The 279,043-nt window shown below is 43.4% G+C and overlaps 1 protein-coding gene across 12 annotated transcripts; it reads right to left on the reverse strand.

Annotated features, from left to right (window-relative positions):
* Window positions 1-9,695: 9,695 nt before the first annotated feature.
* On the reverse strand, window positions 9,696-224,783 carry FOXN3 (forkhead box N3). 12 transcript variants are annotated; one of them, XM_042790642.1, is made up of 8 exons: window positions 224,596-224,783; window positions 146,958-147,511; window positions 118,991-119,127; window positions 87,203-87,267; window positions 38,649-38,714; window positions 27,425-27,533; window positions 19,718-19,741; window positions 9,696-17,090 (listed from the first exon to the last, which is right to left on the reverse strand). In XM_042790642.1, the coding sequence occupies exons 2-8, from the start codon at window positions 147,498-147,500 to the stop codon at window positions 16,541-16,543; spliced, it is 1,494 nt and encodes a 497-aa protein (XP_042646576.1). In that variant the 5' UTR covers window positions 147,501-147,511; window positions 224,596-224,783; the 3' UTR covers window positions 9,696-16,540. The 12 variants fall into 12 exon arrangements, with proteins under 12 accessions (XP_042646576.1, XP_042646573.1, XP_042646575.1 ...); XM_042790639.1 differs by having other exon boundaries at window positions 146,958-147,514; XM_042790641.1 differs by lacking the exon at window positions 224,596-224,783 and adding an exon at window positions 150,403-150,655.
* Window positions 224,784-279,043: the final 54,260 nt, after the last annotated feature.

Consider the following 279,043-nt stretch of genomic DNA (forward strand, 5'->3'; position numbering starts at 1 on the left):
TCAGAGCCATGATTGCAACATCTAACATTATAATCCATAGGGTTGCTGGGAGCATTAGAACATCCAGGATAAATTAATTCAGTGTAAGTAAAAGCTTTGAAGCTGGGAGCATCACCAGGCTTTTGAAGCTTAAGCCCTGTTTAGATTACTTGATTAAAGTAGGTCCAAAGCTTCACCAATCAATATATTTTGCTTGGGAGCAGTGTTGATACAGAAACATATTTAATTGGATCTGTAATACCCCGCCCAGAAGATGGTCCTTTAGAGTAAAATGAGATAATGTGAATGGAGAGGAGAGGGGCAAAATCATTGCCATGTTTTTGTGCGTGCCTGCGGAGATTACTTGCAGCTGTTGTTGTACAGAATAGCTTGTGTAAAGGAAAAGGTAGCAGGGAAACAACAAGAAAATTATAGGCTTGGAAAAGAAGTAACTGAGTCTTCTATTAGTTTAAAATTGTAAAAACCGACCAAATATAAATAGATGTACCTACAGACTTGAATTATTAAAGGGACAGCCCTGGTCTACAGCCAAGTTAAGTTTTGCCACCAGCTTCAGTGGAATTGGGACTGATGGTCTGGTTACCTGGGTGGCAGCATCTCTGTCAAGATTACCAACATCGTACCCATGGGCAAGTATTGACAAAAAGACAATTATTTGTACTAAAATTTAGAAAACTTTAACCTGACCATTAGAACATAGTTGAGACATGCCAAAAATACAATAATCTAATGAATTTTTTTCTCACCTGAGAATGTGAATATGCAACAGGTACAACAGATAAAGGGGGAGAGCACACGTTTAGTTTTGCTCCTCTTGCTTCCTTGCTTTATATCCAGAGTTCGTTATACCTGTTTGGTTATTCACACATAAAATTTCCTTCAAGTGAGGGCCAGAGCAAAGTAGGGGGCCAAGCCAAATCAGAGAACACCCACAAAAGTGCTTTGCTTTCTTCAGCAAAAGGAATAATTGTTTTATGTCAGTAGCATACCGATGAAGTTGGTGTTGTTGGCAGAACTGTGGGCAGCCCCCCCGGTGAAGGGCTGCTGAAGCCTTGGTTACACAGGGAACAGTTTGGCAGGGGGTGCGGGAGGTCCCGGGTCCAGCAGACAACGGAGCTTGCCCGCTGTCAGCTGCACAGCAGCTCTGCACGGTGCGGACAGGCGGTGACCTCCAGCAGTGAGCTGCTCTGGCAGGAAAGAAGCCGGGCATGCACAAGGTATGCCTTCAGGGCTGCGGGGAACACAAACCCAGGGTTTCCATACCAGCACTGGTGATTAGAAACAAGGCGGTTGTTTGTGTCCCGATGGAAAACATAATCCATTTAGATTTTTAATTGGACTTGATTAGACATTTAGACAACTTTTTTTGCAGTAGTAATTTAAATGAATTAGTTATATTTTCCAGCCTACTGAACAGATTAGATGAGCAAATCATGTGCTAGCTTCATGGCACAGCATGCCCCATCTGCAATGCCTAAGAGTTCTATAGCTCTTTAAGGAGTACCATGAGGCCTGACTCCACCTCGATGCCAGCAAGCCGTGAAGACAAGCTGCTCCCTAAGAGACAGGGACCTCTCCAGCCAGGGACCAGCCCCACAGGACCTGAACAAGTGAGCAGGACAGACCTGGAGACAGTAGCCAGGTTCTACCAAGAATCCAGATCTCATCAGGCAACTTTGTGCTTATGAGGCTGCTCTGAAATCAAGCTGGGAAGTCAATCAGATGGTCAGAGTCAGGTTCAGTGATGGCAGCCAGGGTTGGATACAGCCCAGTGATTGATGGGCAGGTCCACAGTGACAGGCAGGTCTGGGGTGAAGCCGGGATGTCAGTTTGCTCGTAGGTCTGGATCATCAGGGCCCATGGCCAGGCACAGCTGGGGACAGGCACCCCTACATAGCCCAGCATAGCTCAGGCAGAGACTGACAGCCCAGGGCTGAGCTGAAATGGGGCTCCTGGGTCCGTGGGCAGGGGTGTAGGTGGAGACCCCAGATGATGCTGGTCAGGGACCTTCAGGTCTATTATTACCCTGACATTAAATCTGATTGTGCAAGACAAATGTTTGATTTTTTTAATTTTGGCAAGAACCTCAGCTTGGCGCTGGTGTTTGTTCATGTCACGATAGTAAACACAGGAAAAGCTCACTAAGAGAATGAAATGAGCATGCTAGGATACTTTTATGTCTAAAAAGTCTTTTTCTCTGCAGCATTCACCCCTGTACTGAAAACTCTGAACATAGCACAGGGTGGGTTATCTTAGAGAAGTGCAGGTGTTTGCTTAGAAGACAAGGTGAGGCACTACAACCTCCCTTTGCCGTGCTAAGGATCTATGCAGAAAGCACTTCTGACCATTTACAGAGGACTTCCTTGCCCAGCCCAGCTGCTGTCTGGCCTGCTGACCCACTGGCACAGCACAAAAGGCCCCCACGGAGAGTAAAGGACAGAGGTATCTCAAGCATCACACAGGCACTGATCATCACTATTGCCAGCGTGAGACAATTAATGCTCCAAGTACACGGTCCCGCTGGTGTCTACACAGCAATGCTGTAGAGAGGTGTCGGGGCTGGATACGAAAGTGTCTTCCCACTGTACTGTACTCGAGGTAACCGAGCTCCGCCGCTCAGAGCACAGCACAGCTGGGATGTGCTGACCTGTCCCCAGGGCAGTTCATTCGGCACCAACCACCTTGTGTAACCTGCACCCAAGGGTCCCACCAACCTGTCTTCTACCCTCCCCACAGCTTGAGAGGGGTTAGCCCTGGCAGGCTGAAGATTTTTCCCACCGGTTAGCAGTGGAAAATAGTTTTCATGTTGCACCATATCCCCACACACCTCTCTGTGTGTGGAACTAACTTCCTCTGGGTGAGCGTGAGCCACAGTACAAGAGAAAGTTCAAGTCCCTATTGCCAGTGGTGACTAAAACCCAGCCAGGACGTGCTGTGCATTTAGAAGCAATAAATCCACACAGTATTTGCTTCCATAACAGCCAGAGATAGAGACAAAAAAAAAAATGCAGTTTGAAGGTTAAAATCCAAAGATGGACAGGCAGTGAGATGTCTTGGATAATCATAGAATCATAGAATGGTTTAGGTAGGAATGGACCATAAAGATCATCTAGTTCCAACCCCCTCCTGACGTGGGCAGGGACACCTTCCACTTGACCAGGTGGCTTAATGTTGGGATTTGGATCAGGGTCTTTTCCACGAGTTCATACATCAGCAGAAGACTGAGCAGATGAAACCAAACAATATGATAAAACTCACTGGTAAGCAGATGCAAACAAAACACCCTGGCCCAGATGAAAAAGTTGTCAGGGCAGGACCCTCTCAGCTGAGCATCCCTTGCCTTGGCAGCCCCTTGGCATCCCCGGTCACACTGCAGCTCCAGGCTCTGTCCATCTCCCTACCTAAGCATGGGCTGAGCCTAAACCCCAGAATCCCAGTCCTGGATCCCACAAAAAATTTCTGTCTTGGTGACATATCCCTTGCCTTGGGCAGCCCCTTTGCAGCCTGAGTCACACCAGTGCTCTAGGCTTTTTCCGCCTCTTAACTCTAACCTTAACATTAGGGGTGAACTAAGTCTCATCCAACAACTCTGGCCATACCCCAGTGAAAAACTTCTGAGGGGCTAATCCTTCTGGCAGCCCACTCCTTCCTTTGGCAGCTACTTTCAAGCTTCTTGTTTTGTCTCAAAAATCTGTATTTTATGTGTCTTCTTCCTAAAATGAAATATGTTTGTCTTTTTATTTGCATCAGACAGTTGTCCTTATAGTGAGCTCTCATGTATTTTAGTGTCATTTACAGTCTGCATGAATAAACAACTAGAGGCACTTGGGATAGAAGCTTCGCCTGCCTTTGAGCAAATAATCCTTTCTTCTGCCCCTGAACCCTGAACCAGAAATGATTGTAATTCTACCTTGCAAACACAGCAAGGCACAAGTTATTACTTGGTTGTTTCAAGATGAATTGCTTAAAAAAAAAAAAAGATCTCCCAACTATTGGAAATAATTAATCTTTTTTTTTTTTTTTTTTCCCCACTGCTACTTAGCCCTAAAACAGGCCACCCAGTGTAGGCTTCAAAATCCAGCTACTCATGGCTACTTGGCCATGCCCAGTCCTTACTTCTTCAGCAGTGACTTCTCCTACAGACTGGGCTCCCAGTGCAATCCCTCCAGTTGCTGTAAACACCACTGCCAATGGAGATGACATTACCAGCGTGATGGAGGTGACTGATTTGTTTCCAGTTAGATACATTGTCACAGGCTATTAATTTTACTGCAGACTCATTTGAAGGGAGTGGTAAAGCAGCAGGGCAAGCAAACAGCTACCGTCAGTGTGGGAGCGCTAAATGCCCAAGCAATTAGGCTTCTTGTTCACCGAATTTAAGCAGTCCCCTGTTTTCACATTTGTTTACACTCGGGCTTACTAAAGCAAACACAATTCCTGTGTAAGGTGAGACCTGTCTTAAGGGGTCAGATGCTGGGTTAAGTCAGAGGGCTCTCTTTGCAAATAGCTGTAAAAACAGACGTAAGAAAAAATAGTGAAAGGTACTTAGCATCCAGATTTCGTGTTCAAGGCAGTCAGTCTGCCACCACCTAGGATATGGTTCAGTTGCCTGAAATAAAGCAAAACAGGATAGTGAGGAAGAAGAAAGGAGGATGGAGACATGAATTTTCAGCAGCAGAGCTGTACCCTGACACAGTACCCAGGAATTGGTTGATGAGTCTCTTCCAAGTCATTTAACAAGCGGAATAATTTCAAGGCTGTGATTTTGTTCTCACTCACATCAGCATTCATCAGTCTCTATCCAGACTTCTGAAGGTAACAGCATTTAGCCTAACTGAGGTTCAGGAAAGCTCGCCAGGCAGCTTTTGAATATCATTTAACTTTGGTACCTGGGTGAGGAAGTCACGGGCGGCAGCTGGGCCCCAGAGGGCCAGGAGAAGCCGCAGGGCCGGGAGAGTGGCAGCAGTGGCACGGACCAGGCAGCCACCATGCTTTGGGGTAGGCAAAATGCTTTAAAAAGTGGTGAGGGAGAAGCACCTCAGAAACAAAAGGGCTCACTGAAACAAAGCCACCTTGGTTTCCTGCAGCAGATGCCAAGCACTCCCTTCTGACAGGACTTCTCCCCCAGGCCTTTCCCTGTGGCTCCTGGATGCCTCAGGCAGCACCAGGAACCTCCCATGCTGTCACCTTTTCCTCCGCTGCAGCCAGCGGGAGCTTCCCCTTCCCTTCCCCCCTACCTTGCTTGCAAAGCTCAGAAGTTCAAAATGGCTGACTGAATGCTGTTTGCAGCCTTTTAGACAACATTCCCCAAATCCTTTTTTTTTTTTCTTTTTTTTTTGTTTTTTTTTTGCATGGTGGATCACCAGCTAGATCTCACTGCAGGCACAGCTCCTCCCCACTGCTTCGCCAGGAGGAGGTAGCAGGCGGTGGCCACCAGGAACAGGAGTCATGTCTCTCCTCCTGATTGATGATCTGCTTCTTACAATACTGTGATACGCAAAGCCAGTTGTATTTGATTGCACCCCAGGTAGTGTGGCTTCTGTAACTGAGACGGTGAATGAACTAGGTTGGAATAAGCAAGTATATTAATTAGTATGCTGATAGCAGAATAAAGCTATTTTTAAAATCACTGAACAGCACTGCTCTTTACTATGATTGCAGAGATTATGTAAGATGATGATTAAAATCAGGTCCCTGCATCACAGACCGATCTGTGTTTTAGAGATGTGGAAACAGATCTGCAAAGGAATGAGAGGAGACTGTATTACTTTAACAGGTTCTCTGTTTGCCTGTCCTAATTAAGGGCAAAGCAGCCATGTTATCAACCTCTTTGTTGTGACTCTAACTCATCCTACTTTTTCTACTATATTTTGCCAATAAGCCATTTGTTTTTTAAGACTGGGTGTGTACATAGGGAAATGTCGGCTCGGGAGGAATCTGCTGTGTCATCCCACAATACGCCGCTGAGTTACAGGGTGTCCCTAATGCCCAGATTCTGACTCCTAAGGTGCATCTAGCAAAAGGGGGTTCCTCCTATTTGTTGATGTACTAATATTCATTTTAAAAAGCAAGAAAAGAAAAATGTCAGAACTCTCTTTGTGTACTGTCTAACTGATTGAAAACAGAGAGATAATGAGAAGTTGTGTCTCAGCAGCAGAAAGATCCTGCATTTCACGACCAAGCTACCAAAAAAAGATGCTGTTGTTTTCAATGACAGTTATTTGGGAAAAGCCTCTAGAAATCGATTGTCATTAAAGACCTGGAGAGAGCATCGCTTATGAAGATAAGCAGGGATTTTAAAATTTTGTGTTTACAGTCTCCTGCAATGTAATGCTCAGATTGCTATATATACACAATCATTATTTGATTTCTTACACCACAGTGAATAGCAGAACTGCTGATCAAATATAAAGTGGCAACCAATCCTAATGCAAATAGAAATATAAACAAAACCTGCAGATTTATAGGCAATCAAAATTATGTCAAACAGCATAAGATTAAAAGCAGAGTGTATGCTTGTTATTAATTCTGACAGATGTTTACTGTAGAGTGTTTTCCATGGAGTTTCTCACTGTTGTTAATCATCTGTATTTTACAATGAAGTTTAAAAACTCTTTAATTATCTTATGTGGATTGAACGTGCCCAGTCAAACCATCACACTATGTTAAAGCTAAAGATTTATTCCTTCATAATATTTCTTTAAGAAGCAGATGTCACAGGAACCATTGTGATTTCATTTCCCGGCATAAGACAGGATCTGGAGTACACAGAACAAAGCCTTTTGTCGGTATTTACATTCTCTTCTTTCTTTCTAGGCAGCTTCACCAGACAGCTGCGTGCACGAGCAGAAGGGTCAAATGCAGCCTCTTTACAGGGGAGTCTGCAGTAACAGATGCTGTGTAAAGAAAGGCATTTATCATGGAGGCCATACGGACAGAGGTATTTTGTGTGTTCCCATTTTGTTCCAGACGCCCACTAGGTACCCTATACCATACCGGGCCGTGAGGGCGGGCGGGTGCTCAGCCCCTGAGGGCCCCGGGGCTCCAGCCCAGGGCGCAGCCATGGCACCCGCCCCCCCGGGGTTCGTCAGGGCCCGGGCAGGCCCTGAGCAGGCCAGATGCCACCGCGGCCGAGGGACTGAGGTGCTGCAGGGGCCAGGAGGGACCAGATTTCGGCACGGGGGCAGCACCACCCGCGTGGGAACCGGCCGGGAGCCGCCCTGGGCTGGTCACGGCCGGTTCCAGCCAGCTGAGGTCAGCAACAGGGAGGAACCCGCCGGGTGCCACCGCTGCGGGCAGCCGGGGGAGCAGGGGGTACCCCTCCTCAGGCCTGTTTAATACAGGAACCAGCAAATGGAGGGATGCTGGAGATCCAGTTGAGGTAAAAAGGGGTCTGTGTGCCTCTGACAGATTGCAACCCATGGGCCGGAATGTCTTGGAGCAAGTGCAGCCTTCAATTCAAGCAACGCATGCTGGAGCAGGGACACCCCCCGAGGGAATGCAGCCTGTGGAACCCATGCTGGAGCAGGGACACCCCCGAGAGACTGCAGCCTGTGGGACCCATGCTGGAGCAGGGACACCCCCGAGAGACTGCAGCCTGTGGGACCCATGCTGGAGCAGGGACACCCCCGAGGGAATGCAGCCTGTGGGACCCAGGCTGGAGCAGGGACACCCCCGAGGGACTGCAGCCTGTGGGACCCAGGCTGGAGCAGGGACACCCCCGAAGGAAGAGCAGCAGAGGAATCAAGTATGCCCAAAGCAGCGGGACAACTGCCAGGAGTCCAAGAGCAGCAGAAACAGCCAGTATATAAATTCCTTCAACTGCTCACTCTGCCCAATGGCTTGTCAGAGCGTTTTGACAAACCGAGCGTAACCCATGGTGGAAATAAGGGCGTTGAGGCTGGAGAGGAGGTAGGACAGGTGTTTATATAAGTGGTTGGTTGGCTGTGTCCTTTCTAAATACCCAAATGAGTGATCAGAAGTCTGTGGTAATTGCTAACGAAGTAAAACGCGCAACTTGAGACTGTTTTGCCCATGATAGGCAAATTGCAAGATGGCACAAGAAGCCTGCAGCATAACTGGGGTTCAACATATCTCCAATAGCGTGCCTGATCTAAATGGTCTAAGGGTCTAAGGGCCTCATGTAACGCCCTCTGCTGTAACAAGCCTGAGACCAGACTCTTGCCGAGGTTGCTGGCTTGCGTATAAAGGCTAAAGCACATTCTGTGGAGCCTGCGGGTCTCTCTGCTCCTCTATACGTTGCTACATGCATCCACAGACCATGCTGCGTGATACTTGCTTAACTAGCAGCGGATGGGAGGGGGGATCCATTAGAGAAAGATGGTCCAGAGCACAGTTAAGTGTTTTTTTCCTTCTCACCAGTCTTTTCTCATCTTGTCTCCTTGGGCGAGTTTTTTTTCCTCACCTCTTTGTTCCAGTGCAGGGGCAGCAGACACTGAGGGTAGGTTACAAACTGGATTTTTTTCAGGCAACACACTGAAGTATCAGTTGCCTGGTCATTTATTGGTGCTGGGCATCTTTATGCTCTTTTATGTGTATCTCAGACATTTGTTTTTTTCTGCCCCACACCTCTAGGACCTGTTTATATCCATCTCGTCTCTCAGATGCCTACCGTGGTGGTCTCCAATATCAACTGCTCAGGATGGCATTGAGACAAGTGAGGGGGACGCTTTTATAGCTCCGGTTCAGCTGGCATGCCAGCTTCAGCGGCCACACATCCTCATTACATGGCCGAGAGCCCATCCTCCCCTGCCTCAGCAGCATCTCAAAGCAGGTGCAGGAAAGATCTGAGTTTGACAGAACGGCAGAGCTTTTTTTCTTCTCAGTCCTTTTGAAAGTTTAACATAGGGCTGTTCATAGAACACTTTCAAACCAGTGTTTGGGGAATGATTTTATTTACAAGATTTTACTATTCAGTTAAATTTTAATTGGAGAACGCTATGAGGCAGCTACAATTTTTTTTATACCTTCTGTTATTCTCTGTCTGAATAGATGACTTTTGCACTCTTTTCTTCAATGCCAGACTTAGGTTGGATTGCTGGATCTCTACAGAGGCACTGAACGGGGTGGTTTTTAGCACCAGTGAATAAAGAGCATTACAGATTCCTGCAGCAGCCCAAGGTGGCCAGGGGAGGCTCCAAGTATTTGAAGAGCAGGAAACCTCCTAGGTGGTTACTGATTGAGTCAGTTGAGGCAATGAGCTTTGAAGCTTTCAGCTCTACAGGATTTCTTCCTGTAAACAGTCCCTTCATGTCGCACAGTAAAGGAGTAACGTGGCAAAAGAATTAGTCCTGGTGCTGCAGAAACCAGATTAAAATGCAAAGATTAGAAATCAGTGTTTTTCAGGATGTTATATATATACTGTTAGACATGTCTTATTACTGAATCTCTTCTGATTGTTGCTAATTTTTTTAAAAAAGATACAATTTCCACTGAAACCAGCTTTGTTTCCAGGATGCAAAACTGATGAGAAAGGAAGATCAGGCCCTAACTAACTTGCACATGACAGCAAAATAACAGAAGCTGATACCTACTGCACTGAAGATACAGGTAACGTCCCATGAGGGCTAGAACTATTTAATAATGAAGGAATTAATTTGTAAAAAAAAAATCACTGTTGCTCCTCCTTAATATCCGGGCATATTTTGAAGCCAATATTCATACAACTACAATTGTTCAATTGATGCAACTCAGTAATTTTTATTGCAACTGGAAGACAATACATCACAGAAACTTTATGGTAGGTTTTGGGAAAGTGTTATTTACAATAATAATTGATGAAATAGTTTGTCTTTGGCAATATGATTACACATCAAGAAAATGTAAAATGCAAGTATGCCTCTAAATCAACATTTTCATATTTCCTAAAGATCAGCTGATTGCACTTGCCTTCGGACTGCTCATTTAGGTAAACACAAATACAACTTAACATCACTTTTCATTCCCCATCACAGTTCGTATTTTAATATTGATGAAATTGGCAGTTTCAGATGCCAAGTACAGGAAAAAAAATTGGCTTATCACTGTACTAAATTAACTTATTGGCCAGTTAAGGTCCTGTGACCCTTAAGCATTGATACTAAATCTCTTGGTCTTTTGATTGCTTTATCACTTTTTTCTGTAAAACAAAATATTTCAGAAATTACAGATCAGAGTATAAAAAAAAGTACAAGTCCATAATGCTTTCATACACACACAAATCATTCCCCCCAACATTTTACATTATGGCAGTTTTAAGTAGTGAGTGTGAATGATGCAGGCATGGAACTGATTATCAAATACAGGTATGACTTTCAATTGTTGTCCCACACACATCCTCAGGAAATGTACAATGCTCTAGTAACTTAAAAATGTACTCAAGTTCAATGTCATCTGAACGAAAAAAGAAAGCCTTGGGATTTCAGGCCAGAGTAAACAAATGAGAAAGATTCCCATTTCTAGATGATCAGCTACCCCAGAATCCAGCATGTAATTTCAGCATCCAGTACAATCCGTTCTAGCACTGAGGGCCAGCACAACTTGCCATTTATCCCTTGAACCCTCAGATGATGAGCTCTCATAACTGCTGGCCTGACCCAAAGCCCAACAAAATCCATGGAAAATAAAAACGTGAAACAAAACCCCCTTCCATTGACTGTGAAAAGATGTTACGTCAGGTCGATTTCCCCCTCTTTGCAAAAGGAAATGTGATACAGTAGAAAAACCATTATATAGCTTCAGATAAATATACCTTGTTTCAATGCTAAAACAAAACAAAATCCAAACTCCCAAACCCAGGAAAGGCTACTTATTACAACAACTCAAAAGTGACCTTTAAATCATTTCTGGTTTTAAATGTACACCAGCAAAATACAGCACCATAGACACATTAGGTTGAGACTTTTTTTTTGGTCAGTGAAGCTAGTACTTGTTTGCTGAACTGTGGAAGAATTATAAGGTCGTGTACATGATCAAAGATAAAGCAACCCAGCTGACAAGTCTCTGCTTAGTTCAAGAATAACCAGTACTAAAAATAAAAATGCAAAAAGAAAAACCCCTAATAAACCACCATCAATTAATATTTCCTAAATAAAAGGGGATTAACAGATGAATTCACAAATGTATGCAGATTTATACAGAACACCGAATGTTGTGTGTAAATCCTTATAAACTCCAGCTCAAAACAGAAACACACAAAATGTATAGTTTGACTTACACATCCCATTTCAAAGGAAAAGAGACATCATTACAACTTGGTAACTGTGCTAACTGCAATATAAACCAAACAGAAATTCAAAGTTTGGCAGATAACTAAGAAGAGGGTTATCACTTAGGTTATATAGCAAAGTGTTGATGTATATTACATAGAGTAGTATAAATAATAAAAAAGTATTATTTAAATTAGATCACAGTGCTGCATTATGTGCATAACAGTGTTTGATATATTACTGGAGGGCTGTGAAGAACACTACTAAAACTTAACTGGTCAGACGGTCAACACTGATACTCGGTTACAATCAGGAGGACGTATGGTTCAAATGCTCTTTCGGTGGCAAAGTCAAGAAAACATTTCAAAATATTTCCTGTAAAATATGCCAATGAGCTATTCAGGCAGTGGTGTCATACCTGAAGGAGCTGGGTTTGCATTCTCCATGAAGTGAAGTAAATTGCATTGCATCTGAAATTGGAAATGCATTCTCTTGATAGTTTTATTCTGATCCTGGAGCACAGGAGAGTAATGTTTTAAAAAATGCCTAGAGCCAGATTCAAGGAAAAATGGTAATAATAGTGAAATAGTAAAGATTTCTAGGATCACGTGGGTGTCTGTAGCTCCACTGACTGCAAAGCAGATCAGACACCTTCAGGTTCTAGAAAACCTCAGATTGCTCCTCTCTACATCTTTAGATGATTTGGGAGCCAAAATCTCTGTGAAAATCAATCATGGCTACCAAGAAACTGGGACAAAGTGTTGGTCATTTTATCCCTGGTGCCACTTGGTGTACAATTTAGGATTTCATTCTCTGCTAAAGTATGTCGATGTAACTCTACCTCACTCCAGTGAAGAATGCAGCCCCCAGAGTTTCTCTGTATCTCTTCCAAAGGTAGACAGTAATTCAGTCGAACACTGGGAGCCGATGTACCTCCCTTGGGACCCCCTTCTCCCGTTAAGGTAAGAGAGGAGCCAGGATCTGGACCTCAATTGAATTGCCAGAGAGGAGGGAACACAGTCACGGGACAGTTCTCTAGTCCTACGCGGCACGCCTCCTCGCTCCCACATCAGGCTTTCCAGCTGTAAAACCCTGTGATGTTGGTAGAACTACTGCTGGTTTTGCCAGGAGAAGGTCGGAATCAGGCTGCTTTCAAAAACAGCTCTGGGGCGATACATTAAAGCTGTTGAAGACCTGTGCTTGATTTTTAAATGCAGGCAAAATCTGCATCAAAATGCAGTAGAACATCCAATTGCTTGCAGAACACAAGCATGACTGGCAGATTTCACCTCCCTGCAGACGCTGGTGAATTCTGCTTGTGGCACTGGCTCTGGCCTGCAAGAGCTTCTTGCTGCAAAAGGCATATTCCAGAGGAACCCGCCGTGAAGTCCAGGGGCCCTTACAATTCACCCCTATGTGAAACTCGCCACTGAATGCTTGCTGATCTACTGGGGTTCCCCTAGCCCCTACGTGTCTTGGAGAAACGCTAATTTGGCAATACTGATAAGAGTGTAGAAAATGGAAAGTTAGAGATTTGACGACTTCTCACCCCAAAATGGCTTAGTAAGGAAAGCAGACAAGCAAAACCAAACAACCTCACGTCTGGCAAGTGAGAGAGTTCGTAATACAGTGCAATTACCACTCCGTTTTGACATTATTCAGTCAAAGTAGAGACAACTGGATTGAAAAGCTGACATTATCTTTTTAGGAAAACAAATCAGTCTCAATTCTTAATAAAAAGGAGAACTCTGATGGAGTAGAACCAGTTCTGACAAAGCTGCCATTGTCAGCCAGGCACAAAAATGGTTTAAAAGGTGGCTCCTAAATATTTTATACAAATCCAAATTATGTACTTCTCATCAACAGCCAGAGTACAGGCCAATAAGGACAAGTTGTTTTTAAACTCCAGAAATCATCTGCTGATGGCATAGGCCCTCAACCAAACTGCTGGTTCCCGGGCAAAACTTTGTAAACTCCTACCGAATAACACCTCCTTAGCAGACCAGACTAGGAGCAACAAATTTTACAGGAAAATAGATGCTTGCCAACATTTTACGTTTACCAGCAAGTATATAAAGGAGTTGTTGAAGTCTTAGATAGATTATATTTGTATATATATAAAAATATAAAGATAACCTGCCTAATTAGATATTTATGCAAAATTACTGTTTCCTAAGGTGAGTAATACTAGTGGTAATTATATATTTAGCCACCAAGAGTCCACATTAATGAATGGTACTTGTTGTTCAGCAGAAACTGATCTCGGTTGCACTGACACACTGCAATCAGTGAAGCTGCCCTGGAATGAAGTGTCGTGACTGTGGACAGAATCTGGCCACCGGCACACAACCACATCGGTCTCTCTGGAGGACAGAGATGGCTGAGCCATGGTTTCAGTGCATTTCTGCCACTATAACTGACTGTTCAAGGTTGCTTTTTGATAAATATTAAACCGCTCCCAAGCTGGTACAACTATGCATTAATAAGCAAAGGTGGTGGCAAGCTGATACTGTAGTATTTTGTATTTCAAATGACTCTCCCCAGACTCTGTAAAAAGATGAAGGACCAAGTTTTATTGTGCAGGGCTTGCGTGATTCACTGCCTGCAGGCTCTGGCTGTAGGGAGCATGGATCTGGGAGGAAGCCAATCACCCCAGTCCAGCCACACAAGGGAAAAGCCATGGCTGAGTCGTCTCTGTGCTACCTGGCCGCGGGACTGGTCCTTCCCCTTCCCCCAGCTTTATCTTAAGGGCTGCAGGCAGCCAACAGAAGTTACTATCCCCGCACTCCCGACTGAACTCGACCCCGCACACGCCAGCTCCAGCAAAGCCAGGGGAGTGCAGAGCTGTTCCCTGCACCACCCCAGCCCTCTCCTCCCGTCCCGGCACCGCTAGCAGTGTGCCGGGTCCGGCAGCTCCTGGGTCCCAGGAGCAGGCACCGCTCCGCTCTGCTGCCCCCCAGCACGGCCCTGTCCTGACCAGGAGCACAGAACAGGTCCAGACCAGCAGCCGCCCCTTCAGTCCTTCCACTTCCTAAATGGACACGCACCGCGGGAATCTCCAAATGCAATTTTTAGTTCACTACACTGAGCGGGAAGTCAAACCCTTCTCTAACTCACTCTCCATAAACTGGTTCTGTCTGGTGAAACCGCTGCCTGAAACAGTTGCTAGGGATAAATATAATCTACATTCTTTTTAAGAAACAGACCATTTCATTAAGTGGTTGGTTCCTGGGATTTTCTTCTTGCCTCTAGGATATTCTAAGTGAAGAATTTTTCATGCCAAATTCATGAATGCAGGTGAGAGAGACTGTCTTATTTCTTTCACAGCTTCCCTCTGCTGTAGGGATCTCCAAAATAGTCGTCATTACCAGGAGAGTAGCACTGTACCTGAATCACACTCTCTGTAACACTGGTTTTTCTCTGGACACCTCAGTAAGGCTCTTTACTAACTTCATTTTCTCATGGCAAATTAGCAAAGCTATTTTCTTGTCTACTTATTCCTGAATCAAATCAGAGAGTTTTCCTCAGTTAACCTCCCATTATTCTCTTGATTCTGTCATACACACTCACTACTAAATTTGCCCTCAGATTATTGCGTCATGTTACACATGTACAGACGAAGAAAGGACACACTTTTACTTTTTTTTCTTTTTTTTTTCTTTTTTTTTTTTTTTTTTAAACAGAAGTAGGGAGAGGGGGGCTGAATGTGCAGACAAGGCAGTATAATTCAACCATCCAAGCCCTACCAGAGCATGAAGATTTTATTTTTTAATATTGCAGAGTAAGTTCCCCAACAGTCAGTGTTTGTCCCTGAAGAAGGTTAAACCTTAAACACCTGCTTCAAAAAAACCCCAACAACAACAAAAAAGAACCAAAACAAAAACAAAAACAAAACAAACAAAAAAATAAAACCCAAAAAAACAAACTCTAAGCCTAAGGGCTTAAAAATTAGAGGCATAGCCTTTTTCTCTATTTTCTATATTTATATGAAAATAATTCATGCTTCATGCTAAATACATTATTTACCTTACAAGAACTTTGTCATCTTTGATTAAAAAAAATTGTTTGCTTTTTGTACTCCCCCCCTCCCAAAAGGAATCCATGCAATGTGGATCAAATTTCTTCTGCTGGCTACGCTGGTTGAATCTGGAAATCTGTTGTCATTTTTGCGCAGATGAATCCTGACTGATGGTAACTGCACACTCATTTCTGAGGGCAGTGTAGGAGCTCTTTTGTTGAACTCCTGAATTTTACTGTTCACTAATAGGCTTTCCTTTTGTTTTTAAATACAGAATACTACTAATGGCAGGTTTTGTAGCTTCGTTTCCCCAGTTAGATCAAGGATTTGATCCACAGAAAAAGATTCTGATGTATTTCATTCCTTAGTATCTACTGTAATTTCTTAGACTTGATTGCTTTTCACTCAGGCAGTTCAGAAGACATAGCTTGTTTTTCCCTATTACTATTATTTTTTGCACGCAGTGCCAATCTTCGGGCTTATGGCTTTTTGAACATTCTTTTAATTTAATATAGAAGACAGAATTCAATGATTAATGATGCTACTAATAGTGACACTCCCTCCCCCCATTTCTTCTCATTATTTCACTGAAACCCATTGCATACATAGTTCAGATTTCCCCAAACTTAAATTATCAGTCTTCACATTATGAGCCACAGAAAGTACGAGCAGCACTAAAAGTGCATTACGGTTTGCGCGGTTGCCACCAGTGGCTGTCCAAAGACTTCTATGGCACAACGTATCCAAGTGCCACTAGATGGTTCTTGATTTGGTGTTGAGAAGTACGTGCCTCCTCTTCCCCCCCAAATCTCTTTATTCACATTCACTTCTAACCCAATCATAAGGCCATTAAAAAGAATTCTTAAGGGCCAGGCCTGAATGATTACTAAATTATGCACAGCTCTTCTAGTATAAGAGGGATTTCCAAGTGCCCAATTTTACTCCCATCACATTAATGTTGATGTCACTGCGTATTCAACCATGCATTTTTGACAAGCCGGAGAAAGCAATGGCGATTTTGGCTTTTTTTTTTTTGTTAACTTTTTGTCTTCAGGTAATGAAAAGCTTTCGTAAATTAGCTGAGTGTCAGTATGAGTTCTATGGCTTCAATCTCCTTTAAAAATAAAAATTTTAAGGGTCCAAAAAAAACAAAAAAAAGAAAAAAAAAAAGAAAAAAAAAAGAAAGAAACAAAAGAAAAACAAACAGAAAGAAAAACAAAAAAGGAAAAAATTGCTGATATTGCCACAAATCATTAGAATTCACCTGACGTGCTGAAACAAAACTTTGTAAGTTCAAACAAATCATTGATTTGTTCTAATTTTTTGTGGTTTCCTTTTGCTCTTTCTGCCCCTTTGCCGTCCGATTGGTGATGTTGTTCAAACAGGATCGAATTCCTGCTAAATGCAGGAGCGATCCTGCTGCTTCTTTCATCTCCTCATCGTCACTCTCAGGGGGCTTTTCTGTACGTCTCTTTTTAAGAGGCAGTGTGTCACTTGGTACTTTTTTCACCTTCATTAAATGTTGCCTTTTCTTGTGCTGGGATGCATACCCACTGTCAGCTAAAGAATCCTTGGTCTCCTTCCGATTTTGCTTTTTGTCCTCCTCTTCTGTTTCACTATGGCTCTCGTGGCTCTGGAAGCTAACTTCACTTCCTTCGCTGCTGTCTTGGCTACCTTTAGTTGCAAATTCATACTGGTCGTCAGCAGAGGAAGAGGAAACGGAGTCACTAGCAGGTGATGTGCTCCTGTGGTTGGAAGATTTGGCACTGCTGTAGTTGTGATCCTCCTTTGGGTCACCGCTAACAACTGGAGAGCCACAGGACTGTTCGCTTTCTGTCCGCATCCGGCAGTTTGTTATTCCATTCCTGTAAAAACAAATTGAAGCAGTCTTAGAAGCCACAGAGATGTGATCCTGCTTCAGTGCAAGAGACGGTAAAGCCAACTGACAGATAATCTACAAGTATGACTACCAAAGTGATGTCCGTGCAAGCTGGTTTCAAAGCCTGACTCAAACTGCTTGTGGACTGGACTCCACAGGTAAAACAAGCCAAAAGACACGTAACAGCACAAGAGGCAGGACCAAGCAGGGGATGGTTACAACTAAATGACGTCTGAATACTCCTGATTTGCATTTCAACTGATAGTTTAAACTTCCAAAAAACATGGAGAGAAAAAAAACCACATTATTTTATCTACTGGACAGTAAACGCGCTCTGATGAGTTGCATGACTATCCTCTCCCTTTTTCCAAATAAAATCACGCTAACAAAAATGTTGGGAAGAGACACTAGCTTTCTGGAGTACTTCTCTGCCTCCTCTCAAAGACTCTTTTCCCAGTCTAGCACTCCAAGGGTAGGAGATGTTTCACCTGGAAGTAGCACAGCTTCGCTTTAGGGCTCTTTCCAGCAGAAGCAGCAACTAAGTATAAAACCCAGGTCCAGTCACATTTCTGACTGTGCTCAGTTTATGAATAATCTTAAAAGCAATACAGTCAAGCCACTAGTTGCCAACAAAATATTACAATGTGTTTAAAAACAAACAATAGAAAAAAGAATCTGTTTTTACTCTAGAATTTGTCATTTTCCCCTTTGGTTTTATGGCCTTTGCTTCTGTGGGAACTACTGCAGCATGATGTATTTAAAACCCAACAGCGTTTCTTTCTGCACTGCAAAATATTAAAGCATTGCCACTGACTTTGCAATACAGAATACAATGCTTGCAAGTCTGTTAAAGAAGGGATCGACCCTGTACAGTACTTAATTCCTGCTGAAAAATAGGAGAGGAGGATGCTCATCACTGAGTAAAGGCATCATCGCCACCTGCCAGGTCAGCAGCCTTGAACTCCTCTATCAGTTAAAAAAAAAAAACCCAGCCATCAAGACTGTTTAAAATATCACATGACAAACTGCTTTAAAATCTACTCTTGCCATCTTCATGCTATCAGTAGAGTGCTTTTGCACGCTCGCAGCAGTGTTGGATTAAAACCTTTCCTTCAACGCACACACTGAATATTGGTATTTCTTAAGAGGAATGGTGCAGTGGCAAGTCCAGAGCATTACTGCTCTTCTACTTAAAAAATGGGAAAGTGCTTTAGGTTTCAGGGAATGGACCTCACGCCTGGCTTCTTTATAGAAGAAACAGCAGAGTATTGTGCATTTCTGAAAGGTAAGGCTGAAAGGTGGAAAATATAAGAGTGGTATGTAATTCCACAGTTCCTATTCATCTAAATGCTCTTGTCTGTAGAGCTTGCTGAAACAAGAAGCAGGCTTTTGTGAACCAGTGGCAGGACAATGCTAGAAGCTAGCAAATTATTAGTCATTCCAAATGTTCTTATTTACAGTATTTTCAAAGAAACGTATGCAATAGAAGGCCCAGTTATTAGCAAAGAAAGACTCTTGCCAACCTCTTTTGCTCAACAAAATTATTTTCTCCGAGATCTTTGAATAGCTTTATGATCCATAAATTATATACAGAACCCAGAAGGAATACACAAAGCTCCTTCAATTATTAATAACTAAATGCAATGTCATTCATGATTGTGCAGCAAGCCAGCTGCATTTACTCTGTGATGGTTTGCCACTGCAGGGGTTGTCATTAGAAGATGCCAAATGCTTAAAAGAAGAAATCATCCATACTAAACTAGTTGTAAGGTGAATTTATAACCAACTCCTTAAGATCAGTCATTACAAGGAAGCATGTGATGCATTTTAAGTGACAGATTCTTCATTTTTAGGGTAAATTTACATTTAAAGATGTTAAAAATTATCATAAATTAGCATAAAATTAAAGTTACTTGATTTTACTAGGCAGCTAATAGTCAGAGCAATGTGGCTCAATAAAAATCACATGCTAGTAATTTTCCATTAAAAAATAGCAATAAATTTTTGCTCCAAGGAAACAAACACAGGACAGAATAGGTGGGAACTCCAATGGGATTCCTACTGACTAGGTTATTAGTGAAAAAGGCTTCTAACAGATGGGATTTAAATCAAGATGCCCATTTTCATGTTATTAGATCTATTCCTATCTGTTAGCTTGTACTGAGAGTAAAAGGAAAGCTACAGTTCCATGGAGCAGAGCAACCATGTGCCAAAAAGACATCCCTGATTTGCCTCGCTCTTGAGTCTCTAGTGTTTGCTTTTACATAAAGGGGCTATAATTTGGATTCAAAAGCTCTGCCCATGGGACTTACTCCAGATCTCAATCCTTTCAAAAACAGCATAAAAATAGCATGAAAGGCCTGGGGATTACAGAAGCAATGTCCGGGGGGAAGGTGTGTGACTGTGGGGTTAGCATCCCACAGGGAGTGACTGCAAATAGGGATGATGACAAAGAAAAAGAAAGTCCACAGAAAGGTGCAAAAAAGAAATCACTTAAAAAAGAATGGGAGGAAAGGAAATACCAATATACTTCAGAAGAAAGGCATCTATGGAGAAACTGGTCAGGAAATGGATAGCATTTGCATCTCAGAAAAATCTTTGGGTTTCACTTACATTTTGAAAGATTTCCAACCAGTTCTGCTTGGGGAAATAAAAAAGGAAGAGAAAGCAGGTCAAGGAGAGAATTAGCAAAGGATATTTGCAGAAAATAAAAAGTTATACAGCAGAGTGTTTTAGGATATTCACAAGAGCAAAAGTCATGTACCCTGAAAGTAAATTAATCTGATCTGTATCTTGATATGCAATAGATCAAACATAAAATATGAAGAATTATTTGTAGTTGGTATTAGCAGACTAATAAGAGTTGAATAAACTCATATCTAAACCATTCATATTCCACACACGCTTCTGAGACATTCAAAAGCTTTATATTGCCCTTATACAGTCACATACTCACTAAGAAATGAATCTATGATCAACTTAGCTCAATCTAGATCATGAGTGGACAGAACTCCCATGGGATTTGAGGAACAGATTTTGTCCAGCTGAATCTATTTTTGCTGGTTTTGGTTGTAACTCTGTCACTGAAACAAATACAGATTTTAAAAACAAGTGCTTGCTCTGATGCTTGGATTATTTTTAAATTACAGAGGGGAATAAGAGGTATTCAAGAATTATGTGCTTACTATAACAGTGAAAGAAAATTTATTTCAAGTAATACCTTTTTTTCTTCCCCCCACTTTTTTTGTTCAAAACTTTGTTTCCAGAAATTGATGTATTTTCACATGTTTTAAACCAGTGGCTTGCCCTTTCAGGAAAGTCCATGAGATATTCTTTAGAGCTTTGCATCCTACTGACGTGGACTGTTTTATTTGCTTGAGGGGTCTTAACCGTAGTTATACAGATCAAAGTACCATGCACCGATTCTTCTTAAAATGTTTCAATTTGGCTGTAGCACAATGACACAACCCTCAAGCACTGCAGAGGTAAGTTTGGACTTTTGAAAGCCCAACTCCATTCCCATTGTTAATGGATAGGAGTTCTGCTACTAATGTCATCAGGAGCCAGATGGGACTCACAGCAGCTGGATCTCAAGTCAGTAAGGAAATAATGTCAGAGTGTCAGTGCCTCTGCCTTTCAAAGGGGTCTTCCTCAGGATGAGACAGAAGTAAGTCTCAGTCATTTTACCAAGGGCAGATACACCTTCCTTAAATTTCTCTACTAGCTTTAAAAAAAAGACAGGTAATCACATTCTGTTGGCAAAATGGCAAAAAGTGTTACTGAAAAATACTGTATTCCACACCAGAGACATATATATTCCTTTGATGAACAAAGCAAACCTACGTGGAGTTTAAACACCACCTTACCTATCTCTGATTCTTCTGGATGACAGGTATTGTATACCCATAAATGACAGTTTTGGTATGTAATTGCAAATACCCAGTGAAAAGATATGAAGAAAGCAGTACAGGCAAGTTGGATTTGTGGATTTTGACAGGTTCCAGGTTTGTTAAAAAAAAAGATAACACTTTTTTACTATATAGATAACATAATTTCAAAGGGAAATTCAGGACAGTCAGAACTTTTAGCTACAGGTAGTTCATCCATTACTTAAAACCACTACATACCATCAGACGGGAGGATGAGCAAGCGTATACAGTATGAAAAGTAAGTGGTGCTCACTTGCTGTATGATGAGATTCTATCAGGGGTTACTGAGTTAAAAGTCAACAACAAGAAGTCAGACACACTGTTGATAGAAGCTCTTACAAAGGTACTTCACAGCATAATTGTATGCAAAGGACCACAGCAAATGTGAGTCACGAGCTGCCAGCAGGAAGAGCACTTTGTCACTATCAACAGCAGATTGGAAGTTAAGACAAATGCAGCGCTCTGCACTTTGCAAAAAAGAATCATCAAGTCAGCCAGTACTTTTGTCCTTTAGTTACTAAAGGATTCCTTCAGCTCCCAAGGATAACTCATCCCAAATGTTACGGGCGGGAAAAGGAATGCAATGCAACAAGGATGATTTGGTGTTTGTTAACCTGATCAGGCCAGTAATAAGCAAGAGCAGTAAGAATATACAATTAAGAATTTATAAAAGTACCTACCAGCTCCTTTACCTAAGCAAAAATAATCATTCACAGGTAATAACATATATAATTTTACTTATGCTTTGGCATTTAAACTGCACATGTTACTTATGTTTAGTTTATTTAATCACTGCTTGAATGGCTGCTACAAGGGAGGAAAAAATAGGCAAAAATAAAGCCAGCATGAGAAATAAAGTCACCATAATGAAAGCTAGGCCTGAGGAGTAATCTCGTAATTGCTCTATAAATTTAAAGTGAAAATAATAATAAATAACAATCTTCCATCTTCAAATAAAGATAGTCACAAAACACATTCTGGTCACGCCCCAATAATCAGGAGCTGAACAAGGAACCGCAGCATTAATAGCAGAAGAACAGACATTTTAAAATCTACTCATGATGAAGTAGGCAAGGTTTGTTAGTGCCGCATTTTGGGGTGTTTTGCTGTTTTTCAGTTGTTTGGGTTGGTTTGTTCATTTTTTTGTTTTGTTTGGTTTGGGTTTTTTTTGTTGTTGTTTTTGTTTTGTTTGTGTTTTTTTCTTGTTGTTGTTGTTTTTTTTTTACTCTTCAAAATAAAGGAAGAGCAGTAGCTCTGCCAATACAGATTCAATTGCTTTCACTAGGAAGAAGGAACATTTTGTCTTGGAAACCTGAATGGAAATTTTTTTTTACTTAGGGAAATTTCCTGGGAAGCTTGTGTTTGCAAATTACAGATAATTGTGAAATTCCGTAAGAGGCTACAAATGTTTGGTGAGAAAGGAGAATTGAAAAAAAAGGGAAAACCCTCAAGCATTTTCCCATTAATTTTTATTTTTAATCTGCAATAATTTAAAAAGACAAAGTACTTCTAACAAATGCTACCAAAAGTAATTTAACCTATTACCTAAGCATAAATTTCATATAAAGAAGTTTTGCCTAAATTTTCAACTAGCCTAAAACAATAGCTTGGATTAATTCTGGGGAAATATGAGCTAAAAAAAATAGTTAAGCAATGAAGTCTACACTATCTGCCATCCTGACATTCCTGACGCATCTCGGCAGACAGAGACAATGGTTAAATCCAGCCGAAGCATCTTTACTGGGACTGGCTCTGCTCAGCTCTTCCCAAATCCTGAAGCTTTTATCCGCTCCTTAAGGTTCCCCACCAAGGTGGCTGCGAACTCTTCTTCCCTCATTTTCACCTCTATCTCACAGGCATTTGATGGCTAGCGTTATGGGATGGGGGTTTTCATTTGGTCTTCCCATCAGAACAGACTACTGAACAGGCCAGGACTAACAGCACCTTAATCTGGGCAAAAAAAATGGGGAGGCATGGCCTACACAGTACAGAACGCACGGAAGACCAGAGCTTCAGAAACCCTGGATTCCCTGGGAACCCATCTGAAGGCTGTTCAGTGGCCCCTGTAGCAGTGAACATTTGGGGCAGAGGAAAATAAAAAAAAAAAAGGCCTAATACATAAAAATTATCACGGGTATTTTGTGAAGCACCTTTTGCAGAATAACCTGGACCGAATTACAAGGCCTATGCCACACTCTGCTGGTGAGATTCTCTGTGGATTGAAATTCCACCAACCTCACCTCTGGATTTGCCCACATCAGGCAGATGAGGCTCAGGCTCGGTAGGTCTGCACGGCAGCAGGATGTGCACACCGACACAAACCACTCATGCATTATGGATAAACAAAGAAAATGACAGACATCATGGCCAAGGCTGTCTGTCGAATGTGCTGAAATCATAGTTCAAACAGCTCTAGTACTGTATCAGCTTCTAAGCTTGTGCTCTTCCATAGGGCTGGTGTAACTGGCAACACCTTACTCCCGTGGAAGGCGATTATATTACTGCACCTTGCCAAGATGCACACTGGCAGATGCACTGGCCACTTTGATAGAGAGGACGACTACTAAAGTGGACACAGAAGTCCTCCTGAATAAACACTTAAAAGGTATTTTCCAATGGATGTATGTAGTAAGAGCAAGAGCTCACCTTCAAAGCACAACCAACTCCTTGCTGCATGTAAGGCATTACTGGCTTTGCTTGCTTCCATTTAATACCTTTGTAAGTCAGTATTTTCTTTTCTACATATCCAGACTATCACTGCATTTGCTTTTAGATTCTCTCAGGGAACTGTATGGGGATATAGTCTGCCAAAAATATATATGATGAATCTCATGTTAGAGACATGCTACACGCTGTGCAGCTTTGAAGCGTTATTCTTCCCTGCTGTCTTTGGGCGGGTCTTAGACTTGTCAGCCACAACACGGAAAATATGGATGGTAAACAAGCTAAAAGTGGTGTGAATAAAGTAAATAAAAAGCTACTGTCAAAACACATCCAATTATTCTCTGCTGTGGAGATTTAACACCAGAGGATGATTTTCAAAGTAAAAATAGTGTGTGATGCCGTTTCCATTTGTAGATTAGTTTGGAATGAAAGGCCTATTTGTGCAATTTAAGCCAAATGCACTACAACATAATGATGCTCTCCTCAATTGCTTTTCTTTATTCATGGAGAGTGGTGGATTTGTTTTGTTTGTTAAATACTTTTCAGTAGGGTTTTTAAATCCAAACTACTTAATTCAATCGTACTTTATTTTTTATATATATATATATATATAAAAATGAAGTAATTACATGTAATTACATGGGAACAGCAACACATTGATACCTTGTGCAGGAACAAAACAGGCGAATACATTGTCACACTGTTGAAGAAGAATAGCACAGTAATCTTTCCAACTGATGGGAGCTAACACATCAGAAAACACAGATTTCAGCATCTTAGACCAATGCTATGGTTTAGTCAAAACGCTCCACATAGTTACAACTGCGAATTTAACCCAAGACCACACTTTTTCTTACTGTCTTTACACTAGTAACAGTCTGTCCAAGAAGACAACATACTCCAAGTTATTTGCATGCAGTTTGGGGGACAACAAAACGGAAGACCATCAAGATATTGAGGAAATAAATATGAAATAAACAGTCCAGACAGCAAGGAAGTGCCAACAGAAGATGAGCACCTTACAGAAGAACCTGTAACTCCAACATATGGTAACTGAAGAAAACAAGAGGTTTAATTTATTATGCAAGGAACCACTGCCAAGAACCAAGAAAATACTAGAGGTCCCTATATGAATGATGAAACCTACATTTTTAAGGTGGTTTTAGGCCTTGCATTTAGAGCTCCAAAGAAACTCTTCTCAAGAAAATACAGCTTTGAGTAAAAACGTCTTGGAAAGAAGCTGTCTGGCTTCTCAATATAGAGGCAGAGGCCCGTCATTTCTGCAGAAAACTAACAGGAGACTGCACCACCTCCTGTGGCTGCCCAGCAGGCCTCCCTCCTGGTGAAAGCTGAAAAGGGAAATCAACCTTACTGCACTTGAACAGGTCTAAAAACATCCCCTGCCAGCCTGACTGGAGCATCTCCCTCTATGCAGGAACGACACCTCTATCTGAGCAGTATTCCTACTCTTAACTGCAACAGAAGGCAGCTGCACAGATGCTGTGGTAAATTCCCCCTGCTGCGTACGACGGGCAGAAGTTATTCCCATGAGATGCCATGAAAACTCAACATGACAGGTCCTATTTAGCCCTGTGTATCGGAGGAGAGAGTTAAGCAACAAGCAACAGGATGGCATTTCTAGAGTAACTGATAACAGAAGTAGCCAGTTTTGAGAGGGCCAGATGAAGTTCTAAGAGGCATCGTGCACCCAGACTGACCTTCTTTCTGAAGAAATTCTGAGTCTTATTATCCCCAAGAGAAACAAGACAAAACTGCCTGCTGAACTTGCTCTGTTACAGTCTCCTAACTTCTCAAAAGCTTTCAAAGCCTCTTCTCCCCATTCCCCTGCCCCCTTTTCAAGAATCAGAAGAGAGGATATTGCAGGAGCCCTTAAATATGAGCAGACATCATGCAGACCAGGAATATATTCATAGCAAGCTATTTGTAATACTGCCTAAGGCTGGAGAAGAGAACAAAAAGAATTAGAAATGTCTGCATTAACTAATTATAAATGCTTTTCTCTGAGACAAGAGCAAAAGAACATAAGCAAAGGAGAGGTAAAATCCCTAATTTCCCAAATCTACATTAGCAAGTAGCTGGTAAAGATCCTGTTCTTCCTGCTGGGAAAAACCACGAGTAGTGCTCAGAAAATGCATAAAATTTAACTATATACAGCCTTACAGCATAGCAGTTTGAGGATGTCTACACAGAAGGAAGTTTTCAAGTGGCCTGAAAGGAAAACCAATTTTATCTCCTCCTTGAGGCAACCCTGATTATGAAACAGGGTCTAAGCAGGAAATGCAGATAAACTCAAGAGAGACTATTCAGACCACTATGTCCTCTGTTCAGCTTGGACACCTCATAAAAATTAGATATAATTAATGATCCAGTAGTCCCACAGCTCTGCAATCCCCACTGCGGCGGAGCAGAAGCCCTGGCTAAAGCCAGCAGCAAAGCGACTGAAGACGGTTGGCTCCAGCGCTAGCAAGGCCAGGCTGTGGTAAAGCGAGATGGAGATGAACTCTGCACACTTCTGGAGGATGACCCTCAGGGTTGCATCCCTTCAGTGTAGCAAATGTGAAAAATAGCTGAAACAGTTGCCCATCAAAAATATGGATTTTATTCCAATTAGTGTCTTCTCCTCTATGCACTTTAGCCATTAAGAGTATACGAATGTCACAGTTTCTCTCTCTCTCTCTCTCTCTCTCTCCATTTATTGGATGGAAATACTGCACGCAAAGGGCTAGACACTGATCCTGAAAAGGATTTAAAAAATAAAGAGCAAATGGGAAAAAAATCCCAAGTAAATAACAATGGAATAAGTAGCTATCAACGTAGTTTATTTCACTGCCTTGCAGCCATTTACTGAGATGAGAGGGTGTAATTGGAACAGCCCAGCAAAGCGGGGTCAGCGCTAATTATGAAACCCCACTCAGAATACCCAGCAGCCTGATCTGAAATGGCTTTTGCAGATACTGACAGTTCTGAGAGAGAAGGGCACTGGCAGCACACTTGACCAAATTAATCTCTGTTGTGACTGACTGAAAATGGAGCTATACCTGAGGCAAATTGTTCTTCCACCAATAAACCATCAGGGCTTTAAGTAAAGCAAACCACTGAACCACAGTTCTTACTGCCATCACTAGATGTCTCTTACTGCCCTGCTTTCTGAAAAAGTTGAGTATCTTCAAACAGCATTTTACCCTTGAATGTTTTGGTATAACCTTGAAAAAGAAACTGTAGTGAAAGAAACTGCCTCACAAAGACCTATGTTAATAACAAAATGACAGCTATATGTTTAGATATCTTTCACAATTTGCTTTAATATTATTGATACTCTCCTCACTGGTATTTAATTCAGGAAAAGGTCTTTAGGAAAGGGGAGGGAGAGAGGAAAGGAAGGGAGAGAGGGAGAAAGGGAGGGAGGAGCCGGAGAAAGCAGTAGAAAACCAGGTTACTATAGGAGGTTCTCACCATAAACTGCTTGCAATTTGCTAGTGAAAATAAAACTGTTTTGCAAACCAGTGTGCAACAAGACAGATATGCCACAACTATCTTGCAAAGAATGATAACCCAAGAATTTTAGGTGGCAGAGTTTTATTCATTTAGAACCTCATAAGTATTAGCAAGTGGCAAATTATCTATTGACCAGAGCTTACATGCACTTTTACATTCTCTTCAAAATACTGATTTATTTCATAAAGATTCGTCAATGAGACACACTTACCTTACTGCAACAGCCATGCCCCCTATAGGGTTGATTGGCAATGGCCTGGCTCCAGGAAATATTCCTCTACTCAGAACTCGAGCTCCATTTTGTATCACTCCCGGAGGAACTGAAAAAAAACAAACAAACAAACAAACATTTTTTCTTTTTAAAGGGAAAGTTAGAAGGATGTAGGAGCAAAATGTAGAACTTAAGCTTTTCAATTAATTGAGAAAACGTTCGAGAGGCTCGTGTAGTACACTGCTTACCTTGAACATCTCAGCCTCATCTCTTGTGAGTGTCATGCTATTTCCAATGCTATTTTCATGGCAAAAAAATTAACAGCAACCAATGATAGCATAGCTTGTGGAAGCCACTGACCTGACCTAGTTGCTGCAGATCATTCCTTGGAATCGCTTTTGTTTTGTAATCACCGTTCTGCTGGGAATGCATGTGCTTTGAGTCAAAACCAGCTATGAGCACAGATGTAACTATTTTGTCTACAGTAAGAAACAATGACCCTTCCCAGATAAACAGAATATAAGCACTTCACTGCAAGAACACAGGTCATAGCTTTTTATCATCCCAGCTTCCTTTCTGAGCAGCAACCTCTTGGCCTCTGTCTCCTGCACAATAAAACATTAACTACAAACGTGGATTTACCAGGAAGGGAAGGAGAAGAGGCTAAAAAGGCGTCAGCTCCATACCACTAATTATCCCCTCTCTCCCGCCGCCGCTGACTTCTGCCACCCAAGCTGACAGCAGCCATGGGCCTCCAGGGCCCGGCCGGGCCGCACCGAGCCCGCCACAGCCCAGAGATTGCACCGGGGCCTGTAACTCGGCTGGCTGTCAGGAACCGCAGCTCTGGCCAACGAGGTTTTAACCTACAGCCAGCCCGGCAGCGGAGGGAGCAGCAGAGGAAGCACCGCCGAGGCACCACCAAAGGAAGAGTCTGTCCTCAGCAGGTCCCGAGGGCTGCGGGACTGCCGAGCACCGCTCGTAGCCCGGGCGCTTGCCAGGGACTCGCGCGTAATGTCATTTGCTTGCACAGGTATTGTGTCCCTTCAGGTTGGGACAGTAACCTCCAACAGCCTCAACCCGAAATTGCTTTTTTTTAACGTCCACAGCTAGCCAGTTCACTCGCTTTTTCTTTACTGTAAGTCATCAGTCATACCGTAACTTCCCCTGATGGGGAATGTTGAAAAAGAGAATGATGATCATTACTCCAGATGTATTATTTTTAAACACACCGATATTATATAAATACTTCTAAGATAAACACAAACCGTATCACTTTATATACACCTACAGAATTTTATTTTTAAACAAATTACAGGGAGACTAGAAAAATCATTCAGCCTAAGAATCAACACATAACACTACATGCCCAATTTCAAATGCTTACACCTGAAAATACTAGTGTATTCTGAGGCAGAGAAATATGGGCTCAGAAGTACATTATTTCTAAGCTGCTTCATTTCAACTTCCTATCAACACCAAGACAGATCCACACCTCCCTTTCTGCTATCCCGATGCTCACCTTGCTTCACTCCAGACCACACAGATTAGTTCTGGGAAAATAATCTTCTTTCTCCTGCTGGTGAGGGCACCTCACCCCCCATATCAAATCCTGTCACTGCATTATACCCACCTTTGCTTTTGAGCACCTCTGAAGAATAGGTCATTTCTATTTAGGTGCTCAAGTATAGCCTCAAATGGCTAAAATTACAGAACCTACTTTATAACAACTAGGGTCAGCTTTCAATGACCAAAATAATTTAAAAATTGCTTTTTGCTATTTATACTTCACTACTTTGTGCACTTTTTCCTCCAGCACTATATTATGAGAAATTGATGAAATCTGTTTCACTCAGGGGACGCTATCAGGCTTTCAGTGCTCTGATGTTTGAATTTGTAGATACTGTAGAGGAATGTTACCTTACTAAAAATTCAAAAATCTTGATTTCTTATTATATTTGTTTTAACAGCATGACCTTAAGATGGCCAAAATACCAGTGTCATGAAAGAAAGGCAATCTGTCAAGGATATAGCTAACGTAAAAAGCACAGATAACAGGTAAATTCAAAGCAACAGATAAACCTGCTAAATATCAAGAGATCGATAAAAGACACCATTCCCAATGGACACGGGTTTTCCAACAGGCTTTCAAAGAGGGACAGATTTTGTACTGCACTACACAGTACAGTTTCGCTACATTTACAAAGTCGCATTAAAATAAATGAACCAGGAGTTTTGACCAAGAAGGGTCTAGGAATTTTCTCTTTACTCTGACACAAACCATAAAGTTTTACACTGAAAGGAAACATTTATGCATACACACAGAGCCACGTATCACTTAGCTATAGATGTTGTCTAAATACAGACACATGTAAAACTTCAAAGCAAACACACTGAGAGTTCTACTGCAAAAAGATAGCAACAGGCTCCTTGATGCTCAAACTCTTCTTTCCATGGTTCTGCCTTACTGACAACTCCCATTGCTTCTCTAAAAAATCGTTTTCCCTAAACCATCACTTCTGTAAAAATATTGCCCTGGGCTTTCCTTCTTCTCTGAGTTTCCTTTTTTCCTGCACTCCTATATATATATAAAATACACTGCCAAGTCTTATAGCTTAAACTTGCTATATACTGATGTCCCCATTTGAAACCATCCTCCATCTTCCTCGACCCTTTGCAGATTTGTAAGTCGTGGTGTGCTGTTCCGGAACACTCTCTTTAAAAGCTTCACATTTACAAACACACACACACACTCTCACTCTCTCTCTCCACATCTTCCCTTCAGGAATTAACAACTGTTTTGTTTGTTGTTTGTTTGTTTTTTTTTTTTTTTTTTTTAAAAAAAAGTACGAGTTTCCTGTCCTCTGAAAATATCACCAAAGAGACAACTTGGTACCTACTCCTGCCTATGAAATTCTCTTCGGTTATGTGTGGTCTGTTCAGCACACCACCAGCCACTGAAAGGCTTCAACAGGACTATTCATGCCAGAAGAGGCCTTAACTACAACTCTGTGACTCTAACTTTTCTCTGAAGTATACCACAGCTCGGTATATTGAAATCACCACTCAGAATTCAGTAACTACTTCAGCTTGCAACAGCAGCGTTATTGCTGCTGATTTTTATTTTTGTTTCCCAAAACTCTGTTAGTTACAATGCAGCAATGCCACCAAATCACCAGTTAAGTTAGGCAGACAGACAAACAGAAAGGTTCTATGCAAGGGTTCAATCAGCTGAAGGAGGTCACTGGATCATGCATTATATCCTTTCAGTAAACAACTGGAACCACAAAGAAAAACAAACCACCACAACGTGCTGGAAAATATATTTCTGTAGCATTCTAAACCTAAAATGAAAAGCAGGATCAAAATAATTCAATGGTGGAAGGTATTAATTTCTGGTTATCCATATAACCAGTGTGCCACTGTAAGACTATCTCTATTGCTCATGCATCTCTACTTATAGCATTTAAAACACCAACTCTCATCCTTCCCAAAATGACAGTAATTTATTTTTTTAAAAATCTATGTATATAAACTGCTAATACATTGTCCCTGGTACGCAGGCACTTTCCCTTTGTGCAGGCTGCATGAAGATGACTAGTTATTATCCAAGGAATTATTTCCACATGGTGGTACTTCTGAAGGGTTGTGGATTATTTACTGGAAAATACGCAGTGCTTTTATTCCAAAGATATATTTATGCCTTATGAGCTTTAATTACGTTTCAAAACCATACTTTGAGGTGAGGTATTTATAGTTTAGATTGAAGATTCAAGGTGTGGAGGTAAGATAATTTACTCTAAGCCATATCATCAAACAGTGCCAGTCTGGACTAACACCTTACAGTCCAGAGTCCTCTTTTCTAATGCTTCTTTAACCAACAGTACAAGCAGGTTACTTGGTTCCCAATTCCTAGCCAGAAGTGTGAAATGTAATTTACACCTTCCCTGTGCAAGTGCCTAGGGACATTTATATCTGAGAAACTCAGCTCAAGAAAACAATGCAAAAAGATCTCTGTGCATCTCTTTGATAAAGGCTTCCTCTTTCACATAATGTTCCCAGTGAAATGCAAAGAGTCTGAAACACCAAAACCATTATTCACCTTTCAGCTTTCATCACTGCTGTGTTTTCAATGAGGCACTGGATCTCATTCTGCTCTCAGGAAGCTTAAACCCAGGAAAAACTTCCACTGGAGTAGAGTTAAACCATGTACAGAGAATCTGCCTCTAATCTGTTGCATACACAGGGACATGATTTTGGGATCTTATGTTGCTCTGGTGGAATTCCACAACCTGATTAGGATTTGCGGACATTTCAAGTCTCCACTGGCTAACTGCAGAGAGAAGCAACACATCCTACATCAAAAATCAAGACTGCGTCTCTGAAATTCTCCAAGGGGGAAGATAAGCTGTCTTTTGTAGCAAACTTTCACATTACAGTTTAACAGACAATAAAGTAATGCCATGTAGGAGAACATACCTGAATCCACCAAAACACTACATTCAGATAATATTAAAAAGATCCAACAGAAGCCATCAAAAATCTAATGTTTTACAGCCCGTACTCAGCCTCCGAAGGTGGAAAGTAAGTAGAATCACTCCACAGCCAGTGCACGACTGTTTTAATTCAGAGCATGGTCTTGCGTGTGCATTAGCTGAGTGGAATATCCCAAGCTATGGACTCCTTTCATCACGTCCTTCAGCAGACTGGATCCAGAATCTCTTGCAAGCGTGCATGCGGGTGACGCAACCTTGCCCCGTCCAGCTGAGCTAACAACCACATTCAAGACCTTCGCAACCATCAAAACCATGTTAGACTGGGTCCTTCCCTGAAGATCTGATTGTCTAACACACAATATATCAATTTCGCAAAATTGAAATGGAGAAGGAGAAAATACTCAATGGATAGACTCATCAGACACACTGACACCCCAACAGTTCACTAAATAAGGAAACCAACTTCTTGGTTAAATGTTGACATGTGGAAGTTAAATGAAGTATCAGCGCTGAGAGTGTCTTGTAAATCAAGGAAATTGAAAAGAAAGAGATAGCAAACATGTTCTTTATGTCATGTGGGAACAAGCATACACTTCATTAAACTGTCTAGCTCAGGTAGCCAATATTTAGACTAGTGAGGAAAACTGAATAGTATTTACTGAAAACGAACTTTAAAAAAGTAGAGTATTAGAGTACGAAGGTATCCTGTAGGGACAGACTGGTTCCCTGCCTCTTCTGTCATCATGTGGCAAATGCATTTATCTCAGGGCTCTCTTCCCTGACCCATCTCTTGTAGCACAGAAGGAATCATTACAGACAAGAGATACTGAGTTTCTGCTAATATCTGTCAGCTTCAGCTTTTTTTTCTGCCAATCTCTTTTCCAGGACAGTGTTTACCAGAATACTTTATCTCAAGCTACAAGAACTGAAAATAGGAAATTGCTAATAATGTATAATTGATGGGACATCAGAAGCTGCCAAAAGTAAATGTTATCTGCCAAATATGTTACTTGATTCACTTCAACTGTCTCATCCCAGGCATAAATTTGATGCCATCTGCCTAACTTCTTCTATCTTACTGCTCAATGACAATTTTACAGATCTTAAATTCCATAGTCTGTGGTCCTAACAAACTGCAAATCAAGGATGCATCCAACAAGCCATTTACTCTAAACAAGAATTTGAGGCGGAGGGAGAAAAGTGTATCTTGATAATCCTATCACACTCATATGTTGTTTAAGGACATTTAATAAAAATAATAAAATCTCCTGAGTTATTTTTTGTATAAGTAGAAAAACAAACCTAGTAATTCTTCATTTCAGTGATGCTGGAACTGCTCAACAACAAACTGAACCATGCTGCTAAATCAAAATACAAGGAGTAAGGAGAAAGAAGAAGAAAGTATTTCACAAAATTAAGTTTTCTTTCCAATTCTGTTTTCTCACCTTACTGACTTAATATTCAAACAATGAAGTAAAAAAAAAACCAAAAACAAAAACAAAAACCAAACAAAAAACCCCCTCCTTTTTAATAGAAGTTGAGGATGTCGTTCCCCCCAAAATCCCAGCAACTGGAATGGAAAGTTTCAACCTTATGAAAATGTCTTTTCCCAATTTCCACTTTGATACAGAACTGTCAGCAAAAACAGCTCTATGAAACATTTTACTGTCAATGATTTATCATTTTCTGATACGAAAAGTTAGGCTGGAAGCTGTCTAATAAGTTATAAGCGACTTGTTCACAAGCAGTATAAACAGAACATTACAGTTACCAAGTTTCATATAACATAAAAATGTCCCTAGAAAACAGTATGTTCTATTTGATCCTATTTGGAGGATTTCTGTCTGTTATCAAGGCAATTTTATATCAATTCTTTTTTGTCTTGATTCCTCTAAATGTATCTTCCACATATACAATCCACTTGCACTAGCTTAAAAAGCAAATTTCATTGGGGTACAATCTTAAAAGTATAGAGATACAGTCTTAGTAGATCTCTTTAGGCAATTATTTATCCTCCCACCAAATTAAAAATACATGTATCTATTCCGGGTTTTACATACTTTGAGACAAAGATTAACAAAGACTTTCAAACCAGACGTTGATCTCACCCCTGGAAAGCCATCTTTTTAAGGAGCACCCAGCAAAACTCCATGCTCTCATCTTCCCAAACATCCCTATCACAGCGCTTCAGCCTCCTGTAAGGAACCACCCACAAAACCAGTGTTGCAAAGTCTCCTGCAGGCCACCACTTTCCAGCTGACCTGGGTGAACAGCTGTGAGCGGTACTAAAACCAGAAGATGGATGTTCAGAGCCCTGAGGACCCTCAGTTTCCTGGTTTCTACCCAAACCCTTTCTGCAAGCGCTGTTTGTAGCTGTTTGCAGTATTAAACTTCAGCTTGAGCAATGTACTTACATTTGTGTGCAATTCCCAAATCATATACCAACGGGCAAAGGACTACTCATGAATTCAAAGCTATGTGTAATATTGCCGAGTCAGGAGCTTCTTGAATTAAATCAAGACCTCCAGTATAATCACTTTGCAGCATTGTTTCACTAGCAGTAGCAGCAACACACTACACACACTCCCTGCTTCCCGGTCCTTCCTGAAGAGCGAGTAATTCCACGTTCAGAATGGCCTCACCAATGGCTACTTAAAATGCTTACAGTGACTTGAATCTCAGGAAGTCCAAATTCACTGCAAAACCACCAAAACCGATCTCCATTTTATTGATGGCAAAAGACAGTGGTTTGGCAAGACTAAACAACGTGCCCAGGACACCACACGCTCCAGCTGGGAATGCTACACTGGAGTGACAGCTGGTGACACACACCTCCAAAACGCTGGTAAGAACCGAAGTACTGAAAAATCTTAACAATTGTACAAAACTAACCCATGGGCTTTATCGAGTTAGTAGCCATGACTTCTAAATTGAGATTCACCATTTGTTCACCTTCTCCTTTTGCTCTGTTCTTCCTGTGAATTAGACTCCCATCAGGGAAAACAGGCCCAGAATCTGGACACAACTTGCCCAGGATGGCCCATCCAGTACCCAGTTCCCTGCAGGTCAAAATATATTTTCCAATGCAGCTCATGAATTTTGGAATTAATATTCATGTACTGGCTACTAATAAAATCCAGAATATTGGTAACCTGGGATAGCTGCTATTGAAGAAAGCAGGTGTTTCAGTTGCTATTTCTTTTTAAACAATCAGACCATACAAAACATGATGAAATACAAGGATTTCCATAAACTGAAGCAAAAAAAGTATTAGAACTCTATTTCTACATGCCCTCTCTTAATATATCACAGTATCTTTCATGCTTTATTTTGATGTCAGCTGAATTGTATGCTTCAGTAGAGTTTTGCACAGAGCTGGCTACTTTGAACTTCTGCCTTTATAGTTACTATCTAGAAATATTTCGTCTGTGAAAATACTGCTAAGTGTTAATATTTTAGAAATCGATTTCTGATGTCAACATCACAACTATAATTTCATTATTTCCAGCCTTTAGTGACAATGCGAACAATCAATTTCATAAGTCTATAAAGTAAAATCCCCACAAACACAAAATAATCCTAGTAACAGTGTTTTACCCTTTTATTCTGCCATATTTTTTTTTGCATGAAAGCTAAAGCACGATGCGATTGGGGTAAATGTTAAGCAATGTTTGTGCCAGCTCAGACACCATTTCAAGATTTCATATAAAAGCGAAACCTGATTTAAAATTCATGTGTGGTTGTTAGTAGTGTTTCACATATGAGTATGGAATTTTAAATGGTCATTTAAAACCTTAAAGCTAATTAATCAATCTGCTACAAAGAAGTTCTAGTTTACTCTGGATTTTCTAAAGCCACTGAAATGGGATTCCTGTCTGACAGACTATATTAAAAGAATAAATTTTAATAAGACTTTGAATGAAGGCTGTTGCTAACTTCATGCTAAAGATGTTTTTAGCATCCACATCGCCTAGACGAGCATGGATTTTTATCCTGCTGGAAAGATAGCTTTTAACCCAAGAAGGTGCCTTCAAAGTCAAAAGCCAACATACGTAACCATCCACACAAACATGAATCCAGACTCTGCCACAATCTGCTCTGGAGGTATCCACGTTTCACAATGATGGTTAAACGTCTTTAGGATGGGCAAAGGCCTTGATGGACCAGACTTTTAAACTTTCTGTCTTCTCAAGTTGTTGTACCATGAAGTGACACCCCGGTTCTGCCTCCACCTGACCACCTTGATTGTTGAAGTTCTGGCACGCCTGGAGTCAGACTCTCAGACCAAAAGGGTATTTTCAGTCAGGTTATTAACACCTTTGGCCAAGCTGTAAACTACGTCTCTCCCTCTTCAAATCACTTCCAGGCAAGCTTGTCTTCAGAAGATGGGGCATTTTGCAGCCCTGATGGCTTGACTTGACACCACAGTCTAATACGACAAACAGAACTCTAAATCTTCAGGGGATCAAACAGTACCAGCATGCTTACTGCCCTGATCATTCACAGCTTGATTTACAGACCACTGTAGTCACTGACAGAGCAGAGAATGAACTGTGAGCTTCCAGATGATGCTCTGCATTGTGATGAAATTTTCATAGCCCAATTGCCTTATATTTGAAAACTAATTTTCAATGTCATTTTCATGCAATTGTTTCTTAATGTGCAGTAGTAATTAATTTGCTCTGAGATGCCTAATGTTTTCCTAAAATGGTAGATAAGTGAGACCCAACTGCAATTCATAGGACAGGCTGATTTACTTCCTCAGGTATTCATTCACGTACACACAAAAATACTTCTCTGAAATTTAGAGGACCTCTGAGGTTATGATAAAAACTTCTGCCCTTTCCTCCTGGCACCAGCCAATTCTACCCAACGTTTGGAAGGATTCATGAACTTCTGAGCAGACCCTGCATTTCAGTTTAAAAGCACAGAGGAAGGCCTCATTACTTGTGGATGTCAAGGAGGGAGCAAAATGAATGAGGAGCCACCTTTCTGCTTTCATCTCCCTCTCACTTTTGGTGTCATGACACAACAGTCCACTGGGAAGGTGACATGGGGGGAGAGATATGCCAAACTCATAGAAGTCTAGAATTTCCTTCCTCAGAGCGACCTCTACGAAGTAAAATAGCAGTAAGTCATTTGCCACCCTGCAAACTATGATCTCGATGAAATGACAGGCCCCAGGTCTCCAAATGACTTCCATGCTAATGCCTGTATTGCTGGGAAACATGCACATGGGATAAAAATCTGCAGTGCCTACTGTGGATCTCCTCCCTTTCTTGCTTGAAATCTTCCGCTCTCCAGTTCCTCTGGAAGCTCAGCTTATTCTGTGTTTTCCCCATCCTTTCCCACACACACACTGCTTGACGTCTCTTTCCCACTCTCACACTTTTCCCCCTGCGCTATCATTCTACACCAACTTATTTTCCCCTTTTCTCTCCCCCACAGATCTGACTTCTTTAAATTTCTGATTCTTTGATGATGTCTCATTTTATTCTTCCCACTAAGCCCAATGATAACCTCCTCGCCCCGATAAAATCTTTCCTTTTCCCTACCTACACAGAGCTGGGATCCCTCGCCCTTTTACCGCGCACAATCCCCGAGGGCTGTTTAGGAGAGGAGGACAAGGACCACTCTTCTTTATTCGGAGAACGGCTAGTTTCTTGGTACATTGCGCTCTCCCTCGAGAGGAGCTTCTCAAGAGGCATTTCTCTGGCAGGGTCACAAAGCAGGCTGACAATAGCTTTCCTGGCTGCACAGGAAATGCTTTGATGGTAATTGACTCTCTTCCCCAGGCAGAGTACCAAAGTGCGAATCAAGGCTTCCCCTGGAATTTGGATTTGGTTGCCCGAGCTAGAACAATAGCAGGGATGCTAGACAGGCTTGATAATGGCTTCTATTTTAACTTCTGCCTTTCTTTTTTAGAGCTGCCTGTCACTTGGCATTACTACCATGCTTGCTGACCAGCGATATGTTTGTTTTCTTGTACTCCCTGCTTTTGTGCAGCTGTATTCCTCTCTGGATTCCTCTAACAGCTTCCCTGCAAGCAGTGCGGGGCAGGATGATTCCTGCACTACTTGCACAGCCCAGTACGTGGGGGTCAAGGCCCTTTCGGTGCTCTGATAATACACAGCATCAAAACCTCAGGCCTGGTCACGGAACAAGGAGGACAATACTGGCAGGAAACGAGACCTTTCCTTGCTTCCCAGAGCCTGCCTACCGCCTTGCACCAGACAGAGCAAAAAAGCAAAACGGGCAGGATGTGTGCAAGGAAGGAGTTGAAACAGTGCCCGAGTGAATGGGAAGTATCCAGATGGCTGTGGTAACTCACACGATGGGAGTCAAATCAAAACAAAACGAAAACAAAACCATATGCCATGTACCCTTCGCTCTCTTGCTCTCTTTCTCTTCCTGCCTTTCTCCTGGCTGTTGCCCCAGGTCTTTCTATCAGTATGGATAATAGTATGTTACTCAATTATGTGTATGTCATGAATAACAATAACCCCTCTTTTACATTAGAGATCGTGGATTACTATTATTCATGTAACAAAGAATGTAATATGAACCACAAAATTATACTCATATAAGGGTCAAGGAAATGTAAGGGTCTACAGGGGAAGTTATATTTCTTCATTAAATCCTTCTTTTTATCTGGTACGCTGCATACTTATAAAAGAGAATATTAACTTTACATGTCTATGTTGCTATATGCTATAGAAATATCTACTCACAACCTGCTTGTATCTCAGGGGGAGTATTCAAAAGCATCATGGCAGTGGCAGCATCAATGTCAGGATCTGGAAAAATCAACCAATAAATACATTATTTACAACTGGGCTAATCTCCTTGCCCCCTTTGCTAAACTATAGGTTCAACCAAATCTCTGCAGTGTAAAGGTATGAGTTTATTATTCAGAGGGCTCGCTGATCACACATTGAATTTACCCCCAAACTTGCACGTGACTCCATTGCTACTACTAAGTAGAGCACAGCGATGAATGTCACCAAACCATACTCGTGTGTGCATGATACCTTTGCTGTTAGCCTCATGAATTCGCTGTTTAATTCTATGGAGAGTATTTAGATTTCATTACAAAGGATCTGTGAGAGCAGGTGCAACATCACAATTTGGAAGCAACACACAGAGATGAGCTGACAGCAGAGTGGGAGAGCTAAGGAACACCTACACCTGAGCAAGTACAGAAGATGACACTCGGTCATTTCAATTTGTTGATAAGGATTTCAGCGATGTTTGAGAAAGTGTTGGAAGCCAAACTGCTACAATTAAAGAAAAAAAAAAAAAAACCACCCTAGCATTTCACCGAAGCACCAACTTATTTGCATCCTCATCCACTGTCACTTTAATATAAGCAAAAACCATCGGCTGGCTGCTGTTATTCTTAAATTGGTTTCTGAATCCATCACGAACAGTCAGTTGACAGATGGTAAGTTATAGAGACAGAACAAAATATGATCCTTTTATAACTATATTCACTTGCTTCACACACAGCAGCTCGGCTGCTATGGAAATGCAGGTAGCTATGACAACAGTAAACAACCCCACAACGGCCACTGAATAAGCTGAAAAGAACATCTGCCCCAGCCAAGCATCCCAGCTGCCCTGGGGCGCAACTTGCTAATCGTGCAGTGATGCCGTGTGACAGAGAAAGCCGCCCATGCCATGTCCAAATAAATGAAGTGTGCAATTGAAGCAGACATAAAAACGCACACCCTGGCCGACTGCTGCCTCTCTGCTGTTAAACTGAATGACTAATGAGTATGCGTTTGTTGTTTGGGTTTTTTTGGTTTTTTTTGTTTTTTTTTTTTTTTTTAGCTTGCCAGTATTTATACTAAATTACATACCAAAAAATTCAATTTACTACTAATAGCTTCATGGCACTTTATTTTGGCTATTATGTCAGAAAATTACTTTTCACTGTTAAAAATAGATGTATATTGTACCTTTATATATTTCAAATCTATTTCCAGTAATGTGATGTGGTATAAAGCCCTGCAATTTATTAACAATACAAATGATGTAGAGAGTATTTCAATATCTGCTTAAGCAAAATAGAAATTCACTTGACCAGTTAAGGAAAATAAAAAAAAAAAAAAAGGCTTTTTTTTTATTAGTTTAAGTATGTACTACTTTTCTGTGAATAGTTAGAAACATACTTCTAAAGGCTACTCTACTATTTAATTGCTGAAACAGTAAACAGTGCAACAGTGTAGCAGGTGTAAAACTAAAGTTGAAGCAGACTAAATGAGTACAAAAGGTGGTCACATACTGGAAAGCAGGTGCCTGTCTGTCTCCTGGACAGGTGAGCATATCCTTTTCCAAAAGTCACCAGCAGACTATTGAGAAAAGCAGCTTTACCAACTTATGTTCATCTTCAGGTCTGAAGAGACACCACCAGCAGTATTTCTGCTGCAAGTTATCTATGCTGAAAGTGCCATTTCCAAACAGCTTCCCTCCCAAACACCCGCCATGTGGCAGGGCTGGGCCCACACAGCAGCCAACTCAACTTCAGTCAAACTGGAGAGGGATAAGCCAGCTAACATTAAAGAGCAAGACAAAAAGCAAAGGAGCCTGAGAAATAAAGCCAAACCAATCCAGAATTCTCCCATCTCTTTCGTACCATAAAACCAGAAGATTGTTAGAAGTTGAATTAACTGTTTCATAATTCATACAGCCAACTTCAGCAGTTGTTTATCAACTGTTCCTAAATTTTGTTTTCTTGTTTTACTTTAAATAAGGTCCCACCACTGGGTAACGCTGCAGCATAATATCAATTTTGCTGTTGAAAGAATAAAAAGACACAACCAGAAAAAAACACGTTTCCTGCTGACTTTGGGTTTTGCTTGTGCAACAAACTGTGCTTCGAGATAAAATTGATGCAAGCAGTTTATCTTGGCAGGTGCATTCTTAGCCTTCAGACCACTAATGCTACCACCACATTTCTGTAATGACTTCACGACACTAACACGAGCTGTTTACAACACACGACTGCATCTACAACAGCTGTTTTCCAAAGCACAACCATGGTTCAAGCCCATGCACACCTGCTGTGGTGTTTAGCTGTGTTTCTATTGGTATATTCTTGCAGAAACCAGACAGCTACTCCATAATGCCATGGTAGAGGTAAGAGGGCTTGGAGACATGCACGCAGGGTGGTGTCAGCAGGATCCAGGACAACGTGCTTTGGGTTGTCCTTCTGCAGAGAGAAAAGAAACACGTGGGACTGGGTGCACAAGAAGACAAGGGCCGAGGACCAGCAGTCAGAGGCCACACAAAGAGGTGCAGAAGCAATGTCCAAGGGCAAGGCTGAAAGGCCGGTTCATTCCTGTGCAGCATTTAAGCTCACAATTTGGAGGCTGTCTCCTCAGAAGGATGTCAAGAAGAAGAGCCAAGAAGTGCTCATGAGGAGTAGCACTGAAGGCAGACGCACGAAGGGCTGGCATCTCCTGCTTAAGAGTCCTGGTACCCACCAGTGCCCCCATGCCCATGGCCCTTTCCCCATAGCTGGTGTCTTTTTGAAGTCTTCCACGTGGATCCTCCCAATTCCACCTGTAAGGGACGACCTTGCGTGGCAGCCCAACCAGCCTGGTAACTGGATCCTTTCCCTTCTACCTGCCTGTCTGCGTTGGTGAAGCTGTGGATTTCGTAACTGAGATTCCTGCTCTACCTGAAGTCTGTGATCAACACAAAGGCTCCTGAAGTTATTAACAGTGGGTGGTTAGTGAAAAATGATTGCAGGAACATCTTTCCCTAGGAAACCAGGCTAAAAATAACTACATACAAAGTTTCAGAATTTAGAAAATTAAGTATTTAAATGAATGCATTCTGGTTTCTTTTTGCTAATTAAAGTGGTGAGTTGACTGCATACATAAACTCTTTGTTCATTTTTTGCTAGTGGAAAGTAGAAGATGCCCAACTTTCCCAGTGAAGGAGGGAAGTAAGGAACAACAAAGAAAAGGAAGGGCTGTGGGTGTTGTTCAAAGAAGGAAGAATACATCAAAGTCTCAAACAGGCAACACCGGAGTGACAAAAAAAAATAGTTACAGAAACTGCCAGAGCCACATCTCTCCCAAACAGATAACTGCTGTCTATACACCCAGTGCTTCCTGATACAATCTGAAGTTTCAGTGCTTGGTCCCTCATCCACCAAGTGTCCTCCACAGGCTATCAGGAAGGACCTGGAAGAAACCTTAAGCACTTACACGAACTCCTAAGGCATGAAAGCATACATCCCAACGCAGTTCAAAGCCAACAAGGGGCAGGAACTCCACCACAGCTGCAGTACCTGCCCTTGCAGCGGGAGCCCACTGTTATTTTTGCCAGCACTGTCTTCAAAGACAAAGCTTCTTTCGATGAAGATGATACCAATGAAGGATAAGTCACAAGCCTCACAGCAGGTCTGTTTGCTGCATTTTAGATTCAAGCCCCTACTCGGCAAGGTGTTCGAAGGTGAACACCACATTGGTAAACAGCACGGAGCTCTTTCACCGAGGAACTAACCTACAATTCATCCCTCTGTGGAATTATGATCCAGTGCATATTGTCAAGATGCACTTTGAGCCAAACCTCACTCTGCACATGACGTGTATAGATCAAAATCTGTCCTGCACAGACATGTGAAGTGGAGAAATAGTAGGCATGAAATATTCTGGCATGAGATTACATACAAACATTCAGCAATGCAGAGGATAGCCCTTAGGTAGCAGACTGCTCATTCTAGAATTGACAAAAAATAATTAAAAACAAACAGGTACCTAAGCAAGCCGGATGTAACAGCTGTCCTTTTATTATGTTTATTATGTTAACTCTGATCAAAGTTAATTTCATAGAGGAAGTGTTTCATAATAATTCGTACTGTTTTGATATTTTTATTTAAAACTTTGATCTGATTTCACCGAATGCTTCAAATTCATCCCCTTCCAACTAAATTGTAATAAAAATTAGGGTAACACAGTCCCTTTTGATTTTGCTAAAGGGTATTTATTTTTATAGCCATACTATAAGGTTTTAAAGAAAATAGCAGTTGAAGCAGTTCAAAGCAGCCATGGCCTGAATTTTCCAGCACAGATGCCTAGAGAGAGGCACTTAAGATGCATATTTAGGTACTACTAAAATGTTACTGCCAAGTGACGTAAAAAATATAGTTAGTAAATAAACTGCACCATCTGTACACTACAACCATTGCCATGTTATCTCATCAGGAAGGAATTTATAAGATCGTCTTTTAATTTCAAGTTACTACATCTAAAATAGAACTATTTTTGTAAAGAATTCAATTTCACCATTCAGTATGCTAGTTTTCGGCCCCTTTTACTTCTGCCCCAGCATCCTCCACTGCTTTTTTCCATTTAAACACTCTACTCTAGCTGGAATGCATAGAACTTACTGCCACTGTACTGAGAAGAAACTAGTCCAGTTTATTCCTTTTCTACAAAATCAGCCTTTTTACTCCCTTTCTCAGTTCCTAGCACAGCCCATTCCTACACATTTTTTGTGATTTGATTCTTTCATATTTTCGATTTTCGGCAGCAGGAAAATGTTGCAAAAGCAACACTCTGTCTTCCACCTTTTACCTTCGGCTTATTAAACTGCAACAGAGCAAATAGCAGCTTGCCCCTATTTAACTTGTCTGTTAATAGATGTGCCTTCTCCCATCTCACATTGTGATGGTTAACCTTCGTATGAGTCAGGTTAGGTCAAAGACATAGAGAATAATTAATAGAGTGAAGGCTTTTTTTTCCCCTTGTTTTTTATTTGTTTGTTTTGTTTTCTATTTTTTAATGTATTTTTCCTGATGACAGAATAAGAACATAGCTGTTAAAATAAAACTGCAATGTGCAAGATAGAAAAAAATACCTGAAGAGAACTGTAAGTACTGTAACTCTGTGAAACTCCTTGGTGTAGGATGCCACCGTGTCCACTTCTGAAATATTTAAATAAGGTTGAGAAGAGCTCTTAAAATAAACCAAATACTTGTGGAAGCATATGGCAAACCGATAGGATTCAGAACCAAGATCTTGGGAAGAAACAAGAAATTATATTCATACCTCAACAACAGTGAATGGAAGACCAAGAATGAGAATTCTGGAAGCTGTATAATAGAGGCCAGGAGGAAGCAATTTCACTAGCAATACAAAACTGGTTTGGCAGTCACAGTGGTTCTCCCACTCCTTTAAAAGGATCTACTATGAGACACAGAAGAAGAAAGGTATGGATCTAAGCGGACCGATAATTTTTCCTGTTTTTTAAGTTAATTTCCGGCACTGCCACGTAAGCTACAGCACAAATTATTCTGAGAGGTCTAATTTTAAAAAATACAGAACATTTGTAACAAAAACCTTCTTCCTGCTCCTCTATTTCATTCCATTTGTATTGTCATGAAGCTACACATACAGTTTCTATTCCCTCACAATACTATTTTATCAGCTGAAAAACTGTATAAACAGTTGCAACATATATTATTGTTAAAAATATTAGCTTTAATAAAAAGAACAGTAGGAGAAAAAGTTACAGAAGGTCTTGCACATGCACAAACTCAGAGGTTCATCTATCATGTGGAAAGCTGTATGAAATCAAAACATATCATCCTAACTTTTCATCTCAGTAGTAAAGATTAAGATCAATTAACTGTTAAAAGACTCACAACACTGACACATATTTTACCAGTGCAAGATAAAAATCTTTTAAGCGACAGCTGACTAAAGAGATGAGATATACACCTTATACATAAAAATGGCATATAATAATATATTCTCTGCTTAAAAACAGGGTGGAGATCTTTGCTTTGGTTTTGTTCCTTTATTTTTAAATTTTTTTTTTTCATTTTGGTGTACATTACTGGCAAGCTTAATTTTCAGTGCTGAAGTATGCGAAAATAAAATTTACCCATTACAAAGGCAACAGTAAAGTCTTTTTTGACTCCATCCAGCATGTGCAGCTTGTGTTACTGAACAGAAAACATCACCTGGAGAAAGCACTAGCCAGGGAGCCTAGCACAGAAGAGAGAAACAACTTGCTGTTCCATCATGTACTTACCTAATTTGTGATCAGGAATTTCAACCATCTTCTTAACTGATTGCTGCAGCCTCAGCTTCTACAGTGGAAGATGGGATTATGAGGGCTGTAACTCCTTGAAGTCTTAGAGGTTGCACATTTTTTTTTTTTGACCAAAGGATACACATACACACAAACACACGTGCTCTTCGTCCCCAGTTATGCCGATGTGTGTTATCTCTAACTGGGACATCAGGATCATTTATTGCTCAAACCTTCATAATGTCCCTGCTGCTAACAATAGTTTTTTCTTCCAGCAAAGTGGGAGGATGACTGGCAGGAGGAAGCCCTTTACAAAACTCTGACCATTTGAGACCACGTAAACAGTACTTTATTGTTCCATACAAGTGTTTGTTGCAAGCACTCACTTCCTTCTCCTGCTATTTCACTCATACGTTCGTGTCCATCAGACCTGAAGAACGGAGTATGTCTTTCAGTCCAGCAAGCACAGGACACCTTGACTGGAAACGAACCAACGCATCTCACGTAGCCCAAGGGACCCTTGGGGAAATGTTTACAGTCCTCTCCCCCACCGCCTCAGCCACCAGTTCTGAAGGAAAAGGTGACTTTGGGATATTTTCACTGTAAGATGAGTCTTCAGGAAAGCTTCACCTAAACATCCCAACTACTGGGACCACCATGGCACAACCCACAGCGTGAACATGGCAAGAGAAGACTTGGGGAGGTGAACATAAATTCCACACTGTTTTCAGGACCCAGAAAGCAAAGGGGAAAACATCAAACAAACATGAATACAACGAGAAAGGCATTTCAGTGATTTGAATGAAAAAAATGCTACTAATGATGAGAAAAGGGGTCAGGCACACGACACTGCCAGTGAAAAGGACTAACTAGGGAGCCAAACGCAGTCTAAAACAAAAACAAGAGCAGAGAAGGTGAACGAAAAACCCAGCAGCTAAAATAGCTGTGTGCTAATAACTCAGGCAGACTGACATAATAGAAGAGGAACTCAAGGCACTAGTGTTATTATAGGAAAATTCACAAACATGGTGAAACTGCAATTATTATTGAAACAGGTGTCAAAAGGTCTGTGCTTTTCGAGAAAAAGAAATAAGGGTTTTATATGGTAGGATACCATCATGCAATAATGAAACAGCAGACTTTGGAAAAAGAAGAAAACAGAAAATGTTTGGAAATGCTGTTGAAAATGGTCATAGATGCCTTCTGAGGGAGAGACACTGGGTCTGCTTTTGACTTCTTGCACCAAATAAGGGTCTGGATAGAGCTCTGCATCATTAAAGAAATGGGTATTATGTCAACACAGGAGACTAACTTCACAGTACAGACTGGAGAAGAAACGCTATTAACCATAGTAAGGCCAGTTGTTCCTGGATGTGACAGCTGACAAGTTTCTTTATCCATGTTGTTGAGCGAACAAGAACAGATTCTTCTCTGCTCTATCTTAAGTAATGAGGTTGACTTTGGAACAGAGGATCACGAAGTGATTCAGTTTAGATTAAAGTGGGAAAGATAACAGCAAGCCTAACTTTATTTAAGATCTATAATTTCTAAAGAGCAAGTTTTGATGAACTAAATGGTTCCTGTGGTACCTCTAAGAAATAGACTGGACTGAGGAACTCTAGACTTCAGCCTGGGGGAGGCTGCAGATTCTGCAAGTCACTGCATGAAGAGCTTGGTCCAACCTATATCCTGAGAAAAGTAGGAAAGATTAATGATTTGAAAAAAAGAACCAAGGGGCTAAAAAACCAAGCTGGACAACTGAACTGGCACAGAAACTGACTTTAGGAGAGAAAACAGAGAGCTTGGCTTGCCCAGATAAGCAAAACCAAGGCAGAAAAGAAGTAAGACTCTATCAATACAATGAGGTGCCCATGGGATGCAGAGAGGAAAAGCAAGGAAGAACTAGAAAGATGAAAGACAGTTTCAGCAAAGCAACACTGGCTGAAGGCAGACTGGTAACTAGAACGTTTCTAGACAACAGAGCAATGGTATTTTGGGGAAACTCTTCTAACAGGAGCTAGAAAAGGAAAAAGCTTCAATGTGAGTTTTCAGAAGTATTTACACAGTGTTGCTGCTCAGAATGTGAAGCAGGGAAATGGACTTGCCAGAAACTGCCTTCCAAACTGTGCTTCTCTAGGGCAGGTAAACCCTCTGCAAGACTCTGTGACAGAGCGGGGAACGAGCACAAATACACAGCCAGGAAGAAACTACTGGAAGCCTGTTTGCATAGAGGCTAATTTACATAAACCTGCAGAATCACCGGGATATGTCTGACACAACAGGACCAGACCTTGCACCACTGCACGGCAAAGCCAACCTGCAAAAGCTTATGGGCAGCGCTACGGACACACAGGACCCATGACTATCAGCTTCCAGCACGGGATGTGCCCTGAGCTGCTGGACTCAGGCAGGATGCCTACAGCTCGGCGGCTGTCGGCAGGCGGAGGAGAGCAGCGCAGAGCTGGAGCCCCACACCCGACAGTCAGTGCTGTGCGGCGCGGGGATGTGAGCCCACAGAGTCACACGCAGCCGGCCCCGGCTCTGTGACAGCAGCCTGAAGCATGTGAGCAGGACTCCTGGTATAATGACCAGGAGCTGGCCAGAGGCCACTCCAGGAGCACTTGAACCATGGCACTACGAAAGAAAGCCAGTGAGACGCGGCTTGCAAGTGGTCTCACCTCTCCCATTGCACGCCCATGCCTGCAGATAAACTTCTGTTCAGATTCTTGCCTTCTCTCTTCTGCTCTCCTCTGCAGCACAGCGGAGCAGGTCCAGGCAGGAAGGTGCAGAGAGGTGCCAGCAGGCAGAGAGCCTCATACGTGGGAGACCGGGAAAACCAGAGGGCAAGGACGGTGGCCCACAGCTTAGGGAGGTCTGTGCACAGGGGCTTCTCCGTGAACCTAAGAAAAGCTGGGAAAATAGGCTGCAAGCCCAACAGTTCCCACTCTGGTGTATGCTGTGCAATTCTGGGTTTCAAGGCGTAAATGTAGGCAGGACAGCTAGAATGGCCACCAGAAGTATGCTAAAAACTCCCAGTATAAATATGACCAACTAGCAGGGACCCAGACAGGCAGGCATGCAGTCTGCTGGGGCTCAAGTCCATACCACGCAGCCAGCCCAGGCTTGCTCACCAGTTATAGATTAGGTGTTTTTTCCCCAGGAGGGACAGTGGATAAACGGAGGTGTGTTAGTACTAATTCTTGAGTAAAGTCACATTTGGGAGAACAGACCACTTCTTGCTTGTAAAATTATGTCCAAGACAGGCAGGCATACTATAAATAAAGAAAAATCAAAGTCTGGACCATTTACTTCCCTTCTTCCTAACTGATCTCAGTCTTAACAATCACTAGGGTGAATCAATCAATAAACAAATAAATCAAATTATTAGTTTTGAAGACCCATTATGAAACACATCAGAAAGCCCTGCCGGGGCAATTGTTTCTTCCTTGCCAATCTTTTGCAAGTGTATGCCCACTGAAGACCAAGAGGACTAGACACAAATTTACTCAAACAAAGGGAAGCAGACTAAAGCCTATTTACCATCAGAGCACTTGACAATCATTATTTTGCATTGCTGTGAGCCAGCCCCAGCCTGTACATGGAGACACTAAAGCCTCGCCCGGGTCTGTGGATGACGGCTGAGCACTCTCCAAAGGGAGTGATGCTCAACATGGCTGAAACAAACTGCTCTTCTGCTTCCCAGGAGGAAATCAATGAAGGAAGACAGCCCGCAGCAGCACTGCCATCATCTGACAAAACTAGTTCCACTCTTCCTCCAACACTACTTCTAAACTTCTTTAATTTTCAAATAAAGAAAATAACAGAGCAGGATTCTAGTGTTTAGCGCCTTCTGACTTTTTTTTTTTTCTGGAGAGCTTCCCAAGTGGGCTGAGGGAGTAGATGCAGGCCAGTGGTAAGGCAGTGAAGGAAGTAATGTTATTTTTGAAGGATTATTACCATGAAATATGAAAACAAAGAAAGCCTTTGAAGATCATGACATTCCCACTGCAGACGTCTACATGATAACCGACAGTAGCAGAATTACTTTCTAATTACAACAATCAATATTCTGAGACTATATTGGCCTTTTTTAGTGAAAGCTCCTGCTGAAAGCAACACAGTGAACTTAAGCTGCCTGAACACTGAAGACACTTTAGGAGTGAAATTAGTCAGCCTTAGGTTGGGGCTTTAACTTAGCTTCAATAGCATACATAGTAATAGGATTTATTTAAAACAACTGCAACAGCTTATTTAGACTAAATATTACATCCTAGTTATCAGGGTTTTTTTGTATCTTCCTTCAAGTCTTCATAGAAGAGATTTTATAGAAGATATGTTGCAAACCTGAAAAAAACCTATCAAACTTGCTTTCGCTTACATTTTTCTTTAATTCAGTTGCATATGCATCTCAGATCTTCCACTAAACACTTTGCTAATGCAAAGATTTAGTACCATCTGCGCTATATCGTAGCAAACGTGTAAGTTAAATATTGGCTTCGCTGAAATTTTTTACTTAAACATTTCAAAAACAGAGGAAATATGAAATGCCATGAACTGAAATGTGGCAAGAGAGTCTCTAGAGAGTGAGCACTAAGGAAAGACTTTGTAGCTGTCACATTTACAGGTCCCTTGGATGCTTCTAATGTGCCAAACTGTTATCATGTAGTTTCTTTCTATCCAAAATGGTATTATCTGTTAAATTTTAATTAAAAATGAAGGAGAGACACAGGATTCTACTTCTGCCTATCTCTGATTTGCTATGAATGATCCTGTTCAAACTCCCTGGACTCTGAATTACCACTAGCTGAGAGGCAAGGTTATCAAAGGAGTAAGGAATGGGCAGAATACAACCAGAATTCCTTTGCAAACTCTTTCGGATCCTCAGCTGAAAGGTGTAAAGTGTATTTACTTCACAAAACAGGTAAGATAAGAGGTGCTCACCCTGTTCTCTTTATGCAGTGAACCGGGACTCAAACTGGCCACATGCACAGGCTGCGCCTAAAAGAAGGTGCTGGACATTTGGGGAAAAAAAAAAAAAAAAAAGAAATGGAGCTTTATCCAGATAGTATTGAGAGCTGTGGCTGTAATCCAGGAAAGCACTTACATGTGTATACAAGCCAGAGAATGAGTAGTGCCCATGGAAGAGGATCAGAGTACCAGCATCCTGCAGGGCTCAGCCCCTGACTGGAACAGCTGGGCAGCTTAACTATAGCTCAGTACAGTTTTGGAAAAAAATCAGTGCTTTCATTAACAAGAATCGCAAGCGTGTTTTGCACCATCCTCATGGGCATACAGCAAGGCTGGAGAGGAAACCACCTTTTAAATGGTGCTAGATCATGTTTCCCCTGCAGCTCCCCAACGTAGCTCCCCATCCCAGGCGGCCATGTCCCTGCTGGGGAGGAACGGCCGTCGCTCCAGCCAAGTGGGCAGCACGACAAAAGCTGCCACAAAGAAAGAGAGGGCTTGCTTTTAGGAAGTATGAAGTCTTTTTGACAACTGTATTTACAACCAAATAGAAAAAATGCTCCACGTTTCTTTTTGCATTCCAAAATTTCAACAAACTCTAGTGAGAGCTCGCTGATTGATTTTAAGCACGCGTTTCTGTAATCCTTGTCCGTGCAGCACTCGGGCATCTCTCTGGCCTTTTAGAGAGTTCTGCTTCATGGACGTAGAGCAAACAGTTCATGCTAACTCTGCCAGCTCAAATTCAATTTACTAGCATGATCTGTGCGTCAGATCTGTGTGTCTGTGAGAGCAAAGCACCGGCTGTCTGGGGAAACAAATCTCAATAATGTTTGCTAATCAGATCGATTACAACAAAACAAAACAGAGGGAACACATTCATCTCACCCCTCTCCCCACCTCTGCCTCTCTGCGCACTGATCGGTAACGATCGCCTTCCCTCTCATGGGCAAGCCAAACCGGCAGCTGCCCACCACCGCACAGACGCCCTCCCGACTCATCTCACCACCATCACGGCCAGAAGATGACGAGTTCCTAAGCACCCCAGTATCTGCTGAAGATTCCCCTCCCCACTCAGAACCTCCCTGCTTCTCTTCTTCCTTTCTCCAGCAGGGGGTAGAAAAATCTCAAAGTATGTAAGGGTGGCAGATCTCCAGAAAAGCAAATGCAAGAAGAAAAAAGCTCCTATTTATTTTTTCATTTTAATGCCATCGTTTATAGGCAAAGAGCTGTCTTGCACGCAGTCAGGAATAGAACTGAAAACTTTATAGGGATCCTTGCCCCACCCCCAGCACTGACCTGATGCCCCAATTTAGAAACAATTATTCATAAATCTGGTGCAACATTTCATCCGGTGCAACAAACATGCTAACGGCCTGTATTAGTGTCTTTGTACAGCCTTTGTTATAAAAGCCACAAATACTCTTCCACTGGAAACACACCAGTGGAAACATTTCTATTTTATGCAAAATTGTCAGTGAAATTCCAGTAAAGTTAGAGACCTGGTACTTACAGCACTCCTTAGCACAGAAAACTAATTGCTAGACTGTACAGTGAAAATACAGTTATGGAAAACAGTGTAAAGCCTTAAAATGGTTGGAAATAAGTCGTATCACTCATTTCAGAAGAGACTAACAGTGGTAATTGTGCCTGATTAAAAATCAACATTGCTAGACTTGGATGTTGGCTGGTAAGGGTCTGGAATTCATAAACCACCAATCTCTTAATGTTGGAAAAGCACTGAGCTACATTCACTTTACCAGGGATGAATGTAAGCATTCCTTTTAGTTTCAAGGCAAAGTATCTGGAAACATGCTTGAGGTTGGTTTTCACGTCATTACTGGGTATTTTAAGACAAGTATGAAGATGTATTTGCAATGTTACAAAAAGCTGATTTAGAAACTTAGTTTTAGAAGTGGGAAAACTTCCTTTTCTACTCCTCTCCTGTGAGCCAGCAACATCAAATCTGATCTGGCCCTCAATCATGATAATGCAGCACAGCTTGCTTAGGCTTTTTACTGATGGGACTGCTTTGAGATTGCTAGAAAGGATGCGGATGAGTATTAACTATGATGTCTGTCATTTTGTATCTTTGGGTAGTCCTACAGCTCTATCATTATGGTAGCAGAGTGCCTCTCAAGAATTTAAACACAGAAATTCTCCCTTTTCTTCCAAAACTTTCAGATTAAGTAGTTTGACTAAGGGTGTATTTATACATCAAAGGAAACCAGACATGAACACGTGTATAAGGTACTGGAGAAAAAGCACAGAAGACAGAAAAATGAATTTTGCAGTAAAACCTGTGATAACACTCTGGCTGAGTATGTATCCTACATGAACTTCACACCTTCCATGGTCCTCGAAGCTAAGACTATACTGCAATGTAATTACCAAAGGAGGTCGCAGCTTTTCAGGGGGCAAAACTGGAGGAAATCTCTTGGAAAGATTTGACTATTTGGACAACTATATTGGTTTTCCAGGCTGGAAACTAAACAGATATGTTCATAAGAATCTCTATACAACATAGCAGAAAATTTTCTTTTAAATCAGCTGAAAAGTTCTGTCACAGCAGCAAATCCATTTTTACTGGAAGGTCATGTAAGGATATATATTCCACCCAGACCAACCGAGAGGGTCTAAGTCCACTGTTACAGATGGACGGAGCAGATACTTCTCGCTGGTCTAGCAAAATGGTCATCCATTAGCTCTGAAAAACTGAAAGGGCCCCAGAGCAGAGGCAGAAGCGATGGCCTGCCACAGAAAGGACATTTCCTAGTGCTGCTGCATCTTCTCGACCACCATGCTTTTGACATTTCCTCACAGAAATCCAGATTGGCTAAAACAGACCAAAGCCCTGGTTGGAAAGAGCTGCCAGACTGCCTCCCATGTTGGCTGATGCCGTCATCTCCATGAGATGAGATGTACAAATCTTACATCCCCACAGCGTCACCAGCTGGTCAAATCCAAAGCAAACTCCTCATTGTCTCCACACAGATGTTTAGTCTTCAAATTCGCTCGCCTGCACATGTGCTTACCAAATCAGCCCCCTTACCTTGTTATATGAATGCGGCTAGGGAAGAGCAGCTGACTACAGTCACCTCTGAATTTCACAAGCTGTCAAAACAGTTTTCCTTTCAGATATCCTAAGCGCACCCACAGCTATTGCCATTGGTGGCTTGCCCCTCTTTACCCCACAAAAAGCAACCAAAACCACATTTCTGCTCAAAACCTTTTGTACTACTTAAATATCATTCTCCTCCAATTTCCTTTTTTTTTTTTTTCCCCTGTTTCTTTTTGGTTTATACCAGTCCTTCCATCAGGCTTTTCCCCTTTTTCCACACAGGTAAGTGCATGGTGCGCATCATCACCATGCTACCAGAGCTCCTCACCACTGGGCAGGCGCACCAACACGCCCTGCCCAAGACCCCAACAGGGCTGGGACAGCGTGAGTTTTGGCGGGGTGGGAAACACAACCCCTCTGGGGCAGGCAGCCACAGCTGAACACTGAAATACAGTGCGTTAATAAGTAGGTCAGCTTGTTCCTATAAAAAGAACGGGTTTAACGCTGACCGTGCCTGCCAGGGAGTGTAGGAAGTGACTGCAGTTTCCCCCCCCGTTTTCCCACATTCAGCCCCTTCGAAGCCGTGACACTCCACCTCCGCCGTCGCCCCCCCGGCGGCAGGGCAGGGCTCGTGGGGTGCCCGCAGCCCCGCCGACCCTGGGCCCGCAGCAACCCCGCCTGTGCAGGGCTGCGGTCAGGAGCAACCGCTGAAACCTTGCACCAGAAAGCAAATTCCAAGAAAACAAACACTATCGCTAGGCAATTGAAATGCAGTTGGTAGCAACAAACAAACCGTCTGCAAGGAGGATCTAGGGCTCTGTTCTTGCCAACAGGTTCAACAGGTTTTGAATATTAAGTCATCCCAGCTTTATTAGTGCCTAAAAGGGAAACATTGCAAAGATCGTGTCACCTGGGGTTTCAATGCTGTCCCTGCTTTGGTACAGCTCCCCCTCTCCCTTCGGCAAGGAAGCATTTTGACCCTCTTTAAACTAGCTGAGAAAAACGTTTCCCTCCTGTCCAACTGAAACGTTGACGTGTCCCGTGCCTGAAGCAGGGCTGCACGCAGGCACCCGTGGGAAGGGCAGCGGGAACACTTCTCGGTTCGCCTGTTTCCAGCTGCACAACGGAGCGGACGCTGGAGCGAAACCTGGTGCCGGGGGAGCGCGCCCAGGCCTTCGCGCGGCGGCGGCAGCAGCAGCAGCAACAGCAGTGGCAGCAGCAGCAACAGCAGCAACAGCAGCGGCAGCAGCAGCAGCAGCGGCAGCGGCAGCGGCAGCGGCAGCGGCAGCAGCGGCAGCAGCAGCAGCGGCAGCAGCAGCAATAGCAGCAGCAGCAGCAGCGGCAGCAGCAGCAATAGCAGCAGCAACAGCAGCGGCAGCAGCAGCAATAGCAGCAGCAGCAGCAGCAGCAGCAGCAGCAGCAATAGCAGCAGCAACAGCAGCGGCAGCAGCAGCAATAGCAGCAGCAGCAGCAGCAGCAGCAGCAGCAGCAGCAGCAGCAGCACACCAGGCCTGCCCGCTCCCCAGGCCCAGCCACGGGTGACCGACACAGTCCTGCCCCCACAGCTTCTTCACTTTGCCCCAGCCGATGCAGAAAGCTCTCCTCAACGGAAGGATCATCGCTTGCAAAGGACACCGGTTTGTTTTAATAAAGACTCTGATATACTCCCGTCATTCTTGTCAAAAGCCAGTCAGCTCATTCAAGCGTCCTTCCTCCTCTCCGTGAAGCAGCTCACTGCTGAAGCAGCCTCTGCAAACGGGTCTCCCATGAATCAGCCCAACATGGCACTGCGCGATTGCAAGACCACAATACAATGCCCAAATACCATCTGCTCCTCCCATGAGCTGATCTTGAAAGCCTTTAGCCTTTAGTAAACAACTGCTGGTCCATTTTACTTTGAGATGCTGTACAATGTAGCAGAACACTTACAAGTGGACTATAATCAAAAGCTTTATAGTCTGCTAAACTTGTTTTAAATAATGCATAAATAACAAAAAAGATACACTTTACTCCTCATCAATTTTCATGCAAACTGAGTTCTCTGTTTGTTGCATTTTCTGTTTATAGCAGCACAGCTTTAAACCACAGAATAAATAGTATTATTTTCTGTTCCCTTTTAGCTCTACTCCAGAAACGTACACTCCATTTAATTACTGTTTTGGTGGAGTCCACCTACGCAGACGGGCTGTGCTTGCATGAATCAACTGGTATCTCTGGATTCAGAGCACAGAAGAGGTTAAAAAAAAAGGGCACTTATGTCAGCCCCTCCTTCCTCTCCCCAGGATTTCATCACACTGAAAGGGTTTAAAAGTAAAAAATTCCTTCCACATCATATAATCCTGGCATCTGCTGTGCAGCAAATCAAGCTCACTCATTTTGCTGTGTTATTCCCAAAAGTAACTGTACAGATTCGGGTCTAGAACTCCATTTTCCACTCCCTGAAGTTTCAAATACCTGTTTTTCCTATTTAGGCACATCAGAAAAAGCAGTAAACACAGCTAGTAAATACAAAGCAATCTTCTCTGTCTAAGTGCAATTCTGATTGCATTACTTAAGAAATATAATTTCCTGAGGCTTTTTACTACCTTACTTTATGATACACATGATACAGTATCAATCTACCAACTTCCTTCTGCTGCCCCTTTCTTTAGCAGGCTGCAGCTCACCCATGACATTACGTAGCTCAAATACGAAGCCATTACCAAGATTAATCCGCAGAAGGAATCCAGCCTAGAGAATGAGTAGGTCATTGTGGTCATGTTTATTATTTAATAACAGTGGGAATAATTCATATCACAGCAACAATTCTCTACCACGCCATTTATCAACTTCAAAGTAAAGTACATCAGACCTCCAGGCAGTGATGGGAGACCAAAGGCTCAATCCATCTGGACTTTCTATGTTAAGCCCTGGGCCTCTATTCAACGACGGACTCTACAGTAAGATATATGGGAACAGACCTTCATCCATACCTATATCTCCAGCAAACCTGTGCCAGCAAAACCTTGGGAGTAGCACGGCCTCAAATTCACATCTTACCTCCATGCTGAGGCTGTGGTTACAGGTAATGTGTTTCATCCACTAGTCTAAATGGTTGAAGTTTAATTTTTCTCCTTTGCATGGGCTGCCTGGCTGGTGTACTCACTCTGCAAGCTTCTTGAGGCAAAGACTGTCTCTTACTACGTGTGTCTTGGTTGACAATAATTGCTGTAGTTGTCTCGAAGTCTACAACGTCTCAGATTTTTTTAATGTAATTGAAAAAGAAACCTTATGTCCTCACTAACACCTTTCTCGGATATGTCTTCTTTGCAAAACAGGGCAGTGTCCCAATCATTAAGCTAACATAATCATCAATTTTCTTCATGTGCTTTCCTTCACATTCTTGCTATTTGTTAACGTGAATTTCAATACATACTGAAGCTGCAATAGAACAGAAACAGGAAGAGAAAGGAAGAGGAAACAGTAAAACTTAAAACTGTATCCCAAGAATCCCATCATTCCTACACATTTCACAGATGAAGCATTTTATTTTCAGCTTCCTTTTTCTTACATGCCTTTATCCTGCAGCCTCAATTGATGAACTACTAACTGGGTTTCCAAATCCTTACAACAGGGCCAAGGTTTTTGCCTTTTTGTTTGGTTAATCTTTTCACATCTATTTGCCTTGCTGCCACGACAACTAAACAGCACATAAGTGATTTGGGTTCATTCAATAGATTCCAAATTGGGAGCCTGCCTATTCTGTTTGCTTTAGGGCAAGAGGAGGAAGCAAACAGCAGCTTTGTAAGTGAAGCTGCTGATATTCTTCTCTCAGTTATGGCTGTGAAAAGATATAGAAATGCAAAGTACGCTTTACAAACAGAGTCACTTCATGCTGATCCAACTTGTTTCAATTCACTTTAATTTGATTCCGCCTCTAGAAGTGGTTTAACTTTGATACGTACTATGGTTTTTACATTTAGACAGATTGTTTTCAACTCAGCAGGACAAACTAATGTTAATAAGTTCCATTTAGTTTTGAGTATTTGCTTGAAAGGGGGGTGGGAACTCGCAACCAACAAAACCTGAGGCTCTAACCACTCTCTGGGTGCCCAATGCCATCTTCTCATCTGTATCATCTGACCAATTCCCAGTGCTGACATTGTTTAATACTTTTAAGACTTTTCCACTAAGGTGGAAAAGAAAAAGCTACTTTAAAAGGTCTAAAAAAAAAAAAAAAAAAACCACAAAAGCATTTATTGATAATTGCTTGCCAAGGATGTACCGCTGCATAATAATTTTGCAGAGTAGCTGCAGCAGGCAATCAGGTCTGGCATATGGTAGTTCAGTTGCAGTTTGAAATAGGTACTTCTTTGAAGCACAACTTTATTGCTCCATGACTTTATGGCAGTAATTTGAAGACTTCTTACCCCACATAAAAAAAAAAAAAAAATAACAAAAAGAATCCACTGCAATCAACTTGTTCTTTAATAAAATAAATGCATTTTGAAACTTTCAGTGTTCATTCAGCTTCTTCCCAGCCTGGCCCTGGCAACTAAACAAGTACAACACACACCATGGCAAGAGGCCAGAGTAGTATCACAGCTAGGAATCCTCTTTCTTTAAAAGTCCACTGAACTGCATGAATGATATTCAGCATTTCTTACACGGGTTTTAAAAACTAAACAGTTCCTGCATCATCAGTGAAAAGCAACTCTCTCTTTTACAAAATTCTGTAAGGAGCAGAAGCCAACAGCAAGGGGTGTGGACAAGCCTAACTAACCTGGCTGCTCTGGCAGAGTAGGGGCATATCCCCTTTTCAGCTACTCCGTAAGCACTGCAGGCACTGGCAGAGAACTGTGAATTCAGCAACATCATGCTGGGATGCAAAACCCATAACCACTAACACACAACTATCAGAAAGTCCCTAATGGTGCCTTAATACTCCAGTCCTTATTTACCATGTGCCCGAAGACAGTCATGGCACCTATATGATTAAAAATTTTTTTAAAGAAAATAACTGGGATTATTGTTGGGGGGCAGCAGATGACGGAGGAATGGAAGAAGGGGAGAGGAGGAACAACACATTTCTTACCTGGTAACACCACCTGAAGACGTATGAGGAAAGAACCAAAAAGATGCTGCCTCAGAGGCCCGAGAAATTCTGGGCAACTGGTCAGGCAAATACAAAAATGTACAACCGATACAAGATTCATGGACCTGGAGGGGGATGAAGTTTGGTCCTTTGTAAGCTGAAGGTAGAAAGTCAACTAAAAAGGCATGAGTAGACCTCCATAAAGTTGACCCAACTCTAGTTTCTGGTGTGGCTTACAGCCCTGTAGAGACACACACCTCCCGCACTTCCCACACGAAGGTTCTTGCATTACACAAACACTACAAATGATTAAAAATTACATGAAATTTTACAAAATTACATGGTATGCTTCTGCTTCTGTTGCCAGCCCCAAAGTGTTTAGCACACTGTTATGCTATCAAGTTTTGTACTCTGTGCCAGTCACTCCCCAAGGTGTTTATGGGAAGCACTCAGGCAAAATGAACAGAACATCTGTATTCTATTTGCTAATGAGCAATCATCATTTCTACAATTCTCCAGTCAGGGATTTTGCTGTTTGGAATACTAATGCCATTTAAAAAAATTATAGGGGAAAAAATAAAAAAGTTCTGCTCATTAGTACTACAGTTACTAAAATACTTTTGCACTATCTACAATGCAACCAGGCTTGTATTTCCATTGCTCTCCAGTATTTTTACAAAATTAGAGCTTTCAGAAATAAAAACTTTCATGATCTATACTTAATGTATTTTCAGAATTAGCATCATTTGCCATGCAGCTCTTGCTTTAATTACATTTTACGCACACAAAGGCAAGGATTTAAAATAAACTATTACAAAAGCTTTTCAAACACACCCTACCAAAGATTCCCTTCATTGCTTGCTTTTTATATTGTGGCAGCACCCACAGCAGGCTAGATGAGGTAAAAAAAGAGTTATAAAAATACAGGCCATGGTCTACACACTTAATTATATGAAATTCCTATGTGTGCAGAGAGAGCGAGGGAATACAACAGCTTTGACACTCAGGACACGTTTTGTCTGCAGACAGAAACAGCTACCAGTTTCCCCGCTAACCAGTGCCTATTTGCATCATGTGAGGACCAGCATTATTCTCTGATGGAAAGGCCACATTGTGAAAACAGCAACACACAAGGGAGCGCTCCCGGCTGCCTCCGCTCACTGCAGCACTTGGGCAGATCGGATGTGAACCTCGCTGATCATCCTGTGCATCAGAAATGGTTCTGCTGAACTCAGTGAAGTTGAAGAGCAGCACATGAGATCGGAATGGAGTCGACAAACTCAATTAAAGTGGCTTATATAAGAATCTTCTTTAAACTTGCTCACGTCGTACTGGAATGTAACGTACCGAGCCAGAGAAAGACGACTAAATACAGGATTTGATTCATCTGGCTAAAAAAGTCTGATGTGGTACCTGTGCTCTCACGTGGGAGCAGGGGAGGGGGAAGCATCCCTGCTAGGCAGAAGGAACACAGTACACCAGACATGTCTGTTTTTCCACACGAGAGCGGAGATGTATTTCAATATGCTGTGATACCCTTTCAGTCCAGCAATAAACACCCTCATCCTACGATCCACAGCCGCATCAGGTAGGGTCAGTGCATTTCAGTCGCCGATGAGATACTCAACGGCAGCCCTGCTCCCCAAGGGGATGAGATGTCTCTGCCGCTGTAGCCATTTCCCAGCGAAGACATTGCGATGGAGCGTTTAGGTCCTCAGCTGGGGAGGCTTTCTATCGCCATGGCAACCAGCAGCAGTCCACACACCACAGAGGGCCGCATCGCATCACCCCGGCAGGACAGCAAAAGCCATGCCGTACCTAAAAGCCACCTTCCTTAAAGACAAAACAAAACAACGCAGAAGAGGGCAAGAGACCCGACCCTCCCAGGTGCTGGATGAAATGATCGGCTCATCACAAACCCCTCCCTCGCCCCGCACGCTCAGTTACTGACTGTAAATCACTCCAAAGGAGGTGTTTTACTTGACTGAGCTACCCAGCTGGCCTCATTTTGGTCAGCCAGACGGGAGGCAGCCTTTGGTTTTTCAGCATTTACCTCTCCTTTTAAGCAGTCACCAAGCAACTTGGAAATACATATCTCTCCTCCTCCAGACCCAGCCTGGGTGGAGGAGCTGTCTGCCTCAGGAACCAGAAGGCCCCCAAAGCCCCCCATATCTCAGCCAAGTATGAGGCAGACCAAAAAACAAGGCTAGATGATATGCAGGAGCAAACACTTGTTTCTTGTGCTACGATAAGGTAACGTGCATACATCCCCTTCTGCCCTCAGAGTGCAGGCTGCTCCACCCAAGCCAAAGAAAAATGCACTACCAGGACTACTTCAGTTTGGTTAAAGCTTTCTACATCTGTTTAAGGAAATAACACAAACCTATTTTAATACATAGATGACCACAAACCGTAACCCTCTTTCGCTTCCCCAGAACTAATTATATGCATGTCACCAGAGTGTCATATATCTCTCTCTTTCCTCCTTGAGAACACATTTTTCACTGCTGCAATCTAACACATCACATACTGAACAGTACACTCCATGCAACAGTTTAGGGGAAAAAAAAAAAAAAAAACCAAACCAAACCAGTCCTTCAAGTGATGTGTGTACTTTTATAAACTTACCTAGAAATAACACTGAGCTATAGCAGTTATTATTTAACAACACATCCAATTGGGAAAAATAAACCACATAGCTTACATAAATATCAAGAAAAACCTTTCTTCTTACTGTGTTAGTAGTAGCCTACATCCACACCAACAGCAAATATAAAGGAACACCATGTACTGGCACTGAAACAGTCAGTGTGCCTTTACTGTGAAAGTAAAGCATGAAACCATTTTTAAAGGCAAACAAAGTTAAAACCTGATCCATGCCAGACACAAAGTTACAGCTCACTTGAAGGTACAGAATTCGTGACCTCGCAGTTTGAGCAAAGCTACAAAATTATCTATAGAGGGACAGAAGATTCTTTTGAAGGGAAATAAAAGAGTAAGCACCCAAAGGAACCTGGAAAACCTTAGAAACTATTGAAGGAAATTGTTAAACTGACCACGTATAAATGCCTGCGATAAACAAAATAGCAGGGAAACACCAGACTCAAAGATCAAAAAAAGAAAACAGTTTATGAAAATACAGAGTGCCCTTCATCTGCACATCAGGATTCCCCTTCTCACTGTGAATAAAATGGTACCCAGAGGCAAAATTAGTTGTTTTCATCATGAAACGCCTATGGAATTTTGCTAGAATATACTAGCAAAGAAATATGCCAGTTCTGTTTCAAAATGTGTAGAAATCACAAATATTGATGTGTTTCCTCAACATCAGGAACAGAAAAAAAACTAGTGTTGGAAGTTGAATGGCTCACACTTATTAAAAAGCAATGAATTAGAACTGAACAAAAAATCCCCCAAACCCATGAAAACGCCTTTGCATCCTCTCAAATCTCCACACATCCTCTCCTCCCCCAGTATGGCAGCATGCCGTACTGGGCCACATACCAGAGACACACTGCAAACAGAGCAGCCTGCAATACTGAACCAACATCAAGAAACCACCTCTTAAAACTGAATTTTAAACAAACTACTTTCATGAAAATTGGGAAGTATAAGGACACCAAGAAAAGCTCATAAAATTCAGTATAACACAAGTCTGATAAAATTTTCAGTTTCTGTTTTAAGTCAGAGAGCTAGATCTAGAGGATGTTCTCACAGTCAGTCCACTAATGAGGAAGTCTGATGTTTCACACATAAAAAAAGACGGTATATTCAAACTTTAAGCGTGGGAATAAAGTCACCTACCTTCAAAGTACTCGTGACCAGCAGAAGCCAAGGGAGTTGAATCTTACTTTATTCTTACACATTAATGAAGTAATGGCCACCCTCGTCATTACTGAACTAGTTTAATTAGTGCACGATTGTAATTAGGAGAAAAAATTCATATGCTAGTCCCAAATGGAGAGACATACAAAGAGCAGCAGGACTGCAGGAAACATCTGATAACCAAATGTGTGCAGAAAACATAAAATGGAGACATTTGTTTATTGGCAGTTGTAAAGTAGGCTTAACATTTTATTTATTGTTATCTCATTTTCAGTATTACACAGATCATTTGAAAGAGGGCAACAGGGATATAAGCGTAACAAGCATGAAGCACGTCCGTTTGCATATGTTTATGCTAACAACCACTGGGAACTTCAGCTCTTTACCTTCTGCCTTCTCCCTGCGCGGGGCTGTGACAGCAGAACAACTTCAGTGCATGCCAAGCACGCAGAGCACCGTCTCTCCTCCCGGCCTCTTCAGGCAGCTGCTGAACCGGGGGAACTGCGGGCAGCCGGGGCCATTCCCTCTCTGCCAGCAGCGCTGCCCACTCCAGGCAGCTTGCAGCTCTCTGGCTTCTTTCCTCCCCACCCCTCTGAAGCAAGGGTTCAGCTCTTTTTCCCAGTCAAACCTTGGCTCCTGGTACAGAGAACTGGCAGGAAACGCTTCTGCCAGCAGAAGAGAGAGCCATGCATTCCGCGCTCTATGGTCAATCGTTTCAGGTTGGGATAGAGCACTGGTAGCAAATCTACTGCTACGGATATAAAGGCTTGAAAACAAGAAGTCCCCAAAACATCCAGCTCTCCCATGTTGTTCGGATCCCTTTTAAGAGGGAGCGTTTAACCACGTTGTTGTGTTTAACTTCAAACTGGGGAAAACAACGGCCAACCCGATTTCAAACAATCAGGGTTGTGACAAGAGACGTACTGACAAAATCAGAAGGCCAAGGCAACGTGAGGGCTGTGCAAGTGATGGAGGACGTCTCTGACCTGTTCCCGTCCGACAGCACGTGCGACCGCACAGACCCAACGACAGACAGACAGACACCCTCAGCCCTTCCAAGCCAGCCTCTCTCCAAGCAGCTCTGCACTAGGTGAGCCTTGTCCTTTAAGTGCACTGTGTTAGCCAACGCCGTTTCCAAACAGCCACTCACTGAAATGATTCTCACTCCACAATTAGCACGCGCGTGAGTATGGAAAATCAGACCTACGGCTCTTGCCCAGTTCCAGCCCTCCTGTACTGAGTCCAGGACAACAATTTTGTAACACGCTGCAGTATCCCGTACAGCTGTGTCAAAATGGTGTAACACTGATCGCCTGTGACAGGAGGCATTTGTACTAAGAGATTTCTGAAAGCAGTACAGTATTTCTTTGTGTGAAGTAGCTAAGAAATAATACCCTCAACCCCCGCCTCAACCTTCTTTTCCTTTGTGCACTGCCAAGCAAAACGGGCCCAAAAACATGCTCTCTTTATTCTTTAACTGATGGAAATTACATTAGAGAGAAGCCCAGCACAAAGGAAGTTTTGGCAAGGAATGTGCCTTTTATGTTACGTTCCATAAAACACTCAAAGATATATCGACTGATATTTACAAAAAGATGTTCTTCATACATCTATACACGGTGGTGGCTGCAATGCTGACTTGATCTGCACTTCAAACTGGCAATATAAAACAAAACATTTTTAAGCATATTTGATATAAGCTATTTTTAAGAAACAAAGACTTGAAGAAAACCCCTCAAATCCTATTCCTTTATGCCTGTATTTTAAACTAATTATAGCAAAGAAATGCAAACTTACAATGTATTTCTGAGTATTACTGAAAATAGAACTGGCTTACAGTATAAGCAACTGGTTACAAATGTATACAGAGTCCTTGTTCCTAAATACAACCCACCATAAGTAATGGCATCAGCAATCCTTGCAACCTCCTTTTCAGAGCCTTAGAGTTGTATTTATTCCCCTTGACCGTTTGGTGCTTTGACACTGGCAGCACTGATTTTCTGCCCTCCTTGGTGACTGCTGAACCTTGAAAACCAGAAAGCCTTTTGGTTTCAAACTTGTGCTCCATTTTCAACAACAGCAACAGTGGTCTGGTTTACTGTTTGTTGTGAGACAGCAAAGAGCCAACAAACCGCACAAACACAGGCAAGGTGTGCAGCACTGTCCCAGAAGAAACAGTCCTTCCTAGTAAAATCCTTCCCTCGCAGGTGTGATCTAATCTATAGCTACGGAGTTTTGCTTATTGCTGATACTATCACTGTGCTCTCCAAGGCTTTAACAGTGGCAATTCTTCCTCAAAAGGCAGTCTTATCCTCAAAACCATGAAGCTGGTCAGCAGTAACCGCGCTAAGAAACTCTCCAGTTTTAATGAGGATAAATACTACACTAACACACTCAACCAATTCCAATTTCTTGCCCAGGTATAGTCGGCATATGCTGGTGGGGTCCCTCTGGGGCAGCGCTCACCTACCACTGCACGTCCCAGTGCAGCAGGATCCTGCCCCACCGCCGGCCGGGGACACGTCCACGTCGCCTTCGGATGAAACCAGGGGCGAGCAGGGTGCAGCAGGGCCAGGGCAGGATCCTGGCGTGCACCGCCTTGTGCTCCTGAGGAACAGGACCACAGCAGGAACCCAGGCTCCATGAGGGAGAGCTGCTTCAGCGTAACACTGAGAGAGTCACCTCGTCCCAACCTGTATTTAGTGATGCCTCTGCAGGTATACTCTAGTTAGTAAAGGCCAGTAAACTGTGCCGGCGAAAATGCTTTTTGGTGGCACACACTGTTCCTGAAAGGAGAATTTACCTGTAAACACATTAACAAGCCCTCACCAACACAAAATATGCTCAAGCCTAGTGCTCAGGAGGTACAGCTACAGCTCTGCGTTTCTTGTAGAACAAAAAACTGCACAACCCATCAAGTAAGAAAAAGTGCTCTAAATTATTCTGAAGTACTTTTAAATATAGTAATTGCAGTGATGCTTTAAAAAGTTACTCATATTTCAAAATATTGCTGCTTTGCACGTTAAATCATTTCTACTGCACTTGCAAGAGTTAGAAGCTTAAAGATCTGAAAGGTCTTTAAAGAAATGAATTTTCAAAACAGTAAAAAAGCTTAATTTTCTTTATTTCTTTTGGCAAATTGAATCAGTACCATAACTTACCCTTCCTAACTTTGGTAAATCACTCTCTTCCCTGAACACAGGAAAGGATTAAAACCAGCCCAACATTTGGGAACAGTTTTAGGTTACAGACGAAACCATTTGAAAATACAGAAACTGAAGTAATGGCTCATCACGCATTGCATCTCCCTAAATTAACTTCACAAATTCTATTAATTCAGGTTCTGTCTAGAAGGAAGGGGAATGCTTGCTTGAATGATCTGACTAAATAAAAGTCATGGGGGGCTGTTCTCCTACCGTACACGTGTTGCCCCCAGTAACGTGACTGGCACTCAGACATACCAGCACCAACAGAGAACCGCATACAAAGGAAATATTTTAAGTTGATTAGTAGACAAAAGGCTCCTTAGATAACATGATAGTACTGCTACAACCTCTTCAGTTTCATTTTGAGTACTTTTGAACATGTGCCCCATCTGTAAACTGTACAACTATCAGTGCTGCATAAAGGTCCAGGGATCACTAGTAGGAAAAGTTAGACGGATAGAAATCTCGCTTATTTAACATCTTCCAAAACCACAATAAAACCTAAACTTTTTATAATTAAAGTTCCGTTATATTCAGTAAGTGATGTTTATGTAATTAAACACTCGTCAATACTGTGGGCAAAGTAAAGCCACTGGGGAAGTCAAAGCTGCCAAAGCTCAAGCCTTTCATAGAAATGTTACGCTGCCAAAGGATCTGCCTTGTGCAAAAGCCCAGCAGAAATTCAGGCGATGCATGAGTCACTTCCCTACTGCATCTCTTGAACATTAAGCTGTTATAGCAAGATCATTTCACTTTCAATTGCTTGCCTCCTCCCCCATTTATCACTCAGTACACCTCTCTGCGTTAATTGGTTTTTAAACATTGCTCACACTTAAAATTCAGACTCAGCCTATACCATTTACTTCCCAATATAACTTGATGTTCAGAGTAAAACACGTAATTACTGTATAAAAAGTTGTACAAATATAATTAAAAATAAGGTGGAAACTTTCCCCCCCTGCAATTCATTTTACAACATGTCCTAATTAAGCTTAAAGCCCCCAATTTATGCTACAAGCTCTTTTTTGCCTGTTCAGACTATGGCTACATGAAAGAGACTTGTCTCCACTAACCCACGGCAAACTCTCAGCCTTTATGGGAAAGTTTTCTTTACATTTCCTTCACTGAGAACACACACAGTCTGAAATCCTTCAGTGAAAGCTCCTGTAACTCAACAGACTTCCAGAGGCTGAACAACTGGTTCTTCATGTGACATCGTGGAACATCACTGCTGGTGTTTCTCTCACCTACAGATTAGCCCACTGGTGATCACACCACGCTGTGTGGAGCAGACACGCAGGCTGGTACCAGGACTCCACACATGGGCAACAAAGAAGTATCTTTAGTACTAGTTTTCATAAACCATGTATGTGAAAGCTTTTATTCTGCTTTATCAGCCGATGTACCACTCCCTTAAGCTCCCTTATAAAAGAAGGAAAACAATTAAGACCTATATTTGGACAATGTAACACTGGAACACTGTTCTCTGTATCAACACTAGTAAATATGTACAATGCAAATCCTGTGCAAACTTTTTTTCTTTATTAATGTGTCTGTGTGAAATCAGGACTTCCCTCAAAGCTAAGCAAATCAATGCTGCCAAAAGGTTAGGGGAGAAAATATCAGATTTTCCACGTAAAAAGAAATGGTAAAAGTTTTCCCAAGACTACTCTTGCTAAGCCCCAGCACTGCTTGCTGTGAACACTGCCTTATACCACAGGCTCAAGTAAGAACAACCTGTTTGGTTTTATTCTGCTAATGGCTGCAGGAGAAAATGACTGCAGGAATTATCATCAAACCTCAAACACGGTTATCTTAAATTTGTTTACCCTGTTAGGAAATGTAAATTTTTATTCATACTTCTGGACAACAAGAAGCTCAGCTCTTCACTGTAAAGTTTGGGGTCAAGTACTGGGAGAAATAAAGATTTTCAGGAAGAACTAAAGTTGTAAAATGTTCCGGTTTTAGTTCAAAAGGAAAACATTGACTTACTTTTTTAATTGATCTCCCATGTAGTGTTTTGGGTCACTGCTGACTGTTTTTTTATTTTTATCTAGCAGCTCAGGTACTCACTCTTCCTTCTCTACAACACATGCAGCTGTTTCCACAATATCCCATCTAGGACAGGACATCCACGCCTTGGAAAGTGTAAATATGAAAAGCCCATTCTTCTTTCTCGATTCAGTGGCTGCTGCAGAAATGGGGGAAATTCAAAGGTTCAAACGTTTTGAGAGTGCAAGCCTACTTCTCACTTCAGAGCAACAACTTCAAAGTTGAGGTGGCTGCCACAGTACACGGCAGATTCAGATGCCCAACTGATAGGCGGTCTCAAACTTGAAGTATTTGGCATCTTATTTGAGGCTTTTGATTGGAGATCTCGCTAGCTACTAATGGATCCCTCCACCAGCCACATTAGAGCATCTGAGGAAATTTAATCATAAATGACCTACAAAATCATCTTTTTATGATGCTGGTACAATGATATCTGCCTTCCTCTACAATTACATGATTTAATTGGAAGTGGTAGAAGAGAGAGAGGGGGGAAAAAGAAAAACACAGCTAGGAAACCATCTTCAAAACCAGCTAGAGTGGATCAACAATTTGCTCCTATTGTTTGTCTGGAGCAAACTGGTCAGTATCTCATGGAGGGCCAGATATTACCCCCCCAAAATAAACAACCAAGCCATGCTAAAACACTGCCAATAATACCAATACAACATCAATGCAGCAAAATACTCTGTCAGGGAAGAGAAATTTAGGATTACAACAGATGCTGCAATTAAAATGAAAAGAGCTGCAAAGCTATTCTTCATTTCACTCCAGAAGTAAATTGTTGAACTTTTGTAATTAATGATCAGTTTATTAAATACGCATCAGGCTTTTACGTCATAATTCTCCTAAAACCCTCAGCTGTTACATAGCGCCTAAGAGTGAATTTACATGGGCTCCTTTGGTTCTGAAGCATCAATGTTCACTTATCCATCAGAGGCCTGGCAGGATAGAGTTTACCATTCCTTTAAAAGTAAAATACAATGTGATTTTACTTGCTCGTCAAGCTTAGGTCAGTGTTTGCACTTTTGTGTGTCAGGCCAGTTTTAAAGACTCACTTTCAGAAGTCCCTAGAACCCACTGCATTTACCACAGCAACAAAGCCACAGGAAAGGGTGTTTTTTTTGTTTGCCTTTTTTTTCCTCTTTGTAAAAGTATAGTATTTTCTGGCATTCTTTTTTTTTTTTTTCACAGTCACTTTCAACAGACCAACACTCCAACAAAGGCAATCCGTTTCATTGCATTTACTGAGTTCTTATTGTGAGGAGAGACTATAGCTTTGTCAGTGAAATGCTGAAGTTATTATCCTCTGCTAATAAAACTCGCTGTAATACAGTGCAATGCAAATAGTTAATCCCTACGTAGTTTGCAGAACGCAGTAAAAATAAACGTGCTCTTGCTGGTGACATTCTTACACTTTCCAGGGTACTACCAGACATTTCAGCTTCAGTATCAATAGAGAGAAAAAAAAAAATCTCCGAGTTATGCTTGAAAACCCCTAATCCATAGTGGAGCAAAGAATCACAGGTTTTATAGTCCTTTCCACTAACTCTGGAGAACACGAGCAAAGAACAAAATACCACCCTGTCAGCTTTGAGAGAGCCGTTATGCTCTGCTACCCATCAATGCAGAGAATGATTAAGTCTTGATTCCCGGTGCCAAAGACTTCAGATAAAGAAGCGAACCATTCATTTCCAGCCATGATCGCACTTAGCAAAGCAAGAGAGGGAACCAACAGTAAAGTATGCTTGGCTACTGAAGTTGATTGTGAATCGCCTGGAAGTAAGATTTCTTTCTACGACTATGTCAAAAAATCCATTACGTGCAGGCACCAGCAGATACTTATTTATCTGAGGTTAGCATGGCTTCATGAAGAAGCAAGAAATACTTAGTTTGGATGACAAATTATTCCACAAACATTATTAATCCTCTGAGCGGTAAATATTTCAGGTTTCAAGAGCCAATTAGAAAGGTCAGCATTTATCTTTTTGTCTGTTTCTAGCCTTAATAACTTTTGCACTCTGCCTGTAGATTAATCATTGAAGGGAAAGATACAGAGGTTTATAAAGGGGAGAAATAACCTAGGCATAATAAGTGAGGATCCAAACTAGACAAAAATTATTTCTACCTGTTCTGGTTTTGAGGACTATAGCCTACCTTAATCCAAAATCTAATTATTTGGATAGATTAGACAGTGGATTTACCGAAATGCCCAGGCAAACCACATGCAATTTCATATTTGGGGCACAGGGTTGCATTTCATTTCCAAATCCCTTTTAATTCCCCACAGGCATTGGTAACTCAGTTTTCCCAGGACAGGAAATATTTGTCCCTCTGCAAAAGTTTAAAAAACAAAATCCCTGCCTCTAAACTCAGCAAAAGTTTGTTACTTGGCTTTCGTTACTATTCATTTGCTACACTTGAGGTCATTGCAATTAATAAAAACTGGAGAAATTCTAGTTTTTCAAGTGAAAAATATTTTGTAGGATGATTTTTTTTTTGTGTGGGTGTTTTTTTTTTTGTTTGTTTGTTTGTTTTTTTTTTTAGGCAGTATGTGCCTGTGTTCCATAAAATGGCAAAAAAACAAATAAAGTATCAGCAATACCCACCTCTGCCAGTGCATGAGATCATTCCACCTGAGAGGTAGAATATGGGATGTTACACAGAAGCAAGGATACATACAAATCAGAGTAGTGAATTCACAATAACAGAGCAAAGAAAGCAAAATGGACAAGATAACAAAAAACATGCCTCCCATGTACACATTTTCTGATTACTAAATGGGAACCTTGTTTTTACACTTACCAAAAATACACAGACACACCTGTAACAGGATTAACTCATCCAAACTGTTTCCTGGGTAAGTTTGTTCAAGTAGTCTTCATAAAGAATCATTCATAAATAAGTAAAAATTTCTTAACTACTATCAAAAATTTTAAAACTGATGACTCCTTTCTGTATTCTTGAACCAGATTCCTCCATCTCACACTGCTAATCTCTACTGATTTGACAAACATGGTTTTGTTCCTTTCCTGAGAGAATGAGGATATCTAAAAGCATTGTTAGGAACAAAATAAAACGAGTTCCCCCAAAACTATCGATATACATAAAATGTTGTTGCTTAAAGAGGGAATATAATTTGGACTGTTTGCTTCAGTACAGTTCTTAGAGCACTGAGCAGGCATGTACAACTCTAAATTCACTTCCAAAACATCCCCTTAGGAAAAGATCCTCCAAAAGATTTCCTAAATGCTCGTTTGTACACTATGTGTTTTAATTAACGTACAGAATAGAAATTACCATTTAGATAAGATAATGCTCCCTAGCCACCCCACCCTTGCATTCTGAAACTCTGCCAGGTTTCTCAGCCCCTCATCCACTCATATTTCTAGCAATCCTCAGGCCCTGGTTAGTATTAATTCAGCTCTAGTTGGAGAGTTTCTCCAAGGCAGCCTCTTTAATTCCAAAGTGCACGAACCGCTTAATTTGCGTGCTCTGTGATTCCAGTACTTTAAATAGAGGAAATACTGCAGGAAATGACAGACCTCATACTTGCTTATGTGATTGCTCCAACAGCTGTACAGTGAGCTGCATGCCTATGGGCAGCCCCAGCTGCCAGTACAGACACCTGAGCAATGACACCTGAAAAATCCTTAGTCTCCCAGCCGAAATTTCAGAGTTCATATGAGAAGGTTCAGAAAAACACAGCAGAAGGTGGCACTGGGGTTTGTCACATGGAAGCTAGCCCAGATCTTACACAGCAGCCACGTCTGCAGTGAAGAGTCATACAGATTATAGGAGATAAAAAGATTCTCTGGTCATGGAAATACTAATGGGATTTACAACCACTTCACACAGATAATCTGTTATTCCCCAGTCCCTTTCCCCACTCCTTGGTCATGCTATGCACTTTCTCACTTGGCCAAGTGCAGAAAGTCTTTTATCCCCTTTACCACCTGGCTATCTCTGGCTTCTGTGGAGCAATCTCACAGTAAATGTCCATCACTGACAAAGAAAACGTATGACAAATCTCCTCCCAAACTAGAGACCATGTAATTATTCATTCAGGCCTCCAAAACTCCATGTCCAAAACATACAGGCAGAGACTTAACAATTCTGGGGTATGTTTCTAGACCATGATGGGAACCTTTCTCAAGGTGGATTTTTAAAAAGTGTGCAGGAATCAAGGAGGGATCAGGGATCCTGTTGCTCCTGTCACACCTGCTGGGCACAGGCTCGCCCATGAAGAAGTTACTCAAACTCTCCATTTCAGCCAGGGGTGCTCACCTAAACCCACTAAAAGGGGTGCTGTGTGATTTAATTAGATAATGCTTTAAAGTATTCTGAAGATGAGAAGTGCTGTATGTGTCAACCACTCAGAGTTATTATCACAATCCAAGTAATTTATCATTCTTGAAAATATTCATAATTTTTGAGGACCGAAAAAAAAAAAAAAAATCTAAGGGGTCTTTTTTAGACATGTTACTTTTAGACACCGAGTATCACAGGACAAAGGCCTGCCGTTTTGATTTTCTGCAAAGTACCATATCACCTACAGAAAACTACTACCTGAATAAACTTAGGTATCATATACTACAATTCTATTAGAGTGACCAGATTATGAGGCCCTAAGAAATGCAAACGGTTTTCCTTGATAACAGAAACTGATCCAGAGTTTTGGTTTCAGTGAAGGAAATAAATAATGACACCCGCAGGTGTAATGGGCAGAAGCAAGGGGAACAAACCCCTGCCTAAACAACTAAGTAACAGAACACGCTTTTCTGTTAAACGGATACCTCAGACTCTATTCAAGTAGATTGAAACTTTTAGAATGGGTGTTCAAGAGTTCCTTTTTTATTATTTTTTGAGCACCTCTGATAATACAATAAACAAACTAAATCCATCTTATACAGAATTGGCATGCAGCATGCAAAAACGTGGCAAAACCAGTAGTCTAGATTTTCTTACATATACAAATAACTAACCTAAGTGAAAGGCATGAAGGTGTCAGAACCAAAAAACCACAGACCCAACTCCACCCACCGAAAGGTGAAGGACTTAAAAGCCAGGAAATGCTACATTTTGGTAGATATGCAGTAGCCCCCCAAATCTCAGTTTCCACAGTTAATGCATTGAATAAATCAGGAGACTAATGGGAAAAAAAAAAAAAAAAAAAGAAAAGATTAAGCAATTACATAATAAGAGGAACTGTATCCTACAGTACACATAACAGGAGAGCTGGATTAAAATTGCATGGAAAGATATAAGCTTTTTTTCCCCCCTCCAGCCTATACTCTACTTGTAGTAGACAAATTACTACCAATAGCTAATTAATGTAACTGACTGACAGCTTTGTCAGTAGAATACATTATGGCAGAACAGCAGCCTGACTGGGTTCAGCAAGTGTAGAAGAAATACAACTTGTGAAACCACCACCACAAAGCAGTGCAGCGAAAGCTGGGATGAATTTTTGTGTTGGTATAACAAGAACAGCATGTCAAAATCTTCCCAAACTTCAGCATTTGTTCTGAATTCATGAGACTCAGCTAAATCCTGAGTCATTTAGGAAACTTAGTACTTGATGTAAAACTGTTTCTTGCCAGCCTAGGGAATCCAAGCAGAGAAAAACACGCCTCCAAATTCTCAGACAGGTGAGTCGGATGCCATGGGGCACTTCTAAAGACAAACATCTTTAATACCAACCACAGTTTACCCCAATCAGTCCTCATCACCCGGTTTCCCCTTTCAGAGGTCTCAGTGCTGCTTCCCAAACTGTCTCTTTTCAGAACAGTAGCTGCTCACGCTGACAGTGGGACCAAACTGAGAGACTGTTTCCTTTTACAGGGGCCATCTGGTCCTGGCCTTGGCGGGGCCCTGGCTGGCTGAGGATCACCACCTTCCCCCCCAGGAGGGCTGGCCGCAGCTCCCCCTGCGCAACCCTAAGCGACCAGTCTCCTGGCCAAAGGCAACCGGCGCTCTCCAACCAGTGAGGACAACGGGAAACCCTCGTTTATTATTTTGCATGCAGTTTGCACACCTGGAGCTACTGATCACATGGCGGGTTTTTTGCTTCTGAGTGACCAAACATAGCATCTGCAGAGAAGAACTTCTACAGGTTTCAGCTTGTTAGCTTCCTATGTAAATCCAACAGCATTTTGTTTCCTGATTTTTGGTTAATAACTACCAAAGAAACAACTGAAATGAAGAATCCAGGAAAGCTGAGGTGTTGAAAGAGATACTTGTAATAAGACAATGCCTCAAGTGTATTGCGTGCTTCACTTGAACACAACAGGCAGTCCCAAACAGCAGTGCAGATGGCTATTTTAACTAGCACAGACATAAAAGTGGAGGCTCACAACGCTAATTACAGTTGCCACACATCGATTCACACAATTCATGTTCTTTGATAAGAATATTCCAATTTCCATTGAATTATTTGTTAATACATGTAAAATAACCTGAAATGTGTGGAAAGCGTGGCAGAAGGGTTACGCATTTACAGATACGGTTGCTCACGTGAGTTAAGAGTTCCCAATGAAACCACAGCTGGTCGTTTTCAAACCAGAGCTTTCCAGGTTGGCATGCGGGCAGCTCAAACTGCTGAAGCTCGCAGCTCCTCTCCTCTCTCCGGGCCAGCCACTGCAACACTTGGGTGTGCCCCAAGCTGCACCTTATGGGTTGTTCCAAGAAGCAGCTTTAAGATTCTTCATGTATTGTCTTGGGTCTATAAAACTGACCCTCCTCCTGCCAGGCCTACAGAGTGCACTCCCCTAGGATATTATCCGGGAAAGAATTTCAGCCTATAAAACAGGTTTACCAGCTGAATAAAACATCTAGAGGAACTGTATACTTTAGGATCTGTTTTCACATAACAGATCCATTCTAAGGTACATTTTTTTCCTTATTATTATTTTAAACTAATCTTCAGTGGAAAAGATTATTATTCTACTCAAAGTACTGCCACAACATCTCTATTTGTTCAGATAAACTCAGAAAACCCCAGAGATGCCTTTAGTTGGACTGGTAGTACACTATCATCATCTTAAGCTATTTTACTCAATCTATGGATTGCTAAACAGCTGTTCAGCAGTCTTGGGTACTTGCAAGTCTTATTCTAGACCTTTACATTTCATTTCCCTCCTCTAGAAAAATAAATATTTAAGATTTGTTGCTGCAGTTAATGACAGAGGAAGTAAAATATCAGTGAAAAACTCAGCAATGTGTGCTTTATAATCTTTGCTCGCTGTCCTCCCAAGAGTGGAAACTAGGGGCTACCTGGAAGAGTTTGTGTCACTCTTCAAAAAAAGCATCTACATGTAGGCAGAGGGGACATCTCTAAAGATAGTAGTCAAATCATGAAATGTTTACAAAATAAATCACGATGCCACTGACCTACATGCATTTGCAAGTCTGGCAAGAGAGTAACTGCTGATCCTAGCATCAAAATTTCAGAAGGATTAATTTCAGAAATCTTCCAGTAAATCTGGATCCTGTTCTTCAGAAGTAATTGGAGCTCTGCTAGCCCCATCGTGACTGAACAGAAAAGCCAGGGAGTCATGACCTTGCAGCACCATGTGCTCAGTAGGTTCTCCCCATGCAGTTCTGCCCTGTCTCCTTTCTGTCTCCGAGCATTAAGCTGTTCAACAGATGGTATGGGGAAATTAAGGGTTTCCTGGGTATTTTGAGTATCAATTTGAGTAGGCTATCGAGCTGCTTCCCTTGTCTTTCTGCATGAAAGTGAGCTCTGAGCACTCCTGTCGCACACAGGTTGCCTCGTCGGTGATCAGTGCTGTCCAAAGCACCGAGAACAAGCGCCAGCGCTGTACTCTGTGCTGGCCATGTCAAACCCTTACTCAGACACCGGTTCACATGTTTCAGGCTTCATCTTCTTAAATATACTACACCAGCTTCATTTGCACAGGAAGGGTAAAACAGCTGTATACAGCAAGATAATGTAGCCCACTTTAAAAAGCAGCTAAGTTATAGACACAGTGAAAGGAACTACCTAGAAAAGCCGAAAAGCAAAACCAAATAGACAGAACATCTCAGAGACTGCCTATAACCCAATAAAATAAAATTATCTATTTTCTCAGTTGATCATGCATCTTGCCTAGCACTTTTTATTTTATGCTTTTAAGCCACTAAATTTTTTCAACCACTTTGAAAACGTGGACTTAGTTATTCTTATGGTTTATCAGTCTGACCATGACAAGTTGTGGTATTATTAAAAACAAACAGAAAAAAATCTCCTCTCTCACCAACAACTACAGCAAAATTTGCAAGAGACAGATCCAGAAGTGTACCTTGATCTCTCTAGACAACATACAACAAATAAGGTGTCTTCTACCTAAGACACATATAAAACATATCTTTGGTAATTGAATAAATTGTTATTGACATACTGACATCCAGGGGAATTAGGGGGGAAAAAGTCAACACAAACTCATGGTAGTGTAAGATTAAGCTAATTTCTTCATAAAAAAAAAAAAAAACCACCCACCAAACTGAACAACTTGACAACACACCTAATTTTTTTAATTCCAAATTGCCTTAAGCATTAGCAATGTTAACTGCAGTGATCAAAACCGGAGCTGACTGAAGGGGAGAGAAAAGGAAAAATCATTAAGGGAACAACTTCAGATTTACTCCAAAGGACAGAAAAGGAGGACTGACAGAAACACAAAATAACAGAGAGAAGAAAATATTTATTGAGAAAAAACTGTGGAAGAGGGGAGACATATAGCAAATGGTGGTGGGAAGGACAATATCTGTCACAAGAAAAATAGTAAAACTTAGTATTTTGCTGTATTGGTATCTCAAGCCTAGCATTTGGGATGACACAGAAAACATTTCCAAACAAGAATGGAAATATCTGAGTTTCCCAGAAAAACATTGGAACATATTTACAGGTAAATTTTCCACCAGAGTTTATGAGAACAAGGCAGATGTACTAAATCGCTAGCACGAAACTGGATATTTTTCTACATAATTGTGTATTTCTTTGTACATGTTCAATATATTAAATAACTATACATATTTCTATTTAAATGCATTTATTTAAATATATACAGAGACACAGACATATTTGTACACACATAGATATCAGGTGGTTTGGCCTTAGCTATTTTATTTTTTCATCTCCAGGAGAAACAATTTATTGTTCTTGTTTCTCAGTAGAAACAAGTTAATAGATTAGTACCAGTGTTGAAACTCAGCATGTGGTTTGCAAAGAAGCATATCCTATTTTATTATAAAGAAAAACGTATGTATTCACACAAAATAAATAAATATTTAAAAGCTGCAAAGCAAGGTTGTACAGTAGAAAGATGAAAACGAATGATACACGGGAAGTCTTAGTATCTTCATTCATACTGTGCATATATGTAAAAATCAGGACTGGAATTACCCATCACTGTATAAACAATTTTAATTTCAATTTCACCTTATTCTTCTCATGCACTAGAGATCAGTATGACAGGCTAGACACAGAAATAAATATTGTCAGAGAGAAAGAGAATTTATTACCTTTACTGTATGCAATTGCAAGCACTGTGAGACTTTGACCTATAAAGAGAAAGGAAACTAAGAGAAGTAACATGCAAGATGAAGCCAAGAATCCTATAATGGTATTTCCAAATTGAAAGAGGCTGTGCTAAAATAATTTAAAGAAAAGTCATGTTTTCTTTGCTAATTTGTGGTTGGTATTAAATGCATTAAATAGAGGATATTTTTTTTTACCAGCCTAAAAGTCTTATAGACTCCTTCCAAAGATTACCTTCGTAAGAAAATGAGAATTCATTCCATTCTGCTGTTTAGAGGACTGTTTTGTAAAAGTTCATCCTTCAGGATCCAGATGCAACTTCTCTTTCCTTTGCAAGGGGCATGGACGTGAGGAAGAAGTGCTGTATGCAGTAGGTTCATGTTCACAGTCTTACCTTCCTGGCAGGTGTACCTCAAGTAGCTTGAAACCAGTAGCGTAAAGCACTGCTTACCCCTAAAGGAGCCCTAGCTTTGGTTTTTGGGGTTTCTGAACACACAGTACTTCTACTGATAAAGAAAAAAAAAATCCTGCCTCCTTCTCCCTTCAAGTCCCAATTCATTTTAGAGTCTGTTATAAATTGCAGGAAAATCAAGTGATGCATTCACAGTTGTAAGAACAAACTTGGCCATCCCAGAGCTCTGCACACTCTCAAGTGTACAAATGAAGAAGTTCTAGCAGCAAGATTTATTCTAATATCTGAAACCAATGGATTTTTTTTCACATTTAGCTTAAATAACACACAGCAGTGAAACGTGCAAGCCACTGACCACCCTTCCAATTTAAGATAGCTCTACTTAACTGTTCGAATAAAATTAATCTGAGTAATATACCATTTCCATTAATTTGCCATTTCTTCTAGATGTTTAAAAAAAGCATTTTATATAAACAAGAGCTTACCAAATTTGAACCAGCAGCACAGAGATCTGCTCTGACCAGCAGGGAGAAATTCTTAGCATGTTAGAGAGGAAAAATTACTGCTGATGTTACCCATGAACAACATCTCAACACAGACAGCATACAAAAAAAACGCAAGACATGAGTATCACTTGGACTTGATCACCACTGCTGCTTTTCCCATAATTTTCTTCTGTTTACTAGTTATGAAGCTTTCGTTTCCCCAGGGATCCAAAACCATGTAACTGCCCATCACACAAGAAGGTCAAAGCAAGAGAGCATTTTAAAAATTCCTAGAGCTTCTGGTTTAGTTCTCTCAATATAGGTCTGTCTCAAGAAACATGACATGTAGTCAAGGAACAGCCCAACTTGATGACAGCTTTTCCTTGCTCATAGCAATCTGCACATCACCAGAATGGCTCATAGCAACGCAATTGCAGTATTAGTCTTATTTTAGCAATCTCCATGTAAAGCACAGACTTATGTTTCTCTCATAGCTGTGCTCTCAAACTCTAGAATTATGAAAGCCAAGATTACTTCTAATATCAGCCACCTTCACATTTTAGGAATGCCAAACATTCACAGGCGCTCAGCACAGAGCATATGCTCCAGCTCATCAGCCCAGAGATTTTGATGGCAATAATCACAATAATTCCACAGTTACGGAAAATAAATCTTTACATACTCTACCATTTTTCCAAGTTACCATACAAATTTTACTGCTAGTTTCTAATGGTGACTTGTTCAGAGAACTGCTGTTGTAAAATGGGATCTAACTGGTGGTACGCTATGTCCCTGTCATAGGCCACTGAAATTTCCTACTCTAGGCCCCAGCCTAGCCAGTGGTGGCCTGGCCCCAAATTCCACCTACAGAAAAGGTTTGACACTGACTGCTGCCAGACTTGTCTCTGAATCTGCAGCGATCATGTCCAGGACTTCCCAGCTACATGACAACCCCTGAGGAGATGCTTTGACCATGCTATCAGGCATCCAGAAACCCTGGGCACAGGCAAACCACCACCATGCTCTGAGCAGACTATAGCTCCTGGTGGGGAAAGGAAAACATGGGAGGAATCCTGGATGTACAGCAGTTCTGGTAAAGGAGAAAGCCACTGAGAACTGGAACTTGCCATTTCTCTTGCCTGTATCTAGTCTACATCTTTCTTCACCTAACTGAAACCCCAGGGCAGCACAGACAGTTTTCCATTTCTAAATAAGTCCCATATGTGCATTTATGGGGTGGAAAGGGACACATCTCTGGACAAAAGCACTTGCGCTGATGCCTACAGAAGGGCCAGCCACAGAAAATACCTTTCCTAAAAAAGCTGAGGCCAGCTACTGACAATTTAGAGGAAGCAGATTCCAGTGTTCAAACGCAAAGTCACAGCCACATCACCTGCAGGACCAACCCGAAAAGAAGTCAAGAACATATCTGAAGCCTTTTAAGCAGCATCCGTGGAGCGACACTACCTGTAGATGACCTCAGCACTGAACTCTGTCTGGGAGAGGACCACCCAATTCCTCACCTCCTCCACGCTTTGGGTAGCCTCCCTGGTCTTTCCTCCCCTGCAACCAGTTACTGAGGCAGACAGGCCAGCACCGCAGGGACTTGCAGCAGCAGTTATTTCTCTCTTTGGTGTGTATTGCAAAGTGCTGTTTCACTGCCACGGCTCACACGGCAGTTGACACTGAAGGCAAAACAGGCAGGTACAGACAGATGGATCCTCTCCTCTGGCCAAGGTTAGCACTGCAGCAGGACTTGCCTACAGCACTCACTCACACTCACCAGTTGTCAAGGAAAGTAAACAAAGCCAGAAAACAAAGTTATCTGTTAAACAAAGCAAGCAAAGTTATCTGTAAAGACACCTATGCAGATCTAAAACATAAGTCACTGAGTTTAAACACAGTCGGAATTTAACTTATCTGCGTGTACTCTGCAACGTGATCTACCATTAGCGAAACCCATCTGCTGCCGTTCGGTTTTCTTCCTTCTCAACTTTTGAGGCCAAAGGTAGCTCAGACATTTTGGTCACGGGGAACATAACAGCCAGCCGTCACATTTCCTTACTAATGGCTCTAATATCAACAGGACCACACTTCGGACGCTTAATAAATTACAGCTTTTGCCACTGTCTTACACACTCAACTAGGAAAATAGGAATAAAACCACCATACGCATACTGCACAGCTAATGCATAGCACCCTACATACAAATGTCCTACACAAAACACAGCGCTAAAAATGTCACCCCAAAGTAACCATTTCTGTATGAATCACTGCAAAATGATGTCTCTCACTGGGATTTTTCTATTGAATGAACAGTGTTAAGGACATTTTAAAATCTTCTCACAAACATGACCCTTTACCAGCACCCTAAGGACTCCAGCAGCCCCACTAGAGTTTTACCCAGTTTCCCAAACAAAGGCAAGCTCTGCTGTTCAAATTACTCCCCTAGGGACACGCTGCACAACCCCTCTGACTTAATTACACTTCTTCAATAATACCACTGCAAACACACTGAATGTTAATAATAAATAAATTATTCAAATATTCGGTGGTCTCTATGGAAGTACCATGTGAATCATCTTCCTGAAAAGAAACTCCTGTAGAGATTGTCAGGTACCCTTCATGTGGGAAAAAAACCCAAACAGCAGGGAAAAAAACAAAAAAGCGCTGCTTTAAATAATAATGCCATGTGAATGAAAAGTGATTTATTGCAACAAGGAGAGATAGTAGCTTTGCTGTTAATTCAATAGGTCGACCAAAGCCAAGTCACCAGCAAACACAGAACATGTCTGTCACCACAGTTTCGAAAAGGATGGAATGGGAACTCATAGAAGAAAAATTAGAAGAGAAAACATGGTGAAGTAAAAAGGTTTGGTGCTCTTCTGATGAAGGTTCCTATCTAGGAACAAAATTGGACACTCAACACCCCAAATCTTCACACGTAACAGTCATTCATAGAGTTAAACGGTCAGTTTCAAAGTGTATATTTCAAAGTAAGGAGCTTAATTGACACTTCAGTGGGGAAAAAAAAAAAACAAAAACAAAACAAAACTAAAACATACTTCCTTGCAAAAGCTAACAAACTGTTCTGTTGCTTTGTATAGTTAGGTTCTCCCTGTTTATGGTTCTCCCATTAGTGGACCATTGGAATGATATAGGGTGAACATTTTGTAGACTGACAGCTCTGGGCAGCAAGAAGCATTATTATTATCCACATTTCATAGAGCAAAAAACCAAGGAATTATAACCCCAAAGCAAAAACAGTATTTAGATTCTTGGGGAATGTGAGGTGTCCAAATATGTATCAGGAAACTAATGTTTAGTTGGATTTGGGCATAAGGGTCTCGCCCAAGGTTGTGTTACAGATCACAGCACCTAAATCTACCAGTCCTAATGCTGGACTCTCTTGCCTCCCTTTTGGACTTTCTTCTTATGGTCATCATTACATTTAAGTATTATATAATATTAAAATATCTGTAATACATATGCTACCTTGCCATGTTGTTTTTTTTTTTTGCACCTCTAGGTAGTAGAAGAAAACAGAGCGTGTCTCTCCAAGTTTGGTTTTCTTTTGAGTGTAAGACATGCAATTTTGAAAGTTAAGTGCATGTGTGACTTACTGAATCCTCATGCCTCTCAGCTCTTCCCTGCTCCTCCTCTCCTCACCTCTGTTAGCACCAGCAAGTACAGATGCTCTGTATTCCAGGATGGGCTGCACCTCTCCCAGACGCACTCAGGACTTGCACACGTCCTGCTTGTGCAGTGCAAAGAGCAGATGAACTGAATTTCCACCAGAAGAAAGAAGCCCACTGTGCCTGAAGGGGTGCTCAGTATTTATTGGCAGGTGCTAACAAACACATCCCAATTTTTCTCATTATTAGAGAAAAAAATGCATGTGGCTGCATGCACACAGGCATCTTATCTTTGTGAATTTGTTGTTAACTTCCATCCTGAAGGTAACAAGAACAACTCCTCTTAAACCTCTCCAGAGAAAAGACTTGAGTAGCTGGTATGGGCAATACTTTTTCTCTAAAGAAACTGGTCCCTGCTGTTGTTATATTTTTTTCCTAATGTCCCTATTAAGATAAAACGCAGGCTGGACATCTTTATTTATAAGAGCATACGATTCTGATTTAGCCTTCTCAAGGGAAACCAGCAAAACAGTTGCAACCTTTTTGCCTCCTCCCCACTGGCTTATTTCCACCTCAACAAGTGCTTCTGTTAATAGCTAACACTTGGAAATGTGAAGTCCCAAATCTGCTCTCTGGTTTCTTACAGCTACTCAATCGACAATGGATTAAATGGCCTGTTTGGTCATTTAAAGGATTCTCAAGCTTATTAGAGAAGAGAAAGATCTCTGTACAAGTGTGTGCATGTGTTCATAAATGAGCTGGTTCCCCATCTTTTTATGTAGGACTTCTCAGGTCTGGTCTGTCCACATTTTGTATAAAATAAACTTTCTGATTTAGGGATGCAATTTTCATGCTCTCTTAAATAAATCACCATTCTCAACCAAGAATAAAGCGATCCGTGTGCTTTGGCAGTCTCCTGAAAATCTCACGTTATGGTCAGGTATCAGATGTCAGTATACTAAAATGTGAAAGACACCTTCTTAGATTGAGGGCATCGAGGGTCGATGCAGCAGCAGTGCCCAGAGTTTCCATTTTCACTCTGCAACGAACTGTGGAGTCACTGTCTCATGCTGGTTTTGGTGATACCTGACCCTGTGAAGACTGTGTCTTCCAACTCTTCCCTGTCAGAGCTCCTCAGAGGCAGTGCCAGCTACAGCCATGGCAGCTGGACCAAGGCAGATCACACATGGGCTGCTGGAAGCATCAGGCAGAGATGAAAGTGTCTCATACAATGCTTTTCCAGAGGAGAAAAGGCCAAGCCATCCCCATGTAAGCATCCTATCGCTTGCTGTTCTGGAGCATTGGCATGCCTGTTCCCTGCAGACGATGGCAGAGAGAGAACAAAGCAGCTTTTGAGGTCTGGGGAAGACAATCCCTCCTTTCTCAGGTTCCATCAGCCAAGAGGCACCAGAAGACACATGCAACTCCTCACTCCTCCCCTCCTGTGTTCTGCAAATGGGAAAGGATTTTTGCCGATCTTTTTTTCCATCCTAATTAAAAGAGAACCTTGGCTTCAAAGGAAAGCCATGCAGCCTGAATTCAGTTCACTGTCTGCTGCAATCCTGTTCGCAGGTGTGAGTCTGGGTCTGCAGGATCTCTGAAACAAGATTTAAGCAAGATCTCTGGAGCAGATCTTTGATTTAAAATCCACAGGCAGCAGATTTAAACTGTACTGAATGCCAGAAGGGGAAGCAAAGGACCTTGCTCACACAAGAAAGCAGAGAGCATGGCAAGGATCACGGCTGTACCTCCAGTCGGTCAGGAACTGCTGGAAGCAGCAATCCAAGGTGGACCATCTAGCCACAGTGATGAGGGCCATCTCCATTTTCAGGTCCAACAGCAACAGGGACTGGATGACTCAGGTTCATTTTCCTTCCCTGGATGACGAAGAATCACTAACTGTGGACGAGGGCCTGCTTCTGCCAGGCTTCGACTAGTAACTCAGGAACCTTACCCAAGAATGGCATTAAGCCTGGCAAACACGTACTTGCTGTAAACTAGAGGGGAGTCATTGCTTTATGTCAGCTGCTGCCCAGTCATGGGGCTTTCACATCTTCTGGGGCAACTCCCGCAGTTCTTGCACTCTTGTTTCAATCCTCACTGCAGCAGCAACAGCAGACGTGGATCACTGTTTTCACTGTGCAGTGCTCTGTTTCCATGCCAGCTGTAATTACACCCAAAGGCACCTTCTATATAGGTACACCTCCTTGCAACTCAGGAGAGAACAAATTTGATACAAGAAGACATAATAATATGTTGTATTTGGTTTATTAAAGTGTGAGGGCAAATACGACAAAAAGAGAGCGTTAACCTTGGTATTTTTTTTTTTCATCAGAATGAAAGTTATATCTTTAAGAAACAAAATCAAACACCTTCACAGTCCAGTTACGTCTTACGGGTCGCACTCGGCAGCTGGAATTTACACGACTGCTGCTGAAGTTAATTTGAAGATATATTTTTAATTTATTCAGGGAGAATGTTAGATATATTGAGAGCAAAAAGTTTTAATACCACTGATCTGTGAGCAGCTGCATCTTCAAGCCTATAACATGAGCTTAATACCCAAGACCAGAGAAGAGGCAACGAAACTGACCTTATCTGAACACAGTGCATTAGTTTCAAGGTTTTGAAGTTAATGTGATTATGTCCCCACCTATCTCACACAATGCAAGTTCCTGAAGAGTTCAGAATATGTCTAAATCTTTTCCACTATAAAGACTTTCTCCTATTATGCATTTTATTAAATAGAAATGGATGTGTTATGACAGCTGAGAACAGAAAAAACAGTGGGAACAAAGGCTCTCCATACAGCAGATTTAAAAAATTAAGCTGTGATTGGAAACAAAAACACAGTATGTACAATAACAAGATACAAAAAAACCGATAGAAAAAGTAAAGAAGTAAGAGCAAAAGCCTGTTTTATCTGGAAATCCTGAAGGCTAGAATGCAGCAATCTCCATGGATGTACAAGTTTTGAGAGAAGGTATGAGAGTCTGGTAAGGCTGGAGGTCCTACCTTAAGCTCTGCATTGAACTTCATGAGAAGACCGCAGAGCACAAGGATATAAGGAGCAATCGTCACCCAGTAGAAGGAGCTCAACATTTCAAAAAGCACCCGAGCAGGTGACTTACTCAACACAAAAAGTAAATTCATCATTCATTTGTTTTGATTAGAGTGTTAATGCTAGGAACAACAGTACCCTGATCCTCAAAAGAAGAAACTCTGGTAGCCAGATCCTATCTAATGAAATCATAGGCAAAAAGAAAACAGCATATAAATATTTTGTTCAAAATTCTTCAATATAGTACAAGCAAAGACAGCCAGAAAGGAACTGAGAATTAATCCTGTTTATGTCAAAGACATCAAGGACACAGAATAGCTACAATGAATTTTAGCTTCCCTTTCTCTTCCTTTGCTATTTTGAGGTACACAGATAACTGGTTTCTCAGTCACTTTCTCTGGAGAGATATGTTAAATGCTTTACAATGGTTAAGATTACTTTGCCAAATAGTTCAGATATAAAATGAATGGAAACCAGGAGCCTCTACAAGTCTTTCCTGGCTAAAAAAAGTACTACTTACATTGTAGAATTTTTTTCTCTTCATTCCCCAGACCAGAAAAAGAGCATTTTCCTTAACAACTCAGAAGAAATGAGGCGTGACAAGTGCACATGAATATCACATTTACTGAAATTTCAGAAATATTCTTTATTACTGTCTATAATATGCCCTGAACATTCTTTTCAAATGTAGCAAAACATTTATCAAGTAAAAATAACTTAAAATCCCTTTGTTACCTAAACTTTTGCCAATCAAAAGGCAGTACTATAACCTGAAACCGATAATTGAGCCAGTTTTTCATTCTCCTGCTTGCACTAAGCTGGGTATAAGCACTGGAAAAAGGGACTTAAGATGGTCATGTAAGGCGGGACTCAACAAACCTCTCCACTCCCTCATCTCACACCTCCCTGCACCCGCTAACATTTCTCTACACAGATCTTCTGGAAAAAGACAGTCAGAAGCAGCAGAGAGGTGGATGCACTATTTCCATGCAACCTGCTGAAGCCTGCATGTGAAAAGAGCTCATTGTAGGAAAAAAATGGAAGACAGATGTAAAGAAAGAAAGAAAAAAAAGAAAGGCCTGGTTGAGTTATTTTCTTGTTTTAAAATTAAAACCAGAAAGTATTAAAAGATTACTTTAGTGAGGTTGTTCTTCACACTCTCTCATCCTTCCAACCTCAGTTGTATCATGCATATTAAGAGTTCAAATTGGCTGGGTCTTCCACTTGAAATGGCAACGCAGAATGCCAACTCAGTTAAAGGTCTGTTAGGCTTTGTTAGTTGCTTGAAAAGGCAGTCATCTCATTCTTTTTCTCTATGCCTTCAATATGCTGAAATGTTCTGGGCTTTTACATTTGCTTTTTTTATCCCCAATGTGGACAGCAGAGGAGGGCAGAAGAGAAGAGGGTGGAAAACAGCATTCTCTTCTTTATTGGGAAAGGCTTTAAGTAACAACTGAGGCAGGAAGGACCACAAAGTAATTGGTCTTAATTCCTGGATATCTTGCATCATAAGCAGAGGTAAAACATTCGTGCCATACAGACTTGACAGAATAGTTTACATTTTAAGAACTGAAATTACAAAGACTGTGTATGTGCAGGTGCACATTTAAATGCGTAATTGTTGAACAAATGAAAATAAATCAAGCATATCCATTCACAATAGTTTATTTTTTTCCTTAAAAAAATAAAAAATCTAGTTCTTTCCATTAGGAAGGACTGCAAAGGTAGCAGATCTATCCTACCAAGACTAAAGCCAAAAGCTGCCAAACTCTACAATTTATACCATCCTCTAGTGTTAAGAAATAATATGAATGCTTTAATGTATTTAAAATTCGTTTGAACAGATCTCTGCATAGATATAACAGAATGATGCAAATTCTGCACAAGGAACCAGTTGAAAAATATTACTGGGTAAACTACAGATGCTGGATTGCTTTGGTGTGTAGAAGGTAAGCGGTACTGCCTGACAATTATTGGGTTGTGAGAGTAGTTGTGTGTAAGGCTCCATCCCAGGTGATTTGGATAAATGTTCCAGAAAACACCATGCAGCATTTTCTGCCAGAAAGAAGGCCAGAAAACTCTTGGCACCATGAGAATGAACACAAAACTGAGATGCTTCATGGGCAAATACTTGCAAAGACCATAAAATGATTCTACATGGTGTAAGTTACTTTTGCATCATAGACAAACGCATGCAGACTGGGGAAACAGACTTCTGTGTTCCCAAGACACCTCCATTAAGAGCAGTGGTAGTTCTATGTACTTAACGGCAGAAATATAAACACACTTAGCTGTGAATAATGATTTTTTGAAGTCTAGTCAGATAGCCTGAAAACCTTCACCTATCAACACTACAGTCATATAGCTTCTGTTTATATTGTCCATCCAGTGGAAAGAAGATGTTTCACATTCCTCTACGAATATAAGCACCATTAAACATGGTAGGTTTCTTGAGACAAATACTCTGCTGCTGTTTTCCCCACTACAGCATCGCTACCTACCTTTGGGTACATTTTGCTATCAGGACAATTAGGGAGTAAAAGAGAGGATCCCTCTCAAAGAAGAACCTTGCTTCATCCACAGAGCTAAAAGTAGTGTTCCTGGAACATTTCCTTCTGGGCACTCTTTATCCACACAAAAGGAAAAAAAAAAAACAAAAGGGTACCCTTTGCCATATTTTACATTAAGCAAATTAATAATCTGAGGAAAGAAAAAAGGCAGCAACTTTCATAGACTACACTCACTGTATGTAGTAAATCATCATTTTCAAGGCAGCAGATGAGCAATAAAGGAGGCAGGTTAAAGGAAACAAAAAACATTTGGTTACTTCTTGTCCAGTAAAAATTACAAGAGCTGTGCAATTTGTAAGAGGTATCTGTTAAGCAGAACAGTTACTCCAAGATGTAGTATCAATCACCTACCTTGTAGAAGGGCTCCATTTCTCTTGAAGAAGGTGCTTCCTGGCCAAATGGGTGGACCTGATGTGCTAAAGGCAATAAGAAATAAGTGTAAATAAAATCTAATTTACATTAAACAATTGTAAGTTACTATTTGCATTAATTCCATTTTGTTTTTAAAGCTGATGTAACATCATGCTATTTTTCCCTTCAAGCAAGGGTCTAAAATTTCACGCTATAAATAGGTTAATTTGATTCAAGATTCACATTCTGTTCACAAGGAAAAACCTCCTCAGCAAAGCACACGCCCACACTCTCTCAGAGGAAGAGAGAAAAAAGCAATTTGGAATAAATAATTAACCCCCCCCAACAACAAATCAACGTCAAAAACATTCACTGAATTCTCTGTACAGCAATATACACACACCTTCACCCAAAGCCATCTGCTAAAAACCCAAAAGCTTTAAGGCTTTTACTCAGCCATAACAACATACAGTCCCAGCTAACGCATCAACCCAGAAAAGCCTTGGCCAGACACCGGGCAGTTTCTGTGCTTCCATCAGAGCCCTTCACCCACCAAACCCCCTCACACGCAGAGGTCACCCTGCCTCATCAGCAAACGCACAGCTCCACGAGGTGTCCCGTGGGCACCAGCATGAATGAAGCTTGGCTTCTGCAGCGCGTGAGTGCTTGGTGACCATGATGGCGGTGGCCGTGGCAGGGCAGTGGTCACTGCAGGGTGGTGGCTGTGGCAGGGTGGTGGTCACTGCAGGGTGGTGGTCACTGCAGGGTGGTGGTCACTGCAGGGTGGTGACCATGGCAGGGTGGTGGCCGTGGCAGGGTGGTGGTCACGGCAGGGTGGTGGCCATGGCAGGGTGGTGGCCGTGGCAGGGCGGTTGGTCACTGCAGGCTGGTGGCCGTGGCAGGGTGGTGGCTGTGGCAGGGCAGTGGTCACTGCAGGGTAGTGGCCATGGCAGGGTGGTGGTCACTGCAGGGTGGTGGCTGTGGCAGGGTGGTGGTCACTGCAGGGTGGTGGCCGTGGCAGGGCAGTTGGTCACTGCAGGGTGGTGGTCACAGCAGGGTGGTGGTCACGGCAGGGTGGTGGCCGTGGCAGGGCAGTTGGTCACTGCAGGGTGGTGGCCATGGCAGGGTGGTGGCTGTGGCAGGGTGGTAGTCACTGCAAGGTGGTGGCTGTGGCAGGGCAGTTGGTCACTGCAGGGTGGTGGTCACAGCAGGGTGGTGGTCACGGCAGGGTGGTGGCCGTGGCAGGGCAGTTGGTCACTGCAGGGTGGTGGCCATGGCAGGGTGGTGGCTGTGGCAGGGTGGTAGTCACTGCAAGGTGGTGGCTGTGGCAGGGCAGTTGGTCACTGCAGGGTGGTGGTCACAGCAGGGTGGTGGTCACTGCAGGGTGGTGGCTGTGGCAGGGTGGTGGTCACTGCAGGGTGGTGGCTGTGGCAGGGCAGTGGTCACAGCAGGGTGGTGGCCACAGCAGGGTGGTGGTCACAGCAGGGTGGTGGCCGTGGCAGGGCGGTTGGTCACAGCAGGGTGGTGGCCATGGCAGGGTGGTGGCTACAGCAGGGCAGTTGGTCACTGCAGGGTAGTGGCCGTGGCAGGGTGGTTGGTCACTGCAGGGTGGTGGCCATGGCAGGGTGGTGGTCGCGGCAGGCCCTGGGGCGCCTGCCACGTGCGAGCGCCCACCCAACCCAAAGCCCTTCCCTGAACTCGGGCCCCACCATGTCCCTCTCTCGCTTCACCTCCTGCTCACGCAGAGGCTGCCTGAAGGTAACGGCCACTGGGAGACCTCTCTTGTGACAAGCATGGCTGAAAGCAAAGAATGGATTCAAACAGGGGAAAGGGAAGAGAAAGAAGAGGGAACGTGGGTATGACCCTCTAAACTTCATTTCCTCAGGCGCCCCAGAGCAGCCCCATGGTGCTGCGGGCAACAGGGCTGTGGAGAACCCACTCCAACAACCTGCAGTGCTGGTAAGTCAGAGAAGAGAGGCGGCTGTGAGGAAGCACCTCATGGCCGCCCGCACCCCTCCTCTCCCGCCAAGGCACCACAGCACCACTGCACCGCCGCCGCCACGCCAGAACAGCCCTCCGGCCTACAGCCGCGTCTGTCGGCAGAAGGAGCAAGCTTCCCAGACGTAAAAGGCAACCTTGCTCTTTTCTTAACAGCACAGATGACTGTTAGCCAGGCGCACCCCTCCTTCCAGCACAACACAGCTCGCCCTCCCCAGAGCAAGAGTGCCATCGCTGCTGCCTCCGGAGCCCTCGGCAGGAGAGGCACGACCCGTAGGCATTCACTGATCATGTCCTAGGGGTCAGGAGCAGCAAGTGTTTTAAAAGCACAGTACCTAGGGGAAATAACTGAAAACATGGAAGAGATTTGTTGCAGCATTGTCAAGGCAGGTGGAAGAGACAGATTGAAACCCGTTTCATGACTACAGGAACGACCCCCTGCCAAAGTCCTCTAAAGCTTGAAGATAATCATAAGTATTTTAATATACTGAGCTTTTATCAAAATTAGTGTTATGAAACTATGCTATCAATATATAAATAACTGCCCAATGTCCTAATTAAAGGCAAGGGAATAAATATTTTCCAGTAAGGTTACTGTAAGGCATCCTGCCTTTTTAAGGTATTCCACCTTCCTCTTTGGATGCAAATTGTGAACCAAGCCCCACACACCATTTCTGTTCAAAGTTACTTTTGTCCCTTCTCAAGTTAACTACCACTACACAAAATACAATGAAACGGAAAACAGATGTTGTCTATTACATTGACAGCATTAGCAAAGTCCTGATAAAATGGCATATATAAAAAACACACTGCTTTCACAATTATTCTGCAGAGACTCTTGTGCTAGCGTATAAAAACTTCACTGTGCTAAAATACAGACTGTAAAGGGATCCAAAGCAATTACACAAGTAATAAAAGCCTTCAATACTCCTGAACAAAAAGGGGAGTTGAGAGAGAGCGCGCACAAAATGACCAAAGAGAAGTTAAGTACGTCTACAGTCACAAGTGCTGGAGTACGCTGGGGCATGCACTCGTCTGAATACGCACGCTCACTTCATAGGGCTTAATGTAACCAATTGTTTGCATTCCTTAAAGTAAACGCCAGCTCTTCAAGTGTAGCTCCTCAACTCACATGAAGGTCAAGAGCTGTTGAGGGCATTCACACTCCTGTAGGACAGGCTTACAGTTTTATAGCGCATCAGAGTCCAGGATAATCTCTGGGACAGGACCCATCAAGCTACAAGTAGAAAGCCACGGTGCAGTACTGATACTGCGCAAATTTGCCACAGAAATCACAATATGGCAACTATATGCCCTTCAAAAGGCCAAGAAAAAGAATGGTGACATTCTGAAATGAAGCCATAGAAAAATTTACTCCCAGGCTGGTGTATGCTTGTATGTGGGTGGAAGAGGGTTAAAGAAAGGAGAGGGAAAAGTGTATATATTTGAATAGACAAAATGGCTCCACTAGAGAAACAAAGCCACAGTGATTTATCTTATTTTCCAACTTGAAAAAAGGCCCAAGGCTCTCATAAAAAACTCCATCTGATTCAGCACAAACCCACATGAACTGGGAAAATTAACTGTGCCTTCCCAGGGAAGGAAGCTAAAGAATTCAGGCATGTAAATAATGTACCGCAGCGACCGGTCAAGCCTTTCAAACAACAAACTTCTGTGTTTGCAGGGCTTTGCTGAAGTTTAGCTATGCCTGGTCTGTGTTGGATAAATTCTCCTTCTGTTCCCAAACTTTTGCATGTGAAGTCTCAGATGGTATTAATTATTAAAATATATTTCAAGTTGAGAAATGACAGCGTTAAACTGTCTCTCACTTTAAAGCGTTCAAAAGCTGCTTCCTCCCTGTTCCACATCAAGAAACCATTTGAAGAAGTTAATTCTTCCAAAGACCATCTATAATAAAAAAACATTTGGTCCACCCCAGGTATTTTTTCAAACCAATTGTTTCTTTAGTGTAGTCTGCAAGCTACTGGAGAAGAGTGGCTGATTCTCCAACAGAAGTAACATCATAGTCTATGTTTAAGCAAAATAGAAATGCAAAATCTGTTTTTATAATTTCATTTCATAATCTATTATGAAATATCTATTAATTCATCATCTATTATGAAATTATCTATTAGTTATGCAATTAGCATTATTGATGGCAGAGTTCTTCTGCAAACTTATCAACTAAACACGACTAAAGTAATATTTAATTTATAATAAATCCCCACACAGCTACTAGAAGAAAAGTAGTAACTAATTTGAGCTCTTACACCAGTGCGAAGGAACTTGTGGCCTAATACATTTTTCTTATGCACAGGTTTGGACTAACTTAACTCCCAGCAGATGAGCACAGGGCACTTGGGAATGGTGGTGGGAGATGGACTTGCATCAATCATAAAGAGCTGAGATTTCAAACAAACATCTTTAAAGAACACAAATTATAGTTTATATATAAGATGATATGTGAAACACCAACAGTTACCTGTCAAGGACTGTTGGTTTGATTTGCAGAAAATACTATTGGTTCAAACGTACCCTCAGCCAAAAGGATATCCAGGCTGCAACAGTATTTGTAGCCAATGCATAAAACAGGACCCGGGGGTGCAAGTTCATGTCTGTTCAGTGCATGATCCACCTCTCTCTGAAGCACAGTCGTTGTCACTGCGGCATCTGTGCACCACCACAGGAAGCAAATGAAGTATTCACATGCTTGCTGAAAACCAGCAGCTGAGAGAACTAACAACTAACAGTGTTTAACCCATGAGCATCTGCTCATGTGAAATGAGATACCTCGAACTAGGAGCCACCCCTGATCAAACCCAACCTTTCCCGGGGATTCACTATCAATTTTTAATGACGAGTGGGACTTTATTTCTGCTCAAGGCAAGAGATGAACTGCTTTGCCTCTGATGACATAACCAGGAGGAAACTTTGTCATGCCACAGTGCCCTGGGCAGGGGAAGACACCTGACTGAGAACTAGCAGGGATTTTCCATAGGAAAATGTTGCTTTGCTGAAATCTAAAACATTCCATGGGAATGTGTTGATTTGGACACCACTTGTGCTGGAAACCAGGCTGATGTGAAGGCTGGCTGGCTAGCCAGCAAGGGTTCGTGGCAGCTGGCCAGCACAACCAGGAGATCCCAGAGCATCCAGAAGCAGTAACGTGTGTGAGTCCCGTCCCCGTGCTTGATTAATTATTTCTACCAAAATATATGCCATACATTTATAAAAATCTTTAAAAGGTGCACAGGCTTCAAGAGACTTACAAAAGGAAATAGAAATCCTTTGTCTTCTGGAATTTCCATTACAGCAAGGAGACCGCAGTTCTTAAAGTCAAGCATTAAAAAAAAAAAAAAAAGCCAGGGTATGAATTTTCTCTCACAGTTGCAGTATTTCACAACTATGCCAAAAACTCTCACAGACCTCTTTGTCAGACAGGCCTGATTAATAATTTTTTAAAACCCAAACAACTAAAAATTCAAACCAGATTCAGTTGTGTGGGACTACACACCACAAATAATGGATGATGAAAACACAGAGGAAAGGCAATAAATATAGGCCAGTGACTGTTACCAGATATGTCGAGAGGGTGATGGTAAGCCAGAGGACACAGGAAGGGGGGGTGGGAAACAAACAAAGAAGCCAACAATCCCACCCCTGACCAGACTTCAAAGGCCCCCAAAGCTGAGAGCTATTAGCCTGAAGGAGGAAGGCTCAGGGGGGAGGCAGGGAAGATGCTCCACACACAGCTCAGCCCACCACGGCCAAGAGGCCGTGGGCTCAGCTGTGGGGGCACAGCTGGTGCCAAAGCACACCCTGGCTCTCAGGAAAGGCTGGAGTACAGGGCGAGACAGCTCAGCAAGGGGGAGAATGATGAAGGGTGTCAGCTGTAAACTAACAAGCTGTTGCACTCAATATACCCAACACAGAGCCTGCAGTAAGCAAACAGCTGCTAGACCACAAGCAGGCTGCAGTGACACAGAGGATCCCCTCCCTACCCGTTACCAGTGGCAAAAATGACGGGCACAAAGATGATTGACTGAAGCTCCTCTACATCCAGCTCAGCTCACAGATTTTGCCGAAAGGTGCACCAGAAGAAATACAACTCTTCTGCTCCTGACAAACATAGTAATGCAGAACCAGTATATGGGAGAGCACCCAATTCACTGCAACCATCACCCTTTGCCCCGGGGTCAACAGAAGCTGCAGCTGCCAGATGAAGGGAACGAAGGCATCGCTGTACCTCACTGTACATACTCCCTTACCAACCACCCACGGTGCAAAATACTTCACTGCAAGTCTCACCTACACCTGCAACAAACAGTGAACTGAAGGAAATGTCAAGGACCCCAAACCTAGAAATAACAAACCATTTTGTCCAAGAGTAACCAACGGAGCATCTTGCAGGTATAGAAACCAGTCTCTGAAAGTTTCTGAAAAGCAGCTAAACCACAATTATTCTTATGTTCAAGTTGCTGAGCTAATTACAGCTGTAGGTGCTTTTACCTGGCTGGACCCCATGAAACCCTGTATCTTGTGGCAGCAGGGAACGCAAGCTGGACTCAGACTGCTACCATAAGGTATATAAATGGGTGTCCAACCAAGCAGGAAGATTATAATTTTTATCATTCCTTCAGAAGTAAATTTAGGATGGTACGGTAACTGAGAAAAAAAATTTTAGTAGTATACTTTTGCAGGAATAGAGCATCCCTTGATGCTGGAAGATGAATAACACTTCCTTACGGCAGTGACCCTGTGTAAGGCATGAGAAATATCCACGATTACAGCACCGAGCAGCCTCTTGGCTCCCACACTGTACAGACACGGTCTGCAGAGCGGCTGTCGGACGGCATGGGAGGAGGTCACTCGGTCCAAACCACACCGCCGCGAGCTTGCGGAGTGAACCCGGGACAGACGGCATCTCATTCTGGTTGAGGACTCCTCCAATGCTTGCCAGCACTACGCTGCTTGCACCGGAAAGCTCAGATCCTTCTGCAGCCACATCAGCTGTTTTCTACACTCAACTGTGATGCCGTTACGGGATGGGGGCTAACAAGCCTATTCCGCTGTGTAGAGAGGTTAATGCTCTACACCTGTGTACATAACCATAGTTGTATTAAAGAATTTATCACTCCCGCTATAAATTTTGAGCAATACAGAAGCATTTAGATACTGCTGCACCCCTAACACATGCTTTTTGTTAACAAGGAAAAAAAATTTATAATCCCTGCCAGCAGCCTGCTGGCAGTTAATATCACAATTAGCGATCACCTAGCAACAGTCAAGCAAGCTTCCTCTCCAATCAAAGGGAAAAAACCTCTACTAACCTAGGCTAATGACAATACACACAAAAAATATCTGGAAGGTATGTGTTAAGGTACTTCCTGATTTTAACGAAAACTGATTACTTTAGAGATTTTAAATATATAAACCCATTACTCCATTTTTCTGAATCTTCCATAACTGACAAAACATTATTCTTAAAGAGATTTATTAATTCACAATACTACTTTTTAATTTATGAAGGCTGATCTAATATTCTGGTAATGCTTCTCTTTCCTCTGCAATTCCCTCTTTTATTGTCTCTCAGTATCTCTCACTTACCGCAACATGCGGGACTGAGACTTTAAGCTCCTAGATGGAGTCTTTCCTGGTTTCTCTAGGGTGTCTAACACATTTTCGAGTGAATAATAAAATTTTGATCTCTTGCGCACTCTAAATGAGTTTTCTATATGACACAACTGCCAGAGGGATTACATCTAAATTTTTATTAAAGACAAAAGAAAAGTTGCTCAGGAAAGCTATTCATGAATGAAATGCCTGAAAATAAAATTTAATGTTACTTTTTGAAGGGTGAAGTGGAAAGTTGACCAAATCTATATGTTCTCCAAATAGCCAAAGCCATTCTCTCCTGCCACTGTCTCCACTTAAAATAAGTAATTAAGCAAGAAAATACAGAGAGAGGGAGAGAAAGAAAAACAAAATTGGGATTAAAAAAGCTTCTTAAATTTCCAGAATTAGGGATAAAAAGAGTAATTCCTAATTTCAAGAAAAAAGATGGTCATGTGTCTTTTGAAGCCCATCAATGACTGCTCCGGTGCTCAAAAGACCCCCCTCACTGCTGACATGATATATTTTTGTCCCCTTGGTGAGACCCTGTAGTCCTTCAGCCAGAATTAGCTCTTTGCCTAGAGCTAAATATACATTTATGGATAACAACAGAGGATCTGTTCTTTAAATAAATAAAAGCATCGTAATTTCTAGGGAGTTGTTGTTTTAAGAGAGATGGCTATTTGAGGTATGCCAGCCATAGTGCAAAATGTAAATTTCTTCACTAATCTGTGTTAAAATATTTAAACACATTTATTATGAACACATTATAATTCTAGGCTGAATACTGAAATAGAAAAAAGTCCAGATATATTTGAAATCCATGGTGAGACAACTGTCCCACGTTACTTTTAATTAAAAAAGATTTGTCTCCTTTGGGAACTGGGAGATGCCAGCTATCAGCCTCCAGTTCTAATTCTGCCTCTACCACTGAATCACACAGTGACTTCAGGCAAGTCATTTCATCCTTTCTGTCTTGGTTTTTATTTTTCTTCTTTTGTGTTAAAAACAGGAGTAAGTTCTTACCGACATAGTCTACATATCTCTGGGAGCAATAAAGAATTGTTAAGTAATAACACAATAGGTGAGGGAATAGTCTTTTGAAGTGCATGTAGTTAAAGAAGGAACAACACAGCTCACTTCTAGAGCATGGCTTGTTATTTGCTCCTGCTTTCCTCATTTTGAAGTAAGGAAAAACACTGCAGGTTACTTCACATGCTGTTGTACTGTGTTTTGCCTTATTTAACAACTGCTATTAAATGGTTCCTAGACTATCTATCACTGGATGAAAAACTGGTGGTCGTCAGGCTGGGGAAACTTCAGTTATCTAAATTTGCTCATGTGCTACGGAGCATGCCTGTGCCAGCAAATGCAGGCCTCGGAAGCCCAGATGAATAGAAGATCCTGTTTGTGGACAGCCATTGGCCTCTGAGACCTCAGAGGACCGCAGCCTCTTTTGGGCCATAGCAGCATCAAATGCTGATCTGCCCAGTGGGGAGAAGTTTGATTCTCTTCAATTCCACAAAATCAGAAATGAAGCACTCCAGTTTTCTGATGATAGCCTTCGTTTGCTGTATAACAAATGACGGGGAAGAAGAGGTTCGTTTCCATTTTGGTTTTACTTGATTACAATTGCACTGGAAGTAAAAGAAGTCTTTAATCTCAGATTACAGAAAACAAATGAGTCCTAGCAATTGCCTATATCTAGGCTTACCTTAATTTTCAACTTGATGTAAAGATACTTAATGCTACAGAACAGACAAGGCTCTAGAGAGCTTCCACACTCACCGCTGAGCAACTGAACCGCAGTGAAACTACAGAGCTACCACCCAGGAACAACACTGTAAAGCTCTACTAAAAGAAGCATTTCTTCCAAATTGAAACTGATTAAATTTTTAAAAAGCCCAAGGTCATCCAATTGACTACGGTTATTCTAGTCCTGAATTCTCCACTTATTATTTTTGCAGAACTTCAAACAGCTTTGCTGGTAGACCTGCCTGGATTTCATAAATACTTTCTACATGAGGCTCCCACTCATATTTCTAACCACAGCTTAACCATGGCCTGTCAGTTAACTGATATTAACGATACGCACATCTCTCCTAGAATGGCCTGTCACCCATTAGTGAGAATACACCACTTGAAAATTTTAAGGACTTCAATGTACCTTAACATGCACAATGTTATAAACATGTGCACACGCAAAAGGGCAAATCTGATCTCCAATGAAACAGAAACAGATGGGAAAAAGGAAGGGGAGGCCTTTAAGTCCCCTTGCAAATGCTTCACGTTGCTTGCTGCAAATCCTGTTTATCTGGTATGGTATGATTCCCCATTTCACCAATTTAAATACTAAGGAAACTCAAAACTAAGCATGACCCGTAGGCTGCTGCCAGTATGAACTCCCCCTCCACCACTCTCTCAAAGCCAAGGCGCTTACCAGCTGAAATTTTCCATACTTGGTCTTTCTCATTAATCTTGAATGAATGTGGTTCAGATGATTCAGAACTAATCTGGCTTCTGGAATTACAGCAGCGGAGGACAAAACGAATGTTTAACCTCTTCCCTGGAACATTTAACCTCTCCCAGACGCTGACGGTATTTTTCCCGGGGAAGCTAATGTGCTTATAGGCTCTGCAGCACTGATGCAGAGCAGCATGCAGAGATTTGCCATCACTGGCCCATACGTAACTTTCTGACATGTGCAGCAAATGCTTTGGTGTAAAGGCAGAAAACATGACAATAATAACAAAACAGAAGTCAAGTACTCAGGTATTTGGAAAGTCCCAACTACATTTTTTGATTATCAAAATTCTACCTCATCATGCATATCTGCTACACGAGTCCTGCACTGAATGGTTACACTCTGATCCCTTAGAAGATCAATGCCTCAGGATCATACTGCACACAGTGCAAGGCGCTCAAAAGATTAATGACAGTTTGTGGGTGCTTCTATCACCAAAAGAGAAGTGTAATGGATAAATATCAGGTTACCCTTAGAGATACATTTTTAGAAAGAAACTGCTAAGACATAAAAAATTTAGTATCAAAATTTATCAAGTTTTCACTCGTTCACATTCCTGTGATTACTCAGTTTGAGACACTCTGAGCTGTATTTTAAGGATGGGGCATAAATGGACCAACACACACATGAAACTGCAGAACCTAACACCTGACTGTTTCACCTTGCAGTCTGGGTCTACAGAGGTAACAAAAGAGGAAAGAGAATACAGAATTTTTTTCATTCAAAAGCATTGTAGAGACATCACCCAGATCAATCCTCCCACCCACAGAGATACCATTTCCATCGACAGAAAGAAAAAGATACACAGAGATAACAATGTACCTCCAAAAGACTCACTAAACTGTGGCAGACCAGGATTACCCCCCAGACACCCCACCTCGCAGCTCCAGGCCTCTAATGACAACCCACACTGCTATTGTATTAGGGCTCCTCATCACTGACTGACAGTAGTTGCACCTACAAGAGTTCAGCATTTCTCCTAAATGTATCCCAAATGCCTCAGGTTGGGTGCAGAAGAAAATAAGAGCAGAATTATAATATGCCCTCTACTGTACAGTAAATTTAAAGTACAACGCACACGTTTGACTAAATTCCATGCTATCAGCCCAAGCCAGTCAGGACAAGATGGGAATATTATTCTAGAAAAGTCTTCACCTCCACAAAGCCTCAAATTCAAGGGGCAGAGCAGATGAGACCTCACAGGTATTTACACTGCAGAAGCCTCTTCCCCCTTTACAGCCTCTGCCGAAAGGAAGAAGCCCCACTGACCTGCGGCAGGGAACTGTATGTGATCTGTACTTCTCTGGTCTCCAGAACAAGAGCACTCCTAGTTATTTTCACAGTAGCAATACCACACCACCCAACTCCCAGTACCTTCTACTTAACATTTTCAAAGCAGAGCTATGAAATAATGAATTTCACACGTTCTGCAAATCTAACTATAAACAACTACTCAAAGAACTTCATTTTGGCTCATTTTTAAATTATCTTTAGCCACTTTCATCTTAGCAGAAAAATAAACCTCCCACCTGTAATGGGGAATAAAATTCAGCGTGCATCTTTATCCCTAATCCTTACCTCTCCAAACAGCTGTTCAGCCTGTTGAGAATACTAACACGATACTTAATAATATTCTAATAATTCTCTCAAGTTACAATATTACCTGCGTGAAGGAAGAAACTCATTAAGGAAAATAAAAGCTGACTTTCACATAATCTATAGCAAAAAGTCACCTTCCTAACTTTAAGCCAGTGATTCCTCATATGACTGATGAATCTGTATCTCCACCAAGGAGAACACTACTCTTCCAGAAACTGTCTTACAGCATTGTTACCTCAAAAAATCTCCACTTCCCTGGTGGAATCCGTGATGTGGTCTAAATTTCCCTCTGTTTGCTGCTTCTCCTCAGCTGTTTGTGCAGAAATTGGACATGACTCTGTAAGACAGGGCTTAAACACTCTGCTCTTCACTTTGGGATCCGCAGGGGAAAACAGGGGATTTGAAATAAAGGCTGTATGAAGAAAGGTGAAGGTGGGCAATTGCTTTTGTGATGAGATACCGGTTTCTACATCTCTGATTTATCCACTGCAACTTTGTGTGTGGAAAAAAAATCATTATGAACACGAAAAAAAAAAAAAGGTCAAAAAAAGTTGCAAATATCCAAGTTTACTGTTTCCAGATGGTATATCTAAACAGCAGCCAAAACACAGAAGCCTAGAGATGGAGTCTAGGCCATTCACTCCCTCTTGATAAAGCTCAAGAAACTTAAAGAATAAAGCCAAATATGACAATTCAGCAATCCTCTGTGCCCCTTGATGAACAGCTCTGGTTTAACAGCCAGTGGAGGTGACCACAAGCTCTTTCCCCAACAAACCAAGAGGTTCTGGGAGGTCCATCTGCTCGTAAGCAACCTCCAAAACAGTGGTATTTCATTAAGGAAGAACATAATCTTTGTGGGCACCAAAAGGAGCTGCTAATGATGGGCATGGTTATCTGTCAGACACTGTGTAATTCTCCTTCCAGTTGAATCAGTATCTGCCATGCAGTTGCAGAAAATCATCATTAGTATTAACTACCAAAAATATGTTCATGAGTGTATGTGCACTCTCACTCTCTCTCTGTAATTAATCCCTGGAGTAAAGCCGTTCCTTGGATCATCTCAAATATAGAAAATCAATGAGTTACATTACAGGAAACAATTAATTATGGTTCACTGGTGTTTAGAATGAGACACTGACACCATGACATCCCCAGATAGCATCTGAGCCCTCTAAAGCAGCAAATCACAGAAAGTAACAAACTACTCTTTTCAAACATCAGATGACCTCAAGCTTGCTCACTCTAGTGAAATGATACTAATCAGTCACAAAATGAACAGGACATAACCTTTTAAACATTAAAGAGGCAATTAATTAATAGCGCATCCGTTTACTACAACCAATTAAGCAGAAATATTTTCTTCATGTTAACGTAACTTCTGACAAATCATGGGGGAGAGAAAAATTGAACAAACGACTTTACCAAACCACTCCAGTTAATTCTCATGTTGGTGGTTTCATTGATAGTGAAGTCTCTTTTTTCAGTGTCATGTACAGTGCATCACTGAATTTTCCAGCCAACACACAAAGGACGGAAAGTAAATATGCATAAATTGAAAAACAGCAAGCCCAGCCATTCGCAGCACTGAGCCATCCAGATAGCTGCCTCTGCTAGGCGCTGCAAATACCACCGGTGGTTCTCAGTACAACTACAACATGCTCAACGAGCAACTTTTTAAAAACCCCTGCACCTAAATTTTCGATCAGAGAAACATGACTAGAAGTAAAGCAGGACTTAGATGCCATCAGTAGAAACTGTTGTCATCTCATTGCACTCTTTACCCTTCTCAAACCATTTTTCTGTCCTACTCCTAAGATTGCCTGCCATTAACCTCTGCTTAAACTCTCTCCTCCTCCACATTAGCTGCTCTGCTGAATCCCTTTTAGGTTTTATTATTGTCTTTATTCTATTTCAGAAAGTTTATGGCTATTTTGTAGAGCCTTTAGTATCTCAGCATGAGACAACTTCACAACTGAGGCCTTACTAAAGCAGTTTACACAAGTCCCATAGACAGGACGAGAGCCTGGGTTTCTTCATCAATTTGTGCAAAAACTCTGCTGGCAGGGATTTGTCCCTTGGTTTGTCTTTCTCCCTTTTCTTGGAGGGACTCTAGAATAGGTTGTGAAGGCTAGAAAGCAGTAATTCAGATTCACTAGATTATATGAGAGCAGTGTAATGAAATAAAAACCAAAATGGACAAATTTTAGCATTTAACAAGTACTTTGGATGGGAATTAAAACACTTGTTTATAAATAAGTCCAAAGAGAGCAACTCAATTCCAAAACCAGAATGTCCTATTTTAATGGTTTTGTTTAGATTAAAAGGCTCCCCTCTATTAAGAGATTTTCTCAGTGTATTTCCCATACAACCTGATCTTGCCCATTACTCAGGCTACGCTAGCCTGGGTGGCAAGACGATGCCTGCTAACCTCTCAGTGCCAGGCGGGAAGACAGACTGAAGCATTTGCCTATGCAAGCAGGTTTAACAAGGGCTCGTGTGAAGTGCGGCAGTAAGGGAAATCAAGAGTGTGGCACTCCACGCCGAGAAACTTCCCTAAATCTGTGGGCATAGCAAACTGAAAGCCTGCCTTCATAGGTGTTTCCACTGAAAAAAAAAAAAAAAACAAAAAAAAAACAAAACAAACCAAAACAAACAAACAAAAAAAAAAAAAAAACAAAAAAACAAAACAAAACAAAACAAAAAAAAAAAAAAACAAAACACAAAACCAAAAGGAAATAAAGGAAAAAAAGCTGGTAACAGAAACATTCATGATCCCTCCACACCTTCTGAGTCCAAGCCATCCCAGAAGAACAAGCTTCCCTCTTGGGAAAGGCAGAAAAAGGGTCGCCATTTCATGCAGTGTTGCACAAATAGACTAAACCAAAACATTTCCTATTAAATTCACAATGTCTGTAATTCTCTTTGGCAATTCTCCCTTTTGTAATCCCCCTTCTGGAGGGAGAGGGAGGGGGAAGACCTCTTTTTCTACTGTCTCCAAGCAAGATCCAGTCTTCAGCCCCGGACACTTAGTTACATGAGTGTGTATCATGGCCTCTTCAATAGGGCAGCAAGGCTCAGTGCCGGCTTCCCTCCCGGAGGAAAAGGAGGACATACACCACCATGACACTGACAGGAGACAGTGCTTTTAACTGAAGTGGGAACTGCCTGATCTGCATCTCTGAGCAGGCCAACAAACAAAAACTGGCACTGAAACTCATCTGTAGGATGGGTGGTGAAAGGGTGACTGCTGCTCGTCTCATAGTAACCACCAGGAAAAAAGTTTCCCCAAAGAAAAAAAGGGAGTTCAATCTGCCTCCTTTATTTGGCTTTCCTTTTAAAGAATACAAATAAGCTTCCTGAAAAACAACGGGCCTTTTGATGAGGCAATAGCTTTCCTCCCTGTTTTTGTTTGTTTGTTGAAAACACTTTGATTTCGCAGGAAGCACTAACAAATGCAACCAGGGATCAACTTAGTTAAAGAACCTTAAAAAGCAACAGGACAGGCATCTCCTCCTTCAGCCACTAAACTGGATTGTCTCACTGGCTCGAGTAAAACTGCTGAATTATTTCCCTAACAAAAGCAAGGCGCTTTTAGGTCCTATAATCTCATTTCAAATCCTTTTACTCACTCCCTACTTTTTTTGGCCTTGAAATTACAATCCTCTTTCAGGACTAATCTCAGGACTAATTGGTGCCAGCACTCCAGTTCCTCTCGCCATTTCTTCCCCCTCCCTCTCACATTGTTCAGGTGCTGAAAAGGACGGCAGGCCAGGGTTCAGTGCCCCTATAATGAGTCTGTTCCCACAGAGTAACTGTTAATAATTAGCAGGAAGTATTTTGCCTTTAAATCGCACAGCATGAGCGGCGAGATTTCGCAGAGCCAAAGGATTGCTTCACCGTTGCTCAAGGAGCTCCACAAGTTTGCGGGCGATGCGGGGGCCGGAGGGCCGAGCAGCGCGGGGGGCGCCGTGCCCGGGCCGAGCCCCCCGGGCGGGCACGCGGGGCGGCACGGCCCCCGCCGGCGTTTCCCGCAGCTCCGCCGGCAGCGGGAAGGAGGAGGGAAGCGAGGGAGCGCCCAGCACACCTCATCTCCGGCGACACCGCCGCCGAGGAATGCGTCGACGGGACGGGTCCGAGTTGGTGTGGTGAAAGAACAGCCTTTGTTTAAGAAATATTCCAGAACGCGACTCCCTGGAGAATAATGAGCAAAGAGGAGATTTAAGAAAGCCTGCTACTTTTCAGCTAATGACTGTATTTGCAGGTAGTGCCAAAAAGGAACAATGGCTTCTCTTACTGAGAGACTATCGATGTTGACCATTTCCCAGCCAGACTTAGAAGCAAAATTAGTTTTTCTGTAATTGGAAACTTCAATCCAGTGAGTGCATTAAAACAAAACCACAAAAAAGCTATTTCCAATGGACGTTCGTTTCCAGCAAACCTAAGGCTAACCTTGAGCTTTAATTCAGGAAAAAACAAAGAAGCCAAAAACTGCAGAAGTTTTTCAAACTGGTAGAACTGCATCACCAAGAGTTCACATAAAATTTTGACACTGTCTTCTACTGTCTAGAACCTGAAGGACAACACAAGAAACTCCTTTTCTTGTCTCATGAGATATATATTGCTTCCACTGTACCCCCAAGGAGTGCTCTGGAGTTTAAATGCAATTGGGACCGCATCCACTACTGCAAGTCTTTAGGCATCTGCAAGCAGGTATGTTATAAAGAATATGCTAGCATTAAAAAAGACACAACTCGCCTCACTCTCCTGAAAGATCAAGTCTCCTTGTGGGGCACGAATAAGAGATGGGCTGTCAGGTGCCAAGACTCCTGCAGAAGCCAGCACACAAGACACAAGGTCTCACTAGATTTAGGGAATCCACTGCTAGCGCAGAGAGGCAACACCAAAGGTTTCTACGTAAAAAGGCATACTCTCTGGCATGCTCAGCCAGCATCTGACTATCACTGGAGAAAAAGCACAGTCTGTTACTGCAAGTACCCTCTAGAAATGGTATAGCCACACAGTAAGAACTTGTCATTTATCTCCAGACACAGAAATAGATAGCCAGTTTGAACACAGAGCTGAGATTACTGATGATTTTTTCTCTGTTTGCAACATAGCTTGAGATCAGGTGGTGTCACATGTCTTTTGAATTAAGACGGGTAATAAGTATGCTCAGCTCTGTTCATATCGCTGTCCTCTGAACGTTAGGCTCCCCCACCACACTAAAGCCACCCACAGCACGACACCTCACTGAGGGAACTGTGTTACAGAAGACCAGCTGGAGCAAGTGCCTTTAAATTCTCCAACTCTTGAGAATGCAGTTTGCAAAGCATGTGCTCAGGATCCATCGTTTATTTCTGTTTACCTTTACGTCAGAAATTTCAGACAGAGGACTCTCCTCGGGTCATCCAATTCAGCTTTCTGCCAACAGAAAACTCCTTCCTACAGTCAATTTTCTAGGATTTTATTGAGTCTGCTTTTCAGCGCTCTACCAGACGGATTTCAGACCATTTCCTTTAAGAGATTAATTCAGTCTAATAAGTTCATTATTCGCACCTGGTCAGTGACCAAGGAAAGATAAGCCAGAGTCCGTGTACTTGTTTCCTCCTCACATGCTATTAAAATGGCAAGTTTTCCATCCAAGTGTCAAAGTCTGTTCACAATAGCAATACAACACAGCCAGAGAGACGTCCCCATGGAAATTGAGCACCTGCGTTCACAGAAGGATACCATTAACTTGTTTATAGCATCAAAGCAATCTCCTTTTTCTACCTTGCAGTCTGAAAACTGGAAAAATGGAAGATAGCAAGTGAAGATCAGTTTCTGTTGCCAGCCCCCTCTCCCCAGGTCAGAGTCCCTGGGTAGTGTTTGCCCATTTCGGTGTGGTCCAAACTCCTGTGCCAGCCCAGGCTGCTCTACTGCTATTGCATTATATCCCAGGCTGCGAGATGCAGCGGATTGCTGAACTGTGCCATGTGAATTACCCTCTCTCACCAAGCTTGTAAAGACTGAGTGATCATGGAAATGAGGTGCAGCAACTCTCTCCCCACTTGTTGGTTTACCCAGCCCTGGAAAACTTTTCCATAGCATATGAATGACTTGAGAACCCAGGTTTGAAATTCAAGAAACCTTTAAGGAAGGTTAGTAGTGCTCACCTGCCAGAACACACCTGAATCAACACTGAGCACGATGATGCCTTGCCTCCATGCTCTTCCATGCAGAAACTCTGCTTCGGGAGCCAGGCGTAGCATAATTTTACTAGCACAGAGCTGTGCCATCTAGCCTCAGTGAGATTACGGTTCAATTACATACTTTCTCTGGTAGGAATGCCTTAAGAAAGCCCTCACCCCTCCCTGACATGCCCAAATCCCTTAAAAAAACCCCAACAAAATAAATCACCAGGATCCCATTTGGAGTGCAACTACAGAAATGTCGTCACCAGCACAACTGAGAGGACAGTTTGCTAACATACAAGTGCAGCAAGAACACCTTAAAATGACTTTGCAAAGTAAAAAAAACACAAAAAGAAGGAAAAAGGTAAAACCAAACCAAATCCCAAAACCAACCCTCTGCTAAGCAATCAGAAGATACTGCTCTATTTGTCCTCAGGCATCTGTTTGAGAGCTACTCTGGAGACTGCTGTGCCACTGTCACCTGTGGTGTGTGGTTAGAGCTCAAGTACGCTTTTGTTGTCTTAAGACTAGCCAAAGGGCAAACTCAGTGGCACATCCAAAGAGCTTGTGAAGTTTCCTCTGTTAATTTGAGGTGGTTTAACTGACCAGATGCAACTGTTAATGGAGTTTTTAACTGCAGTGCCTGAGAGTACCACCCACGGAGTGCTAGCCACTCTATTCAGTGGCATCACATACCCACTATAGCGAACCAAGGATGGCAAATGGGCACAGAAATAGGCAAAAAATAACTTTTTTTTTTTTTTTGGCAGTGCCACTCAACACAAACTGACCTCCTAAAGCTCTTGCTCCATATCATTACAAAATACAGAGCTCATCAATACAACTTTACCCTGTTTTCAAAGCAGGGTTTTGATGGTAATACTCCCAAAGAGTCAGAAGACCAGCTCTTGTACTTCCAGCACAAATTTCCATTCTCTTTTTCCCCCAAATCTGGGCAAGTCTATTTCTACATCTGAAGACAAAATCAGCAACATATACGTAATAACCAAGAGATCTACAACACTTTAGCAATATAGCTGATTATGGCTCTTAAACTATGATGGAATAAATGTATTTGTATAAAGTCTTCCTTCTGCATTATGCTATACTTGCAAAATAAAAGCTGACTGCTCCAAAAGCTTTGTCTGTTATTAATTCCCTTAAGTTTAGAAAATAATTTCATTCTAATTAATTGTTTTATTTATTTTTTAATCTCATGAGAAAAATGGTCATCTTCATCTTTCATATGCAAAACAGCTAATGAGAGAACAATTTTTCATATAGAGAAGGAAGTCCAATTAATAGAGATTTTAAATATTTGGGGAGCTATTATGAATTTTGCCGTTGATCAGACAGCTGCCTGGAAATAAAAAAAGTCTCTTCAGGAAAGTTACATAATTAAAAGTAACCCAATTCCTTTTTGTTTCCATTTTTTCCTTCATCTGCTAATCCAGATTAAACATAAAAATTAATGAAAACCAAATGAAGCCAAATTTGCTAAATTTACATCTCTTTTTCATATGCTTTTACCGGAACCTGCATTCTGCACTACCATCAGTAATGAATTCCCAATGCTGCATGGACATTTTAAAGCATCACTACTTTTAAAATAACTTAATCTTCAGTATCTGCATTACCATGTAATTCATTTTTCCAAATTTCGCTTAGTCTGTATTTAAAAACACCACCACCACCACACTCACACAAGACTAAAATCCTAAATTATATACACTTCCAAATACTGAAGTGAAAGTGCCAAAAAAAGAGTCTGTTCCAAGCATCTTAGTTTTTAAAACTAACTTTAGGAAGTTTTCCATCAAGCCTGTAACTACTGTCTGAACAGAATTTCTGTTGGAAGGATATATAATGGAATCCTGATAAAAATAGCTATAGAAAAAAGCAGTGAGAGGCGTGTATTTATATTATCCAGGCAGACAACACAGGGAACCCATCAGTGAGGTTAAAAACTGCAGCACAGAGAACAACTAAGAACAGCAGCCAGGTATAAGGGGCCATAAGCAACAAATGCAAAAAAAAACACCAGCTGTATGAAGCTGGACATTGACTACTAGCTTTGAAAAGGGCAGAATAATAAAGTACAGTTATTCCACTTTCACAAATAAAGTCCATGTAGTACTGATTCTAATACCAAAAATATGTCATACAGGCTAATGAAAAGAAAATTTAACAAGTGCACACATGCTGCAGCAAGCCAAGAAAGAAATACATTTACATTTGTATTAGCAAGACCCATTGGCTGTGCAATCGTGGATGCTTTAACAGCAGAGCAATGAAAAATTACCATACATAACTGAAGCATACACATGAGCCTACAGAGCAAGTTCTGGCAATTAACAGGAGGAGATTGCCAACGAAGCAGAAATAAATCAGGATGAAAAGAAAGGAAAGACCTTTTCTAGAACTCTGATCACACTTGTATCTAAGATGGCCAATCTCTTCAGTCATTTCCCTTCCACAAAGGAAAAAATGATCTTAAAACACCCAGGTGGAAATTACGCTCCTTTGTAAACAGATACACCAGTGTAGTGACAACGCAAGCAACTTCACCCCGGGCAGAGAGGTGGGCTGCACCCTACCAGTGCTCCTCTTCTGGTATCTGCAAGTTATTCATCAACAAAATGAACCTGTCTAATGTGTTTGCTAGTCAAACTGCTTACACAAACCCACTTCAGACTAGTTGTCTCGGGCAATTCTCCTATCACTGCTGCAGTGAGTATTTACTCTTTTGTAATGGAAATAGGTCACCTGCACTAAAACAGTACGTTTTGTTTCTAAGTGCAAAAGAGAGCAGCTTCCCTGGCAGCCAGACTGCCTTTTGACATAAAAAGTACACTGTATATACACATATCTGTGCATTGAAACCCCTAGAGGTTTGCACATTTATCATTAAAACCAGAGGCAGTCATAGGGGGAAAAGGCCTCAGACGCAAAACAGGCAATCTTATCAAAAGGGGTAAAACATGAAAACCACCAAACTGGATGAAACCAGCAGCCTGTTTGGTCCAGGGTTTCCATGACCCAGAGAAGAAAGGTTCACAGGAAGTGGAAGAACGGCATAGCACAGTAAATCTGTAGTTGCTACTATAGCCCATGAAGTCTTTAAATATTGGAGAGACTGATGGAAACCTAAAAATCCCACAAGGTCTAGTATCCTCTCCCAGACATGACTGTATTAGTTCTGGATGCTGCAATTAAACAAAACACCTTTTTGAGGACTATTGCTTAATTCTTAGTCTCAGAATTTTCCTGTGGTAGCAAGTTCCACTAATCAATTTATACATTCCACCTGCCTTTTTTTAACCAGCAGCAAAAAAAAAAAAAAAAAAAAAAGGCAAATGCATTTTACAAACAGTTTCGTAACTTAGAAACAGAACAAATGCCACTGACAAGCACCCCACACATACACGCTGCCTTCAGGGCCACCTGGCATGGAAAGAAACCCAACAAGAGTTTCTTGAAATCCATCTAAAACACAGTCCCTTAATTCTCATTTATGTTTAGATGTAACAAAAATTGCTTGACAGATTTTCTTTAAATAACTGTGGGGTTCCCAAAATTAGGTCAAGACATTTGTGAAAAAAAATACAGTATAGATAATCAAATACAACTCTGGTTTTATCATGGCTTTACTGAAAAAGAACAAGAAGTGCAAGTTCTGAGCACTTCTGTTTCGCAAGGAGAAAGGGGAAGCAACATTTTATCAGGCCACTGTAGCATAAAACAATGGACAAGCAAAGAGCTGTAGCTCTCACCTCCTGTCTTTTTACTTTGGGACCAACAGGTGAGCATGTGAGGAACACAGTCTCTCTTCCCAGACATACAGGGCCTTGCTGAGGATGGAAATTTCTCTACCAAGGTCTCCCCCCCACCTCCTCCAAAAAACAGTTTTTAGATAAGTACTTTGTTCTGATGAAACAATCAACTTGGGTTTTCCAAGTCAAAACTTAAAACCCGAGTTTAAAAAAGTTTCAGTGTGAAAAAAGACTCTATGCTTTTTGTTCCAAAGCTTCAGAATGAGACATTTTGATACCATTTAAGCCCTTTCAGTTTTTATTCCTCTGAGCCATGGAAGTTCCTGTGAAAGGAAATAACTCTAGAAAAATAGTTTTATTTGTATAAAACCCAGTTCCATCAAAACAGGAGGAATATCACTTTTACACAGTAGGAACATACAATCAGAGGACAGATTCACACACATTAAAAATGGGATACAACAGAAATCTAAGTATTATGGTGATGGAGTTACAAAAGCCAGAAAAAATACAGTCAGTAATCACAACCTATATGTGGCGATTCCACCCCTGATCTGAGATTTTATGACATCAGAAGTTAAGTCATAACTGGCAATGATGATGAAAAAAATCACAATTCGGGCATTCAAATACTAACAAAGAAAATTATCCCCAAACTTCATTTTTTCAAACAAATTAAAACTCCTGACTTCTCCAGAAAGCATACCAAACTATATCTAGAAATACTACACTATCAGCCTACAGCATACTGTATATACACATATCTGTATGCTGGGATACCATACATATCCCAGAAAAAAATGTGTTGGCTAATAAAGATTCAAAAAGATCCAAAACAGCTTTCAAGGGGAACTGCCTTTCACTTTAAGGTTTAGGGCCACTGGCACTGCAATATGACAGCGGAAAAGCTTTAGAAGTTTAGGACAACCATACTTTTTCAAAAATCATTTGCAGAAAGACTGATACTTTGAGAAATACTGGGTCAGATACACAGACAGAGATCACATGGACAACTAGGACAGGTATGAAATGCAACTGCATTTTTCTTAAAACTATACGCATAAAATAATTAGAAAAGCTATTGTGACAAGCCTGGGTTAGTACACAGGTGCCCCCTATGACTGGGAGATAAGGAAACCAGAGAAGATCTTATTCAGCACAAAGACCAGCTGGTCTGTGAGGTCTGAAGGTCAGTCCACCTTCCCCTGGAGCTCAAGATCTCCCAAGCCAGTGCCAGCTGTCCCAGAGCCCAGGCTGGGGATCCACCATCTAGTTCAGTTTTTTACTTCTGATGGGTAACACAAGGCTAGATGGGCCGCCTCAATCACCTGGACCCCCCCTTGTTAGGATTTCCCAGGGTCACACCCTGAGCAGCTACAAAAGCAGCACCCTCTTAGGTTCTGCTTCTCACTAACGTGGTGCAGAGGAAAGAGGAACTGACTCTCACTGGCAGTGCTTGTCTCCCAGAACATTTCTCAATGGACAACCAGCATTTTTATGGTACTGTTGTCACCTTCTGTTATAACCTGGGGAGAAGCTGGGTCACTTGCAGCCAGTTCCTCCAGCTCTTGGACCCAAGTCAACTGTCCCAAGACAACGAGGGGCTGCCAAGCAAGTCTGCTTGGACTCTTCCCCTAGCCAAGGCCATTGAATCTGTGTGCAGAATTTACATTCTCAGAAGGTTATTACACACATGCAACAAACTAGCTACACAAATATTGGGAGCTTCCCATAAACTGCAATAGCTCCCTCACACTAAACATGTTCTCTATTCCCCAATACACATTCAAATGTTAGGTAAAAGATGAAAGGTCCACATAGGTTTTTGTTTAAGACAGAGCTGCAATTCTTGGAAATGTTTGATGCACCTTACTTTGAGACTAAACAAATATTAAACAAATAATGAAGAGTTAAACTGCAAAATGCCTTAAAATCACAAGAGTAACCATTACAGAAAAGCCATCCCTTCCTTACTGTTTGAAAGATTCTGAAATTATAACTTTTTTTACCCACAGAAAGTTTATTACTATTAGAACAGTTGTTAATGTCATATTAAGAATCCCAGTCTTACAACATAACTGCAAATAAGGTGACTTTCCCTATAAATCTTTCTACAGAACCCAAAGGAAAGAAGTCCAATAACTAACAGAGAAATGAAGAAAATTTAAATAAAAATTAAAAAAAAATGTTGTGTTCTGGAAATAAAAAACCTTTTTTGAATCTAACAGCATAAGATGTGACACACTACAATACTCGTTGAAGCTTCCCAAGCTTCCCAAGTCTGTTTTCAAATGCAGAAGTCAGAACATTTCCATTTCTGTAATACCGTATGATTAACAAACGTGATGTTCATGTCAGCCACTGTGCATCACACAAACACTTGTTTCTAATTTTCAAATACTAAAATTTCAGAGAACTGTTACTGAATTGCATTACACAGTCTTCCCCATCCACGCAACTGCTGCAGTTATAACAGTGATGCAATGGCTATTAATGGGATAAAGGGCGATGGACTGAACACTGCCAAGGAACCAAAGGAGAGGTGTGCCCCAGGCTCTCTGCTTTTTACTATCCCGTATGGCTCCTGCACTGCGCAACACATGCCCCAACTGCACAAGAACACACCCTGGGGACAGTGAAGGAGGAGGACGGGGAGTTGCAGAAGACAATCTCAGAAGCATACGTGCTTCCAAGTTTCTGCAGGCAGCAATTCACAACTCTGTCAGAGGCTACTCTAACAATTTTCATAGGGAAATACCCAGGGCTAGAGAGGCATTTACAAACAAACAAAAATTTCAAAACACATCCCTAGACTTTCCTTTTCCCATGAACCTAAGTGGAAACATCTATGGTGCCATTCCAGGCTATCTTTGGAATAAGGCTATATTTATCTACAGAAGGCACAGAGGAGGGGACCAAAAAAAAAAAAAAAAACCCAAAACAAAATGAAAAAGCCGAACAACTGGGAAGACTGTTCAACAAATGGGACTATGAATAATAACATCATAAAGGAAGGAGCTAGTGTTTGCCTGGTATCTAGAGAAACCTGACAGGCTAAGGACGCTGCTTTACAGTTCTTTACCAACAGTCTACAAACACGCAGGCAAAAACAAAGACTCAACCAAATCTTTATGTATTTGGCAAATGGGAAACAAGCCATTTGTACTATTTTGAGGGTATGGATGAGAAAGAATTGAAAACATCTCAGCTGAGAAGTCTCAGAAGCATTTCTCTAATTTTAAGAGGAATGAAGACATGATTAGAGCGTTATTTGTATTTTTCCCAGCCATTCCTGCTGCGCTCAAGGGTGCTGCAGAAAGGATGCATAAAACTGGCTAAGTAAAAGGAGGGAAGACTCACACTTTCTGCTTCTTTTTCTGTCAAGGATCTGCTGTCACCTTTCCCAATCTATCTACCTCCACCCCACCTCCCTCATATTATAATGTGCAAGAAAATTCCTTTTAAAGAGTAAGAGCTGATCTGTTTTGTTTTTTGAAACCATGCTCAACGGGATACTTCCCATAACACAGAAGTCTACTGGCTAGAGAGCTGATGAGAATCTGTTAGAAAACGAGACCTGGATCAATAAATCCTGAAATATTTATGCACTGATAGCATTCGAGACATCCACTCAAGTAAAAGTTCTTTTTCCTTTGCTACTTCTACCTGCCATCAAGGGGCAAATAAATAAAGCAGTATAATCCCAAAATATAGATGCTCTTCAAATCAAGACATGTTATGGTGTCAGAGGGCACAATTTGGAAGAACTTGTGTTCTCTGTGATCTATCAACTACAGAAACAGTGCAACAGAATTACCCAAAGACTGCCTTATTACCACACCAAGAGAAGAAAACTCATTCTGACTCTATCCAGGAAGTGAAATATCTAGATTGATATTGATAAAGGGGTTGTAACATGCACAGAAATTGATATTAGACTGCTCTATGGTCAGCTTAACTTCCTACTGAAAGCAAACCCGATGATACAGAATTAAATCCATGTTTCCAGACTGCAAAGGACAACCAGTTAATTTCTTTTTTAAGTCCTTTCTTGCACGGGGACACCCCGCAGCATCTTTCAGCGCTTCAAAGTTCTCAGTGAATGGGAAAAGGTTGTTTAACCAGCTTCACCAAACGACCACAGAAGGACATTCCTGCTCTCAACTTACAACGCATACAGATAAGAAGAGTGCTTATACATCGCCCAAAAAGATAACCTACAACATATTGACTTTGATGCAGGTTTAGCTTCCATAAACAACTGCGAGAGAGTGAAGCTTGTGACGGTAAAGCCAAAAACTGCAAATATTTGAAGAAGCTGTTCCAGCAACAGCAGTTTCCTCAGCGGAGCCGATCAACGGCAGCTGTCCTTGGTGGGGAACACTTGGCTGTTTGGCACGCGTGGAACAGCTCCGAAGGTGCCGGCCCTGAGCGGGCTGTATGGGGACTGGGTACCGACCGCGCGCCGCAGCGACCGCTCGAGGAGCTTTTGCTGCAGCCGCGCGTGGAGCTCCTGCCGCACGGTCGCCCCTCGCCCTCCTCACTGCACGGCTGGGACGACTGGTACTGGTGAGGTGGGAGCAGAAAGCTGGGACTAAGAACGGTAACACGGTGCGTTTTCAGTCTCAAAACGCCATTTTTTTTTTAGTTCAAATCCAAATGTAAGCATGCCCAGACCACCTCTTCTGCCATTCACCACAGGGTTTGTAGCTATTGGCAAGTCTCAAAGCTTTCTTCGTAAAATCCAAGTTTCACAAATTTTTCATTGTGTCTCTATTAATAAATTTCAAAAGGCAGAGAAGGGGTTCATAATCACAAAGTCCCCTGTTCTTAATCTCTACCTCAGGATAAAGAATAAGGAAAAATATTTTTATCAGAAACTTGTATCAGAAGAGCAGACACTGGTAAGTGATAAATGTTTAAGGAGATCGTAGCATTTTTAGGGAAGCCAGCTGCAGCAAGTAATAGTGATAAGAGACACTAAATTCCATAAAACAGAAGCCTCTCCAAATTTTTCACATCCCAAGCCAGTATAAAGTTTCATAAAACATTTGGTCACTCATGTACCCGCAGGCCCTCTGTGATCCACTGGCCTACGCCTGTACCATCCACTTCAACAAGAGAGGGGAAAGGAAAACCAGACCACGAAACCATGCACATTTAATAAATGAAATACTGTTCCAGAAAGTGACTCTACACAAGAAGCAGAGGTGGTTTTCTGCCGACTCCTTGTTGGGCCTGGCCCTCCAGCTGCCGAGACAGCAGCACCAGCCGGGCTCTGCAGCTCCCTCTCTGCCAAAAACCGGCAGAGGCCACGTACACCGACTGCGGATCGACTGCTCTCCAACAACCAATATTCACCTGTAGTTGTCTTCTGGTCTGTCCCAGCCCTGCAAGGGTCAAGCCCTCTCTACAGAGGGCAGCCCAGCTGAAACGCAGTGATGAACACCAGAGGAGGTATTTTTCTGATAAAGTGCTTTGTTTGATGTGCACAGGTAGACCCCATGTCCAGAGCCAAGCACAAATCTAGTTCAGGACTAAACTGGGGTCTTAATCCTTCCTGAAGCAGAACCTAACAACCAAGCTCAACCAAGGAGCTGTTCCAGTGGCAAGGAGCAAACCAACAAGGAGCCCAGTGAAAGCCTTCATGAACAGGCAGGCTGGGGCAACCCAAGGAAGAAAGCACTGTTCATTTTGTACCTCAGGCACCTTTGCAATTTCACCAGTTATACAGCAACTTAGGACAAATGCATCGATGTTTGCCACTGGCTTAATCAACTACAATTAGCAAAACACACTGGAAAAATTAAAAGCAGTGCAGTAATGCCCCACAAGTCCGTAAAAGGATCTAGCCAATACTCTGAGTTGGTCACCCAAATCTTCAAATATTTTTTATTCATCTGTGAAACTAAAAATTTCTGTTATTTTATATTACATTTCATGATAGTTTTCAGCAGCAGTAGGAGAAACAGAACTGAGAACTAGCCCCATGTAATACATACAGAGACAAGAAAAATCCATTTCAAGATCTCCTTGAATCACAACTAGAAGAGAAAATGTCACCTACACTTCAGAGTCAGAAAAATGGAAATAAAACATAGATGAAGTATCAGGGCACTGACTTAATATAGTTACTTAACCAAGTTTGTGTCTATATATTTCAAGGTTGCTATTGCCAACACGATTGTAAATATTTAAAAAGAAACAAACTAGACTACAGCACCAGTTTCTCCACACCAAGGAGTTTTTTTCTTTATAACGCTGTGTATCAGTGTTAGTTTGCCCTTGAAATTCATCATAGATAACATGATACGTGCTTCAGTTAGAAGAACCAGATAAAAATCCAAGAGGTTTTTTCTGTTTGGCATGAGTATTGTTTTTTAAGAATACACATCCACTTCAATTAAAATTAAATAACTCACATTACTATATTCTTCTTCTTACAGCTTACAGATAATCTTCAAGCTGAATTGCTGTATCAATTCTGATAACTGTAGTCTGAAGTTCCTTCTTACGTACAACACTTGTAAGGTTGCCTTTTTTCCTGAAACTATGGTCTTCTATACATGGAGCCCAAGGTAATCCAAACTTCCTGGTTTGAGTCATATGTCTAATCTCAAACGGTACTAGTATAACATCGATTTAGCCATCCAAACATGGGTACACATCATAAAACTCCTTCATAAAAGGTCTTCCCTGTTATATTTATGCAGGATGCTCTAGTGAAGTTGTAAAGCTAAATTATCTGATGTAATTAACTCTGCTCAGAAAGGGAGAATTTGTCTGTATAGTGATCATCTTGCTTGGGATATTTTTACAATACATTCCTCCAGTCTGTGCTCAATTCACCCCTAAGCTGCTTATGCAGATACTAAACAGAACATGTGATTCATTTGTGTATCCTTATTCTTTTAAAACATCTGATAAAGACAAGCAAGAGGTCAATTTGCCCCTGTGGAATCGCACCAACTGATCCTTATAAACCTTGTAATTCCTCCGATTAATCCCGTTCCTAGAGGCAGGAGTAATACTGGTGAATTATCTGGTTCCAGACATACTTCGTTAATATTGGGTGACATAGTTTCTCTCAGTCGTGGGCTTCAGTTATATAAGACGGATAGACAGCAAAACCTCTGCCACCCAAGGATTTTTTTTTTTAGACATATTATCCTCACCATCAGAAAAATTTCCCCTGGAATTTGTTACTATGACGATGTATTGCTCTGGAGATCTGACGATGGCAGAGTAGATTTACATTTTCTACCCATTACCGAAGTCCTTGTACGCGAACAAGAAAGCAATCACATACGTATGGGATTACTGTTTTTGCAAATGCACAGGGAATGTTCAACTCCTTGTGAATGTATCAGAAATATATTTGAATAAATGATTTTGCCATGTAACTGCCAATGCATAATTAAATTAATCCAGCAGTTACTAATAGCCTAGACCAGCCTCGTGTTGATGATTCGCCAGTCATTAGTAGATGAATAAATAAATATTTCAGAAGACCATAGGAAGATTAAGTTGTATTTGACAGCAGAATTGCTGAAAGACATCCAGCTAAAAATAACAGTGAGACCATAATTTCTTCATACAAAACCCGGCCTCCCTTGGGCTTCTATTTGCAAGGCAGTTGCTCCTGCAGCTACGCAAGCGCTTTGTTTTATGATGCAGTCATTACAAGGAAGACTCGAAAGAGCTTGGCTGCACAAGCCATGTAGCAGCAGCTCTGACAGCCCATGGTTTCCAGGGAGAGGAAGTTTCCCTTTCCGTTTTGGGACTTGCTTGCGGGTGTTTCGGTGGCACCCTCCCTCTGTCTCGCTCAGAAGACAGCTTTGCCATTTACCCAGCTACAACCGGGCACTGGCGAAAGCAGGCAGCCTTTCAAAACGCTTTCTTAAATCCCACGCTGTTTGGCACGTGCCCGTACACCTCTCCCACGCACGAGAACAGGCTCCGAGGCTCCGGCCACCCACCCCGTTACAAGAGGGCAGCACGACGGACGCCCCAGGTCTGCGGCTCGGCGGGCGTCCAGCCAGGTGGGGAGCACGGCGGGCAGCGCAGGGTGCGGGCAGCCACCCCGGGCACGCAGCACCCGGCCGGGGCGTCTCTACGGGCTCGTCCCTGTGAGGACCGCTCGTGCCAGCGCTGCTGCTGCGTCGCTTCCTTCAACCTAACCTGGAAAAGCGATCTGCCAGCTCCCGCCGGCAACGCCTGCCAGCAAATCCCACAGCGGTTCTGACAAACCCGACCCATTGAGTCAACAGTCACTTCATGCATGAGAAAAAAAAAAAAAAAAAAAAAAAAATTGGCACGCCTCCTGCTTTAAACTGCATGTGTTTGCTTTTTTTTTGTTTGTTTGCAGGGATTAGAAGGGATCAAAATCGCTCCATTTCCACGTCAGATGTGCATTACACTCTTACTTGATATGAGAATCTCCAAATAAATCTGTATGGGCGCAATTAAAATACTCTTAAAAAGGCAACAGAAATGATAAAGTGAGGCTCTGGAAACAAGCCTCGTTCAAACACATAAATTACAATTTTAATGCCATTGTTCCAGTCATTTATCTGTCCTTCTGCAAAGCACAGTAGTGGCGGGATTGCTGGGAGCAGGGGAAAAGTAAAAGTGAAAAAATCCCTTCTAAAGCTGGTACTACGGATAATATTTTTCTAGAGCTCCACATGAAACACAAGACAGAGTGGCCCGCTGGTGCTGCGCTGCTTCAGGAAAGCCCCAACCCCTGCACCCCCCGCTGCCGGCTGCCCCCACATCAGCCGCTCTCCTCAAAACAGAGGGGGGAGAAAAATAAAACAAAACAAAACAAAACAAAAAAACAACACCCTCCCTCCCCTCCCGCGGCGCCGGCAATTCCCCCGCTCCCCGCGGAACACAAAACCCGGCTCGGGATCCCGATTTCCCAAAAAAGTTTCGGGGCGGCCGCGGCTGCTGCGCGGGATTACCCGTTACCACGGCAACGGCGCGCGGCTGAGCCGCGACGGCCGGTCCTCCCGCCAGGCAGCGCCGCGCGGCCCCGTGACGCAACGGCACCTGCCCGGGCTACGCGTTGCCGCGGAGACGCCCGCGTTGCTATGGCGACCATCACGCTCATCGGGCGGCGGCCGCTCCCGCGCCAGCCCCGCGTGCCCGCCCCCCCTCGCCGCCTTCAGCACTAACGCGGACACGGCTCCGGGGGGAAACAGAGGAAAAAAATATACAAAAAACAACCCCAAACCCCACGCGAGCCAGAGTCATTTCTTAGTCCTGGTGACGCTGCTGACCGCACACCCCCCCCCCCCCAGCTACGGCTGGTTCAAGGCGCCTTCTTGATTTTGTGGGGCGCGGTACAGCACCGGGCACAACCGGCATTTCTGCCCTGCCGCAACACGCTGGCAACATTAGGAAAAAGTGAAGGAAAACAATTTCCGTATTAGCAGCGGGGGAAAAAGCAGCTGTGTCAAAACCCAGTGTTTGGGTTGCAGGTGCTGGTAGATGATCATTCTTCCTTCGCTAACGGTAGTCGTAAGCAACAGACAGGTCAAAACCAAATGCAAAACAAATGAAAAAAAAAAAAAAAAAAAACCCGGCCCATGCCTGCTTCACCGAGGCAAGGCAGAAAAAGGGCTCCCGCTGTGGGACGACGCGGCGCTGGTGGGAGCGCGCAGCTACAGCAACGGCTGTTGGAGTCACCCCAGGCCGGGAGACCCGGCGGCTGCACGGGCAACACGGGCCCCATAGCTCACCTGCGGGGAAAGCCAGTCCCTCAGCTTCGTGCGAGAGGACTGCGCTGTCACCTACTGCAAAGGGGACAAGCGGACACTCCAGAGCTCTCCGTTTGCTTTACACGCATTTTACTCCCAGGCGTTCTTTTGCCAAAAGGGCTCCGGGGCCCGCAGGGGAGCCGGACCGGGGGCTCGCTGCCGCCGCGCGGGCGGACGGGCAGGCCAGGCCAGGCCAGGCCAGGCCAGGCCAGGCCGCTGCCGGGGCTTCCGCCGCTAGCACGTTTCCAAACGGCATCGCTTAATCACACTTAACGTCTTACCCGAGATTCATAAGCAACACTGTATGAAAACATTTAGAGTTGTAAAATGCATCTAGTTCTTACCTTTGATATGCCTGAGGAGATGTGGGAGGTGTATTGAACACATGCGAATATGGGTGATAGGGTGTCTTTTTCAAAGCCTGAATAAGATTTTGTCTATATTCTGGGTCTATACACCACAAGGACCCCTTTCCAATACTCTGCAAAGAAAAAAGAATTAAAAAAAAAAAAAATCAAATATTTGATCTAATGGCATAGCCTTATTTATTTAGCAGTATTTGTCACAAAAAGCAGTGGGGTTTGGATTTTATCTGACAGAAGTGAACACAGTTTGCTTGCCAGAGATTATTGCTCCATTAATAATGTATTGCAACTGTATGATTTAAATCACACTTCTGGGGGTAAAAAAGTAAGAATGAATGTTTGGTTGCTTCCCCCCTTAAACTCCACACACCCCCCCCCCCCTTGTTACTAGTTAATATGATTTAATAATACCTGGCAATTTCCCCATTACCCCATATTGGAAAAACACAAAGCTACAGTTACTGTTAAATGGAAACTCTGAAGAAAAGTAGATTCTTTTTGAAAGTGATTTTCTTTTCCTTCTACTGTTATACTAACAAGAAACAGGGCTAGAAAGGAGGGGTTTAAACACCCTAGCAACTGTTTTAAAAATAAAAGGACTTAATCCTTCAACCCACATGACATCAGTGCCATTACACTACAAGAGGAAATTAATCATCTTTTCTCCCCTAAGGGGAAAAAAAATACCCAAAAAACCCAAAAAAAAAAAAAAAAAAAAGCACCCACAGCACAATCAGAGTTTAAACCATTTAGGGGTGTTGTGAAATTGTGATCAGTTAAAACAACAGTTACTGTAATTACCCTTTCCGGACACATGGAGCAACACAAGCAGTCAATCCATAATGCAAAGTCTACACTCAAATTCAGTATTTATTCTGAAGTTACAAGCAACACAATTTCAATTCTTGTCTCAAGCCCATCAGAGGTCATGGTGCAGATATTCTGAATTGCTTTGTGCGAGTCCTCAGACAGAAAAACAACTCTCCCTCAGCTCTACTATGAAAGCATACAAAACAATTGCTCAGGAGCAGCCTTAGTCTGCTTGAGCATACGTAAAAGCAAACAACAATCCTAATTATTGACTGAACTCCACTGGCAGGCTATCAAGGCATTATGGTAAGATTTTTGGTAAATGTTGATGTTTTCTGGAACAGGCAGGGGAGGTTCTAGATGCTTTTCAATCCAGGACTATCCTTTTTCTCAACTCCAACTTCTATCAGTGGAACAAGGCTCTCTGTGTCAGGTGTTGAAGAACATACACACACACACACACATACAAAATCACACCGAAAGTGGGATATTATTTTCTAAAGCCACAAACAAGACCAAAAGCAGACACTTGTTTCCTTCCCAAAACTTGGCATCTTTGTGGAGCCCTACCAACCCTTAAGCGTTCCTCTGCCTCACAGGCGGCTTTAGGATACACAGTGCAACGTGCCAAGTGCTTACAGATCTCCTTCCGAGCTTACAGACAGCAAACCTGCACTAAATTCTCCCCCCAAAACACAGAAAAATTGAAGAATCTTCCCCAACGTCACTCAATAGCTGCGTGAGAGCATCTAGCAAGTTCACCGCACCAATTCAGAGTTGGCTTTAAAGAAAAGGAGAGGGGCTGGCACAACCCACGGGAGCCACAACCGCTTTCTGTCAGAAACAAGCACATCTGCTGGAGGGGATGAAGAAGGAAGCACCTTCTGCATGCTGCTCTAGTGGAACCAGGAACATGGGGTCAAGCCTCTTCAGGACAGCGGGGTTCAAGCCCATCTCTCCCCTTGCTCCCCTGGGGAGTCCTACCACAAGGCCACTGGACAGACTAATGAGAGACATCTTCCAGCTCTTGAGATGAAGCAGGGCCCTTCCATGGCCAAAAAGCCCAAGATTCGAGGGGTTAGAGATAGAGAGAACAAGCAAGATTCTTTGGCCTTCATTCTGGTAAAGCACTACAGCAGCTGACTGAAAGATCCACTGCTGGTGTCAGCGGTGGAAGCTGTGCGCCCCACATCTCAAACCAGTTAGCAAAAAAGAGGTTGTTATGTTTAGTCCTCTTAAATATGGGACAATGAGCCAGAGACCTGACGTGATAGGCCTAATAAGTGACTTTTTAGGCAAAGGACAGAGTCAAAAATAGAATCCAAACCTCTCAAATTCCACTTCCATGCTCCATCCAAGAACGAGAGCAAGAAGAACATAAAATTTCCTTTTAAGCAAGCAATGTGCAAAACTAGGAACATTTTTCAGAAGAAAAGCTTTGCTGGATTCCTTACTTCTTACAGCATGGGATAAGCTTAAAAAAACCCTTACACTTAAATACCATCTACCTTATTTGTACTTACTGGAACACAACATATTATTCCTAAACTTCTCTGTTTTTTCGTTTACTTCCAAGACAGACTTTTCATCTACCTGGAAGAGATTACTCCCCCAACCCCGTCAGAGTTAGTTCAAGTTCAGGGCCTTACAAGATGAAGTCACTACAGAATAGTAACTTCAAAACCTTTCGTTACTGTTAAGCTAAGTTTGTTTGGCTTGTCCATATTCTTGCAAAAGCCAAGAATAATCTCACTGAAGAACAGAAACTCTCTCACACAAAAAGTATTGAGAGGAATTATATTCCTTGTTAACAGAAACACTGGGAAGGCAGATTTGCTATATTTTCACTGCAACTGAGCTGACTTATAATTTAGCGGCAAAAACAAACGCAATTTAAGGCAAAGCTCTCCAACCATGCAAAGTTTGTTTTTTTAAGATGGTTACTTTTGTTTTTCCACAATCACACAAGAGAGCAGAAATAAAAAGAAAACTGAAGTGTCTTCCGGTTAAGAGTCCTTCTTGACTGTCAGAGGTGTGAAGAGCTTCGTTAACTGTCTGTTTAGATGTGTCATTAGTTTTATCATATACAGAGCAATCACGGGAAAAGAAATCATTGGAACTCAGACCCATTGGTTAGTGATTAATTTCCATCTTATGACACTTGGCGTGCTGCTTCACTACCTCCTCCAAGCCAAAAGTCAATAGTGGCTCCAATCAAAAGCCAGCAAGGAAGGGAGAAAAAAACCCTGGATTACATTTGTCTCCCAGGCAACAAGTGACTGAGGAGTGGATAACAGCCCCCTGATCATCTCGGCACTGGAGTGCTTTCAGACCTCCCCACATGCCGCCTCCTCGCAGGGCCAGGGCCAGGGCCAGCCACCTCCCTCCCCGACTCACAGGTTACTGCTTCTGCATTCTTGTTTATGGATAGTAAAAACAAGGGGACCGTTACTACGAGTCCCCTTCACCTTGTCCAAAAGTATAGTTGCAGTTAAGCTATTTCAGAGGTACTAATGGGGAAAGAAAGTAACATGTAGAAGTTATCCCATAAAAGTTTATGACTGAATACCTTTTCTTTTTAAAAAAATCCTGATTACCTTTTCTATTAAGAAATTGTTGTGCCTTTTTCTGTCAATATATAGGTAGACTGTATCAGGATATTGTGTACTAAATCCCTACTTATTCACTATTTTGCTCTTCTCATATCTCAAATATACAAATCTGACCCCCTCCCCAACAATTAAAACCAGCACATCCCATAAAAAGGTACATGCAACACTCAGTGTCCAACTGTTTTTTGTCCCAATGGACTGCACAGAGAAGTTTTAAAATCCTACTTTACACAACCTATTAGGATCCAAACAGAAACGTCTGGTCATCTTTTAGCAGAATTGAAAAACAAGTTTAAAATTTAAAAAGAATTAAAATGCTGCTTGTCAGCTCTTTCAGTTGTTATAGTTGGGAACAACAGCATTATCCACTATTAAAACTCCTCATTATAAAGAGTTTGCTTCCATATACTCACAACTAATTGCCTGGCCTTACATATCACCTATCACCTGCCCAAAGCTCAATAAAAGAAATTGTGCATTGAGCTCTTTCCAAGACCAGTGGCTGCGAAAAAATACATACCCTGTCTATACAAAAATTCCAGAAAATGTTTATTTGAGAAATTTGTTCCCTGGTTATTTTAGCACAGACTTGAAATGTGTTAGGAACGCAACTTTTTTCCAGAGTTGTTCTTTTCATTGCCATACAAGTCTGCCCAAAATAAAGCTTTCCAAAGAGAACAGATACAGCCACTGCAAAACAAGCAGGCTCAGAGGGGCACTGGCAATTTCAGATTGTCCCTTCTGAAGCTCCGGTTACACGTTCCCTCTGAATGTGCACAGGACTGTGCTCAAACCAGGGAGGAGCAGCTCCAGGCGCCCGAGGGGAACAGATCCCAGCAGGGATGTAGCGGATGGAGGTGTCTGAGCTGCTGCTTCCCTGGTCCTCCCTGCACTGTTCTCCCCCCGGCCCTCTCGCATGTGCCCTGCCCTTCTTCCACAGGCCCATTTCAGCCATTTTCCTCAAAGAAAACCATTTTGCTGGTACAATTTTATGCCGTTTAAAGTCATTGAGCTGGCTAACATGAAGGGCCTGATGAGCACCCAGAACTGCTGCAAAGCAGGGGATGGATGGGGGGAGCCAGGGAGCTCTCCTCTCCTGCAGCATGTGCCGTGGTGACACCCCGATGCGTCTCTTGGAACAGCACATTGAGAAAGGAAAACTGGGACCCTGGCTGGACATAAAGCTGCTCGGAAGAGGAATGGGGAAACCAGTGTGACACGGAGCAGTGGTCCGTGGGAAAGCTGGTGTGAGCTGAGCAGCGAGGCTGGCAGACACAGCCCCGAGGGAAAGACCAGGACAGCATGCAGCTGAGACCAGAGACACCGAAATGCTGAGCAGTGACACAGGGGGAGGCTTGGAGGCTGGGGGGAGAGGAGCCAAAACAAGAGTGACCCCACAGCTCTGCACAGGTGCCCAGGCTACGTGAGCAAACTGAGAATTATTAAACTGAACTCTTTCGGTTAGGGACCTCTCTACTCCAAACAAGTGAACAAAACCAGAACCAAGCCAACAGCTCCCCACTGAGTAGATCTGTCCTCTTACTTCTCCGCTGCCAAACCGGGAGGGGATGAGTGGCCACGGCTAGACTCTGCTGAACCAAAACTGTCAGCAATCTGAATTAGGCATATGGTGGCTACCCAGGCTGAAGTGGTGCAGATGTACATTGTCTTTAAGAAATACGCCACACTGGTTACAGGGGTGCTTCAGGAACTGTAAAAGCAAACAGAAAAAGCAGAAATTTCCTAGTACTCGAAAAAAAAGGGCATTTCCAACTAGCATCTACAGTCCCAAGCTATCAAATCTTGAAATCACACCACTGTGACTTATCAGTCACTGCCTAGCTCAGTGTAAGTTGTTGCAGTCATTAACACAGGACCTGTAAATAACACGAAGGACACCTTTTGGTGTCAGTATTCACCATTACTGATCTAAGGGTTTCTTCTCGTGGATGAAACCTACTATTGTTACAGCAAATGACCTCTTTGCAAGTAGTAGTGGAGAGATTACTGGGTAGCAAAGGTTTTTACTCTAAGGAAATATTTATCCTGAGCTCATTGTGCCCAGTTACCCTGCAATAGCAGACTTGAAGCAAACCCTTCACACAGATCTGCCACCAAGTTTATCCATGGGAATGCCATACAGCTTCTACAGGTGTCCAAGTATGCCGTGTGAGCACAGAAGTGTTCCTATAGGATCAAAAAGAACTGGATCATAAAAATACCCATGATGTCACCACAGAAATTAAAACAACTGTTTGAGTAACTACAGCCAGAACTAGAATCTGAAAAAATAATTGTTTTAGACCAGAAATAGATTTCTGGGCATAAGGTACAAGCAAGAACATTTCTCAATTTCTACGTCTGCATCGCATCTAATGCGGCAGGATGAAGTCAGCGGCCTCCTCCTCACTGAGGCCGTGTCTCTGGAGCCACTGCTGACTGCTCACCCCTGTGCAGGAATCCTCTGGGGTGGCGAGAGCATGCTCAGCGTTGTCAGGCAGCAAGGACCCATAGAAGCTCCCAAGAGAACCGGCATGATGGAAATGTCTGTCTGTGAAAAGCGCCCGGTATTTCGCCCACTGCCTGACACTGCAGTCACCCAAAACACAGCGTGATTCTGGGAACTTGGACCAAAACAGGCTTCTGGTTGATTCCCAAGGACAGCAAGCTAACATTAAGAACTCCTCCTAAAAAACAAATTCCCCTCTTCTCACCTTATGAAAAAACCCACCTATTTCATAAGAAAAGCGAAGGATTTTTGTGAGGAGATGGAGAGGCAGGAGGAAGGGAAGTAAAATACTTTCTGAGTGACACCTTATGACACCCTGCCTTCAGCTCTGAAACACACCAAGAGGAACACAGTAATTACTCCAAAGCGTACCTCAGAAGAGAATGACTTGCTTAAATAACTTCCTTGCACTACGCAGAGACACCTGCCAAGTGACTTAAAAACCATCCCACAATACAACACAGATTACACACCCTTCACCAAGTGCGCTGCTACTCTTGAAGGTTTGAAAACGTTGTGCTGGCACTATGTGAAACAAGTGGCTCATGACCACACAATTCACGGAGGCTAGAAAATGCAAGTCGACTGCGACCACTGATGGCGTGTTTAATCAGCACTGCAGCAGCAAGGGCAGAGACACTTCTCAGTATCCGAGGAGAACTTGTACCACCAGGAACACTACTCAAAAGCCAGCTCTGTGCTATTCACTTGCAGACAGCAGTGCTGAGAAGAGTGCACCTTTTTACTTTTTTAGTTCAGTTACCCATCCCTCCCGTCAGTATCACACCCCTCCAAATGAAGGGCATCACTGTTAAAATAGGACCCACTCAGAATTGTAGTTCCTTCGTTTACGTGAGGTAGAATTAGCATACTGTATCAAAAGTGGGGAAAGATAGTCTATAACAAATTTTAAATTATTTAGCTGGCAAATGCTCAGGAAGATTTAAGATTAAGATGCCAAAGCTGGTCTGCTGGTCTGTTTAGAACTCCATGGTTTTCTTCAGTCATCTGTGTTTCAACTTATGAAGACAAACAACGTTGCTTGCACTGCTCGCCTACATTGGTTCTCCAGTTTTAAATGGTTCTTATGAGTGGTCACAGATAATAGTAAACCTTTATCCTCTTTAACAGCTATGTACCTTACAGGCAAGGCTGGTGGGTTCTCCAATTACTGCTTTTTTAAACAAATTAAGTAATTTGCAGAAAGACACACATAGAGCATTTGAATCATCTGAAGCCAGTTAGGTTTTTTTTTAAAAAAAAAAAAAAAAGGAAAAATGAAAGAAATACAACAGCTAAGAAATTCTTAAATAAAGAAAAACAAAGCCACTGCCACCAGTTGCTATTATTATAAAACACATTCTTTAGATCCACTGTAATCTCATATAAAAATTAAAAATCACTATTCGTGCAGTTTAAGGGTAGATTTTCTTCATTCTCTTCCAATATTTCTAGCACAGATCAGTGAAATTCTATATGGCCAGTTTTAAAGAACTGCACTATAGATCTTAACAGCAATTTTAATGACAGTAACAACTGCATGGTGAATTTAATTTTCAGAAACCCTCACACAACCCCACCACCACCACCACCTATGAACTCAAAAGCGTTCCCCTCCCCTGCCCTTCCAAGGAAAGTTTGGCAGTGTTATGTGACAGCTTGACACCAAGAGAAAGCTCAAGTAGTATTTGCATGCAACATAACAAAACCCTCACACCTGCTTCTTCTGCATGTTTTCAACTCTTTTTTCAGTAAACTAGCAGTCACAGCTCAGCAAAAGCGCAAAACTGAAAAAGAGCTCCAACTAGCTAAAGTGCAATTACATAACCATAAATACATGCTCATTTAATGTATGAAAGTTAAGGTTTGATGGGAAGGCTTGCTGGAGTATAGTGTTCAACCCAAGTAAACCAGGTGCATCAAGAAATCACCAGCTTTCCTCAAGAAAACAAAAGCTTGGGGCTTTTTAAATCTTATTTTGCTCCAAGTAAAAACATCCATTAGCTCCAATCACACAAGTCCAAGTTGCTGCTTTCATGCTCACCTCTCAACATTTTAGCTCACTTGCTCAATGAGCTACCCCAGACATCAGCACAGTCATCAACCTTTTAAATCCCTGGTTTGCCCTCAGGAAAGTGGCCTGATTCTGCTGCAAGCGCTGCAGGGGCATTAACCATTGCCATGCCTCTGGTGTCCTTCCAGCTACATGTGGGCAGTTACTCTTCTGACTGGAGAGGTCGGGTGGGTAAGTAACGTCACCAAGAATGAGAAGTATGATTATAGTGGAAAAGGACTACTTAGCCTCAAAATTAAATAAAACAAAAAACCCCAAACCAAACGGGAAGCCAACCATGCAAATAAAAAATGCTCCAGGAATAAAGAGGTCAGACCAGGGCTGTGAAGTAACAGCTGGAGAAGAGGAAAGGCTGTGGTATTCCACAGTCAAAAAAAAAACCCATTTCACAGGCAAGATGCAGTGCAAGATCCCACAACACAAGAAGTGCTACTGAAACACATGCTGTCCAGTGGCCTTCCAATGCTGAAGGAGTTCAAGTCTCACTAGTACAAGATATATTAGAAGTCTTCTTTGCACCTTTGTACTTTTATGTTCTATCAGAGTGAAGGGCCCTACTCCCTTCAGCGGTGCCTAGAGAGGCTGGCCCCCACACAAATCCCCAAAGAGCACCCCATAAGTAGAGCCACAGGCACAGGTCCTACAGCCTTGTCTACCTGCCACAAGTAAAGCAAAGAAACTGTGGGTAACATCTCACAGCAGTGGCTGCGAGACAGCACAGCAGTGACTACGTGGACAGTTCAGGTTTTACACAAATGCATTCATGACTTTTTAAGCAATTTTTTACCTTGGCACTCCCCCTCACGAGTACAGACAAGTCAGGAATGTCTTCTAGTACGCGACCTAGACACGCAGCAAGTTCGAGCTACTGCCAACCCAAGGCATGTCCCCAGAGTCCGGGCTCCTGATCCCACGAGGGGCACTTCAGCCCTGGGTCTGGAACAGTTCTCTATTCTTGTATCAGTCACGGTGACCCACTGCCAGGTAACAGCATGGGCACAGCTGGTCCACTGCTCTTCCTCTAGCTCCTCCAGCACGCCAGCACCTGTATGTCCATCAGTGAAGGTAAGCTCGCACAATAGTATTGCCTACAGTTGGCAGTGGATCTGCTACACCACATCAGCTTCCCACTGCTTCCATTATAAAATGATTCCTCCAACAGGCTCAGGAGGTGTTGCATTATGTCACCCAACTCCAAGAGTCATATTTAGCCTGTTAAATATCTTCTTGTTGAGTTTGTATACAAACCACCCTATAAAGCTATTAGGCTGCCATATGGAAATCCTGCAAGCAACTGAAGAAAGCTGTGTTGTTAACTGCTCTTAAACAATGCCTGGCTCCTATATAAAGTAGTGGTATGTTGTTTCATGCTAGTGCCTAGCAACCCCCCGACGTTCCCCAAAGCCTCCCCAGGCTAGGCGAAGTCCGGGAGCTGAAGACGACAGGCTGTGACACTGCTAGGGAGGAACAAAGTGCAAGATCAAACAGATGCAGGGAGACTGGGCTGGGAAGGCAGGAGAGCCCAGAAGACAAACCTGTCAGCATGACAGACCGTCACATGGCATACTGGAGGGAGATTAGGTAGAAAGTAGCATTAATAATGCTGTTTCAGCCTACAGAATTTCTGTGTATACATGGAAAGCGTAATTATCCCTACTTTATTGAAAAGAAAATTGAGGAGACACAGAAACAAAAGAATAAAAAAGTAGTGTTCAAGGTCACATATAAAGTCAAAGGCAGAAGAAAAATGAAAAAATTCCCTGAGACTCCAGACCAACAGCCCATTTAGTGGGGCGTGCTAATTTCACGTCAAAGGGGCACTTCTTTAAATACCCACTGGTCATCCAATACTCTTCATGTTATCTAGATTATACAATGGGAAAAGACACATTGCCTTTTCTTATAAATATATAGATACATCTGTATTTATGAAAACCCAGAGACAATTTCAAAACACAACACTTCACACAACAGATACTAAAAAAATTATTCAACACTTATATCTGTGCTAAAGGTCTGTGGGTCATTTTTTGCCTACTAGTATATTAATGATGAAATAAGCCAGTGAGTGAATTTCCAGGGGAAGGGGTTAACAGCTAGTAGAGATGGGTGGGAGTACATTGCACTAAATCCATTAGCAGTGACAAATAAAAATAGAAATAAGGAAGATGACAAAAGCTAATGGTGGATTGGCAACATTTCCCCCAGAACTGTTTATTTAAGGTAGGGTTTTTTCTTGCTTTGTTTTTAGTATTGGTTTGCACGATGAATTGAGGGGGAAAAACAGACACTTTGATAAATGGTTTGAGAGGCTGCCTGGATGTGGGGTTTCCAAGTGTCCCTGGGCTTTTTAGGGAGACAAAGGTGTGCTCCATTCTGAGCCCTGCTCAGCAGCCTCAACAGACCCCCATCACCTGCAGCAGTCATGTGCTGAAGAAAAAATGTCCTCCTGCAACAGAGACCTCAGTGTTACCACACATCTGTCAACACACAAATTATTTCTGCCACTTACATACACAGATTCTACTCTGCTTGTGTCCCATTTCAAAAGTAAGTTCAGAGATACTTATTTTTTTTCTGTCATTTCTCTTTCCCTCTCCTTTTTCTCGTGGCCAAATGAAACCCCAGAAAGCAAAACAAAACACACCCCCCATTCTGCAAACGTCCTCCAAAATGAGGCAACTTCTTGGCCGCATTTGAAACCTTCACCTTGCTTGCACTGCACACATCAGCACAAACTCGTCAGGGCAGGGCCTGGCTTCAGGAGCCTCAACAGCCCAAATGTCACAAGCCCAAACCTCAGACTCCAAAAAACCTGGGACTTCACCATGACTGGGTAAATCTGCAAGCAGCCTACAGCAATCCTCCTTCCTCCCAAACACCAGGTACCATCACAAGGCTCTGGAGGAACGCCTCTTAAATTAGTGAGATCAATGGCTCTGCAATGAAGGCGAACCAGAACAAAACCAGTTTAACTCCAGGAGCAAACCAGCCTCCTGAGGTGAGGTCAAAACCCAGCTGCTCCAGCAAGCACAATCCCCCTTAAGCACCGGGCACCCTGGTGGGACTAGAACAGCAGCGCCTGCAGGAGAGGACTCTCCTCACCCGGTGGGATTTAGCATCTTGTTTTTACTGTAATACAGAACAAGCAAGAAATCACCCCTGAGAGCCAGACCAGTGACACACTGCCGGACAGGGAGCAGCAAGCCCCTGCTGGGCCCAGCTGCGGAGGAAGAGGAGCACCACCACCTTCGGCCCTGACCTCTTCCTGCATCTTCTGAAGCGCCGGCCACAGAAGCCTCCCCATCAGAAAGACACCTCATTGCATCAAAGCCTTCCAGCGCAGGGAGGCTCTGACCTCGACACTGCAAGGGAATGACACACGGGGGGAGCGGACCGCCAAGCTGCCTGCCTGCCCCCCACCCACCACCCCATCGCAGGGCCCTGCACAGCATCCTCTCCTGAGCCTCGCTGTAACTCTGGTCTCCTCGGGCAGCTGCGCACAGAGGCTCTTCCCACTCCAGCTGGCGAGATGGCCCCAGCCCACCCGTGGCAGGAGGCAGCCAGGGCCAGGGCACTCCCGCAGGCCTGAACAGGGGACACCGTGGCGTGGGGGTTAAGCACAGGGTGTCCTCCCCACCCCTGCCGCACAGGCCCCTTGCCCTCCCTGCAGGTGTATGGCACCGGTCCCCACAGCGCCACAGCTGGGGAGCCTGCCACCAGCCCCAGGGGACGAGCATCCTACCCAGGAAGGTCAGGGAGGGAGAAGCAGGTGAGGAATTGTCCTTCTCAGCAGAAGGATGCGGTGGGAGGGGGAGAAAGCAAGCTACGGTGCCAGGTCTCATCCGAGTCGTCCTCAAGGTGGAGGAAGTTAAAACGAAGAATATGGGAACTTCTCACTGGGGGAACAATTAATTCGGATGTGCTTACATTTCCCCACATTTTTACTTTAAGCCTGCTGCAGAAGCACAGGCTTGTAAAAACAGTAAGATGAACTTGCTTAGCCTTCAAAGTTTTATTCGCAGTAAGATTCATTAAAACTGTAAGAAGACTCCCTTTATTATTTTCCTCAACGCAGCATCAAAAATAGGTTTGACAATTTTAGTTTTTTTGTTGCCTTGGGTTTTTTAGGTACCTGTATTTTTACAAGCATGGCTACATGGGTTGCAACTGATAAAACACTAAAAGCAGCAGATGCAACAAAGCTTAGCACAAGGAACTTCTACAGCATGAGCCACTCAAACATACTTTAGAGTGGATAATTAATACTGCATTTCAGCTTCTCTGAGCATCTCCACCAGTAAAACAGATTTGGAAGTGTGCAGATAGTTTATTAAACAAGGCAAAGTGATTACATTAAAGACATAAGACACTCACAGGTGTGCATGGATTTAAAGAAAAAAAAAAAATTTAAATAAAAATTTTTCCCGAGGAAGCCAGCAAGTCCCTGATCAAAACCTACAGCTTGGCAAGTAGAGGATTCACAGGTTTATTCATGTTATTTCCTGGGCAGACTAGTTCTGCATTAGTAGAGCAGTAATCAAAGTCTAAATACTTAAGGATCCCAACTCAAAATATATTCTTTGTCTGTTTAAAGTCTACGTTTTTCAAGATGGGATTCCAAATCCCACAGTGATTTTGCCATTTCATACAAAAAGCAAAGGCAGGTTTCCTTAAATTCACAGAAGAGAATCAAAAGGCACATGATGGAGGCTGCAGCAGAGAGCCAGCCTGAAAACCCACTGAAACAAACCCAACAGAAATAGAAATGTCACTCTTCAGGGTGCTCTTTCAGCTAAGCTGGTAGCAACAGGATGTGAGCATCAGTTGCTGTGTGCAGAGAAGGGGTTATTCAGAATAGCAAGTTCAGGCACAGACCAAGTCTTTTACCTGGTAAGGAAAGAGTGGGAGGAAGGGGGAGAAAAAAAAGCTTTCAACCCACACACCGCAGGCCTGCCTACTTGGGTTTTCCCCAGTCTCTTTTTAACTGAATTATCTTGCAAGCAGTTGCTTTCAAGTGCAGTGTTCACAGGCAGCCCCCACGAAATCGGGCTGCACAGAAAGTCTGCGCATGCTTCGAGTGTACTGGGAGGAGGAGGAGAAGTGACAGGCTCCTCAGGAAAATGAGACTGTGGACACCCTCAGCAGCACCAGCAGCTCTGAGAAGAGGGACTGGGGCACTTGTGGGAAGACACACCACCCACAGAAAGGAAGGATTACTCCTTGGCTTGAACATGAGAACAAGAACAAAAACAGAGTTTGGAGCATGGGAGGGGAAAAAGAGAAGACAACACTGTTTGATGGAGTCTAAAAACCTCTGGAAATTCAAAAAGCTGTATCAACCTCTACATTGGGCCAACTCACCATCTTCATCCTCTCACTCCTCGGTGTTTACTAGCAAGTTATTACTCATTCTGATCATCGTCTACAAACAGGCTGCTGATCAATATTGCACAAGGGTGATTAGTGCTCAGTGATTAAACATCAGTGTATGAATTTATCTGACTTAACATGCCTGAAGTGGAAGGAAACAGGGAGAAACAATTTCTGAGCAGACACCAGCATTGAAAATTGACAACTTGCCCAACATCAGATGTTGATGTGAAGAGTTCAGAAGTAACAAGGAGGAGAAAATGTATGATATTCTCAGAAGGACTGAAAATTGGTTTCCTCCAAATTATTCATGATCAAATATGCCTTTGAACAGATCTGCCACCTAAAGGAAAAGAAAATCTCATTTAAGGATGCCAAACCAAGGCTATTTTGATAACACAGGTGTCATGCAAACAGGCCTGCTGTGACCTGAGTCACTGCTCCAGATCTCCTGTGATCTTTTTCTCTATCGGTTTCACACAGGAAGCCTTCATATTTGACACACCAAAAATAGCAGATGGTTTACAAATTAAAATCTTGCTTCAAAAAAAGGTTGCAACTTTTTTCTTTTCTGAAACGCAACTGCACTTTCAGCACAGTGCAACAATGATTTAAAACACTTGTCCCTGCCATGCGTGCCTCAGACATTTATGAATGGTTCCACTTCTAGATGAGGTAAGTAAAAAAAGAGAGAACTAAGAGGGGAAAAAAACACAAAAATAGCAATCTGAAATTAATACCCGAATGTGAAAAGCAACCAAAAATAATGTACAAACTCCCTTAGAGAGAAAAATGCACAGCTAGAAAATGAGGTCCAAACTGCTGAAGGCCCTATCCAAAAACTGAGCAAAAAGGAAGCGACACCTCCATTCATCCTACCGTCGATTAAAAACTTTGACAGCAGAAATCCTGCCTTTCAGAGGTGCATAAAGTACCAAATCCTGCTGAAAAACAGTAACCAACCCCTGAGCATGCTGGTGGTGTGAAAACCCACCACTGCTTGCCCTGCAAAAGGAAGTCAGATATACCAGCTCCAACGCACCAGCGCCTGGAAAAGGGCTGGCATCCGCCAAAGGGTCCTTCTTCTCTTCACAGCTGCACCCAGTGACCACAAATGCTGACATCTGCACTGTACGGAAGAGGATTTCTGTAATCGCTGTGTTTTCCTTGCAAAAGACTCTCCAGGGCAATACTAAACACACGCACCACCAAAAGTGGTTGAAAGAAACTTGTCAGATTACAACTTTATCGTAACCTCCAGAATCTAACTTTAGTATTGCCGATTTATGGCATTTTTAGCCTGTTGGGATTCTAGGTGTTTCTATTAGAAAGTCAGGAGATGGTGCAAAATCATCTGTGGGGAGGGTGGGGGGGTGGAGTGATACCAAATCAAAACGTTTCCAGCTGTCTTCACTTCTGTAAAAGGGCTTGCAAAAGATCTTAAAGGCTCTACAATAAGGCACACATCACCTCCCCCATTATTTTAAATGGCAACACGATTCTTAAAGCAATTTCCTAACTTCTAAGGCCCAAATCTCTATAAATAGCCCCACACACCATCCTTATCATATCCATCCATATTATTAGACACACACACACACACACATCCCTAGACACTAACATTACTTGGTCTAACTTAAAAGCCAGGCAACACAAACACCGAAATTATTTGGGTAATTACAAAATTCCTTCAATTTCCAAAAAGCATGCTTCTGTACACAGTGTGTAAAGGCCGACACTACATGTGGCGTGGACTGAAAAGCCATTTGAACCAGCTCTGGAACCATTTTATTGTTTAGCCTGATGCCAAACAACAGGAATCGACAGACAGTCAAAACAGGAAAAAACCCCAAGAGTTTACTGATGAAGCAAATTCTTCTTCTTTTTAATGCATGCCTAAATTAAAGATTCAGAGTGCAAATCCAACTCCAAGTTTGTGAACCCTGTTTTATAAATTGTGAGGGAAATAAATCAAAGTTGATGTGGCACACAAGTGGATAATTCTACCATAATTAAGACACGGACTCTTGTCCCATCAGCTCAAGCCCAGACAAATGCATTTTTGGCATACTAGACACTGCAGGGTGAGTGGGACTCAAGTGCTGGTGAAGGAGCAGATGGTAATTAGCAAAAGTGGTTAGATCATAAGCATGTTTACTTTGAAACTAAAATAATGCAAGTATTATAGCTGGGGGGAGGACATTTTCCTATTTTTTTTTTCCTAGTCAGCAGGAAAACAGGATGAGAAAGCAAGATCTTTCCTACAATTTCAGTACTACAAATTAAAATCAAAGCTTTGTAAATGAAAATTTTCTATTTCTTCTCAAACAAGTATGACAGAAATGCTTGTCTCTTAATGGAAAGGGTCATAATTACATTTCTGCTTTTCCAAATTCAAAATTACTCAGCTCTAAGCCAACAGCAAATGACACATCAAAGCAGACTTACTAAGCCAAGAACAGGGAACTTTATTCCTCAGAACAAAAGCAGTGTTGCCCAAAAGGCAGTTATGTCTTACAGGTGCTTCAGCAAAACCTGAAAGAACAAAAAATTAGTCAAAGTGGAAGTGTTTTACTAAATTTTAAGTGCCAGTTTGTTTTGGAAAAAATAAGAGAGACTGTTCAGGTTAGTTAGACTCTTAATTCAGTGATCTGTTTAGACTAATTGGTAACTAGTTTTAGTAACAGAACACATCTGTCCTGAGGAGATTCTGCAGAGATGTACCACTACTACAGCACCTTGTTTTCCTAGCACAGAGATGCAAGTAGATAGAAAGCTTTGTATGACAACCCAAATCCATACTACTTTTTACTCCCATTTTACCTTAAAACTGTTTGGATAATCTAAAACCCAATATGACTAGGTAATGCTTTTTATATATAAATATATATTTGTATACACACACATATACAGATAAAGAGATACAAAAATAAATGAATTTAAGTAGAAAAGGAGGTACAGCCTGAACAACAAAATCCCATTTATCTCAATAGCTGGGAGCTAGCACTGTACTGAGTCTTCTGTGCAATTTGTCTCTATGACAGCTTCTTTCCTCTTTCTGTGCCATGCAGCCAAAAGTCTGTAAGGTATTAGAACTTGATATAAAATTGTACAAAACAAATCTACCTTTTTTTACAACAGCAAGGTTTGTGTATTTAACCCTGAGCACTGAGGAAGAAAACATCCATCTTTAGAGAAAGGGGGTAAGAAAGAGAAAATCCAAATAACTTAGTCCAACGAGGCAATTATACAACAATAAATGTGTGATGTTAATTGCCAAAACAGGAAAAAAACGTTTTGGACAAGTTCATCTGACTGCTTCAAAACAAACCACGCAATGCTAAAAGCACCAGCATTTGTCTGATTCAGAACCATCTCGGCCACATCCTGACTCCCCAACTTCCCATCTCTCCCAACTGAAGACTGAAAACCTGCAGCTCCCGTGCACACCAAGCATTTCTTCCTACCTTAGGCACGTGGGCAAGCCAACAATTTACTTACACTATTAATCTACAGCTCCTTAGTCCAAAAGTACTTCAGGAAGCGTGGAATTATGAAAGAATATCATATAATTATTTCCAGTTACACTTATAAATAAATATAATCTCTGAAGGGGATTCCTGCAGAACTAAATACCTTTTGACCCAGGAGCTCTGTACCATTTTCTCTCAAAAGTGTAATTGTAGCTCAATCTGAGCCAGCAGCATGCAGTTCTTAAAGCCACCAAACATTCTTCTCCAAAAGCCTTCGAAGTGCTCCCAGAAGCAGTGAGGATCTCGGGTGGTGCAGTGCCTCTGTGTTATTCAAGGGCTGGAGAAGGCTGCATGCAGACTGACAGTGCAAGGCAGTGGTATTGAGCAGAATCTTGCAGATACAGCTTTTCCTGCATGGCAAGGACTCTCTTTCCTGAAGATGAGCCATGCAAGAACTATTTAGTTCTCACCAACAATCTAAAGAAAAGAGATCTAATTGCAAAACTTCTATGTTTATTACATTCTGTATCACTTAACCTTAACAGCCATGTTTACACCCCTCCCCCTAACCTAAACCCAGAGCATTTGACACACTATTTCCCCATTTTTACTGGAACCCACATAACCTAAGGAGAGGTGTGTTCTCACTTTCCACCTTAAAGGATGAGGAAAAGAGATAAAAATGTGTCAATGAAAGCTTGAGATAGGGCATGAAAACCTAACCCTAGTCTTGCATTTACCCCTGCAGCCCCTGCAAGTTGCACTGTAAGCATTTTTTTGTCAACTGTAAAGTCAGAAAAGCATTTACAATAGTTGCCTCATCTCAGCGAATATCCTCCCACAGTAGGCAACCATGGGATCTCATCAGTGTAGCTCTGGAGCAGAGCCTCATTTTCTGCTCATAGCTTGAATGAGTGTGAATTCAGCATTCAACTAAATTCTCTTAAGCAAAATCCCATCAATAAGTTTCTGCTCCACGTACTGCCACAGACACTTTTCCATGCCACTGAGACTTCCCCATACAGAAGCCCATTCATTCCTCTGCTTACCAACAGTCGTCTCTCAGCCAGTGACACCAGCATTTCAAAAACCTGATAGTACTCAGCTAGTGGTAAATTGCTACCATTCACTGCTGCAACAAAACATAGCAATTCAGCATGCCGTAGATAGTGTTTTGGTATCTTAAGTCACTGGCTAAGGGCAGCAATTTGGTTTCTTTTCTACTGTAGCAAGGAAAAACCCACTCACATTTACGATCCTTGGACTGAGTCCTCCTACAAATTCCTACATCGGTTCCCAGGACAAAGTTTCCGTCACACCCAGAACGGAATTTGAAGAACATAACTAACGAATTAAAATGTACCGTCTCCAAAAATACTATTATGGATAACTGAGTAAGGTCCAGAGGCATCATTTATGGCCACAACTGCTACTTTCCACAGCCCTCACTCACAATTCTGCCATTGTTTACTCAAGAGTAAATCAAAAGCAGCTCCTCTGAAGTCAGGAGTCCAAATTCGTGGGAGAAGAAAAGAAATCAAATAACATTCTAGGTTAAGAAGGGCCAGTAGTGATCTACCAAAAATTCAGGAGGAAAAAAAGTTTATGTCAAAGGAGGAAGGTCACTCCCCTTCTTCCCCCCTACTGCTGCTTATCTTACATGATCCCTATCACTGATGAGTCTGACACCACTTACAGCTACAAGAAAGGACTTTCTAGAAGCCAGCTGAGTTGCCAGCAAGTAGATAAATCAGACTGTTATAAATGTGCTTATTCTCCAGAAAAGATAACCACTGTTTTATTGCCATTGAAATAATATGCACCAAATGACCAGACGTGGCAGCGATGATGAGCATGGTGTGGCTGCAGTATCTCAACTACCAGGCACCCCAGCAGCTCCAGCCACTTGACCACTAAGATCTGAAGGCACAGTAAGAAGAATCATGGACGTGATGGCATGGCAGAGGTGAGGCGTTCTGCACTCCCTCGTGTAATTAAAGGTGAGAATCGCTGCGAACTTCAGTCCTGGACATTAATTTTGCTCAAAGGTAAAAACATCTCAGGAAGCTCTTGCTCAAAGCAGCACAGCTGAGGAAGGTGTGCCTTTCCCTCATACACAAGGCCAGTTAGTCCCAGGCCAGCCAGACGCTGCTGAATGGCAAGTGTCCCAGCATCCATCAACAGAGCCACTGTCCAACAGCAACAACATTTCTGCTCCCTCAGAAGAGCCACCTTTGTCTGCACGATTAAAGAAAATGTACAGTCCCACTATTGTGCCCGAATTCTCCCAAACCAGAGAAAACACACACACACACAGGAATTAAGTCAGAAAATCTAAGATACGAGACTGATATAAACATTCAATCAGGCGTACAGGATCTATTTTACCTTTAAAAACATCAGAGTGCAAGCTTCAAGGACTGCAACTCAGAAGCACATCTGAACAAACTGCCTGTGTTTCTCTGCTGCTTGTCAGTTAAGCACTGCCAGACAGTCAATTCTGGCACCTCCTCTCTCCCCCAGCCCACCTGTAGCAATTTTCCAGCTCTGGAGCTGAGCAGCCACCCTGCTCTTGGCCAGCTCTGAGACACTGGAGCAGGTGAGGAATGGTTGGGAGAGGGCCTGAAACTAACTGGGATCTAGATTAAATGACAGACAGAAGTTAGGAACCAAAAATTAAACAGTTTTTTCCTTGAGACCAAAACTTAAATGCTAGATCATTACAAACCAGTTGCTACTACTGAAGAAGGCAAAATCTCATTGTTCTTAAACAATGAGGCACTGGAACAGGTTGCCCAGAGAAGTTGTGGATGCCCAGTTATTATTAGTGTTCCAGGCCAGGTTGGACGGGGCTGGGAGCACCCTGGTCTAGTGGAAGGTGTCCCTGCCCATGGCAGGGGGGTTGGAACTAGATGATCTGTAAGGTCCCTTCCAACCCAAACCATTCTGTGATTCGTAATTACTTAATAGTGAACTGACTTAAACCAGAAGTATCAAAAAACTAGCAAGATTCACAGCCATCTCATTAAAGGAAACTTTCTTCAATATCTTCCTTTACCTAGAAGACATGAGGCTTGACTTATACTGGTTCAAAATACCAGATTACGAATCAAAATATAAAAGCAAATACTTAGAGAGAGAAATCTTTATTAACTTAAAAAATACATATAAGCATGCAGCACAGTCTTTCCCTAGATGCTTACTGAGCAAAACTTAACCAGAGGCAGCCACATGGGCGGTTTTTTAAGCAAATCTGTGTTCACAAGATTAACTGCATCATAACGTATTGCTTTGTTATAGCTACATACTGTGCTTGCACCATGATCTCATCTAGCAATGGTCTGCCTGATCTTGAAATGACTGAAGTCAGTTACTTTGATATGCTAAATCACCACTGACCAACAAACAAATACCAAGAAATTAAATTAAAAATAGTCACACTGGGTCCCTTTTTCATAAGGGTTCCAACTTGTGTTACCCTGGACCATTCATTTGTTTTAAACAGATTTACGATCAAGATAGAGCAATTAGCTGAAAAGAACACGGGAGGAGCAGGTAGGAGCAGCCTGGAGACTGCTTTTCAGACCCCACTGGGACAGTCATTCAAATGACTTTACCAGAAATGTGGAGCTGCTGCAGGAAGGAGCCAAGGTTTCAGCTGCCTGGGTCAGCGCGTGGGATGCAGTAACTGCCTGAAACCAGAGCAAAGAAAGGAAGCTTCTCCAGCAACTTAAAGGGTACTTTAGGCTTCCCGAAGAGTGTTTTCAACTGCTCAGTTATGATCAAGTCTTTTAAATGCTATTTCATGAGGTCTTCACCAGGAAAAGAAGCCACACAGCACAACTTACTGTGCTCTTTCAGCCAACATAAACCATTTCACTTCCCTTTTAGGAAAGGAAGGAGGAAGTCTAAGGGACACATATTTTGTAATTAAAACGGATTATTTGATGGTTTTTTGGAGAACTGAAGTGCAAGGCGGAAGAGCGCATGCTTGGCCAGACGAGCAAGCCCAGTTCATCTCTGATATTCAGCCACAACCGACAGCAGCGCAGCTGCCATCGCGGTCCTGGCGCTGGGGGGCACATCTTGCCTGCCGCCACACGAGTTTCACCGTGATCCCCCACGGGCCAGCACTCGTTAATGGACACCCAAAGCGCTCCCGTGTACGTCTGTACTCCAGCCCCATCGCCAGCAAGGCTCAAACCAGAGCGTGGCCCCAGGATCCATGCCTCATTTGCTGCGCAGTAACAACGGCAGTTCATCAGCTCTCCAGGAATTGGGAAGAAGCCGAGGCGGTGATGGGGACACAAAGACAGCTGCACAGAAAAGCCTGAGAATTGATTTTATGGACACCCTTCCCTCTTCTGTAATAGCTTTTCGGAGGATCCATGGCAGAGCTTCACTCAAAAGCCACCTCTACTGACAATATCAAGACTTTTGGGAGACAGAAAGAAACAAACCTTGTGAAGCTGATAACATACACGTGTGTGTGCGCACACACACCCTCGTACAGTTTTCTTAGGTCCACTTCACCCATGTCATACGGGCCCAATCCAGCACCAAGCACGTACCTGAACATACAAGCAGCCCCGGTGATTTCAGCACAGCCTGTGCTTTCGAGGGTAAGAGCATCCCCCTTCCCTTCCCTGTCTTCTGCTGCCGCCGGGTCAGCTCTGCGCTGGCTGAAAGCCGCGGGCACGGTTTCATGCCAGATTAAACAAAGCTGAGCCCGTGGCCTTTGCTGACACTGGTGTTCCTCTGACCACAGTGACCATGAGCTAAGCAGGGAGCTGAAAATTAAACCAACTAAATTCACTCACTGAAAAATAACCCAAATGAAAATAAACACAAATAGTTTTCAGCCGGCTCATTGCGTGATGACACACGTGCCAGTATGAGCTCATGAGGGGCTGGCAATACAGCCCCAGATTGGTTCACTCCCCCAGCAAAGCGAACAGGAATCCAGGCTGGGCAGGGACCATGCCTGATGGTGGCAGTCCAAACCTTGGTCACTTTAAATCAGCTGTAAAACACCACAAAGAGCCACTAACACAGGCCACTTGAACAACAAATAGCACAGTCCTGCTCCGATGGGAAACCCGAAAGAAACATCTCCAGCAGAAGACAGCCTCCTATTGTATTTCAACTTCTTTTCTCATTTTACCCTAGGTTTTACCTTGCTGTAGGGATCACACCCACTACATCACCGAACAGTCGCACACCAACTCTCCCTGCAGCTGCCAGCCTCTATCAGGCCTTTCCTCCATCAGGAACAGCTTGCCTCCTCTGCAATCCCAACTGGAGATATTCCCCAGCCTCCCCGTCATCTCTACTCCCTCTGTTGTGCCAGCACAACTGTTTGTTGGACTGGGGAATTAAGCTGAAAAGTGACTCAAGAATTAAAAAAAAGAGGGAAAGATAAAAATGCAGACAGATCAGATCTCTGCCCAGATGTGTGGTTTGTCACAGAAACATAAACGTTCATGGGCCAGGAAGGTGTTAGAGCAAGCAGCCAGGATCAAGGGAGGTGCAACCGTGGCTGGAAAATGAACTCAGGGACCCCACCACAGCCCAAGCCCAACAGGTACAGAGCGGCTCGCTCTTGCTTTCCTGTCTGGGCTCCTTTAGTGCTGCTTAACACCTGGTATCCTCTTTGCTGTGGGTCAGGAGCACAGACATGGCCAGTTACTCCAGCTTATTTAACCTATGTAGCCAATCCTCTCTGGTAGGTCAATAGTCTGAATGTGCAGCTAATACCCCAGTTACCTAGCAGGGCACCTGCCCACAGGCTATCTTAACCAAGAGCAAAATAACATAAATACCTTAGATATAAGGTTCAAACGACTCCCCAGATACCGCCAGCTCTTCATCATTACTTGAAAAAAACCTGATCACAGTTTGTACAGCTCTAAACCAGTTAATACAGGCAGACTCCACTGCAAAGAGTAAGCTCTGATGTACCGTCAACCAGCTGGAAGCCAGTGAAATGGAAGCATGTTATTTCTGTGCACAGTTTTAGGAAATCTATTATTTAAATATTCTCTATAATTTCTTGGGTTTGAACTTCCAATACAAAACTGTAAGGGTTCAAGAAAAGCTCTCCATAAATAGTCTGATATCTGGAAATCCCCTGTTACAGTATGGTTCTACAGACTTTTATGATTGCTCTGGAATGAGATGACCCTCATTTCTCTAAATACCAATTTGAGGAGAAAATTTCCGATAGTAGTTAGCTTTTTAGTATGACAGACTGGGGTGTAAGAAAATGGATTTCAAGTTAAACTAGACGAATTCCAGCTTAAAAACACAACACCTCCTTTTAACAATTTGGGAAATTAAAAGTTGGACCAGCTTATTTACGACATTATTTTATTAATGGAGACATCATCATCATCTAAAGTCTTTAACATGAATCTGAGGGGTTGTTTTATTGTTTGCTTGCGTTTTTTCTTTTGTTGTGGGTTTTGCTTTGTTTTTTTTTTTTTTTTTACACTTTAGCTCCACCAAATGTTATAAACACAGTGAAATTCTGACACTTGTGTTATTTGGGTCAGTCTAGGTGATAACAATATTAAAACCAGAAGAGATTGTTTCTATCCCCAGAGTGCCACCGAGCTAACTTTAAAGGAGGGAGGATGGGGTCCCCAGTCCCTCGCCTTTGTGTATATGCAGATTGGATTAGGAGATTCTAAGGAAGAACAAGCAGGCTCCTCTTCCTCTCACTCCAGCTAGCACTCATCTTTCTGCAGGGTTTTACCTGTCGAAAGCCCAGACATTATCACATCAGAGGAAAGACGCTGGCAGGAGAGACTCCTGAAAAATCTCCTGTGCCCAAAGGGCCCCCCACGGCTCTTGTCAGGTGCCCTGCCAGAGCACTTACGAGAGGCAGTGCATTAGATGAGGACAATTTGGACGTTAGCTCCCACAGAGCCCAAGGACCACTCGAGAGTCCTCAGATCTCAGAGCCTGCTCCAGACGGAGGAGGAGCCTGGCTGGATCTCCGTGACCCAGTTATGGACCACGTACTTCTAAGAATAACTTCCACATCAAGCAAGGAGAATTTTCTCCCGTCCCCATAAACATATCCTTTACCCTCATTACATTTTTTTTTAAGACATTCCTCAGCATGAGTGCCAAACAAACCTTTAAGAGACTTGAATTTCTTCAGCGTGCACAAAGCCAGGAGCATGTGTGTGTTTCCCTATCTCAGACAACGCAGAGCAGACACAAAGAGGAACCCTCTTGACAGAATAGATGCCCAAAGAAGCACAGACTGGGGAAAAGATGTCAGAATAGCAGGAAGGAGCATGGGATGAGAGCCCCATCTTCTATAACCATGGGCTGTTCACTGAGACAAAAAAAAATTGCAGAGAAGCCAGCGAGGTCAAACATCCTTTCCCCTCACCCACTCATTTGATACTAATGATCGAGAAAAGTTTGCATTCATAAAAAGCACAGACGTATGACTTGTCCTGAAAATACAATCCCACCAGCCTTTGTTCAAAGCAGGAATCCCTACACAAATAAAACAAATCTTCAAGAGGAAAAAAAAATAGGGCTTATAACAAAATTTTTCAACAGATCCTTAGCTAGAGCAGCACTAGTGGGCGCAGCTATAATTACAGCAAACCTACATAATGCGTCTGAACTAGCTTAGCCCTTTCCCTGCAAGCAGAGAAGCTGCCACATCAGTAACTCCGTTGCTAGGGCAACTGCTTACTTTCCATATCAACTGCAAACTCGTTGCTATAGAGACACATATACAAGAAAAATTCCTCTCTATAGCCAAGGACCAGATGGTAGGGAAGTCAGGGAAGTCATGGGCTAACGGGCTGTACTAAATGGGACACACACTAGAGGACATTTAGATCTGTATGTTCACAATAGGATTAATCTGAATGACTGAATTCACAGGTCCGGCAGCATAAACAAAGCCAGGGAACTCCTCATGTACTCCCCATCATGTGATACTTCATACTCTCGCCAACTATTATTAAACTGCTGAGCTCAATGCAAAGAGGTTTGTACAATCAAGGGCTCAGCATTTTCCCTTCTTCAGCCCGGCTCTCTGGCTCGATCCAGGAGATCAGCTTCATCGCAAAGTTACATGAATAGTCACTCTGTAGGCTTGCCAGGTAAGCCTGGTGGCATTGCAGCTGAAGTGGAATAGCAGCAGTGCATAAACAAATCTGAGGAGAAAAATGTCTTTTCCCAGCATGCCACACCAGACCTAAAAGCACCAGGACAGGGCAAGTCAAAAACTAAAGTGATTCAGCCTGTAAGTCTTTTTTTTTTTTTTCCCCACTCTGTTACAAGGATCTCACATCAGGAAATGCAAGCATTCATATGCAGGCAGAAAAAGCTGCATACTATTAAATACATACTTAGCCCCATGAATATAAATTAGTGGAACCCAAGATTAAGAAAACTACTATGCAAAGGGAATTCAAAAAGAATTAAGTGTTCAGCAGAACTTTTTTTAGAAAAACGATTACTGAAAGGCTACACAAACAAACACTGGAAAGCACAACTATGAGAGGAAAAGCTTCTAGCTTTTCACAATGTGTCAACGCACATCAACCGGCAAATGCCTGCAATTCCCAGCACTGATTAACTCCTTCCCGCCATACTGTACATGTTTCAGAGCCTACCTTGTTAGCATTTCATAACATGCCATTTGCTAAATGCTTTTTTTTCCACATAAAAACAGTAAGACAGGCAGACTCCAAACCTGCAATGTGCTGAATCTGGCTGCAAAGAGGAAAAAGTAGTATGAAACGATTCCTCCTAGAGGAGAGTCCCCCCTTCCCCAGCCCAAAACCAGAGGACCCTTTAGATGGGCACCTTCCTCCTGAACAGCAGAGATGCTGGCTGCAAGGTACCTGAATCAACCCCACGTGTGCGTGCGCACACACACGCAGGTATTTTCAAAGCCAGCAGCTGACGTTTACTGCTTTCCAAGACCACAATTAGCTGTCAAGCACCTGATTCAGCAACTCTGACTGAGCGCCAATTCTGTGCTCGGGACTCTGTCTGCCACGTCCCTTGGCCAGGACACGAGAAAAAACCCAGCAGGGGATTTAAAGGACCTGATATGGTGCACTTTACATTTGAGATTCTCATCTCATTCAATTTAATGCTGGCTACCTGCAGTTTTTAGCATCTCCAGGAGATGAAAGAAATTCCCTTTCATAACCTGGGATTTTCCAGGAATTAATAAAACCCCACCTCGCTATTCACACAGGCAAGGCCTCCCACCACACCTTGTTGTCTAGCTATGTAACCATGGCTCTAATCACGAATTCGAGACGTAGGTGACTAGTCATGCATTGTGCTCTGCCACTTCCCTGTGGAGAAGCAGCGCGTCGTGGTATTGTTCATACGAGCTCAGAAGACTGCCGGATATTTGACAGCTTGACATGAAGACAAGTTCCTCATAGGAAGGAAGCTGTAATCTAAATAGTCAACTTGTAAACAGAGGAAGAGGTATAGAACAAAACACAAATGGCAACGTTAAACACATGCCTTCCCAGTTACAGTATTCTGGGGTGTTTTACATGTATCGTGTGAAGGTTTCTTATGGTCTGGGACAGGACCATAAAAGTCTGGTGTGGCACTTGTTATTATAGTCTCACTTCCAAACAAGAAGTAAACACTGGTTTACACAAAACAAGATCCAGTTCAGGAACAGGTTTTTTACTCTAACACACAATCTTTCACTAATTTATAAAAATACCAACATACAGTGTGCGACCAGCAATATGTGGACAGCAGATTCTAGGGAATAACATTTTAAAAAAAGAGAAAAAAAAAAAAAAAGGTAAGTGTCCATCATTTAAAAAAGGAAAGCTCCAGAGAAAAAGAAGTAATGTAAAATGAAAAGTTGCTAGTTTATGGTAACGTATGGCTCTTCCTCTGGAGTTACTTGAGCTCCTATTCCATGACATTTAAAGTTAAATCGCACACAAAATAGGGAGAACAGCACCACCAACAGAAGTCTAGTTTCAGGATAACCAGTTACAAGACAATCACGGCATTTACTTCACTGAAACAAAAAAGTTGAGTGAATCTATTCTTTCTGCCAGGAGCAAGTGTTCACTTTCTGATCTTCAGCCAATTTTAGAGACAGACAGTCAGTGATGTGATTTTACCCGCTATTTATTTCACTAACCTGTGAGAAGGCCTGTGAAATTAATCTGCAAGCTGATATTTTTATCAGTATACTCGTACTTTGCCAAAGATTCACCCAGACCACTGTTTCTCGAGACGGTCCCCTTCAGAACCTGATACCTGCTCCCAGGCAGACTGCGGTGGTAGAAGGCTGCGCGAAGGGCTGCCTCCACCGCCCGGCTCGCTCCCCTGTCCCCCCGCACACAGCCGCTGAGGATTCAGCAATGAAACCAGGCAACAACAGAGATCCAAAAGCAAAAATACACTCTCCGGGCTTCTGCCACCGCACCAGCTGTAGAAGCTACGTGAGCCCAGGGAGAGAACAACTGACATTTCGGTGAATGGTAGCTTTCACCTCTGATGTCAGACCTATCTCCTCTCTTCGAAGAGTTTCTCTAAAACCTGCTTGAAATGGAATGAAGCTTCATCACCAAAATTCAGAACTAATTCTGTTTGTTTCAGAGAGAGGAAAGTTTTTCCAGATTACAACACAGACCAGGGAAAAAGCAATGGACTCTTACATAAGGCATACCCTTTCACTATACATTTGTATAAGCCAAGAACAGCAAGCAGCCTATTTATAACATGATTACATTCATCTAGTATAGCTGGAAACCATTACCACAGCATGATAACTAAAAACAATATTTAACCACTATGCATGAAGACACCAGCTGGGGGGAAAAGGAAAAACACACACACACACACACACACATACCCTGAGTACTTTCCTACAGATGTCTAGACAATGAATTTAATAAAATCAGAATGAGCCACGCTAAAGAAATGTTGGCTCTCTGAATTTAATGAACTACGTTACCAGGGACAGCACTGCATATTCTGCATTTCACTGTTACTGACACCTTCTAGGATTAGCAGGTGAGCATTTTGAGAGCCAGACAGGTTTCCATAGTTCCAAACTTACCTGACTTCTGTCTTTGTCCACTTTCTTAAAACACTTATTCAAGGATAGATTATGTCTCACAGAATTTTTCCATCCAGTGGGTGCATTTGCAAAATACGGAAAGTGTTCCAAGATCCAGTTGTATATATCCTTTACGGGCAGTCTTTTGGTTGGCGAGTCCTCAATGGCCATAAATATGAGGCAGCTAAAGGAATAAGGAGGTTTGCAGTTGGGGTTCTGCTTGGCATCGTAGGGCATGTCAGAGTGGGCAGGAGACGGCGGCGTATCATCACTGATGTCCTGAACAGGGCTAACGCTTCTTAACACTGAGTCCCCAAAGCTTTTCAGCAAGTTCTTGCTCTCGTGTAACCAGTTCAAATTGGTTAGTTCTTCATCTTCCATGGCCCCTTTATCTAATCTGATGGCAGGTAAAGAGAAATCTAGGTCCTCGTCATCATGAAGTGCCTTTGATAAATCGCTATCTTGGTAACGTTGGCTCAATCCACTGGGAACACTAATTCCTGAGCCCTCTGGCTTCTTACTGGGAGGCATGACTGGACCCATTTAGACAGCAACTGCTGGGAGAGCAAATCCAAAGAAAGGGGAGAAAGAAACAGAGAGAAATGTTAGCTCGTACAACGATACTGCATAACATTTTGACAGCTTTTCCCTAACTGGTCATTCAGCCTTTGCCATCTGCATTAAAAATTACAGACTCACATAAACACTCATCCACAACTGTTGAATAAAATAATCTGAAGTCAGGACACGGGAAGAAATTCCAGGCGCTGGAATAAAATGATAATCCCAATACACCTCGGTTCTGTCTGTATGTGAAGCCCCACACAGGAAATCCTAAAGATATGTCCCTTTAATGATGAATATGTGTATCGAATCATTGAAGACTCTGATTGCATCACTTTAATAAGCATGTGAACTAAGAAAAAAAATAACAAAAAAATAACAAAAAAAATATAAAGGGGCTTAAAGCCAGTTGCTTCAGATTAAGTTCAGCTGTTTTACTTTTGAGAACAATACAACAGCACCGTGATTAAAGTCACTCTGGCTAAAGGCTGAGGCAGACAAGGATCCAATCTGACTACAGTTGCAGTTGCAGCAAAACTCAGAAATGACAGCAGAACTTCAAAACCAGCAAGGGTGGGAGAAGGAAGGAGGGAAAGCAATGCACGGTAGTTTTGGGACCAGGGCCAAGACACAGGGAAACAAGCGCCAGAGGAATAGAGCACTTTAAGACTGTATGTAAACAGAGAAGATTTTAACATAAACTGAACTGTATTTCAAACATGGTAGAAAAGAGAGTCAGAAAGACTGCTGTGATGCTCAGCAGCGGCCTGGGAGAGGTGGGAGGAGGTGCTGAGGGTCCTGCTCCAGCAGGCCCCGGGGGGACAGCTGCAAGCAGTAATATTCGGGAGGACCCGAGTCCTTCAGAAGCTGGGTGAAGTTGGGCACCTGCCCAGTTCAAGAGAAGCAGACAGGAGCCCAACAATTCTATTTCAGAAGCCAGACACAGGCTCCCCTTTCTTCTCCGTGCAGTAAAACTGCCAGCCAGTCTGGAGATACGAGCAGAAGTGAAATAAAAATTGGAAAAAGTTCATAATGGGTTTAAAAATGACAAAACTTCCGGCACAAAAGTTGAACATGAGCAAAATGATTCCCTGTATCTAAAATGTATCTTCAGCAGTTCCCTGAAGTCACGCAGTCACACAGTTGATACCGTAAACGGAAGGCAAAAAAAAAAAAAAAACCTACAGGTAACAACAGAATGAATCACCTATCTACAGAGAAAAAAAGAGCAAGATAGCAATTCTGGGAAAGAGAAACGATGGACTTTACTTTAGCTGTTACAAAAGGGCCAAAATGAAAAGGGAAGGTACCTCAGGTCTTTCTATAAACACTTTACACCAAAGCAGCCATTACTAAGAAAGAAACATACAGAGTTTGTATGCTAATACACACCGTCACCCAACAAGCTGAGCGAACATGTGTGGTTTTACACAAGTACGTGGAAGAGGAAAAAATACCAAGGCAGATATAAACACCGGGAGGCCAAACTTACGCAGGTCCTACTTCCCAGCTTTCAAACCAGCATCCAGCACAGCCAGAAGGTAAACACCAGTATCACCCGCGTCCAGGGGCACCGGCATCGCCTACCTACACCGCGCACTCAACTTTGACTCCAAATGGAAGTTATGTCCCATGAGCTTCTAAACAGGAAAATTATCTGATGGCTGACAGTAAAGTAATTTAATTGCGCTGTTGCTATGACAACATGCTGCTCTCTTTCTGTTTAATTTGCTTATTTGCCAGTATCCTCCCAAAGGGCCGTATCACACTCTCCCTTTTTCTTTCTTTCTTTCCTTCCCCCCCCTCTCCAGCCAGCGGTCCCCACGGATGCTGGGGCGGCCGCGGAGCCCCCCCCCCGGGCCGGCCGGCGGGGGCTGCAGGGAGGCCCGGCGGAGCGCGGCTCCCGGCGGGGCCGCCGCGGGGGGGAGGGAGAAAAGAAGGGGAGGGGAGGGGAGGAGGAGGGAGGGAGGGGTGCCCGGGGCTGGCGTGTCCCCCCCCCCCCCCACGCCCCGGCGGCGGGGCCCGGCCGTGCCTGCGCCCGGGGTGTGTGGGGGTGTGCGCGTATTGGGGGGGGGGGGGGGGGGGGGGGGTGTTACCGAGGCCCGTGGCGGCTGCCGCGGCGCCCCGCCGCCAGACAAAGGAGCGCCGGTCACATGAGAGCCCGCAGTTGGGCGAACATTTTTAATCCGCTGCCAATTGCGGGTGCCCCACCGGAGAGCTACTCAGCCGCTCGCCGGGGTGGGGGGGGGGGGGGGCCCCCCCGCCCGCCTCACCCGCGGCCCGGCGGGGGCAGCGGCCCCGGGGAAGGGGGGGGGGGGGCGCACCGGGGCGGGCCCCCCCCGCGCTGCGCTCCCACCGTACTTGTCGCGCCGGGAGGGGGGGGGGGGGGGGAGGGGGAGGAAGGCGGGGGGCGAGCGCCCATTGGCCGCCACCGCAGCCAATCAATGGCGTTGCTAGGAGACTGGGACTGCTCCGGCGGGGCGGGCGCGGGCGGCCGGCGGCGCGCATACCTCCAATGCCGGCCAGATGTCACCGGCCCTCGCCGGCCCCGCCGCGCCGGGAGGGCAACTTCTGCCCGCGCCCGCCCCGCCGCGCCCCGAGCGGCGCCGCCGCTCTCAGCCTCCGCCTGCTGCATCCGCGCGGGTGCGTGCCCGCGTTCCGAAGTCCTTGCCCAGGCAGCCCCCGGCGGGACCACCCCGGCCCCGCGGCGCGGCCGGGCTCGGCGGGGACGCGGCGGCGCGCGCACCAACTCCTGGCCAAGTTGTGGCGCGGGGCCGCGCCGCGCCGAGCCGAGCCGGGCCGGGCCGGGCGGGACCGCGCCGCCCCCCCCCCCGGCCGCCTTGCGCAATCCCCGCCAACAAGAGCGGCGAGAACAACTTACCTGGCGGGGGAGGAGGGGGGGGGGGCGGCGGTTTCACCGCGGTCCCTTCATGGCTGCGGCGCAAACTTTCATCTGACGGAGCCGGGCATGGCGCGCCCCCCGCCTCAGCCCGAGCGCCGAGGGTGCCGCGGGGGTCCCGGCGCAGCGGGCACCGCCGCCAGCATGGGGCCCAGCCGCCGCCCGCCCCCCGCCCGCCCCGCGCTCCCGACGGGCAGCGGTCCGCCTCGGTGCGAGCCGAAGAGCGAGAAATTGTTTCCACTGCAAACAAAAAAGGCGACACATGACCAGGGAGGGAGGGGAGAGAGGGAAAACGTGGGCTGGGCCAGCCGAGACGGGAGAAGCCGCGGAAGGGAGGGCCGCCGGCGGTGGGGGAGGGCGGCGGCGCGGGCGGGCGGCGCTCCTCCTCACGGCAGGCCGCGGGGACCCCGGCCCGCCGCCGCCTCCCGCCGCTCGGACGGGGCCCATCGCCCCGGCCCGGCAGCGCGGAGCCGCCTCCGAGGCGGGCCTGGCCGCGCCGGGCCGGCGGCGTTTGCCGGAGGCCGGCGGGCACCCCGGGCTTGGGAGGGAGGCGGGAAGCGCCCGGGGAGAAGTCTCCGCTGCGGAGAGAACTGACAGCGCCGCCGGCGCTCCCACTTGTGCGAGTCTCTCCCCCGGCCCGCGGCGTGACGGCCGGCGGTGGCGGGAGGCCCGGCCGCACCGGCCCCGGCTGAACTCGATAAGCTGCAAGGCACCCCGATGTCCAAAGATCGACGCCCCGGAGCCTCGCTTCTCCTTCCCCCGCCCCTCAAGGGGAGCAGGGGAGACGTCTTGAAACACCGGGCTCCGTCCTGCGCGTCTCCCAGCAGACGCTTCACGCCTGCCGAGGGGGGGAAGACCTGCAAACCCACCGCCGACACACGACTGGAGCCGGCGGGATGAGGAGCGTCCACCGGCCGGTTTGGAACCCAGCTGCTCCCTGCTGTGTGCCGGGCAGGGGCAGCCCCAGGCGCGGCATGCTGCCGGGGGTCCCTGCTGCTGGCCTGGACTTTATTTCTTCAGTCTAAGGAAATTTGCTTTCAAATAAGGCCGGATTTAATTAGAACGGTGCGTTTCCTCCTCTGCTACCGTACCTCGACATAACTAGTATCAACTTGAGTAAAAAAAAACCCTTACCATCGGTTACGTTAATTGGTGGGAACTGACTTGATTTAAAAATAAAGTTGCCCAATCTAGACAGCACTAGTTAAACGTGCAGTCTCCCATACGCAACATGCTTGATCTCAAGCAGCTTCAGTGATTCACGGCACAGAATTAAGGTATGGCTGTCCACTCGCAAAGCACGTACATGAAATTGTTTTGTAGCTGATCCGCAAAAATCAAGGATTTTCCACTCTGGGCAAACAAGGCTTGCAGATTTAGCATACTTCAAAATTCATTTTCCTTTCAGCACAGAAAAGGTCTGCTGCAGAAACGTACAAACAACATATTACGAGTTAGAAATACAGGTATATTGGTAGATCCTTTCCAATGCGGCCCTGGACACAGGAACTACCCCTAAGCCAAGAAGAAAAGCATTTTAGCCATTTTGTTTAGAAAAGTGAGGACAGCTGTCTCAAGACCTTGCAGGAATTCTGTGCTGGCCCACACAGTCAATATTATCCCGCTTAAGAAGGATCACCACTGTATCCTCCTGCATATCTGTGTCGGTACTCAGACATTTCCCAAGGCATGGGTTACCTCTTCTAATCTGACACTTCCGAAATTCACGTTTTTAGACAAGAGTGGCAACTACCTCATTCTCAAAGGGCAGGGCTGAAAAGCACTTCGTTGATTCTCTCAAACTAGAAATTCCTGTCATAACTCGCTAAGACCTTCTTTTGCCAATAGCTTTCCCTCCCCTACCCAGTGAACTGCTGTTTCACATTCTTGCATACTTTCAAGAAGATATGCCAGCAGCTGGATTGAAGAATGGGAAGAATACCTGTCAGGCAGCAGAGTATCATCCTTACCCACTGGTAACCCTGCCCCGTGACTCCACCAGCCCCAATACTTCAACAGTCAGCAGACCATTAGTTTACACAGTTCTTATCTCATAGCCCTTTGGTTTCAAAGCCAAGCTAAATTACCCAATCCTAACTCCACCCACCTGCATTTACTCCAAACGCTTCAGACATTCTTCTAAGTGAATCAATATGTCTCTTTATCAACAAGCAAGGAGATTTACTGCATTTATGATCACTTGTAAAAGTCAAGTGTCTTAGAACAGACTACCAAGAAGAATTCAGCTAATGAGAAGTATTTCTGAAGTGAGAAGGGGGAAGCCTCGTGAGATGCAGGGTAGTATGCAAAGAATATCACACCTTGAATACATTATGTACTCATCCTGTTCAGGTACACAGTTCAGTTCTGTTCAAAATCAGGTCACCATCAATACTGGTGGAGTAAGATCAGTTCCAGAGTTTTATACCTCTTCCGTGGCTGGCAGGGATTTCCCCAGAGCACACACTAAGGATTACAGTGAAGGACCGCTGCGAGACATTTGCCGTGTAGACAGAAAAGCCAGGCTGATTGAGCGCCGGGGCCAGCCGCGGGGTGACGCGGAAGCCTGGGAGAGCGGGGGGACAGACTGCACGCCGGGTTGGGGTCCTGGCATGGGGCTCCCTGCTGAGGCACCCCACGAGGGGCAGTGGCGCGGGGCAGCCTCTCGCCAGCTCCCACTCACCCCTGAGCTCAGCAGCAACTGGAGCTGCTGACCTGCAGAGCAGTAAAACACCAGCAGCAAGGTAAACACGGTTATCTTCCCTCTTGGGAAGCTGTCCCCCCCAGCTTCTTCTGCCTCTTTGCTGCAATACTTAATATGACTAATTTAAGAAAGGAGAACAGAGTCTCATACGGCACCGCTGAAAGATCATTAGCTGCTGGCTTAGAGACTACAGCAGCAGCAGAACATCCAATGTATGACCATCAAGGAACTCACTGTAATCTTAGGCAAGTCACTAAATTTATTAGGGTGTTGATGTCCCCATTTCTAAGGCAGCAATAATACTAACTCATTTAGCAAAAGATTTGCAGCACTGGCAGATGAAAACTGTTTGTACACCAAGCAAGACCAAAGTATTTGCTGTACCGAAGGCCGATTGGAAGTACCAACAGTGCAGAGCTGCACTTTAGCCTTGTGGGCTAATATACAACAGTCTAATCTTTCCACTCAGATTTCAGAATACCAACTACAGATGTTGCAGTATCTTATTTAATGAGGATTTCCAGACATCTCCCTATACTCCTTTATTTCTTATCCTCCTCTAGATTGGAATCCCTGATAACCTCCCACAGGCCATCAAGAACACGAGCACAGCAAGGGTCACAGGCTCTTTAGCAACCCTGCAAAGCTCATCTTTCCCTCTCCATCTCCATTTCTGCTAGAAACATCTTCCTTTGCTAGTATTATGACTATTATGACACATGACCTTCCTAAATATTTCTACTTTTTGCCCTCTGACCTCACTAGTCTCACCATTCAACAGCTGTACTTCTTATCCTCACTTTTAAGTCCCCATCCCTAACTTGATGTCCATTTATAATGCTCTCCTTGACTGGCATCCTTGTCAATGTTTAGTCTTTCTACATCAGAGTCAAATTTCTTCCCTGACGTCTGCTGCAAGTTTGCCAACTAAGCTTGCTCATTAGAATTGATAATTTGATGTGCAGCTGTACACAAAACCTCCCAATTCTGAAAGGGTCCTGATGTGCAAAGTACCTTTCAAAGACTGAAGTGGACAGGGCTGCTGCCCCTGGTGATCAGCGATCAGACCCTCATAGTGGGACACATCTCAGACTCTGACACCGTACACTGGCCATCTCGTTTTGTTCCCATTCTTCCCACATGCAGAATGACTGGCATCCCCCATCACTCTTGCCATTGCTAAACTTCTTTTTTCTCTGAGGCAATGGGTTTAACCTTGTACAGAGCAGAAGCACGCTGAACACCTTCAGGCACTATTAAGAACTAAATCATGAATACAATATGTGTTTGCTCGTTTCCTCTTTCACAACTGCTGTTCCCAGCGTCCTTCTCCAGTCCCTCATACAAAACCAGCAATATCACCACTGCTTCATTTTTAACCACGGCAGCCCTGCCTGGTTTTGCTGCTTGCACCGTGCCTACTTTTGGGGCAGAGAAACAGCCGCATCTGAATTCCCACCTGAACAGATAGACTCTCTGCCTCGTCCAGAGGTAACGCACCTAACCTGCTGACAAACAGTGCCTCGCTCCTGTAAAAAAGAGCAGCTCTTGCCTTGCAGCTGCTCCAAGCGCAGTCATACCCTGCCTTCCTGCCCCACGGCTTCGACAAGCGTGCACTCCCCTCTCTTCGCCCACCCCACACTAGCTAAAGATATTGGCTGCACATGCAATGGAAGCTTACTCCAGGTTACTGATAGGAGATCTACCTTTTGCTTATTCACTTGGAGCCATGGAATCAGATTTACAAAGCATTATTCCAATCTTTCATTTAATTGTTCTTCAAGTTCTCATTTGCCCCAGCCAGAAAAAAACAACAGAAGCAGAAGTGAATAGGTGAGAAAAGGAGTGCCATGAAGCTTTGTCAGAAGTGCGGGCAAACAAAAGCGTCTACAGCATTTCTGTTTCACAGGCTAAAATATAACGAATTTCTTACAATAAAATCCAGAGTTTTAATGAAATAGTTCCTTTATAAAATAATGTATGCACATTTACGATGTTATTGTAGTAACACTTACTCGCAGCTTCTAAGGAAATGAGTATACTTAGCACTAAAATTATATACAGCTGACAAGCTACCAGCAAGTGTGTTTCTGTACATGAGTGCAGTGGGAGGAGAGTATCATGCATGCTGGTTTGTCCTACATACATTTGTTGAAACAGGTTGCCGTGGTTTAGGCCCCGCCAGAAACTAAGCACCACGCAGCCACTTGCTCAGTCCTCCCTCCCCACCCCCCCACTGCCCGAGGGGATGCAGAGAAGAATCAGAAAAAGAAGTAAAAGTCATGGGTTGAGATAAGGACAGTTTAGTAACTAAAATAAAATTAAACAGAATAGCAACAATACTTATGTTTATATTTATGATGATGATGGAAAAGGGATATAACAAAAAGAGAGAGAAATAAAACTGGAGGGAAAAAACCAAGTGATGCACAATGCAATTGCTCACTACCTGCTGACTGGTGCCCAGACAGCCCCCAAGCACCAATCCATCCCTGCCGGCCAACTTCCCCCAGTTTATATACTGAGCATAATGTTCTATGGTATAGAATATCTCTTTGGTTAGTTTGGGTCAGCTGTCCTGACCATGCTCCCTCCCCCAGCTTCTTCTGCACCTGCTTGCTGACAGATAGGAGAAACTTAAAAAACCCTCAATTTAGGATGAGCACTACTTAGCAACAACTAAAACATCAATGTGTTATCAGCATTATTCCCACACTAAGTCCAAAACATAGCACTGTACCAGCTACTAAAAAAAAATTAACTTTATCCCAGCCAAAACCAAGACGCAGGTCCATCTGAAAAATGCCCTCCCAGTGTAATTGCACCACCATGCTAGCACCCCAAGCACAAACGTAGCTTGTGCTGGTAAACAGAAGCTTCTGCCAGGGCAGTTTATTTTAGTAGCCCAGCCAGTGGGAAGTAAAACATTGCTGGGATAAACATACCTTTGCTGGAGTCTTCTGCTACAATGGCTGTACTGGTCTGAAATCACATCTAACCTAACACAGCTGGTACATTAACTGAAATGCAAGCCAGTATTTCTGGAACTGTTGCAGCATTTGAAGAGGCTGAAAAAAGAAAGAACTGTTTTCTGGGGTTTGTTGCCCAGACTCTGCTAACTATTGTACAGGTGTAGTGCCTCAAAATGTGGCTTGGAGTTATCTCAACATTAATATTCATTATTTAGCATTTGAAGTCAAACATACAAGTAATAGGCAAAACCAGAAATCAAATTAATTTTTGTTCTTAAAAGGAAGGTGGAGGAAAAGCAGGAGCCAGCATTGCACAGAGGTAAAGATCAGAAGTTTGGGGGAAAACTATAATGGAAAACCAAGTTATTTTATACAGTTCCCAAACGGTATTGCCAAATTGAATTTCTAAAACTAAGACAAAATTATTTCTGGACAACATCTCAAGTCCTGCCTCAGCTTTCCTAAATACAAGTTATTCATTTCATCAAAGCCTTCAACAGTTTGTCCTTTATTTGTGTATCTATGCGCAAAAAAATTAAGTTGCAACAGGACCTCACAGGTAGTGAAGTTTGTGTTCACAGCTCATCAACTGAGGGTCTCAGGACCTGACACTAAACACAATTTGCTATCACTAGAGCTGTAAGCTAGTAGGTGATTATTCTCCTCTGACCGTCTGCTTGCATCAGATGGATTTCCTAATCACAATTGTACTGAGTCCCAGCTTGATTTCCAGCTCTCTGTAGCACAGGATAAGCCAGGGAGCTTTCCTCTACTCACCACTTGGAACTACCCTTCTGTACATTTCTTGAACACGGTTCCCAGAGGAAATCCTGTGAGATGCACGTCCAGATTCCCAGACTGTGGCAACACAGAGGCAGCTGCAAGAGCCTGTATGAGGTGATGCAGCGGTGAAGCTCACGCAAAGCTGCCCCTACAATTGTGTCTGCGAAGGGATGCTGAGAAGATGCAGGTTTGGGGAAACAAGTGAAGAGTCATAAAATGATTACAACGACTTCTATCCACGGTGTGTTTTTAGTACTACATACTGGCCAGCCAAGCACATCAGGGAGCAAGGAATGGAAAGCAATGGAAAAACTGCTGTGGAAGGACTAAAAAGAGTCGGTGGCACCTGCAGAAAGCTTCTGCACTGTCCTGTGCCCCCCTCGACAGCCACCGGGCAGGCAGGCTCCGAGGCTGAACCAGAGAGCAGCCGCCGGGCAGAGCAGATAAGCGAGATTTGGGAAGGAAGGAGGAAAGCTGGCACAGAAAAAAAGCACAACTAAATTACCTGCATCCCAGCAGCAACTTCAGTTGCCAGCTAAGGCCAGAGAACCATCCTCTGGCTGCTACATTCACGTCCATGTGAGGTGGGTTTCCCTGCAAGCAGCTTTTGGCTTCTCCGTGGTGACAAAAGTTCATTATGATTATGGACTGACTTATCCACTGGGGCTTTAATTTATGCTGGGACTTTTGACACTGCTCCAGTCATTTTGGCAACGGGTAACAACTTCAGTTAGCAGCTGCAGTCATCTGCGAGGTACGGAGCATCTGACACCTCACAGACTTTTTGCAGGCAAATTTCCCATTCCACAGGTTTCTCAAAAGGATGCCACAAGGATGGAGTGGGCCTCAGCAGCCAAAACACTGGGAAACAATCTTGGGAATTTTTTTTTCTTTAAATCTGCAGTCCTGTAAGCATTGATAGTTAGGCCTCCCTCTACGGTTCAGGTAGTTCCAGCACAGTTTAGCATTTCCATAAGCATTTCAAGGACAAAAAAATGCTATGGCTGTAACAAAATTTTGAAGCACGTCTGAGGAGAGAAGTCACTTTTACTGCTTGCATGAACGTAGAGGGTTTTACTTATTCCACATCACTTGTCACATAACCTTCAGTAATTTTTTCCACAACGGAAAAAAGAAATACAACATGAAAACAACCCAGTATCAAAATAGAAGTCACATATAACCAGAAAAAAAAAGCTACCACTGGAGAAGCCCCTGCAGGTTACCAGACCAGCACTGGAGAGCAGAGTTGGGGTTTCAGTAGAAGACAGAAGCCAGTCAAGGCTGGAAGGAGACGGGCTGTCCTGCCACAAGCCAGCCAGCCGACGAGCCATCCTTCTGCCGTGCTGTTGAACAGAAAGGCCGTGTAATGACAACTGCAAAACTCAGTTAAGCTCTGAAAAGGTGACTAATGAGCTCATTCATGCTGCTTATAAATTATTCACTACACCACTGACCCCACTCAAGACAAATGGCAAAGCAAACTTTATTGGGAGCCTCCTGTGTTGCCAGCTTCTGCCTGTAAAATTTTTTGCAACCAAACAGACACTTCGCTTGCTTCTGCCTCCTTGTTAAACTCACTCGGGTGTTCATGCCTTCTTTTTTACTACCTCTCCTGGAGTTAAAGCAGCTGCATCTGCTACATACTTATTTCTCTGTTGCCAAGTCTTTTTTGTTAGTAGTTTCAGGTAATCACGAAGTGCTATAAATAGCTTTAAATTATATTCTTCAAAAATTAAAGTCTGACCTCAAAATGAAGGCCAGGTCTAAAGAAGTAAGAAGACAACAGCACATGCATGTTTAATGAGAAGCAGCCCATCTCCAGAGCCTGTGCTTATAGATAATTCTATGAACATTAATGATTTGTGCCAAAATGAAAACAGACAACTTTAAAAAACACACATTTTTTTTAGGTGCTGGACCAAACAAGCTTCTGATATGTCATTGTGGTTTAACCCCAGCCAGCAGTTAAGCGCCATGCAGCTGCTCACTTACTCCTCCCCTCCACGCTCCCCTGGTGGGATGGGGAGGAGAATTAAAAAGTAAAGTAAAACTCGTGGACTGAGATGAGAACAGATTAATAACTAACTAACTAACTTAATAATAATAATAATTAATAATTAATAATAATAAAATAATAATAATATCATCATCATTGTTGTAATGAAAAGGGATATAACAAAAAGAGAGAGAAATAAAACCCAAGTCAAGTGATGCACAATGCCATTGCTCACCACCCACTGACCGATGCCCAGACAGTCCCTGAGCACCAATCCATCCCTCCCAGCCAACTCCCCAGTTTATATACTGAGCATGACATCCTATGGTATGGACTAGTTCTTTGGCTAGTTCGGGTCAGCTGTCCTGGCCATGTTCCCTCCCAGCTTCTTGTGCACCTCCTCTCTGGCAGAGCATGGGAAACTGAAAAGTCCTTGACTTAGGATAAGCACTACTTAGCAGCAGCTAAAACATCAGTGTGTTATCAACATTATTCTCACACTAAATCCAAAGCACAGCACTGTACCAGCTACTAGGGAGAAAATTAACTCTATCCCAGGCAAAACCAGGACATATGTTCAGAAACATCCCATTTCTCAGAATACTTTTGTTACCCTATTTAGCATGAAATAAGAGCCAGGTTACAGTTCAACATTAGCGGCGTGAGCGGTGGTTTGCCACTGGGGTGGCTGAAATAGGCACTGGCTTTCTTCAAGTGGTACTTTTCTTCGGAAGATTAATTGCTCACAATATTTACAAGTTAAGTTTAGTAACTTGTGGCATGTTGATCTAGCAACTACAAAGTGACATTAAAGACACTGTCTTACATGACATGCGTCTGATCTTCAGTGGAAAAATGCTACTCGCACCTTTAGTTACACAACCCAAATCCAAAGGTCAGGAACAACTAGATAAAAAGGAAAGCCAGGAATTACATAGCTAAAGTCCAGTCCTTGTTGTAAGGTATAAAACACAGTAAAGCGTGGGAGATGTAAGGCAACATCACAGTGATATCTAAACACAAGAATCAAAAGGGACTGGCAAAGGAAGTCTGCAAATTAAATAATCATTGCAATTTTCACTAATCAGTCCATTTCTTCCAATCTGGAAACACTGTAAGTAAGCAGAGTAAGAACTTCTGCACTACTTGAAGAACTCTACCACCTACCAACAACCATATGTTTAGTCTTCATTTATTTACATCCACGGTTCTGAATTTACCAGAGATGCACAGAAACCCTGTTGTCCTGCTAGTACAGCTCTTTCAAATTATGATTTAAAAAAAAAAAAAAATCCCCCGACAAACACCAAAACAGCAACTGAGCAGCCTACACCACACAGCATGCAAGTCTTAACTTATCAAAAGCTCTCCACCTGACAAGATTCCTGAGCCTCTCATAGCTGAAGGGTGTTGGCAAAAGGACTGCTTTGAAACCCCATCACATGCCGGACCCCACTAACCTGTCTGGCAAGAGGAGTTCACCTCCCAGTTCAGTGGTGGGAAACGGAGGCGCTTCCTGCAGCCGGCTCCCCACACTCTGCTCCTCATTTCCCTAATGAGGCCCAGCACTGATGTCAGTTTTGCCCCAAGGCATGATTTGGTCCAAATAAAAACAACCTACTGTGGGCTGCAAAATCAGAGGAATGCCAAATCTGGGGGAGGGCGAGCAAACAAAACTGACGGTACAGCTTTTAACTGTGACAACAAAGCCAACATTTGGCTACAACTGACAATGAATCTCTCGACTGGTCAGTGCCACTACTCCTGCTGAGGGTGCCGTGGGTGGTTCTGAGACACCGGTCTCAGCAAATTCACACAAGACTGCCATGCCATAGGTAGGGTGCACAGCCAGCACCGGCCAACTGGGTAATGCTCACCACCGCCCTGGGGCCACCTGATGTTCCTGCGGGGAAGGCTGCTGGATCATGCTGGGTACCAGGGCAAACTCAGCCCAAGCCAAAGCCAGGCATAGCTGTTACCTCCACTGGAAAAATGGTTCTGCAACTCCTCTTCCCCCTTGGCTCTCCAAACCCCATCATCTCATGGCTCTCAAGGCCCCTGTGTGTGCCCACCTGTCGGGAAGGTTGGGCTCTTCGGTGCTTTGGTCATATCATTGCAACAAAGTATAGATATTTCTTACCAGAAAACACCAAATTCAGATGTTCACAAAGCAAAAAACTCATATATTCGACTCAAAGGAAAAGCTCTGGCTTCTCTACTCATCTACTACCACATGCAGGTCCCAATCAAAAGAAAGTTAACATTTATACAGTTCAGTAGCTACAGGGTAGTCAGTAGGAGAGCACAACTTCACAGAGTGAGAAAGTCTGTAAGCACTGGCCAGATGAGGCCAGAGAATAACCTATTTATTACCCTTTTACTTATTTCTGTCTATAGTCACAACTACTGCAGTAGTGGAGAAGGCAAAACAAATGGGCTTCAACAAGCACTGCCATCAGTAACTTACTACTTGATCTTCTGCACTGGTCTCGCACGGTCCTTGTACACAGCCATGGTTGACTCTGAATTCTCACACAGACCCAGAGGATTTAGGGAGACAGAGACAAGCTGCACGCACATGTGAAACACGGGACTGCAACTGGGCCTAAAGACACTCTCTGACTGGAGACCCCCCACAAATCCAGTGCAGGGAGGGGTCCCTGGCACACGAGCTGCTCTGGGAAAGAAATCCTGGCACGTGTTGCCTAGTTATAGACCAAAAGCCTGTGGTGTAAGGTACTGAGAAAGCAAAGGAAGAGCAACTGTCTGTGCATCAAAATGCTGTAACAGGATTGCATGACAAGGCTTTGGCAGTGGGGGGGCTACAGGGGTGGCTTCTGTCAGAGGCTGCTAGAAGCTCCCCTATGTCTGATAGTGCTGCTGGCCAAAGCTGAGCCAACCAGCGACTGTGGCAGCACCTCTGGGATAACATACTTAAGAAGGGAGAATAAAAACTTCTGGGGAACAGGAGCTGGTAGAGAGGAGTGAGAGTATGTGAGAGAAACGATTCTGTAGACACCAAGGTCAGTGAAGAAGGAGGGGCAGGAGGTGCTCCAGGCACCGGAGCAGAGATTCCCCCTGAACTCGACTGTGAAGACCACGGTGAGGCAGGCTGTGCCCTGCAGCCCGTGGAGGTCCACGGTGGAGCAGATCTCCACCTGCAGCCCGTGGAGGACCCCACGCCAGAGGAGGTGGATGTCCAAAGGAGTCTGTGACCCCACGGGAAGCCCACGCTGCAGCAGGCCGCTGGCAGGACCTGTGGCCCCGTGGAGAGAGAGGAGCCCACTCTGGAGCTGGTTTGCTGGCAGGACTGGTGACCCCGTGGGGGACCCACGCTGGAGCAGTTTGTGAAGACCTACAGCCTGTGGGAAGGACTCACATTAGAGAAGTTTGTGGAGGAGTGTCTCCCGTGGGAGGGATCCCATGCTGGAGGAGGGGAAGAGTGTGAGGAGCTCTCCCCCTGAGGAGGAAAGAGCATCAGAAATAACGGGTGATGAACTGACCACAACCCCCATTCCCCGTCCCCCTGCGCCGCTGTGGGGGAGGAGGGAGAGAAAACGGGAGTGAAGTTGAGTCTGGGAAGAAGGGAGGGGTAGGGGGAAGGCATTTTAGGATTTGGGTTTTATTTCTCATTACCCTACTCTGATTTGACTGGTAATAAATTAAATTAATTTCCCCAAGCTGAGTCTGTTTTGCCCGTGATGGTAATTGCTGAGTGATCTCCCTGTCCTTACCTCAACCCATGATCTTTTCATTATATTTTCTCTCCTCTGTCTAGCTGAGGAGGGGAGTGACAAAGCGGCTTTGGTGGGCACCTGGCATCTAGCCAGGGTCAACACACCTCAAATGCTTATCTGCCAAGAGACAACAGGGAAGCAAGAAGACAATGAGGCAAATTTAGCCACTTGCGTACTTTTACTGGACTTTGTTGATGGTTCTCCTAACACATGTACACACTTTGACTTGGCGTCTACAAACCCTTCTGGACCTGCAGAACAGCCCCTGTTAAGCAGCTGATCCACGTGAGTGAGCAAGCATGTGTGTGCAGGGTGCTGTGTGTGTGCATGCATGCCACGGCAAGTACGTGCACAAGTCTTTTCGAGGCTGGGATTTTAGTTGTCAGGTATCCAGAGGGGTCCTTTCTTAAGTTAACAAGTTCTGCTTGAACAGGGTTTCTTCCTTCATAGGTCAGGCAGATGGAATAAGATCTTGAAAGTGGCCAGATGGAAATTTATGCCTGTGCTTGCCTTATTGAGTGGGAGGTGTGATACCCAGGCCTGCAGTCCTTCGGGAGGTGGGCTGAAGCTGCTCTCAGTCACCCCAGTGCACTGTGGCTCTCATGCACTATTTGATGACACCCCTGGATTTACACCAGTGCCAGCTAAATCAGCATCCAACCCTTTACCTTTTTGTCTCCTTTTATGTCCCAGTCACACCGCTCCATTTAGCCTTTACTGTCAGAGCAGAAGATGACAGTCACACCAAAGCTCTTCTTGCCCACATCCTGGTTCCAGCCAGGACCTAGCAAGGAAGAGCAGGGCAAATGCACAGTGATGCACTACAGTGTTCTGTGTTTAGAGAGACCTGCTGCTTAAAAGCTTCAGCTAAAGATGACATTAGATGCTGTGTTATGCTATAAGCCCAAGATACTTTTCTTCTATCAACTGGCCTAAAAAAGGTTCATGTAAGCTTCAGCATCAATAACCTGTAGCAAGGAGCTCCATGTTTTAACTACTGGACTATGAAAAAAGTTCTTCCTTTGCTTTAAACCTGTCACCTGGTAGCTTTACTGAAATCCCTATTTCTTGTATTATGATAGTTATTGTGTATATAGGACATGGACTCATGTCTTATGTAGACTTCTCTTGATCTTATAGGGCCTTTTTACTGCTCAGACCGTGCTACCAGTACACTTAATTGTGTATTTCATTCATTGAAGTGACTACAGCTATACATAAACATTAAAACATAATACATAAACATACCTATCAATGACCGTCTAATCATACAGTTGTAATTATCAATATTATGTCTACCCAGATTGGAGAAAAGGGTGGTTTTTTTCAGTAAAACGGTCCTAACAACATGCTTCCCCTTGCAGTCTCACTCTGTAGTTTTCCCTTTACAGTCTCACTTGAAGTACCTGGAGCTTTTCCAAGCACTTAGTATGTCCATACGAAATGTGGAAGTAGATCATTCCAGCTGACAATATCTTTATCCATGGAGAGAACGGCAGCTGGAAGATGCTGCCTCACACAGACACAAGCTGTAATGGACCAGGCCCTATGCAGGTTCAGTCCTTTAGAAAAGCTGCAGCTTCAGAGTTACTAAACTTTTCAGGAGTGCTCCAGCACAAGTCCCAGCCTCAGGCTTACACCTGGCACCTGCCTAAGACAGCAGGAGCATGACCAAGGTGGAAATGATCTGGGAGATGAAGGACCATGGAACGTGGTGGGAAGAGCTATGGGGAAGGGACAGAGAGAGATTGCTTCCAAAGAGTGGCATGGGGCTAGGTCGAGTCCGGGGTGGTAATATAGGAAGCAATGGCCTTGCATCATCATGTACTCAAGTTTCAGCTCTCGCCTCATGTGAGAAGGGCAACACGTCCTCCAACAACATGCACCTATCCTTATACATGACCTCCTTGTGCTTGGATCAGTGCAGTAATAATAACTGATAAATAAGGGTGAAGATACATGCAGGAACTTTATTTCCACTCAAAGTATCCTGAATTCTTCACCTGCTCCTGGGAGCACTTCCTAACTGCCGCGCACAGTGCGGGGTGGGAGACCTGTCCATTTTGAGGCAAAGACCAGCAGTGTTTTGCAGCTCAGCTGGCAGGATGTTTTTGAAAGCAGCTCAGTTCAGTCAACAATCTCCCCCTAGAGTCCAAGTACATCACCTCAAAAATATGTCTCAGCTCTTCTGGCGCAGAGCCTGGGAACCCAAATTTGTTTCTGATCCAGGTCCTCCAGCTGGCAGCGTAACAAATTGCTGTCCTGCCATCAGGATGGATAAAGTCATTTTTCACTCATTAGGTTATTCAAAAATAGAGCAGGAGCTTTATTTAAAACAAGAAGGCAATACACTGTGCTTCAGGAAATTAACAGGGCAAAAAAGCTCTTTTGCTTTATAAACCACAAGGACAAGAGACTGAGTTAGAACAATGTGAGTTAATATCCCAAGGAGCTTGACCAGAAAAAATACTCTGGTTGCAAATTCCACCACTCCTGGTCTTGTGGCTAAGCCTAACATTACATCCACCTCAGGCAGCCCGGCTTTTCCTGCGGATCACTAATATTTTTCCCTAACATCTACAGAATGGCTTCAGGCGAAACGGTACAGATCCACACCAGCTGCTGGATGGGGTAACCCACGGATGTTCTGCTCCATGAGCACGGGATATCAGAGAAGCATGCTGTACTTAGAGATACCTCTGCTGTCCTGACTACACCTTCCTCGGGTGTGAGGCATCACCCTCTTTCCCGGGGCACAATCCTGCGGCTGCTCCCACCGCGGGAGGCAGCCCTGAGAAGCAGCACCCTGAGCAGGAACCCTGCTTGCCTAACAAACTGCGAGGACTCTGCTGGACTTCTCTGAGGCTTGTGACAGCGGTAACCACAGTCCCTTTAAATCCAAAAGCTGTTACTCAACAGCCACATAAAGAAGAGCCGGCAGGTGTATCTTGCGTCACCCGACGGGAAGGTGGCCACAGCTGACCCGCTCGCAAGCGCCCGAGGAGACCCCGCTCTCCCCTAAGCAAGTCTCCCTTGGACTCTTCCCTTGCCGTGGTGAGGGAAGGACTGGCCACACAAGCCCTTCACGACAACTTGCTGGCCTTTGCCTGCAGGATCCTTCCAGCCTCGCACTGCCTCGCACCCGCCCAAACCGCGCTCCTGGAAAAGTGATTTACCATCAGCTTTTATTACTGACTGGGTTATTTTTCCTATTAATCTAAATCAATATACTCATACAGTAAACATCCCAAAACTCAAGTCAATATAGAGAATTCATAAGGTATTACAGATTTATAGATATTTACAGCTTTGATTAGAGATCCTCAGATGGATGGTGCAATGGAGGCATAGCCAACAGATTAGATTTTCAAGTACTGATGGTAACTTGTAAGAAAAGTGCTGGAAAGATTTAAGAGCCCAAGTCTCACTGACTTTTAATTGACTTTCAGTGAAGTTAGTATTGCTACAGCCTTCAGGTACTTTCATCTTAAAGCCCTGCCAGGTTTGCCTGTCTCTCCCTGCCAACACAGCGTGGCTCTGAGGCGGGAGGGCAGTTATAGCAGGATATCCATCTTACAAGATGCTTTTCTTGCCTAGGGGCAACATCCCGCACAGAAATGAGCACGATCCTGAGTGCATTTGGCCCTCAGACATTGCAGAAACCAGTATAGCCAAACTGTGTGTGGCTGCTGTTAAGTCTTGCACCCATCCTGCTCCACAGCCGGTGGGAGATGGCAACGCAGACAGCTGAATCGGTGTTTCCCTCTCCTCTGATTTTTATTTCCTTCCTCCTCCACTCCTCTGCTTTTAATTTCTAGCTCAGATGGATGAGATGGTAACACAGCCTGTTACACAGTCTCTCCTGTGAATTATTTCAGGACTGTGCATTGCACGTACTGGTTTAGGTCCTACCCCTAGGAGGTACTGATCCCCAAAAGGGACGTGCCCACCTCTGCGCAGACTGAGAGAGCACACTCAGCACAAGGGAGGCCCGAGCCAGCCGAGAGGATGAAGCCACTGCCAAACCGTGTCTCTGCAGAGTCCAGTTCCTGGGCACTTAGGTTGTCTCTTCTCCGTAACTATTATCCAGCCTCCACTCTTGGGAGCAGGTATGAACTACCACCTAGATTTGTAAGCTAGTTGAAACAAAGGGGAATCACAACATCCCCTCGTGTGGTAATCTCTACGGATGTATCTGCTACCCCCTGCACAGTACAGTGTAGGGACAGCCAAACCAGGGCACGTCCTGTAAGCAGTGTCCCCACGCTAGCACCAAGAGAAGCTCACAGGCCAGGTGGCTGAATTTTTTTGGGAGAGCTCCTCCGGAGTTCACTGGGATACCTTCAGACAGCACTAGGGTACCTGTACAGAGCACTAAGCAGGCATGCCCCTGGAGACAACAGACTGGTTTGGTTTGCTTTCTTAAAGAATCTTTTTTAACAACCTAAAGTCACATTCAAATTATTCATTTTTATTTAAATAAAGGAAAATGTACAAATAAATGAAAACTTGGGGTTTTTTTGTCCTCAGTTTCAACACTGCAAAAGAGGGATTCTCCGCCCAGAAACTTCTGTACTGTTCTACAGTATTTCTTCTATTTAAATAGGCCACCCGACAGGGAAAAATATCTAGACAAAATTTCAATAAAGCCAACAGATTTCTGATCAAGACTGGCATCTAGCAATCGCTACAGATTTCCACAGATTCATCCCTCACAGCACAGAAGTCATACGTCTGATGCTAACTCAGATGCTTATGGAAAAATCTTGCATACATTGATATAAAATACAGCAACTTCCTTCCATGCTTTTAGATCAACCTCTAGAAAAACAAAATAGCACATCCCTGTTAGAGTTCTGAAAGTGGATCAAAAATTCTATATAAGGAGAGATTTCTGTCCAATTAATTTGACTTTAGTAAAGATATGCTGGAGCCAAAAATAGACCCTAGACTGTTTGACTCCCATTTTGTTCTAGCCACTACACCACACTTTGACAATCACAGGTACTTTACATAAACATTAGTTTCTCTCAGTATTACATATTTTCAGATACTTTCAAATCCACTCCACTTCAAGTGGGCTGCCACATATATGTATTCTTTGAATCAAAGAGTTCAGCTTGACACTTCACGGAACTATCTCCTTACAATATAACCCTTACGATGTATCAGCTAGTTACTAGGAACTAAATATACGTTTTTTTATCAGAAAATATCTATCAGAGTTCATCACCCCGCTGACTGCTGCCAGACAAGTGTAGTACCAGATACAGGCACAGCATCTAGAAACAATTGCTTCAAAGCACAGAAATAAGAATGGGACTTGAGCAAGAGGGAAGGTCAGGGCAAACATCCATAAGAGAAACATCCCGGTATTGCTGCCACCAGTCCCATGCAGGCCAGGTCTCACCAGTGTGTGTGTCAATTTAAAGACTGTGGTGGGAAAAAACAAATAAACAAACAAACAAACTTTATTTGGATGCCAGTCTGAGGGCCCGGGAAGGGCAGGTCTTTCTAAACTGGCACCAAATCCTGCAGTCTTTATTCTTGGAAAGGTTTTATTTACATTATTGCAATTCTGAATAGGGATTGCAAGATATAACTCTGAGATCAGACCTCTAATCCTGCCTCTCTGTTTACCACATTGATTGCGCTCTTTTAGACTCTGATCTTGCCATCCCTGCTTAGTGCAGGCTCCCCTCTGTTGGGGATGGAGAATTAAAATGGAATTCAACTGAAAAGCTGAGGCAGAGCAGGGAATGATGAAAACACATCATCTGCCATGAGCAGCCCTCACCATGGTTAAATTTAGAATGTAGTCTCCTCAAGCAGAGAGATGATCCTCTTTCCCTGTGGGGCACCAGTCACACAGTGCTACATAAATATTAAAATAATAATTGATGATTAATTAATAATGGCTTCCTTTTTCTCATGACCATCTCTCAGCTGCTTCAAGAAATATTAATTTCCTTTCTTGTAGATGCAGATATAAACAATCATTCAAAAACTTATCTCCTCAGAGAAAATTCACTTTCCCACTCCTTTTCACTAAAATATTACTTTCTGCAGCCTTGGACACGAGATTCTGGACCATTCACAAGCACACTGTTTAAGAAATAAACACTAATTAAAAAAGCCTCAGAAGCTACAATAACCAAAATAAATATCAAGAAGGCAAAGTTGAGGTACAGGGGAAAAAAAAAGGCAAATCTATTCATTCCTTTTTACTCTATAACCACGTCCTCTATAAAGACAAAAGTCTTTCAGTAAAAAAAACATTTTAGATGCTCTAAGAAGTATCTAGGGATACCGGTGTTCCTTTGGTGACCGTAGAGACGGACATCTGACTCTGATCTTACAGCTGCCTTGTATCAGTGCATTGCTCTTGCTTTTGATCTGCACCAAATCTGGTTTCTGTAAAGTTAGAAATCCTCCAGAAATTCAGCAACCACCTGTTCCTTTTGCTCATCATCTTGCTCTGCTCATATTTTCTTAAGCCAGGGCCGCCTTACCACACCTCCACTTACCAGCCTTGCTCTTGCCACTAGCTAGTCTTCTTGCTAATTACTGAGCCATCACACTTCTAGCAGGTCTTCTAGCAGATTTTCTAGCCACTAGCCTCTCTTGTAACCCTTCTATTTAAAACAAAACAACCCCTCAAAAACCAAACAAATAAAAAAACCCCAGACCTCAAAATCCTCTGTTCTCCATCTGTCATATTCTCCCAAGACTCAGCCCTCAAGCTCCAAAGTTGGTTTACTGCTGCCTGAGTTCACTTCTCTCCAACTTAGCCTGCTCCTTAATCATCAGATCCTACCAAAGCCTTTTGTTACCAATGATACTACTTCTCTTCCTCCTCACCTTTTTTTCTGTTGGTTTTTGTTTGGTATTTTTCCCCAAATAACCAGCCTTAACCTTTCCCAGCTGCTCAGCTCTGCAGGTGTCAACCACCTAGAAATCACTGGCCAAGTCTTAAATCACAGACAAAGCCTTAAAATCCAATTTAGCTTTCAAGATAATTATTAAGATAATTATGCTTTTTAAATAAAACTCTGTTTCCTTGTGGAAAAAAATTAACATCATGCAGAACATCAACATTTGTCTAGGAAATTTCTTCATGGTGTTTTTACTGATAATGAATGCCATCTCTTAATAATGCCCCAGGTCCTCTTTAGAGACAATTATTATAAAAACAGATCTTCCTAATGAAGATAGAGTTACTGAGTCCAGAAGTTTTAAATCACTAATCAGGATGGCTGTGAGACTCTGTGCGGCAATTAGTTTTAAAATCAGTTTTAAGATGAAGTTGTATCTCTTTGTGAAGGACATGCTACAGCCACGGATCAGTGAACCCCGAGGGGCCCCACGTGCCTCCCGCTGCGCAGCGGCAACTTCTGGGGACCTCTTAGGTCATACGCAGCATGTGCACTGCCGTGCAATGGGTGACGTTCACCACTCTGCTAAAAACGTGTTTTAAGAATTCTTGGGCAAACAAGCGAGGGCCTCGTACTTCAGCTCGTATCCTGCAGCTCCTGCAGCCCTCCGGTCAGGCAGAAGGCTCCTGCCTCCTTACAGGAGGAGGGCCTCAATAAATGAGTGCAATCAAAGCACAGATAATGCATCCGAAAATGTGCCTTCCTCATTTATTTAACAAGCACAATTTAGCTTTAATTATTTATGATAACACTTCAGAAGAAACTAATAAACACAGTGCATCAGACTCTACAAAAGTAAGAAAGCCTTTGCTGCAGGAGACTGCTCTGTGGCCTCCTGCTCCAAAACCTCTGCTGGGACAGAGACACAAGCCTCACATAGTAAAGAAATTATGAGGCGCAAGGATTAAGGCAAATGAGGAATCTGAGGTTGTATTTGACTTTTAAAAAAAAAAAATAGCATGGAAACCAGTGAGCAATATTATAAATAAAACTTTCCATTAACATGAACAGTCTTATTCTGAGTTGTCAGTGTTGACATCCTCTCACCTCACCTACATGTACAGGATGGTAAGTAGGTGCAAGTGACTCAAGGAATCTTTAGACCTTCTCCTCCTCATCATCATTGGAAATTTCAGCGGAGAACGGAAGGGCATTGCAGCAGGAGGGAGACGGTGCCGATACCGAGGGCCCTTTCTCAGCTGCACTGCTGCCTGTCAGCTGCCGCGCAACACACCGCTGCCTCTTAGCTTGGATTCGTGCGCCCAAAGGTGGGAAACAGAATGGCTCGAGGCTGAAAACACTCCCAAGGCACGGTGCTACTCCCTGTCTTCCTGAGACAGTTGCAGCATGTGAATAACCTGTGTTGACTAATGAAATCCAAAAATACCCACTAATAAAGATCATCACACAGAGCCCTGCCAGGCAATTTCAGGACACTTGAACTGTTGGTGTGTTCAGTTGGTTTACGCGGATCTTTGGTGAGCGGATGAATAGTGCATCTGCAGGAACTGACATCCAACTCAAAACTGGCGTGATGCACGGACGTACAGAAAGACTGTGCGGCCCCTTCCAGACAGCCGTGTGTGAATGTAGAGATGTCCAAGTCTCAGGCCAACCTGGGATTGTTATTCACCAGGGAAACCTGAAACTAAGTTTAGCACTTATCTGGAATCAATTCTTTCACCCTCACTCTATAAAAGTCAGGCCTCTTTCTTAATGAAAAAGGTGCTATGCACTCTAGCTTTGCCTTTTCTGTATTTCGACTTAAGGTATCGCTGGCTGTGTTTAATAGTTTCGCTCCTGCAGAGCAACCTTCTGAAAAGGTCAAAACAAAACACTAGGAGCCAAATTCATCGCTGATACAACTCCATTGACTTCAGTAGCATTACACCTGGGATAGATCCAGCCGTAACTGTTTCCATTAAGGTAAGTGGAAAAGAAGTGTACTTGCTGTCTTAACTTTACTTTTCAATTGATCTGTTCTGTTCTACTTTGTGTGTTTCATTGCAATCAATAGGAATATATCTATTAGAGAAAGTTACAGCACAAAACATCTAAATAGCTTTTAAAAAACTTGGCTTCTCAGTTTATAATGAATGTCAGGGAGATGAGAAGGTAGCAGGCATTCAGTGTGCACTCAAGTGCTTTATCTTTCAGAAAAGGATAGATGTAAGCAGCTACCGTAAATATTTTTATGTATAAACTACATCATAGCCAACAGAGATCTTCCTTAAAGATCTGCTCCTGATAGCAGACATGAGCTGCCAGCCCTGAACAACAATGTCAAATGTAGCTCAGATATTACAGGGATGGGCACCGTAAATGCTTATAAGCAGTTAGACTAGGGGCAAATAAACTTAACTTCTCCGGGACTAGCGTTCACGTTCATCCTGTTCTGCTCTGCACCACATCAGCCATGCTGACAGACTACTTCTTCTAGGCAGAGGTAAGATTACAGGAATCTTATTTGTATTTCAAGTGCTTGTTTTCCTTTCCAACCTTTCAATGCTTCTTGCTTCAACTCTTCTTTATATGCCATGATGGCACTCTACCACTACACCAGTGCCCATTGCTCTGGCTGAAAAACCACCCAAAGCACCATTAACTGAGACATTTTTAATAAGTGATCCTGGAAAAATACCACAAATCAATCTTCTGGATCAGCTTTAGCCATTGAGGGTGTCATGAAATGAGATGACATTACCAGACTAGACAGCTCCTAGCATTAAATTGTAGTCAGGTGGCTCTTTTAATTTGACATTTAGAATTTCATTTAAATCTTTGCCTCAGAACTACAGAAATACCTATTAATGCCTGCCATTATTCCAGATTTTAATTTTTATTGCATTTCAGCGTCATGCATCATTGCACTGGAAGCTTCAGAAAGACACTGCAGACTGTGCCTAGCAGCGTGCAGCACCTCCCAAACTGGGACATGGGATGGGCGATGGGTGAGACCAGGAGACAGAACAAGCAAAACTAAATTGCAGTTGCATCACTCCAGTGCACATACGCTATATACCACTTTTAGACACGAGATTTGGATTTTTAGGCAGTTTACTGAGGGAGAGGCTCATTTGTTGCCAAAATGCTACTGTGCTCACCTACAGCCACAGCACTCGCTTATGCCAGTGCCTATGAAAACTAAGGTGGTCTTAGTACCCTGAAGGATCAGGCACTGGAATATATCCATGTGCTACCTCTTCCACCAAATAAAGACCCTCTATCCCGTACTGGTGACTTACACGCACTCTCATTGACTCCCAGTTTGAAGGCTCTACTGTGAAATTCAGAAGGATAGTACCAACTCTAGCTATCACACAGATCCTTTGCAATTTATCTCATGTCGGCTCAGTCAGCGCCAGTGGCCAGGTCTCAGGTGCTAATGGCCATCATTTAAAGGTTGCTTTTAATGCACAATCAGTCAAGGAAAAAGCAATCATTTTGAGGAATACTATTGTATTGATTTCGTTTGCATCACTGGGATATCTTAGCATAATGGATAAGGTATTCATGACCAGCATGCCACGCTATTCCCTGTGAAAACATTCTTAAGGTTTAAATCATGAGGCAAGAAGGACTTGGGGAAACAGGCTTTTTCTGCTCATCATATTTGCTTGCTCTCCTTTTAAACTGAGTATCATTCACTTTAACATACATATTCTGAATAGCTATACAACTGACAGTAATTCAATTTTCCCACCACAATCAACAAAATGTTCTTCCCTTGATCACTCCACTTCGTACATTACTTTGTGGCCACTTCAGTGTCAAATTTGGTCTTCCCTGCAATACCCAAATGCTTCTAACACAATTTACAGCCTACTCAGAGAGTACCTTCTTGGAAATAATCAGGATAATTTCTCCTCTTACTTTAAAGAGCTCTTGATTGGGTGCTTTCAATCAGCTGTTAGTCAGAGTTACCTCAGGATTTCTCAAGTTCTTATGGTGAAATGGGACAATGCCATTTAGCAGTCAGAGAGCATGTTTAATGGATCACGCTAATCTCAAGGAGGGCCTATGAAACTCTAATTTGTCAGGTTTCATTACATTCAGTAATGACTGTAATTTTCCTGAAGCATTCTGCTCACTAGAAAATTATGTACCATAGTTTTGCACCCCATTTTGTCTAACTCTGTATTCAGAAAAATTGAAGGCATCTCATTCTCCATGGCTACTACCCAGAAGGGGCCTGAGAAAGAGGGGTTAAGAGTTCACTGTCAGATGTATTTATCTCAGAAGCAAGTATAATTCTTTTGCAAACAGCTAAGTGTCAGTGCAAAGCCAAGCTGATTCAGGGTAATAAAAGCACTTCTGCAAAGCTTTTAGGTGACACTATATCCCTTACAAGCTTTCTCCACCCCTGTGTCTACTTTATCATCCAATACCATCATTACCTTGACCAATCTGCACATTATTTCATTTCCAAATGGATCGATTTCAAAACAGCTCATCTGCTAATGCTCAGAACAGGTTTGGGTGATTCTCCTTTTGTTTCAATTATTTCTCTGAGGAAAATTTGATCCTGCTAAGCAAACAAAGCTTTTATCTCGGCAGAAGATGCCTGAACTATGGTCATCACTGGCAGATCAAGAGCTTCTCCTAAAACCCTCCCTGCAGTTGTAGCACCCTCAAGTGACAGGGATGTCCCATTTTAGTTCATTACACATAATAGACAGTGTTAGCTATAACCCAGAACATTAAACAGGTGAGCTATTAAAATTAACCGAGTCCTACACATTTCTGAATGAAGATGTGCCGTCTCAGTAAATGACTTGGTGATCTCCCTGGTTTTGATCTGCTGTGGCAAAGGAATGGCTTCCCAAAGAGCAAAATGAAAGGCGCATATGGCTTCACCCCAACTTCCAGGGACTACTGTCTGCAGCTAATTCTGATTTGGAGAGCAAGCAGCATTGATCAAGATTCAAAAGTGAACCTGTCAGGCTTTCACAGATGTCTTTGGAGATTTGGCCTGGCAGTCCATAAGTAATGCAGAGTGTGCAGATGAAAAAGCCCCAGGCAGAAGAGTGTGGTCACAAAGGAATAAATAGAGCAAAATAGTTATCCTCCAGTTGCTGCTTGTGTGGTGAGTCTACTGTACCTTTACACCTCTTCACCTTGGGATAACAGTGCCTACGTGTTTTATAAACAGAGACTGGAGTGCCTCTGTCCACAGTCGTCCAAAATTCTCTCTGTGAGGCAATATACTGAATGGGCGCAAAGTAATTTGATTATAAATATCTGTGGTTAAATTTGAAACTCTACAATCATCTCCCAGGATCATTTTATGTAAAATTTTGTCAGCTGTGCAAAGGAACTGTGTTTACCAAGATCTGCCTTTCACACAGCCCAGCGTAGCATTGCTGGAAATAAACGCCAGCTTGGTCAGAGATTCTCCCTTGCAGGCTCGTCATGCTGGCGTTTACGGAATTTTCCTAGCCTCACTCAGTAACGCATGAAAGGCCCAAAAGAACAGCTTGTAAGCATGAGACCAAAGAGAGTTGCTTTCTGTTCACTGTTGCCTTTAATACACCAGTCTGGTACTGGACAGACCATTCTGTCGCCACCAGTGAAGTCCTGAGCAGCAGCCGTAGCTTTCCTGCCCTGGGCACTTACTGCTAGTGCTGAATAAACCGGGAAGAACTTAACTCTGTGAAAATGTTGCCTGAACCCTAAATCAGATGAGGGGCAACTATCTTACTTGAATCTCTCTAGGATTCCCACAGGCACACTTTTGCACACAGGCTTTTCAGCTCTTGTACAATAGCCAGATGTGCGTATCTTCACATGGTGCTCACCTGAATTTACTTTGCAAGCACCTTATGTCCCCAGGAGAGTAGCTGCCGGGGACTAGGATATCAGTCCTGTTCAAAGCAAGGAATTCAAATGTCTCTTAAACTTGTAAATGGCTGGAGCTGAATGCAAACTCTGTGGCTCAGTCCATCACTAGGTACCTAGAGATGCCTTAGCATGCCAAAGCAAATACAGTAAATAACCCTCTTATTTCTACATGCCATTCTCATTCCTGATTTGAAAAAAGCTTTTGAAGTGCAACATGCTTTGCATTACCTGAATGCAGAACCAGCTCTTTGTCCTGCAATATTTTGTTACAGTGCTTCAAATGGCCCTTGGTCTTCTGTGCCTAGGGCTGATTCACACTCACTTATACCAGCAACTCCTAGGTTTAAGACCTTGTTGACAAAAAAGACAATTTTTTGTTTACTGCTTTAACATCAACGTAGCAAGATTCACAACACTTTTGAAATACCCCCCTTGATCACTTGTGACTCAGGCACTTGGGAAATTCAAGCCACTTGGAATGATGTCGTTTTATTGGGAGAACATCAGAAGTAGCAGGATGTCTTATATTGACATATTGGTTCCACTTTGCTAGACATACGGGATCAAAGTCATCCCTGGCGGAACTCCATAACCTTCAACAGACGGGATAAATTTGGCCCCATATGCCCATAGCAGCTGGGGACTACAATTGTTTTCCTCTTTGCATCCGTATTTTGAGGATACGGAGCCTGGTTTTCTGCTTGCAAAGCAATTTGAGATTTTTGCATATGTGCGATGCGAGGTAAACAACTTGTATTATCATACATGGCCCTGGTATGATTGTTACGGTCATCTGTGGCACGTATCTAATTTTAAATTAAACACATGCTATAAATAGCCTAGGAAGAATCAAGCTGGAGATTATTTTATCAGACACTCAGCAATCTGTTCAACTGGCTTTCCTGCTTACTAAACATGGCAGAGTCCATTCTGAATGTACAATTATGTTTTCTTTATGTAGCATCTCCTATCATCTATTGTATTCATATAGAGAGAAGCAGCTCGTAAATACCATTTCACATTCCAAACAATTTGCTACAGGCAACTACATCATTGCTTTGTTCAAATAAATTTACATAAATCATTATTAGAATGTTTTATCTTAGCAACTTTATTTTGCTCCCAGAGCACAAATTAAATGCGTGCTTAAAGCAGAATATTTTAGAGGGAGTTATTCCTGAACTGTTTATGAGACAGGAGTAGACATTTCCATCCAATTTTTCATTCATAATGTAATTTCTTTAGTTTTCTCTGTATATTTAAAAACCACACATCTAATTTGCAGGGGTTTCCCTGGAAGCGCGCAGTTGAATAGATGACTGTGCCGCAATCTGTTCATCCATCAGCCGGTGCTTCCTTTGACTCACTCCGCATTCTGCTCCAAACACTTCGTGGGAAAGGCCAAGAACGACAGTAAGTCCCGCTTGCTGCTTGACATGATTATATTATGAACAAACTGTTGTTGTTAACCCAAATTTGCAAATAAAGTCATCGGAAGATAAATCTATTTCTAGTAAATATGTCTGTGTTTGGGTTAATTGAACAGAGCTAGTCCTTGCTAGCTCAGATTTACAGCCCAGCATCCACCCAGGCAGCTTGTAACGAAACGCGTTGTTCTTGTTAGTGCTGTTCAATCACGAACGCGTACACCCTAATTGTGCTTGACTCATGGACCACGACGAGCGACTCGGAGAAGGCAACCAGAGGGCCCAGTCACCCAGTAACTGTTCCTCAAGCCCAGCTCTCGCCTCTTGCCAAGCCTGAAGACACAGTGGACCCATCCCACGGCTGTCCGTGCCCTGTGACAGGCTCGCGTCCTGCTCACCAGTGCCGCCCGTGGGAGCTGAAGGACACCCGGTGACCGGCTCCACGCGCGTCCCGTCCTGCACATCTCCACCCAGCGCCCCGGGGCGAGCCAGCAGGATCCGTCCCCAGCAGAGCTCCCGGCGCAGTGACCGATTTCGAGAGACCTGGCAGGCCCACGCAGGGCCACCAAGGTCAACGTGGAGACACCAGCTCTCCACGCTGGGCTGCAGACTCCCAGCCGCGGCTTCTTCCAGCAGCGCTGGCCCCCCACTCCCACAGCTCACCAGCGTGCCACGGGATCCAGCTCCTCCGCACCGCGGCTGCTACGTGCTGCAGACCTGCCCGAGGACAAGTCGAGCTATTCTTTCAATACGCTCTTAAACTAAAATACAAGCTTTTAAACACAAGGTGTATCAAGCAAAACTTGATCTTTGATTTATCCGTGTCCAACGCTGCTCCCGCTTGCCCCCTCCTCAACTTCTTTGTGACCGTTTGCAGAGTTCCCTTATTCCCTCAACTCCCTTCTAGGGAAGAGCGACCCCAGAGCAAGTGTTAAGCACCCAAGTAAAGGTCTCAGGAATCAAGGAAACCAGAACAAGAACTTTTGTTATTCTGCACTGCTATCGTAGATCACCTTTGTGTAGGTAAGGAACCTCTCCTGGCTGAGCAAGTACAACTATTGTTTTTTGTACCATCTCTGCAACTGGACCAGTTTCTTTTGAAATGAAACCCAGGTACATGGATGGGAAAGAAAATGATGGTCTGGATGACCCACAGAGAACAAGTGCTGCGGACACAGCCATAATTTTCCTCAGTATTATAATGCAGAAGCCTTGATGAGAACTTCTGCATGACCCTTTCTTCCTCCAGAAATGTGGCATACCTTATGTCTGCTGGTACACTTACTCCACTTGCACGTCCTGCTGTAGGCATCACTGGTATGTCTCAGCTGCCAGCCCATCAGCTATACATCAGTTTAAATGGACATGAAAAATGCAGCAGAAGCAGAGACATAGCTGAGAAGCCTGTATCAGGATTCAATGCAAATACCACCTGCCCCAGTGCTGTTTCATCTCAGTCTTGATCTCAGAGATAAACTGGAGTTGTGCAATTTGGAGCTACATCTGAGTCAAGCCGAGGGTGTGGGAGCAGGTCAGGCCAGAGGATGCTCACTTCCAAGCTCTCACAACTTTGTTCTAGCATAGATAACTCTCTGCTATTTGGCATAAAAGGTGGGGGGTGACTGCAGAGAGTGGAAAAACCTCTTGCAGGTCCTTGCCTTTCCCCTTCTTGCACATTCCTGCCCTCAGAAACCAGCAGAAATTCATGCAGAGCAGAAGGACCGAATCAAATCTTTTCACTTATACTTAATCTAAGTATACTGCATATCCTTATAGGTCTGGACAGATCTGTTCTCAAACTAGCATATCATAGAAAATTGCTTCAAATGTAGAGGCTTTCCATTCCACAGCCATGGTGATACCATGTGAATAGCAAGTAACTGAGTACTGGGAACCCAGTGAAGCTTCAGTAATACAGCCATGGAAGATGGCAATAATTTATCATCTCTGCAGTAGTTTAATCCCAAATGCACCATTTGCTAATTTATTTCCATATGTACCTGGCAGACAGATTAATCAGCCATCTCTCTCTGAAACCTAGATTGCACTTTATCCCTTTAGTAAGCAAGAGAAAACAAATGTACACAGCAAAATAAGAGTCCCTTCCAGAGGAGCTTCGTCAACCTTTACAGCTTGCGGTTTCCTTTTTTAGCTTAACAATGGCTTTTCAAAAACGTAACACCTAAATCTGCTTTCACATCAGTGCATTTCTCCGTCTACTGAATTCTCTTTGCTAACGCTTGTGAAAACGAAGGCAGAGATACAGAGGGGACGTCCCTTCTACTTCTGGAGGCAGCTGCAGAGAGCAGCGTGGTCCAAGGAGGGGGGCAGCAGCCCTGCAGCGTGGGCCAGGGCCGTCCCCACGGCCAGCGGCGACTCCTCTGAGCCGAGGAGGCTGTTTCTCCGTGCTGGGGTTTGCAGAGTTGCAAAATCAGGATAATAATGTTTTACAAAACATTTTGAGCTCTACTGAACTAATTACTATTATCAGCAATAACACGCTTCCGATGCACTTAGCCCTTCTTCTGGAAAACTCTGCAAAGGGGCTGCACTTGGCGGAGCCGAGCAGCTGTTAGCACTTCAGCGATGTTATTGGTAATAAATACGGTGTCAATCCTGTGCCTGGTGCCCTTTAAGGATCTGTTTGCAATCCACTCTTTATTTTGATTATAAGACATTATCTGCATTAAACATAATTAGTCATATTATATCATTTGCCAGTCTAAGCATAGTCACTTGACAAGGCGGGATGGAGTTGAATGAAAGCGCAGCACGGTCTGAAGCCCGAGGAGATGAAATGAATGGGAGCTGGTGCAGATCCAGAGGGGACACAGGCTCAGGCAGCCCCCGGCCACAGGCTTTTCGTACGAAGGGTGTCACTTGCATAGCCACGCTGTGACTCTGTTCCCTGTGTCAGAGCCTGAACGGGCACATGCAAAACATCATTATCAAACCATGGAAGAGTAATAAAATGATTGCTGAAAATGGAATTGTTTATGAGCTCCAGTTTCCTCCTAACAGTTACAATAATCAAAATACATAAATATTTGGATATGCTACTGACAGATGGCGTATACTGGAATAATCATACAGAATATGTCAGTTTTCAGAATCAGCTTATTCCAGAGTTGGCATGTTTCTGGGCTTTCTGCTACTAAAATAAGCACCTGGTATTTGATCCTCCAAAAATGTATTTTCACAAACACACAGGTGTCTTCTGATAGAAAAGCTGCCGGGCTTGTCACCATTCACATACGCTACCCAAATAACAGTGTATTGCCACTGGCTTCCTTTGCCGTGCCTGCATGTCAGTGGGAAAGGCAGCAGCAACCCGGCTCGTTAGAGCTGGGATTGTCAGGACAGAGTGACAGTGCCTTGCTGAAGTGTATCAGCGCTTTGGGTCTGATCCACACGTTGCCTGCAAGACAAACTTTTTCATTTGCAACCCCAGGAAGAACAACCCAACTTCTCTTGCCTATGCTTCTCTGTTGGCAAGCCTGAAAAAATCAGGGCTTTTGGAGAACTCTGATTGGAAATAATTAATGTTCATTAATAATGATTAAAACAATTACAGTGGGCAAACACATTTATTTGTGTTGTGCATCGATGAAGTGGCAGCCTGTGCCCTGGACTAAGAAACCCCTGTGGAGAAGACAGCCCCAAGTAGAGGGAAGGAGGAGAGCAAAGCTGCTCCTCCATCCCTGCACCAAGGGCAGCGGGGGACACTGTGCTGTCACCCCCCCAAGGTTACTACCAAATAGCAGCCTCCTCCCCCCCCCCGAGGAGACCCTGCCTCAGGTGGGGCTCAGTCACTGCTGGCCCCAGGACTTCTCCGGGCCCCATCCTCCCCTCAACGAGTCCCAAATACATTGGCCATGGCCCTCCCAGGTAGTAATTCCTCCCTGTGAATACCAGTATTTCGGAAAAGCTGTTTACAGCACCGTGTAACAAGCCATTTTAGCAGATAGTAGTTGGTGGTAAACAGACAAATTTAAAAGATTAATAGGCATTCATTTATTATGTTACACTCTTTTCAATTTTCCCAGACAATCAGATTGGTAAATTAGAGCCATAATTTTCCACCAATTAATACCAGATGTGACACATTCTGACATTAAAAGAGTAAAAATAAAAGAACTGTCAAATACGTCATACTCCTCATATAATTCTATCTGAATGCAAAACCCCAAATCCTCACACCTATTCTGAAACACAGACGCAAAGAATGGTGACGTTTCAAACGACTGCACGTTCACGTGCCGCACACTGACCCCTCGACGGTTGCTAGCACCTTTCCCAAACTCATGTTGACTAAAAAGCCCAAACCCTGAAGCAATATTTATACCTGTAAGCCAGTACAGGAGATACTGTCATAATATAAGGGGAGATGACAATAAAAAGTAATAGAAAATGCCAAAGATAAACCAGGTGCACGTTTCCAGTGCAGTACGAGAAAATTAGTTACCAAAGCTTTTGGAAAACAAAATGGAATCCACAAATCCTGATTTGGCTGCATTCATGACCAGCTGATCCGGTGCTTCTCCTTTGCAACAGTTTGTACACCAGGACATCGCAGCCTCAGCCGCGGGAGGGCCTGCAGCATGCCCCCGCCCCGAGTCACCCAGGCTCTGCGTTAACACAGCTGACCAGCGCGACCAAGCCAAGGGGACGTGCCTGGCGTGGGGGGACTTGCAACGCACAGGGCCCGGGGACAGGGACACAGACCTGCCCTGCGGCCGTCCCGGCTGCCCCGGGTGTGCCAGCCCAACCCCAGTGCAGCTCTGCTATCCAGGGAGGAGGGACACAGAGCTCTGGGAGCAGTTAAGGCTCATCTGCTTTTAACTCTGCATCAGCTACGGTTTTGGGGAGGAGGGAACATACTAGACAGCAGCTCTCTTACTTCAGTTACAGCCATACCCCCTTTTTCCATATAGCCCCAGGCAGCAAGGATTTTTGATACAAACTGAAGGTGATTTTGCAAAGAAGGAAATATCCCCCCTTCACACACCACACGTCCCTGCCCAGGCCTTGGAGCAAATCTCCCTATGAATCTTCCCCATTTGCACTGTGGAGCTGAACTGGGGTCACACAGTCCACAACTGGTATCACAGAGCCCTCCCTCTGTCAGTTTTCTGCCACAACCTCCAGCATCGCTTCCCAAACTCATCAGGCAGCAATTGCTGCAGACTTCAGGTTTCACCACAACGTACAATGAAAGAGAATGAAACCAGGGGGATGCCTGGAAAATGAGAGGCTTTTTCCATCTGTGGTTGCTTCGCAACCTAGGGCAACAGGCAAAGCTCCACCATAATTACATCCCACTGGCAAAGTCACTGAAGTGAAATGCACCCAGGTGGAAATCACTCTCCCTCTTCTGTCTCACCACACTCACAATGAACGGGCTTCTCACGCACAACCATATGCCACATTTTGCCAGTACAAACAGCTATCTGACACACTTCCTAATGGCCAAACTTAATTGGCCAAATCTGGTACTCAAGTGACTTCAGCAGTTTTTTCTCCTGATTAGAAGCCATGGGTTCTAATGCCTGCCTTTTGACCCAAATTAACTGGCTCCGTCAGGCTCCAAAATCTGCAGGGACATTCAGCCGCAAGAAGGAAAAAGCTGGACTCAAAAGGGGCTCAGCCACATCTGCAGCAACTTTACCAGGAATTTGCAGAAGGGTCCCGGCGGGGTCCTGGATCCAAAGCAGATGGTGCAAAGCTGCGGTCAACTGGCACAGGGCAAGACCATCCCTAATGGCCCTACAACGTTCACAAGGGGCTCCAGAGCAACTATCAAGCCCAGCCCAGCCTCTGCCCACACACTTTCCTGGAAAGATATGAGAATAAGGCTTGAAGCAGAATCAGAGCCCAGGCAGAAATCTCCCCCTTTCAGCCTCTTCCCATAGACGGGCAGTGGGGGGCAGAGGGGAATGGACTTTAAAAGGCTTTGCAAGAGGAACCCAGATGAAAGCAAATCAGCTACAACTGAGAAAATCCAATCTATTTAACTGTCCTGCACAGAACTAATTTTTCCCGGTGCAGCTGTGACCTTCATGAACATCAGGTCAGTAGCAGCCTTACTGTCTCTCCAAATGAAGGTGGAAGACAGTCATCCCTTAGCAGGCCACCACAATGTCAGAGAGAAAAGAGCTCTTTTATAAAGCACAGTCCCTGGATCAAGAGGAATGTTACTGGAACATTACACTGCAAATCTAATCCCTAATGCTCAACAATCTGATACATGAACCTGCCTTTCATCAAAGAGGCTGGCAATTGCAGTATGAGGCAATTTGAGCAATGGGTAGGGAATGAGGTTGGCAGCTGTATCAGCCAGCTCAGGCGCAGGTGGATATCCACACCAGCTCCTCCTGGTGAGGAGCCTTTATGCACATGTTCATCCAGGTACATGTTGCAGCACGTGTGAGCAACAAGTTCTAAAAAGGGTCTTAACGTTTTCCTTAATGCTGGTACAAACTGCCTCCTGGCTGTCTTGTCTCTGGGTATCTGCAGAATGCCCATCAAAGTGGTATCTGACTGCTTTCAGTCTTTAATGTTCAAACTGACTTTCAGCAATCTCATTCTTGCCTCCCAGAAAGGTGGGGACAGCACAGGCCAACTACAGAAAAAAGGAGTCATATCCATTAACCTTGGCTACCCAAAAGCCAGGCACGTACAAAAGGAAGCTTGCAGGTCCCACCTGCACAAGGCAGAGGAGGGTCAAAGGAGCAAAGTGGCCAACTGACTCGCACCAGAATATGTTGGCCAGTTAATGCTGATCAACTGGTGATGTGTCATTAATAGACATCACTGGTGTTACTCCTCACCTTCCAATAAGCACCATGCTGGGGCAAGCGGAGTAGGCTATAAGCCTTGTATTTCTAAACTCAGTATCTGCGAAAAAAGGGATCTTGCTTTCATAGTTTTAAACCAGTAATAAACTTACCACAAGCTGACATATAAACACTACTTTGAAATCAGAATCAGGCCCATAAGCTACAATAAGTTTTTAAAAAGTACTCAGAGCATATACCTAAAGAAGTGTTTCATTTCTATGTCTTCCCTGTAGGAGTGATCTCAGAGCGCAGAGAAACAACCTGTGTCACAGACTAATGATCTTCTACCAGCAAAAATACTGTGAACCACATTTAAAGTATCTGCAAATAGTAATGAGGAGGAGTAAACCTCTTGTCAGTAGGTGCACGTTTGCTAAACAAGTAACCCACATCACCGGGAAAAATTTTTAAGTGGTTCACAGTGTAAAACCACTGCTGGATATGTCTCTCTAACTGGCTAAGGGATAGAGATTGCCACCTATCTCTGAAGCAGACAATTCATTTAGTTGTTGAAAAAATCATTTGTCCAAAGGGAGAAACATGCCAAAAAAGTTTAATTTTAATTTTACTCGTTCAGTTCTTACCACTTCAATTGAAATAAATAGCAGAGTCAGTTACACGCATGCATGGAACATGCATGCATGGAACACGTAAGCACAGTGCACAATGCTACTCACCAACAGTAGTGCTAGCATAGCTTAAAGCTTATCAGTAACCTTTTTTGTTATCTGCTTTATCACATGATTTGTTACCATATGCTGTTTTTGCAGGAACCTGCATTCCTGCTCCCTGTAGATAAGTCCCAGGCTGTCATCTTGAGAGAGCGGTGCACCTTCAAAACATGGATCTACTTGGTTTGCAGAGAGATGTATGTCAACTGATGGCTGGAGTTGAAAACTAAACAGACTAAGATTACAAATAGAAATAATTTACCAATGGAAGAAACTACTAAGGGAAACAGTGATCTAACTCTCTTCATCTCTGACATACCAGCATACGAATCCAAACAGTGTTTAATAAAAGACTAGTTATTGGGTGAAATACTCATCGGCATTATACAGGGTGTGATGCTACCTAGCATATTGAGATCCTCTACACTTAAAATCTGGGACTCTCCAGGTCCTTGTCCATGTACATGACAGAGTGACTGCTGTGCTCATTTTATGATATGAGAGAGATTTGAAACATTCTGGGCTTTTTCCAAATCAGCAAACGTTTTTTTTTCCCTGTAGCGATCTCCAATCTGGACTTCCTCTGGTTTTGTCGGAGGAGTTCCTGGTGACTCACATGTGGATTGGGAGCTTTCTCAGCCCACAGCTGAAGGCAAGGGTGTTAAATATTTAATAGAGAGACAGCTTTTCTCCCAAATGTTTTGGATAAATAGCTGCTACAAGAAACCAAAATGCAAAAGGGTTTTAGCTACTGGAATAAAAATATCTTCTTCCTTTTCAAACCAGGCAGCTGCCCTCGCCTGGGTTCCCTGCCTGGTGCTCACAGCTGTCCCCAGCTGCCACCACCAGCCCACGCCTGCGCTCGGGAGGGAACCACGCTTCAGCCAGGCTCCTGTGGCCATACCCATCCCGCAGTTGGGCCCGGCTTCAGTCGGGTTTACCTAGCACAGTAGTCTAAAAGCTGCTCTGACCTGAGGAGCCTGGTGCTCCCAGCTGCGCCCGGCTAGCGCTAACAGTTGTCAAACAGCAGAGATGATAACTGTGGTAGGGTGTTTTTGGAATTTTTTGTAAAATACCCTCTGTTGTCACGTAGCAAGGCAGGGGAGACACATACCCTCACTTGGTCTCATGCTTGATTGCTTTTTAACAATGGGAAGGCACTGAAAATTCAAGAATTCCTGCTTTTTAATGTCCAGTACAAAATTTATATTAAGCAAGTAACTGGACCTCCGTAGGTCCGTGGTTCCCAATGCCTTATTATCTGCTGACTTTGTTCTGTGCAACTATTACGTGACTATGTTCTTTATTTCCTTACGGCAACTTCTACACAGTTAAAATACTAAGTTGGAATGCAAAAGGGAGTGAAAGAAAGGATTAATTCTTTGGACAGTGAATTATAAACTCTGGTATCTGTCTACAGACATAGCAGGGTGAAATCCTTATCTAAGCATCAAACAGGGTTTATTTAGGTGTTATGTTTTCTCTCTTGAAGTATTAAAACAGCACATATCATTGCAATGCCAAACCCTCTTATCAGAGTGCCTGCCCCATACAGGTGTGCTAAGATGTATACACACTGGGCCAGGATTTGGCCACGGCTCAGCTGAAAAACTGAAATGCACTTTCTCTGTGGCTGTCCTCTAGCTCCACGCTCCACTTATGACTTGAAGTATACTCTGAGGGCACACACCACCATCCTCGGTGTTACTAATCTAGCAGCTGATGATCTCCAAGATCCTCAGCTTTTCAAAATAATCCTGAAGAAGGTTTGCGCCAAGCCATCCATGGCACCAGTTTATTTGCTTGGAATGTGAAAACTGATGAAATTCAACTTGTGCAGCCATGAGCAAGGACCTTCTCAGTGGATACCCCTGGGCTTCAGGGTGGACCATCACCTGCAACGTGCTGTTTTAAAGGTTAGCTCTGGCACTTATCATCTGTAGGGCAAGAGGCAAGACTCATCTGCTTTGGTGAACCTTCTTCCAAGCCAGTGGCATTGCTGAGACACAACCACTGTGTCCTGCATTGTTCCAAAGCTGTTGACATCTGTCAGAAATAGTAAATTTTACTTTCTTTCATTTAAGTGAAATGGGCTTCCATAAAAAATTATGTAAATAATGCTAAGAATAATGAAGAAAATTAGTTGAAACAGCATGGCAGCAACTAGCCACAGGTCTTACAGGGACTGGGCAAGCACCGCAGCAACCCACTGCTAAAAGACACAGCCCAAACCCTGCTGTCCACGGGAGTAAGGTGAACCAGAGGCAAAGGCTGTGTAGCAATACCTGGTACAATGCAGGACAGGACCCATACCTAAATAGCACTTGCTGCTGGAACTCAGATTTTAAGATTCAAACTCCATGCAACCTTTAGACAGAAAAAAAAAAAAAAAAAAAAAAGGCAAGCCAAAATTTGAAGAAACCAACTTGAAAGCTTGTTACTGATACAAACCGAACAGAGGAATAATGACTAACTCAGAAACATCAAGTAGAGGTCAATGTCTGCCTCTCTCTGTACCTCACATAAATACACAGTCCTTTCTACCCACTTCAATGGCCACTTCAAAAGAAACAAGCTCTTTGAGATATTTCACTAGACTAAAATCACAAATTCTGATTTTGCTTATGCCTTTCTTCTGCTGCCTGCAGTCTCCCCATCCTGTTTTATTACAGAATGTAACAGCAAGCAGAATGGGACCAACCTTTCCTATCCCATGGTGAGCAACAGATGGGACCGAAGCCCTGGGATTGTGTGGGTCAGCAGAGATGGTCAACAGTGCCTAAAAACAGAGCTGGGCAGGTGCCTGTCAGTAACCAGCACACAGTAACTAAGCATCTCCAGTTATAATCATGGGATCAGTTAACATCCCACATATACAAGAAATTCCTTATTTTTGAGGACCTGTGAGTATGAATGGTTCGCCTTCCTATACCCTCCCAGAAGATTAATATAACAGATGGGGTTTTTTTCTCCCCCCAAATTTATAACTAGTTTTTGCCCATTTGACTCAGAGGAGAATTTGTTTGTACTATCTTTGAACATTAATAGTGACCTGCCAAGGCACATTTCTTACTGTGATGCACTTCTATACCTCTGAGTAATTCCTACTGGCACTAATGAGAATCATTTATATAAATCCCCTTGCAGCAGGTTAAGAACCTCATCCCACAATCACGATCCTGGCTTTAAAGAGGGCGATACACGATTTCTGTCTCTTCCCATTACAGAGCAATTCCTATGTTCAAGTTCTCTGTACAACCCCAGAGTAGTCAAGCTACTCTAGTCAAACCCCGAGTCAGGGTATCATCTCAGCTCTCTATCTCTCACGGAGACAAACTGCATTCATTTTCCTGACGACAGTATTGACCTTGCCCGGACGCAACACGTTGTCTGAGCCGTTGGTGGTTCTACTTTGGGATCTTAAATTCCTGCTGGAAGGAAGAGCACAAAATGCTTATTTTCATTGGCTGTAACATCCCATCATAGCAGTTCCAATTACTATCATTTCATGGCCCCTTTTCCCTGCCAGAAGAGTTTAGAGGGCTTTTAGTGTGAAGTAAAGCCTTCCTTAACTCACAGTGTTCATCTGAGAGTGCTTCAAAGAGCAGAGATGGCCTCTGGTACCAGCAGGTGAATATCCAGATCTCAGGGGCTTGCAGGAGCTGCTGGCTCCTTCCCCGCCTGGAGACCTTCCTCAATCCATCCTGGGAAGCCTCTCTGAGGGCAAGGTTTCCCCGGTGCCACTCAGATGCTGCAGCTCTCGTCTGCTGAGCAACGATGCCCAATTCTAAAACAACTTGCACCACAATGCCAGTTCATCTGAGTCCAATTAAACCCCCAAAGAATGATTCATAGCAAACTGAACCATGTTTACTTTCAGTTCATTATCACACTCACAACTTGTAATTTTGGAAATTTTATATTCTAAGTGCAGCAGCATGCCACAGGCTGCACACCTCTTGCTACTGTATTGAGACAGGCCTGAGAGAAATGTCTTTGTCTTTTTTTTTTCCTCTCCTTAGAGGGGAATTAAGGCAGCAGAGAACTTTAAAAGCTTTGATCTATTCATGGTATCCACGATACAAAATCCTAGGTAACACATGAACGAGAGGAAACTCCATCTTTAACCTGCTGGACCAGTCCCAGGATAAAGGTTTGCTCTGGGCAAGGACAAGACAAGTAGGTTCTTTAGTATTTTTTGTTTAATAGCCTTTTAATGGGAGCCTGGGCTGGTGCACAAATGAGCACAACTGCTCAAATGAGCCACACTTCTTTTTTAGGGCCTTGTTCTGGCAAAACTCCCACTAAACTCAGCAGGGGTTTGGCAGAGTGGGAACTGAGGAGCAGCCCAGGATCCAGACCTGCAGGATGGGTACGTGAGCGCAGGGCAGCGCTTAATTAAACATGTCCAAGTTCTATAATGTGTGAATATTTGTAATCTTCACAAATGGCAAAACAATACAATTAAAACCAAAATGCTCAGCACAGAGACAAGACAAAACTGGTGCTGAGATGCCAGATTGCATCGTTATCAATTCTTAAAGCTCATGGTACCTTAAGTGCATTTAAAGGATCATAACTATTACAGCCCAATTACCGGTGGGACCCCAGAGCAGGTGCACTCATCTAAACAGAAGCCTCAGAGAAAGCAATTCAAATTGAAATTGCTACAGGATTTTCAAAGTGTGAAAGGGACTTGTTGAGAGTAATTAAAGGCTCCGAGATGCAAAATAAAAAGGACATACTCTATCCAGACGCATGGGAATGAAAGCACCATTCCCAGGTATGCAAGCTGACAGTAGGAGGGGAGCTCCCCAGCAGCCAAGTGGTCACCCAGAGGGTGCCAGGGCAGACAAACCAGCAGCTTAAGCAGAGGAATCTGCCTGCATGAACCCTGCTTGATACCTTGTAGTTATCACGAAGTGATCATTGTGACAATTACTGGCTAACAAGCAAGCCAGTCTCCAGATAAACGTGGTATCCACCACACGCTGACACGGCTGAGGGAAGACCTTAGGCAAAGGGGAACGGTGGCTTGCAGGAAGATCACAGCCATGGATTTAAGGTGAGACACTTTGGAGGTATCAGCTGGTAGCACCAGGAGGTTTTTGAGATGCAGAGACCAGCAGCAGAACAAAACAGGCAGCAATGCTGCGTCACACACTAGACTGGAGACAAAAAGCCCAAACAACCCCCCCCACACACACACAGGTGGAATACAACAAACTATGGGCCACAGAAAGGAAGTTTCATCTTCAGCACGCGCTGCAGATGAAATCAGGATCCAGACAACATCAAGGAGATGCTCCCAGTGGCAGAGCAACATGAGAAATGCAGGCCCTGTTGCTATTTCGGTTATGATACTTCTAATTTTTCTTCTGTTAAAAAATTACTGCTGTAGGGTGGTCTCTCTGGTTACCTCTGAAGGAAAAGAAAACAAACATGTAAGTCAGAAGACTCACAGCTTCAGGGTTACTCCAAGGAGACTGTGCTTGAACTCCAGAGAGCAGCAGGCAGAAAAGGGCTGCCAGGAGCAGAGGAGCAGCAAGGTGGGATCCATCAGGACCCCAGGGCATTGCACGCTGTACACTGCCTCTGTTTTGGGTCACACCACAGGGACTAGGGCCTTGGTCCCACCCCGCCCTGGGAGCCGCAGCTAGGAAGGCGAGCCAACAAAAACACAGGAGAAACCACCATCTCCCAGAGTCTCCTTTTCAAGAGCCTGTGATGCTCCAGTTTGGGGATTTTCAAAGTCCACAAGGACACCTGGGCACTACAGCTTCACCCCAAAAGTCAAAAAGAAACTCAAACATTGGAATAAATAAATAGCAGCGCTACCCTGCAGAGGTTGTGAAAGCATTAATTTCAATGGGCAGATGGTATGGAGAGAGAAGATCTACGTACAGAAGAGTGGAGCCAGGAGCTGGAATTGAATTTTCACCCCTGACGTTTCCACCCTTTGAAATACCTCCTCCCCTCGCGGAGGAGAAAATTTTTAAAAAATTTTGAAAACCACAAAAAAGCCCCAAACCAGAAAACACAGCTTGCACCTTACATCTGTAGCAGTAACATGGAGCTAGAAAAGTGCTGCCATTGAAGAGCGTGAGCCTGAGGTTTGCCACCGGCCGATAAATAACGTCTTTCACAGGAGGTGCTGCAGCAGTAGCTTGTTTCCCACTATCCAAACTCACACAAAAGCCCCCGTTGTGTTTCGATGCTCCAGCAGCCCCTCGTGGTGCCACGCTCCAGGGCACAGCGCCAGGGCCCAGGGCTCTAAGCGGGAGGGCACAGTGAACCCAGTGTCATCTCTTTCTTCTGTAGTTCAGTTTAGTTTATGTACCACCTGACTGGGACAATACACAGAAGTGAGGAAAAGTTATGAGCACATGCCTAGATCTCTGACTGCCATAAATTTATGATTTTATTGCAGTAATATATCTGTCATAACAGTGATTTGCCTGCGGCTATTCCATCTTGTGCCACGATCCCATCAGATCTCAAAACCCAAAGGAGGCAGCACGGGGCAAGAGCAGGAGGCGCCCGGGCACGCATCCTGCCGCCGGCATCCACCCCTCACCCCCACCCCGCCGTCGGACCCAACCCTGCACCCCAAAACCGGGTCAGGGGGGTGACACGCTCGAGGATGCACTGCCCTTCGCCCGAGCCCGCTGCTTTATGCACCGCCTTGCCTGCCCCACACCCCGGCTGCCATCACCAGAGGTCCTGGTACTCCCACGGCGGTGCTTTTCCCTGCTCTCCCTGATCCCCCCCCCCCTTACCCTGAAACCCCCCTGGCCCTACGAAGACAGGGCTGGTGCTCGTGCCAGCCTGGGAGCGGCGGGGAGTCGAAATTGAGTTTTGCCAACACTGCTGAAATAACCGGATTCATCTCTGGGCATATGGCGGTATCTTCAGGGAGAGAGGAAGCCGCTGCTGCCTCCTTGCCAAATTGCTAGTATTTATGGAGTATTTACATGTTGTGTATCTCGGGTTTTTCTTCTCACTCTGGCTGCTCGCTGTGGCAGGATGACGCAGCCAGGCCAACGAGGGCTGAGGATATCCTGCCCACAGCCCCCGCCACGCTAACTACAGGCAGGCAATTTTAGCTACTTCAATCTACTACAGTTTTCTCCCAGATTTAAGCAGAAGAGCCTACAAAAAAAAAAAAAAACAAAAAACAAAAAAACAACAAAAAACACCAAAAAACTAGTCGTTTTTAAATGCATCCGTAAAACACCACGGCCTCCCCCTTGAGACCACAACGCAGCCCAGGGAGAGCTCAGGAGGGGAAGGGACATTCCTGAGCCCACCACAGAGGTGGGTTCCTCAGCCCTGTTCAGAGGTTGCTCTGAACAACCATGAAGGACACAAGCATGAAAGCACAGCTATGTCTTTTCAACATGGAAAAGGTCATTTTCCAAGAGGGGACAGCTTCACTTTTTAAGTGAGCAAGGAAAACCAGAAAAAGGGGAGGAACTACCAGCCAAACAACCTCTGGCACTGGAGAGCCCCCGGCCCTGGAGGACTCCAGGAAGGACGACACAGAGGAGAATCTCAGCTTCCACTAATAAATGCATTGCCCTTGCTCTCAGAAATGAACCAGAAAAGCTAAAAACCAAAACTGAGTGGACAAAGCAGCTGACTGCCCCAGCCCAGGGGCTGGGGAACCAGTGGAGATTTCTTACAGGTCCTAACTTTGATCTGGGCTTCACTAGATCTCAGCCAGCCACCCCATGTGGCCACCCATGCCCCAGCAGGAAGGGGCAGACCGCAGGAGCTGAGGCTGCTGCTGACCAGGAGAGGGGTTCAGCTTTACCAACCCAGCCCTTGACTTCCTTCGAAATGAAGTTCACACACTGAAGTCGGTTATCTTGTAAAATGACTCTTCCCTCCCAACTTGCAGCCAAACATGAACATCAAAAATGACAAGTGCCCTGAAATGTTCAAAACCTCAAGCGAGGCACAAGCAGCTTGCAGCATCGTCAGATGAAGAACCACAACCACAGGTTGCTCCACGGGAGGACAAAGAGAAGCCAGCAAGCACACGGTGCCTGGAGGCGTCTCTTGGACCCGATGCTCGCTCCGTGAGCCGCTGTCAGCCACGGACTCCACCTGACCGGCAGTCCATCCCCAGGACCCAAACCCGTGCCAGAGCCACAGTTTCAGACATGAAGACATTACAGCTTACGTACCTTCCAGACAAAATGAACAACACTGCCGTGTTAATGTAACCATTGGCAAGCACAACTACGTTACTTTGAATTGGGAGGAAAAAAAAAATCACTTGCATGCCCAAACTGAAGCCAAGAACAATTTTGCCAATATATCCAGAAAAAGCACAGTGGTATGTTTCCCAAATATTTCAAGAAGGTATTATAGAAGGGTCAGTTCTCTGTTAAAGTGTGACAACAGCATAAAAATATATCACAATGATAAAAAAAAAAAATCTTCCCAATAGTGTATTTTTGAAAGGAAGCCAGCTGGCATAAAACAGGTGATATATTGAACAGGTTACAAACAAATACATGTTCTAACGAAAATGTTTGCAACTTTTTCCACTGAGCATTTAGAAGATATTCACAGCAGTAATTACAATGTTCTTTGCATGCTTGACAAAGAGACGGCTGCATTTCAAAAAATCCACTTTCCAAAGACTGCATGTAATTCTGTGTGCCAGTGAACTACGTCAGAGCAACGACTACATACTTTTTCATATATATGTTCATAATACATATAGATGCATTTATATTCATAAAAACATATTTTATACATATATATCATATATAGACATAAAACACATATAGATAGAAACAAGTCTTGTTTAAAGTTAAGAAGTAGAATTTTATCATGTCAGAAATAAAACAAATTGCAGATTAAATTCAAGAGTAATGAATCTGCCTGACAAGAGAATTGGAAAAACATTTCTGCTCCAGGTTTTGCTTCTGCATGAAAATCTGCACATGCTATATGGTACCAATTTGGTTTAAATTTTTACTGATTGTTTTCACAATTAGCATTTCAGTCTTGCTATCACAATCTGAAAATCAAGGTTTAGGACTGGCTGATGAGAAGGTAGTGAGGAAGAAACTCTCCTAAGCTCCTTTCAGCAGGGCAGCAGCTGTGATTTACAAGCCCTCATGCCCCACCAAGTAAAGACAGACCATGAAGCCTCAACATTCACAGGGTAGCTGGTAAAGCTCCATAAAAAGATTAACCTTCTTTATGCATTTCCTTTATTTTCAGTCACAGTCCCCAGGAAAGTGCCTTTTCCAACCCAAAATTCTAAACTACCATAGGGAATTCCAGCAAAACAACTTTTTTTTTTTTTTTTTTTCCCCCAGACGTGTGTTTCCTCATCTATACTTCACAGTAATCCTCAGCTTCCCAATGGGAATCAAACGTTATTCCTAGGTGTCTTCATGAACTAATCCTAGACGTCTTCATGAACTGACCACCTTTTCCAAGCCATCACAGACCCACGCTTGCCCAGGTCTCCCCTGCAGGCTTACTCAAGAAAGAGAAGGAGACACACCAGCTTTAGCCTCCAGCGAGCCTCAGCACCAAGTAGCACTCATCCATGCAGATATAACCCACTCCCCTCTAGATCACGGCACAGCTACCCTGCTGCCCTCCCCGTTAACTTTCTCTACCCAGTCAGGGTGGTGGAGATTTCAGAGTGGCACTGACTAGCAAAGATGAATGGCTACCATGGGAGACTTGAGTGAAATTAAAAACTTTCCCCCCCACCTGGGTTTCATTCCAACCTCTACAACATCCTTTAGTCAACAGAAATAGCCTAGAAACTGCTAAATTATAACATAGGTATGACAGACTTCTCAGGAGCAGGGAAAATGAATTAAAGAGTCCCTCTTTCTCTTCCTTGCAGCAGCTCTCTGCGGATGTTCATGAGAATTTGCAAATGATTCAGACAGAAGCATTCACCAGCAAGATCAGCTCTGCCAATTATTCCTACACCAATCCATTAAATTTAAGAAACTCCTGAGAGGTTGAGCCTGTCACAGACTGGGAGCTGAAATTAATTCAACCAAGCTAGAAAAGTTTTTAGGAAACTCTTATCACAGAGTGCTGGCTTGGCCCCTCACTGGAGAGAGCCTGTAGACTCCACCAGCAAGAGCAAAATACTATCAGACCTCTGTATCTTTCTCAGTGGAGCATGGCACAATTAGCAGTGTTAATGGATAGACTATCATTTAATTCAGTTTTTTGTTCCACAAATAAAGTCTTCTGTCTGTTTTTTATTTGGTTTTATAAATTAACCTCTTTCTTTTCTCATTAAGTAAACAATGAATGAAGGATTACTCTGTGGGAAAGATGCAAGTGCAAAGGGCAGTGGTTTCATACTGCTGCAGCAATTTCCTTTCATGCTTCCAAATAACTCTACTCTAGAAGGCAGAAAATCATTGACGTCTAATCATTTATTTAGTAAGATACACTGTTTACTTCTAGCTTAGGGAAACTTGTGGCTGGAGAGCTACACTAAAAGTTGGTCTGTTTATGAATGGCTCCTGGTCCTTCAAACAGGGATGGAGAAACTCTCTGTGTGCACCAGACATTAAGCAGCAGTGCAGTACAGGGCAGGACGGACCATGGCCTGATGCACTTCGTTATCTGGACCTGAAGCTCCTATCAGTCTCATCACGGGCATTTCTATCTCCACTGGACCTCTGGTGCAAGGTAGTTTTGCAGCTTGAGGATCCCAGAGGCCTGGCTGAGCCAGAGGTGACTCTGAGAAGGGCCTCTCCAGGGGGCACTTCGCTGCCCATTTGTTTGCCCCAAGGTTCACCTTGTTCTGGTCTGACTGAATCTCACCTTCTCTCTATGGGTTATAAAACAGCCATGTGCCGGGATCCTGCTGAGAAAAAGCTAGGCTTTACAGCAATAAAGACAAATTTTTTCTTTAATTTCTCCCCTCTTAAAGCCTAACAGCAGGTTGACAGAAATGACAGTTTGCCTCTGCTCAGCACCTGCGAGACAACCTGAGAGCACTGGGCGCAGAGACACTGACATACTGGAGCAAGTCCTGTGGAGGGCCACTAAGAAGGCCAGGGGGCTGGAGGACAGGGCATGCACGGAGAGGCTGAGGGAGCGGGGCTTCTTCGTCCTACGTACGACAGCGCTCTGGGTAGAGCTCATCACTATCTACAACTACCTAATGGGAGGGTGTAAGAGGCTGAGCCAGATTTCCCTTGGAGGTCTAAAGGAACGGGGCAAGAGACAACAGACACAAGCTGAACACAGAAAGTTCCAGTTGGATCATGAACAAAAAAAGAAAAAATACCCAAAACCACACTACAATGAAGGTAGCCGAATGTTTGAGCAGGCCACCCGGAGAGGCTGCGAAAACTCCATCTGGGAGAAACTGGTTCTTGTTGGCTCTGAGCATGCTGTTGGACCAGATGACTGCCAGAACTCCCTTCCAGTCTAAATTATGACTCTCAAATTCTGTGATGCTGTGTTCAGGTTTTGAAAATAAGGAAGGTCTCAGCATCACATGCACAAGCAGATCTGTCTCAGTCAAAGCCAAAAGCAGTAGCAGAAGAGTTGTTAACCTCCTCTGCCTTTTCAAAATCTCTAATGTAACAAACCTGGAGACGCTTACAGAATCTTATTCCTGTGCATTTATCCCCAGCCCCTGCTGAAGGCCCTTGGCACTGGTATGACCCTCTTCATAGTGTGGTACCTTATACCCTTACTGCCGATGGGGTGCACACTACATGGCACCTGGGTTCACAGCTTCTCTCTTGGTCTCACCACAAAGACAACCCTGTGGTGTGCAAGTAACTGTGGATGCAAGGAGCTTTTGCACTTAAGAAGAGTCTCTGTTACATGCTAAGCCACTAATGTAATATAGCCATGATATGGGCACGCAGTACCTCTGTGTTTTCATTTCACTGCTCTACACCCTTTGCTGCTATAGCCTAGTTTAAGTTTGGAGGTGCTAATTGAGGATTACAAACCAGTTACACCAGGATGGGATTCTGCCCCATACTCAGGCTAAACTCTACTGCTAAGTCTGGTTCTTGTGTTTCTGTGATACAGGTGTAGGAGTATCTTCAAATACCTCCAATGAACAAAGGTTAATGAGAAAACATACTCAGGATCTCACAGATACTCAACCAAAGACAGAAATCTAACCAGTCCCAAATCCACATTTTTCCTAGGCCTTCCACAGCACTGTGGATGAAGAGTTGTTTCATATCAGCAGCCTCCTCAAGGAGGCTCCTCAAACAGTGGCACTGCCGAGCCATGGACCACCGCTGCTGTCACACGGAAGCCGAGGGATCCTGCAGGCAAACAGCCTCTTCCCTAGGGAAGCCCCATTTCTCCAGAGAGGCCAGCAGACTGAAAGGGCTCTCATAAACCTCCTGCTTCCCAGGCTGGGCAACAGCCTTCTGCTGCACTCCTCTCCAGATGCACAAGAACCTTCTTATTTCATTAAAGAAATTTGGGAATTTTGTTTCAATAGGGACAATTAACCAAGTGACCGAGAGCACTGTATCCTACTGCTCTCGTTCTCACTTCATCAATCTTTGTGTCACCCACAAATTTTATCAGAAATAATTTTATATTTACTTCCAGATCACTGCCAAAAATGATGAATAGCATGGGGGCTCTGACTGATCCCTGCAGAGTTACATTAAAAATGTTCCCATTCAGTGATGATTCCCTATTGACAACTACTTTTTGAGCTCTGTCAGTTACCCAACTCTTAATACATTTAACATGTGCTTCAACGAAAGTATACAGTACTAATATTTTAATCATAATGTCATGTGGAATAAAATCAAACGCCTTACAGAAGTTTAAGTATGTTATATCTACACAGTTATCTTATCCCCCAAACTTGCAATCTCATCAGATAAATCAGGTTTGTTTGACAAGACGTATTCTCCAAAAAAGAATGTTGAATGGCATTAATTATATTCCCTACCTTTAATTCTCTAAATCCTCTATCAGTTCTTCTATTCTTCTGCCCGGGATTGATGTCAGGCTAAGCTGCCTGCAGTTACTCAGGATCTTCCTCTTGCGCATGTTCACTCATTGTGAATTACCAAGAGGTGTAAGAAGTTAACAGAAGCAGACCAAAGATCTTCTGCATCATCTTCTTTCAGGACTTTTGATTACAAGTTATCCACCCCCAAGTTTAAACACTACCTCACTTCACCATACTGTACAGGCTGAACTGCCAGTGCTGTGAATACGACACGTAGCTCTATCTAGCCTTCACCACGTGCAGCAGGGTCGATCCGCTGACAAAGACTGACCAGCCAAAGATCTGAGAAGGCAAAGATGAGTTTGGTGGGAAAAGGACAGTGCTCCGAGGAGTCTGCTCACACCGAGCAGGTCCCTTCATTTTAAGGAATGCTCTCCCTTGCTCCGTACCCCATCTCCCTCAGTCAGCCCAGCCTGTAGCCAGGCTTACGTTTCACACCAAGACTAAACAATCCCACCAAAATCTTTATGAGCAACAAACACTTTCTATCAACTTTGGGTAGGAATCTCCACCCCGCAGAATGGGTCCAAGCTGTCTACAGTATCTCCAACAGTGACCAGCTCAGGGCTGTGGTCAGCATTCTGGGTCTTCAAGGACAGCAGAGCTTCCTACTGCATTGGGAAAGCACTGCAGGAGACAGCACTTTCCTGGGAGCTGGGCTGAGTCTGGGGCTAGCCTCCGAGGAATTAAGGGACTCTTATCTAATAATACATAATACAATACACAAAATTCACCTACCACAAAAGACCTAGTATTGCATCCCCAAAAGGGACCTGACAGACCAACGCATTTTGATGAAATGCCCTCATCTGCCTTGGGATAATTCAGCTGACGGTAGGAAGTGCTGCTCCAGATAGCTAGGACACATACCAGACAGAGAGCTTTATAAATACCATCAGCCTGATGTGCATCCAGAAGGGAATACAGAGGTAGTGTGTTTCCTCCAGTCAGTGTTGTTAAAATGGGAGAAAATTAAGCATTTAAATATAAAACTCTTCTAGCAGGAGATACAGCAGCAGTTCAGTGAGAAGCATTAAATACGCTTACTCCACTTCACCCATTAACTATTTTTAATTTTTAAGCAAGTTATTACAGCTACTATAATATTATAAATATTATATTACTCATTCAAAAAGATTAAATGGTCTCAAATAAGAGAAGATATTCTTGTTGCTGCTTTAGTAGCTCTTTGTTATCAGCTACCTGGCTTCTCTGCCCTTCCTCCATGCTTCTCTAGGACACCATCCTGGATGGCACGGCGTCACCTCAATTCCTCCTCATTCTAAGGTAAAGTAGAAACACCCAGCATCAAGCAGAATCAAGCTCTGAACATATCCCAGCTAAGTGAAACCACGCTGTGGGCCTGTCTGGGTGTTACAGCTGTGATCCTTATCACGTAACGTAGGATGCTGCAAAGTGCTGACCTCTGCCTAGGGCTGCTCTGGTCACCTGGACCCCAGAAGCGAGGCAGAGCAGCATGCACGGAGGCAATCACCTGGTCAGAAACGCTCCTTGGGCTGGGCCAGTTTGCACCCCCAGCGTCTGCTTCTCTCCGTGGGCCGTGGAGGGGTGCTGGCAGCGGGCGGCATTTCGGGCATCCACACCGCACTGGGCAGGTGAGTCCCACTGCACAGGACAAACGGCAGGGCTGGCACACTTCCTGCGTCTGTAATAAAGGCTCTAATCTAACCGTTTATCTGTGCATACTACATGGCAGTTTCTTATAATGTAAACGCTTTAAGGTGAGACATACTCCTTTTCAGTTTGTGTGAACACAGCACTGAGTAATGGCAGGATCATAGGTCGGAACCAGGCTCATCAGGAGTCTTTGCAATGCAAATTAATGACCTACTCATTAGGATCAGCACTGCTAAGAGTGAGCAGGCTCCCCTGCACAGACCCTGACTGACACTCTTTTCAGTATGCGGCTTACAGCACATTCCCATCCACTCGCCAGCGAAGGGGGGGCTGTGGGGGGGGAAAACTGAACCATGGGAGGGAAAGTCTTTCTTTGACCTTTCCCTGAAATAGGGACCCATGAGCATCAAACCACTATCTCTGTCAAAAGGAGCGGGACCCATCCCTGCTGGACTCAGCTAAAGAGAAGACCAGACACCAACCTCTCATAATTAAGAGTGAAAATGGCAAGAGTTTTACTTGGATTGGGACAGAGGCAAGATCACTTGTTCCCTGATCACACTTTCTATTGTAAGAAATTTTTCTTGCCAACAGCCCATGATTCATTCAATTAAGCCTTTATATGTAGCCTTTTGCTGTTATCCAGGCTTCTACCTGGTAAACATGTTAGTTTTTCATAGTGTTTTTATTCATTTCCCAACATATAAGCACACCAGCATTCTGAAAACATTCCTCCTCTTGAATTTCAGGCATCTGATGCTCTGCTTTCAGGTACTTCTCTCTGCCATCCTGTGTACAGCCATTTTAGAAACAGCACAGCCGAAAACAGCAGCGTTGTCATTGAACAAAGCTCCGCTATCCGGGTGATGGAAGTTATCAATCTAGAGTTGAAGGACTTTAACAAAACGAATAGGAAAGAATTCATGTAAGGTAGAAGAACAAGGAGACAGAACAGCAGCTTTTCAATCAGGAGCCACACACTGTATGCTTTAGGAAACAACAAGTTCAATAGCCAGTTGATAAATAGCTTGCCACCAAAAGTGCATTCGAAACGACACATAATTGCCACATATGTAAGCACAGAGTAAGCAAGAGCCATGCGGAACTGTCCCACATGCAGCTCACTGCTGCTGGAGTAGTCTTGCTTGGGTTGGGGCAGATTTATCTCAGTTTAAGGGGCTGCAGCATTTGGCTGCAAATTTTTTTCCCCCTTAGGGAAGCTGGTGCTTTACCTGACGCCCCTTTCATGTTTCTCTACCCTAATTTGCAGTGGTCAAAGAACCTAATCCGACAGCACTCAAGCCAATGCAGTCCCTACTGTCTTCCCCAAGCTCCCCATCCTGCTGGCTCAGTGACACTGCTCGCACAGGTCCAGATCCAGCAAAGCACACATTTGAGTTTAAACAAGTCAAGAGGTTCATTAGCGTCAATGGGACTATTAAAAGATTTAAAGTCAAGTACATTCGTAACTGCTTTCCTGAAACAAATCCTAAGTAAAGAGCTTGTCAACATAAATAAAGGCACCAGGGCCAGACTATGAAAGATATCTGTGATTACACAGGTAGGACTTTGTGTGAGCTTTTCAGCACGATTTAGCTCCAACTGCTGTAAATGTGCAAGAATTTTAAATTCATCCTAGAGCACAAGATTGGCACATCTTCTAAAGAAATCCAAGCAGTGAATAAATGCATCCTATAATAATTAAATATGCCATAAAATTAAAGAGACACTGTCAGGTCTTATTTGTCTTCCAAATGTTGGCATTACACAACACTCTCCAACAGAAAGAGCCCTTTGATTTCTCCAGAGGTTTCTCAGGCTGCGTTCTGACTGCCTGTCCCCCAGCGTGCGTGGCTGGCAGTCCTTACGTCGGAGGACCAGAGGACGGGGAAGCACAGCCAAAGTGGAGGTCAGCCTGGCCCCGGCCCTGCCCCAGCTGAGCCCGACTCAGGAACTAAAGAAACTACCAAAGAGCAAGAGGTCAGCGACACGTTCAGCACTCCCTGAGCTCCTACAGCCCGTGGTTTTATTTGTTATTACAGATAAGGGCCTGTCTAAAAAGGAGGGAGAAATAACGCTGGCAATATGGCTTTAAGAGCCTGAGGGAGGGGGAAGAGCAACGCCAGCGATGTGAACAAGCTCACAGCACCCGCTCTCAAACCGACGTGATGTAGCCAACCGAATTAACAGTTTTCACGAGGACGGCGTGAAATGTATTTTACCTGGCCCCGGCACAAGAGCCAGCTATTGAGAGACCCAACGTCCCCCCCGCCGGCTGAACCCGCGCACCCGTCCCCTGCGTGCGCGGAGGACGCGGCACCGGGGATATATTGCGGCTCAGCTAAAAGCGGGGCGGGTGGCAGGACATCCATCTTCCTCCGGGAGGGTTGCCGGGCAACTGGCAAGCTTTCGGCTGGGCGCTGACGTCTGCACGCACACGCGCGCCTCCTCCATCACTCACAACTAACTTGATTTTGATGGATGAACACAAGATGAAAATCTACTGCACTTCTCCCTCTCTCTCTCTCCGTCCCCCCCCCCCCCCCCCCCCCCCCCCTCCAACACGCAGGGATCATTAAGATACAAAGGAAAATATGATAAAGTGTCAACTTATAACGCGTGCAGAAGACCGTGCAAAGGAAAACGCAGGCAGTAATGAGATTAATGCTCTGATGTGATCCCTTATTCTACAGTAGAGAAAAATATTTAGTTGGTAAAATCTCATAATAATCAAGCAAAACACACATACATGCCCAAATTGTGAATCTCTTGCATCCCCGACTCTTTCCCATCCTTCAGAAATGCCGTTTATTTTTACAGCGTTCCTTGTCAGATGATGTTTTAAGACTATTTCCCTTCACCTGCTGGAGACACACCATTGGGACACAGAAGTTCCCTCTAATCCCATCCAGCCAGGCATTTATACTGCTCTTATTAGCTTGGTATCAAAGTACCCTACTGAGCTGCATGATCATTAATTGTTTCTCAAGTGTCAGCTATGGGCTCAGCTTTACACAGCACAAAGCAAAGATACGATCCCTGCCCCGAGGAGTTTTACATGCTAAACAGATGGTTAATGACAGCAGCATAAGGACAGGCTTTGGACTGGTAGGGGATAACATTTATGGAATGGGGAATAAATTAACCAGGATTCATGACAAACTGCACTTGCTTTTCCTGAAGAACTCTGAAAATCTGGTGGTGACTGTTTTTCATGATACCCTGGAAATGTGTACTGGGCTTGCAATACGAAAAACAGAACCTTAGCTGTTTTGCAAAGGAAAAGCTTTATTCTAACTGGAATTTTTTACTGAAAAATTGACAAAGCTTCTTCCACCAAAGACACACAGGGTGTTTTCTTAGGAAGGGGAAGAATTCTAACTCAACCAAAAATATTTACTGTAAAAAAGGAAAAAAACAAAACAAACAAACAAAAAAAACCCCACCAAACAACAACAACAACAAAAAAAAAACCCACAACTAAAATGTTTAATTACTCCTGAGTTTAAAAAGTTCTTAAAAAAATAAAGACGAAAAGGCAAAATGGAAAACTACCTAAAATCTGAATGGGAATTGGAGATTAAGGCAGCAGACCATGCCAGTGGCGTGAACGTCATGCCAAGGATACACTAACGTGCAAGGCTTTGGGCAGGTACAAATAAAGAGCTGGGCAGAACCTGGTAACTTCCAGCGCAAGAAACTCAGACCTGCAAGGCAGGCGAAGGAAGCTGACGAGGATAACCACACCACGCGTGCATTATTTATTTCTCCAAGACCGGCATCAGGTGCAGTGCAAGCAGCCCTGGGCAGCAGCAGGGACACCGCTGCTGGGACTGGGCTGGGGGGGACCACGAACACCCACCAGCAGGGCCAGGGCTTCAGGATGCTGGGCAGCATCTCCCCCTGCCCGGCTGACAGCAGTACATTGGGCTCAACAAACTATTTCTATTTGGCCGAGGCATTTCTCATGGTCTTAACATCTGGTCGTGGCAGGGCTCAAAACAGTGCTTCAGTACCCGTCGCCAGCACACGTTACTCATTTAAATATACATATAGGAGGACTATCAGCTCCCATTAGCTAAGAGCCCGACTTCTGGAGTACCCCACACGCAGCTGATGCACGTGGGTAGGACAAGCAAGGTCAGAGGCGATTGGAGTTCTTTTAATGCAACAGATTTTAGCCTGTTGTGTTTTATTGCTATTGATAGTAGTGTTAGTATCTTCAGTGCCAGACAGCTGCTCATAATTTGGGTAACACATAGCATTAAGCACAGGGTGTTTCTGTATGATCTCTAGAAGTCAATTCTTGATTCTATTATACAACCATGTAAAAATATATTTTCTACTCTGTTTTGAAGTGTAATGCACAAAACGGTTGATTTTTTTCCTCTCAGCCATATTGTGACCTTCTGGTATTGGGCAGGCTGCACTGGAGAGCTCTTCCCCACGCACCAGTTCTTTTCTGCATTCTAGAAATACATTTCAAGTTTCTCACTCAACAATGACTCATTCTGAATTCCCTTGTGGACTTCATGGATCTTTAGATAAGACTCTGAAGTGATAACTGTGACTACAGAAAGGCTTCTCTTGAATGGTAGAAGATACAGGTCCAGCCACCTTTCAGTGACGTTGCCCGAGTTCTAGCCCTCCAAGTAACAATTTCAAAGGCTGTTAAAAGGCAAAGTCCTTTTTCCATTCCAACTCAAGTATTTAAGATCTTGTAGCTCATTGAAAGCCTCAGAAACTTGGTCATTCGAGCCATTTCTAAACAGACCTGTATTATTATTTCTGTGTGGGCAGCTAAAAGTTTATACATGCATGGCAGGCAAAATACCTGAAAAAAACGATGTCAAAAAAACAATGTCACAGAAAACAAAACAAATCCTCAGCAATTACATTAAGACCAAAAAAGGTATAACCACTGAGCATTTAAATAAGGAGACAAAAGAACCTTCTCCCCATTTAGATGAAAACCTCCGCACCTCCCAGTAACTTCAATGTAAATCCAATTTAGAACAGTTCCAAAATGATCTAAAAAAGAATTTGTGAACAGAATAATTGATAAGACTCTTGGGTCCTTATTTCTGTGTGCTCACATAATGGCAATTAAAGCTAAGCACCTTTGAACAGCCTCTAAACAAGCACATGGAAATCTAGGAGAACCTCTGAGTGGGGATTATGCATTAACCTAATGTTCATAATCATGCTCAGAAAGTTTGTTCTTTCAAAGCTTGAAACAGAAATGTTAATATTCTCAGGCAAATAAAAAACCTTAAGCTATTGCAAAAGGCAACTTTTGAATCAAGTATATAATAGGTAATAAAACTTCAAAGGATTCACTGCACACCACAATTAAAATGCCCAATGCAGATTTCTGAATAGCCGCCTCATTTCTAAGGAAACTTTTTTCCTCCAGGTAAATAGCTAAACTCAGGTGAGCAGCAGATTATTATTTATTTTATGCATAAACATATGCTTTCATCTGTGATACAGTGGAAAGAACACAGCATCACAGACCTCATCTAATCATGTTCTTTAAGGGTTCACAGTATCAATCCTCTTCTCAGAAATCTTCAAGTATGAACAGTTAATGCAAAACAGTGAGCGGCCGTACATGAGAGAGTAACAAGAAGACTGTAGGAAAAAACTCCCATCCCCTCCCTTATTTCCAGGTAATTAACTGGAAATCTTCCACCTTTTGAAAGAGGAGAATATGTTTGCCTACAGCATGGTGATAGATATGCGCCACAGACAGGAGCAGGCTCCAACAACTTCTGTTTAGTTTGCTGGGGAGAGGCAAAAAAAAAAAACAAACCAAAACAAAACAAAAAAAAACCACACAAAAAAAAACAAAACAAAAACAAAACAAAACAAAACAAAACAAAAAAAAAAACAAACAAAAACAAAAAAACACTGTGGAAAGTGAAACTTGTAACTATGGCTTTACAACGAATTGCCAAACAAAAAGCAAGCAGCAGGCAACTCACTGTCATATTCGACAAAACACCTAGAACTCTTATTCTCACTACCACGGCTGCCGATCACACCGTCGCCAGTACCGTGACCGAAGCCGGCGCACCCCCACGCACCCCGCCAGCCGAAATCGCCCTGTTTGACTGCAGCCCCCCAGCTGCAGTAGCAGAGGATGCACCCCTGGGAGTCCTCCGAAACTGCAGCATGAGGGCAAGTCTCGAGCACCAAGCTGGTGTCGTATCGGCCTGCAAAAAAAACTGCGATGGATGGTCCTTTAAACGATACACAAAGAAATCATAGTAGGGCAGATGAACGAGCAGAAATTTTGTAATCAAATCAAACCACATAAAATAGAAACTGCATGGTATTTATGGCTGGAAGTCACCTACATCAGCCTGAAAGACTTTCTTAAGACTGCTCCTTGTAACAGCTGAACTACCTTGAAATCTTACACCTGAACTACACAATTTAGGCACTCCTTATTTCCATTCAACATAGTTTCAAAAACTGGCCTCTCCATAGCACAGAACTGAAGAACTGGAAAAGAAAAAAAAATCCCAAGCTCTGCATCAAAAACCACTTCAGCTTACTTGATGATTTTAATTTTTATAGAAAAAAAAAAAGAATTTATTTCCAAATCACTTCACACTTAGTAAACTCTCAGTGTGATAGTATCCATTTATTCTCAGACAAGTCCAACTTCAACCCTTGTACGCTGTTCAAAAATATAACAAAATCAAGATGCTTGTTTTTTAAAGACCAAAATCTGATCTTGACCATTTCTTTTCCTTCATTAGCAGAAGAATGCATGTGTGGGACATAGCATAAACACATAATGCTTAGATCTGGGGGAAAACAGAAAACAAAGCCAGGACAACAGGAGCAATCAAGAGAACAAAAATTAGAGAACTACGTTCCTGTGGCCTGCCAGAGTCTCTTTCCGAGTCTCTAACAGAGGTGATGAGGTCAACCTACCACAGATGACCTCAGGATCCTCAAAAGTCATTGAGATCCTTTCATTAGGACCAGGATTTTATCTCAGTCTCTGATAATTAACATCTTTTCTGCAGATGGCCTGAACAGAGGTTAAAATTGCTATTCTTACCTCCTCAAATGCTATTTCAGCTAGAACAAAATCCCACAAACAAATAAAATCTGAAAGCAAAGCCTCCTACAGCCAGGCACATCAGCCCAAACAGTTCCCAAACGTGCTCCTTTCCATTTCTGCTGAGGACAGTGACAGTTTGTGAGTGATCTCAGCCACTTACCCGGACAGACACGGATTTTCAATGGATTTGTGCTCCAGCTTCACTTACAGACTTCTGGAAATCCCTTGCTTTGCCCCAGATCTGAAGTGGCACCAGCTGCAGAGCCAGAGCATGCTGCGTGCCTCACCAGCGTGGACCTGCCTCCAGCTGCAGGCAGCTTCCCGAGAGAAGGGCAAGCCTTGCGGTGACAACAACAATTTACAGACACCCAGCGCATCTGGATTTTGCTCCAGGTGCGCCACAGACTGCTAGGTGATATCCAGCCACCTGGAGCATCACGGTCCCCATCTGCTGAATAAGGGGCAATTGCTTCATGGGACATTAAGAAATTATACAGACAACAAGTAACCTCCTAATCTTTTTTTTTTTTTTTTTTTTTTCCTGTTGGTAATTATGTCAATGTTGTTCTCACAAAAACAAACACACACACAAAAAAAAAAAAAAAAAAACAGAAAACAAACACACCAAACAAAAAACCCAAACAAACAAACAAAAAAAAAGAAATAAAACACAAACCAAAGCCCCCATGTGACAGCTTTGTTAACAGACCATCTTTAAAACCTGAGGAATCTGCTAAGTTTAAAGACACACAGCAAAAACATCAGGTGTAAACACAGAAAGTACATTATGTCAGTAGATGTACTATGTCAACAGATACACACCAGCTGAGGAACTGATATAAGCATATGTTTAAATCTCAGAAGAGAGAGACCTAGACCAAAACAGAACTGGAACAGAAGCTGTTCCCTCTCTGAAATGGCACTGTGTAGGAAGAAAATGCTTTTTGCTGTGTTAAAACATCTCAACATTCTTTCTTCTTGGTTTTCTTATACTTTCAAAACAAGACTTCCATACAGAAGGGTAAGAGCAAAACTTAATATATTAAAACATAAACAGTTTTCACCTCAGGAGCAGCTGCAGATCAATATGTGCACAGTGGCACTGAGCTTGCAAAACTCGCTCAAACTCCTGACTATGGGTACCAGCAGTTTGACAGAGAAAGGCTATTGAAACCTTTTATAGCAATTCAAGCTACAAAAGGACACCCCTCTATAAACAACCATCACAGCCCGGCACACCAAAGCACTCCGTAAGTTTTGGTGCTCAGCACTGCTATTTTTTAGCGATTATTGTTCTGATGAGTCACCCTTGGGCAGTTTCCAGAAATAAGGAGAGTATCTGCCATGGGATACCTGGAGCGTTCCTCCTCTGCAAAACGAGGCAATAAAATCAGTGTGTGAATGTGTAGTGAAATAACACAACCTACCTCCATCCTACTTGTGCCCAAAGAGGACACAAGGGTGAAAAAGCAGCCCAGCCAGTCAAAAGCTCTCCAGGAGGTGCCTCTCAGGTATCTCGGGCTATGTAGGAGACCTAAAAGTGGGCAGCCCCCATTACAGGTACCTGAGCAGCCGCTGGTTTTCACTGAACCAGCCATCCGAGCACAAGAGAAGGGGTTGGTTCTGAAACCACGTTTAGTGGATGCACCAACGCGGAGCCCTAGCACTGGTGCAGCAACTGGTAAAATTCAAGGGTGTCTGTCTACATGGCTGCAAACACTACTACCTAGATACTAACTTGGCACTAACCAGGAGCTAAAAAAAAAATTTTACCATGTTCTATGCTGACAACTAAACCACTGTTTGGCCCTGGATCAATGAAGATAATACCCGACAAGAGCAATTGGAGATTAATGGCCTGTAGCTGCTTGGCTACCTTGCACTCTGTAGGGTCAAGTACATTAATGTCAGTGGAGAAACAGTTTGTCTCAACCCGGTGCTACTACTACAAGGACCCAATGAACTAGGAGATATGAGGGCCGGGCTGTCAGAGCTACTTTATGCCACTAAGGTTTAGCGGTGGCTGATTCTCACGAGGAAGGGCCCCGACGCAGGGGGACTTCAGCTCCCCCACTGCACACTGCGGAGCGACGTCCCGGCCAGGGCACGTCGCACGTGCCACCCTGCAGCACCGTGACAGAGGCGGGAGCTTCAGGGCAGCAGAGGTAAGTGCAGAGGCCACGCTGCCTCCGGCCAGGGCCAGCGTGGGGGCAGCCCGAGACTCAGACAAGCACAGGCAGCCCCCAGACCCCATCTGTTCTTTGCTCGGCACATCTTTGTACGGGAGAGAAATACAGGCTGAAATTTGCTCTTGGTCACTGCATTTAATTGCAAAAAAAAATATTCACCACTCTAACATTTGCAGAAACACACCTTTTGCCCTGCTTTTCAAATTCAGGGTGTTTCCAAGGGGCTTGGGACCAGACTCTTGAGCGGTGGCCAGCCTCGCTGGAGCACCTGCGCTCACCTCCAAATAACTGATGCACTCAGGCTACCCAGCTGAAACATTGAAACCTAAACCAGAACTCCTCAAATCTGGATCCCTACACATATGATGATACATAGTCCCCAGCTCTGCCTGAATTAAGGTTAGCTGATTATTCAGCCACTTTATCTTGGGGGAAAAAGAAACAACAGATAATCTGGAGATTAAACTGGAACTACTCTTTCCTGAGAAATGGCTTTTGGGAATATATTGGGGAAAAAAAAAAAAAAAAAGTAGTATGTAACTTATATAGCTCTTAGGGGAAAAATTAATATCCCAGTTGCCCTTAAAAGAGTCCAGTAAAAGTGCTGAATAAATTTGCAAGCGCATGATGCTGAGCCTCCTTCAAATCCCTTCAGACAAACCTTCTTCCCACATCTTCCAAGTAGCAGAAATTATGTTTGAGAGACCACTGCTCATATGCAACTTCAGGGTGCAGACAGGAACATATTAATACAACAAAAGGTCGCATTACCCTACAGTACATCTTCAAACGACAGAATTGTTTGAAATAATTTTTAAAACCTCTCTATTAACCCTTCTGTTCCTTGGTTTCTCAAATGTAAGTGTGGAAGGAAGGGCCAACAAGGAGGGGAGAGGGAAGGATGGCCCTGGGGTGCCGCACAGGGCTGCCACTGTAATACACACACCACAGACCATGAGTTACTCTGATACAACAGGAGCAGGAGCCACAGCAGCCACGACGTCCTTCCACACGCAGCACGCGCTTGGGAAGTGTGTTTTGGCCACAGAGGTCATACAGCTTTCAGAGATGCTCACAGCACTCGGGGAGGGGATGCTCAGCACCCCTCTGACCCCTCTCAACCTCCAGGGCTTCCCACAGGGCCGATGGCAGCCACAACTTGCCTGCAGCAGCACATGTCCCCATCAGCACCAGATCCTCCCCTTCTTGCTAGCTCCAGCAATATCCCTTAAGGAGGACTTGGAAGGAGCTCCAGATATATGTGTGCTGTAGGTATCAGCCCCTAAAACATTGCTATGGAGCACAGTGGAGCAAAAATATGGTAGAGCACATCAAAGGAAGAAACAGGTGGTAAAAAGTGGCAGCCTATAAATGTGCCTTTTGACAATTTACAGTTTCCTCGGTCAACAGTGCTTTAACAAAATATAGTCAAGAGAGCCAGCTTCAGCCTGCCTCTGGGAGCACCAGACCTCTGGCCACAGGTGGGCATGGGGTAAACAGGGGTTTCTGTACCCACCCCCCCTTCCCAATCCTCACCCGACCTCATATATCTGCCCATCACAGCAAACTCTCTGGGGCAGAAACCCTTCTGTCTGCATGTCTGCAGGGTGCGCGCCGCAGCCAGCCCAAGCCTCGTAGTGCTTCAATACCATCAATGCTACAGCAAGGTCCACCATGGCTGTTCAACTCTCTAGCGTGAAATCAGCTCTGTCTAGCCAGAGAAGAGGAAAAAAGAGACCGAAACAAAACCCCGAGCGCATTAGTCACTGTTAACTGCTCTTTCCAGAAACGTAATATTGAGGGGATTCCACATATTTCCTGGCAGGGAGATTTCATGGTGGCTTTTAAAAATGGATGATTAGTAAGATATAAATCCCCACAGCTAAGATCAGCAAGAAATCCTTACAAACACACATATATACACATTAAAACTCAAGTATTTTACCTTTCCCCAAAAAAAGCAATCGCTGCTGTCGAGTACACCCTTCTATTACAGCCACATGCTCTTTTTAAAAATAGCTAATCAGAAAAACCATACAGAGGTATTTAATCGGGTTTTTTTTTTCTTTAATGACCTAATGTTTTGGTTTGCAACTGCTGCCAACTCACGCTGGGTGGAAATTTAGTACTGTCAGCATTTAATTATTATTTTAACACAGATTTCTCTACCTTCCTACAGTGAAGAAATAGCTAGGAAAAAATTCAGCAACGAGCAGCTTTTTAAGCCATTAAACACTATCGTCGTTATTTAGCCATATTGGAAACTACCATTTAAGGACACACAGAAGCTTCCTCTGCCATCTCCTATTAGGGCAGATGCTCCCCAGTTTCCACCTCTGCAGCCAACTGGAGGGACAGTGTCCAAGGGATGGCCGGGAGGGTCAGCAAACACCTTGGCCAGGAAGCTGCTAGGCTGTGACACAGCTCATTGAAATATGTGCCAAATAACTGAATCACAGAGCACCTGATTTGTGTTGTACCTTGGGTCATAACCAACAAATCAGACTGGTTCTTTTTGTCAGCTTAAAACTGGTTTTCCTAATTTTTCCCCTCACTCTCTGAAACAAATAAACTCAATTCTGCAACCTGTAGCAGGCTACGAGGAAAATATGTGTGTTGACCTGCTGCAGACTGCAAGACAGGTTTATCTGATTCGCACAGTGGGGAAAAAAAAACAAACAAAACAAACAAACAAACAAAAAAACCAAACAGGTTGTATGATTTCAGAAGAAATCCAGAGCTGTTCTGATTGCAGAGAAGTCCCAGCACCATGCAAGCGTGGCACTTCGTGGTGCTCTGGAGCCAGGACGGGTGCGTGGAGAGGGATCTCCTAGCCAGTCTGGTGAGAGCCTGCTCTCTGCTTTCTCTGCAAAAGCAAGATTTAGACTTCAGCCTTTGCAAAAAAACAACAGAGAAACGAGACTGCAGCAAAGCAGGGCTCGTGACAGCGTGTGTTAAATGGCGCAAAGCAGGAAGGGCTGTGAGGACACACGTGGATAACTTTATCTTCCAAAGCGGATGGAGTAGTCAGCCACACACTTATTAAAACAAGTATTAGTCTGTGATAGCAATCTAAGATAACACTAAGAGGTTTGTCACCCAAGGAAACAAAATGGAGGCCAAAAAAAGATTCTATTGCTGGACCTGTGTCCATAGAAACCACATTTAACCCTAACAGAGGATCCCACTATGCAGGTGACTCCTTACTTAAGAAACACAAGTACTCTGTTTGGTATATACTGACCTCTGCATTCATATTTTAAAAAGAAACATGTATATATAAACAGACAAGAATGGAAGTTAGGAATAGGGAGGTGACAAATTTTATTTCTCTGATGGCAAGGTAGGGCTCTCTTGCTAGTCAGCAGGAATGAAGCACTGCTCTGCCCGAAACAAAGAGGTCATGGATGTGGGGTTTAATATCCAGATGGTCACTATAAATGGAACCTACCTGTGACAAATTAATAGGCAGCTATTTCATCTGCTTAATATTAACTCTTCTCACGGTGAACTTTACAAGTCACATTCCTGGAGCGAAGGGCATGTGTTTAAGAAGCCACGTACAATTCCAGTTTTGCAGGGGAAAAGAGAGGGAAATAGCCTTGGTCACTGAGAGTATTTGAATGTCACTTTGTTAGGCTGTGCATTGCATTTGACAGAGCTAGCAAAGGAAATGAGAAGTGATAACTGATAGTGCCATGATTAGATCAGCCACCTTGGGAAAGGTGCTGAAGCAGAGATATTTCACTAAAATAAGGAGAATCCTGGGAATAGATTTCTGGCAAGTGATCGCAAAGGAGATATGGCCAGAATTAGAAATGGATTTTGCAGGCAGATAAAACATAATAGATAGAAGGCATCTCAAAATGATATATCGTGAGGGCCTATAGAGCGACTATAAAGTTTGTTCGCAGTTACTTAACATATAGAGATCCTAGAAAGACTTAACTTCAAAATACAGTTGCTGTGTTATTAACTTTAATGTGCAGAAATAAAACAATGTTGCATTAAAGCTCTCTAGTAAAAAAGGAAGCTGCCTTCTCCCCAGCTATCCACTCTGACTTCAGTGGAGTTGCAATACTTTACACCACAAGATAGAAGCGGAACAGGAATCTCTGACAAAGATACATGAAAATGTACATTTTGCTATCTTATCTTGAAGGAAGTTGCTTTAATTATGAAGGATAACTATTGGCAGTGGTAATTAATGCATTGTGATAAACTTGTTACATGCATTTCTGTAATCTAACGAAGTTTTCTTCTTATGCAGCTCACAGACAAAGCAGTTCTTTAGGCTGATAGGCATTTTAGGGGAAGAAGGTTAGCTTTGTTGGCTGTTAAAAAAGACTTTGGTCATTCTGCTGCTGATGTCTGTCTGTCTCCTCCTTAATAAGTTTAGCCAATTAAATTCAAAGACAACTAGCTTCTTGCAGTTCTGTAAAGCACAACGGCCAAAATAGAGACCTGATGATTACCTTAACTCGGGGAAAAGCTGCTATCTGGGTTCAGAGTTTATTACCACAAGACAAATGTGGTGACAATTCATATTCACTTGCTCCCATAGTCACAAGACTTTGAGATCAGTCTGTGGGCCTAAGGGTCTGCAAGTCAGTAAAGGCCAACACACTGCACCCAGGGGGCTGGGTTTGGCCCTCTGCTCCTCGCTTCGGTGGCTGGTAAAGTGTTGAATTTTGCAGGAACAAGTAATGGATTGCGTGTTGCTCTTAACAAGATATAGATTTCACTGGTACAGCCATATAAATCTATGTTGCAGCTTATCTGTGTATAAAGAGGTCTTCTCATCTGCTGGCTCCAAAGAGCCATATGTGCATCACTTCCACTGCCAGAGCGGGAATACTCACATAAATCACCTTTGGTATCAATGGAGAACACAGTTGAGAAAACAAGGATGTCTGGGGAAGAGCTAAATATTAACACTGTTTACCTACCACTGGAATACAAATGAATTAATAATTGTTATCACCATCACTATATCAGTGATGGCAATGGAGCATCAAATTCTGCATCCATAAAATCAGACACAACTGCCACTGTGTCCCAGGAGAGCTCCCCACGAATACAGAAAGGTGGACTTTAAACATCAACTATCTATGTGATTAAATGCCAAGCTATTTGTTCAGGCAAAAACTCCACTGAAATCAGCTAAGACAATCAGCGTCAATAGATTTTGGCATGAAAAGAGACAAGCTTCAATTTTTGTCAGCGTTCACGCCCAGCAACAACTGGCTAGATTTTCCGAAGTGCCATGCTGCTTGCTTCCACAGCTGTAGAAGTCAAGGCGCTTCCTCACCTACAGATACTGCACCTGGGCTGAACCTCTCGTCCCTTGCATTTGGAAACAAAAGTAACATTCCCAGCACTAGTACCTGAGAGTCTCCATCAAAACAAAGCTCTAATTTTGAAATAAAACAAGTTCTTCCCAACAGCCCATGAGCTCGATCCTGCTGCCTGACTTTGCCATCGCTGTTTTGAAAGAGCGAGAGGTGGGAGAGCAGTTTCTGTCTACATTAATCAATATTTAAATGGTTTCCTGCGCATTCATTCATGTGCTGAAAGTGTTTTTGACAGTAAGAAATCCACTGAACATAAGTACGCCAGTTGCAGCTGCTAAAGAAATGCCAATAATATCGTCCATACCTTCCAAATTTCCCCAATGTTCATATATTAGCAAGTGACAAGAACTTAAATAAAGCATGTGAAATATGAAAGCAGGAGAAATAATTATATTGCTGTAGAGACTTCTATACTGGAGTAACTTTTGCTCCAAATAACTTATTTAGGCTGCAGGTTTTTGGGGTCAGAATGAAAAATCTTTTTTTCCACACTATGTCTACAACAAAGCAGGGCATTTGGGATCCATGCTTGTCTGTGGTCCCAGCTTTTACCCCCACACAATCAGCAGTAGCTAAAAGTAGTAAGCAAGACTGAAGACAAACTGAGAATAAAAATTACAAGAGAAAAAAAAATCCTGCTCCAGATTTCAAAGCAATTCCTGAACTGCCCATATCACACCATGAACAAGCATCCTCATTTGAGCAGAAAGCACTTTGCACAAAAAAAGGCAAAAAGGGAGGAAGCCTGGCTTGAATAAACCAAGCGCAGCCCACACGAGGAGTGGGCAGAGTCCACTGACTTAGGACATAATCCTCTCAGGAAGAAAAGGCAAGTGGGCAAGACCAATGCTATTCTTATCATCAGCATAGCAAAGGCTGTTTTATGCAGCTCCTTCAAGAAAGATAACACAGCTTTTCTGGCGCAAAAAAAGCCTTTGCTACTAGCACTGTGAAATTATCCCCTCAATAAGGGGCTCGAGGGCTATATACTTACGCCTGGCTCTTCCCTCATCAGTTGCATCTCTTCAACACTTCTGTACAACTCTTCAGCCTGACAGTACAGGCGCGAACCCCTAGGAAGCCTGATTCTACAGCCAGAGTCTTTAAGCAGCACGGGTGATTTTTGAGAGCGTGCGGCCTCCCTGCCAGCCCACAAGGAACCAGAGCAAGGCCATCGCCTGCACTCACGCCAGCCCTCAACATCCCGGCGGCTGTGCGGGACCAGGAGTGGGCACGAGCCCCTCGGCTCTGCAACCACCAACAGCCGTCACCAGAGGGTAGCTACTGTGTTTTGGAGATAACCCACCTGAGTGACCTGTGGTGACAGGCTTCACATCCCGCCACTGTGCCTCTGAGCCCTCCACATCTTTCCTTGCTTTCCCCAGGAGTCATCTCTCAACTATTTTAGCTTCCAAGATGCTCAGCTTTTTTTTTTTTTTTCCCCTCAAACTGCTGCAACGGCAGCAACATATGTTTTCAATACAACTACAAAAAAAAAAAAAAAGAAATCATTTCACTTGGTAAGCCAAAATGTTTTCTGTTCCTGAAGACACCAACTTTCCAACCCAGGCTAGCTGCCTCAGAGGTGCTGGACAGGGAGATCACCAGTCATGAATGGGGAATGGAATGTCCCCACACATCAGAAATGGCGCCCTGGCTTACAAAAAAAGAAAAGGATTTTTAAAACACACTTTACTTTTTCACTTTTGATGCTGTTTTTTCTTTAAATTTTCTTGCCTTGGTACAATTAAGCCAGTCTCGTTTCTAGTCAGGCTGTTTGCAGTCTTTGCAGCGGACCCCAGGACTGTAAATGGGTTGCAGTTGCTCCAGTAATGAGACCTGCTTATGAGCAAAGGTGACCATCCTAACACACATGCTTAACTTCTACATTTTTCCTAATTTTTCCCAAATTTTACCACATTTTTTCCAGCCTATTTTTTCTTTCTCCTTGCACAAAGTTACTGCATGGCAAAATACGTCCAGAGTGAGACCTCCCCCCTTGGTCACAACACAAGCCGAACCTGCGATATTTTCCTCAGACCTTCTTCATCACACCCCAGCCCTGCTCCCACCAGACGTCTCAGACCAGAGGGGAACCCATCTGCCACCTCCCCTGCCCCTCCTTGTCCCCACGGGTGGTTCAACACCACCCCACTCCCCCACACTGGGCCTATGAACTGGGGTACGGCCACCACAGCTTCAATGCCAGTATATTTAATCAAAACTCTGTGACTTCCCGGCACCCGCGTGAGTTTCCTGAGCAATAACCTGCAACGTCTCCCCCGAGGACCCCGAGTGCAGTGGGCACAGCACCCAGCCGGAGGCCCCTGAGGTAAACCGGGGCTGACATGGCCACTTCGCCCCCCGGAACTGGGAGGCACAGGGCTCTGCACAGAGCAGCCACCGCAGCACCACACAGCACACCATCCGTTAGTGACCCTGCCATAATCACCCCCAGAGCATTAAGGTCTGCTGCACCCTTCCACCAGACTACTTTGCAACAACAGAAGATGGGCGGGGGAAAAAAAAAAAAAATTAGACATGCCAGTTAAGATGTAGCCTATTTAGAGCCCAGCTTTTCAAACTTCGCTAATTGCAGTAGAGATTATTCACAGCTCATGTCTCTAAAGAAGTCAATGTCATTCTCCTTCTCTTTCAACCCTAAATAATATTTGATAAGTTTTTTCTATTCCTCCTTCCAGACTGAAGGACTGCCTTGCCTTTGTGAGACGCTGTCTTCTGGCCCTCCCCATCCCTGCCCAGCGATTGCTCTGTACCCCTGCGTCCTCTCCCCCAGCTCCTGCTCTGGCCTTGGTCTTTCCTGCCCCGCAGCCTGTGTGTGATCTTATTCACTCACACACCAATCGCTGCTGTGCCAATGAGAAACGTACTTTCCGTTGCTGATTCTTCTCTCCAGCCAAGTCCATCTCTCAGCCTGCCTTGTTGACATCTCTTGGCTGGGCATCTCATGAAATCAAACCCAATATAGCTGCAATGGACCTTCTGATCTTTCTTTACTTGCCCAGCCTCTCTATCACTTCAGAAAAAAACTTCCACCTTCCCTATTGCCCAGGCCTATAGCCTCTTCCAGTTCCCACATCCTTCACATCTTCACTCTTCTTGTAATACCACCAGACAGATCATCACCTGGTGTAAGTCAGTGTAATTCCACTAACTCCAACGGCATTATACCAACTGCCACAGCTAGCAGCCAAACACCACGGAGCCGTGCACTCACTCTCCCCTGCCCTGGGTGATGGGGGAGAGAATTGGAGAGGTAAAGGTAAGGAGACTCAGAGGTTGAGATAAAAACTATTCAATAATTAAAATAGTATTAAATTAAAACAATAATGATAATAATAACAGTAATAATAGAATATACAAATGAGTCATGCACAATGTGACTGCTCACCAGCCACCGACCAATGCCCAGCCCGTTCCTGCCTAGTGACCCCAGAAAAGAGAAAATCCCAAAACCACAATCCTGGAAGAGAGAGCTTGAGCCTCCCAGCCCACCCTCATCTATCTAAGCATGACGTTGTACGATACCAAATATTCCATTGGCCAGTTTGGGTCTGTTGCTCTGGTCGTGCTCCCTCCCAGCTTCTTGTGCATTGGAAGGACATGGAAAGCTGAAAAGTCCTTGATTTCTCAGCAACAACTAAAAACATCAGTGTACTATCAACATTCTTCTCAGACCAAATCCCATACTGAATCCAAAACATATCACTATTCTAGCTACTACTAATAAAAAATTAGCTCTATCCCAGACGAAACCAGGACACCAACTTACAAAAGATGGATTTCTGTCCTGGTGACTCTAAAAGCAAATATATTCTGTATGACAAGCAAAAATCTTCAGCAAGGTCCCTCAAGATCTCTTGCATTTATTACTGTGATCTTTTGTCCTCTGGTCTCCCAACAGCCTCACTCTTTTCAACACAAGTAACCTCCCAAAATTCTTACCTGGCCCTTAGTTTTCCAGTACTCAGAACCCAGAAGTTTCCCTTCCACTCTCCTGTACCTACCCACTGTCCACTCCTCAGCCATGCTTGGCTTCTGTCTTTTGAAAATGCCTGAAGTAATTTAGTGTGCTAACAGTATTTAATTAGCAGTAACAAATCATGCACTAATTCAGATGCTTATTTTATACTAAAAAAAAAAAAAAAAGAAAAAAAAAGAAAGGAAGAAAAAGGGAGGAAAAATGAGAAAAAATAAAAAAGGAAAAAGGGAAAAAAAAAAAAAAAAAGGAAGGGGAGTTTCCATGGAAGTTCAACACCCAATTTCTGATTAGGACACAATTAAAAAGTACCTGTTTAACACAACATGGGCACACGCCTTATGTACGTAATCACCAAGATTACATGAAGTGCTACATATTACTTGTGCCATCCTAATACCAAGCATTGTGCTAACCCAGGTAAGGCACCTGAAAGTTTCATAACCAATTTAATACCAGGATAAATCTCTGCTTAAGTCAAACATGCCACAGTATAAAATGATGCAAATGATACGACAACACCACCCTGTGTCTTCACGCTCTCTAGATGACACCATTAGGTTTTGCAGTGGCTGGAGGCTTGGCGCTTAGTGGCTCCAACATAACCATTGCTGCTATCTTTGTATAAATGTTTCCACGTGGGGGGGGAAAAAAAAAAAAAAAAAAAATGGCAAACAAGCAAAAAATCAACCCCCCCCCCCAAAAAAAACATCCAAAACCCCTGCATGCTTTGTTCAGTTTACTATCTATTGGAAAAAAAGAAAAACTCTTTCCAAAAAGCAGAACAGCACCTGCGTTAGGGTTTTCCACACCTGGAGGGATGTGAGAGTATGGGGACAAGATCAGGCCCTTAATGAGAATACTAAGGTGTTCACCATATGCACAATGCCAGAATGATAAAATGTTAATGAAGTAAAAGCATATTAGTGAATTATTAAAATTTTGCTCCTCTCTGCAAAGCACAGAGTGAGAAAAACTCAGTGAAGATAATGATAAAAATAGGATCAAAACATTTGGATCTCTTTTCCACCTCCAACAAAAAAGCTTTACAAAAATCTGGTGTTAAAATTAACATATTAATTGGGTAGCTTCTACAAATGATCTACTGTAAAATCCAGATCAAAACAAGTTGGGAGTTGGGGGTAAAATGAGATTTAATCTAGTTAAATCTGGAAGGGTCAGACCTTCAGCTTCCTCCCATCTCTAATAACCTCTCGTAACCCCTTCTAATGCCTCTGCTCCTTTCCACAGCAAGCCTGGCCAGCGATTAAATTGGCACGGAGAAGATCTTACTGAGGGGAGTAACGCCCAGCGCAGCTCTGCAAGGATGGGTCGGGCTGGGGAGTTCGCATCTGCTTGCTGTGCCGGAAGCCGACTTTCTCCAGGGAAAAGGTTGGCCTCTCTACAAAGCCCAAGAGGAAAAACAAAAAGTAGATCTGTACCCCGGGGGCCACAATGCTGCCAGGGCTGGGAGAAGGGAGCCTGAGGAGGCTGAGACGGGAGGCAGGGTCACAGGGGACGTGAGGCCGCTGCAGGTCTTGCAAAGAACTACACTGAAAAGAGCAACAGCTTTGCCGTGCAGTATTAAGAAGCAATTTCCAAGAAAGCTGCCATTCTGTGAAACGCTTTCCAGAATTGAGCTTGGATTGCCTTGTACGTAAAGCCCCGTCTGTTAGGAAGTCTGGTGTATTTTCCTTGCAACAAAAGTAAGTATGCTCAGATGTTGTGAACGGGCTGTATCAGCAAATAGGTGGCAGGCAAGCGGTTTGCAATGAGGTTCCCACCAGGGAACCTCGCACTTGGCCTGAGCAGAGTTCACGTACAGGGTCCCACCACAACCCAGCACCTGGGAGGTGGGCAAAGGAAGAAGCTGGTGTGGGCCAAAACATCCCAGTCCTTAAATAATAATAGTAATACCTATCATTGTTTGGCTTTAACCTATTTTCGGTAAAAGGTAAAAACATCCAGTGTTGGAAATTTCACTGTATCAGCTAGCGTTGGGTGTAAATTCCTGCTAATGTTGGGGGGGGGTGGAAAAAAAAAAAAAAAAAAACAAAAAAAACACAAAACAACAGGAGCATCAAACAACTAGGCAGATCTTTCCATTCAGTGACGCCCACCAACCCTGACCACAGGTCACAGCCTTGCCATCTGTCTGTCTGTCCTGCAGTCAGTGCTGACACAGCGAAAGACCATCTCCAGCAAAGAGACTCTCAGACCACAGAGAAATAAAGGGAAAGCGAGACAAAATACTGTCCAGCATAATAAGCAGAAGTTTCACCTCCAGTTGACTTAGCCTGCCCAGTTTTTAGAGGTGCTACAGAACTGATGAGCTTCAGGGAGAGTTCTGAAAGAGCGCAGCATGTCACTTCTGCTCCCGCCCGAGAGAGGTGGGGAAAAACTGACCCCCCAGCAAGCAAGCGGCCACCGGCACCTGGGCTCACGCCAGGGTGATCCTACAGGACTTGAACTGTCTGGAAGTCGCGTGTCCAGCCGTGGCGAGTTTCAGCCATTCCCCAGACCCCCCTCACCACCCACCTGCAGAGCGGGGCTGTCCCACCGCTTTGTGCCCATCCTCGGAGGGGACAACCGGGGTGCAGGGGGTCTCGCTCCTTCGCGGGCCACGCAGGCAGCCAAGCTGCAAGCTTTAGGCCAGACAACCAGCTTCAGTCCAGACTAATTGTCATTCCCAAGACTGCTAAAAGCACCTAAAGTGTTAAAGTGAAGTTAAGGAGGGTTTGAGTTGCCGTGGTACTTGGCAGCTCAACTTCGGCCACTTTAAATGGAGCAGGATTTCCAATGCCTAGGAGAGAGTAGATTCCCAAAACCTAATTTGCCTTCCAGAGCTTCAGGCTGGTTTCCCAGAATCAGCTGATCGCTTCTGAAAAAACATGGCCGTAGGTTTTACATTTAAATGAAATGCTGTTTTGTTGGGAGTCTTTTTTTTCTTCATTATTTTGTTACAGTTTTACTTTGGCTTGGCCATGAGAGCAGGTAACAAGCCAAATGCAGTTTCATTAGAAATATTTCAAAATTGTGGCCAAAGTCGTGCTGCACTGTGTTACATCTGAAGTCATGAACTAATAAATTCCAGCATCAGCCAGGACAGTCCCATTCCAGCCCAGCTTAGGCTTCTGGACAGCCCCAGCAGCCTCTTCTGCCAGGAACAGCTCCTAACACCAAGACATCTCCTATGCCAAAAATCACTACTTCAAACTGCTCAGCATGCCAGGCAGCTTCTTACAAGTTTATGTAACTTTTCCACGTTTCCCCCTCAAAACCCTCTGCAAAAGTTCAGCTTAACACCATAAATACTCAGTTGAAAGCCAGCATTGGAGAAATGTTTATCTCCCTGAAGCTCCCTGCTTATTAAAACACAAAGACCTAAACCCCAGCCCTTGCCTCTAGTCTGGACCTTCAGCCAAAGCCATGTCTAAACTTACAAGCCTCCAACCTGGCATCCCAGCCACGCCAGGCTGGACAGGGACCACTAAACAACTGGTATTTTCTGGAACCGCTGCTTATATTCTCATCCCCGAACCCACATCTCAAATACACATGCACTGCATTGGTGTATTAGCACCAGTGCACTCAGGAAAGGCAGACACATTTTCAAAGTTTTAATCCATTAGCAACTGCTAATTAAGGGGCACTTAATTTGACTCAGAGCTCTGCTCTTAATTTGCCTTGCAACTTTGGGCAGTCCATGTGAAAAGCTACATTTCAGCTTCCTATGCTCATATAACTTCTGTGGATATTAAAAAATTAATTTCTGTAAAGTGATTTATGATCCATGATGAAAGGCAGTTCAGAAGTGTAAGGACTGCTCCTATTAGTAAAATAACTGGTGCATTTTTTGATCTTCCATTCTAAGGCGGGGAAAGAAAAAAAAAAAAAAAAAGCGCCTATCTGAGTATCATTAATGAGACTCAAAAGGTATAAATTGCAAATTGGATACTTTTGAAAATGTGGCCCAGAGAGGTTGGTGGGGTGTTTTTTCATAACAGCAAAAAATGGCAGGACGACACAAGCATTTAACTTCTTGCATTTCCCTCGGGAATGACTGCCATCCTAAAACTTCTATAACTAAAACCATTAGAGATAAATAGAGTAGCCCAGACACGGAGGATGATGAAGGGTAAATCTAGAAAGTACCTAATGCAGCTCATTTCCTTCACTGTGTAAAAACAAGTAACTGACACACTTCCTGCCGGCGAACCTTCCTGCAGATAAGGGTGCTCCCGACAACAGGAAATTCGCTTCTAGAAGCAAGCACGCTTTCGCTGCCACGCCAAACTTTCCCCATTTGAACTCCACAGCAATTAAAAGCAGCATCTGGCTAATCAGACGCGGGCTGGATTAAACACGCAACTGCTCGACTCCCCACGCCCTTCCCCACCACAGGGAGGGGGTCCCAGCTCCCGCACCCCGGCAGCCACCCTCGAGCAGAGGCAGGTGTTGCTCCCTACTGCTTTCCCACCCCTTTAGGCTGCTCTGCCCAAAGCCAGATTTTAAAGCCAGGCCTTGGGTTTTTCAGATGGCAGGATCCAAAGGTGTGGATGGAGCTGGCGCTGAGCGCCTACACCTCAGTGCCCTGCAGGATTTACCTCCTGATCCACAGGACCTGCTCACCAGCCTCCGGTTTTCTTAAGAAATAATAATGTGAAAAGTGAAATATGCAAGCAAAGAGGCAACGGAGGTTGAACCAGTCATTTAAGGTTTCAAAGTGACAATTTATACAGTGGGTGAAGCACTCAAGTGCTTTCTCTCGGCTTGGTCACTGCAAAATGAAGATTAAAGGGAGCAACAAAATGAAATGTTTCAGAGGAAACACAGTGAATACTCAAAGATGCCTCTCCATCACAAACTTCTGAAATCAACGCCTGCTGCCCAAGAAAATAAGCAAAAACACTAAAACCTTTCTTGTGAGTTTGCTGTGAAATACTTCTCTCCCGCTCCAAAAGCAAAATAGCTCTCCTTTCACACACAATAAACTTTCAGTAGTCCAGCAAAGTAAAACTGCAATTTACCACAATAATAGTCTGATTTTTCTCATGCTGCATTCATCAGTAATGAAGTATATTTTATTCTTGTATCTCTGCTTTTGTCCTCAAATAGCACGCTATAACCAAATCGTGATTATTCTTTATTAAAAGCAATTGCACAGAGTTTCCCATAGCCATTTGCCTCCTTTTTTTTTTTTTTTTTTTCTTCCTTTTGCAGGTGAGGCAGAGTTGTGAAGTGGCCTTAATATGCATGTCAAAATCATTACATTTCAATATAACTTTGAAATGAGGAGGAAAAGAGGGAGATCTAATCAATCCCAGCTTTTTCAACCAGGTCCACAGATTCCCATGAAAAAAAAAAAAAAAAAAAAAACACATAGCCTGGTCATTTGACTTAAAAAAAAAAAAAAAGTCATCCCTCACTACTTTTGGTTCTTAACCTCCGTGGTCCTCCTGCTCTGAGCCTCTCCCCGCCGCAGGCCTGGCCGGGGCAGGACGCCCACCATACGCAGGGCAGCCCGTGGGCTCCGTCTCCCAAACTCCTCCTGGGGTGGAAAGTGCAGGATAACGTCCCGAGAGGAAAGAGGGGAGACAGCGGCACGGGGGTTTATTGTAAAATGACCTTGATTTGACAGGCACGTTCTCAGGTTTCAACAGATGCTGTGGGAAAGGCAACAGCAGCCAAGGCAGTATGCAGGCATTTCTGATGATATGCAGACTTTTTTCTTTTTTTTTTTTTTTTCTCCTTTTTTTTAAATAAATGGGAGGGGGGGGAGTCTTCTCAGTTTCCATGACAACAGTGTCTCCACTTGTCTGTTATTAGATACCATCCGCTTCCTGTGTCTAAATTTTTAAACCAATCAGAAAAGTGTTTATAGATTTTACAGCTCCTGGGACAGTCCCTCTCCTCCAAGAAAGCTACTTTAATGACACGTAACGCTCAGGCAGCCAGGGCTGCAAGGCCTTATATTTTCGGCTGCAAAGTGATCACAGTTTATGTTGTTTACCGGCTGATACGTGGGCTACGCTGGAGAAAACCGGGGGTTTGCCGCCTGATTTACCGTGCCCGTAACAGACGTTGCCACGTCAGGTTTTTTTAATACCACACAAACTCATTTTCATTGTTTGCTCATTTTTGTTTCTGATTCACCCCATGAAACGGCACAAGCCCTCCCTGCGTGAAAAACGGTCGTCTAAGAGACGCCGTTATCCCACCGGAGTAACGGTCTGCTCTGACGTAAATGGCTCCACAGTAAAACATCGCCTGCTGCAATTAAAGTTTCAGTAAACCGGCTTGTAAGAGCGGCCGTGCCGTAGCGGCGGGAAGAGATTTTCACCGACACATCTTTGATAAGACAAATAATAACTGCCCACGGCGTAGTCAGCAGGCTAACGAGGAAATCCTCCCCCGGGGCGCGGGGACACACGCACACATCGCGAAGAAATTAATTCCCCGCAACTCCAGGCAAGTTAAAAGAGTCAGCACGGCTGAACCGCCAGCCAAGGGGAGCTGGTGGGAGAACAAGCCCAGACCTTTCCCGCCGGCTCTGACAGAGCAGCCCTACCCGAGGGTGCCCTTCGGCCGTGCGCGCAGGCACCGCCGGAGCCCCCCGAAGCGCGGAGCGGCTCCTTCCCGGGCGCGGATCGGCCCGCAGCAACAAAACGGGGGGGGGGGGGGGGGGGGGGGGGGGCCGCAGCCGCCCGGCCCAGCCCACGGCCGGACACCCCCGCGGGGCACAGCTCGCCATTTCCCGGCGGGACGGGACGGGACGGGGCGGGCAGTGCGGGGCAGCCCCGACCAACTCCCCGCGCCGCCGCCCGCCCGCCCGTCGCAGCCGACGGCCCAGCGGGCCCCAAAAAAGTTTGGCCGGGGCTGCCTGCCCCCGGGAGGGACGGGGCGCGGCGGCTGCCCCCCCCCCCCCCCGCCCCGCCACCCTCACACGCTCCCAATGACACCGCGAAACGCCACCGCCGCGGCCGTTACCTCCTCGCCGCGGCCCTCGGCTCCCGCCGCCGCCGCCGCGGGGGGGGGGGGTGGGTGGGTGTGTGCGTGGGTGACTCCCCGCGGGGTGGGTGCTCCCTGCGGGGGTGGGTGACTCCCCGCGGAGTGGGTGCTCCCCGCTCCGCGCCCCGCGGCGGGAGGCAGCCGCTGCCCGCGCCGCCGCCTGCCGCCCCCCCCCCCACCCCCCCCCCCCCCCCCCAACTCGCCTCGCCCCACCCCACCCCCGGCGGCGGCGCCGCGCCCCGCCGGGTCCTAGCGCCGCCCGCCCGGCCCGCCCCGCCCCGCCCCGCCGGGCCGCCCCCCGGAGCTGGCGGCGGGGGCCAGGCGCCGGCCTCCCCGAAGGAAACTTCAGGAGCTTGGGGGGGGGGGGGGGGTGTGTTTGCTGCTCCGCGAAGGGTGTTTTCCCGCGGGTGCGTGGGGCCGCGGATGGCCGATCCCTACGCCTGCCTCCCCTCTCCGCGCCGGGGAGAGCCCGCTCGGGCCCGCTGCCCCGCTCGGGCCCGCCGCCCTGCCCGGCCCTCCCGTCGCCCGCCCCCCAGGAGGGTCACGGCCCCCCCCGGTGAATGCCCGCACGCCTTGGCCGCCTGCCTTGGCCGTCACGTTGCCACTGGGGGTGACCTTCGTGCCACCGGAGCCGGACTTCCACGTGTTGAAAACTGAGACGTGCAGAACTGTTATTTTCGTTAGCATCTCACCAGCCGGGAGCCCCCGCCGAGGCCTGGCACCTCGGTATACTGTATTCTTTACAGTTGAAAACAGAGAAGACTCCGCCATGCCGGGAGGGCTTGCAGTACCGAGGGTACACCCTGCCTCCTCCTCCTCGCTCCTCTACCCCTTTGCCACCCTCGTCCCAGCCCCCTCCTGCCTTGCTCCCCGGAAAACTGGGGGCGAACGGGGACCCTTTCTGTGGGGGCAAAGGCTGGCAGGGCCTCAGAGGGAGCTGGCACTGTCAGCACTGCCACACGCCTGGGGACTGTCGAGCCTGTAAAGGGTATTTAATTATTCATTGTAAATTTACCTTCTTCCAACCAACCCTATAGAGTGACAACTCGAGGTACATGCGATCGCTGTAGTGATTACAGGAAAAGCCTAGCTTTATCCCTTTAGGTTTATTTTGCCATAATGTGGGAAAGACTGGTTCAGGATGGGATAAGATTTTTTTTTTTTTTTCCCCCAAGGGATACATTCTTTCCTTGATACTGAGACTGAGCAGAGGGCAGAACCAGAGCTGTGCCCTTCCTGCCAACTCTTTTTCCTGCCTACCCAAACGCCACTACCCCACAGAGCTCCCAACCCCAGACCCAACGCTCTTTGGTGTGGCAGTGACACAAAGAAACTCAGATTCCGCACCAGCATATTGCAACCTTGATAGATCAACAATATACAAAAAGCAGCAGCTCTGAATTTTGATTATATGATTTGGACAAAAAAAAAAAAAAAAAAAAAAAGAATGTTCTTCTGTATCAAATATAGCTTTACTGGTTGAAGGGAATGGAAATGTTGTTCCTCTGTCCTTTTTTTCTTGCTGTCTCAGGGTGGATTTTGAAAAGCCAGCATAGGTAACTGCTCTGTCCTTTCATTCGTAAAATTGCTGGCATGAAACTTTTCCCTGCCCCCACCTTGGTCCTAGCTATATCCCTGGGCACTGCTCATCTGTGCAGATGGCCAAAACCTCCTGTTGATTCCCTGATGCTTGCATCTTCAATGGGTGGATGGGCTCAGTTTATTCCCAAGTGAATATAAAACTCTGGGGTTTCCTGAGCAAAGTTACAGTTTTCCTTTTACAGCTGGTTTTGGTGGCATGGAGTCAGAGGCGTTCCCATCCCACCAGATTCCTGTTGAAGACACACAGGTCCTTCGTTCTGTTCGTTTGAAAGTTTTCTACTGGTTGCTCTGCAACATGCCTAAGATTGCAGCAGGAGAGATCAACCCTGCTCGCCGAACGCCTGATGGTGCCCTTACAGCAAAGCACTGACAGAAAATCAGAAGGCATGGAATAAACTAAACCCCAGGATCCTTTTCCAGGCTTGTTTCCTAGTTCAGGCGGGTAGTCATTGGCGCGGCAGCCACTGGAGTTGCTCTCGAAGTAGAAACACTTGATTTAGTTTTAATGAAAACACCCTAAGAGTAGTTGAGCATTTGGGCTCATATTGATGAAGCTAGAGCTGGGGACCCTGAGCACCACGTTAATAACAAGACATCTATTGTTTTTAAAAATAGAAATATCTGTTTGCAACATCACTACATAAGGAATTCCCACAGGTGCCAACAGGAGTCTCCATGAAGGGAAAAATCCTGGCCTTACTGAAGGAATCCCCAAACTGCACAATCATCAGACACCACAGGTGCCGATTACCCTTTGCAGGGCTACCCTATATCAACATTATAAAGAAGGCATTTTTTCCTGTGCTTACCCATTAACTCTAAGCCAGGTAATTTTCCTAATGAAATCAGTAGTAGCATTTCTCTGCCCTTTGATCAAGTTGTCTGAATTACTCTGTACCTGTATCTATGCTAACCACAGCAGTTTTAAACCTCAGCCTAAGTTCCTGCAAAATTTAGCCACAAGTATGTGCATTTCCCTTCTTCTGTTGTTTGCTCTCAGTGATGCAAGCTTCATTATTCTTTCATTTCTTCCTCTTTCCTCCCACTCATGTATTTGAGGCTTTCTTATGTGCTTTGTAGCTCTGCTTCCCACCTTCTCTTCATTTAGATCCCTCCTAAAGAAGAGTGTTTTAGAAGACCCGCATTTGCAAGGGAAAAATTTTAATAGTGAAAACTTTCTCAGAGATAAATTTTTCCTATGTCTCCATGTGCATCTTGTCTCTCCGTATCAATCTTATCACTGTTAACTCTCCCATGTAGAGGGCTGCTTTGTTATCTGGATCCATCGGATGAAATTAACGGAGATGAAAGTCTCACCTCGCTCCAAATGGAGGAGAATTTATGATTTATCCTGTAGAATGTTTTCCCATGTCCATGTCAGTCCATTTTGTCTAGTCTCCTTCAAGTTTTTCATTAAGCCTTATTTTCTTGGAGAGTCTGTAAGTAAGGGCTCTCCGACTGGCAACTTCTGAGTGATTTCTGGCCTCTTGGCCCAAGAGCTTACAGCCCCCAGAGCAGCCCCAGGGCACAGGTGGCGCTTCTCCTACCTCAAGAAAAAATGTCCCTGCCGCCTCCTCTCTGCTGCTGGCACAATGAAGTGCTTGCTCCGGGGACAGACAGATGTGAGGCGCTTTGCCACGGGGAGCCCTCTTGGGAACAGCTCCAGTCCCACAGGGAAGGCAGCTCAAAAGAAGCTTGACTGCATCTACAAAGCAGCTGTAGGTCCTGCTACAAAACCCCTCGTGTCTCTTCAAAAGGACTTTCTGTAGCCCCATGTGAATATTTACCAAGGAGCACGGTTTGGAGGTGTTGCAGGAGATGTGCACAGTGCTCCCGTGCGTGCCCTGCTCCACAACGCCGTTGCATTGTGTTATATTGTTACCCATTCCCTTATTTCACTCCAAAAATTGTTTCTCAAGTCTGGGAATCTCCCAGGCCAGGTATTGTGCATAATGGGAGTCACACGAACATGAACTGTGGTAGGAAAGTGGTCACCATACCACTGCTCACTCGTCACCTCCGAAACAGCATTTTAGGGCTGTGCTGTTTACCGTTTTTGTTTCTTGAACATGTTTAATCTCTCCATTTAAACACAAAGATAAAAATGTCAGTGCTTTAAGCCAGATCACATGTTTTCAAGGGCAGGAAGACGTCGGTGACTTTTTTCCACTTACCCATTTGCCATTCATACCTGACAGTGCAAAACCAGAACACAAATAAAAAATATTCATCTAATTTTTCATATATACCTAATGCCTCAGTTTTTTGCATGCCTGACTTGAGATATACTTGAGGTTTTCATAGGACAAATAGTAACCTATGCAGTTCCAGGTCCATTTACTATTGCCTCTCAGATGTACAGGGCATATGGCCCAGACCCTGCACCAAAACACTCCTGTTTCCAGTGCTGTACACCCAACCGCTCTACCACGTGAGGCTGACCCCCAGACAAAGTAGCGAAATACAAGGGGATTATGGTAATGACATTCCCTCTTTCATGCTTATGAATCAAGTCCCACTCGCATTCCCCATGGACAGCCAGACAGACCTTTTATGGTCACAAAGGGGTACTTAATTATGCACATATATGTGTTCTTGTACTACTTTAATAACAGTGTAAGAGTCACTTGAGCAATAGATTTGATTTTATGAACCAAAAGTATAAAACTCAGGTTCTCTGGTGGACAATGAAACTGGATTTTCTCCACTCTTCCTTATTTTATTTTTGTTAATATCACCCTTAAACTTTGAATTATCCTAGAAGTATTAGGGCTCATTAACTTTGTTTCAGCTTGTACTTTGTGTTAATGGGACGTTTCTTTGCAACAAATATGAATCACTTGAATGCTAAGGCTTAAATGTTTAATAAAAGTCATTAGTAGAATTACGTGCGAGGACTTCAAAGAAAGATGATGGTGTTGTTATGGTTACTGCTGTGTCTCTGGCTGTCAGTTGTCTTTCTGACTTACCCTCTGCTTATGCCAGGCCTTGAGCTTTTACCTTTCCATGGATGGGATAAACTGATTCTTGCACGCCTACAGAAAGCTCCAGACTATGTACCTCTTGTATTCTCCGAGCCCACACATGTACATGAGACCTTCAGCCTTTCTATATGACCCAAATGTTTTTAAAACAGAAGAGCCACTTAACCATTGAAATAAAGTATATTGGTTAAAAAATATTTCACATCCACTTTATCTTGTAGTCTTGACAACATCTACTAAATTAAACATCTACAGATCTGAGCACTTTTGACCCCTTTTGGAGTCTTGTTCTCAAAAACCTCTGTTTAAATGGTCCCCTGTAAATTCTCTGGGGTCTTTCATGTCTTGCTTTCCAGGCACCCACATTCCTCCCAGGGACATCTCTCCAGTGAGCCTAGGAGGGGCCCAGACAAAACATCACAGTGAAGGACGCTTGCTTTGTTTCCCCAAGTGTTTCCTCAAAAATGTATGCCTGGATCCATCTTGTCTCTCCTGGGTACACATCTTGACAATCCAGCTATTGAAGTAGCTCAATGTATGCACACAGTAAACATGTCAACACATCACATTCATAAATTATTACAGGCAATGCCAAATCTGCCACAAAGATTTTTCGACTTTAAGCCGTAGAAGAGGATCTTCAGTGGCAGAAATGCTGAAAGACTGAAAGCAGAAAATAAGAAGAGGTTTATGTGTTAACCTCATGCAACTAAGATCCAAGACAGCATTTGCTTTACTGCCAGTGGTAAAAAAAAAAAAAAGACTGATGACTATTCAGAGGCAGATTTTAGAATAATGTAAAACTACCAGAAAACATTTATGAAGCTGTTCTGGTACTGCCAGACTTAGTCCTGCCTGCCTGTCTGAGGGGATCACTTGGAAGCATGGTAGTTTATGAAGTTTTGTAAAACTAGTTTTCCTTTTCAATTATTTGATGAAACATCCTGGAATTTACACAGTAGTTACAGGTGTTACTTTGGCTGCAACCAAGCCAGTAAGATTTACTCAATTTTTCTGGCTATTCTAGGTCTAGCCTGAGGCAAAGGGACGCTCACTCTGCCTCCTCATTTGCATCAGCATCTGTTCCCCAGGCCTTTTACTCCTCTCCCTCATTCTCCCACTTCTTCCCACGCTTCCCACGCTGCCCCCGCACTGTGCTGCTGAGCACAGGTAGATGTGCTTTCCTGCATCTCACCTGGGGGGTTTAAGGGTTTTGCTCCCTGGTGTAGCTCTGCTCCCCCTCTGAAGTGACACTGCTGAGCCACCATCACGTCTTGTGTGACAGCACAGAAAAAAGCACAGGTCACTTTTTCAGCTGGTTCGAGCAAATCTACTTTATTTAGCATATATATGGATGAAAAATATAGAGCATCCCAGTTCTTTGTGGCTGAGGAGCAGTCAGAAAGTGCTATGACACTGCTGCAAGTGATTTCTGCAGCTGCCACAACAGATCTCCCAGAGTTCTTTGCCAACTCAGCAAACCTGGCTGTCCCATTCCTGAATCCGGCACAGAGGCTTTGGGCTGCCGCGATGCCTCAGACCTGGGTGAAGCGGCACATGCATAAAGCCAAAAGAGTGAAAATCAGACCCTTGATCTCTCAATCTCCGTTACTTTGGGATTTGTCAGAACCTGTGGCTGCACCTGGTGTGACGGCTGTGCCTGGCAGCTTACCAAGACTCAGCTTGGGTGGGTGATGGCAATTTTAGGTCTACCAGTGCCCAGGGCTGTGGAGGAGCAGCTTCGGGTCCGCTCTGGTGTTGCGCTAACTTGTTGTGCGCTGCTGAGGCTAATTGTTTGTCCTGCAAGCCTGCCTTCTGAAATTCCCCTGTAACTTCATCTGGCTTTGCATTTCCAAATTATGTAGATCCGGCTCCTTCCAGCAACGATTTTAGCAAGGCTCTTGGCAGATTATACACTGGCCTTCATCAGGGCACTCACCACTCAGCCATTTTACTTATGGTGGATTCTTTTCTCAGTTTCTTGGTTATTTCACTAGCTTTCAAGTTCTGAGATAAATGGCATCTGATTCACTGGTTTTTTTTTTTTTTTCCTTTGATTCTGATACTGTTTTGTCTTTCCTGTGTGTAAAGAGTAAATGGACAGGAAATAGGTTTTTGCGACCATGGTATTCGCCCAATATGCCAGCTACAGCTTCGATACTTCTTAGGCATTTAAAAAAACCCTGATACCTGTATCAGAATGAAGGAAGTGAGAGTAAAGAAGCAAACCTCACAGATATTAGCCCCCATACCTGACACAAGCAGTAGGACTGGAATGTTCTATGGTGAGAGGACAAGAGCCTTTTGGTTGTTCTGTCTTGAGAGGGATGGAGAACCCTGGCCACAGATTTCCTGATAATCTCCCTCTTTCTCACTTGCCAAAGTTTGTGCTCTGTTCTATTAATTTCATCTGGGCTGATATTAGTAATGTGGCTTTGCTGGATCAAGTTTAATTGCTCGTTTATTTGGATTAATTTAACATGAGCTTTACCAAGAAAGTCTTTCTTTCTGCAGGTGGAGAGCTTTCTGTTTCTAATAAGCACAACTGCTATATTATACTATGGTCACCTTCTTGTCCCTGAGAAAATAAACCTCCACATTTTATTGGGATGAATCAAAGACAGTGATCGGTTATCTTGTAAACTATCTTTATGTGCATCTCATTAAATAATGTAAGTCATAGTAATGCAGTTAATTGGAAAACAGAACTTTTTCTGCCAATTTTTTTTTGCTTTTCTTGCTTAAAAGTTTATGCTGCAAGGGTAGCCCATCTGGTTTAGATTGTAGGCTGGAAATCACAAGAGTTACCCTCCATCCCCTGACTCGTAATTCTGGAAAAAGCTGGAAGTAGCTTGGCAACATACTATGTTTCCCTGCCTCCTGTAGAAATAAATCTCCAGCTTTAGAGTAGATTGAAACAGACAATGGGGTAATTTTGAGACATAGACCCAAGCTACAAAATGGGCAGCCAAATCCAGATTCAGATTTCTAGTAAATCAGTGGTTGGAGTTCAAGTTGAGGTTCAGGCTATTATAAATTAAGTAGGGATTAGCTGTGCAATCTACATTTGAGCCCAAGTTTGGCCATCGCACTCCATGAAGTTCAGTGACACTCGGATGTCTGGGTCTCCCTAGCATTTCCCCCTAGAACTGGGGTGTTAGTAGTCTGGTTCCTCTGACAGTTCATTGAATACAAATGCAAATGAATGCTGTGTCTGCAGCCATTGCAGAATTATCCATTGCAGGTATTTGTGTGGTGATGATCTCAGTACCATTAATGTACTGCTTCTTAATGTTCATGCAATCAAAGAAACATAACTGTCTCCATTTTACAGGTGAGGCATGAAAGTGCAAAAAGAGTAAGTCACACATGGAATCTTAACACATCTGGGAGTTGAGTCCTCAACGAGTGCTGCAACAACAGAACCAGCCGTTCCTCAGCTGAATTCAATGTGACACGCTGCTACAGATATCTGATACCTAAATAGCACTCTCCTCGCAGAGTTCCCAAAGCCCTTTGCAAGGGTGGCTGAATAGCCTTCTTACCAATTTGCAGGTGGAAAACAGAAACACAAGCAAATCCCTCTGAAAGGGTCTTACCCGCTGCAATGAATACCTGAGTCAAGAGAAGGACCAGACTTGTGAAATGCTTTGAGATGGCTGGGTGGGACATCCACCACATTTTAAGGAATGATTAAATACAGTTGCTGTTTGTTCATAAACTGTTACAGGATGCTGTGTCTAATCACAGTGGAAACTCAGAAATCCCCAAGTGTCCCTGTTCGGCTGGCAGCAGGAGGGGTAGGAGGTGCCCGGATGACAGAGCTGTATGCTGGCCTGTTTCGGCCACTCTGGATACATCCAGCCGCGTGGAACCGATAGGGCTTTGGAGCTATCTGGCTGATTTGTACAGAGTGTGGAGCAAGTTGTCATTTATCCTCTTTCAGATAACTGATGTGGTCACTGGCTTTCATTACTAAGTGACCATCAAGATAAAGAGAGATTTATTGCTTTTAAGGCCATGAGGTAAGTGCCACATTCTTCACATGCCAAAGCAGACATGGATAGTTCTTTCAGTATCACCTGGGTTTTTATAAAGGGACAGGGACTGAAACGGAGCCAGAGATCTAAACCACTGCCTGTTCTAAGAGACAGCACATCCAGAGGTGGGAGCATCACAGCTTGGATTTTTCTTTGTGGTGGGTCAACTTGGAACATTGGGGCCAGTTTTTTATCTTATCTTCAATTAACATCTATCTGACTGATGCCACTGAGGCCACACAGCTCCTCCACGCTACAAAGATAGCTGTGTCCCTGTGCTGGGGGAAGGAGCACAGCCCCGACACGGGTGGGAAGGGACTGTGTGGCTGGTGGTGGCTCTCACGCTGTGAGGCTGCACGCAGAGAGCGCAGGCTGGGGCTGGAGCAGGGTGGAGGGGCCCTGGCGCTGTGCATCCACCCTTCTGTGTCTGGACCCAAACACTGGAATTATAAAATTTGTCAACGTTTTCTCCTGCAGAATACAACTCTCAAGAGCAAGTGGTACCATTGTTTAGACTAGACAAAATAATGCTATGATAAAATATTTGAAATAACAGAGGAAATAGAAATGCTGGTGGATTTGGGAGGTTACAGCCTGTGGATTTAAGCCAGCAAGTGCTGGCACTTACTAAGCCATGAAATTTTGGTTCTGTATCCTATTCCATCACTAGTGGAAAATGAGGTTATGACCCTCAGACATGGGAGGCCCAGACTCTCTGAGACCTTGGGGTGGATGTTTGGCCTCTTGCTGGTTCAGTCCTTCTCTGTGAAATGGTGAGAACAATTCTTCCCTACTTCACAGGGCTCACTGCACAGACACATTAACGAGTGCGAAGCCTTCAGCTACCAAAGTGATCAAGGCCACTTAAGTGCGGCAAATAGAGCAGAAGACACAGCATTGTGTGAGGATGTGGGTTAGCCCATGTGGCTGTGAAGCTGAGCAAACACCTGATGCTCACTGGTTCTGACATGCAGCCTGGGTCTCCATCTTCTCCACTAGTCTCAGGTCACCAGAAACTCCACAGCTACCCCAGAACAACCAATGCCTGCCATCAGCCACCAAAAGGTTTTACCCCCCAAACCCTTCCACCAGCTGTGCTCAGATTTTGCAGGGGCAGGCATGAAGATTTCAGGCAGGACATCCCAACCCGCCAGACAGTGGGGCCCCTCGTGTACCCACTAAGAAACACCTGTGGAGCTAACTTCAGAGTTTTAATTTACAGTATTTGTTCAGAATACCTGGTTTTATGATTGTTGTGGGAACTATAACTGGGAATTTCCTAAATTTGGTGTAGATAAAAATGTCTGCACAGGGAAAGCACCCCAGATGCCCAGCTCTGGAGGTGCTGCTCATGCTGTGGTGAGTAACATCTCTTCACCATGTGTCTACTATACTTCACACCCCTAATGAAGACAGGACATCACTGAGACATATACTGTGCCTGCACTGTTACACACGAGAGGTACATGTGATGCTACTGTGGATTTAATTCACTTACTGTGAATTAAAATGTCTGAGCATCACTATGGACATACTGGTGTTGTGCTTGCCAGAGGGAGAAACTGAACAAGTAACTCAAGGATGCACAGAGATGGGAAGGAGCAAAGAGTTCAGGTCTCCATTTCTCGCCCAACTTTCTTCTCTGGACAATGTTACTGCTCCACAAACACACCTCCTCAGGCCTCCTTGTCCAAGAAGTATCCTCTGTGCAACTTGTTTCTATCAGAATTAGCTGTTTAAAATACTCAGATACGCCTCCCATCTTTCTCTACTTTTCCTCTGATCCTAGAAATACAGATAACATCCCTCCACAGCCAGGCTTATCAGCCATGAGTACTTGGGTGAGCTGCTAAAAGCAGCACATTCACTAGTTGTTAGAAAAATTTCCTAATGCTTGCAGATCATGGTTCCAAGGTGTGTAAAGACACAACACATACGTTATGGCTCATTATGGGAAACCACCAAAAAGAGCAGTTACATACAGACACTGTATTTAAAGCCATTTGCTGCAAGATTGTCAAGCAAAAATTAAGAGGGAGATTTATTCAAGGAGAGCAGGGCTTTGCTTTCAAAACTCCTCAGCCTAAGCACTTTGGGATAGAGGTCTTATGACACTGCAGGAGGGACCTCAGGCTCTTGCCCTAAAAGAGATTCACGGGTTACAGAAAGGCAACGCAGCAGATAAAAGTGGTATGTCAAGGTGACCTGCTGCCAGTGACCCACCAGCCGCTTCAGCCAGCAGCTTGGCTGAGCTCATCACCACCCCACTCCCAGCCTGGCTTGTGGGTCTGAGCTGGGCATTTTGGGGCCTGTCCCTGGGTTGGTCCCTGCCTGAGGCTCTGCTGGGAGAAATGCTTAGGTTTCACCTGAGCTCAGGCTGACAAAGCCCCATGGCCCCAGCAGCAAAGGTGGCCCCAGGTCAGCTGGCTGCTGTACCATGTCCCCAAGAAAAGGGAAGTGGCATCAGGAGAAGATGGTGGCACTGGCAGAGGAACAGGAAAGCAGCCGGGGACATGATGTTGATCCCATTTCCTCCCTGCTCCAAGTCCTGCCCGGGTAATGAAACAAAGAGGGCACAGAGACATCAAAGAAATCTGAATGATACCACCCATCACCTCCCAGAGATACTAAAACAATATGAAAGAAAAAACATCATCTCCTGGGAGGTTAAATCAGCAAGCCATTACTAAAAAAGATAAAGGGAGACATTTTTCCTCAGGAAGCAGCAAGTAGAGGGTCCACAGAGGGATCAAGCAATCAAAAATACTTTTGCTTCTGTTTCAAGTCAGGAATGAACCAGATATATATGAAATATTTAAAAAAACCCAGACCCTTCCATTACTTAGTATGTTGCATTATTGCATGGTTTAAAAAGATCGTTGTAACCAATTATATTCTTTAATGAGAAATGGGGCTGTCTCTCCTTACCCCTCTTCCCTGCAGAAGAGATGTGCTCATATCTGAGTATATTTCCTCAATTGAACACTTGCATTTGCTTTTGGGACAGCAGCAGTGCTTTTCATGGCTCCTCCTCCCTTGCTCAGTCTGAAAGTGAAACTCCTGGAAGCTGAAGGAAGGTCCGTGTTGCAGTTATCTGAAAATGTGGCTTCATTGCTTCAAATGAAAGTTATAACAAATATTAATTTATCCCCTCTTTGAAGAATCTTAAAATGATAATCAGTGAATCTGGCCTCGTTTCTGCCCATGTTTTGTCCTGAGAGACTTAAAAATGTAGTTTGGAGATCATCAGGCTGGATAGTGTCCTCCACAGAAACCACATTTCAGGGCCTTTGGTTCAGCCAGCAAATCAAGGTTGTCTCAGTTTTCTCAGACTTGCTAAACAAATTAAAGTGCTTCCTACTGAGGCTGTTCTGCTTTCTGCTCTGGAAGGATGGGGCATGTGAGTAGGAGAAGCAAGGGGCCACTGGAGTCAGGCTGGGACCTTCACATATTGCAGATAAAAGCACACACGAATATTCAAGAAGCAACAACCTTGAACTTCAAAATACTTATAAAGCAAAATAAAATATTTGGAATTTCCAATACCGCCCACTGTGATAACAACCTATAGCAAAGTGTCTGTGGTATTTCTGGAATGCAGGATGGCTGCATATTTGCAAATCAATGGGTGAAAGACTCTACGTTTGTAATGATATGAGAGATCACAGGAGCCGTGATGGAATCACTCTGACCAGTATCTGTTCTGTCACTCATCTTCCAGCAATAATAAATGATGGGTCTAATTCAACAACATTCATATGTAGCTTTTATCTATATAGAAGTCTCAAAAAGTAATCTTCCATTGCCCTGCAGTGAAACTGGCTATATTTTTTGACAAACTGCACTCTAAAAATGTGTCTGTACTTGTTATCACCATGCCTTGGTTATGAAAGCCTAATGCCAAAAAAATGAACTTGCTTACTACATTATCAGGACATGCTGGGATTTTTTTTCTGCTTTCACCATCTGCTTGCTTTCATATGCTTTCCATTACTGAGACAGCATATTACACTGCTAGCAGAATTAGGAGGAATAATTTAGCTCCCAAAACAAACATGATAGTAAATACAATGGGCAACATTCTGCTCTCTCTTCAGTCTGTGCAATCCACTGAAGTCTGTTCTGTGACACCTAACTGGGTCAAATTATTTTCTTAATCCTAAAGGTGCAGCTCCAGTTGACTTCAGTGAGGAAATCTGGGTGTAGATGAAGGAGAAATGCAGCTCACATTATGCCTATCATCTAATTTAATGGAATAAGGGGTTTCCTTCACTGCTGTGATATGCTACACTTTCGAGCCACTTAGTGAAGTAGGCACAATCTATTTAAGGCTTATCTAACATATACCATGCATGGAAATTGCGAGGAAAGGTCTCACTAGGCTGGTGTGCCTGCTGGGTGAGGGCAGCCAGTATCACCAGCTTCACAGAGCAGTGGCGAGCAGGGGGCCCTTTGAAAAGCCAGTTGTAAAGGGGTGGCTGAGGAGGGGCTGTGCTCTGCATGTGGGCTGGTGGGAAGAGAGGCACCCCAGCACAGCGGTCACCAGCTATCTGGGACTGCAGCTGCTTCACCCTCTTATGAAGAAGACCTGGACCCAACAGGCTCTGCTGTCTGGCATGTCTTGGGAAGCCCTGTCTGGTGCTGGACTGTTGGCTGGGGAAGGAGGACCGCTGCTAGACTGAAATCCTGTTTGTGTTGTGTGAGTGCAGAATTTTTGTGCTGATCCAGTAAGAAGGTGGCTCTGTGGAGCAGGCTGAGGAGAGGGAGAGCCAGCCACAGCGGGTGGTACGTGGGAGACCAGGAGCAGACAGTGAGGCTGTAAAGCAGCATTGCCACGCCACTCCATAGTGAATGCTAGGGGAAAGCACCAGCTACGTTGTTTGGGGAGCACAACCTGGCTGCAAAGGTGACACGGGCGGCTGGTGCAGGGAGATAGCAGCATCACCCACTACTCCCACTCAGCCCACTTCAGTGAAGAGTACTGGCCTTTGGGGTTATACTTCAGGGAGAGAAGACCTGGTGCCGGAAAAGAGACTTGTTTGGGCTACCACTACACCGATGAGGTTGTTACTCACATCATGAACTGATGTGAGTGCTTTTGAGAGCATAACTTCATAAATCGAAAGTTTTTCAGGGATCACAAGAAGAGCGCAGTCTTTGTATAAACAAAATATAAAACAAGAGAATACCTTTATATGCTGTAACATGAAAAATACAAGCATGCTAGCATTCTGTAATGACTTGGCCATTCCTGTTTTTCTTACAAAGAAAAATATGGTTCTGTTGTGTATTCTTCTCTCATTCTGCTGGGGAGTCATGCACTCAGCTTCCATGAATGCCCTTCATTGTCAAGAGGATGCTATACCCCTTAGTCTCAATCACTTCCACTAGTACCTCCACAAGGAGATGATTAGTCTGAATAAAAAGAAAGTAGCAAAGTGAAGAGGTTCACTCCACTGCATAGGAAGAGCAATGCAGGAGAAGGACTTTGAGGTGAAGCTGAACATCTTCTCTTTATTGCATAATTATAAAGAACAGAGAAGCACCACTTGTCACTGGCTTATGCACTCTCCATTCTGCCACGTTTACTAAAGCTTGTTTTCAGGTTTCACTATAAAAGAAAATGAATGGAACCAGGTTTATCTCTGAAATGAATTGAGCACATGGCTGCTGATTCTTTTCATCCATACAGCATCATTTTGAATGTTCTGAATTAAATCACTGCTTAACAAAATAAACCATAGTATATAAACATTAATTAATATTCATAGTAAGTGAACTTCCTCCCAGATTTACTTCTGGTGAATAGATCTTGGCTCTAGTCCTTGAAAACCAACACTGAAAGAGCAGAGCTGAAGCTGTTATAAATTATCATTTGTGATGGTGGTGTCATAGACTAGAAGTCTATCAATGGGAATCATCGTAAATCAGGAAAGAACTTACACAAAATGTGCTGCTGCAATAAACACCAGGTTTCCACAACTGAAAAGCATGATTGACATCGAGTTCTTGATTCAATAAAACATTACTTTCTTCATGACACATGAGCTTCACTTTCACAATATGGCCCTGCACGCTTTTGCATTAGGATGTTAGAAATGTTACTTTCTTGAGCTGTTCAACCCAGTCTCCCCCCAGCTGAAGGAGCTGCAGGCAAATGGAACTTAATAGGAAATTTAGGATATTGATATATAGTGTTATTGTTTTAGCAGGTTTACTTTGACTTCATAACACAAGGAAAACAATTTATCTGGAATATATATGGCTAATAGCTCTAGGAAACTTGGTTATCTAATGTAGCATCTAGCTTACTTGCAGAAACTGTAATGGATTCTTCTCTGTGACATGGTAAATCATAAAGATTGCATAAATAGGTAGATCTGAAGATGAGAAACACTGTTGAGGGTCTACCTGGCAACAGGCACTCACTGGAAATCAAATGACCGTTTCAACTGCCAAGGTGGTATAAATCTTTTGTTATTGGGTTGCTTGGTTGTGGTTACTTGCAAATGAATTTGATTATTAGAAAAGGGAAGATAATAACCAGGAAATATTTGAGCTCAGCAAGTTGTATATACTTCCCTGTTGACTTCAAAATGTGTCTAAACACATACAAATCAAAACAAGTTAGTGGCATCAGTGCCTTCATTATTCAATCCACTTCAGTTCATCTTATGAACTGCAAATTAGTTCTTCACATATTTGTCATGATTAGGTTAGGTTTATGAGTGACTCATAATAGGTGGATAGTGTAGTACACAATAAAGGATGAGGAAAAACCAAGGAGGCTAGGCTGGTGTCTCTGGCATGCCTCAGGCGGGGATGATGTGTGGTAAACGTGCTAAGAGCACTCCTTTCCTCCAGAGGGGTGGTGAACATTAGCATAGCATTTGTACAGCTCAGATATTGCTAGTAGAGACCCTGAAATACCTGTTCCTCATACAGGGCAAACAGGTTTCCAAGGGAAGACTTTACTGACTCTTTTTTTTTTTTTTTTTTTTTTTAATCTGGAAACTAAAAAAAGAGAGAATGAGAAAGGAGAAAAAAATGTTAGCATTATTTGTATTGGGATCTCACAGTAAACTTCAGTGCAAGAAGAAAAAGAACAGGCATAACTGAAACTACATAATTCAGCACACAGGTGAAAGTATGCGCCTCTATTCCCCGTTGGCCTAAGGCAGAAGATAAGGTTAAGAAGTTAGAGAAAGGGCTACTTAGTCTTTACTAGTGCAGATTAAAGGACTTGAAAGGCCTAAGGAAAACTATCCTAAAAATGACTCAATTTGCTTGTATTTCACAAACCTGTGGAAGGTACATGCTGTTCAGGAAAGACGGAAATAGAGATTATCGTGGCAGATGAATGCTGTAGTGCCATGATGTGGTAGTTCATAAAGGAAAGAGAAAAGGCAGCGTGGATGGGAGGCAATCTGCTCAGGCTAAAATAGGTGTGAGGAAGGAGAGTAGAGATTGGTTCTGCTGCATCTCTAACAGGCCCCAGGTACAGCATCAGGAGATGTTATTGTTCTCTGTAATGCTCTCACAGAAATATCACGTCCCATGCCTCCATTGAAGAACAAACACTGCCAGCAATATTACAGCCTAAGTACTTGTGGATCGGGACACTCAGATTTCTTCATCAAAGAGCCACTGAATCAATATGCAGAGTGGCAGTTAAGAGCTGGTTTTGGTGAGCAGGGAATGCATCACACAAGAGCTAATCATAGACAAGAATTTTGCAGTGAGCGGGCACAGGCTGGCTCAGTTAAAATTAAATCAAAGAAAAAACAAAAATAGACCTGTTACTATTTGTTGAACTAACTACCAGGAAACAACTAGTGAAAATAAGTTGGCCAAATAACTGAAGGTCTTCAATTTAGGAAGGGATTGATATTTAGATTAAAGACACCTTCAAGTAAATTGAGGAAAAACCAGCAACTTATAGTGAAGTGCTTCAGATCTAACAGGATGAATAATCACTTCAAAATGGCAGTTACTCATAGGAAGATCAGATATCCCAGATTGCTAGAGCTGTCCTGAAATATAGAGATTGTCCTATATATACCCTGGCAAAAATCTCTGAGACGCTCTGGATTTTCCCTGTCCCCCCTCCAGGCAGCAAGAACGACCCTGTTCCCAAGGCCAATGCAATGGAAAGATGGGGACAACTTCAGCCCCTTGCCAGGTCACACGCACCAACGTGAGGGACGTGCCTCTTGCCACAAGACCCCATGTCCCTTTTAAAACAAAGCAAAGTTAATCACTCAAAGTCTAAGTAATCAAAGCACTTACAAGAAATGGAAAAAGAGAGATCATCAATGAAAACTGACTTGGAGGTCAGAGAGTGTAGAAATACAGTGGAAATTGTTGAAAGTGAAGCATTGCAAAGGAAATGAAAATAACACCTGGCTCCTCAGCTATATAAATAAAAGGAGAACATGCTAAAACAGAACTGCTCTGAAATGGAAATGGTGTGAAGATTAAAGGTAATTCAAGTATGGTTTCAAATCTAAATGAGTACCTTACTTTGGTTGTCTGTAATGACAGCAATACTGAATTTAGTGGCAGAAAGCTGGATGGACAACAGGAAAGAAGGCCCTTACCTGGAAGTGTAAGGTAATATGTACTGATGGGGAAGGAGGGAACGAGAGGAGGTGATGTCCCTCCCCAATTCTGAGCAGTGCAGCACACTAACCAGGGCACCAAATGACACTGTCAAGGGGCACTGGCTCCCTGGATAACAGCACCAGTAGCACCTACAGAAAGAAAATCAAAAGTAATCTGGACAATCACAGGTCCCTTTGCCTGAGATCAGTTCTGTGCAATTTGTTAGTACAATTTCTGAATAAAATAAAAGTTGAGGACATCAAAGTAAATGGGATAAAATGTAACCTGAGTTCACCAAATAGTATATTCTTCTGGAGAAAGAAAATAAAGAAATTCTAACTGTCTGGACTTTGGCAAAGCATTTGCAATAGTGTTATGTGGGAAATTACTGTTTAAATCATCATGTGCAATGCACAGCACAACCATTCAGCAGGCAGTGGTCCGGCCAGCGCAACAGGACCACAGGCTTTACCGAAGCAGGAAGGGTTGTGCTGACAGAGGTTGCTGCACAGGGAAGCTCTGAAAGTAATGCTCATGGACTGCTTTTGTACATAACTTCATCAGAGGCATGTACAAAAAAGGAAATTATATTAATACAAAATACTGAAATATATATTTCTATTAATAACATGTTCTGCTGTCACAAATTTAGGAAGTATTGCCAGTGCAGAAAAGGGTCAGAATATCACGCAGAAAGACCTAGATGACTTTGAAAAACAGAAATAGGTTGAATTTGTCTGGAAGAGCAACAAAAATGTTGTGGTAAGATGAGAAGCTGAAAATTAATTAAAGAAGATAAAATCACAGGGTACTCAGCTGCAAGGTGAGTACTTCTAAAAGATGATCATATGCACTCCTAGTCTCTGGTAAATGAACTCAGAAATGCTATTTCTCATCCTTGGAGAAGCATCTGTGCCATTGCAGACATTGAGGAGGGTCCCCTGTGGATGTCCGTACTGTTCGGGTAGCGAGTGACACACGAAGAGGAATTCAGACCTGAGCAGATGGGGAAGGACTTCTGCCAGGCCCAAAGGTCTGCCGGTCCTGCACGGGGAGTCCAGAGGAGCGGGGGCTGCTCTGCTCAGAGACAAGCAAAGCTGGGAAGAGTGAAATATGAAGGAACGAGAAGAACACGTTATATTAAAGTAAAGCAGTCGCGCACGGGGCAATGCTGGAGGCAGAGCCATCCAGACTCAGGAGGGCCACACGACTAGGAGGAAGGAAAAGTCCTTCAGAACAGGGCTCGCTGCCGCCGGTCTTGCCGAGCCCGAGCAGACCTCGCGTTCCACAGGGTGGGTGCGCAGGGCCGTGGCAGGGCAGCAGCCCCCACCCAGAGGGGGTCGGTGCAGATGCCGTGGTGCTGGGAGGCGGCGTGAGGCACAGAGGCAGCGGTGCCCGAGCCAGAGCTTGCAAGCCCTGCAGAGCCCACGCTGGGTTCCTGAAAAGAAACAGAACTGCTTCTGCAGCGCCTGTCCTGCTGTGAACCCTGGCCAGACTGGACACTGACTGAAACCCCTCCTTTCCCTCTCCACCACCCCAGATAATGAAGCTTGGAATATCTGTAAGTTATTTCGCTTTTTGTGCGTACTTCCAGGTATACATTGTCCTGCAGCTTGAGTAACATACTGGCAACTGAGCAAGGCATTTCATTTCTGTTGACTGAGACTTACGTCCTCAGGTACTCCAAACAAGCAAAGCTACATTAGCTTGCCCTGGCTAGAGATCTAGCCAAAAAAAATCTAACAGAGGAGAGAAAATACATGAAAAAAACACAGATATTAAGCAGGGTTTTGTGTTGTAGCTAGCACTGGTGCCCTGAAGGCTCTGGTTCACTGAGGGGTCCTGGTGCAGGGAACGGGGTAGCACTTGCCAAAGGAAATGGGTTTTGCAGTGTTAGCTTCCTTCCAGCTTCACAGTGCTCCAAGGCTCAAATCCCCAAATTTTCACAACTGCCCCAAGAAATGGCTGCACAAAGCATATCTGAATACATGAGAGCCAAAGCCAGCTATGCAGATGAAACAATCCTGGCTTCTGTTTCTATGCTACTTCAGCGGGGGTCTGAAATACTTACACATTAAGGAGAATCTATAAATCTAGCTCTACACACATACACATGCATTCATTTAATTTCACTGTTATGAGTAGCTATATAAAGCTCCACGAAAATAATGTGCCAGATTCCTACCCCCTCTTTAGCTAGGTTATAACAGCTGGTATATGGATTTATAATTTGGACCTAATACAGTAATTGTAACTTTAATAGTGCATTATCCTTTTCCTCCTGAAGGACCTGGCTAAGAGTGTCATCCTAAAACTAACTGTGTAGGTATACAGAGACGGATGCTTAATCTAATAACAACATCATTTCTGATCTTTAAGAAAAACTCAGTGTAGGATGGATAGTGCAACTCTAATAAAGTGATTGTAAAATGTCTTTTTTTTCAAGGGCCGCAATTTATAAAACGTTACCACTGTATCTTTAGCATGAGAAGCCTGGCAGTCAGGAAGAAACACACAAAATAGCCTGGCTCGCAGGAAGAGAAGAGTGCGATGGCTCTTTACTCACCCTCCTGGGGTGAGGTGTCCTCAGCAGTTGGGAAGTGAAAGCTGTGGCCCTAAGAAAGCCGCAGGAAGCACCTGCCCTGGGGCTGGGTGGGATGGTGAGGAGGCAAATCTCCTGAGCTAAGAAATGGTGAAACAACTTGGAAAGAGCTTAACTGATAACACAGAATTGCATTTTTCTCTCTTATAGGTTTTTTTCTTTAGTAACAGCTTTCACTGTTGCCAGCCTATATTTTTGGCCCTTGCTTTACCTAAATAAAGTAAAGATATGCCTTTCTTATCCAATCTTACCCAGTCACGAGACCAACAGTGAGTGCTGTGGCAGCAATGATCCCCCTCCTCACTGGGGTGGGAGGTGTATTTGGGCCGTATCAGGCTGCTCTCTCCATCTTGCAGCCTCTGCTGGATTAGGAGTCTGAAGAAACATTTCTCAAGTTGCAAGATCCCAGATGCAGGCTATCAACTATGTGGACATTTGTGACATATATGTTAAGATTATTTTAGCTGACATATGAATAGAAATGCCTGTGTGTCAAAGTACCATAAGAAACGAGAGCAAGGTTTAAAAGAATATCCCATGTTGATTACCAAGGATGTGACTGGCAGAAATTGAGCTATAAATGCTGGGGAGTGTGATCCCATGAAGACCAGTTGGCTACTCTGCAATAAGGCCCCATCAGAGATCATTCACCAGCAGAAGTCCTGTGCTTTGGTAACAACAAGGTGGGTGCAAAGATATACCGCAACTCTTTTGCCATTGTCCTCCTTTTGTCTCAGCGGAAAAGAGGATTATAATCTTAAAATTGGGAAACAAAGACAAAGGGGAACAACCTTTCTTTACATTCTCGGAAGAAGGACTGAGCAAGATTTGAGGCCGATGTATTACACCACAGTAATTTCTCTACTCCTAGAGAGTACACAAGGACTATCCAAAAGGGAGTTCATCATTGCCAGAAAAGAAGAAGCCAAGAGACATGGTGAGAGCTCAGGGCTCATCACCCTTCTTCCCTGCCTCTCTTGGCATAGACAGAAGAAATCTCTTGAGTGAGTCTGAACACATGTGAGAAATGCATGTGTGTGCATACATGAGCAATCTGAGAGAATGAGTGTGAGGGACTAGAAATAGATTTGTTTAAAATAAAATCACCCTCCCTTTTCATACGGTCTTACAGTGAGTTTTGTTACGTTCATTTCCTGCAACACATAGTGACAAATGGAGGGAGGAATGTTTGTCAGTCTCTTCAGCAAGCACTGGGGAAGTGGAAGAAGTACCTGAAACTTGGAGGTCACTATGTTATTGTTAAGATCCTCTTTACTTTTTCCAAAGTACCAAATTTTCTGGTCAACAAACACCACTTTGCTTTTGATGAAACACTATCACCTATCTCTTACAGTGATGTTTATTTTCCCCTTTTTTACATTTCTTGGTCAAAATGTGTCTTTGATTTCACTTGAAAATCAATATTGGTCAAGTTGCAGCCATCCATGAGTGTAACACCCCTTGGCCAGGCTCAGGATGTTCGTAACAAATGATGTACTTCTGTGTCCCCATGTCTTGCTATTTGGTTTGTTTTCTCTTTCTCCAAAAGGATACTTGCATTTCACTTTCAATTAGAATTACATTATTTACTTTCTGCAGGAGCAAAAGTTGAGATGTTATAATTATTCTCATACTGACCTTTGTGTCTTTCTTATGTGACCTTTTGTCTTTCTGCTAAGCATCCTGAACTCCCTTTTTTCTACAGTTTATCATGACTCACCCATTACAATAAGTTTGCTTCACTTGGTGGAGTCTTGGGTATGTTAACTTTGGAACAAATTTTCTAGTACAGCTGTGATATCATCACTAGCGCTGCTATGCTTTAGCAATCCTAAACTAGAAAGATACAAGAGAAGAAATTTAACAGAGGTAAATTTCCTTTACTACTGCCCTTGATATAATGAAAAAGGGAAGAACGGAAAATAAGATGGTAAATATATCGCTGAAATATTTTCTGGACCACTGGAAAATGCTGTCCCTCCTTGACACATGGGTCCGTGCCCATCTTGGGCCCCCAGTAAACACTGACACACCCAACAGGCAGAGGTCTCTCACTGGATAACCTTAAAAAAATATGAGGTAATTCTTGTTTGTTGTTCAGCACTGGTGAGGTCACATCTCCAATATGTCCCACGGAGGACCTGGAACAACCAAGGACATACCAGATAGCAGGATCAAAAGAAATAAGCTGTCTAGAAATCACGATCTGCAAGTAGAGGCTGAATGAACTGGGATTTTTTAAACTAAAAGAAGGTCTGAGCTGGAACACAACAGCATCCTTTAAGTACAACCAGCCTGTTGCACAAAGAAAGAAAATAAAGTAATTTCCATGCCTATGACAGATTGGACAGGAAGTAATTGCAGAGAAGTAACAGACAAGAATGCAATTGCAATGGTGACAATTTGAGAGATTTAGGTTAGATATTAGGAAAACCATAAACAGGATCGAGATGCACTAGAAGAGATTCACTGAGTTGGCAGTGGAATCACCATTAAAGAAGGTCTTTAACAACAGACTAAAACAAACATCCTTCAGGGTGCATAGTCTGACTTTCAGTCAAGCAGAAAACTGATGCCTTGCAGCCACATCTAGCTCAGTTCCATCAGCCATGTCTACCACAGCAGTTTCCACACAGGTCCCCACAATCCCTGTGCTCTGTCTCAGTCCTGCTAACTGCAGATAAAACAGTTCTCCACATGTAACTCACCCTTTGAAGGTGGGCAGCATGGGGCTTGTTGACTGATGAATGTAGCAGTGTAGATGTCAAACCTTCTGGTACGCTGTGCAGAGACCTGTGATGTCCAAGCATCACCTGGCTCATATCAGCATGTATACTGCTACCTGTGCCCTCCCTGAGCCATATTATTTATAGAAACCATTGCATTCTACTTCAATTCATGCAGGTGGGGAGAACTATAAAACACAGCGAGTTCAAAGGGAGAACTATGAGCCTGAACAGCACAAGCTGTCAAAGAAAGTATAGTCTTTAGTATCCTGGGAGGCTCCTAAACACTATCTCACTTCAGCCATGCACAGATGGCCCTTATCTACGCTAAGGAGGAGCATGTTTTCTTTCTATCATAGCAGCAAGATGCTCCAAGGCTGTTGCTTCACCCTTGGTGTCATGGCTCTAGAAAAAGCAGCAAGAGACACAGGACAAAGCTGCAGTTTCTGGAAAGTTACCACAACGCTGCTCAGTTTCTCTGTGTGTCTCTACTATCGATCTACTTCTGCATCACCCTAAGGTGTGAAGATGAAACTTCAGGGCTGTAGCCTGGCTCCGGCAGTGTAAGATCTGGCACTAGCTTGCTGGGATTTTGACTGTACAACACCCTTGGAGGCTCTACATCCCAGTTCCTTGGGCTTTAGCTCGCAGCCTGCTGCGTAAAAAGCATTAGCTGTGACTGGCTGTATTGCACTGTGATGGATAGGAGCAGCCCAGCTTCATTTTGAATCCCAGTTTCTACATCGCTGTGGAGAGTCTCATTGAACTGACACTTGTGGGGGGGAGGAGAATGCTTTTTAATAAGAAGATCTTAATTTCTGCCCTGGCTGATGCCAGTAGTAGCCACAGCATGAGGCACGGTGACAACTGTGAAGTCCTTTGTTGGCTGGTAACTTGTAACAATACATACATAACTCCCTCAGGCTTTGTGAGGATTAATTAACTAATGCTCGTGAAGCTTTGAAGATAAAAAAACCACTCTGTAAGTGTTAAAGGATTGCTGTCCTGATGTGTCATCAGGATACCATGGAGTTACTTCTGGCTCTGCAACACGCAGTTACTTCAGGTGATCCTACACAGCAAGCTATTTTTTCCCCACTTGTGCTAAACTTAAAACCTGAATGAGGAATTATTTCAGTGAAAGATGCAAGAGCCGTCTTTTTATCCCAGGCTCCCCTCACTCACATGGGCCATGTCCCCACTTCCCCAAGACTGTGTCACGAGCCATGCCTCTGAAAGGTTTATTTAAGCTTTCCAAAACACTTTACTGCAGAAGAAATCACACTGCCAGGATGCCAAGAAGAGCAGATGTAGCACACCTAGCCATGCCTTCTTCTTCTGCAATGACAACATGCTGTATTGGTCGAAACATACACCTCCACAGAGCGGATTCTGGGGAATCGGGATCCAACTGGAACAGCTTTGAAGCTCAGTTTGTGCCTGACTGCTCAGTTCCAGCCACACCTAACACACCAGTAATTTGCTTTCAGTTGTCCCTAGTATCTCCTCTCCAGTGACAGTGACAGAAAGCAAGAGAGACTGTCAGGTTTGGAAACCAATTCACCTATAAAGACATATACAAATTCCAAAGAACGATAAGGGTACCTACGTGTAGTACCTCTTCCTAGACACTTAAAATCACTGAACGTTTGTAACACATAAACTGCAGCTCAGATGTCAGTTGTCCCTCACACCAAGGCTGGGCATAATTCACTGCTCATGGAATATCACCTAGCTCACCTCTGAGCTGAAATCCTTCTCTTAAAAAGTAAATTAATCCTCATTCAATCCTGGATGATTACAGTTGGTTGTAACTCCAAAACAACTGTCATCTCCAAAGTGTATTAGAAACTGGAAACAATGTTAGATGAAAGAAAAAGGAGGAAAAAAAAAAAAGAAAAACAAAAAACCCCAAGCCTTTTCTAAGCTTTCTGGTAGAAGAAAGCTAATTCCTTGACAGGCAGTGCAATGGAGGGCTTTCAAATACTCCACTCAGTCTTAACATTCAGGGGGGCCGATTTTACAAAGCTAAATAGGATCTGGAAGCAGGCACCAGGTGGTATGTCTGGTATCTCTTGGTACCCAATTTCTATCAATGTCATTGTAAATGAGAAAACTACAGTTCAGCCTTGACTTAAGCATTTAGATCCCTTTAGTTTTCCTTGGTTACACTGAAGTGAAAATGATTATTAGATTTAAAAATAGCAGAAAATTAAACATATGGAACATTTTTTCTAAAATTAACTGTTCTAAATCTTCTCTAATTGGATGAGCTAGTATTTTCTAAGGGAGAAACTGGTTTGTCAGGATGTAACAATCCTTCCAGTTGGAAGGATGGTTGGAGAACCTTAGAAAAGCTCTACAGTTCCCATCCCATCCCCTGGAAAGAATGACGGGGCTTTGCAAAATTCAGGATAATCAATTCTTTCTCAACCTCCCTGAGTGTAAGATTTAATATGTGACATAAGCAAATGCATTTCATCGTGCAAACAGAAGTCCATAGAAATTTAGGCAAAGATATGAGATGATGTTACAAATATTATAATTCACAAAATGTTGTGTAGCTTGGACCTAAAACAAAGCTTGAAGTTCTGGAAGTTTCCTGGTTTGTGTCTTTATCACCCCAAATCTACTGTTTTATGGACAGCAGAAGCTGTTATTCTCAACATATTACACATCCAAATCCAGAAGTGGCAGCATCACCTCAAATGGCTGGTGGAAAGAGTGGTTCCTACACCACATGCATACACTCATACTGAAGGACTCTTAAGGCTTGTGAAGCACAACTGTTTAAGAATTAGATTAGACATATTTCTGATTTTTTAGCTGAGTTTCTTGCTTAGCCTAGAGAAGAGATATCTCTGCCTTTTTGAGGGACCTCTTCAGAGCAGTTGCTGAATTACAACTTCAGGCAAAAAATTCTCCAGCCTTCTCTGGAGAGGAGGCTAATATGTAAGCATAAGGTTTCACAATTTTATCCAGATAAATGTCGCTTGACCTTCCAGTTCTGGACAAGCAAGCCATGCTGCAGTATTACTAATTGAAAACTGGAGACTCCAGAACTTTTAATAAGACTTCAAAAAAAATTAAAAACTTCCTGCTACTAATAACCAGCTATACAAACATCTTCACACAAAAAGGGAATAGCAATAATTACAGAAACAGAGTTAGACAGACGACCACTCACTCTGGATTATTGTTTACTTCACAAGGGGACTACCGTGCGCTCTCTCAGCCAAAATGACCCAGATAAGGCAAATCTGCATTTTGTAACTATAACTGACTGAGACGCAAAGCTAGAAATCCCAGCAGGGCTGTTGGAGCTACAGCAGCATTCTTCTTGCAGTTTCTGTTTTTTATCCCTATGCCATTCACATCTTTTCAGCTCCAAAATACTTCCTATTTTTAGTACACAATTTGAATTAAAAATTAAACAAAATGTGAAATAACAGACTGGAAATCACTGTCCCAAAGCACTATATGTTAATTGCAGACGCACTACATGTCTTGGCCCCATTCCCTTTTCACCAAGTTGAATGCAAGTTTAACAGATCTTCCCTCCTCTCTCCCGTACTTGTCTGTTACCCTTGTTTTGCTCAGTGTATACTTGGTTTCTTCCTTTGCTTTTATTCTGTCTTAGTTTCACATTATTTCCTTTCACATAACACACTTGCTCTTGGGCTAGTTCCTAATGTGCTCGCACCAATGAAGTTCCTGTTGACTAAAATGCTGAGCAGCAGCTAGGGGCAGGAGAGGACTGGGAAGGACTGGAGAGGGACAACGACTTTATATGGATGAAAAATTTAAGTGTCACAGATCAAAAGTAAATCTGAAGCACAAAGCTTTTACCCAACCAGAACTGCTTAGAACTCAATAGAAAATAAAATCCTTGTAAGAGGGCATGAGGATACAATCACTGCCTGTTCCTCTCTTATTTATAAAGCACAGTCATGTTGCCTGGTGATGCACAGGTGAATAAAAAGGGAAGAGTTTAAATGATGGAAATGCAGAATAACTTCCTGGAGAAAGCAGTTATCCCATCGGTACAAATGCCTTCAAAATTGGGTCCCTATTCTAAGAGATTAATAGTATTACAGTCTGCTCCAGAGACCTCTGAAATCAGCAGAGATCTTTCAGTCTATTTTATCTGGTTTTCGATTAGCCTCTTTGCATAGACTGAAAACATGACAAGATACAACAGATCTGAGAAACAAGGAACAAGGAAGGAAAGGGTTGCCAGAATATTACAGACAACCCTCATTAATTCAAGAGAATTATGATGTCAAGTCCCAAATAGCTGCAAAATGTTTGAACTAATATGTTCTTTCTAATCCATGCTTTATTTTTAAAGTGGAATCATTATGCAAGTGTCACCTGAAAGATCTTCACTGCCTAAATTTGCTACACTAGCCTTAAAGTTACTGCGTTATTAGAATTCAGGATTACCAATCTTAATCTGCAAATAGCTCTGCCAAGAAACAGCGCAAGTTACATCTCTCCTGACTAAAAATTATTGAATTTCAGACTCAGGTTCACTGGACCATGGGGTCGAAGCCCATCGCAGCCACACTCTCTAGCAGCTGGTCCATGCAGTATTTTGGCAGACTGGGTCCCATCTCCCATACCTCTTGTCTCTGCATGCTGGGACCTTTGAGGACTTGCAGTTGGCACATGTCATGCCCCAAATCTTCAGCATGGCCTCTGACAAACGTCCTCTCCACCTTGGCCTCTCAGTACACAGATGGCCCTTTCGGTATGAGTGGGTACCCTACTGCACAGAGGTGCCCAACTGAGAGGTCAGCTCAGAGCAATTTTTCTGAATAAGGTTCAGAGCACAAGCCATTCCTGTATGTCAGGATTCTACTAATACCCTAGACAGCACAGCTACCCTCAACGTGGAAAAACCCAGCAGGGAGAGATGAAACCCATCACAATTGCAAAAGATACTTTTAGAAGTCTGGGACACACAATTCCACCCAGTGATTACAATTGCCAAACACGTAGTGCTTTCACTTAATGTGGCTTTGCAAACTACATTAGCAGCACCATACACATATCAGTGACTTGTTACAGTCTGCCCAGAGGAGCCTAGTGCTATGTGTATACAAAAAAATAAAATTAAAAAATATACTGCTTTGCCCCATTTCAAAGTTTCTGGGGAACATCCAGGCTACTTCACATACTCTAATACAAGCAAGACATTGTGTGGCAGTACCTTCTGGCCTCTTTGCCACAAGCCAGCACCTATTCTTGTTGCAGGTAGCATCATGAACAGGATCAGAATACCAGACTACCCATCTTCTCACACCAGAGGTGTTCATAGTCACCGTAACCAGAGCTCAGTCCTAAGTGCCCTACTAAAGAGGCAGTATATTAGCAGGAATCCTTACACATTCAACACCTCATAAACAGGACAAGTGTTTCTAGTTGCCTCTGAAGGCACATTTGGAAGGTGTGGATGAGCTGGGTCAAGCCAGATGGGTGCTACTGGCACCTGTATTACTCTTAAGGCTGGGACTCGTGCACTGGCCAGCTCCTCCACACCAACACAGGTTTAGCTCTTTTCAAACACATTGCAATGGAAAACCAAACATGCAGAAATGACAAATTCAGGTGGGCTGCAGGGAAAGGGTGGGCTCAACTCCAAGGTGGTATGAAATTTTTAAAGCCAGAGAGACCATTCATCTGCTTAGCCATTTCAGGACAAAGCATTTGGTCCATAAATTCCTGCTGGGTTTGGTAATAGTGTATGAAGATCTCTTTTACTGCAGTTAGCATGTACACATCACTGCGTACTCAAAGTGTATGCAATGACCTACTTTGCATGCTCAGTGGTTATTTTCCAAACCTGAGTATCTTGGTCACATGAAAAAGTCAAGTTATAACAACCTGTGCAAGGTGTTTGGGCCGTGAGCTGCAGCTACAGCCCATCTGTCAAGCCTGCCACACATGAACTTCCTCGTGAACCAAGGGCTAGGCCCTTAATGTGAAGAAATAGCATAGAAGAACATTGCACAAAAATAACTCTTCTAGTTTTGACAAAGAAGTTAAACTGGGATGAGGGTTCAAGAAAGGAAAAAGAGGGTTAGGTGGTGTTTAAGGAGGGGAATGACCAGAGCTCCTCCCCTAGAGATGGGGAGTTATTGCCAAGTTCCCTTAGCACAAGTGTCATTGCACAAAGTGCAGTAATGGTGTAAGAAGCTCACTATTTATACAGAAATTAAGCAAAAATCTCTCTTTCCAAATATTGGCTCTTAAGGACACTTCAGTGCCAAGGCAGCCTCTATGCTGTGGGCATGAGTACTTTGCAGTGAGCCCTGCTGTCTGGTCCCCGGGTTACTGGGATGGTTCTCCACAACCCTCTCTGGCCTCCTACATGCCCAGTTTTCTTTGCATGGAAAGAAATATGTGAGGGAGTAGGATATGTTGGATCTGCAGCTTGCACCTGTGCATGGGGCTCACATAGTCCTGAGTGCAGACGCTGCCACAGTGCAGCAGACCAGCCTTGGGAGTGCAGGGTACTCGAGTTGCTGGCGTCTTGACTCAGGCTATTTCTAGAGCTACAGAAACACCATAAAGAGTTGAACAGAAACCATTTGATGCATGATTGTGTAGACTTGTATTTGATGTGCAAAACTTGATCTGTAATCCTTAATAGACATATTCCATGGTCACTCTAAAACTGATCCTTACAAAATCACCTGTGTGTGAAGCACTTCAGAAACACTAGCACAGTGTCTAGGGAGGGAAGGTGTTGCTGGGACTATTTCACAGAACACCACGCAGAGGTATGCAAAGGCGAGTGTCTTGTCACAGCTGGGAGTTCAGGCTTGTGCTTACCTGTACATAATATCTGAACTCTAACAGAGCAGAAAAAATCATGGTTCACCCAGGGAACTAAATAAAGAAGGAAGATGCTTTATGGTTGATTAATGGAGAGACAGGAGGATGTTTGTTTAGCATCACCCATTGAAGGCCAGTACATGGGTACCGCAAGGCAGGGCTCCACAGCTGTTTCAGTCTGTTGAGTCCTAAAGGCACAGTCACAGATTCTGCAGGGAATCCAGGTCATGCTTCACACGCTCAGTATCACTGCCATCACTGTCAGGATCTGCCCTGGGGTATCTCTTCCCCACTCCTTTCCCTACAGTACATATCCATGAGTAGGATTAGAAAGAGGAGCTCATGGCAAGCCTTCCTGGGGCAAGGAGGAGAACCTTTTCCCAGGGTACTGGGGTGTTGAGGAGCTTTCGTGGGGCTCCCAAGCTGTGCAACGTCCTGCAGTTCAGCCCCTACATGGTTACCTCCAGCTTTGTTTCCCATCCCCCCCCCAGAGCAGGGACCCACAGACTCTGGCACGTGATCCATGGTGCTCTGGCCAAAGGATGAAATGGACTCAATGCACCAAATCTCAGCCTTGTCCCCAAGGCAAGGACAGGCACAAGAACAAGGGAAAGCAGAAGCAGAGGACACTAAGGCCTTCATTAGTGCTGCTCCTCCACGTCACCTTCAGCGGCGCTGGCTGAACTTTACTGCTGAGCTATCAAAGGTGTGTAAGTACCAAATCCACTTGTGGGTATTTAAGTTAAACTGGTCTGGTCTGATTTTCATAAAGTGGATGGTATCTGGGACTTCCACTGCATCTCAACCCATGGCAACATTTTAAATAAAAGGATAGATTCTATGTTTCTGTGCTTTTCAAGATATTCACTCACTCCTCACCTTTTGTTTTATGCTTGATGTGTCATTTGAATAATAAGATAATATATCAGCCATTTCCCTATTCTTTAATGTGTTTTGTATAGTTTTCTTTCCTGTTCGTGTAAAAGCAATGTTAAGAGGACAAATCTGTCATACAATTGAGGTAAAAGATATTTCACATATTCAGAGATCAACAGGCATGATTTAAGGGCTTTCTTTTTTAATTCTTTCCACTGAAATGTGTTTAAACACAAATAAGTATGTCCTGACAGTATTTTCTAATTGAACACGAAAAAGTTATTGTATTGAAACATCAAAGCCTAGTGGAAACATTGACAGGAAACAGATAATAACAGAAGTGCAATGTTACTGAATGTGAAAATGTAAAAAGTCAACAATCTTGCTAAGACCTGATCTGAGTTTTCTAAGCTGCAGTGTCACGAGAAAAAGAGAAGAGAAGCTCTAAAATGTGTTTTTCAATATGATTATTTCTCATAGCACAGAAATACAGAGAAGAATTTTAGAATTCATTAGGTTGAAATTTAGTATTCTAGCCCTCTGCTCCACAGTAGCAAACCATTTTTTGTCTTTTTTAACACATACTTTTTGGTTTAGTATCAATTATATATATATATATATATTTTTTTTAATTTTATTTTCATTGCATAAACTTTAAGGAATTGCTTCTTTTAACTTATTTTATGCCAAAATGTTGGGGTTTTTCTCAACGAAAAGCCACATTGTAGTACCTCTGAAAAATATATACCTACATGAGCAATGGCCACATGGCAGGAATGTGCACTCTCATTAGTCTGACTGGGGGCATGGTCACAAATCACTCAGATTAGTTCATTATCCATATTCAGTTTATCCACAGAATCCTCAAACAGGTGCTTTGGCCAAGGAATGTAAAGGCCTTCCTGACAATGTCAGAAAAATAACCAAGAGAAATAATGTAGCTGATGTAAGTAATTTGCCTGCACCAAGTAAATATCCATCTGCATGTCTGCAGGTGAAATTACTCGCACGGCTTTTCAGGAGGGTAGAGGGAACCGCATCTATTCACTAGCTTGCAGTCAATTCAGAAATAAGAAGTATGCCTGCCGGGCTCTCCTAACGCACCTTAGCAGAGGTATAATAAAGTGTTATGTGAGCAGATGTTGTTACTGACTGACCTGGAGCACAAGTGCTAGTGAGCTTTAAGGGGAGCTGAGCTTGTATGTGCTGGAGGAACTTTTGAAATTCCCACCTATATTTTCTCAGTTGTGCCTAAATCTTATAATTTGCCTCTGGAACTGAATCAAACCACAGAGAGCAATTTGGGCTTATTGTGGTAATGGACAAATTGACGTTGCCTGAGGACAGCAAATGCTCCAACTGCCCGGAAATTTAGGCAGCATCTCAGACTTGCTGTGAGAAGATGAAGTGTGGATTTTTAAGACATAGAGCTTGGCAAACTTTGGAGAGGCTTGAAAATTAGATTGATTTAGCATCATACACAAGACCATTATTCTTATAAAACTCTTTCACTGTTCTAAATAAAAAGATTGTTGTAAGCACAGAAATGTAAAGTGCTTTGACAAGAAAAAGCAACAGCAAGAGGTAGACATTGGCTGACTTCTGTAAACCTGAAAAGAATTAATCTTTTGAAAATAGGAGTCAGATTCTCAGCTGTGGGATAAAAATGGCTCAGTTCCACTGTCTTCAACATAATTGTGCTGTCAGAGCCATCTACCACTGCATCATAGCCACAAGACACTCGTGTACTATTATCACAGATTCCTCCTTTCTCTGGCATGGGCAAGGAAACTGCAGGGCTGGATATGGTGGGGAGAAAAGTACAAAACTGAGAGGGGGGAGAAAAAAACCCTATAGGGAAAGAAAGAAATGCAGTGAAGGAGCTGAAGCAACTGCCATGTTAGCCACTGTCTAGATATGATTGCTTTGAGTACACAGGGCTGGCAAGAATTTTAGAGGAGCCACGTTGCATTCTGAAAGGTCTACCCTCAGACAAGCTTTCTCCAGGGCACCCGGAGCGGGAAGCCGGTGTTCCCAAAAACTCACTGAACACCCCAGTGTCAGAGCACACAAAAAGGAGCCAGATAAGCAGAAGTTCTCAATCTAGAGGGGACCAGAGATTGCAAAGAAGAGAGAGATGGATGCAGCGTTGCTCATTTCATGGGGACTAGCAGGGAAAGCAGGCTCAGTTCATACCACGGGTGGGATTTCAGGAATGAATTAAAGGAAAAGAGCTGGGCCCAGCAGGGTTCAAGGACTGTCTGCAGGAAGGGCCAAAGCAGGGACATAGCACCAGGAAGAAGGGCACAAAAGGGGCTCAGGTGGAGCCTGGCCCTGGGCTCGGCTCTGGGAGCCCAGAGGGGCCCTGGGACCCCAGCAGGCTTGCGTGGCGGTTGGGACAGCAGCAGAGGGCACCAGGAGTGGCTGCAGCCACTGCGGCAGAGGCCTTCCCTGCACTCAGATGTCCCCTGCTCTGAAAGGACTTTCTTTCCCCCGTCTTTGCTGCCCTTCTCTCCACCTGGTCCCTTCCCTGTCACCAGCTGTCCCTATTCAAAGCCTTGCCACGGTGCCCACATCCCCTTCATCCCCCCTAGTCCTACAGCAGCCCTGACTTTCCCTCTGCTGGCCCTTCTCCCATGCCACCTTCACCTCACCACTTGTTAACGGGGAGATGCTGGTGGGCTGGTGGCATCTGCAGTGCCTGGGGCACTGGCAAGGTCTAAGCCATGGGCCTGCCCTACCAGTTTTGACCACAGGCTTCTTAAGAGCAGGCACTATCATTAGCAGGAGTCCCAGCACATTAGCCCAAAGACCCATGTTTTGTATAGAGGGTCAGCACCTGGAAGCTGAGTGGTGGGTGCAAGGGGGAGAGGCTTTTTCATGGCTTCATGGGTGGGAGGAGGAAAAGGAGAAGGTGGCCATGAGGCTTGCCACAAGCCTGAAATGGGCAGTAGAGAATTTGTCTGAGAGGGACTGCGATGTGCCTGTTGTTGTGAGCCCAAGGAAACCAGGGGGATCTGTGGTTCAGAGCAAACCGGTGCCCTCGCTGGCTGCTGAGGATCCATTAGATGACCCAGCATGGTTGTTTAGTCAAGGAGGACTGGGGGCTGCAGCTTGTCAGCCATCTGTGCCTGCCAGGCTCCAGCCAAAACAGCTCCCTGCAGGAACCCGCACTGATGCTCGCTCTCATTTTGGCAGGCAAGGAGGGGGAGACGAGGGAGGAATGATACAAAGCTCTGTCTTAAGGAGGATTATTAGTGTCAACGAATCTCTGTTTTCCTGTAAGAACTGTGACTGATTGCTTCAAACTCCTCTTGCAGACAAAATCTGAAGAGCTGGAGTACAATACAAAAAATGCATGTGTTATGCAGAGCCATACTTGTCTTATCGCTCTCCTACCTGTGGCACATCCTGTGTGCCACTGGCTTCATTTAAGCTATATTAGATTGAGGACTTATTTTAAAGAAACACCCACTATCTAACTGAAAAACATCAATTCGTATAGATACCTACACTCAAGCATCAAATATTGAACCCCTTGTCTACTGAATTCAATGCCTGAGTAAAGGCAAATTTGGATCTGAATATCATTCTTGCATATTTATCTGAGTCTAACAATTCTCCATGAAATATTAATGTGCCTGTCTAACTATCTACTTGTACATTAAAACTTCACACTAGCTTTCCTAACACATATGGCTGGACTTTAGGAGCATCAACTTGTGAGTAGTTCTCAGTACAGCAAGGCATCAAGTGCCTGTGAGCATTTTTACTCCTTGAGTGTAATATCCTACACTTCTCCCAGCCTACGTATGGTTATTTACTTACTCCCTTCTCTCCGCCTTAAACATCTGAGACAAAACAAGGGTGAAGAAAGGAGACTGGGTGAAGGGTATCCAGCATCCATCTGGCTCTCAGCTGTGAAACACAGCATGTGCTGTGGGTTGTATTTTTGCCAGGCCTTCAGATACAGGGGATTTCTCTCAGCACACCCCCATGCTGTGGGGAGCATAGTCTGATCACAGGCACTTCACTTCCCTCATTCAGGGAAACCTCCTGGCCACTTCAGTGGGAATTTGAGGAAATGCCTCAGGCTTCCCCAGCTGCAGGCTGCAGTGCCACAGCCACGTGGAGTTGCTCGTAGCCATATTTGCCATGTCTGAGTCAGACCAGATGATGTAGTCAGAATATCATTTTGAATTTGTAGATAATTTTAAAATTAAATTGCATTGAATGAAGCATTAGCTTCATCAAAAAGCCAAATTATGCTGGAGTTATCAAACATCACTCAGCTACGAACAAAACTCTGTTATTCTTTCTCTCTGCTTATTTGTTCCTTTCATGTCCTCTGCATTAATTTCCCTTGGGTTTCCTACCCCTAAGTACTGTCTGATGAGGAGAATCTTGCATTTGGCCCCTGTTACACAATCGTCCAACTGCTGGGTGACAACAGAAATAATTAGCCCAAATGGGAGGGAACAGCAAAAGATAATCCTGCGAAATTACAGCTGCAAACATCCCATTTGATAGTCTTCAGCATGTACTAATGACTGTTTTCAACACATGCCAATGAAACACAGTGCAAACATGACTGTGGAGTGGGCATGCATGAGAGCTGAAGAAAGTAATGTAAAATCTTCTACCGAATGATAAACAGGCAAAGAATCATTATAGATAATTCGTTACTGATATATAGAAGCAGACAGTTCTTGGTCCGTTTCTGCCCTCTATTACATGGTGCAGTGACCGGGCAATCTAAGGGGGATGGCAACTGTGTTAGTGATGGCACCCTGGATCCTCCATATATTATAATTACAGGAGGCAAGGCAAGCTTTCAAACGTGCCTAAACACGGCTCACACTTAGTTCTGTAAACGCAGCATATTAAACATACTGATATTTCTTCTTTGCTCTAGTTTTATCTCTAATAATTATATTTAATAAAATCAATCTAATTGTTATGCTATTATCAATAATTAAGAAAATATGACATATGTAACATTTTGTCACAGAAACATACGATTTTTTTGACTTTCACATTCCTTGGAGCACTTACTTTAGTCTAGTGAATCATGTCTTTCATCTCCTCAGCCTTTCAGAGGGTGTATCAGATTAGAAGAAGTTATAACTTATCTTTACTGTAAAACCACTGAAGTGACTTTAGCTTCTTTGGAGATCAGTTTATTCAGCTACTTGTACTAGCCTTAAGAAAGGGGACAGTCTTCTGGAACTAAAAATGTTCTGCATCTTAGGATACATAGATATTAAAAAACGTATGTCTTCATTGCCAGGTAGGACAATGTAAGTAACTGTTAAGTTAAAGTCTATTGATAATGTTTTTTGTTTACTATCATTAATAATAAAATGTCAAACTAATTCTAAAAGTGAAAACTGATGTGCTGGATTTAATGTGGATGATGAGCAAAGACCAAGTCAGACCATTTTGGGGGGCAGCTCAAGTCGGAGGTCTTGCTATGTGATGAGGGAAAGAGAATTTGTTACTTGACATGACAATGCTTTTCTGTTTGTTATGTATATTGACCTACAAGATTTACTGTGAGGCTTGCACAGTCTATAAATATTAAATGCCTTGCTTTTAAGTCTTGTTTTGTAAATGCTGTGATAGATAATTATTTGTAGTGATTTCACAGATGTGGCTTTTGTAAAGATGTCTATTTTATACATTTTATGGTTCTTCAGGTGTATTTTTCAGATTTTACTTTTCTGATATATAGCTAGACAAAATAATAAAATAAATGAAGTCACCAAGGTCATCAGGTAATTAAAACAGAGCGAAGGACACTGTGGCTGGATCTGGATACTGATGTCCCATTGTAGTTATACCTGGAAAGCATCAGAGAGCAAAAGTGCACTGTCTGCACAGAGTACGAGCTGCCGATACCGCTGCAGAGGCGTGGGGCACGGCAGCTGCCGGGGGCACCCTGGGTGCCAGCAGCACCCAGCCAGGCTCTCCACTTCGCTCGCGGGCAACTCCGGCAGCAGGGACACGCAGCGCTGTGCAACGCATGCGCTGCTCTGCCCTCAGCTCCGCTGTGGAGATGTGCTCCCAGTCCTCAGATAAAGGCAGTTCTCTTTCCACTGTACAATTTCTCACCTTGAAAACCGCGTGACTTAGTATCAAAAGCTTATCTATCTGTTGGCATCTCCAAAGCGCTTATCTTCATGGTGTGATACCTTAGCGTTATACATGGAGTAAAATAATTACAGTAGGACTGCCTAGAGGGAACTTGTAATGATGGCAAATATTTTCATTTGTGCTACTATTTCTATAGGTAGTTTTGAAATAAACAATGTGTACTTGCGCAGCTTCCTATGAAAAGGCTTGTTAGACTTTTTCCACTTCCATTTTTCTGTTTCTCCTGAGTTTCTTTTTCTCCTCCTGCACTTGAATTTCCTCCCTTATTTCTTTCACATTGCCCCTAAGAGACATGAGGAAAAAAAAAAAAAATGTCAGAACCTTTTAAAAGAACATTTCCAAAAGGTTTTCTAAAGAAAATTATTGTGCTGGCTAAAAGGATGTGAATTGCTTCTGCTGTTGCTTAACTCACAGAGAAAACTTATCTATTTTGATTTGTAGCAAAGCATAGGACTGGATGAGGCTCAATAGATATGTGAGATCCTTTGTTGTTTGAGCTTATATTGTCTAAGGTTTAGTTCCATCAGCAGATGTGTTTTTACTATGTTACTATTTCTGGTGACAAGATAAATACCCAAATACAACTGGGTCTATTTAAAACAATGGTTAGAAGATAGACATGGTTATACCTGATATAAACCTGAGAAAACTATGAGTTTTCATCCTGAGAGAAATAAGACACAGGATCCTCTGTTTGAGGGACAGCATTCAGATCAGAAAGGAGACTCAGACACACTTAGACAAAAGGGACAATTCACTGAAATTAGAAAAGTCTGATTAGAAAAAAATCTTAAATTATTTAAATTGTTTGTAATGCGTTCCTCTTCTTATGCAGCTTAGTTCTAAAAAATGTGAAGTGTCCTTCCTTCTCTTTGTATACTTTCTATAGACCTTAACTGGAAGCAGTTTGCCCCTTAGAATAAGATATAGATCCAGACTTTTACCATATGATTTAATAATCTCCCCAAACCTGCTAGCGTTCTTAAAAGGCCGTTATTGTTCTTCAGTGGATAAATAAATATCATGTAAATAACAGTTTACATTGGTATTTACAACCGAGTAACAACCAAAACTGCCAGCCATCTTCCTTTTCCAAAAAAAGAAAGAATTCATCAGTGAGATCAATGGATAAACTGAGGAAACTTGTAATTTACCGCGAATTCAACAGGAGCAAATCGGGTTTCTTAACAAATCGTTGCACCTCTTTTAACATAGGTTGGTAGAAGAGTTTGCTGGGAAGCCTCCTCATCTCGAGGGCACCAGGGGCTGGCAGCAGGGAGCAGGCCCAGAGCTGTGGGGACCCAGGGAGCAACAAGTTTCCCCAGGAAACTAGGAAAGCTTTATGGGTTTGCTCAGCCTAAAAAGCCACTGACAATCATGGGATGGGAAAGCCAGGCTTGAGGGAAGGATGTACCTTGCAGGGAGACGGGGGCAGGAGGGGGGCTGCTTTCCAAACCTTGTGCTTTGTTTTGGGCCGGAAAGATGAGTTTACTTATTTAAAAATGCTGTCCTAGTTTAGTTTAATATCATAGCATATGAATAAAACAAAGCTCTAGGGACCGGACAATGCTGGTGTCTTTTCACACGCTGACTTCAAAGAAAGAGAGGGGTGTGCCTGGCTCAGGGTTGCATCCTGGGCCAGCACTAGTTCCCAAAGTGCTGCTCTGCACGGAGAGCAGAGACTCAGGCTTCTGGTGGAGTAAGAACAGAAATGCAAGTCAGAGACAACTGGATAAAATTTACTTTTCTTATTTTTTAATTTATCCTTCACATTGTTGCTTTCTTAATGTATGCAGCATTCAGAAACAATTCCATTTTTAGTAGAGGGAAATTTCAGATTCTAAGCCACTGATATAAACCGAGGACAGGTCTCTGAGCAAGCGTTATTCTTTTTGTAATCATGACAGATGGCAAAGGATTTCCAGGGATCCAGAGATCAGCTCGGTCTATCAAAATTCTGCCCTAGGAATGAGATAATGCACCATGCGCCACTCCCCAGAGCCCAACAGCTAGATATGCTTGTAACTGGCAGCATCTTGGCAAATTCTCCTCAATGTCTTAAGCAAAAAGGGGGTAGAAGAAAGTTTCTGAATAGCAGGTGCCAAGCTCTGCTTTCAGAAAGCTGGGGCACAGAGGAGAGCAGTCCGTGGGTTTCCATGATGGCAAACAAGAGCACAATCACATCCCCCTCACTCCCATCCAGTTCCAGGGAGCGTTCGAGCGCTATCAAGGCACTCAGATATCCATCTCCCTCACTTAGCACCTCACTTTAAACAGCAAAATTTTCAAAAATGTTGAGCAGCCACAGCTCCCACTGAGATCATTGAAAGTTGTAGCAACTTAGCATGTGCAAAAGATTGGGAAATTTTAATTTCCACATTTAAATATCAACTTTGGTGTCTAACTTTAGATGTCCAACACTTACAATGGGAGACAAAGCAAATAAGTATGTCTGCTCCTGACTTAATACTTTTTGGAAAGCTGAGCACATCAGAAAATAATCCTGGGAATGAAGGCTTCCTTCAGTAAAGTTGTTTTCACATAAAGATTAACAGAACAAAGCAGTATTTTTTTTTATTTTGATTTAAGTATTTCTTATTGTATTTACTCATACAAAATAACAGTCATTTCTAATATAGAACCATGTGTGCAGAGCAAATAATAGAGTGGACTGGAGTTTTCTCCAACACACCTTTTCATATCCTCACTTCTGCTTCTGATTAGGTTGGAAGCACAGTGCTGGGATGGAGTAATGAACATCTACCCAGTAATTTATGTGACAGGAAATTGAACAACCAGCTTCTTGGCCATTATTTGTGTGAATTTACCAAGCTGTAAATGCATCAAACAGTAACAGAAAAACATAAATTCTGTTAAGCAAAAGGTCTAATTTTTCTAGGGATGTCTACAGGCTTTAGGAGAAAAAAACATCAAAATTAACCTGTTGACAGAAAACCTGTAAGACCAAATGTTTACTCATTTGATAAAGAATTACCATGGTAGCCTAAGTTGCCTGAAAATGTTAATGATTTTAGATATCCTGTAATATGTAAAATCTAAAAAAAAAGTTGGTTTCAGAAAAAGAGCCACACATCTGCCATCCAAACCTCAAACCTTTTACAAAACATTTTAAACTGGGAGCCCAAACTGCTGGATACCCAAACCAGGTCAGTATTTTTACTCAAATGTTAGCCTGTGGACTTGGAAATGGAGAAAGGGGAGCTTCTTGTTGAGGAACATGACTCTGACAGGTCCACAAATAGATGCTGAAGTGCTATCTTCCAGATGTCCTAGAGATATAGGACTTGATTTTTACTTACCCAGAATTAGCATTAATAACATTATGACTTTATAGAATTAGTTTTGAATAATTGGAGAGATTTACTAACTTTGTGAACCTGCCAGCCATAAATTTATACTCTGATAAAATATATTTGAACAACAAAAACTCTGTGGTTACTTAGTAACCAAAACTTCAGTGAACTTTAATGCTTAGGTGTGTTTAAATTGTCAGACATATACTTCATCAAAACCCTCAGCAGCAGCAAAGAGCAAGGTGCCTGTGTCCATCGAGTAATACAAGTATAAAATTCAATTCTATTTTTTCACTTTGACTGCCAATTTTATGGCACTTCATTTAAGCCTGAATCTCCAAAGAATCAATTCAAATTAGCTTTATAATTTTCCCCAAAGAACCGGCTTTAAAATAAATTGAATAGGAACGTAATACTTAGTAAATGAGTATAAAATTCAAGTGAACTTCTCACAAGAAAAACCTCTTTTAATCAGAAGACAAATAAAGCTCAGGTGCAATAATGTATGACAGTTCTAAAAATAGTTTGTCCTTGCTGGTAGTTTAACATCGGACAAACCATACTTTGTGTAGTTGCGATGTCTAAGGGTTTCATGCCATGTTACTGGGAATATGAGTTGTTATATATAAAATTGTGTTTTAAGGCAGACATAAGAATCCTTTTTTTTTTTTTTTCCAAGAACTTTAATTTCGTCAAATCTCAGTGATGTTGTGACAGAGCACCAGTGCTTTTTGACTTGTTTTTGTACAGCTGTGGTTCAGAGTGAAATTTATGCAGTTGTCCATCACTGACAGTGGCATTATTTGTTACAACTTTGGGTGTTTTCTGGCATACATGTTAAAGTTTATCCTTCCTAAGCAGCCAATAGGAAGTCAGGGGACTGCATATCTGTGACCAGGTACCTTCACCACTGGCAGTGGGCACGGGCTGCCAGGGACAGAGCAAGGAGGTGGGACAGTTGCAGCAGTCATCTGACAATTCATCCCAGCCTTATTCCTGAGGAGGAGGAGAAGAGCATGTCTGGCACTGAGCTGGAAATGAAGGCACAAAAGCATAGCTAGCAGCCAGTGAAGTTGTCAGGGAAAAGATGAGGATGCTTACCTAAGGTAATATTAACAGATTTTAACCTATGACGGGATGTTCACCAGAGCACTGAGCCCAGATGTCAACAGCCCTTCTGAGTCCTGTCCCCATCATTGATTTTCACTAAATCTCCTTGGCCATTCCTTTAAAGTTCTAAATAGCAAATGCTGAGAAAGTGCTAAATTTAATTATCATATCACAAATACATAAAAATCACTTTGCATTCTACTTACATGCAGCTACATTCAAAGTGGAAAGCTGAAATTGAGATAATATTAATTCCAGCCACAGCCTCCAGATGCCCCAGTGTCAGGCGTCCCCAGTAATCTACCTAAAGGAGGACAGTAAGGAGATGGGGATGTTCTCCTGTGGACTCCTGTGGCTCTTGCCTCATCGTTGTCTTCAGAAAGTTCATATGAAATCTGGCTGAGGAAGGTGTCTCCTGTTGCCTCAGCACAGTGGCAGAAATCCAGATCTCAGCTTGCTCAGTGCTAATCACAAGCATGTTAATAAAGTGTTCAAAGGGAAAAAAAAAAATCATGACTACACTTTGTCTGATGCCACACATTTACAGAGGTACTGAGTAGTCACTCGTGTTGCCACCCTCTTTTTTCCATAAAAGCAAATGAAACCAGCAAATCAAATTACCTCTGATTTATTTTTTAAAAAAATGCAGGGAAGAGATAAAGTAAGCAATTGTTTGGCAATGGCTGAGGCAGGTCTATGGCTGAACCCAGGAGCTCCGGCCCCTTGCTCTGTCCTTAGCTGCTGCATGGACTGTGAGGAAAGCTGCCCTTCATGCCATCAACATACCAGCGATTTGAATATTTCCTACCACCATCCACTGCAAAATCATTATGTATGGAAGACAGCATCTACATCCAACATGCTGCCAAGTCTTGGTGTTTTGGGAGGAGCTGATGAGGGAATGGCAGCATTACCTCAGGAGTCCTAAAAATGTGAAGATGAGGACTTGAGCTTTTCTGCCCCAGAGGAGGCCTTGGCGTTGTTTCAGGTGGCAAAGCAGGACTGTGCGACCATGCAGCACTGCACATGGTGACCAGGTGCAGGAGACCATTTGCATCCTGGAGGTGAACAAACCCTTGTGTCTGTCCCCGCGGCGAGAAAACAAAAATACCCTAACAATTCACAGAACTCAGTCTTGTATCAGGACAGACTGTACACCAGTTCTGGTTGTACACTCTTCCACATTCTTCTGAACTTCAGAAACCACCTCGCGGCCTGCTGAGGCGGCGTGGCCTGGTGGCTCGCTGCGAGCCGTGGGGGCTCCGTGGGGCGGCCGGGCAGGGCCGAGCAGCCAGGGCCCATCCCGAGGCGGCAGGGCGGGCTGGGGTCACCGGGCGCTTCCCCGGGGACAAGGGCTGGCCAAGGCCAGGCTGGGGTCACCGGGCGCTTCCCTGGGGACAAGGGCTGGCCAAGGCCAGGCTGGGGGTCACCGGGCGCTTCCCCGGGGACAAGGGCTGGCCAAGGCCAGGCTGGGGTCACCAGGCGCTTCCCTGGGGACGAGGGCTGGCCAAGGCCAGGCTGGGACCTGGGCCTACGGGAGAGCCCAACTCGGCAGGGCCCGTGGCCGGGCAGGGCAGGGCTGTGGGGAGCCATCGCTGGGGCAGGGGCTGACGGCCCCGGGGGGCTGACGTGGGGTCCTGGACGGTGGGCAGGGCGGGGGGAAGCCCTGGGGAAAGCTGGACAGGGGGAGCCAGGCCTGTCAGTGTCCTCAGGGACATGACACAAATTCTACTATTCTCATGTTTTACCCTCTCATACAAACAGATACAGTACTGAAGAGCAAAAGCCCCTCTGCACATTTGGCAACCTTCATTAATATTTCTGGCTTCTGCTTGAAAAAACACATTGCTAATATCCATACGGGCAGCATGATGCCCAAGATGCCCAACAGAGAACAAACGCTAGGAGTACAAACACTCCATAGATACAGGCAGAGAAGTCTTCATTCAGGACACCTCATTATTCACTTAATTATTCATTTTGTTTATTTACAGTAGAGATATTACACATAATATGGTGTAAATCCCTAGCATCCTCAAACACCAGATGCTGGTTTTCCTCTTCAGTCCCAAAAGGAAAAACCAAAGCATCACTGTGAGAATTAACAAAAAGTCCAATTAAATTCCTTGCCAGAATGTTAATTTCCCAAAGATAAAAGCAGCATATTAATAATAAGCTTCTAGTCACCTCCCTTATCACTTTTGTGCACATTTGAAGCAACAATAATCTGTGTTTAAAATGGACATTATCAGGTAGACAAGTAAATTTTAAAACCGATTTTAAAAACCAAAAAATGTAATGCTTCACTGTTTTCTCATCTCAAATACAGGTCAAAGGAAAGAACTGCTAAGAGCACTGCTCCTTTGAATGACAAGTTATGCACAAATGTTGGTATAAAGGCGTGGGAGAGGACAACTCTTCACACAGAATACAGAGGATCACAGCAGGGGCTGAAAGGATCTCAGAGGTTGTTCTTCCATCTCCCTGCCCCACGGCAGAATGGACTATACCTGAGCTTTTCTTGTCAGGTATATGTTCATCCTGTTCTTAGACCCCTCTCTTAATGGGCTTTTGACTGCTCCAGGCTATAGATACCTGCCAATCACTCCCTGATCATGAAAGAGTTTTTTCTGCTTTAAAGTAAATCTCACTTGCTGCAGTTTAATCACATTACTTTTTGTACTATCAATGAACATGAAGAAAAGGATTTTTTTTTTTTTGCATATCTGCAAGTCTTTTGTGCATTTGAATAATCTTACCACGTCCTTGCTCAGTTTTCACTTCTTCCTGTGATTTTTTCCAATTGCTCTGACACCACCCTCTGTTTTGGGGAGGCAAGGGCAATGCCATACACATTTGTGTCAAAGGGAGTTTTGCAATTTTCTGCAGTGGACTCTGGCCTGACCCCCAGCCATCCTTGAATCCTGCTCTTCCCTGTCATTTGCTCTGTGCCAGGGAAGCCCTGGCAGTGTGTGATAAAATGAGCTGAAGGCTTCACATTGCCACTCTGTGCTTATAGAAAAAATTAGATTTTTCAATTTAAAAACAACCAGGTATTTTTCAGCCATATTTTAATTTCATTTAGAAAAAATACTATTAAATGCATATTTCTTAAAAGGTTTTGACAAAGCATTGCTCTTTTTTTATATCAGGGTCCTACAAAATCATGCAGGCTTGCATTAAACACACTTCTATTTCATGTGTGGGACCAAACCAGCGCTTTCATTATCAATGAGCAACACATCTTAAGTTGCAACCAGATGGCACTTGAGCAATTATGCACATATATTATCTGGCACAGGGAGGAGAAACATCAAACGTAGCTTGCCAACCTACTGTTGCCCATGTGATTTTTATGATAATACCAGAGACTATTTCACAGAGGTGAAATATTTAGGTTTTCTGTTGATTGATTCAGGAAGGGGCATTAACAGGTTTTGCAAAACATGCAAAAAAATGCAGTGTTCGTGGAGCTGGAGATAAGTAAAATTGGTCAGAAAACAGTGGAGTAAGAGCGTTACCTCAGCAGGAAGAAAGATGAACTTTGTACCCTGTTCTTAGATTCAGAGACCCATTTAGACGTGTTTGTGGAGTACTTTGCCTACCAGGATCCTGTTCAAGGATAGATGCTGCTGCACTAAATATTCCTGAAACAGTGACCAAGTATATTTAAGGGAAATAAAAGATTTTTTACTGGATTACATGCAGTTTCCAGCATGGAGGCTTCAAAAGTCATAAAAATACAAATTTTAAGGCAACTCTAGCCCTCTATTGCAGGTAAGTGAACATCACATATATTTTGTAATATACAGTAACAGTGTAACTGTAGAGTTAGATTAACTGCTATGCTCTGAAAAGTGACTATAAAATGATACAGTGGTGTTTCTTGTTTATTGGGCAGCAATGATTTTTGAATCAAATATAAGTTGTAAGAAAAAAGATGCTTTGCATAGTTACAAATCTTCCAACAAAACTTCCAGCAGAAGTTGACATGTAACTAGATTACTGTATTCATGCACTATCATCAGAATTCAAGATTCTGCTCACAAAATAATATCTTCACTGACACCTCTGATCCCACTGTCTATAGATGGGATATTGAAAAATATCCAGGGGTATTTCTCCCTTGTGGAGCACAATATAGAGACATCTACACTTAGCAATATATGAACTAGGTCAGATATTGAAAGCAGCTTAGCTTCAGCGACTTTTCAATGACATAAATTAACTCATGCATATCTTTATGTCCTGAATCAAGCCCTAAGGTATTCAGCAATGTGTTGTATGTAACTTCAGTGAGGCATGCCACTAATTTTCACAGACGGTTTTGAAAATCCCATTTTTACTTTCACTGGTATGCAGTCTTGCCAGTGTTGGATCTGCTTTGGGTGAAATGGATTACAAGTCGGCAGACACAATTAATACTGCTATTAAAATCATGTCTATGGAATAAAGATATATCAAACAAAAATGTTTGATGTTAATATAACTGCTTCTGTATGAAAACCAAAATTTCATTCGTGTGTCTCCCTCAGTACTGTAAGTGCATTTCTAGTGTCATTTTCCAAGGCTTTCTCAATTCTCCTGAGATGCTCTGGTCAGCCTGATGTGACACTGACAGGCTTGGTCTAGTTTGTTTCTGGACCTTTTTCAGTTCTATTTTTCAAAACAGTAACTATCAGTATTTATGCTATACAATCAGCAGGACTGTTTAAAGACAGTAACATATTTAAACCTTCTCTTTGTGTATAACAACTTTATCAACAGAAGTCTAGATTTTGTTTAAACTAGTGTAAGATAAATTAATGTTGTTGAAAAGTAAATAGAAAAAGAAATAGAAAGGAATTTGAAGTAATTCATGATAGAGTATGAGGATTCAGGCTACCTCTGGAAAACACCGAAACACAATCTGTTTAACATGACTTGGCTTCAGATTCTCCTTCAGAAGAATTTTTAGGTAGACTTCCCAGGGAAGTCTATCTACACTCAAAGGTTCCTTGCATTAATTGAGATTTTATCTCCTGGAAATCTCCACTTTTTCATGTAGTAACAGGATGTCACGTCCATAACCATTGTGTAGCAGAAAGAGTGAAGAAAACCTCTAAAGTGAGAGATGGAAGATAGGTACTTCAATTATTGCCATTCACTTGGGAAGATGTAATATTTCCTGGAATCTGAGATACTCTGTAAAAGCTCTCAGAGAAGCCCACAACTTTAAACACATACAAAGATACATAAACATGCCTCTGATCTTCATTTGTTCGTTTTAAATGGATGTTCAAAAGAGTACAAACTACATTTAAACTCATTCTAACATCCCTTTGCAGTGTGAGAATGACATAAAAAGGCCTAAATATAAACAAGAATTGCAGATAATGCATGAGATGATAATACAATACCCTGCCAATAAGAAATCACAGGATGGTACTATACTTACGTCAGTCAACACATTTTTAAAAATCAGATCCTGTTAAATAAACTTGATATGATTTTCCTATTAAATTACAAGTCTGGTATATAAATGCTGTTCTGATATGACAGCCTCTGTGAGGCATTTGACTCAATACTAAACAACATCTGGATTTTGAAATTACTGTATAAAAACAATGCAGAATACACTAAATGGATTCAGGTGTCAAAAAATACCCTCACTCATGAGTATATGAGGAATCTTTTCTGAATTATTTTCTAGAGAATTCATTTTGTGATTTTTCTTTATTAATATGCTATTTTGTAATGATTGTGTTAGTTTGTGTATCAGCGAAGACTTGCAAATAATTAAGTGGACATCTGACTTTTTACAACATTTAAACACTTGATGCAATATGCAAACCATTTTGGGCACATCTTGGTAGATTACAGGGATATGTCATTGAGAAAAAATAATTTTATTCTTTTCAGCCCAAATAGGTAGAGGTTTTGAAGTAAAATATAACTGAAGAATTTTTTGCCTCTTCTTCTGTGTGGATGTCCTCCTTTGGATCTTTCTATCTTTGATACCAATGTCCCTGTTAAGAGCTATAGCTTTGCTGAAAGCATGATAAAAGTAATTTAAAAGAAAGTAAGTGTAAGAAAGAGCAAAGCTGCCACTGAAGAATTTCCTCTGTTGTCAGAAGGCTGTGAAACACTATTAAGCAGCCGTTAAAATCTAATCTCATTTGTATTTTTCCTAGAAAAAAAGGAGCATGCTGTAAAAGAACAGTGAATGACATGTCTCTATAAAAGATCATAAATATACTTTGAAAGCCTATGACTGTTTACATTTTCTTATTACAGAGTCCAGGTTTTGTTTTTTCAACAATGATAGGAAGGGTCCAAGCTATTTCAAGTTTAGCTTACCCTGTGTTTAGCAGTTCATGTAAAAGTAAATGGGATTTTTCCCTCATAGGACTAAGACTAGCAGTGTGCCCTCCAACTTTCTTAATCCGCTGACTGTGGATGCTGGAGCAGTAGGAAGGGGCTGAACCGCAGGTAGCGTCCAGACTCTGTGCTCTTTCTGGTGTTTCCCAGCAGCACAGCTGGAGACAGGCTATTGAACTAGCTGGACCACAGACCTGACCCCATAGGGCATTTCTAAAGTTTTTATGATTTCAGTAGGACAGAGGTGCCTGAACATCTTTATGTCCCTTGGCCTACGTACACCGTTTCTAAATTTTTTTGTTCCATACTATAGTTAGAAAACCGCAATGATGAATCACTGCAACAGAGAACTGGTGCAAATCAGAGAGCTACAAATATGTTCTTTATCATCATACTGTTCTTTTTGCCATGACCAGCTCTCAACTAGAGATCCAACATGATTACTCACCCTTGGCTTACAGCCCTCAGTTCTGTATGTCTAAGAGTTGGTCTTTTCTTGATCTAAGTTTTAATATATCATACCAACTTGCAGACTGTGACAGTTTTCACAATTAGGAGCAAAGTATTATAATCACGGCAGCAATGTAAACATAGTTTCTGACAAGTCTTTGTCAAAGATGTCTGATAAGTTTCAGTATTAAAAGATTTTTTAAGAAACCTGGATGACTCACTTTTCTTAAGCTCCAGTAAATTTAGGTGATTTGCTAAATTTAGAAATCTGCAGCTGTTCTCATGGATCACTGTGAACAGAGACAATCTCTCTATGAAGTAGTTTCTGTCTGATCATAATACACCCAGGTTGTGCCACTGCATAAAGATCTGAACACTACTTGCCTAATAAGGCAGATCAAGCACGGGAAAGCATTGCAGAAGGTTCTCAGCAGATGCTGAGGAGGACTGCTCCACCATTCGGAGCAGCACAGCTGTGCCAGCACAGCAGAGCACAGGACCCAAACCTTGTTTTTAGGCAGCATTTTGCAGGACATCACCCTGCAGTGTACAAATACACCAGTGGTCAAGCACCGGTCTGAAGATCTACCTCATGTTCTCAGTGAGCTGCAGGAGTGAGGCCGTCTATTATATGTGTCTGACTTTTAAAATTCTTCTTTTTCTTATTTATTCATATGAAGCACCTAATTTTAAAAACCTAAAAATGCAGGCTGATTCCTGTAGGATTTTCAAAGCTATGCACATAGTTAGTGTATGAACGATCAGATTCCAGTAGAAGCTAGAATTTAGCTGCCTCAACTGTTTTGCAGATTACGAGAGACCTCTTCCTATTTATTTAGGTTCTTAAAGATTGCAAATAGTCTGACTTCCAATTTTTATTTCTTATTTATGATACGTATGTATTTTTATTTATAATAGTAGCTATATAATGTATGAATGAAAACCATGGCAAAAATAAAAAGAAATATAACATAATTTCTGAATTAACTGTACATCTATTTCACTACTGAATCTTCAAGTTATTATTCTGAAAGCTATAGAATATAATAATAATAATAACAACAACAACAATAATGTGCTGCTATATAAAGCCACAGTTATTTCCATGGCTTCAATAGTGAGCACAGTTCTGATCATCTCAAAAAGACCAGTAGGATTGAAAAAAAAAAAAAAACCAACCAGAAAGAAATGAGCAAGTGTGATTTGAGACAGGATCAATTTTATAGTGTGGTTGTTGTGAACCTCTAGCTGCTGGAGACACAGAGCATGGTAGGGAAGCATCGCTCTTCTGCACTCCTACTGCTAAATGGTTAACCATCACTACTGCCAACTGGCAGAAACTGGACAGAGGAAGAGGTTGATCTTAGGTCTGTCCTGTACAGCAGTTATAATTTTCTGGCATTTAGCTTAAGTTTCAGGACTCTGCTTTTCATCTTTTTTTGTGGTGAAATTCTGTCTCTGTCCAGACAGGGAGTCTGGGCTCCATCATCTGCACTATTCTGCAATTGTCCCTGTAGGTCTGACTTCAGGGCAGTATTAAAATCTCCAGTAAAATGTTTTCATTTCACAAAGCTAACTATGAAAAAAACAAAAAATCCCCCCAATACATTTAATTAAAGGTACCGATTTGGATCAGAAGTCTCTCAGAAAAAAGAGAAAGCTTCAAACACGTTGCTAATATAATAGCTAGCTTATCGGGTGGTGACCTATCTTCCAAATGGGGGCTTCAAAAATCTAGGGTACTTGGGGTTCTTCAGGGCTGCTCTCTTTGGGCATAGTTTATCAGTTCTGGAATAGGGCTTCCCTCTTCCAAAACAATGCTGACAAAAGTCAGAATTTCATGTATTTTATCTTCTGAGGCCCTTTGAGACAGTTAAATGTGTCTGTGTGCTGCTTCTCCAACAAAGTGGGTAAGCAGAACTTCAAATGAGTTGTTAGTTGTACACTTTTATCACTGGAATTTCATATTACTAACTCTCAAGATTGCCCTTAGCCAGGAATAGGAATGTTAACAAATATATGACACTTACAAAATTAGGACAATGTTTGACTATGACATGATTCCATAGCATCTGTTACATCTCAATATGTCACTGAATATTTCACAATTATTTAACATTTATCACAGCTTTCTTCTCCATGAAAGATTAAGTATTTCAAAGTTCTTTCCTTTCTAGCATAAATGTTCTGCAACTACTAGGGTTTTCTCAGTAGACCTATCTCAGGTCTTTTAATGCAGCAACCCATTCTAAGTTGTAATATTGTAGGTGTCTGATTCTTCATCGCTAGTTTGTAAGCTATTTTTATCTACATTCTTGACCATTTTCTCATATTTAGTAAAGTCAATGGTAAAAGAAACAAAATTTTCACCTTACATACTAGATTTGTTTAAATTAGAATGACTCTGCCAGTATTATATATCTAAATGCAAACTTGACTCGAGTGCACATAGAAATACTCCTCCTTGGTGTCAGTGAGAGATTTCACCTGACCAAGGTTGAGATTTTCACCACAGCACATGTATCAAAACACTTTTAAACACCAGACTCCCTGGCTAACTCTACATTAGCAAATACTTCAGTGCAAAAGCAGTAGTTCAATATTATGATGCCATTAGTGCTGATACACTAGATGAAATGTTCTCACCATGCAGTTTGTTCAAAGTTGTCCGAATAGAAGCTGTGACACATAACTGTGGCTTTCTTGACCACAAGATCCTTCACCCTAGGAAACTCCATACCATCCTTTTGTCTGTCTCATAGAGAAGAGAGAAGCACGTCACTGCCCTGTCTCCTTACAGTCTAAAATTGAAAAGTGGCTTTATTTCTGCTCCTGCTAATTTCTGGCTGACACCATGATGCTGGTTGCCAAACTCTGCTGCCACTCTAAGTTTGATCAACATCCAAAGGTCCCGCTGAAGGGACTAATGAAGTCCTGGAGCCATGGAAACAAATCCAGGAGGACACTGTGATGGCAGTGTCACTGGATTTTCTTTCAAATGAAAAACCGGACATGAAGGATGGGATGCCTTACTGCTGTGACTGTTTTGCTGATGGTCAGCTGGACTGCTTGATATATGCTGGAGGATTTGGAGAACTTCAGGATGGTGCAAGCTAGTCATCATTGAGACTTGTGTCTTCATTAGGTATTGAAACATGTTTAGTTTGTGCCCAGAGTGGCTTTCTAGTTTCAAGGTTCTCCAAAATGAATCTTGATTTTCATGCACCATAATGACTCTGCAAACTGAAGCAATACTCAGAAAGTGGGGAAGATCAGGGGATTCACTTCAGAACTAACTATGTTTTGAGCCAAAATGTTGATGCCTGTGCAACGTCTAGGCGCTTTTAAAATCCATCACTAATTTTTTATTTCTTGCAAATAAGAGGCTCAGATATGGTTCCTTAAATAACTATGATTTAAAAACCCTCTTGTTATCCTTGTTTCTTGTAGACAATGGTGCAATGTATTTTCTCAAATTGTTATTGGCAATCTCTACACAAAAAATTATACAAACTGGTCTGACTTTTTTACGTTTGGGCAGCCTTCCCAAAGCACAGCGTTAAGGAATCAAAGCAGGGATGCAGATGTAATTCATCCTAATTTTAAGGCTGTGTTTCACTGCCGGAGAAGTGTAAAGCTGATATGTTATAGTAAATGAGAGTTGTGCCAAAGACTTATTTGAACTGTGACATTTTGTGTGTCAGCTAGTTACTGGGTTTGACTTGTCAGCCACCACCCACCCAGCTGATTAAAGATAGAAGGCACAGTAACACTGCCACAAACATAATGTACTATCTTTACACTAAGTTTTATTTTGGGAACCTTATAGGGACATACTGCATGTTCTATGATGTACTGTACATATTTGTTTTTTGATTCTTCTGATTATTGAATAAATGGATGAAATATTATTTGATACATCACGAAAAAAAGTAAACAAAATATTTCAATTAAGACAATATAGATATTGGGCTTAATTGTCTGAATTCTTTTTCAGCCAAAGCTCTCCCAGATTTCAGTATACTACACTGTCCAGGCTACCAGGAATGTCATATTGCCTAAAGAGCATAGTTTAACAACTGCTTGTTCAATTAATTAAATGATAGAACCATAGAATGTTTTGGATTGGAAGAGACCTTTAAAGGTCATCTAGTCTAACTCCCCTGCCATGGGCAGGGACATCTTTCACAAGATCAGGTTGCTCAAAGCCCCATCCAACCTGGCCTTGAACACCTCCAATGATGGGACATGCACAACTTCTCTGAACAACTTGTTCAATCTAAATCTACTCTCCTTCAGTTTAAAAACATTGCCCCTTGTCCTATCACTACAGGCCTTGATAAAAAGTCTAAATCAACCAAATCCTTTCTGAGGAAATTACAGACTGCTAGATTTCAATAGCTATAATGAATTACAGAAGCCCTGGGGGAACAAAATAAATATACTTTTATAGTATTAAGGTTATATAATCTATGTATTTGCTGTAAAATGGCAGCAAGGACATTTGTGTATAGAGGATCCATTTGCAAAGAATTTAAACAGATGATTCCTCATATGAAGACTTGAGAAAAGTAAATATTCTTTTTATTAATATTTTTAACAAGGAAATCCTGCTTGTTAAGTAACTGAAGTGTCAGAAAACAAAAAAAAGTATACATAATAAGAAAGCAAATGTGCTCATAAACTTGGAAAAGATAATATAATGTTCTGGTAAGTAAATCATGAAGATCCACCTCTGTGCTGTTCCATAGGGTACGTGATTAATTATCTGTTAAAGAGCTATGGCTCTTCAGATACTGTAACTCATTTTTTCAGTGCTGGGGGTTCAGCCACAATTTGGCTGCCAAGGTTGTGCCAAAGATGGTAGCCATCAAACAAAAGAAAACTTCTTATCTGGGCTCATATCATTCATATCACTGATGTTCTTATACACTTGGAAATGTTGCAGATAAGAATGTAACTTGCTGATGAGCGTGTAGTCCCATTTTATGTCACTCTTCAGGCAGCATGATTTGTCAGAGCTGCAGCTTGTAAGGTAAGGCTGATCGTAGTTCTTAGCTCTGACAATGATTTCATGTTGTCCTGTTACATCAGCAATAGAATACACACAAAAATGAAGAGCATGTGGCCTCTTTCATCCAACAGCTGGGTAGCTATAGCTTTTATTGTTTCCCAAACCACTACTGAGAATAGGACATCACCTGACCCACATAATTCCTAATTTTGATTTGTAGTGATAGTTGAAGTGTTTCTGCAGTTTGCTAAAAAAAAACCCAGATAAGCACTAGCTAGTAATTAATTTTTATTCAACTATTCAGTAGGGCGAGTGTCACCAGGGCCTACTCAGTTCCACTCAGCTGTGGTCATCTGAAGTTTCTTTCTGTCAGTCCCCACGGGAGGAGAAATGAGAACACTTATGATCCTTTAATACAGTTCTGTTCTTTTCTAAAAAAATTTCTAACATGGTAAAATAATTTCATTGGCCTCTCCTGGTGTTTATGTTCTCAGTAATTCAAGTTCATAGCAACTTTTAAAGTCCTTGAGAAAATAAGGATTGAGAACATATGGAAATAAAGGAGATAGAGAGCACTTTCCTATCTAGAGTTCCTCATTCTATATGCAAGACATATGTATTTCTTAAAATGAAAAACATACAAAGACCTTTCTGTCTGTTATAATATTTAACAGAAGACTATAGATGTACAATATGGCGCATATATTGTCAGATAGTTAGACAACAAACCACGGCTGGACTACAAATATAAACAAGAGGCCATAGACTTTTAAACTGCTCTTTATAAACAAAATAATTATTTTAAAATAAGTAAAATTATAGATAATAATAAAATAATAATATCATAATAAAATAATGCTGCATGAATTCTTTGTTTAGGAACAGTAGGGTCTGGGCACCATAAAAACTGAAGTCTACTGACCAAAAAAATACAGTGTAAGAAATATCACAGCAAACCACCATATATTTTTTCATGAATGTGTCTAGACCTGTAGCAACTATCCTTGTGGAATAATAATTCAATCACATGCATCTCAGAAGAGGTTGGAATCATATGGCTAATTAACATCCATGGTGATGATTCTCTTATGAAAACATTCATCTATTGGGAAATGGCATTTCTAAGGCAAAACCTCCAATATATTAGCGTGTCTTGCCATCACCTTTCAAAGGTAGCACTAGTTCAATCCCACTGATTAGCACATAAAGCATGCTATTTGAGTTACAGCTCATTTAATCTAATGGATATCTGGTTCTTATACATAGAATCAGATATATCTGCCGATATATTCAGTGTCTCCAACTTCCTCCCATTATTTATATATTATCTGCCTTGGAATGAAAAAAAAGAAAGGTTTCACTTTGCTGATACCTAGTGAGATACATACATGCAATGGGAACAGAAAACACAGACATAATTTTATAAATACTTCATCTATAAATTATACTCTGGAATGCCTCACTAAAATTTGAAAGAAATTGGAGACTCTCTTGACTTAAGAGTAGAATTGATACTCTCTTCCTCTTACTGATCATTATTATTCATTGTTATTTATTTACAGAACTATTAAGTATGTGCTACGGTCTGTGGGCTCACTTGAGGAGAGGATTGCTTTTGGACAGTTTAAAAAGAAATCTCTAATCCAAGGAACTTAACAACTGGTAGGTAAACAGAGATGAAGCAGTAGAGTGGACCATATGATCAGAGACAGTGCCCATAGTGAAATCTCTATTACCTGTTAGTAT

Source organism: Tyto alba, unplaced genomic scaffold, assembly GCF_018691265.1.
Source record: "Tyto alba isolate M040663 unplaced genomic scaffold, T.alba_DEE_v4.0 Super-Scaffold_18, whole genome shotgun sequence".
NCBI lineage: Eukaryota > Metazoa > Chordata > Aves > Strigiformes > Tytonidae > Tyto > Tyto alba.

Bases quoted from the DNA above. Each gene is read 5' to 3' on its own strand.
- FOXN3 (XM_042790642.1), bottom strand. From the start codon at position 147,500: ATGGGTCCAGTCATGCCTCCCAGTAAGAAGCCAGAGGGCTCAGGAATT. The intron at 87,268-118,990 runs GTAAGAACTAGA...TATTGCCTTTAG, and splicing joins TCTCCTCAGGCATATCAAAG to CACATCAGGTCCACCCATTT. The intron at 38,715-87,202 runs GTAGGTGATTGA...TGATTTTTCCAG, and splicing joins AAATGGAGCCCTTCTACAAG to ATCCTGACATTGATGCTGCC.